The sequence below is a fragment of the Pituophis catenifer genome, unplaced genomic scaffold, assembly GCF_029215685.1.
Source record: "Pituophis catenifer annectens isolate HBS135680 unplaced genomic scaffold, rPitCat1.0.hap2 SCAF_3, whole genome shotgun sequence".
Lineage (NCBI taxonomy): Eukaryota > Metazoa > Chordata > Lepidosauria > Squamata > Colubridae > Pituophis > Pituophis catenifer.
In genome coordinates this window covers 664,253-940,629 of record NW_027256883.1, presented here as the reverse complement: position 1 = coordinate 940,629, position 276,377 = coordinate 664,253, and the positions used below count along the sequence as shown (strand labels likewise).

Sequence of the window (276,377 nt, the reverse complement as noted above, 5' to 3'; positions counted from 1 at the left end):
CCCTCGGCTCTTCCAGCAAACCTGACTTTGGTCTCCTATGGACCCTGGCATCCAGTTCTGGATTTTCCAAAGGAAAGACAGTTCGATTTCTTCAACAAATACCTGCAAATACATTGCACTATTCAGGTCAGATGATCTCAGTGACTCTCAGAGGGAGCACTAATGACCAGATGACTGCAAGGAATATAAGCCCTTCCATTCTCCACCATTCAGTCAGAGTTGAAAAAGCTTCTGGGATGAGAAGAAAAACATCTTCAAAAGAAAAAAAAAACAGAAAATCCAGTTGCCTCTTGAAAAAAAGCCCCTTTGGGGCAACCCTGACCCAAATGATGGAGTCTCCATGGACCGATACATGGAAGCTGCCTGGATTTGCCCCTCTCACTAGCCCCGGATACAATGGGATTGTTCAGTTGTGGACCTGCAGGTTAGAGTAGCCCAACCCTTATCTTGGTACTGGGTATTGTGTGAATTTTGTTTATCCCTCACATGTTGTATTAACTCGGCTATCATGTCTCCTTGAAGAAGGTTGGGATTGAGGCTCAAACTTCATGCTCAAAGCAGAGAAGAAGGTCCAGAGAGGCAGCCTTCCCCCCACACACACACACACACACTCCCCAACCCCAGACAAGGCCCACAGCCCGACCTAGACAGGCCCAACGGGGGACTTTACCATGCCAGGACAGCCACCTCTGCCCCACAACCTCCCTTTGCATGTGGGCGAGATGGTCAGCCTATGAATAAAATAATCACATGATGGATTGGGGCGATTCCTGCAGATACCATTAGTCCTTGACTTAAGACCACAATGGAGTCCAAAATTTCTGTTCCTAAGAGAAACAGTTAAGTGAATTTTGCCCCATTTTGCAACCTTTCTTGCACGGTTGCTAAGTGAATCAGTGCAGTTGTTAAGTTGGTTATTAAGTGAATCTGGCTTCTCCAACTGACTTGATTTGTCAAAAGGTTGCAAAAGGGGACTGTGTGACCCTGGGACTTTGCGACCGTCATAAATACGAGTCAGTGGCCAAGCATCTGAATTTTGATCACGTGACCATGGGGATGCTGCAACAGTCGTAAGTGTGAAAAATGGTCACTAAACAAACTGCTGTAAATCAAGGACTAGCACGTTCTGAGCTTCCACTGACCACACCCTGCCCTGGCTCAGTGGGGCCCCAATATCTACTGCAACACCCACTCCTTTCCCCCACCAAAGGTCACCATGAACTTGCCTGGTCAGCCTATACAGTTTGCCCCCCCAACACCCCCCCAGCCTCAATCAGAATAGAGCTGGAAGGGACCCTGGAGGTCTTCTAGTCCAACCCCTTGCTGAATCAGTAGACCCTATTGAGACAGGGGGTTGTCCAATCTTTTCTTAAGAGCCTACAGTGATGGAGCACCCACAATTTCTGGTGGCAAGCAGTTCCACTGGTTAATTGCCCTCAGTGTTAGGAAGTTTCTCCTTAATTCCAGGTTGCTTCTCTCCTTGATTAGTTTCCATCCGTTGCTTCTTGTCTTGCCTTCAGGTACTTTGGAAAATAGGTTGACCCCCTTTCCTTTGGGGCAGCCCCTCAAATACTGGAAGACCGCTGGGCTGCAGGGAGGGCCTCCCAGGGCCACACTCTCTGCGCCCTCTGCATGGCCAAGGCCAGGGATCCGGGCTATCCCACTCGCCTCCTCTGCCTCGGGACCCTTCCCCATTGCCGGCCGCAGAACTGGCAGTGGGCAGCCCTGAACGCCGCACTAATTGGAGGATAATCAACTGGAAGGCACATGTGGCAGCCTGGTTAATGCTCTCCCAGCCTGTTCCCCTGCCAATTCCCTCCCCCCAAAAGAGCGATGGATATCCAGCCACACAAAGTGCCCCTTTGGCAGCCAGGCTGGGCCGGATGGAGGCAGGGAGGAGGCAGCCCGGCCTGGCTGGGTGTGGGGTGGGGGGGAGGCCGGCCTTGCTGTGATTTATCGCCCTGCGCTGAGCTGGCGTGGAGCAGATGTGCAGGCCGATTCCCTATCAGGCCTCAGCGCCGGCCAGGTCTTTCCCCACATGCGGCTCCCAACCGTTAATTAGCCCAGAGCCCTGATGGACCCATCGCCCACATTTCCCCGGGGCGCCCTTGGCCACCGTCAGCTGGGTACCCAGACCTCCTCCTCCCCTCCTGTAATTGCCTGTGCAGCAGAGACAGGTGGAGCCCCCACCCTTCCCAACACCAGCCCCCCAACAAGGAGCCCCTCTGCCTGGCTGCAAACCCAAACAGTGAGGAAGGGTGCCCCAAGCGAGGGGCAGGAGAGAGTGAGGCCCCAAAAAGAGGGGGAATTCCTCTGGATTTCAGGGACTGGGGGGCTGGGGGTTGTGGTCTTTGGCAGCACAACCTACAGGCTTTGGATGGGGGGGGGAGATGTGACCGTGGAGAAGATGTTCTCATTCTGAGAGCCCAAGGAGCCCCTCCTGGTGTCCCGGTTAGAAATGCAAGCTTGCCAAATTCAGACTCTACTGCCTTCTCCAGCTGAGGAGGATGGAGACACCCATCGCCCTTGAACAAACCCTGGTGGCTGGGGATAATGGAATGGGAATCTCCTATTCAGAAGGACCACAGAAGAGCAACGAAGATGATCGGGAGACTAGAGGCTAAAGCGTTTAAAGAACGGTTGCAGGAATTGGGTTTGTCGAGTCTAGTGAAAAGAAGGACTGAAGTGACAGGAGGAAACACCAAGAGAAGAAGATGTCATTAAAAAATATTAGATTGTGCAGAAATGGACAGACTGACATTAAAGATAAAAGAAAAAGAAGATTCAGAGTACTTTCGGTCATGGGATTTGTTCTGTAAATGGTTGGATAATACAGCTAGAAATTAAGAGCTGGAAAAGTATGATTATGTAAGCAAATTGACTCAGACAATACACTGTACACAAAGCACTTATGTATGTTAAATAAAAATGTATAAATAGACAGTTTAAAAAAAAAGGACTGGGGTGATATGATACCATCTTCCAATATCTGAGGGGCTGCCCCAAAGAAGAGGGGGTCAAGCTATTCTCCAAAGCATCTCAAGGAAGGACAAGAAGCAACGGATGGAAACTCATCAAGGAGAGAAGCAACCTGGAATTAAGGAGAAATTTCCTGACAGTGAGGACAATTAACTAGTGGAAGGGCTTCCCTCCAGAAGTTGTGGGTGCTCCATTACTGGAGGATTTCAAGAAGAGACTGGACAGCCATTTGTCTGAAGTGGTAGAGGGTCTCCTGCCTTGGGCAGGGGGTTGAATCAGAAGACCTCCAGGGACTTGTTTATTTTGTTAGATTTGGGGGAGATGGAGCCTGAAGAGGTGAAATGAGAGAAGAAAGCAAGCAGGGATCTAGGGAGATTCCCTCTGATCCGATGGCAGTTTGGCAAAGGATGTGAAGGAGAGCAAAGGTGAGGGAAGGCTGCTTTAGGACATAGACCATAGAACATAGAACATCAGACTTGGAGGTCTTCTAATCCAACCCCCTGTTCAAGCAGAGGACCCTAGGTCTTTTCTTGACAAGCTGGAACCATGGGCAGAACCCAGCAGGATGAGTTTTAAAAGCAACGTCCTTTATTTGGGAAGGCAAACCCCATGGTCGAAATGCAGGAAACAGCAGCACATGTGAAATGGATCAGGGTTTATTGGTGGCTCACCGGCTAAGCACGAGCCAAGCGTGTGACACAGCTGCAAAATCTGCAAGGGCAATCCTGGGATGCCACAGCAGAAGTAGAGGCTCACAATCAAGAGAAGACTTTTTCCTCCTTAGACCCTCTTTGGCTAGAATATGGACTGGAACATCTCTGGGCACCACATCTTAGGAAAGACCTTGACCAACCGGAGGACCTCCTGAAGAGAACATTCAAGATGATCAGAGACTTGGGAAGAAAAATGAGGAAGAGTTGGAGGTGGGCAATATGACCTCTTTATGGCCTATGGACTGCTGGCTCAGGAATTCTGGGAACTGAAGTCCACAGGTCCATGTTGGCTCAGGAATTCTGGGAACTGAAGTCCACAGGTCATAAAGGGCCCATAGTTGTCCACCCCTGGTTGAGCCTAAGAAGAGAAAAGTGTAGGAAGATGTGAAGATTACCCATAATAATATCTGAAGAACTTTCACCTGGAAGGCAGGGCAGAGTGCTTTGAAATTGTTCCAGAGGACTGAAATAGAAGCTGCAGCTTTAAATGATGGAGGAATAGATTTCAGTTCAATAGAAAGGGCAGAAGGAACAGCTAAAAATGGAACAGCCTGCCAAGGAGCTGGGGGTCCATCCCCCTCCGGAGAAGGCTGAACCGAGGCTAGGTGGTTGCTTGCTGGGGATACTGGGGAAGGGAATTGGGGCACTGGCCGGGGTTGGGCCAGATGACCTCCGATATTCTTTTCAACCCTTACATTCTAGGATTCGAGCAAGATGCTTATTTATTGAACTGGTTATCCTGGATCTGTACACTATATTGAACTAGGAACCAAGGAAAAAGGGTGAGCTTGCGCATCAAATCAACCCCTCCCCCAAGCAAATCTTAAAATTTGCTGAGCTTCACCTGCTACGCACCTGCAGCAATGGAGGCTGAATACACTTGATGTGCTTTATGCAAATATGGCAAATATCGGACCAGGTGCTGTAATCCTGCACTCTACATCACTGTGGGCCCCCCAAGCCCCACTCAAAGGGCTCAGAGGCATTACTGGGGGTGTGGGCCTCTGGACCACCCAAGTCACATCCAAGGAAGCCTCGGAAGCCAGCAGTGCCAGGCTCTCTGAGCTTCTCCGGTGTATAACAATAGTATCCTGTACTGCTCATATGGTTCATGACTAGCACTCATGTTGTTGAAATAACATTAAACACTTGTAGCCCCGGTTTTAGATTTTGGCAGGGGCTTTGCTCTCCAAGCTTCTCTCAGTTTAGTTTCTGAACGTTTCACTACCAGACTAGGCAACATTATCAGCAGAAGTGTCTTCTCCTATTCTCCTTGGCTTATAAATGACGTATCACACAGGACATTTATAAGCTAAGAAGAATAGGACAAGACACTCCAACTGATAACGTTACCTAGTCTGGTAATAAAACGTTCAGAAACTAAATCGAAACAACTTTGGAGAGCAAACCACTGCCAAAAAACTGTCTGCAAATAAACCACCAAGCTCAGAGAGCACAAAGCCTCCCCTTTATTGGACCTGTTCATAGCATCCTAGAGAGCCCAAGGGTCAGGGGTCGCCCTGGCAGTGGGTGGGGTGCCCCCGCCGCCTCCCAGTCCGGCCAGTGTGGGGAGCGGCGCGCCATCTCCAGTCGGGCCCCGAGCTGCCTCCCCGGGCTGGAGCTGGGAACGACTAGAAGGCTGGGGGAGGGGGGGACACGCGCCCCAGCGACTTCAGGCGGGCTGCTCTGCGGCCGGAGGCTCGGTCAAGTCGCTCCTTCGCCGCGGAGTTGTGCGACTCGGATTGCGGGCTGCAGCTTCTGTGCCTGCCCGGCCGAGGAGTTCCGGTGCGCTTGAGTCGCCCCGCGCAAGCGCTCTCCCCCAGCTCCCCCATCCTGGGCCCTTGCAGGGGGTGCAGTTGCAGCCCCCTTCTTTCGTCCCCCGCGCTGCGCCGCCCTTGGCAAGCTTCCCCTAAAGCGCCCGGTCCTCTCCAGGCAGGGTAGTAGCTGGCCGTCTCGCCTCCTCCCTTGAAGGAAGATGCGCAACGGACTCGGTGCGGATTTGCGCAAGACCCGGAACTACCAAGAACCCAACAGAAAGGAAACGTTCCCACGAGACCCTCAGTCCTCGCAAGAAAACAAGTTCAAAGCGGTTGCGCAAATTACAAGAATAGAATAGAATAGAATAGAATAGAATAGAATAGAATAGAATAGAATAGAATAGAATAGAATAGAATAGAACAGGAGACCGTGTAGGTCATCTAGTCCAACCCCCCCCCAAGCAGGAGACCCTACACCATTTCTGACAGAGGGCAGTCCAATCTCTTCTTGAAAGCCTCCAGGGATGAAGCTCCCACAACTTCCGAAGGCAACTTCTGTTCCATCGGTTGATTATTCTCACTGTCAGAAAATTCCTCCTTATTTCCAGGTTGAATCTCTCCTTGATCAGTTTCCATCCATGATTCCTTGTCTGGTCTTCGGGTGCTTTGGAGAATAGCTTGACCCCCTTCCTCCTCCCTGGGGCAGCCCCTCAAATATTGGAAGATGCTATCCTGGTCCTTCTTTTCATTAAGACCAGCCATGCCCACTTCCTGCAACTGTTCATTGTATGTTTTGGCCTCCAGTCCCCTAATCCCCTTGGTTGCTCTCCTCTGCACTCTTTCCAGAGTCTCCACATCTTTTTATAGTATTTATTTACAAGTTTCTTGACTCCATGGATCAGTGGCTTCGGTCTCCTGGGCAGCGACTCCACCTGGGCTTTCCCAAGGATGAGAAACATATAAAGCAGCATAAAAGCAGCTGCTTGAGGGGTCCCAGCCTTGCCTGGAGCTGCCAGGGAAGGTGGTAGGAAAGAGGGGGCGGGGGGGCACAAGACGCCTTAGCTGAGGGGCTCTCCCAAATGGTGAGAGAAATACAGGGAGTCCTCGACTTACAACCACAATTGAGCTCAAACTTTATGTTGCTAAGTGAGAAATGTGTTGAGTGAGTTTTGCCCCATTTTATGACATTTCTCGCCACAGCTGTTAAGTGAATCACTGCAGTCGCTAAGTTAGTCAAATGGTTGTTAAGTGAATCTGGCTTCTCCAGGTTGTCAGAAGGTCACAAAATGGGATCACGTGACCCCGGAACATGGCAACCATCAAAACTATGAGCCAGTTGCCAAGCGTCCAAATGTAACTCTCAGAACCCTGGGGATGCTGCAGCGGTCATAAGTGTGAAAAATGGCATTAAGCTGGTTTTTTTTAGTGCGGTTGTAACTTTCAGCACAGTCTAAGGAAACTGTTGTAAGTCGAGGACTAACTGTAAAACAAAACAGCCAAAATGAGGAGGGGAAAAATTGTGCAACCCTGAGAAAGAGCTGCACAGAGGCCTCTGTGAGTCGGTGCCTTATCCGGAACTGTGACCGGAGGAGGGAGGGGGGGGGCACAAGATGGCTTGGCTTCGTTGAGGGGCCCAGACATGCCTCCCCCACGGGCTGCTTGGGGGCGATCACCTGTAGTGGAGCTAACCTTTGCCCACCAGAATGGCGCTGAAAAAATTGATTTCGTTTTTCATCCTGACTCCCCTTGCAGCACCCCCACCTTGCGGGCTGGCGGGAGAAGTGGGGGGCAGGATGAGGTGGACCTTCGAGCGGGTCCCACGGAGGGGCTGCTTCGCCCCGTTTTGGGCTTGTAGGGCCTCCTAGCCAAGCTAAGCCGGGCCCAACCAGAGCCAGGTGAGAAGAGGGAGCCGCGCCAAGAGCGCGCCCTCCATCAACGGGGAGGGGTGGCAGGAGCGAGCCCTCCGCCTGGATGCTTCCCGCACTTGGGGGCCCAGCCTCGGTTCCCCCTCCCCCGCAGTCCCCAGCAAGTGGTCCGGTGGTCGGGACCGCTCGGGGCCCCGGCTACAGTGGGTCCGCGACCCCGCACCCCAAAGTCTCCTCCCGCCCAGGGGGAGAGCAGTGGCGAGTCCCAGCCGCCGCAGCGCTCCTGGCTGCAGGACACGCGCGACCGGCGGCCCCGGAGCATCCGGGCAGAAACGGCGAAGGGGCTGCTGCCCCGTGGAGCCCCCGCGCCCCTCCTGCCCCCTCTGCGCCCACCTGTCCCGGGCTCCGCTCCGCTGCCCCCCCGGTTTGCCGCCAGTCCCAGAGGAAGCGGCGCAAAGGCCGCCGGCCCCGCTCGGCGGCTTCCTAGGGAAAGGGAGCCCCGGGGGCTCAGCCCGGAATGTCCCCGCTCCGCCTGCAGGGTTCGGGAGACTTCCCAGGGAAAGAGGCTCATCCTGGCATCAGCTGCCTCTGGGATTGGCCAGGCTGGTTGCAGGCCGGTCCAACCGCCCCCTGCGAGGCAGGAGGAGGGGGTGGAGGAGAGGCTCAGTGCCTCTGACCATGTGCCAACTTCCCTTTGCCACAGAGCCCAAGCTTTCCCCCTGATGGTGCAACCTGTGGGAGGCCATTGGGCAGTCAGAGCTGGTCTCTGACAGGAGGCTTAAATGTCTGTTCAATCCTGCATTGCCATTAGGTGAAGGTGCTGGCTAGGATTGAAGAGACAAGCTTCTAGTCCCTGTTCAGGCACGGAAGAGGGCCAGTCACCCATTTTGAGGCCAGGCTGGGAGGTGGAAAAGCAATCCTGCAATAGAAATAATATAATATTGCATTGCACTTACAGCTGAATTCTGTAAAATAATTCTATTCAGATAATTACATTATTCAAAGTGGCAGCCAGCTTGGTGTAGAGTTTAAGAAGACGGTGAGTTGTTTTTTTTTTAAATTTGATTTATATGCTGCCCTTCTCCGGAGACTCAGGGCGGCTTACAATGCATTAAGCAATAGTTCTACTCCAGCCTTTGGCATGAAAGCTGACAAGGTGACTTTGGGCCACTGGGCGAGACCATCTCGCTCAGCCAAAGCCCAGCCACCTCACAGTGGTGTTGTTGTGGGAAAAATAGGAGGAGGAAGGAAGGATTATTGTGTATGTTTACCACCTTAAGTTACCTAAAGTAATAAAGGCAGGATAATAAATCTAAATAAATAGCTACTATTTTAATTACTAATATATAGTGCTTTCCACAGATGCTAATGAAATACTTCCTTTGCTTTGGCACTGATTTGTAGCAAAAGTCACAATTCCTCGGTAGTCTGAAACGCTGGTGAAACCAGGGATCAGCACAGGAAGGGCTGCCCTGCCTCTCCTTTGCCCCATCCAAAAGCCCACCTACCTGCCCCCCAAGGCCCCTTCCGAAGGAGGAGACACACTCGCTCCATCCGAGAAGCTCATCCCTGCTCACATCTGTCCGAAGGGGAGCAAAGCACCTGGAGCAGGCTTTGGGGGGGAGCCTCCCCCACTGCAGCTGCTTCTGTGCTAATGAGGGTTGCCTGGCTCTGAGTGGTTCATCTGGGCCGGAGGGGCTTGGGGAGGCCTTCAGCTCAGCTCCTACGAGTCCAGTTGCTCACAGAGAAGGTGTGGGAAGCAGCAGCCTCTGCGGAGCATTCAGAGGGAGCCCACCCAGCTCGGTGTGTTGGTAAACAGAATGGGACACCTCAGCATGGCCAACTCACTGCTGGACAATTTCACAATTCAATGTAGTTATTTAAAATACTTAAAAATTATTTATCTATGGAGCTTCTCAGTCCTCCAGGTCTTGGTTGTCCCAAAGTTTTGTTGTTTCTTCAAGAGGCAACTGGACTTTCTGGTTTTTCTTTGAAGACATTTTGCTTCTCATCCAAGAAGCTTCTTCAGCTCCATTCCCCACCATCCAGTCAGAGCTGAAGAATTTTCTTGGATGAGAAGCGAAACGTCTTCAAAAGAAAAACCAGAAAGCCTGGTTGAAAAAGCACCTTTGGCACTGCTTAAAATTATTTTAATTTTTGTCATTCACATTTCATTTTGTCCCTTCTCGTCATCCTTACTTTAATGATTCTATTCCACTATTTCTTTGATATTAATGGAACTCTTGTCCCATGGCAAGTGGTCCTAGACAGGGCCTGGTCAAAGATGGCAGCCCCATCACAGAGGCTAAACCTTTGACCACTCCTTCGCTGCAACCTCATGACTAAACTTCAGGAAGTCTTTGACTTATAAGCATATTTGTTTTGTGACCGCTTCAAATTAAAACAGCATTGAAAAAAGTGAGTTATGGCTTCAAAATCCAAGGGACCTGTTTGGACAAAAGTCTACAGCTGTTGATAAAAATAGGATCGACAACATGATCGACAACGTCCGATGACGGATATGGCACAAGAAGTAGAAGAAGACCGTTTTTCACACTTTGCCGCATCCCTGTGGCCATGTGACCAAAATTCAGACATGACTCGTATTTATGACGGTCGCAACGTTCCTGGGTCACGTGATCCCCTTTTATGACCTCCTGGCCAGCAAAGTCAAGGGGGAAGCTGGATTCACTTAGCAACCATGTGGCTAAGTTAACAATTGCAAGGCTTCACTTAACAGCTGTGGCAAGAAATGGAGCAAAGCCCACTTAACAAATGTCTCAGTGACCTCAGACGTTTGAGGCTCCATTGTAGTCGTAAGTCGAGGAATCCTGTAACAGGCTGTCTGATCATGGGGACAGTTAAGCTGTCCTGAGTTGAGCAGACTCCAGGATGCTTCTTCTACCTGGTCCTCCTTAAAGAGTGTGCGACCCATTCAGGATGGCCCACCCACCCTCACCGCACACACACATACACACACACACACACACACCACCATCAACAACCACCAACCTGAGATATTTTCAGTGAAGCTTACAATTATTCAGCCTGTATCGTGGGAGAAGAGCCTTACTAATATCAAAGAAATATTCAAGTAGAATCATTAAAGAAAGGATGCCAAAGGAGGGACAGAATGAAATGGGAATGACAAAAATTAAAAATATTTTTTAATGATTTGAAATCATTAAATCAAATTATTGAATTGTCCCGTGGCAAGTTGGCTGTAGCGAGTTGTCTCGTTCCCCTGCAGCTTTGCCTATCGAGCGAAGGGGGAGGACAAGGGAGCCCCTGCCTGGCTAGACCCCCCCTCCAAAAAGCACCACAGGCTCCTTTCTTTGAGGGATTCCATCCCTCCCCCCGAGAAAGCAGGCCACTGTAGTGAAAGAATGGCTGTGTTTTTAGCTGGTGGCTGAGCCACATAATTGGGGGCTCAGGTGAGGCTCTTGTCCATCAGCTGACCACACAGGTTGGGTTTGCAATGCATCAACAGGGTTCCCTTGGCGGTGATGGAGAGAGCTGTGCCAAGCGCACCATCTCTTTGCCAACTCCTTGTGGGCTCTGTTAGGTGTGCATTGTGGAGGGGAAGGGCAGCCTGCAGCCAAAAACGGGGCACCTTCATAAGCTGGCCATTGGGAGGGACAAAGATGGACTGCTTTGGTCTCCAGGCAAAGTCCCAAGAGGGGCACTGCTTTCCTTCAGGCCTCAAGCATCAATCTGAACACAGAGGCTCCTGCCTGGAAAGCCAGCCCCCTTGGCCGGCTTTCTTTGCCCCCTCTTGGCCCCGTGATGACATTTGAGGTCCTCTGTGCCCATCTGGGAAGAGGTGTCGGACGGGCAGGAGCGGGCAGGCAGCCGTGGCAGGGGAGCAGGTGATGGCAGGCGGGTGTGCGGTGCAGGAATCTCCGGCAGGGCCAGCAGATGTTCAGCTGTTCATTAGTTCCCTCCTTGAGTGCAAGTGCCAGCTCCCATCTCCATCACCTGCCAGCCCTGGGCACTCCTGCCTCCACCTGCCTCTGCAGGACTCTGCAGGAGCCCTCAGGCCATCCTGGGCTGGGCACCTTCTTCCTCTTACTCAACAGCACCTCCGAAGAGGCAAAGACAGGCAGGGAAGGGGGTGGGGAAGGGACCACCATGCTCTTTAATGAGGCTGGTATCCTATCACCTCATCATCATCATCATCATCATCATCATCATCATCATCATCATTCTAGCCATTGTCCACCCATGCAGGATGAAGGCCTCTTCCGCAGGTTTCCAACCAATACAGACCTGAGCTTTCTTTTTCCAATTGGGCCCGCAATACTTGATGATGTCATCTCTCCCTCTAGTTTTAGGTCTCTTTCCTGGACGCTTTTGATCAAGTGGGATCCATTCTACGACTGCCTTGGTCCACCTGAGACGTTTCGCTTCTCATCCAAGAAGCTTCTTCAGCAAGAATTTGGGATGAACACCCTTCGAATGGTGTGGGAGTAGGAACGGATTTCTAGAAGGGAAAAAAGAAATAATTGCAGACTACAGGAACCATTTGCCCCACTCAGGTGACCCTGAGGACACAGAGAAACCTCCAAGTGGCCTCAAGGACCCTCTAAAAGGATGCAAAGGACCATCTGCCTGCAAGGAGTATCAATCCTTCCATTCCCCACCATCCAGTCAGAGCTGAAGAAGCTTCTTGGAGGAGAAGCAAAACATCTTCAAAAGAAAAAACAAGTCCAGTTGCCTCTTGAAAAAAAAGGCCCTTTGGGACAACCATGACCTGGAGGACTGAGAAGCTCCATAGACAAAGCAGGGGCTGCAGTAACCGGACACCACAGCCCGGTGCAGCCTCTGCTTTTCTGAAACACCGCAGATCAATGGGGCCTCTTTTAATCCAAGTGCTGGAAGGAAATCAATTCTTCCAATGCACGAAAAGGTTCTTGGTCTTCCTAAGGTCAGATCAGGCTCCAGAAGAAGTTTATGTCTGCAGCTCACATTTCCTGAGAGGTTGAGGTCCCTCCTTCCTAAGAGTGCTCCATCAGTTGCAACAATATGCCCCAAAATGCACAGCCATCGCTCAGAACCAGGGAGAGCCAGTGGTTTTCCTAGGCAGCTCCGGTCCTCTTACCTGGCCTGCAGGACCGCACCGGAACCACACCAGGCAGCTGGAGTGGAAAAGAGGACTTCTGTTTGCAAATTTCCAAAACTGGGTGCACCCTACTCTTTGGAGGGGATCCCTTTGATACAATTTTGAAAAGCACCCCTCGCCACAAGCAAAGCATGGAAGGACACATCGTCATAAACGTGGCTCTGCCAGCGGTTCTGCCTGGGGAACCCAGAGCGGGATGGAGCCCATTAAATGGGTTGTATGAATGTGTGTTGTCACCAGGGTGGGGGGATTATTAATTTATTATTTTATTCTTTTTATTTCTTTTATATGTTATTTTTATATTCATGTAAGCCACCTTGGGTCGCCATGTGAGAGTAGGCGGCAATATAAATTTCCTAAAATAAATAAATCAAATAAATAAACCAATTTTAAGAGCAACGTGCCCTGCCTACATTGTCAGGGCTCATAGTAACATGGTTCAGCTAAAGGTTATAAGGTTATGTAGGAAGCCCCGCCCCCAGAGAAAGAAATATTTTGGGGAATATTAAAAGGGGCAGAATATCATATTTCCCCAAAGGAGAATGGGAGAAACGTGTTCTTAAAGGCAGAAAGTAGCTCCAGTCTTCCTGCATAGCAAAACAGCCTCCAGCAGATGCCTGAAATCTTTAGAGATGGATATTTTGTGTCCTTTAAGAAATCCAAGCCAGCCTATTCACAAACAATATTCCTTTGTCTCCAGTTGATAGGATTAAGAATTTACATCCCCCCCACTCAAATTCTAAGAACAGGACATAACCTCTAGGACATAATACGATTAACCCATCACCATTCGAATAGCAAAAGGTACAAGGCTCACTACATTGCACAATCCCCTGGAGCATCTCAGAACCCTATAAAAATCCATCCATTCCTAAACCAAGGGGTCAGCTGCCCCAGAACTGCATGCTTCTGTCAATGAAGTTTCTGGGATCCAAATAAACCTTCTTTCCTTGTAGTCAGTCAGCCTCCATTTTATTTCTAATGCCTTTCTCCCGGCTTGAAACCGGACCGGATTTTTCTTCCAACTGTTACAAAGTAGGCTAAGATCTTTGTCTTATCAATCATCTTCCTCCTTTCTAAGCAACTTGATGCCAGGAACTTGCCCTCAATCTTCCTGGTCAGGCATTCCTGAGGAGGAGGAGGAGGCGGAGGAGGAGGCAGATGATCTGTGCAAATTCTGTCATTTCTGCTTAATAAGCAGTTCAACCTATGGCTAACTAACCACACCAGCAGATGAAAAAGAATCACCCCCAAAAGCTCGTGATATGCCAAAAAATAATGTGCTAAATAATAAGCAAAACCTTAGTTAAAAACAAAACTTCCCTTTTACCACCCTGTAGTTCCTATTCAGGTTATAGTTGGGGCAACTGGATGGAGCTGAGCATTTACTGGCTGGATGCCCTTCCAGCTGCCTATGCAGAGTTGGCAGCAGATGTTTTTTTTCTTTGTGCCCTAGAAGAGAGAAACATCTGCCGCTACCTAGGATCGAACTCTCAACCTTCCGAGTGAGAGGTGAGTGTCTTCACCACTAGGTTTCCACGCCGTCTTAAATACTTTAATACATGAATAATAGTTTATCAAGACATAAATACAATCAGATTAAGGCTAAAAGAAATGGACCATCTTATCACCAGTTTGGTCTAGTGGTGAAGGTGCCAAACTAGAAGCTAGGAAACAGTGAGTTCTAGTCCTCTCTTAGACATGAAAGCTGGCTGGGTGACTTTGGGCCAATCACCAGGAGACGGTGAGTTCTAGTCCCAGTTTAGGCCCGAAAGCTGGAGAGTGACTTTGGGCCAATCACTCTCTCTCAGTCCAGCCCACCTCACAGGGTTGTTGTTCTGGAGGGGAAATAGAAGGAAAGCGCATTCAGTGTGTCCACCGCCTTGAGTCATTCATAGAAACGATAAAGGCGTAACATCATAAATCAACCAACCAGCCTCTGAAGGGTTTATCAGAAATGCAGGCAAAGCATTTATTCCGCAGTGTTTGGGGCCCAATGTTACGCAACATTTTTAAGGAAATGAGGGGGGCCCCCCGGAGAGGCTTTCAGGGCCACAGTCGCCTCTTCTACACCCTGAGCCTTCGGCCCCACTGCCTGGGCACTTGTGGGGTGGAAAGGTGGCATCTCTGGGAGGGCAAAGTTGAAAAGCAACTGGCCCAAAGCCCCAGAACAGCTGGTCTGCAACTGGACCCAAATTCAGGTTTAGAAACCAGGAGAATCAAGGAGAGACTGCGGAGTACAGGCAAGTCCTCGACTTCCGACCACAACCAAGCCCAACGTTTCTGCTGCTAAGCGAGACAGTGGTTACGTGAATTTTGCCCCATTTTACAACCTTTCTTGCCACAGTTGTTCAGTGAATCAGTCGTTAAGTTAGTCTCATGGTTGTTAAGTGAATCTGGCTTCCCCACTGACTTGGCTCATCAGAAGGTCGCAAAAGGGGATCACGTGATCCCAGGACACTGCGACTGTCATAAGTATGAGTCAGTTGCCAAGCGTCTGAATTTTGATCCCGTGGCCCTGGGGAGGCTGCAACGGCTGTAAATGTAAAATACGGTCCTAAGCCCCTTTTTCCAGGGCCGTTGTAACTGTGGACAGTCACTAAATGAACCATTGCAAGCCAAGGACTACCTGTAGCCCACGTGTAACCTAATGGCCTGAGAGATCAAAAGGAGCAGAAGCTGCCTTCTTGCCCACCTGCCCTTTGAAGAGGAAGCGTGAAGACGGGGCCATCTTGGATTGGAGTTCCTGAAGTATATGAATATTTGAGGGACTGCCACAAAGAGGGGATCAACCTGTTTTCCAAGGCACCTGAAGGCCAGACAAGGAATAATGGATGGAATCCATTACCCCGTCTGAGGGTGTGTCCCACCCCCTCCCGCCTTGTTCGGGTGATCTGCATGGAATTTAGCTATAAGGCTGTCAGCACTGACCTTTGCCCCCCAAGCCCTCCCTTTCCGATCCCCAATTCTCTGCGTCTCATTGGCTATCTTTCAAGCCACTCTCCTCATCCCATCTCCATCAGATCACAGGAATGTCCCACCTCCTCCCACCTCCGAGGAAACAGAATCTTCAAAGGAATTAAGTAGGCAAAAGTTCAAGCTTCTCCTCTCTTCTCATATGTCAGCACTGGAACGCTGATAGATAGTGGTCTTCCAGTATTTGAGGAGCTGCCAGAAAGAAGAGGGGGTCAATCTCTACTCCAAAGCACCTGAAGGCAGGCTGGCTTCTTCTGCATAGGATTCAGCCTCCAAGCCCTCATCGTCTTCCGTCGCCTTCTCTGCCCCTCTTCCAGCTCCTCTGCCTCCTTCTAATATTGTGGCAGCCAGAACCGGATCCTTCTGCCAGACCCAGTCTGACCAGTTCAGCCCTTCCCATGACCTTGAGGAAGGAAGGCCGAGACTCCCTTGGTTTCTTTTGCTGGTCGATGCTTAACCTCCATCGACCAGGACACCCATATCTTCCCCCCCCCCACAAGTATAGGTAGTCCTCGACTTACGACCACAATTGATTCCAAAATTTCTGTACCTAAATGAGACATTTGTTAAGTGAATATTGTCCCCTTTTATGACCTTTCTTGTTAAGTGAATCCCTGCAGTTGTTCTGTTAGTCCAACGGTCGTTAAGTGAATCCGGCTTCCCCATTGCCTTTGCTTGTCAGAAGTTACCAAGAGGGGATCAGGTCACCCTGGGATGCTACAGCCGTCATAACTATGAGACCCTTGCCAAGCATCTGAATTTGGATCACGTGACCAGGCAATGCTCATAAGTATGAAAAACGGCCATAAGTCACCTTTTTTAGTGCTGTTGCAATTTTGAACAGTCACTAAATGAATGGCTGTAAGTCAGGAACTTCCTGTATTGTCTAGTTTGCACTTTACATTGGTTTTCCTGTCCAAGTGCAGATTCTTACGTTGCTGGACAGGCCCATCATTCACTGCCGTCAGAATCCATGCCCCCCACCCCCACCTCTCTGGTGATTCTGAGGGAAGCGCGCACACACACACACACACACACACACACACACACTCTCACAGGCTGGGGAATTCTGGGAGTTGAAGTCTGCCAGGCTTAAAGTTGCCACAGTTGGAGACCCCTGCTTTAAGATACCATTTTGTGGTTCTAGAAGTCCCTGGAAGGAAGCGTTGCTCAGAAGACCAAACGGGAGGGGAGGGGAAAGGCAGAAGACCAAAAGTGTGACCAAAGCCCAGTTGGGGAAGGGCCTGTGATGGGCCATCGGGGGGGGGGGAGGGCTTGCAGGACTTAGGATAAGCCAATTTCCCATCTTTGCTGGAAATCCTGCCTCCTTTTTCACTTATCACCAGCTTTAGCTCAAGGATGGTTTTGGAAACAGCAGGCCCAGCTGCTGGAGAATTAAACAAACGTCCGTATCTTTGGTAGCACAGAGAGAGAGGGGGAGAAAGAGAGAGAGAGAAAAGAGAGAGAGAGAAATGTTAGAAACTGGATCTAGCCCAATAACTCAAAGACATAGCCCAATTCTTTTCAGTAGTTTTATTGTTGGTCTGTTGGTACTGGAGGTCACTGACCTTGTACCTTTCTCTTTCAGGTATACATCTGGAATCAACTGTGGAACATGTGGTTGGCCCTTTTGTACCCAGGAGGAGGGGTCAAGAGGTAAGGAGTGGTTACAGGGATTATGGGATATGTGGTTAGTTAACCCTTGAAGGACCGGGTGGTCAGGGAGAAGTAATAGTTAGGCATTTATCATGACAAAACCCCCTCTAAATGCCTAACTGGATACCAGGGGTAATGTATGCGCACATACAGGAAATACACAAGTACAGACATGAATTACAAGCAAACACGCATTTTTGACATTAGGTAAGCATGTTGTTTATGTGGTAGGGGTTTAGTGAGAATATCTGCTGTTTGCTCCTCTGTGTCACAGTGTACTGCTCTAATGAATCCTATCTCTGAAAACTGCCTGACGTGTTTGTATTTAATGTCAATGTGTCTAGAACGCTGACCTATGGCATCGGCCCTAGAGATCTCTATTGCTGCTTTGTTGTCTTCGTGGATAACTATTGGATATGAGGGTTCAGCCCAGATGTCGCAGAGCAGGTCATCGAACCATACTAAATTGTTTGCGGCCTTTGATAGGCAAACAAATTCTGCTTCCGTGGTTGATGTGGCCACCAGTTTTTGCTTTCCAGTGTACCAATGGATGGGGCAATTGTTGAGTAGTAGCACGTAGCCAGAGGTGCTTTTTCTGCATCCTATGTCCCCAGCCCAGTCAGCGTCAGCATAGCAGGTTAGCTTTGGTTTCTCGGATGTTTCTGGTTCTAGGCAGAGTAGGGCATCCGCGCTGAATTTTAAGTATCTGAGTAGTCTTTTGATGGCGTTCCAGTGTATTAACGTGGGCTTGCTTACATGCCTGGACAGTAGATTGACGGCTAAGGCGATGTCGGGCCTGGTCCAGTTGGATATGTATAGCAGTGACCCTATCGTTGATCTATACAGTTTGTTGTCTGTGAAGGGTTCAGATTCCTCATACATGGTCTTCAGGAACTCAGGCTGCATGGGGGTCTCGCTGGGTTTTGCTTCGGACATGTTGCATTTGGACAGCAGCTCGATGATCTTTTCTCTCTGGGAGAGGCGGAAGCCCTTGTTGGTTTTTATCACTTGGACCCCTAGGTACCTGTCAATCTTCCCGAGTGACTTTAGGGAGAAGTGGCTACCCAGGTCGGTGGCGAACTTGTCACATCTGTCCTTGTGTTTGCTGATGTACAAGATGTCGTCCACGTAAACGAGCACACCCTCGAATGTGTTGTTTTCTCTCCTCGTAAAGAAACATTTGTCGGCTGAGGTGGCCTCGAAGCCCATGGATCTGAGGGCCTTGGCCAGGCAGTCATACCACCTTTTGCCTGACTGCTTGAGTCCGTACAGGCTTTTGTTCAGCAGCCAGGTTTGGTCCTCGCCTTTGTTGTATCCAGGCGGCGCCTTGACGTATATTTCTTTGTCCAACTCGGCGTGCAGGTACGCTGTTTGCACGTCGAACTGGAAGACCTCCAAGCCTAGGATGGTGGCTATCACCAGGGCGCTTTTGACGCTCTCCGCCCTGACGGTTGGCGAGTAGGTGTCTGTATAGTCTTCGGGGTATCTTTGGGCGAAACCCTGCGCGACTAATCTTGCCTTGTATAGGACCTTGTTGTCCTCTAATGTCTTGACCCTGAACACCCATTTGGTTCCTATTGGTTTTTTGTCCCCTGGAACTTGGGCAGGTGAGTATACCTGGAGGTTCCTTAGGCTTTCCATCTCCTTCTCCATGGCAGACATCCATTTTTCTTTTTCTTCCTGGGGGAGCCCGAGGATGTCCTCATATGAGCTGGGCGTGAAATGGGTGTTGTGGATGGTCATAACGTAGTCCTCTAACTTCTTTGGTAGCTTGTTTCTGGTTCCTCTGATTGGCCTGCTGGGGGTTGGTTCGGTTTCCTGCATGTTGTCTGCCTCATTATCCGTTAGGTCATCTATCTTCAGTGAGGGGTGCCCTTCTTTCCAACCTTTGACGCTTGCCTTGCGATGGTTGGCTTTGTGCCCTGTGACCTCTCTGACCTCCCTTTCCCCTTGGTCATGCTCGAACGTGACCCTATTGGTTGGGATGTCATTGGAGTGTACCCTCGACCAGTTTGCGTTTTCGTGGAAACTGGCTGATCTGGAAACCACAAAACGGTTATTGTTGTCGACAAATCTGTAGCCCTTTGTGCCCGGTTCGTAACCCACGAACCTTAACCTTTTTGATAATTTTTCCCCCTTTCTTCTTAGCTGCCTGGGAATGTGGACATCAGCTGGGGCGCCGAATATGTGTAAGTGAGCAATGTTGGGCTTTCTGTTGTATAGCATCTCGTATGGTGTCTTATTGATAGAGCTTGACCACAGTCTATTCAGGGTGTAATTGGCGTAGTGTAATGCCTCTGACCAGAAATGCTGCCCCATCTCAGCATCCTCCAGGGCGCATCTCATCATGGTTTGCAACACCCCGTTTTTTCTCTCTGAGACTCCATTTTGGAAGGGGGAGAAAGGTGAAGAGGTGTAATGCGCTATGCCCTGCTCCCTCAGCCACCTTGTGAACTCTTTGGCCATGAACTCTGAGCCCCTATCGGTCATTATCTGCCTTATTCTCATGTTGTGTTGCATGTCTACTCTCCTGTGGAATTCTTTAAACCTTTGGAACACTTCATTTTTGTGTCTCAGGGAGTAGACATACCCGTACCTGGTGAAGTCATCTACAATCGTGAGGAAGAACCGCTTCCTATGTCCTACAGAGGGTTTCATTGGCCCTACCAAGTCCATATGCACCAATTGGAAGGGGTATTCCGTGGTTCGTTTGGATCCCCTGGGGATGGCCTTAACCTTGATCTTAGAACGCTTACAAACTGAACACTCCAAGTAGTTTTCGCAGTTCTTTACTTTGAGACCCTCGGTACATTCCGTCATTTTCTTTACAATGGGGAAGCTTATGTGTCCCAGTCTCCTGTGGAGGAGATGGGCGCAGTTATCATGCAGTGGCTTGCCGATAGATACGGACTTGCTTGTCTTCTCATGGCTACTTCCTGCCTCCTGCTGCACCCCCTCTGTTTCTGGATACTTATCTATCCTGTGGTTTGTGCTGGTATCAATGCCTTCTTCCTCTCTTGCATTGGGTGTGAAGTAGGGGAGTCCCTCGTGTATGGTTACCTTTCCTATCTCTTTCCCCTGCTTGATCAAGTGTGCCTTTCCATCTTTAAACTTTATTTCTATATTTGTGTCTCGTGTTAGCCTCGTGATGGCCAGCACATTGTGGGGAATCTCTGGTATGTACAGTACCTCCTTTAAGTCCCCTAGCTGTGTGATGTGTACGTTTCCTTTCCCCACTACTCTGACCTTGCTTTGGTTTGCCACCTTTATCTCTGAGTCTATTTTTGTGAGTGAGTCTAGCAGCTCTGGGTTACAGGTAGTGTGACTTGTGGCCCCTGAATCTAGAAGCCATGAGTTTCTCTCTATCTTGTGTTTGTCATCTGGGTCATCGTGCCTGATCCCGTACATGGAGCCAGAGCTACTCTCCCTGGAGTGGTCTCTGCGCTCGTGGTGTTTCTTGGGGTTGGGTGACCATCCTCGCCCCCTTTCCTTTGGGTACCTGCGTTCAGGTGACCTTCCCCCTCTACTGTCGTGCTGCCCCCTATCCCTATGGTTCCTGGGGCAATCCTTTTTTAAGTGGTTCCTCGATCCACAAGCATAACATTCTGAGGTATCCCTGGCCCTATCCTGGAAATCCACCCTCTTTGTGGGTCTGGGGTCCCCTTTGGCTAGTTGGCGTTCCCTCCTCAGGGTGTCCTCTGCAACAAGCTGACTGGTCAGTGAGCCTAGTGTGAGGTATTGCATGTTGAGGCTATTTAGTTGGGTCATGAATATGTCCCAGCTGCTATCAAGAGAGTTTATGATTATGCTTATCATGCTCTCTTCAGTGATGATTTCCCCCCTCTGCATGAGTTCTGTCCTTGCAGCATTCATCTTTAAGATGTGCTCACTCATGGGGACCCCTGCCTTATGCTTGGTGGAGTGGAACTCCCTGGATAGTCTAGTGGTGGTGGCTCTGCTTTGGCTATAAAACAGGTTACATAATTTTTGCATAATATCATAAACAGTTAGATTGTCCTCAATAGATGGATACATAGCGGATGGAATGGAGGTTAACATGATGCAAAATGCCCTGTGATGAATGCAGTCAATTTCCAGTGACCAGGGCTTTTGGGGAGGTTTGTTAGCTAGGAACAGTGCATTCTCTCTCATGAGAGCAACTCTTAATTGTTGGCTCCACTCTATAATATTACCCCCATCTAACTGCAGTTTTGGCAAATTGGCATAATTTGCCCCAGAAATGTTAGTAAGGTTACTTACTGGGGGGAGCTGTCCATGGTCCAAGTTGTGATTAAATTCACAATAAGGCTTTGGGATGTCTGTGGCCATTCTGTACTTGCTTGGATCTATGTAACTTGCTTCTCTTATTACAGGCAGGTACTGGGCATGCGCGAAGCTCATTCCGCGCTGGAGTCCATCGGGTGAGGTTCCTGTTGCTGGAGCTCCCAGGCCTAGGCCTAGGCCCGTCGGTGGGAGGCTGGACCCGCCTCCGGTGGGTCCGAAGATCCCTCCCTGAGGTGGACACCACTGCTGGATGGCCGGATCCCCGGCGAAGAAGGGCAGAAGGTGAGGGGGCGACGCGGTCGTAAGTCGAGGACTTTCGCGGGTCGGCGGCGCGGCAGCAGCGGAGGTCGTAGGTTGAGGACTTCCTGCTCCCGGCGGCTCGGCGGCAATGGCGGCGGTGGCGGCTGATCCTCCCTCGTGGTCGCTGGTCCCTGGTCGCGTGGACTGGCCTGATGGGTGTCGTGGCGTTGGTGAGTAGCCGGTCCTTCTCTTCTGCCTCGGGCCTCGCATTGTCGGTGTAGCGGGTGGTGAGTTCGAGTCCTGCGGTTGACTTTTCCTGCAGGCGGGCGGTCTTTTGTGCCGGTTGCTGGTGCGCGCGGAGTTTTTTGTGGGCTGTGCCTCGGTTGCCTGGTCTCTGTTGGTTGTCCTGGCCTTCTTGTGCCCCCCGGGATTTTTCTTCGATTTATTGAGTGCCGCGGGAGGCTCGAAAGCAGAGCCTAGGGCAGCGGTGATGGTCTCGATTGCCTTTTGCAACTCGAGATCGGTGGGCGTTTTTCTTTTTGTTATTGCGATCTCTTCGTGGTCGCTTTCAGAGTTGGGCTCTTCGTAGTCACTTTCTGAGTCTCCCTCGTCTGTTTCGGGGTTCGGGCATTTTCGCGCCAAGGGATTCAAATCCTGGCTTCCCATTGGCTGGTGCTCGTCCCAAGATGGCCGCCGGGAAGGGGGCGCGGAGATGGATTCTGCCGGCTCAGGGTCATCGGGTTGGGGTGGCTTACCCTTTTTTGCTGGCTTTTCTTTCTCTGTGGTCTTTGGGGCCTCGATCGCTGCTTCTTGTTGCTCGAAGAGGCTTTGAAGGTCCGCGATGAGGTTTTCTTTGTTGCTGTTTCCCTCCATCAGTTTCAGGATGGAGAGTTTGAATTTATTCATTTTCTGTGCTGTTTCTTCTTCCGGGGCGATGATTTCCTTGGATGGCCCCTCTTCATCTGATTGTGAGTCCAGGCTGGAGTCCTGTTCGCTTCCAGCTTCTGTCTCCTCCATGGCTGTGGCTTCGGTTGCAAGCTTCTCAGCCATCTTCTTGGTAAGAGCTCTGGTCTGTGCTCTGTTTGCTTCTTCAGGATAGGTGTTGGGTTCAGTCATTGTCTGGAGTTATGGGCAACCGACCTCTGCTACCATTTTGTTAGAAACTGGATCTAGCCCAATAACTCAAAGACATAGCCCAATTCTTTTCAGTAGTTTTATTGTTGGTCTGTTGGTACTGGAGGTCACTGACCTTGTACCTTTCTCTTTCAGGTATACATCTGGAATCAACTGTGGAACATGTGGTTGGCCCTTTTGTACCCAGGAGGAGGGGTCAAGAGGTAAGGAGTGGTTACAGGGATTATGGGATATGTGGTTAGTTAACCCTTGAAGGACCGGGTGGTCAGGGAGAAGTAATAGTTAGGCATTTATCATGACAAGAAAAGAGAGAGAGAGAATGGGAGGGCTGCAGTTGCCAAGGTTAGCCTGACAAGTCAAATCCTACCCTACATTCTTCCCCAAATATTTTTTTCTAAACTCTTGCCAGCTTCGCCCTCTGGGTGGGAAGGGGGTTGGGGCAGAGGGGAGGGGAGGGGAGGGGGGCAGAGAAAGAAAGCCTCCCAACAGCCGGGCTCGCTGCATCCTGCACATGACACCCATCAGATGTTGCTGTTGTTAATCAGTTTAATTGCTTCCCTGCTGTGCCGGTCTCAACTGCCTGCCTGTTCACTTTTTCTCACACCTGCCCAGAGCGCCCCTGTGCCCGAAGGAGGAGCACGAGCGAGCGGCAGGCCTGCAGTTAGTGGGCTCCCTTCTCCGAGACGGGGCCTGCCTGGCAGAGACGGCGGCTGACGTCCACAGGTTTGTCTCTGCAACCTTCATGCAGCAGGAGTTGGGATCTGCCCCAGAATTATTCAGCATGCTGGCAATCTCAAATTTCCACTGCAAAGAGGAACAGCAAATCTACCACTGCAAAGACAAGAGAGTGGGACGCTCAGCCCAGCCCAGCCCCGGCCAGCCTCAGATCAAAGGGAAGGAGGGGTGGGCTGCAGGTGAAATCCAGACCTTCGGCTGCCCCTTCCTCTCCCTGTGATTTAATAAGAACCCGAGAACCCTTCCTTGGAAGGCCGTCTGACTGAGCCTCCTGGCCCAGGAGGGCTGGCTGGGAGTTTAGAGCAGGAATGGAGCTCCTCCCTTCTCAGGCCCCATAGCTCCCAGCCAGCATGGGCAAAGGAACCCTTTTAAGGAAGGAAGCCATTGGGCAGTGCCCAAATGGGACACAGCCCCATTCCCTGGCATCCAGTCAAGGAGAAGATTTGTAGCTCAGGGTTGAAATGAGGTGCTTTGATGCTTTCTGAGTTTGGCTGTTTTCTTGCAGACATTTCATTATCCAACTAGGTAACATTATCAGGGCTAGAGAGGGGGAGGAGGAGGAGGAGGAGGAGGAGGAGGAGGAGGAGGAGGAGGAGGAGGAGGAGGAGGAGAACTGTGGGATCCTTGGTGCTATCTGAGTTTGGTTGTTTTCTTGTAGACGTTTCATGACCCTGCTAGGTAACATCATCAGTGCTAGAAGGGAGTGGGATTCCATCTTCTAGCACTGATGATGTTGCCTAGTTTGTGCAGCGAAACATCTTCATGAAAACAACCAAACTCAGCACCAAAGACACACACACACACACACACACACACACACACACCTGACAGCGGGACCCCCAGAAAAAGGGATCTCCCATTAACCTCACTCCGGACAAGCCTGAAGGTCTCTGCAGGGGTGCAATCCCTCAGTCAGTGGGCCTGGAGGTGCCCTGCTTCTCCCACCACATCCAAATCTGGGCTGCATGAAGCCACCCTGGCCAGCTCCTCCCAGTGGCCTGGTGCCCCTCCCCCCTTTGCCCCTCCCCCCACTTGCAGTTTGCCAAAGACCAGCAAGAGCTTCCCACCCGAAGCCACAGACAAAGGGGCCCTGCCTTGCCTGTCCTTCTGGGGGGCTTTCTCCCTCCCCCCTCCCCAATTCTTGACTCAGCAATACTCTTCCACCCTGCAGGACGTCCTCCCTCCTGCCTCTCCTGCCGCTGGATTTTGCAGGTGCAGCCTGTGACCAGCAGAAAGGCAGGCTGAGTCTCCGGCCTGGCTGCCCTCCCTCTTCTGCGTCTCACCCACCGCCAGAAGGAACACCCACCAGCCCCGGGGCTGCCCCAGGGAGGAGGCTGGGCGGGCTGTCCCTCCCCTCTTTCAAGGCCCTGTTTCAGCAAGGAGGGGGCCCCCCACTGGAGGCAGCAGCCCAGGAAGGATGAGCCTGCTCCCCCAGCACCAAGTCAGGTCTGCTTCTCCTGGCCTCTGGAGAGACCTGGGCTGCTCTCTGGCTGTCCAATCTCCTCTTAAAAACTTCCAGTGATGGAGCTACCACAACTTCTGGTGGCAAGCTGTTCCACGGGTTAATTGTCCTCGCTATTAGGAAGTTTCTCCTTAATCCCAGGTTGCTTCTCTCTTTGATCAGTTTCCATCCATTGTTTCTTCTCCTGCCCTCTGCTGCTTTAGAAAATAGGTTGACCCCCCCCCTTCATTGTGGCAGCCCCTCAGATATTGGAAGACTGCTATCATGTCCCTCTTAGTCCCTCTGCTCTGCACTTTTTCCAAAGTCTCAACGTCTTTTTTGACTGCCTGGCACGTCATATAGGCCACCCTCCATATAGGGGCTGTTTGCTCCACTCACCTCTCCTGAGAGGCAAAGAAAGCCAGGCCAAGCCCTTCTCAGGCTTGGCCTGGATGCCAACTAGGATAACACCACTCAAATGGAAAGCAAAAGGGACCAAAGAAAGAGTGAGATTTATGCCAGGCTGGCTTGGTGCCAACTCTAGGAGGGGCAGAAGGCACTAGAATTATAACTGGGGCAAACCCCTTCCCTGGCCCTCTCTTCAACCCACCAAGTTGGTGGTCCGCTCTGCTTTATGATAATATATTTGTGTGTGGGGGTATGTGCGCACGAGTTGTGTTAACTTTTGACAGGTGCCTGGACAAGCCACTGCAGTTTTCTTGGCAAGATGTTCTGGGCGCGGTTTGCCCCAGCCTCCTCCTTGCAGGCTGAGCAAAGGTCACCCAGCTGGCATCGAGCCTGGCAGGACTAGAGCTCCTGGGTTCTAGCCTGATGCTCTACCTCCACACCAAACGGGCGGCATGAATGGCATCACTGAAGCCCACCCACCCAAGGGGAAGGGTCTTTCTCTCCCCTCTCCTGCAGTGCCTGGCTGCGGGGGCCTTTAACGTCCCTGGGGAGGAAGAAGGACGGAGGATTTGGGGCCAAAACTTTGCTACCAGAAGCTTTTAACTCTGGCTCTTCGGAGGGTGGATGGGTCGAAGTTTATGAGATCAGGGAGACTTTCACCCCCTGTGACTCTCAGCCCCCTGCAGTGGAGGAAGTGATCTGATATGAGGGAAGGTTAGGGGCCTGGAGGCTAAAACATACGAAAAACGGTTGCAGGAACTGGGCCTGGCTAGTCTAGTGAAGAGAAGGACTAGGGGAGACAGGATAGCATCTTCCAATATTTGAGGGGCTGCCACAGAGAGGAGGAAGGGGGTCAAGCTATTTTCCAAAGCAGCCAAAGGCCAGACAAGTAACAATGGATGGAAACTGATCAAGGAGAGATTCAATCTGGAAATAAGGAGAAACTTTCTGACAGGGAGAACCATCAACCCATAGAACAGAAGTCGCCTTCAGAAGTTGTGGGAGCTTCATCCCTGGAGGCTTTCAAGAAGAGATTGGACTGCCATCTGTCAGAAATGGTGTAGGGTCTCCTGCTTGGGCGGGTGGGTTGGACTAGGTGCCCTCCAAGGTCCCTTCCAACTCTGTTAATCTGTATCTATCTGCCTGGCTGGGTTGGCATCCCCTGGGATTCATTGTGCTTCCTCTTTTGGGACCCAGGAGGAGCCTTCTCTGTGGCGGTCTCTGTCTGAGACCTCAGGCTGAGATGGAGAGCAATCCTTGCTGGTTTTCAGTAGGTTTCAGGGTCAAGTGGCCAAGTGGCCAAATTTTGATCACATGACCACGGAGTGGCTGCAATGGTCATAAGTGTGAAAACTGGTGATAAGTCACTTTTTGAATTTTCAATGCTGTGGGAACTTTGAACTGTCACTTGGTGAAGGGTGGTCAGTCAAGGAAGGACCTCCTGTGCCAAATAGTGAATTCTCCCTCTGCCCCCACCACCTTCAGGAGGGCAGCATGAGGCTCTCTAAAGGATGCAGTGGTGGTGGTGGGTGAATGGGCAGGCAAGCCTCCACTCCACATTCAGCCACTCTGCCACCCTCTCCTGCCAGATGGCATGCTGCCCGCTCAGACTCTCCACACGCATCTCTGTTGCACGCAGGAGCCTGTGAGTTTGGGCATGAACTGCCCGAGGGGAGAGAAGTTGGTCGAGGCCTTTTAATCAAGCAGAAACAGCTGCATGTGGCTCTTCTCCATTGGCCTCAGGTTCAAAGGGGAATGGGCCAACCCACGGGGCATAGACGTGCCAAGGTCACCTGTCGAACCATGAGATGACTGGCATATAAATGTAATATAAATAAATATCACAAAGAGGAAAACGCTATCACTGTTTTTTTTTCTGTTTCCATCAGTTGGTACATAACGCCTTTGGCAATCGTTGTCTCCCTACCTACAGAATCTGTATTTGTGTGTTTTGTACAAATGGACACATCTTCACATCGGACTTAAATCGGCCTGTTCTAAAGTAGGAGAGAACCAATAATTCTCACCGATCTGAGTGAGCAATTCTCTCTTTTCCTGTGTCTTCCTTCGATTAACCTGCTGAGTTTTATTTCAATTGTGGTTCTAAGTCTGCACTGTTTTGTTTTGTTTATATTTTTAATTGTTTTAATTATTAATTTTAGTTGTAAACTGCCAGAGTTCCACTAGAGTCGGCAATTATATTAAATTTAATAAATAATAAGCTTACATCCTCCAACAATACCTCTGGCTATCTTTCGGAAAGAAGTGGATAATATTGCCAAATCCAGTCTGAACATCTGGCTGACTGTGTGACGAACCAAAATAACATAGCAATGATGAGCAGGTTAAAATATTGCAGGGTTTCTGAATACAAACTGGGGAGGCCTTGGCTCATAAGACTCCAGATTTAACAGTGGTTGAAAAGCAGAAAGTGTGGCTAATTGACGTGGCAATACCAGGGCATAGTAGAAGACAAAGAATGGGAGAAGATCACAAAGGATCAAGATCTAAAAACCACAGTTGAAAGGCATGAACCAGCTTTGGTGTTCCCAATGGTTATCGGCACCCTGGGGACCATATCTGGGCAGCACTTAGAAAATCTGGACATTTCCACCTGTCAGTTGCAAAAGGCCCACTGCCTGGATCTGCACATGGATTATGCCAATCCATGACACCATCCTTGGTTCTTGGGGGGACATTCAATGCAAATGTAAGCCAACACCGGCCAAAGAATTGGCAGCTCTGACTTAATGTTGTTGTATATTATTATTTATTATTAAAAATTATCGTGTGTAGAATAATACCTATCGGGCAGCACAGTGGCTCAGCAGTTAAGACACTGGATTTGTCAGCTGGAAAGCCGGCAGCCCAGGTTCGAGTGCCGAGCACCACGCAACAGGGTGAGCTCCCATCCTCACCCAGCTCCTGCTAACCTAGACGTTTGAAAGCATGCAAGTGCCAGTGGATAAGCTCCGTTTTCATTGGCAGAGGGTTGCAGGAGACCATTGCAACTGGAAACGGAGGTTGGGAGTGCATTTTTGCTGGCAGAGGCACCAGGGGCCGGTCCTTCGCTGTTTCCAGGGTGGCCCCGTGGGCCAGATCTAAGCACTCAGCGGGCTGTATCTGTCCTGCGGGCCTTGAGTTTGAGGGGTGAGGGGTTTTTTTTCCCAAAAAGAAAGTGCCTTAATTGTTTTGGGAGGAAAGGGGTCCGAAAGACAGGCCTCCTTGGGAATAGCCCTCCCCCACCGTGAACCCCCTCCCCCTCTTCGAGATCAGCTCTGTTCCAGGATCCTTCTTGAGTTCCAGATGTTTTATGTGGATTTGACTTTGCAATGAGGGCGCCCAGAAGCCTCAGCGCAGGATTCTTGATTCCATTATTCTATGAAGTTGTAACCTGATGGCTCCTATTTCTTTCTGCTTCCCTCAGTAATGCAGGGAAGGGTTCCCCGCCTTTTTTAATTGGGACGGTCTAGAAATATCATGCTAGATAAATATCGATATGATGCATAAATAAATCTAAATAGGCAAGAGAGGAAACTGCAGAGAGAGGAAACTGCAGTGCTTTCTTCCTGCATCTGATGAAGTCAGCAGTGTGCCACAATTAAGAAGCGAAGCACCGAGGCGCATTGGTGCATTTCAGCTCTTCTGTGCTCCAGATTCAGGAAAGGCAGCGGAGCCCCACAGAGTCTTTTGCAAGGAGGGGGGGCTGCTTTCACTCTGTCCCTGCAGCAGGAGCCACCCCTCCCCAAAGCCCCAGCCTCAAGGACAGGGGGCCTGCCCACAGGAGCTGAGGAAGCTGCCCCTGGCGCCCCTTGCAAGATCGGCCAGAGAGGAGCTCCCACTGCCAGCCGCTCCTCCCTGGGCAGCGCCTCCTCCCCGCCGCACCCCCCCCCCGGGAGAAAGGGGGCGGGAAAGGCCAGGTATTGGCAGCCCCTCTTCAGATTCTGCCGGCTGCATCTTCCGGCAAGAATGGGGAGGGGGCGCGTGTGTAAGGGGCGCTCTGACGTCCTTGAACGGCCAGTCATGGCCCCGCCTGAATGGGCCCCCGGGGGTGCCCAGTTCCAGTAGAACCAGCCTGCATGGGGGGGGCGTTGGGATTTGAATCTGAAATGCTGCTTGTGAGCCAAACCAACCCCCCCCCCCGCCACTTCCCTGCTACTGCTGGCATGGGCCATCCTGACCCGCTGCCCACCCCCAGGGCCCCGAGTCTTATGGGCTCCTGGGTCGCCTGGAGTTGACGAGGGGCCCCCGCCGAGAGGCTTCCGGGCTAGCAAACCGGGCTCTACCTCCCGCTCCTGGGCTCCTGACTACAATGCCCATTCTGCGCAAAAGCCTCGGTCAAGGCCACGCTGCTAGAGGTTGTCAGCCGGCGCTAGGACCCAGAGGGCTCCCTCAGCCCCGCGCCCCTCCCCAGCCGGCAACAAATGAAGCGGTGAAGAAAGAAAGAGCCCAGCGCCCCCAGGGAAGCCCCCCCCTCCCCCGGGAGAGCCGCTTTGGGGCTGCGGGGCTCCATTGTTCGCTCCAGAGCCCGTCGGGGAGGGCCGCCCTCAGCCCCGGAGGAAGCGCCGCGTTGGCTGGGGACTGACGGGGGGGGCTGGTCCGAAGGGGGAGGGAGGCCCCCCCCCAGCTCTTTCGCACGTGCTCCGCCGGTCGGGGGAATGCAACAGGCCGCCGCTCAGGCCGGGCTCTGCACGGCATCCTCCCCGAACTAAGAGGGCCTCGGGCCGGGAGAGCCAGTTTGGGTGCGATCCAAAGGGCCGCCTAGATCCGAGGAAAGTTTTGCCCGAAACTTGTTGTGCCGCCCCGCTGGGCTCCCTGCCGCTCAGCCTGGCCGCCATCGCCCCGTTCCTGGAAGCCCCAGTCGCCACGGGAGGAGGGGGCTGCCGGCCCCCCACACTTCTGGGAGGCGCCCGGGGAAGCCCAGGCTGGGGGAGCCACCCCGATGATCCCCTTCCGGACCATCATTCTCCCCTCGCTCCCCCAGCAGCTCCTTCGGTAGGGAAGGTGAACTTTCAGCAACAACCCTGCGAGGTAGGCTGGAGCAAAGAGTGACGGCCGGCGCTGCTTACGGGGGGAGGGAGAAGCCGCCCCCTGCTCGAAATGGGAAGGGGCGCCAGAAGCAGGAGGCCCCGAGCCCTCCCCGCCCCGTTTGGATGCTGCTTCCCTTGAGCCGGGAAGGACCCCCCCGCCAAATGGCCCGGCCCTCCGCCCCCGTCCCCGGGGCTCGCGGGGTCGAGATATGCCGGTTTCAGGAACAGCCCCACGAGCCACGCAAATCTCGCGGAGAAGCAGCCGAGCCGGCCCTGCGGTGGAAGCGAGGCGACGGCCAGCGGCCCAGAAAGCAGCGGCGGACGGGCTCGGGGCTTGCTGCGCTCCGCTCTCTGCGAGGAGGAAGGCCAAGCGCTGCGTGGAAACGCCGCTCCCCCCGCGGCCGCCCCGGGAGCTTCAGCTGCGTGGGCTGCGATGCCCAGCGGAGGCGAGCCAGCAGCGCCACCTATTGGCCGCGCGCGGAACCGGCTCCGGCGTTTGTGGGTGGGTGGCCGAGGGAGCCGGGACAAGAAGCAGCAGGAGGAATAGCGCCATGGGGTGCCGGAAGGTCCCGTCCTGCCCGGGATCCTGAGCTGGTTGTGCCACTTTCCAAGGACAGCTCCGTGGGCACAGCCGGGAACTTTTGCTGGCACTTCCCATCCCCCTGGCTTTTCTGTCCAGGATGGTCCCTGATGTAGAAATGGGTTGAGCAGCTCTTGCACTGTCCTCCCCTTTGGGCCGCCCCCCCCAGACACTGCAGAGAGCCCCCTCCCCACATGACTTTTCCTGCTCCCAGCCTCTTCCAGCAGAGGCCGTTGTCTGCAAGGACAACTTCAGGCTCAAGAGAGGCACCAGGTGCTGCTGAGGCCCCAGAGCCAGCCTGTAGGTGTCAGTCAGTCAGTCAGTCAATCAGAAGGGACCTTGGAGGTCTTCTAGACCAACCCTCTACTCAAGCAGGAGACCCCGTACCATTCCAGGCAGGTAGCTGTCAGTCTCTTCTTAAAAACCTCCAATGATGAGGCACCTCCAAGGCCAGCCTTCCACTACTTAATTGTCCTCACTGGTAGGAAATTCCTCTTTAATCCCAGGTTGCTTCTCTCCTTGATTAGTTTCCATCCGTTGCATCCTGTCCTGCCCTCAGGGGCTTTGGAGAATAAGTTGAGCCCTCCTCTTTGTGGCAGCCCCTCAAATACTGGGCTACTGCTATCATGTGCCCCTGGTCCAGTGATGGCTAACCTTTTTGCCATCGCATGCCAAAAGCGGGGGGAGCCCACACCCATAATTCAATGCCCCCCACCCCCCGCACATGTGCACGTGACAAACCCCCCCTCCCCGGATTCCACTCGCTTTTGGCACACACTGGCAAAAAGGTTACCGGTGGGCCCATTTTTTTGCCCTCCCCAGGCTCCAGAGGCTTTTTTGGAGCCTGGGGAGGGTGAAAACGGCCTCCCCCACCACCCCCCGGAGGCCCTCCAGAGGCCGGAAACGGCCTGTTTCCTGACTTCCGGAGGCCCTGGAGGCCCAAAAATCAGGTGCCTGGTGTGTGCATGCGTGCTGGAGCTGAGCTAGGGCAACGCTTTAGGAGCAGGAGCAGAAGCAGAAGTGAATGAACTTCCTGCCTTCCTTTATATGTCTGCTTAGCACAGCCAATTAGTCATCTTTGTAGCAGTTAAAGTTACAGAACATAGTTTTCTATCTATTATCTACCCAACCGTAGGATAAGCATCCAACAGCGTGCCCACAGATATGGCTCTGGATGCCACCTGTGGCTTATTTATTTATTTATTTATTTATTTATTTATTTATTATCAGATTTATATACCGCCTTTCTCCCGAAGGACTCAGGGCGGTGGACAGCCAAAGTAAAAACATAAATACAAACATTAAAATACAGTTAAAAAGATATATATGTGTTTGGCCCCATAGTTAAAAAACAATAACAAACCTATTAAAAACATTTTAAAAAGTGTTAAGCCAGCCCGGCTTGCTGAAAAAGAAAGGTTTTAAGGGCACGGCGGAAGGCACTGAGGTCTTGGATTCTCCGTATCTCTGGGGGCAGTTGATTCCAGAGGGCAGGTGCCCCCACAGAAAAGGCCCTCCCCTGGGGGTCACCAGCCTGCACTGTTTGGCTGATGGCACCCCGAGGAGGCCCTCTCTGTGGGAGCGCACGGGTCGATGGGAGATCGTCGGTGGCAGCAGGCGGTCTCAAAGATAGCTAGGCCCTATGCCATGGAGCGCTTTAAAGGTGATAACCAACACCTTGAAGCGCACCCAGAAGACCACTGGGAGCCAGTGCAGCTCGCACAGGAGCGGTGTTACATGGGAGCGCCAGGCTGCTCCCGTCACTACCCGCGCTGCTGCATTCTGGACCAGTTGGAGCCTCCGGGTGCTCCTCAAGGGGAGCCCCATGTAGAGAGCGTTGCAGTAGTCAAGGCGAGAGGTGACGAGGGCATGAGTGACTGTACACAGGGAATCCCGATCAAGAAAGGGCCGCAACTGGCGGATCAGGCGAACCTGACAAAAGGTCCCCCTGGTTACAGCCGTCAGATGTTCCTCCAAGGACAGCTGCCTATCCAGGAGGACTCCCAGATTGCGAGCCCTCTCTGTGGGGGCCAACAACTCGCCCCCAATAGTCAGTGATGGAGTCAACTGACTATATCGGGATGCCGGGAGCCACAGCCACTCAGTCTTGGAAGGGTTGAGCCTGAGCCTGTTCCTCCCCATCCAGATCCGCACAGCCTCCAGGCACTGGGACGTCACTTCAAGGGCATCGTTGGGGTGGCCCGGGGTGGAGATGTACAGCTGGGTGTCATCAGCGTACTGGTGGTACTTCACCCCGAAGCCACGGATGATCTCACCCAGCGGCTTCACATAGATGTTGAACAAAAGGGGCGAGAGGACCGACCCCTGAGGCACACCACATATGAGGTGTCTCGAGGTCGACCTCTGCCCCCCTGCCAACACAAACTGTGACCGGTTGGAGAGAAAGGAGGAGAACCACTGCAACACGGTGCCTCCCACCCCCAACTCTTCCAGCCGGTGCAGCATGATACCATGGTCGATGGTATCAAAAGCCGCTGAGAGGTCTAACAGGACCAGAACAGAGGAGCAACCCCTGTCCCGAGCCCTCCAGAGATCATCTACCAATGCGACCAATGTCATTTCCGTGTTGTACCCGGGCCTGAAACTCGACTGGAATGGATCTAGATAAGACGTTTCCTCCAGGTATTGTGGAAACTGTTGTGCGACCACAGTCTCAACAACCTTCGCCACAAAGCGAAGGTTGGAGACGGGACGGTAGTTGGCTAATACTGCCGGGTCCAGGGAAGGCTTCTTGAGGAGAGGCCTCACCACCACCTCTTTCAAGGCCGTGGGGAAGTAACCCTCACTCAACAAAGCTTTGATAATTCCCTGGAGCCAGCCTCGTGTAACCTCCCGGGAAGCCAGTACTAACCAGGAGGGACACAGGTCCAACAAACATGTGGCCGCACTAAGTCTCCCCAAAGTCCTGTCCACGTCATCAGGGGTCACAGAGTCAAACTCTTCCCAGTTAAATTCTCAAGACTATTCCTCGCCACCCTGCCCGAATCTACCCAGTCAGAGTCCAAATCCCCCCGAATCTGTGCGATTTTGTCATACAGATATTGTCCGAAATCCTCAGCCCTGCCTTCCAGGGGGTCCTTCTGCACTCCTGGATGTAGCAGGGAGCGGCTCACCCTGAACAGGGCGGCCGGACGATTATCTGATGACGCAATAAGAGCGGAAAAGTAATTAAACTTTGCCGCCTTTATCGCCACTGGGTAGGTCTTAATATGCGACAGTCAGATTCAGCGAGACTGGCCCTCCAACCACTCTCCAGGTGTCTTTTCCGGCGCTTCATCTCCCTCAGCTCCTCGGTAAACCATGGAGCCACATGGGATCGGCACCGGGTCAGAGGCCGCAAAGGCACGACTCGATCTAAAGCCCCACCAGCCACCCGATCCCAGGCAGCTACCAGGTCTTCGGCCGAGTCGTGTGCCAGATCCTCAGGAAATGGCCCAAGCTCCGTCTGGAACCTATCAGGATCCATCAGGCGCCTGGGGCGGACCCACCTTATTGGTTCCGCCTCCCTGCGGCAGGGTGTAGCGGTTCGAAGGTCCAGGCGAAGGAGCGAGTGATCTGTCCATGACAAGGGTTCCATCTCTATATCCCCTATAAGAAGACCACCCAACCACTGGCCAGAGACAAAAATCAGGTCCAGAGTGTGTCCCCCCCTGTGAGTGGGGCCATGAACTAACTGGCCCTCATGGAAGCCATGAACTCCCGGGCCATCTCAGACGTTTCACCAACGGATGGCAGGTTGAAATCACCCATGACCATAAGCCTGGGTGTATCAACTGCCACCGTGGCTATCACGTCGAGTAGCTCAGGTAGGGCCGTTGCCACGTGGCAGGGAGCCAGGTACGTTAGCAGCAAGCCCATCTGAACCCCCTGACCCCACCTCACAAAGAGGGATTCACACCCGGCAATCTGTGGCACAGTGGTCTCCCTCGGACCAAGACCTTCTTTAATAATAACCGCCACCCCCACCCCCCGCCCCTGCCCTGGGCCCTCGGCTGATGGAATGCTCTGAAGCCTGGTGGGCACATCTCAACCAGAGGGACCCCTCCCTCCGGGCCCAGCCAGGTCTCCGTAATACCCGCCAGGTCCGTTCCCCCCTCCTGTATAAGATCATAGATGAGGGGGGCCTTATTTACCACGGACCTGGTGTTGCGCAGCATCATCCGAAGGCCCCGGTCCTGAGCCATAGGTTCACCAACACAGCCCTAATCCTTCTTTTCTCTAGATCAGCCAAACCCAAATCCTGCAACCGTTCTTCATGTGTTTTTGTCTGCAGGCCCTTCATCATTCTATTTGCTATTCTTTGCACTCAACATCTTTTTTGTAGTGTAGTGACCAAAACTGAGTGGGTTTTACTAAGGTTTTATAAAGCGGTACTAATGATTTCGATTCTATGCCTCTGTTTATACAACTCAGGACTGCATGGCCTGTTCACAGCTGGCTCATGTTTAAAGGCTCGGCCACTGGGACTCCAAGCTCCATCTCGCACCTACTGTTTTTGAGCCAGGTGTTGCCTAATCTGCACTTGTACCTTTGGCTTTTCTTCTACCTTGCTTTTCTCCACATTAAATGCCGTTCTGTTGGAGAGGGCCCGTTGTCCCCATCTGCCAAGATCTGGGGCTGGACCCTTTGGGATGCAGGTGACCCGAGGGGCCCCGTCTCAACAGGGAGGCCGGGGCTCTTCTTGCCACTGTCAGCCCCGGTGCAGATGTCAGTCTGCACCGATAAAGAATCCTGTAACCATCCCCATCAAGGTTTGGAGCCTTTCATTTTGGAACCTTTTAATTGGCAGACGCTCTTACATGTGTTACACAACCAGTGAATCGTCTTCGTCTTCGTCTTCATCCAACTCGGGGGGGAAATGGCGGATGACGTGGAGCGTGGAGAGGTCCTCACTGTCAAAATAGTTGAGGTTCAGGTAACGGGCGATGCGGCGCCCAAGGCTGTCGACCAGCTGTTTGTGGGGGAGAGAAAGAAGTCGGAGCCGAGTGCAGCAATCGCCCTTAGACTTTATATACAGTCTGTCATGTAGTGCTTTTCCCGCCCTCCCTGAGCGGTTTACAGAGTCAGCCTCTTGCCCCCCAACAATCTGGGTCCCCGTTTTACCGACCTCGGAAGGGCGGAAGGCTGAGTCAAGCTTGAGCCGGTCAGGATCAAACTCCTGGCAGTGAGTAGAATTAGCCTGCAGTACTGCATTCTAACCACTGCGCTACCACGGCTCTCCAGCATAAGGCCAGACACGGGGAGGGGTCCTACTCCAGCCCCTCCTCTCTACATCCCCTTCCCTCTTTGGGCAGCTTCTTTTGGGTTCAGGGTCCTTGGCCCGTCCACAGGCAGCACCCTGATCCCTGCAGCAGGTGGGCCATACGAGTTGGGTTGCCCCTTCCCCTGTGCTTACTGGCATGCTTGGACTACAGTTTTCATGGGCCTCTTCCAGAAGGATGCGGTGCTGAGATTTCGGGTGTGCAGGGAGGGTGGCAGAATGGCAGATCCCCAGGCCAGCAAGACAGGCAGAGCCAGATGGAGGCTCATTTGTCCGTCTGCAGCCTGCTTCTGCCACCCTAAAGTCTCTTGGGAAAAGCGTGGCCAGGCAGGGGCAATGGGGTGGGGGCAAAGCTGAGGGGTAAGGGGCTGTTCTCCTCCCTCATGAGGCGCTCAGGGCCCCATGGAAGGGGGGGGGCTTCCTCAGCTGGGCAGGAAAGGATTCTCTCTCTCTGTGAGTGGATGCACAGACCAACCATAGAAAGCTGGATGCTCAATTAACGTCCCTCGTCTTCCCTTGGAATTGCCAGGGCCAGGCTGGCCCAAGGATGATAAGCCACCTCCTCCCAGGGGGCTGCAGGCTGGGGGGGGGGAAGGGTCTTTCCAACTGGAGCAAAAGACGGGGGGGGAGCAAATCTCAGGATGGAGGAGCAGCAGAATGTTGCAGAGGTGTGGGGGGGAAGCTTGGCAATCTGCTTGACCCCGTCCTAAACATAATCCCTATCACTCACATCCCACAAGGAACCTGCCCAAGCCCTGCTGGCTGGGGAGCATGGGAGTTGTGGTCCAACCAGCTAAGAACATCTATTAATATTTTTATCTGTTGTGTTTTATAATGGATGATTTTGATGTTTTCAGAGTTTTTATGTTACAAGCCCCCAAGGTCGTTGGATATGAGGTGGGAGGCAATAAATTTTATCAATAGACAGACAGACAGACAGACATGATAATAGAAAGAGAGAGAAATAGATAGATGATAGATAGATAGATAGATAGATAGATAGATAGATAGATAGATAGATAAGAGAAATAGGTGAGGGAAATGAGAGAGATGTATATAATATATAAATATAGATATAGAGAAAGATACAGAAATATAGATAATAGAAATAGATGATAGATAGATAGATAGATAGATAGATAGATAGATAGATAGATAGACAGACAGACAGATAGATGATAGACATAGACAGAGATAGGTGATAGATGATAGATGATAAAAAAATGGATGGATGGATGGATGGATGCCCAGATGGAGGAAGATTGTTTTGGCACATTTCCACAACCCAAAATGGGGCAGCCTTCAGGATGGGGTGAGGCCAGCTTGCCAGATGCTGGGAGGATCGGGGAGGAGATGGACTTCCAGCCATTTGCCTTCACCCTCTTGCTGCCCCATGGAACAGCCTCCTCCTTCTCCCCAGCTCTCACCTCATGGTTCTTGGTCAAGTGCACCAGGGTGAGGACTTCGAGGCGGTACCCGTTGATGATGAGGCTGTAGAAAAGCTGTCCATGGGCTGGAAGAGGACAACACCAGATGATGGCCCTGGACCTTCAACAGATGGTTTCATGCTTCCCGGCAAAGGTCTTCTCAGCCACCCCTTGGTTGAAGGCCTCAAATCTCCTTTCACTGACCGCAGATGTGGCAGCTTAATGATAGTTGGAATAACTTTCAGCCATGGTTGAAACCATGGAGAGACTAAAAGTAGACCTCCCCCCCATGATTTTACGGGTGCTTCTGGATTGGACTGATTCACACCACCCCAAAGCCACTGGTGGTTGGGATTTATGACTTAATGTAGCTTGTGAGTCCGGTTGCTATGCTTTGGTCAACGAACTGCTTCAGTTCATCCATGCTAGTGACTTAATCTGGTTTCTGAGTTCATTCGTTTTCCAGGTTTAGGCAATTACAGGCTAATCGGAAGTCCTGGGTTGCTGCAATGTGCTAAACTGGGGGTGTTAAACTTTAAGGCTTGTGGACTTCAAGTCCACAAGCCTCAAAGTTGCCAAACTTGAAGAGTCCTGGATTAAATCACCCATAAGTGAAGAAACCAACCAACAACTAACAAAGCTTAGAACGTTTACTTGGTCTCTCAGTGCCCAGTTGAGCCCGCCATAAACAAACTCATGTGTTGCTCCTCAGTATTGCAGGCCCACAACATCTCCTTAGTTGTGGTGCCTTAGATTCCCCCAAAACTTCCTCTCTTTCTAGTGTTGACCTTTGGGGGGGTTGGAGGCATCGGCCAGACCTTTGCTAAGCAACTTGGAGGCCGGTGGGCATTTCCTGCCAGGAGCCGCTCAACTCTTGACCCAGAAGGAAGCCAAGGGGGGGAAGGAACGTCTGGTTTGGGTGGGAAAGGGCGACGTCCCAGGGGAGTTTCAGAAAAGAGCCTCGCCCTAGGAGGGGGCCCGCAAAGGGGGCAGGGCAAGGAGCAGGGGGGGGGAATGGCCAGAGGAGGGGTCTTTGAGGAGGACAGAGGGGGGGCTTGGGGTCTCCTCTCTTGCCTGAGCCTGGTGGGGGCCCTGTCCATTCAGCTGAGGAGCCCAGGGTGGCCGTTCCGTCCTTCAGGGCTCGACCCACGGCAGGGATCGGGGCTCCGAAGGGGCTTGGATTGACTGGATCGGCTGCACAGCTGGCAAGCAAGCTACAGGCAGTCCTTCACTTACAACGGTTCATTTAGTGACAAGAGCACTGAAAAAAGTAACTCATGACCGTTTTTCACAGCTACGACCGTCCCAGCCTTCCCCACAGGCTCAAAATCCAGGCACTTGACAACCAACTCATATTTATGACGGTCGCATAGGCTGAGGACCTGCTTTGCAACCTTCGGACAAGTGAAATCAACGGGGGAGCCAGATTCGCTGAACCACCGCAGTACTAACTTAACGACCACAGTTGACTCATTTAACAAGTGTCTCGCTTAGCGGCAGAAATGTTGGGCTCAATTGTGGTTGTAAGTCGAGGACTACCTGTAGTTGATTTAGCGACCATTCAAAGTTACAAGGGCACTGAAAGAGAGACCTTTGACCCCTTTTCACACTTACGGCTGTTGCATGGTCACGTGATCAGAATTCAGACGCTTGGCAACTGACTCGTATTTATGACGGTCGCTGCGTCCCAGGATCACACGATCCCCATTTGTGACTTTCTGACCAGCAAAGTCAATGGGGAAGCCTGATTCACTTAATGACTGTGGCAGGAAATGTAAAATGGAGCAAAATTCGCTTAGCGACAGAAATGTTGGGCTCCATTGTGGTCGTAAGTCCAGGACTGACTGGGAGAGGGAGAGGGAGAGGAGGAGCAAGGGCCCCGGGGGGTACCGTCTCGCTGGCCGACCAGCCGGACGTAGATCTGGTGCAGGGGCCCCTCGTGCCAAAGGATGCCCCGGATGTAGAACTGGTAGTACTCCCGGATGTGGTTGATGATCAGCCGCCGCTTGCAGAGGTTGCTGACCAGGACCCAGAGGCTGGCCACCAGGCTGAAGATGAAGAAAGCGGAGAGGTCCTGGTAGGCCTGCAAGGGGGGAAGGGAGGGGCCGGGCTCAGGAGGAGAGGGGGCCCTGCTCGCTCCCTTGGAGGAGCTCGGGAAGAAACGGGGGGCACCCGGGGGGTTTCCCGGGAGTGTGGGGGGATTGCCTTGGTCCCCAGCAGGGTGGCAGGGAAAGCTGGGAAGCCATGGGACCCTGCAAATCCTCCTCCTCTTTCCCAACTCTGCAATCCCCACTACTACTGCTAGCACAGCTGATGTTCCCCAGTTGGGTCATGAAATGTCTGCAAGAAAACCATCCAGTTCAGAGAGCACCCAGGACCCCACAGTCCTTTTCTTCCTCCTCCCCCCCGTCCTCCTCCTCTCCACAAACCCCACTCTCTTCTAGCACTGATGTTGTTCCCTAGTTGGGTCATGAAAAGTCTGCAAGAAAACTACCCAGCTCAGAGAGCACCACAGTCCTTTTCCTCCTCCTCCTCCACCAGCCCACAAACCCCCACTCCCTTCCAGCACTGACCATGCTACCTAGGTTTGGGTCATGGAAGGTCTGGAAGAAAACCACCAAACTCCGGGAGCAGCAAGGAACCCAGTGGATAAATCTCTCCTTCTTTGTTTTAAGTTCCTCAGCTGGAAAATGGGCTGGGGACAGGGACTTGCCTGGGTTACTGCACTGTGTCCTGAGCATGATTCGCAAGTGGGGCACCCCGCACTCAGGGAGGGGGGGGCTGGGTTGGGGGGCGATGGCCGCAGAGCTGCAATCCAAGGCAGAGGCTGCCTGCCCCAACAGCTGGGTCCCTCCAGAGGTTTGGGCCAGCAACTCCCAGGCTCTCTAACTCTGGGCCCTCTTGCCTGGCCCCCAAACGGCCCCTAAGGCCAGGAGTGGCTGGGGAGCAACGCAGCCCCCAAAGGATCGGACTAGAGGTGAAGCGAGGGGAGTCCTGGGGGTCCCGAGTCAGAGCAACGAGAAGGACTCACCGCAGACATTTTGAAGTAGAAGATGCTGGCAACGACAGAGATGACAAAGCAGAGCAGGCCTTTCCAGACAGTGTCCTTGTAATACTCCATCACAAACACTGCGGGAAGGACGCACAGTCAGGGCGGCCCTCGGCTCCTGCCAGGAGGGGCCTGTGAGGGGTCTCGAGGGTCTTCGCCCCAGAGCCGCCCCCTCCCACCCTCAGGCCAGCCCTTCAAAACTCACAAAGTCTCCTGTGCAATTCAAAGTCTCTCTCCTGTCTGACCACAAGATTAAAAGGCCTCCCCATCTCTTCTGGGCAACGGATGGATCGCCTGATCTCGGATGCTGACCCACCCACGTGGCCAGCAGCTTCAAGAGCCACATAGAGCCAGAAAGGCCACGGAGTCCCACATTTGGACTTGCCAAGAAGCCGGGGCTGAAATCCGGCAGGTTCTAACAGGTTCTGGAGAACCGGTAGTGGAAATTTTGAGTAGTTCGGAGAATCAGCAAATACCACCTCTGGCTGGCCCCAGAGTGGGGTGGGAATGGAGATTTTGTAATATCCTTCCCCTGCCACGCCCACCAAGCCACGCCCACAGAAGCGGTAGTAAAAAAATTGGAATTTCACCACTGCAAGAAGCCCCTCTGTGGCTCTGGCATGCACATTCTGAGCCAGAGAGCTCTGCCACTTCCCGTGCTGGAGATCAGCGTCACATCCCTGCCACTGGCATAGCCTCCTTCCCTAAATGCCCATGGAGATTCTCCATCCTCCAGGACACGGTTGTCTTGTCCCAAAAGTGTTTCCAAACGGCAACGGGACTTTCTTGGTTTTTCTTTGAAGATGTTTCACTTCTTAGCCAAGAAGCTTCTTCAGTTCTGACTGAATGGTGGCTGCGTGTGTGAATGGAAGGAGGACTCTCAGAAAGTGTGCTAATGACCAGCTGTCTGCAAGGACTGTAAGTCCTCCCATTCCCCACCATTCAGGCAGAACTGAAGAAGCTTCTGGGATGAGAAGCGAAACGTCTTCAAGGAAAAACAAAGGAAGTCCAGTTTTGGACTCCTTCCCTAAAGGTCTCCTTGGACGGGCATTCTTCCACTGCCGTTTCTGGCTCTCCATCTGGAGGAGCTCACCTGTGCCAGCACCAAACGGTGGGATCTCCTGGCTGCTTTCTTTCTCCAAACCACAACCAGCTGCAGGAGCAGCTGCACTCGGTTACTAAATGAGCCCATTTTCTGGATTCGCCTGAGGCCCTGAGCTGTAAGCCAGAGGTGCTTTTCCCAAAGGCAGCTGGACTTTCTCGCTGGTCTCCTTGGAAACATTTCACTTCCCAGCCAAGCAGCTGAACTCAACTTTGAAAGCTGAACTTTGAGAATTGAAGAAGCTTCTTGGAGGAGAAGTGAAACGTTTTCAAAGAAACCCCCCCCCCCCAAGAAAGTCCAGTTGTCTTTTGGGGAAAGCACCTTTGGGGCAACCAGGACCTGGGTCAGTGGTCCCCAACCTCCCTGGCTCTGTGGAGGTGGGGGCAGCAGGGGGGAGGAGTGGGGATGGGTTTGCCACATGCGGTCACCCACCTGGGGGAAGCAGTTCTCAACCGGCCACAGCCAGTACGGGCACTGTGGACCGGGGATTGGAGACCCCTGACCTGCGTGACTGAGGGTCTCCATAGGCATCGAACTCCAGACTTACCCAATGGGTTGAAAACCATTTTACCGCCTTCTATATAAGGACTCCCATACCGGTTTTTCCAACCTTAGCCCAATAGATTTACTCTACAGGTAGTCCTCAACTTACAATGGCACTGGAAAAAGGGACTTATGACCATATTTTACACTTACAGCCGTTGCAGCCTCCCCAGGGCCACGGGATCAACATTCAGATGCTTGGCAACTGACTCATACTTATGACGGTTGCAGTGTCCCTGGGGTCACGTGATCCCCTTTTGCGACCTTCTGATGAGCCAAGTCAGTAGGGAAGCCAGATTCACTTAACAACCATGAGACTAACTTAACGACTGATTCACTGAACAACTGTGGCAAGAAAGGTCATAAAATGGGGCAAAATTCACTTAACCAGTGTCTTGCTTAGCAGCAGAAACATTGGGCTCGGTTGGGGTCATAAGTCGAGGACTTGCCTGTACTGCGCAGTCTCTCCTTGATTCTCCTCATTTCTAAACCTGAATTTGGGTCCAGTTGCAGACCAGCTGTTCTGGGGCTTTGGGCCAGTTGCTTTTCAACTTTGCCCTCCCAGAGATGCCACCTTTCCACCCCACAAGTGCCCAGGCAGTGGGGCCGAAGGCTCAGGGTGTAGAAGAGGTGACTGTGGCCCTGAAAGCCTCTCCGGGCCCCCCCCTCATTTCCTTAAAAGTGTTGCGTAACATTGGGCCCCAAACACTGCGGAATAAACGCTTTGCCTGCATTTCTGATAAACCCTTCAGAGGCTGGTTGGTTGATTTATGATGTTACGCCTTTATCGTTTCTATGAATGACTCAAGGCGGTGGACACACTGAATGCGCCTTCCTTCTGTGGCAAGAAGAACAACTATAGCAAGAAAGGTCGTAAAATGGAACAAAACTCGTTTAACAATTGTCTCGCTTAGCAACAGAAATGCTGGGCTCTATTGTGGTCGTAAGCCGAGGACTCCCTGTCGTTTGAGATTCCTTGACTGTCCTGTTTGGCACTGAAGGCCTGCGACCATCACATTCTAAGATTTGTTTCTGTGCGTTCTTCAGTGTAAAAACGAGCGGACACCTTGTTTCTCACAGTCCTCCTTACGGGCCAATTGCACCGGCCCCTGAGGCTCCATCCAGGTGTATCCATCAACCCCCCCCCTCCAAATCTGTGCCTGGTTGCCCAGCCGAGCCCTTCTTCACCACAGGCTGTATGCAGGACCTGGAGAGGCTCGGGGGCCCTTCCCCAACCCCCATTCTGCGCCCCCCCCGGAAAACTCCGTACCTTTGGGCTGCTGCACCTGGAAGGGGAAGTATTTGTTTTCCTGGAGTTGCTGGTGCAGGTATTCCTCCGAATTGACAAAGCCACAATACCAGAGGGCCAGGGGGCCCCTCAGAATGGACTTCAGAAGCATCCTCCCAGGGGTTCTGGGAAGGAAGGAAGGAAGAAAGGGAGGGAGGGAGGGAAGGGGAAGGAACAAAAGCAGGAAAAGAGAAAAGAGAAGGAAGGAGGGAGGGAAGGAGGGAACAGAAGGAAGGAAGGAAGAAAAGGGAAGGGAGGAAAGGAAAAGAGAAAAAAGGGAGAGAGGAAGGGAGGGAGGGAGGGAGGGAGGGAGGGAGGGAGGGAAGGGGAAGGAACAAAAGCAGGAAAAGAGAAAAGAGAAGGAAGGAGGGAGGGAGGAGAAGGAAGGAAGAAAGGGGAAGGGAGGAAAGAAGGAAAAGAAAAAAGGAAAGAAGGAAGGGAGGGAGGGAGGAGAAGGAAGGAAAAAAAGGAAAGGAAAGGGAGGAAAGAAGGAAAAGAGAAAAAGAAGGAAGGAAGGAAGGAAGACGTGAGCAGAGAGGGAGGGGCAACACCTGGCAAGGAAAGGACCCCCACTCCCTCAGATCAGCAGGATAAGGGGTAGCCCTTGGGGAGAAGGATGGGGGGACCCTGAGCCCCTTGTCACACCCCAGGAAAGCCCACCCAGCAGCTTGACACTGCCCTGAAGCTACCCTGGTAACCATCCCCCCCACCTCCCAAACAAAAGCAGGATAAAGTACTAGGCCTCCTTTTCCTCTGATCTGGAAGACCCAGCAGAGGCTCAGCGGCATGGGCAGGGGGTCTGCTCTGCCCCCTCTCTGGCAGCTGCGAATGGCCCCTGGGGGAGCTGCAGAGAGCACGAGGGCAGCCTTTGCGCCAACAGAGGCTCAGCAGTGTCTCTCGGGCACTTGGCTGGCACCAAAGGCCACCCACTGCCTGTCTCTCTTGGGTTCAGCTGGGCGCAGCAGCCGCCAGCCTGGCAACGGGGAGCAACAGAATGCCACCTTCATGGCAACCGGACCCTGCAGCCTCTGACCCTCAGGAACGGGGGCCACCATGGGACAAAAATACCCCCCCCCCGTGGGACCCTGACAGATCTATTGCCACAATAGCCTGGCCCTGGCAAGCAGGTCTGAAAGTTTGTACATCTTCAAGTAGTCCTTGACTTCTGATCCCAATTGAGCCCAAAACGTCTGTTGTTAAGCGAGACAGTTGTTAAGTGAGTTTTGCCCCATTTTACCACCATTCTTGCCACTGTTGTTCAGTGAATCGCTGGGGTTCTTAAATTAGTCAAACTGTTTCCCCGTTGAGTTTGTTTATCAGAAGGTCCCAAAAGGGGATCAGGTGGCAACCCCCAAGGACCCTGCAACTGGCATTGCCAAGGGTGTGAATTTTGATCACACGACCATGGGAAGGCTGCAACAGTCATTAAGTATGAAAACTGGTCATAAGTCCCTTTTTTCACTGGTGTAGTAACCTCAGTCACTAAATGAATGGTTGCAAGTTGAGAACTAAGGAACTAAGCTTGTCAATCGAAAGGTCGGCAGTTCAGCGGTTCGAATCCCTAGTGCCGCCTAATGGGGTGAGCTCCCGTGACTTGTCCCAGCTTCTGCCAACCTAGCAGTTCGAAAGTAGGTAAAAAATGCCAGTAGAAAAATAGGGACCACCTTTGGTGGGAAGGGAACAGTGTTCCGTGCGCCTCTGGCGTTGAGTCATGCCGGCCACATGACTATGGAGACATCTTCGGACAGCGCTGGCTCTTTGGCTTTGAAACGGAGATGAGCACCGCCCCCTAGAGTTGGGAACGACTAGCACACATGTGTTAGTGCGAGGGGAACCTTTACCTTTTACCTTTTTAGCTGAGAACTACCTGCATTTGACCCAATTGATATGAAAGAAAAAATAGTTAGCAGGTTAAAGAACAGCAAAGTTAAAGTTCAAAGTGTTCTTTTAACCGTCTGTTATCGTCGTTTCCTCGCAGAAAGTCTAAAGTATGTGGTTTCTTATTTACCACAAATCACCCCCGACCCTCCTCTCTGACTCCTGGGTCAAATACCCCCCTTTGGTTCTTCATCATGAAATGTTTCCTTAGCTTTTTCACTGGGAATTTTCCCAATAATCGCATCTTTCCATATTTTTAATTTTTGTTTTTAATTCACTTTTGAATGTTGCCTCTGTTTCAATGTTCTTTTGAATTTTGTATTTTAATCTTTGAATAAAATAAAACTGAACATAGAAAAAAAGGAACGGGGGCCACCAGGGGTCACACACGAGGAGACACCCCCACACACACACACCCGCCTGCTGCTCGCTGCCCTTCTTCCTTGGGGCAAATCAGGGTGTGGTTGTGGACACGGGGTCTGCCTGAAAGGGAGGGGGCATTGCTGAGAGGGCGGGGAAGGGCCCAGAGTGAGCTGGATGGGGCAGAGGAGGGGGAGGACGGAGGGGGCCACATGTGACTCTTGACGTCAAGAAAGCTCAACCGAGGCTCAGGGCAGCTTCGTATTTATAATCCTCTCCCTCGTTCTCCCACCCAGGAAAGCTCGGGGGGGGGAAGAGGAAGCGCTACCCCACACGGCCTCTCCTAGCGTCTTCATGGTTTAAATAGGGCTAATTGAATGTCGGCTGGCAGCCCCCAGGGGAGAGCCTTCTCTGTGGGGGCACCTACTATCTGGAATGAGCTCCCCCCGGAGATACGGAGGATCCCGGATCTACGCACCTTCCACCGTGCCCTCAAGACCTTTTTATTCCATCAGGCGGGCCTGGCCTAATTTTTTCCCTTTTTCAAATGCAAATTTTAATCTGTTTTAAATTAGTGGGGTGTTTTAAATCTGTCTTCGGCCAAATTGTTTAATTCAGTTTTATTTTGCTTTTAAATTTTGTATTTATGTGTTTTATCTTGTGGCTGTTCACCGCCCTGAGTCCTTCGGGAGTAGGGCGGTATATAAATCAAATAACAAAAATAAATAAATAAATGAACGTTAAGCATGTTTGGGTTTATTGTCTCAATTCCCCCCACCTTGGGGGGTCTCTGAGCTTGGTCACTTTCTTGCAGCTGGTTCATCACCCAACTAGATAACGTCATCAGTGAACCTGGTTACACACTCCCCCCCAACACTGATGATGTTCCCTAGTTAGGGTCATGAAACGTCTGCAAGAAAAAAGCCAAGCTGTAATGCTCTCTACATGGGGCTCCCCTTGAGGAGCACCCGGAGGCTCCAACTGGTCCAGAATGTGGCCGCGCGGGTGGTAATGGGAGCGACATGGCGCTCCCATGTGACCCCCCCCTCCTGCGCGAGCTGCACTGGCTCCCGGTGGTCTTCCGGGTGCGCTTCAAGGTGTTGGTTACCACCTTTAGAGCGCTCCATGGCTCAGGACCTGGGTAGTTACGAGACCGCCTTCTGCCACCGGTAGCCTCTCACCGGCCAGTACGCTCCCACAGAGAGGGGCTCCTTGGGGTGCCATCGGTCAAACAGTGTTGACCAGCGGCCCCCAGGGGGAGAGCCTTCTCTGTGGGGGCACCTGCCCTTTGGAACGAGTTCCCCCCGGAGATACGGAGGATCCCGGATTTACACACTTTCCACCGTGCCCTCAAGACTTTTTTATTCCAACAAGCTGGGCTGGCCTAAATCTTTTTAATTTAATTTTTTAATTTGCTTTTAAAAAAAGGGGTGTTTTAAATTAGTATGGGCCAAATTTGTTTAATATGTTTTAAATTGTTTTTAGATTTTGTATTGTATGTGTTTTATCTCTGGCTGTTCACCGCCCTGAGTCCTTCGGGGGAAGGGCGGTATATAAATCCAAATAAACCTAAAAAAGCTCAGAGAGCAACAAGGCCCCGAGCTACAAATCTTCTCCTTTATCAAGTTTCTTGGTCTGCCTGAAACAGGAGTCCAGCCACACTTAAAACCTACGCCTGGGTTCGCACAGGGGCTTGAACACCGATTGCCGGGGCTAACTGAGCTCACACATCACGGCAAGCCAAAGTCACCCCGCATTTTCTAAAGAGCCCTTGGAGCAGCACCCCAACAACCCCCACGGGTTCCTCTGGAGTTGGCCAGTCTTAAAATTGCCAAGCTTGGAGACCCCTGCCTTAAACCACGGTCTGCTCCGAGCTCTGCCATGGAATCTGCCAACAGGGAGGGCCATTTTCAAACTTGCTCAGAGTGGAGAAATGGGATGGGGGGGTGGTGGGGGCTTTTTTTGTTGAGTTTGTATATTGAGGTTTTAAATTTGTAAATCCCCCCCGAGTCATTGAAAGTGAGCGGGTGGCCATATAAATGTTCTTAAATGAATAAACAAAGTACAAACGGAAAGAACAGGAAGATGAGTTGAAATCAAGATAAAACCTATGAGATTCCCTCCCCCCCTTTTTAAATGTGAACAGCTTGAAGTGCCTTTGTGAGAAAACATTCACAGCCAGCTGAATTGGAGTTAAATCCAGTTTCTGTCCACTGGTTTATCTCAGAGATAAGAGAGTCCTGGTCAGTCCCTCTCTCTCTCTCTGGCCCCCAGTGAAGAAGTGGGGGAGGGGGGGCAAGAAGAGTGAACAAAACTCCAGGATTGGAATAAGGGGGGCAGGGAGAGGGTAGAATTTCGGCACCAGGCCCAGCCGAAGAAGAAATGCTGCACCAATTACAGAAAAATCCTTTTATCTACAAACTTGAATCTACAAACGTTAGAAAAGAGAAATACGTACAAAAGCAAGAGTCAACAGTAAAGGTGCTTCAGTATTTGTTTTCCTGATACTGTGGGGGGGCCCCACTTTGGACGGAGGACGGCACCTTCAAATTCGGGGTAGAGGATCAGCCATCCTGGAAAACGGGGTGTCTGTGTGTGGGGGTGCCCAACTTGGCAACTTTGGAAAGGAGGTTTGTGCTGCCCCAGAGTCCAGGAGGCGCAGCTCTTAAATTGGGCCCCCGGGGGTCTCTGGGTCCTCCGAGGTGGTTGAGAGCTGCTGCAAACACTGGCGGATTTCTCCATCTGGAGGAGCTCACCTGTGCCAGCACCAAACGGTGGGATCTCCTGGCTGCTTTCTTTCTCCAAACCACAACCAGCTGCAGGAGCAGCTGCACTCGGTTACTAAATGAGCCCATTTTCTGGATTCACCTGAGGCCCTGAGCTGTAAGCCAGAGGTGCTTTTCCCAAAGGCAGCTGGACTTTCTCGCTGGTCTCCTTGGAAACATTTCACTTCCCAGCCAAGCAGCTGAACTCAACTTTGAAAGCTGAACTTTGAGAATTGAAGAAGCTTCTTGGAGGAGAAGTGAAACGTTTTCAAAGAAACCCCCCCCCCCCCAAGAAAGTCCAGTTGTCTTTTGGGGAAAGCACCTTTGGGGCAACCAGGACCTGGGTCAGTGGTCCCCAACCTCCCTGGCTCTGTGGAGGTGGGGGCAGCAGGGGGGAGGAGTGGGGATGGGTTTGCCACATGCGGTCACCCACCTGGGGGAAGCAGTTCTCAACCGGCCACAGCCAGTACGGGCACTGTGGACCGGGGATTGGAGACCCCTGACCTGCGTGACTGAGGGTCTCCATAGGCATCGAACTCCAGACTTACCCAATGGGTTGAAAACCATTTTACCGCCTTCTATATAAGGACTCCCATACCGGTTTTTCCAACCTTAGCCCAATAGATTTACTCTACAGGTAGTCCTCAACTTACAATGGCACTGGAAAAAGGGACTTATGACCATATTTTACACTTACAGCCGTTGCAGCCTCCCCAGGGCCACGGGATCAACATTCAGATGCTTGGCAACTGACTCATACTTATGACGGTTGCAGTGTCCCTGGGGTCACGTGATCCCCTTTTGCGACCTTCTGATGAGCCAAGTCAGTGGGGAAGCCAGATTCACTTAACAACCATGAGACTAACTTAACGACTGATTCACTGAACAACTGTGGCAAGAAAGGTCATAAAATGGGGCAAAATTCACTTAACCAGTGTCTTGCTTAGCAGCAGAAACATTGGGCTCGGTTGGGGTCATAAGTCGAGGACTTGCCTGTACTGCGCAGTCTCTCCTTGATTCTCCTCATTTCTAAACCTGAATTTGGGTCCAGTTGCAGACCAGCTGTTCTGGGGCTTTGGGCCAGTTGCTTTTCAACTTTGCCCTCCCAGAGATGCCACCTTTCCACCCCACAAGTGCCCAGGCAGTGGGGCCGAAGGCTCAGGGTGTAGAAGAGGTGACTGTGGCCCTGAAAGCCTCTCCGGGCCCCCCCCTCATTTCCTTAAAAGTGTTGCGTAACATTGGGCCCCAAACACTGCGGAATAAACGCTTTGCCTGCATTTCTGATAAACCCTTCAGAGGCTGGTTGGTTGATTTATGATGTTACGCCTTTATCGTTTCTATGAATGACTCAAGGCGGTGGACACACTGAATGCGCCTTCCTTCTGTGGCAAGAAGAACAACTATAGCAAGAAAGGTCGTAAAATGGAACAAAACTCGTTTAACAATTGTCTCGCTTAGCAACAGAAATGCTGGGCTCTATTGTGGTCGTAAGCCGAGGACTCCCTGTCGTTTGAGATTCCTTGACTGTCCTGTTTGGCACTGAAGGCCTGCGACCATCACATTCTAAGATTTGTTTCTGTGCGTTCTTCAGTGTAAAAACGAGCGGACACCTTGTTTCTCACAGTCCTCCTTACGGGCCAATTGCACCGGCCCCTGAGGCTCCATCCAGGTGTATCCATCAACCCCCCCCCTCCAAATCTGTGCCTGGTTGCCCAGCCGAGCCCTTCTCCACCACAGGCTGTATGCAGGACCTGGAGAGGCTCGGGGGCCCTTCCCCAACCCCCATTCTGCCCCCCCCCCCGGAAAACTCCGTACCTTTGGGCTGCTGCACCTGGAAGGGGAAGTATTTGTTTTCCTGGAGTTGCTGGTGCAGGTATTCCTCCGAATTGACAAAGCCACAATACCAGAGGGCCAGGGGGCCCCTCAGAATGGACTTCAGAAGCATCCTCCCAGGGGTTCTGGGAAGGAAGGAAGGAAGAAAGGGAGGGAGGAAGGGAAGGGGAAGGAACAAAAGCAGGAAAAGAGAAAAGAGAAGGAAGGAGGGAGGGAGGAGAAGGAAGGAAGAAAGGGGAAGGGAGGAAAGAAGGAAAAGAAAAAAGGAAAGAAGGGAGGGAGGGAGGGAGGAGAAGGAAGGAAAAAAAGGAAAGGAAAGGGAGGAAAGAAGGAAAAGAGAAAAAGAAGGAAGGAAGGAAGACGTGAGCAGAGAGGGAGGGGCAACACCTGGCAAGGAAAGGACCCCCACTCCCTCAGATCAGCAGGATAAGGGGTAGCCCTTGGGGAGAAGGGTGGGGGGACCCTGAGCCCCTTGTCACACCCCAGGAAAGCCCACCCAGCAGCTTGACACTGCCCTGAAGCTACCCTGGTAACCATCCCCCCCACCTCCCAAACAAAAGCAGGATAAAGTACTAGGCCTCCTTTTCCTCTGATCTGGAAGACCCAGCAGAGGCTCAGCGGCATGGGCAGGGGGTCTGCTCTGCCCCCTCTCTGGCAGCTGCGAATGGCCCCTGGGGGAGCTGCAGAGAGCACGAGGGCAGCCTTTGCGCCAACAGAGGCTCAGCAGTGTCTCTCGGGCACTTGGCTGGCACCAAAGGCCACCCACTGCCTGTCTCTCTTGGGTTCAGCTGGGCGCAGCAGCCGCCAGCCTGGCAACGGGGAGCAACAGAATGCCACCTTCATGGCAACCGGACCCTGCAGCCTCTGACCCTCAGGAACGGGGGCCACCATGGGACAAAAATACCCCCCCCGTGGGACCCTGACAGATCTATTGCCACAATAGCCTGGCCCTGGCAAGCAGGTCTGAAAGTTTGTACATCTTCAAGTAGTCCTTGACTTCTGATCCCAATTGAGCCCAAAACGTCTGTTGTTAAGCGAGACAGTTGTTAAGTGAGTTTTGCCCCATTTTACCACCATTCTTGCCACTGTTGTTCAGTGAATCGCTGGGGTTCTTAAATTAGTCAAACTGTTTCCCCGTTGAGTTTGTTTATCAGAAGGTCCCAAAAGGGGATCAGGTGGCAACCCCCAAGGACCCTGCAACTGGCATTGCCAAGGGTGTGAATTTTGATCACACGACCATGGGAAGGCTGCAACAGTCATTAAGTACGAAAACTGGTCATAAGTCCCTTTTTTCACTGGTGTAGTAACCTCAGTCACTAAATGAATGGTTGCAAGTTGAGAACTAAGGAACTAAGCTTGTCAATCGAAAGGTCGGCAGTTCAGCGGTTCGAATCCCTAGTGCCGCCTAATGGGGTGAGCTCCCGTGACTTGTCCCAGCTTCTGCCAACCTAGCAGTTCGAAAGTAGGTAAAAAATGCCAGTAGAAAAATAGGGACCACCTTTGGTGGGAAGGGAACAGCGTTCCGTGCGCCTCTGGCGTTGAGTCATGCCGGCCACATGACCACGGAGACGTCTTCGGACAGCGCTGGCTCTTTGGCTTTGAAACGGAGATGAGCACCGCCCCCTAGAGTTGGGAACGACTAGCACACATGTGTTAGTGCAAGGGGAACCTTTACCTTTTACCTTTTTAGCTGAGAACTACCTGCATTTGACCCAATTGATATGAAAGAAAAAATAGTTAGCAGGTTAAAGAACAGCAAAGTTAAAGTTCAAAGTGTTCTTTTAACCGTCTGTTATCGTCGTTTCCTCGCAGAAAGTCTAAAGTATGTGGTTTCTTATTTACCACAAATCACCCCCGACCCTCCTCTCTGACTCCTGGGTCAAATACCCCCCTTTGGTTCTTCATCATGAAATGTTTCCTTAGCTTTTTCACTGGGAATTTTCCCAATAATCGCATCTTTCCATATTTTTAATTTTTGTTTTTAATTCACTTTTGAATGTTGCCTCTGTTTCAATGTTCTTTTGAATTTTGTATTTTAATCTTTGAATAAAATAAAACTGAACATAGAAAAAAAGGAACGGGGGCCACCAGGGGTCACACACGAGGAGACACCCCCACACACACACACCCGCCTGCTGCTCGCTGCCCTTCTTCCTTGGGGCAAATCAGGGTGTGGTTGTGGACACGGGGTCTGCCTGAAAGGGAGGGGGCATTGCTGAGAGGGCGGGGAAGGGCCCAGAGTGAGCTGGATGGGGCAGAGGAGGGGGAGGACGGAGGGGGCCACATGTGACTCTTGACGTCAAGAAAGCTCAACCGAGGCTCAGGGCAGCTTCGTATTTATAATCCTCTCCCTCGTTCTCCCACCCAGGAAAGCTCAGGGGGGGGAAGAGGAAGCGCTACCCCACACGGCCTCTCCTAGCGTCTTCATGGTTTAAATAGGGCTAATTGAATGTCGGCTGGCAGCCCCCAGGGGAGAGCCTTCTCTGTGGGGGCACCTACTATCTGGAATGAGCTCCCCCCGGAGATACGGAGGATCCCGGATCTACGCACCTTCCACCGTGCCCTCAAGACCTTTTTATTCCATCAGGCGGGCCTGGCCTAATTTTTTCCCTTTTTCAAATGCAAATTTTAATCTGTTTTAAATTAGTGGGGTGTTTTAAATCTGTCTTCGGCCAAATTGTTTAATTCAGTTTTATTTTGCTTTTAAATTTTGTATTTATGTGTTTTATCTTGTGGCTGTTCACCGCCCTGAGTCCTTCGGGAGTAGGGCGGTATATAAATCAAATAACAAAAATAAATAAATAAATGAACGTTAAGCATGTTTGGGTTTATTGTCTCAATTCCCCCCACCTTGGGGGGTCTCTGAGCTTGGTCACTTTCTTGCAGCTGGTTCATCACCCAACTAGATAACGTCATCAGTGAACCTGGTTACACACTCCCCCCCAACACTGATGATGTTCCCTAGTTAGGGTCATGAAACGTCTGCAAGAAAAAAGCCAAGCTGTAATGCTCTCTACATGGGGCTCCCCTTGAGGAGCACCCGGAGGCTCCAACTGGTCCAGAATGTGGCCGCGCGGGTGGTAATGGGAGCGACATGGCGCTCCCATGTGACCCCCCCCTCCTGCGCGAGCTGCACTGGCTCCCGGTGGTCTTCCGGGTGCGCTTCAAGGTGTTGGTTACCACCTTTAGAGCGCTCCATGGCTCAGGACCTGGGTAGTTACGAGACCGCCTTCTGCCACCGGTAGCCTCTCACCGGCCAGTACGCTCCCACAGAGAGGGGCTCCTTGGGGTGCCATCGGTCAAACAGTGTTGACCAGCGGCCCCCAGGGGGAGAGCCTTCTCTGTGGGGGCACCTGCCCTTTGGAACGAGTTCCCCCCGGAGATACGGAGGATCCCGGATTTACACACTTTCCACCGTGCCCTCAAGACTTTTTTATTCCAACAAGCTGGGCTGGCCTAAATCTTTTTAATTTAATTTTTTAATTTGCTTTTAAAAAAAGGGGTGTTTTAAATTAGTATGGGCCAAATTTGTTTAATATGTTTTAAATTGTTTTTAGATTTTGTATTGTATGTGTTTTATCTCTGGCTGTTCACCGCCCTGAGTCCTTCGGGGGAAGGGCGGTATATAAATCCAAATAAACCTAAAAAAGCTCAGAGAGCAACAAGGCCCCGAGCTACAAATCTTCTCCTTTATCAAGTTTCTTGGTCTGCCTGAAACAGGAGTCCAGCCACACTTAAAACCTACGCCTGGGTTCGCACAGGGGCTTGAACACCGATTGCCGGGGCTAACTGAGCTCACACATCACGGCAAGCCAAAGTCACCCCGCATTTTCTACAGAGCCCTTGGAGCAGCACCCCAACAACCCCCACGGGTTCCTCTGGAGTTGGCCAGTCTTAAAATTGCCAAGCTTGGAGACCCCTGCCTTAAACCACGGTCTGCTCCGAGCTCTGCCATGGAATCTGCCAACAGGGAGGGCCATTTTCAAACTTGCTCAGAGTGGAGAAATGGGATGGGGGGGTGGTGGGGGCTTTTTTTGTTGAGTTTGTATATTGAGGTTTTAAATTTGTAAATCCCCCCAGAGTCATTGAAAGTGAGCGGGTGGCCATATAAATGTTCTTAAATGAATAAACAAAGTACAAACGGAAAGAACAGGAAGATGAGTTGAAATCAAGATAAAACCTATGAGATTCCCTCCCCCCCTTTTTAAATGTGAACAGCTTGAAGTGCCTTTGTGAGAAAACATTCACAGCCAGCTGAATTGGAGTTAAATCCAGTTTCTGTCCACTGGTTTATCTCAGAGATAAGAGAGTCCTGGTCAGTCCCTCTCTCTCTCTCTGGCCCCCACTGAAGAAGTGGGGGAGGGGGGGCAAGAAGAGTGAACAAAACTCCAGGATTGGAATAAGGGGGGCAGGGAGAGGGTAGAATTTCGGCACCAGGCCCAGCCGAAGAAGAAATGCTGCACCAATTACAGAAAAATCCTTTTATCTACAAACTTGAATCTACAAACGTTAGAAAAGAGAAATACGTACAAAAGCAAGAGTCAACAGTAAAGGTGCTTCAGTATTTGTTTTCCTGATACTGTGGGGGGGCCCCACTTTGGACGGAGGACGGCACCTTCAAATTCGGGGTAGAGGATCAGCCATCCTGGAAAACGGGGTGTCTGTGTGTGGGGGTGCCCAACTTGGCAACTTTGGAAAGGAGGTTTGTGCTGCCCCAGAGTCCAGGAGGCGCAGCTCTTAAATTGGGCCCCCGGGGGTCTCTGGGTCCTCCGAGGTGGTTGAGAGCTGCTGCAAACACTGGCGGATTTCATCCGGACTCCGGTAGACCTTCTTGGTGCCCCGGGGCAACTGGCGGCAGGACGAGAGGTTGAGGTAGCTGAGGGCAGGGCAGCTGGCAATCAGGGCCCTTGTGTGAGGAGGAAGAGGAGGGGGAATTCCCGTTAGGGCCATTACAGGGTTACAGTCCTCGACTTACAACCACAAATTCTGTTGCTGAGACAGTTGTTAAGTGAGTTCTGCCCCATTTTTCAACCTTTCTTGCCAAAGTTCTTAATCAAATCACGGCAGTTATTAAGTTAGTAAGACGGTTGTTATGTCAATCTGGCTTCCCCAACTGGTTTTGCTTGTCAGAAGGTCACAAAAGGGGGGGACACTGCAACCGTCATAAATATGAGTCAGTTACTAAGCATCTGCATTTCGATCAGGGGACCACGAGGCAGCTACAATGGTTGTTAAGTGGGAAAAATGCTTTTTTTCAGTGCCGCTATAACTTCAAACGGTCACTAAACAAACCGTTGTAATTCAAGGGCTGCCCAAATTCTTTTCCACCTTGCAAAAGGCCTCTGTAGCCGGGGGGTGGGGTGGGGGGGACTCTGGCCAGGTTGCAGCAGAGCTGGCTCATGAATTGTGGGAGTCGAAGTTCACCGGTCGGAAGGTCGCCAGAGATGCCTGTCCTGGTCTCTAGGCATTGTAGAGCCCCCTCCTCCATCCAAACAGAGTAGACTAGAATGAGCCGGAAGGGACCTTCGAGGTCTTCTAGTCCAGCCCCCTTCTGAAGCAGGAGAACCTAGTTGTACCATGTCAGACAAGTGACTGTCTAGATCAGGGCTGTTAAACTTGATTTCATTGAGGGCCGCATCAGGGTGGTGTTTGACCCCAAGGGGGGGGGGCAGGGGGGCGTGGCCAGCTTGACACCACTCGTGTTGGGGGCTCCTGTGGTGGCCGGAGTGCTCTGCCAGCAAAAATGGGCTCCCAATCTCAGTTTTCGGCTGGGACAGCCTCCTGCAACCCTCTGCCGGAGAAAACAGAGCCTGGAAGGGCCGCTCCATTTCCCAGCTGAAACTGGAGATTGGGAGCCCATTTTTGCTGGCAGAGGCTCTGCAGGCTGGTCCTTCACTGTTTCCAGGGCGGCCCCTGGACCAGAATCAGCCTGCAGGCTTTGAGTTTGACACCCAGGTCTAGATTCCTCTTAAAAACGTCCAGTGATATCGGCCTCTCTAAGACGGCCAGGGCCTCCAAGCCTCAGATTAGCTTCCCCCAACCAGCCGGCCTCCCCATAGCCAAGCCCCTGAAGGCACAGGTCACCTGGGCTTCTTGCAAAGCTGGCTTCTTGGCCATGCTGATTTCTGGAGGGCACGACTGGCGTGATGCCCCCAATGCCCAGGCGGAAGGATCTCCAGATGCCCCCGTGGGTCTCTCTCTCCTCCCTTGTTTCTTGGCACTCCAGGTGGAAGCAGCAAGGAAAGAGGGAGGGTGGCCCCTCGGCGGGCACTGCCAGGCTCACCTGACGGTCCGAAGGGCAATCTTGGTCCCGGTGAGGCTGAGGGAGCGCAGCAGCGGTGCCCCTCCCTCACCCCCTCCCTGAGTGAAGGCGGCCATGGCCTGCTCCAGGTCTTCCTGGCTGAAGCTCTGGCTGGTCAGGTCCAGTTCCCGCAGGCTGTGCCGCCACTTCCAGGTGAGGAGGGGGCTGCCTTCCAGAGGCCGTGAGAGGTTGCTGTCGCTGTAGTGCAGGCCCAGGTAGAGCTGCTCCAGATCTGCAGAAAACGCTTCGGAGGTCAGTAGGGACAAGGACACCCAGAGCCCCTTCCCTCGGGAGGCAGAAGGGGTCCCTCGGGAGTGGGTCTTGAGCAGGCCTGCCCCACCCGGTCACCATCCTCCTGGGGGCACAAGGAGCCGATAACCGGGTGCTCCAGCCACTCCACACAAGAACCCAGGAATATCCAGCTGCTCCTGATGGGACCATTTGCTAAAGAGCCAGAAAGTGCCAGTCAGCCTCCGGCACGGAAGATGCACAGGCTGGAAGGGACCTTGGAGGTCTTCTAGTCCAACCCCTGCTCAAGCAGGAGACCCTATAGAATTTGGGAGAAATGGCTGTCCAGCCTCTTCTTAAAGAGCTCCAGTGATGGAGCACCCACAACTTCTGCTGGCAAGCAGTTCCACTGGTTAATTGTCCTCACTTAATTCGTGAACACTTAGGAAGTTTCTGCTTAATTCCAGGTTGCTTCTCTCAATTAATTTCCATCCATTGTTTCTTGTCCTGCCTGCAGGTGCTTTGCTAAATACGTTGACCCCCTTCTTCTTTGGGGGAGCCCCTCAAATACTGGAAAACTGCTATCATGCTCCCTCCCCTCCTTCTTTTCTCTAGACTGGCCATACCCAGTTCCTGCAACCCTTTTTTGTATGTTTTAGCCTCCAGGCCCCTAACCTTCCCTCGTATCAGATCAGTTCCTCCACTGCAGGGGGCTGAGAGTCACAGGGGGTGAAAGTCTCCCTGATCTCATAAACTTCGACCCATCCACCCTCCGAAGAGCCAGAGTTAAAAGCTTCTGGTAGCAAAGTTTTGGCCCCAAATCCTCCGTCCTTCTTCCTCCCCAGGGACGTTAAAGGCCCCTGCAGCCAGGCACTGAAGGAGAGGGGAGAGAAAGACCCTTCCCCTTGGGTGGGTGGGCTTCAGTGATGCCATTCATGCCGCCCGTTTGGTGCGGAGGTAGAGAATCAGGCTAGAACCCAGGAGCTCTAGTCCTGCCAGGCTCAATGCCAGCTGGGTGACCTTCGCTCAGCCCTGCAAGGAGGAGGCCGGGGCAAACCGCGCCCAGAACACTCCTGTAGTTTCCGTCCGTTGCTCCTTGTCTTTCCTCCTGGCGCTTCTGGAGAAATCTGCAGCCTACAGGGGCCAGATCCACCAAGGTGTGGGGCTGGAGGCTTGGGGAGGGGGCTAACTGGTTGGCTGGGAACAGGGCAGATCCCTCCTCTGCACCCACCTGGGCAGGTCAGCTGCTCCAGCCCTTTGGGCGTCACACGGACACAGCCACGCAGGTCGAGGACACGGAGCCGGCTGGAGGTGCTCAGAATCCGCCACAGCATGTGGTTGTCCACGTAGGAGAAGGCCGTGGTGGCCAGGCACAGCTCCTCCAGCTGCGGGAAGCCCGGGGACGGGGGGGCCGAGGCGGGGAGTTGCTTTGGGTAGTAGGTGATGTTGAGCAGTCGCAGCACCTGTGGGCGGCAGGAGTGGACAGACCAGCTACTGACCGGCCACGGGACACCGGCTCCTCTCCTTGAACAGCCCCCCTCCCCCCAGCAGCCAGGAAGTCACACTCTGACTTGGGGAGGGGGCAAGAGGGACCCCCACGCACCTGCAGCTGTGGGCAGGCAGCCTGGAGCTGTTCAATGGGCAGCTGGAAGTGCTGGGTGCTCTGCTTGATTTCGGCATTCACCTCCAGCAGCCGCAGGTCCGGGCAGCAGCCACCCTGGGGGATTTGGGGGGGGGGGGGGCAACCAGAGGCAGATGAACAGGTTGGGTCAGCTCCAGACGTCCCCGGCGCAGGAGGGGCTCCCCGGAGGGCTGTACCCAACACAAGCCAGCAACTGCCTGCTGCCCCCGGCCTGGCCTCTCTGTGCGTTGCTGGGCGCATGCAACTAGAACTCCCAAAGTTTCTCTCTTGATGAACAGTGCGGCGCAGGAGTCTCCCTTGGAATGAGTGAATTGCTGCAGTTGTTACGTTAGTAACATAGTCGTTAAGTGAATCTGGCTTCCCCATTGCCTTTGCACCTCAGAAGGTTGCAAAAAATGATCCCATGACACTGCAATGCTCATAAATATGAGTCAGCTGACAAGGGTTTTAATTTTGATCACAGGGATCATAAGGTCCCTTTTTCAGCGCTGTTCTAACTTTAAACAGCCACTAAACACATCATTGTAAGAAGAGGACTAGCTGCAAAACCCCCGACTGGAAGCTAAAACTGGCCAGGAGTCGATGCCGTCCACAGAGATGCCACCGACTGCAGCAGCTGCAGCTCCTTCCGGGACCCCCGGGGGGCTGGGCTGCCAAGGGGTCCCCTCGGTCACCCCCACCAATAGCCGGCAGCTGCGCTCTTGGCCAGCTGGCCGAGACCACCCATCGTCAGGCCGGGTCCCCCTGGAGGAAGGGGCTCCTCCGTCCGGGGAGTCAGGGCCGGCCTTCACGGGTCGCCTGGTCTGCTTACCACCAGAAGAGCAAAAATGGCACTCATGCGGCTGCTGTAGGTCAGGAAGAGCTGCTCCATCCGGGCGCCTGCCGTTTCCAGGAAGCTGGTGACCGTCCAAGGGTCCACCTGGAGATGCAGAAAACGGCCCAAGAGCTGCCAGTCATCCCCTCCGTCCTCCAGAAGAGCCCCCCCCCAAGCAGGCCAGGGCTGGCAGGGCCCGGGGACCCCCATCCTCGGCGAAGGCTCACCTGGGAACCCTGCAGGTTGAGGCTCACCAGTCGTGGGCAAGACTTGGCCAGCAGGCAAAGGGGCTCGGCGGTCACCCCACTGCAGTGGTTGAGGCGCAGGGTGGCCAGGTGTGGGCTGGAGGCGGCCAGAGCCTGCAAAGACAGGCAGGGAGGGAGGGGGGGGTCAGCTCCCTCGACCCCCTCCCAGGAGGACGGCAGGAACCCACCGGCCCAGAGGCTCACCTGCAGCATGGCCGGGACCAGGCTCTTCCAGTGGCCGAGCGCGAAGTGGCGCAGGAGGGAGAACCTGCGGGGCACAGAAGGTGGTGGGGAGGGGTCTGGGGAGGGGAGGTGGGGTGGGGGAGGGGCGTCCTGGTCCTCACCTGTGGGCCGCCAGCCACTGCAGGGTGCCCAGGGCCGCCTTCTGCTGCGCAGGGACCCACTTCTGCCCCGGGGCCGCCCAGCAGCGCCCCACCGCCACCCTCTGCCACAGCACCGGCGCCGCCGCCGCCCGGTACCACAGCCGGCACACGCAGGCCGCCCTGGGGGGAGGGAGGGGGGGTCAGGCGGGGGGGGTCCCGGGTGCCAGCCCCCCTCCCCCCACCCTCGCCCCCCCCGGGCGCTCACCGGCAGAGCAAGGGCACCGCGCCCCCCTCCGACGCCGCCGCCAGCCCCAGCACCCGCACCAGCAGCTCCGCCGGCAGCCGCGACCCCCACTCGCCCCCGCCCGCCCCGGGGCCCCCCGCCCGCCTCGGCCACGCGCCGCCTCTTGCGCGGCCCACGCGCGGCCCCGTCGCCCTCGGCGGGCACGAGCAGCAGCGCCGCCTCCTCCGTCTCGTGCACCACGAAGCGCGGGGGACGCCCCCGCCTCACCCCCGCGGCGCCCCCGCCCCCCTCGCCCCCTCCTCCTCTTGCCGGCGGCCGCCGGGCAGCCTCTGCGCCGCATGGCCCCGCCCCACCACGATGCCCGGCGCGGGGGGGGGGGGCGCGCGGGGGCCGCCGGGAGGGAGGGGGGAGGGAGGCGCGCGGGGGAGGCCGGGAAGGGCGGGGCCCCGAGCTCCAGCGGTAGACTGCGCCCAACGCTGCAGGCTCGGGGGGGGCGCAGGGGCGGGGCCCGCGGGGAGGAGGAGGCGGAGGCGGGGCGAGGGAGGAGCCGCATAAAGGGCGATGCTGAGCCCCGAGCCCGCTCTCCGGCCCCCCGTTGGCTCCCCGGCTGGGCAGGTAAGCGGGCAGGGGGACATTCCGGGGCCCCCGGAGAAAGGGGGAGGGCCGGAGGGGTCCGGGGCAGAGGAGGGGGCTTCCTCCCAAATGGCGGCGGTGGGCGGGGGTCTCTTCGGAGGAGGCTGGCCGGGGGGGGGCAGGGGGGGCAGGAAACGTAGCTGGAATAGCCGCCCCCTCCCCTCCCCTCCCCTCCCTCCCTTCCCCGGGCATCGCGGGAGAGCCGGGCGGGGCGATCCCTGTGGAATTTGGCCCGGGGCTCCGAGGCGAGAGAGCGGGAAGGGCGGGATGGACGGACGGGAGATCTGCAGGGAGGCTGGGCGGCCGGCGAAAGGAAGGGCAGCCCAGCACCGGCTCAGCCTCCAGATGCCTCCGCGCGGGGCGAGCCTGGGGCCGCGATCCCTGACTCCTCGGGGGGAAGATGGGGAGGGGGAGAAGGCGGCCCCTTCCGGAGCTCAGCTGGCGCCCGGGGCCGCCCAGCACTGCCGGGCTCCGCAGGCTGCGGGATGATCTTCGGGCTCGGGACGGGAGCTAAGCAGGGCCCGCCCTGGTTTGCCCTTGGAAGAGCAGCCGCCAGCCCCAAGGCTCGGTGGGCGTGGAAAGGGCTCCCGAACGGTTGCTGAGACAGTTTCCCCACCGATCAGCATTTTGTCAGACGCTGAGCGGACCCTCCCACCACCCAGAACGGGCAACGAGGAGGCCAGAGGGCCTGGGTTGGCTGCCCTGACCTCCGAAGGTCTTTCCAAACTCCCGAACGATAGGAGTCGCGTGGAAGGGATGCAGGCTGTGGGTTCAGCCTTTGGTGCCCAGGCGGCATGAGCCGTGGGAGGCATCGCTCTGATCTCCTTAGGAGACTAAGCAGAAGACCAGCCTGGCACGAGGCTTGGGGGGGGGGGGGGCAGGGGGCAGGCTGCAGGATGTCTTTGGCAGAAAATAACACCTGGCATTTTCCTTCTCCAAAGCTGCCTGGGCATGCCCATGCCCACTTCCTGCCCTGGAATTCCAACCGACTGACTGACTTCAGAAAGAGGATTGGCCTCCAGGCTGGGTAAGAGGGGTCCCTCCTCCCCTTTCCCCCCCCCCCTTATGTCTCTGCTCCTGCCTGGCCCCAGGGCTCCCAGAGCCTCTCTACCTCCGTGTCTCCCCTCCCCCATCAGAGGCCCCTCCTTGCCTCTCTCCCCACAGGCTGTCTGAGTCACGCCAGGCCTTCCTCCTCCTCCTCCTCCTCTGGAGCTCTTACTCAGAGCCAGGACAGCTGGAGGGCTGCTCACCCTCCTGCCCCAGTTCACCCACGAGGCCCCACTGCCTTCCGTGTCTGCCCCTTTAGAAAAGGGGGTGCAGGTTCAACAAACGGCGGACGTGGCCAAACTGCCCCTGATGAGAGGAAAGACAGCACTCTCTGTCAGCACCAGAGTAAATGCAAACTCTCAGAGTTTGGTGGTTTTCTGGCAGACATGCAGGTAACCTCATCCGTGCTGGAAGGTAGTTTGCACCTTCTAGCACTGATGATGCTACCTAGTTGGGTAATGAAACGTCTGCCAGAAAGCCACCAAACTCGGAGAGCACCGAGGACCCCTCATTTCCACCCTGTGTCAGACCTGGAAGCCAATTTCCCCCAGAAGGATTTGTGGCAGGCCTGAAGCCTGCAGGCACAAAGGTAGAAATACGACTTCACGTATTCTCCTTTATCTGCCCATTTGGGCATGGAGGAAAGAGCCGTTTTTTGTCCCTTAATATCTCCTGGTGCCACATGATAGAGTCCTAATTCCAGTCTCCAAACTGAGGCTTGTGGGGAGGGGCTTCAGCAGCGCCCTCCGCATCTCCCCCCACAACATGGGGCTGTTCTCTGAGGAGGACTTGCAGGGGCTTTCAGGAGGGGCTGCCTAACACCGCGCTCTCCAAACGTGGTAGCTGTAAGACTTGTGGACTTTAACTCCCAGAATTCCCTAGCCAGGCATGGCTGCCTGGGGAATTCTGGGAGCTGAAGTCCACAAATCTTTTAAGTCGCCACTGTTGGAGACCCCTGGCCTCAGGAAAGCAACTTCTGGTCCTGCCCCATAGACTTTGAGTTGAAGACAGTGGGGTCAATGGGCTTGGGGGGGTGGGCGTTCACTGGCCCTGCGTGCTCGGCAGCTGGAGATCAAGTGTGGTGTTTGGGGGCTTTCTCCCTCCGCAGGCCCTCAAGATGTCGTCGACCTCCCTGCGCAGCCCGGCCATCCTTCCCCACGTGCTGGTGGCCCTCTTTGGGATGGGCTCCTGGGTCTCCGTCAACTCCCTGTGGGTGGAGCTGCCGGTGGTGGTGAAGAGGCTGCCGGAAAGTGAGTGAGGGGCTCCCAGGGGGAAGAGCCTGTTTGCCTGGCAGGGGGCACTGGGGGGAGGGGGAAAGCTGCCTGGCTGCCATCCAGAGAAGCAGGGGGGGAGGGGTCTGCCAGGGAAGGGAGGTAGCTGGGGTGGGGGCAGGGGGGGAGGAGAGGCTTTGCTGGGGGGAACTGGGAGGCCTATTTAGGAGACGACAATGAAGAATGGAATGGAATGGAATGTAGACTATAGACAAATATAGAAAGAGTACAGAACAAACAGCTGGAAGGGATCTTGGAGGTCTTCTAGTCCAACCCAACTACTCAAGGAGTAGTCCCTATACAAGGAGTGTCCAACCTTGGCAATTTTTTTTTTTTAATTTGATTTATATGCCGCCCTTCTCCGGAGACTCAGGGCGGCTTACAATGCATTAAGCAATAGCCTTCATACTTTTGTATATTTTATACAAAGTCAGTTTATTGCCCCCACGATCTGGGTCTTTTAAGACTTACGCACTTCAACTCCCAGAATCCCCCAGCCAGCAGAACTGGGGCACCCGGCTTCCAGACAGGCAGAGCCACCCTTGGTGAGAAACGGCCGGGCACCTGGGTTGGCACCGTTGCCCCTTCTCTTTCTGCAGGCTGGAATCTGCCCGCCTACCTCTCCGTCCTCATCGCCCTGGGGAACATCGGCCCGGTGAGCGTGGCCCTGATCCACCGCTTCGCCCCCAAGAGACTGAAGGAGCAGTGGCTGATCCATGCCATCCAGGCCTTGGCCACGGCCACGGCGCTTCTCCTCGCCCTCTTGTGGGACCGCACCGCCGTGGTGGCCGGGGAGCTTTGCAGCGTGGCGTTCTTGGTCCTGGCCTTCCTGCTTGCCCTGGCCTGCTGCACCTCCAACGTCTCCTTCCTGCCCTTCATGTACCAGTTCCCCCCGCTCTTCATCCGGACCTTCTTCATCGGCCAGGGGCTGAGCGCCCTCCTGCCCTGCATGCTGGCTCTGGGGCAGGGCGTGGGGCAGCTGGAGTGCCTCAACGACACCCGGGGGAACGCCTCACAGCCACGCTACCTGCAGGAAAACTTCTCCGCCAGCACCTACTTCTGGCTGCTGGTGGCCCTGCTGGTGGTCTCTGCGCTGGCCTTCCTGGCCCTGGTCCTCTGGCACAGCCGCCGGGACACCCCGGAAGAGAGGGCCCCTCCCGAGGAGAGGACGGACACGGAGGAGGCCTTCCCATTGCGTGACGACAGCGACACGGCCTTGCATGGCGGCACCGCCGAGGGCCCCCCCAACAGGGACTCGGCCTCTCCGCTGACCTTCTGGACAGGCAGGAACATCTACCTGCTGGGCCTCCTGGGGGTCTCCAACGCCCTGACCAACGGGGTGCTGCCCTCGGTGCAGACCTACTCCTGCCTGCCCTACGGCAACACCGCCTACCATCTCTCGGTGGTCTTCGGCAATATCGCCAACCCCGTCGCCTGCTTCGTTGCCATGTTCCTCCTGTGTCGGTAAGTGCTTGAAGGGCCGCAGGGTTGGGGAGGGGGCTTCCTGGCTCAGCCCCTGTGAGGCATTGGTGGCGGGTACAGGTGGGTCCGGTGGGAACCTGAGAGCCGGGTGTGGTGGGGGATACAGGGAGTCCTTGACTTACGCCCACAGTTGAGTCCAGAATTTCTGTTGCTAAGTGAGACAGTTGTTAAGTGAATTTTGCCCCATTTTATGATCTCTCTCTGGCCAGAGTTGTTAAGCGAAGCTGGCTTCCTCACTGACTTGGTCAGAAGGCCACAGAAGGGGATGCTGCGTCCATCCTAGATGTTTGTCCATTGCCAGGCCTCCGAATTTTGATCCTGTGGAGATGCTGAAAGGGTCGTAAGGGTGGAAAGAGATCCTAAGTCCACTTTTTTCAGTGCCGTTGTAACTTCAAATGGCCACTAAACAAATGGTTGTAAGTCGAGGACTACCTGTAGCGATGTCCACCTACCTGCCCTGCCATCTCTGGGCTGACAGGAGGATCCCTCCCGGGTTTCTCAGCCCTGCCGAGTTTAAGATGCATGGACTTCAACTCCCAGAATCCTCTTCTTTCTCCGGCATTTCCACCTGAGTCTGGGGAAGCTCAGGTGTTCATGCCCACCTGGGAAACTTGACTGCGGTCAGTGAGTTTTCCTGGGTGCAGCTGCTTCTCCTTGAACCTTATGGAGCCATTTTAGGGAGTTCTCCACCCTGCCCTTGATCCAGAGGGCTTCTCGGGGGGCTTCTGCCCGGCCCTGGAGGGGGGGGGCTACCCCGTCCCGTTTGCCCCTCTCTTTCACGCAAAGGTCACTTCCTGGACCAGAATCTGATTCCTTTCTCATGACCGATGCTGTGGTTCCCTGGTCAGATGAGCCAAGCGCTGGCCTCTGAAGACCCGTCTTCTTAATACTCGTATTTTACCGTGTTTTTAATGTAGGTGAAAGGTTAGCATATATGTCGAGTCCGTGTATGATATTGCCACATGCTAAATAAGTGGATCAATTGCTTCCCTGGCCCTCAGGCCGGTTTTGGAGCCGCCTTGCACCTCTGGAGGATGTTGAGCCCAGAGGCAGTTCCCCCAACAGACACACAAAACAACACACACGGATTAGGATTTGGGGGGGGGGGGCTTGGACTCCCAGCAGACCCAAAGGGATGGGCTTCAGTTGTTGGGTGTTTTGTGCAAAGCTGTCTAGGATTGTGCTGGATGCAAGCAGGGACGGGGGTTGGGGGGGCTTCAGCCAAGGCCTCCAGCACTTGGGGGTCTCTTGGGGGAGGAAGCAGCAAGGGGAGGACAAGGCAGTGGGAGGGGGGGTTCCCTTGTCAAACCCCCTCGGCCATCGCCTCTTGGTCTCCCTGGGAGGGTCAGCCCACAGCTTATTTTGGTGGGGGGAGTGTGCCTGGGCAAGGTGCAGACCCCTCCCCGACCATCCTTCTCTCTCCCTCTTCCAGGTCATCCCTGGTGCTGAGCGCCATCTCGGCTGCCGGATGCGTCTTTGGGGGCTACCTGATGGTGCTGGCGGCCCTCAGCCCCTGCCCCCCACTGCAGGGCAGCCACGTGGGGGTCGCTCTTGTGGTGAGTGGGGTGCATGAAGGATGGGGGGGGAACAGCTATGTGGTCTTCCTCCTGGCACCCCCAGGCCTTTCCCCTCCGATTCCTCCTTTTCCAGCAAGGGGGGAGCCATTTGGGCAAAGTGGCATCCAAAGCAGGGCCCCTTCCCACCCCCAGCCCCCCCTTCGGCCCTGAAGCTGCCGCAGAACCAGCTGGCCTCCCTTGCAGAGACGTCGTGAAGATGAAGGCAGCCCTAAAGCTCCTGGGTTCCTGCCATTCCGGAGGATCCTCCTTCCTGTGTTATGCCAACAACAACCCTGTAAGGGAGGCTGGGCCATGCTCCCCAAGAGCCTCTGTTGCTGAAGGGAGACTCGTTCCTGGCTCTCCCCGGGAATCAAGAGACCCCCCCCTCTCCTCCAGAAATGACCCCCAACAGCCCCCCCCATCCCTTTACTGATGGCAGAAAAAGACCCACAAAATCTGCCCCAGTCTTTGTTTGTGTTTTCTTTTACATTTAACTTTTAGTTTTTAATTACTTTCTATTTCTTGTGGTGAGATGGGCAGCAAACAGATTTAATGGGTAAATAATTCATTCATTCCTGTTGAATGATAGTCGAGGGTTTATCTCACTGACTTGAGGACGGAGCCTCCGCTGGAGGTGGGCTCCAAGCTTCCGCCGCTCTCTCTGCCTGTGAACGTCTGTCTGTCAGATGAGGGACAGGTGCTTGTCTGGAGCGTGTTTAAAGTCGGCCCTCTCTTCTCTCCACCCAGGTGCTGGCCTGGACCTTCTTCTCCGGCCTCTTCGCCTACGTGAAAGTGGCCATCAGCAGCCTGCTGCACGAGGCCGGCCACGCAGCCCTGCTCTGGTGCGGGGCCGTCATCCAGGCGGGCTCCCTGCTGGGGGCTTTGGTCATGTTCCCCCCCACCAGCGTCTACCGGCTCTTCAAGAGTGGACAGGACTGCGTGGACAACTGCAGGGCGTGACTGGGGCCAGACGGAGACCCCAGCGGTGGCCTCTGCACCCCGCAGCTCTGCCTCCGAGGACGGTTGGCTCCGGCGCTGGGCGGAGGGGCCCCTCGGCATCCCTCTCGGGACGTGTGCCCCCTTTCTGGATGGAGCATCGCAGGTGATCCAGAGCTTCTCCGGGTTTCTGGGCCCTTCCGCGGCTCTTGCACTGAGCTACCTCATGCTAAGCTGGGCCCCTTCCTGGCTGCCCCAGGAGTTCCCAGCACCATCAGGATTGGTGCCTTCCAGGGGTCTGCTCCCTCTCCACCCCCTCCCCCCACCCCAAAGCTTGGCAGCAGCGAGGGAGGCCTTCCCAGGAAGGCAGATTTGCCCAGGGAGGGACCATCCGCTGCCCCGAACTCTTGGGGAGGCTGCCAGCCCCCCAAGGGAGAAGAGGAGCCTTGGGAGTCCTGCTCAGCACTTGGGTGACGTTTGCCTGTTGCCGATGCTGGGAAAGGCTGGTGCTTCTGGGTGGAGCGTAGGTGATCCTCGAGTTACGACCGTCATGGAGCCTCCCCACCATCTTGTAACACGTGACGGTTGGAAAGAGGGTCAGTCCCTGACCCACCCAGTCATCACTTGTTTTGTGGCCGTTGTTAAGCGAATCGTTGTAGGCATTAAGCCAGCCAATGGTTTTACTGGAAACCATCATAAATCTGAGTCAGTTACCAAGGGTCTAAATTTGGATCACGTGACCAAAGGGAGGCTGCAAGGGAAACGGCCCCTTGTAACTTCAGGTGGTCACTAAGTCCAGGACTCCCTGTAAAAGAGCCCCCTTGCCAGGCACCTAGGCTGCACTCACTGACCGCCAGGATCCTTGCCCTCGGACTTTCGAATCTGGGTTATAAGCCCCCCGCAAGTAGGTTTGTTGGAACTTCATTTAGTGACCGTTGGTGAATTGAGGACTAGGTAGTGCCTGTGAGCGAGAGAGTTTCACAGACTCCGCCTGCCCCCCCCCCGGGCACCCCATGTGTATCGCAAGGCCAGGTTGCTCTTTGCTTCCCCATCTCCCCCCCTCCCCCCCCAAAGAGCTCTGGATCCAGGGAGTGGTTGGGGCTGCCCCAGAGCTCCCTTTGGAGCCTTTGCCTTTTAAAAAATGATTTTCCTACGTATTTGTTTCCTCTACGTATATTTTTGTACCTTTTTAAATCTTGTTTGTATATATATTGGGACAGAATTAAACTTTATAATTAAAAGCAAAGATTGTTCTGGAGAGGGCAACTGTGCCCCCGTCCTTTGCCAGTGGGGGGAGGTGGGGAAACTGGCCCTCCTCGGCTACCTGAGTGGTCCTGTTTCTGGAAACCCCCCCAACACACACACACCCAGATCCCAGAAGCCCTGGAGGAGCTCAGCTGAGCCCAGAACCCGCAGTTTGCCTTCTCTCAGAGGCTGCCCCAAAGAAGAGGGGCTCCACCGATTCTCCAAAGCACCCGAGGGCAGGAGAAGAAGCAACGGATGGAAACTTCATCAAGGAGAGAAGCAACCTGGAACTAAGGAGAAACTTCCTAACAATGAGAATAATTAACCAGTGGAACAGCTTGCCACCAGAAGTTGTGGGTGCTCCATCACTGGAGGTTTTTAAGAAGAGACTGGGCAGCCATTTGCCTGAAATAATACAAGTTCTCCTGCTTGAGCAGGGGGCTGGACTAGAAGACCTCCAAGCTCCCTTCCAGATTTGATTTCTATTCTGTTCTGTTCCGTTCCTTTCCTTCTGCAGGATTCGGCCTCCCTTCTTGGCCTTTGGCACTGTCAACTGGCCTGTCCTCACTCCCACTGAGCTGGCCCTCCATGGCTTCGGCAGCAGCCTTTGGGTGGGGAGAAAACAGCTTCTTGCCCTTGACTTCATTATTGCCTAGAAATCTGTTGGCCCCTCCCTCCCTCCCTCCCTCGCTCCTCTCCTCTCCTTGCTTGGTTCTGCTCCAGTTGGTTGCTGCAAATCTGCTTCCCTTTTACAAGAGTTGAACACATTTCCTGAATACCATGATGGTGCAATTCCCTCGTTCTCTCCTTGGGCCCCCTTCTGCCAGAGACCCTCCGCTCGCAGCCACTTGGGTAGGGCCTGAGGGGGCTTTGCCAAAGTGCAGCCCCTTGTCTTCTACGGCTGCCTGCCTGCCTGCTGTGGGTTGTGGCATGAGGAGGGGGAGCTGCCCCCTCGCGTTGCAGGGCCCCTCAGCCTCCAACGGGCGGCCAAAGTCCTGGGCGGAGGATGCCAGCCCTGCCCCTTCCCTGGGTGATCTGGTCTCTGGACCCAGGGCTGTGCTGCCAGCCCAGCTGGACCCACAGCAGAGGGAGAAGGGGGGGGGCTCTTGCTGCCCTGCGAGGATGGATCAGGAAAAGGATCTAGTGTGATCTGCATTTTTTTTTCTTTTTTTGTGATGATTGGAATTGAAATTGAATACAGAAATTGAAATGAAACATGCCCAACTCCTTTGCTGTTCTTAGAGGGCCTGGTTGCAGATCTTCTCAGCAAAGTCCTCCTCTTGTCTGGGCCTGTTCCACTTTTTCTCCACTCCTTGGTCGTTTGTGCAGCAGAAGAAATAGATGCAGCACCCAAAATGTGGCCTCATTGGCATGTTCCCTCCAGTCAATCGGCCACAAGGCTTCCCTTTCTGCAGTTCACAATCGCTTTGGCCTTTTCAGCTGCTGCATCAGGCTGCCTGCTCAGGTTTTGCTGATCTCTGCTGGGTCTCTTGGGCTACCAACACTTGATCCTTCCGGTCCTGTGCTAAGGCCTGCAAACCCCCCCCGCCCCCCAAGATGTATGAAGGGAGCCTTATCACAGCCAAGCATCATCCTGTGGGATCTGACGGGATTGTAGGCCCATTTGGGCTTGTGGGTTTCTTTTCTTCTATCTACGGTACAATCCGATCCTCTCGGCGTGGCGTCCTCTTCAAATCTTGCCTGTGCAGCCATCCTTCAGTTGGTTGCTGAAGATGGTGAGCAGAACTGAACAGAGAACGGAGTCCTGGGGGACCCCCCTGGCTCTTCCCTTCACAATGAGGCAGAACCATTTCCAGGCAGACTTTTCAGGCGTTTGGCCAACCAATTGGGGACTGGAGGCTAAAAAATAAGAACAGTTGCTGGAACTGGGAATGTCTAGTCTGATGAAAGGAAGGACCGGGGTGACATGATAGCATCTTCCAATATCTGAGGGGCTTCCCCAAAGAAGAGGGGGGGTCAAACTATTCTCCAAAGCACCTGAGGGGGGCAGGACAAGAAGCAATGGATGGAAACTGAACAAGGAGAGAAGCAACTTAGAACTAAGGAGAAATTTCCTGACGGAGAGAACAATTAACCAGTGGAACAACTTGCCTCCAGAAGTTGTGAATGCTCCAACACTGGAAGTTTTTAAGAAGAGATTAGATAACCCTTTGTCTGAAGTGGTGCAGGGTTTCCTGCCTGGGCAGGGGGTTGGACTAGAAGACCTCTAAGGTCCCTTCCAACTCTGTTATTCTATTCTATTCTATTCTATTCTATTCTATTCTATTCTATTCTATTCTATTCTATTCTATTCTATTCTATTCTATTCTATTCTATTCTATTCTATTCTATTCTATTCCAAATCTCCCAGGCTGAAGTACCACCCAGTGCCCCTCCCCCGCCCACCTCATCCAGCAGGGCAGGGCAAGAGGTCTTGGCCAAGTGAGCTCAAGTCCAGCCCACCCCCTCAGGGGAGAGAAGTGCCCTTGATGGACCCAGGCCGGCTCCTCCGCTGCCGGATGCCCCCTCCTAGGGTGCCTTCCCAGGACACAGGGATTCCTGGACTGCCCCTTCCCCTTTTTGACCATTGAGGGATGTTTTTGTTTCCCTTAGAGGTTCTCCAGAAGGAGGTTTCAGAGACCCGGTTCAGCACCCCTGAGATCCCCTTGGCCGGCTCTGCACAGCTGGGACCGGGGCTTCATTGGGGGGGGCAAGGGGAGTCCCCAGCTGCACCCGCCTCCTGTCTCCTTGCAAGCAGCCTCTCCTGAGAGAACGCAGCTCCTCCCCCAAGAGAGCCAGGGAGTCCTCGACTTACGACAGTTCATTTAGTGACCGTTCACAGTTACAACGGATCCGAAAAAAGTGAGCTATGACCATATTTTCACAGTTACCTCTGTAGCATCTCCTGATCATGGGATCAAAATTCAGATGCTTGGCAACTGACTCGTACGGACGACCGTTGCTCTATCTCAAGGTCACATGATCCCCTTTTGACAAGCAATTGGGGAAGCCAGATTCACTTAGCGACCGGGTTACTCACTTATTAATTGCAGTGATTCACTTAACAATTGTGGCAAGAAAGGTTGTAAAATGGGGCAAAACTCAACAACTGTCTCACTTAACAACAGGAATTTTGGCCTCAATTGTGGTTGTAAGTTGAGGACTAGCTGCATGAAAAGGAAATAAGGTTGACTTCCTTGCTCATGACAGGAAACACAAAATAATATGGCTTTAAAACCGGAGACGGAAGTGGTGGCCGAGTGTTGGGGTCCAAGCAGAGCCCTCATCCGGGCCTTCCCAGCCTCCAGGACTGGCCCAAACTCTTCCTCAGCCTCCTCGCTGTCCAACTCCGCTGCCAACTCCGCTGCCAGCTCCGCAGGCTGCTGTTTGACTACAACCCTTTGGGGCTCAGCCTGCTGAGGTTCCACTGCCAAGCCTTGCCCAGAGGAAAAGGCCAGGGCTGTCCACGAGCACCACGCCTTCTGGGCAAGGCCTCGGTGGTGTCTGCGGAGCCAGGGAAGCAGATCTCCGGATAGGAAGAGAAGGCAGCCGGTTCCTCCTGCCCGGCCGCTGCTGAGGGCAGCCACTGAGGCGAGTCGGAGGCTCCCTCCGTCTGGTAAGAGGCAGCCTGGGGAGGGCTGGGGGCTGCTGAAGGTGCCGGTGCCCTTTCTCCCTGTTCCCCAGCGGGAGCAGCCCCTGTGGCAGCAGTGAGGGCGCCTGCCTGGCACGTGGCCATGTTTCATGCCCCAATGTCTCTGCCAAGCTTCTGGCCAGGCTGGTTTCCTTGCTGCCTTGGCCCTTCTGGGCAAGCGGCTCCTGCTGCTCCTTTGGGGGTTGAGGGGGAGTTTGAGGAAGGTGACCCTTTGCTTCCTCTGAGAAACAAGCAGGAGGGGTTTGCATCTCTCAGGATTTACATATGGGAGCCCATGTAGCCCACATAAAGGTTTCCCCTGCCCAGTCGTGTCCCACTCTGGGCGCGGTGCTCATCTCCATGTCTCGGTTGTCCAAAGACTCCTCCCTGGTCATGTGGTCGGCAGGACTATACACCGAGGCACATGGAACGCTGTCACTTTCCCACCAAAGTGGTACCTATTTATCTACTTGCTTTGGCATGCTTTCGAACTCTTAGATGGGCAGGAACTGTGGCAAGGATGGCGGCTCAGCCCTTTGCATGGTGCTCGGGTCTTGAACCCAGGCTGGCATTCCCCCCCTCCCCTGCCCATAGCACACATATAGCATCCCTTGTTTTGGGCTTTGGCCGGTGCTCCCCACCTGTCCGTCTTCCCGGGTAAAGCAGGCAGGAAACGCAAGCAGAGGAATTGATTCCACTTCACCCTAAGGCTCCATGGACAGAGTCCTGCAAGTCGGAAAGAACAAACTTCCTTGTCCCGTTAGGACGGGTCCTTCCCGAATTCCTTCCTCTGACCACGAAGCGACTGGGGGCTCCTGCCTCTCTTCTCTGGTGGCTCCCTGGGCAGCCTCCCTTCCCCTCCTCCAAGGCCATCCGCCCTTCCCAATGCACTGCCCCTCCCTGGCCCAGAAAGAAGTGCCTGGGGGGGGGCTGCAATGGCCCATCCAACCGGCTCCTCACCAGGGCAACGAACAAGGGCCTGGTGGGAGATCTCCAAGGGGAGCAGGGTAGATCTCTGGCCACCCCCAGCGCAACACAGCAAATGGGCTCCCTGCTGGCCTTGCTTTGCACAGGGAAGCTGCGTGGTGGGTGCCCCTCGTGCCCTGGCTGGCTATGCGGGGGGGAGGCAGACCAATGGCACAGCCACAAGGGATCAGGTTTTCAAAGGGTCAAGTTGGAGCCAGCCCTGGGCTCTGACAATATTTGGGTGGGTCCTCAAAGGGTGGCTCACTGGACCCTGGCCAAGAATTGGTGGCCTGGCCTGAAGGTGACAGGGAGAAGCTCTCTGGCCCAAACCTCCTCGCCCTGCTTGAGAGGAGGAGGAGGAGGAGGAGGAAAACTGGAACTGCCACTATTAACGTTGACAGAAGCCATGCTTTGAAAGCCAACCGACCATTCAAATCTGGTGAGAGGATGCAGACAACCTGCAAAGTTCCTGGGGCCGCTTGCAGTGGCTTGTGGCTTTCAGGAAAGCAGAGCAAGGCAATCCGAAGAATCCTTCTTGTGGGTTCTGTGAATGGGGACCCCTCCCCTTCCCCCTCCCCCTCCCCCCTCTGCCTTCATAAACCCTGGAAGGCTGGAAGGAAGCCATGGTTCTTGGCTGCTGCCTCCAGTGGTTTTCCCCTCCCTCCAGGATGAGAGACCTGGCACAGAGCAGGGGAAAAGATGGTGAGCTAAATACAAATTGATTTATTAAATATATATGATTGCTTCCTGTCTATTCGATGGATGGAATTTGCTCACAGGGCTGTGGAACTGGCCCTAAACTGTCCTAAAAACATGTAAAGGGGAACAGACAAATTTAAGAGGAGAAGAAGAGAAAGAAGAGGGACAACCTAGTACTAAGGAGGGATTTCCTGACAGTGAGAACAATTAATCAGTGGAACAGCTTGCCACCAGAAGTTCCGTGGTTGCTCCAACACTGGAAGCTTTTAAGAAGCGATTGGACAACCCTTTGTCTGAAATGGTATAGAGGGTCTCCCGCCATGGACAGAGGATTGGGCTAGAAGACCTCCAAGGTCCCTCCCAAGTCTGTTATTCTCTTATCTAACTTCCATGGCACAGAATCTCTCTGTCTGTCTGTCTCTCTCTGTCTCTCTGTCTCTCTGTCTCTCTGTCTCTCTGTCTCTCTCTCTCTCTCTCTCTCTCTCTCTCTCTCTTTCCTCTCTCTCTCTGTGCAATCTATTTTGGTCGGGCTGGGAAGGGGCCTCATGTGCAACACGGCCTCTCTTGATGCTTCAGGGCACAACTGCTTCCCTCGTGGCTGTTTGGAATGCCTTTTCATGCATCCTCCTCAGGCAGCTGACTAGCAGAGGGAGGAGGGGGGGGGCTCTTCTCCGTCAGCCTGCTCTTCAACAGGAGGGGCCACAAGGGCCAGCAGATGGAAGGTGGGCTTAGTGCTATTTCGGAAAAGAGAGAAACCGGTAGTCAGAGAGCTGCTGGTTGACCCAAGAAGAGCAGAGCAGAGCAGAGCTTTGCAAACAAAAGATGTGTGGACTTCAACTCCCAGAATTCCCCAGCCAGCATGACAAACATTGACTTAGACCAGGGGTGGCCAGCCTTGGCCCCTTCAAGACGGCCGCCTGGGGAATTCTGGAGTTGAAGTCGGTGCGTCTTGAAGAGCCCAAGGTTGGACACCTCCACCTCAGATGTATCACTCAGCTACCCCCCCTCCCTTGTCCACGCTGACTGGGGAAGCCTGCAGAGTGGCTAGCAGGGAAGGTGCCTTCGTACCCAGAGGAGAGATGGCGCAGGTGGAAAGCCCCGTGGACAGGAGGGGGCACGGCTGAGCTGGGCTGGCAGGGCCGGAGGTGGCTCTTCCCTCCTTCAGGACAAGCCATTCCTGTCTTTGATCAGCGCAGCTGCAGAGAGATGGAGCTACAACACAGGTAATCTTCCACTTACGTCCATTCGGCTAGTGACTATTCAAATTATGGTACTAAGTGGAGGATTGCCTGCGTTTTAACAGACGCAGCACAGTGATCTGTTTCCCTGATTTCCATGGGGCTGAACTGTGTTTTGTTTATTAAACGTCCCCCCGTTTCCTCCCTTCTACTCTTCCTTTATTTCCTGCAGTGAAATAAAATCCGGGAGCATCAGAGGCTCTGAAGGAGGAGGGAGGAGACACCCCTTGGCACCCCGCAGTCTTGGCACAACTGGATTCAGGCATCGCATATTAGGAGCTACATCAATCTGAGTACAGCCCGCTCAGGAGGATGGGCCTCTTAGTCCACCTGCTGGTCTGCCTGCTGGGCACCGGCTCCTGGGTGGCCATCAACGGCGTGTGGGTGGAGCTGCCGCTGCTTGTGCCCCGCGTGCCTGAGGGCTGGCTCCTGCCCACCTACCTGACCATCATCATCCAGCTGGCCAACCTGGGGCCCTTGGCCTTCACCCTGGCGCACCGCTTCCTCCGGGGCCGGGCAGACGAGGTGGGCGTCATCTACGGGCTGCTGGCCCTGGGCTGCCTGGCCTGCCTCCTGCTGGCCTTCTTCTGGCAGGAGACGCGGCCGCTGGGCGCCTCCCAGTACAGCCTGGCGCTGCTGGTGCTGCTCTTCTTCCTGGCCCTGGTGGACTGCACCTCCTCCGTCACCTTCCTGCCCTACATGCGCCGGCTGCCACCTCAGCACCTCACCAGCTACTTCGTGGGGGAGGGGCTGAGCGGGCTCTTCCCGGGGCTGGTGGCGCTGGGGCAGGGGGTCAGCATGGCTCGCTGCGTCAATGCCAGCCTGGCGGGCAATGGCACCATGGAGGTGCTGGCCGAGTACCAGGAGGCCCGTTTCTCCGTCCGGACCTTCTTCCTCTTGCTGAGTGCCATGATGGCCTTCAGCCTGGCAGCCTTCCTCGTCCTCAACCACCTGCCTGGACTGGCAAAGGGGTACCGTGTCCAGCAAGGGAGCCCGGATGGCGCAGCAGCCACCGTGACGGGACATCGCGCGCTCAGGGCCATCGACTCCCGCTGCGGCCCGGTCTCCTCCCGTGCTCAGAAGGCCTGCGTCTTTGGGCTGATGGCCTGGGCCAACGCACTGACCAACGGCCTCCTCCCTCCGCTGCAGTCCTACTCCTGCCTGCCCTACGGCCGCCTCGCCTACCACCTGTCAGCCACCTTGGGCAGCCTGGCCAACCCGTTGGCCTGTTTCCTCGGGATGTTCCTGGTCAGCAGGTGAGCGGAGCCATGCTAGGGAGGCCCCAGCCCCAGTCCCAGGGTGGGAACTGGCCACACAGGGGCAGCCCAGCAGGCCCCTGAGAACCAGTGGGGAGAGATTTCAATCGGGGGCTCTTTGGCGGATGATCTCTCGGCAACAGTGAAGACAGAGGGGAGCCCAAAAACTCCCATTTCATTGGCCGCCTACATAGCTGCGCTGGGCACCCCTTATCCAAAGCGCTTGTCTCCCAGCTGGAGGGCAGGAATGACGCCGGGGAGGGGGCTTAGAAGGACGTCCTCCCTTACCAAACCTGACCTGACTCTCAAGACCCTCCTTCAGGTAGACCCAGACCCTTGGTGCCCAGATGCCAACGCTGGACCTTCAAGGCAGCTGTGCAATTCCCCTGAGGTTGGGTGGGCAGCCCACCTTTGTGGCCAGAGAATCTGCCGGTGGGGGGTGGGATGTCCTGGTTTGAGGAAAGGAGCACCTAATAAAGCAGCTTCCCATTTTGAGTGGCGTCCTGCCCAGCCTCCTCCCAGACCCTGAAAAAGGAGACCCCATCCAGGCCCCCAGGTCAATGGGACCCTCCCCACGTGGGCTTGTTTTCTCCTGGAAGAGGAAGGTGGGTCTCAGCAGAGCAGGCTTCAGGTGGACAGCAATGCAGAGGGGAGGGTGAAGTTGATGGAAGACCCCCTCCTCCCAGGGAGTCTGGCTCATGGGAAATGTAGATCTGAATAATGATGCTCTCCTTTCATTTTGCACCGGTGGGAGGTGGCAGCACAGGAGGGGACACACACACACACACACATACAGAGGCTTTTCTGTCCTGAAGAGACAGGCCCCACATCCCAAGAGCCCTCCAAGCACAGGGGTTTCTGAACTGGGGGCAGGAGTTGGGTTTCCCAGGCTGCACCAGGCAGGCAGGTCGGTGTGGGAGTCACCCGCTGCCTCCTTTCCCACCTGTGCCCCCCCCTTTCAGGTCTCTGAGGCTGCTGGCTCTCCTCTCCTTGGCTGGATCCCTCCTGGCCTGTTACATCATCAGCACGGCATCTCTCAGCCCCTGCCCGCCCCTGCTCCATTCGCCCCTCGGCATTCTCCTCATCGTAAGTCCCCGCCCCGCCCCATTCCCCAAGGCTGCAGGGGGGTCGGCTGGGGAAGGGTCTGGGTGCCTGAGCCAAGCCTGCCCAGCTGGTCACTATCCCTGCCCTGGCCCACTTGACGGGGCCCCTTCAGCTGCAGTGGGGCCTCTTGGCTTTGGTGTGTTGTGTGAACGCAGCCTCCGTGGCTCGTGCGGGTGACGGGGTTGAGCTCAGCTAGTTGCGGCTTATTCAGAGAAGCTGTTTGGTTCAAGTCAGTGGTCTAGAATGGCAGAGCCTGCGGCTGGGCAGCTTCCACTTCGACACACAATGCCGCATCTCACAACGACAACAGAGGAGGACAGTGGCGCCTTCAACTGGGTTTAGTCTATTTTGGGACCAGCTGCCCAGGAGTGAGGAGTCCACCCACACAGAGCAATTAGAGGAACAGGAGGGGGAGCCTACAACTGAGGCGGGGAGGCTGTGCCTGAAGTGCTGGGGGGGGAATCAAGGTGGGGGCCCATCCCAGCCTTCAGAAGGCTGCCCAAAGGGGCAGGGAATGCCTACAGCTGTGCACGAGGCAGTCACGGTTGCCCAGAGTGGGGGACGCCTGAAGGGTCAAGCTGGCCGCGCACAGCCATCCTCCCTTGGGCAGCCCCAGCATCCCTCTGAGCATGGGAGGTGGGGAGTGAGGCCCCCTTGTGGCCCTCTGGGGTGGGGCAGGCTGTGGTACCAGGGAGACACCCAAGGCTTGACTGCTTCCCTCCCTTTTTGTTCAGGTCCTCTGTTGGGTCCTCTTCATTGGCCTCTTCTCTTACGTCAAGCTGATGATTGGCAAGATTCTACGCGACGAGGGACGCAGCTCCCTGGTCTGGTGTGGGGCTGTGGTCCAGCTGGGCTCCATGGTGGGGGCTCTCATTATATTCCCCCTGGTCAGCATCTACGGCTTCTTCCACTCGGGAGACCCCTGCAACTCCAGCTGCCCCAGCTAATGGCACCCTGGAGGGGCCCACCACCATTGGGATTGTTGGCACTGGCCCTGCCACAAAAGCTGCCAAGAGGCCCCTCCCCCCCAGTCCTAGTCAGAATAGAGCTGGAAGGGACCTTGGAGGTCTTCTAGTCCAACCCCTGCTCAAGCAGGAGACCCTGAACCATTTCAGACAAGTGGCTGTCCAGTCTCTTCTTGAAACCCCCCCGTGATGAAGTACCTACAACTTCTAGTGGCAAGCTGTTCCACTGGTTAATGGTCCTCACTGTTAGGAAGTTTCTCCTTAATTCCAGGTTGCTTCTCTCTTTTATTCGTTTCCACCCATTGCTTCTTGTCTGCCCTCAGGTGCTTTGGAGAATAACTTGCCTCCCTCTTCTTTGTGGCAGCCCCTGAGATATTGGAAGACTGTTATCATGTCACCTCTGGTCCTTCTTTTCTCTAGACTGGCCAGTGGCCGTACCCAAATCCTGCAACCGTTCTTCATAGGTTTGTCTTTAAACATCCTAGTTACTCTTCACTGCACTTTTTCCAAAGTCTCAACATTTCTTTTTTTTGTAACGTGACCAAAACTGGACTCAGGATTCCAGGTGGAGCCTTATTAAGGCTTTATAAAGCGGTACTAAGACTTCATGTGATTTTGATTCAATTCTGTCCCCCCCACCCACCCCAGGAGATTGTGCTTCAGGTCAGCCTCGGTGGGAGGTGGTCTGGCAACAGCAGGGTCTCCTCTTTATTGCTGTCCCTTTTCTATATCCAGCTGATCCCCTCTGTGGCATTTAAGCTCCATTTTCTTTTGCCACAAGTTATATAAGGTTGGCAGGTCTTTTTTAAGGTGTCCAGCTGTTCTCTGCTTTCTTTCACAAGAGCAAAGTGGGGGGTGTTCCTTTTCCAGAGCAGCAGAATTGCATCAATTTTACAATTCCATCTTTGCGGGTGGGGGCAGAGTCAGCAGTCAGAATGAGCAGAATCTTCATTGATGAGTCTGGGGGCTACAAGCCAGGCTGGGAAAGTCAAACACACACACACACACACACACACACACACACACACTCTGCTTCTCTGCTGTTGCTACCAAGGATTCCCCCCCCCTCCGTCAAAGGTCATCTGTTCGCTGTCCAACACTCAGTATCCAGGGCAAATTTCACCCTGATTCAGTTCAGGCAGACTTCCAAATTTGCAGAGCAGACTTGGGGTTCCAAGTCCCACCCAGAAGAAAACTCCCCAATCCCCTCCCACCCAGGGAGTGCTACTGCCAGCCCAGCCCCATTTGCTTTCCAAAGGGGGTCAGGCAAGCTTTTTTTTTTTTTTTTATTTTATTTTTAAACAAACAAAACATAAAAAATCCATCTTCCATAACAATTGCAAACAGTGTGTCGGATGGTTACAAATCCCTTGTGCTTCGTCCCCATATTCATATTTTACTAATTATCTAATTTCTCATATCATCAACCTAATATATATCTTTGTATCATTATCCTCATTTATCATTTATCAACAATGGCATCATTCCAGAAAAAATTATCTTCACATATTATATTATAACATTAATTTTAGATTTCATATTTCATTTCCATGTTTTAGTATCTAGCCATTGATAAAATAAGTCCCATATCTTGTAATATTGTTTATCTTCTTGTTCTCTAATTTCAAATGTCAATTTATTCATTTCAGCACATTCCATAATTTTCTTAATAATATTATCTTGTATTGGTATTTTCTAATTTTTCCAGTTTTTAGCAAACACAATTCTAACCGCTGTCAATACATTCACAATCAAATATCTCAATTCTCTATTGTATGTTTCTGGCACAATTCCTCATAAAAAAAATCTCTGGTTTAAAATCTATGTGTTTTTTTGTCATTTTTTCCAACCATGTGTGGATTTTAGTCCAGTATCTTTTAGCTTCTACACATGTCCACCACATATGGTAATATGAGCCCGATATCTGATGACATTTCCAACACTTTTCTTATTTGTTGTTGAACATTCTGGCTACTCTTGTCGGGGGTAGATGCCACCTGTAAAACATCTTATACAAATTCTCCTTTTTTTTTTTTATTGTAAAAGTTTTACCATTACATTTTCACCCCATTTTCACCCCCCTAACCCACCCCAACCTCCCCAAACCCCCCCTCCCTAACCCCCCCCTAACCCTCCCCTCCCCCCCGGACTTCCATAGAATGTTATAAAAAAAACCTTGAACTCTAAACCCCCCCAACCCCCATATCATTTTTCATCTTCACATAGTTCAAATATTTCTATCTTAATATAATATAATATAATACTATCTTAATATAATACTACTTTCAGTGAAAAGCTATTTGATACTTCCTAGTTTGATATTTGTTCTGCACATAATCTATCCACTTTTTCCATTCACATTCATAAGTCTCTTGCGAGCGGTCTTTTAAATATGCTGAAATCTTCGCCATCTCAGCGAAACTGGCCATCTTCAAAGTCCATTCTTGAACAGTAGGCAAAGCTTCATTTTTCCAATATTTACCTATCAACAATCTCGCTGCTGTAATCATATACAAAATCAATTTTGTTTCATCCACTGTAAAACCCTTAACTATACCCAAAAGAAACAATTGTGGAGAAAATTGAATTTTTTTCTTCAAAACATTCTGCATGACCCACCAAATTTTTATCCAAAAAGCCTTAACTTTCTTACAGGTCCACCAAATATGATAATATGTAGCATCTGTGCAATCACACCTCCAACATTTTGGCTGAACATTAGGGTACATACACGACAATTTCTTAGGATCTAAATGCCATCTATAAAACATTTTGTAAAAATTTTCCCTCAAATTCTGCGACTGTGTAAATTTAACATTCTGAACCCAAATTTTTTCCCATGTTTCCAACATCACTGGTTCTTCAAAATTTTGTGCCCACTTAATCATACAGTCTTTAACTAGTTCAGTTTCTGAGTCCCTTTCTAACAAAACATTATAAAGTCTTTTAATATGCATTGGACCTTTCTCTTTTATATGTCTAACCAGCTCTTCCTCATGCAACATAATACCAATTTTTTGGTCCTCTTTCCATCTCAATTGTAGTTGATTATATTGAAACCAAGTTAAATTAATCCCTTCGTCCAACAGTGTCTGTAAAGTCTTCAACTGCCATCTGCCCGCATCTGTAAAAAGAACCTCTTTGTATAAAACCCCCCCGAGTGACATTATATTTATATTCCACATAATATGACCAAGATCCAGCCATAGCGGTATTTTATAATCCCATTTGAATCGGTGCTTCTTCCAAACTCTCATCAAAGAATCTCTAAGTATATGGCTTTTGAATACTTTGAATTCTCCTTGAGCAAGTCCTTGGAGGTAGACCCAAGGACCTCGTGCTGCAGTGCTGCCCAGGGCCACCAGAGGGCAGTAGGGCCCGTCAAAGAACCAAGAGCCGGTTCAGCCTTGTGGGGGGGGGCGGCAGTGGGCCCATCTTCAGCAAAAGTGGGTCATCAGCCCAGGCTGCCCAAAGCCTCGGAAGGGAAAAGGAAGCGGGGAGCCCCCTCCCCTCCAGCTGAGCCTTCGCCGGCCGGGCATCACTACAGGGTCCATTGGCCATCTGGCTGCCCCGGGACCCCAGCAGGCCGCTTGGAGGGAAGGTCCAAGCAAGGCAGCTGTGCGGCCCGGTGCCCTCCAAGGACGCTCCGCTCCCGCTTGGGCGAGGGGGCGTCGGGCGAAGAGAGCAGAGCCGGAAGGGAAGCCGCCCCGCCCGCCTGGGCCAGGACCGGGACCCCCGCCCTCGCAGCCAGAGCGGCCGGCAGTTCCCAGCCTCGGGGAGACGGGCAGGTGCCTACCTGGCCCCTCATTACGGGGGCGGACACGGGCAGGTGAGTCCCGCTCCGCCCCAGGGCCCCTTTCAAGGCAGACAAAGGCGCATTGAGCTTGGCAAAGGCCGCCTTGTTCTGCAGGGCCAGCGGGGGGCGGAGGGGAGGGGGTCCCACCTCGGCCCCGCTGACCCCCGGCCCGCCCGCAGCGCCGCCTCCTGCCGCACACGGGGGCCGCCTCAGCCGCCGGCTGCCGCAGCGGTGCTGCTGGGGCAGAGTTGGCACGAAGTGGGCCCCGCTGGACGCCCCAGGGAGAGCACCCCGTGCCCGGCCTGCTCGCCGCCCAGCGCCCCTCGGCCTGGCCAGAGCGCCTTCGCCCTCCCTCAAAGGGCCCTGGGGAGACCCGGCTCCCTTCCGGCGCCAACTGATGGCGGGCAGATGCCAAGGGGGGCACCGATCGCCCTCCTCGCGGGCCTCCTCGAGGTGTCCCCGCCCGGCCTTCCGTCGGGGAAGTGAGGCCGAGTTACCCGGCTGAGACCGGCCTGCCTGCCCCGGCCCAGAGCAGGAGTCAAGCCGGGGCTGTGCGGGCTAAGGCGAAAAACGGGCCAGGGTGGTGGCGGTTGCCTGGGCTGATGAGCAAGAGCGGCCCGAAGGGAGTCCTGGGCACGGGAGAGGCGGAGGCGCCCCTTCCGTCCACCGGGCCAGAGCTGCCGGCCGCGTCTAGCGCCAGAAAGGACGCCCAGAGACCCCCACCCGCCCCCGCTCCCTTCCCTCCATCCCTGCGCGGACCCGAGTCTGACCTGAGACCCGCCCGCAGGTGGGCCGGCGGGATAGAAGAGGCCGCCTCTCGAGCTCCCCCCCCCCCCCGCCCGGGCAGAAGTCGCTTGAGAGCCGGACCGACACAAAGGGCGCTTTGTTCTCCCGGTTGCTCCTCCCGGCCGACCATCCCCCGATTTCCTAACTCTGGGTTGGGGAGGGGCCGAGGCGGAAACCCCGGGGGGCTGCAGAGGACGTGGGGGGAGGGGCGCCAGCTCAGCCCCAGAGACCCGGCCTTAGGCAGGCAACCTGAGCGCCCCCGCCGACCCTTCCATGGGCCCGGTTGCTCCGAAGGAGGCGGAGGACGGTCGGCGCATCAGCCGGGGCCCCACTCTTGGGGCGGCCCACCGCTCGCCTCGCCCGGGCTGGCTGGGCAATAGGCGGCCTCCCCGGCTACCTGGGGCGACGCTTCCTTTCTGCCGTCCTCGGCCGGCTCGGCGGCCCCTGCCCCGTGCTTGGGGGAGGTCACGGCGGGCTTGCCGGCTCCCCCCTTCCTGCCCGCCGGGGATTGGCTGCCCCCACCCGGCCTGGCTCCTCCCTGGCCCCCGAGGCCCATATAAGGCTCTCCGCGCGCCCTTCTGCCCAGCGGCGTCATGCGGGCGCAGCACAGGTGGGCGCTCTGGGGCGGGAGGCGGGCGAGGGCTGCGGGGCTCCCCGTCATCCCGCGGGGCCCTCAGGAGCTGCCCGAGCCGCTGGGCTCGCTCCTGCGGCCGCTAGGAAGGGCGGAGGCTGGGCCCGACGGCTCCATGCGCCCCGCTCGCCCGCCCGCCCGCCTTGACTCGCGGCCCTTCTGCCCTCCGCTGCAGGTTCCTGGCCCTCGCGGCAGCCGCGCTCCTGCTCCTGGCCCTGGTGGCCGCCGACGGTGAGATGCGGCCGCTCCGGCGGCCACCCCGAGACCTCGCCCCGACCCTCCCTCTCCCGCGGGAGCACCGCGTTGGAAAGGCCGCCATCGGCTGGGAGGGCGCTCCGTCTCCAGGGGCCTCTGCGCGCCCCTCGGGACAGCTGCTTCGAGGGGCTCGAGCCTAGCTGTGCAGCCCCCCCCCCGCACCTGGGACTGCAAAGCCCCCCCTCTGCCCCCCCCCGTTCCAGGCCTTTGTTCCACCTGCCTCCCTCTTTTCGCAGAGCCGCTGAGCTCGCCAGAGCCCCCTTCCCCAGCCGCCAGCCAGACCCCAGGTATGATGTGGGGACCCCCCCCCAGGCCTGGCAGCTGATCGGTTCCGGGGCTGCCTCCACTTTTTCAGAATCCCTGAGACCCACCAGAAGCTGTGGGGAGGGGGGGAGGCAAGAAGCAGAAAGCAGCTTCTGACCCCTTGCAAGAGTTATGGGGGAAATGTCCAGTGGGGGAGCCCAGCCTCTTCCTCTCCCCTTTTTCAGAGCCCCTGGCAAATTCTGAGCCCCTCATCGCTGGCAAATCGGAGGCCTCTGGAGAAAGTAAGAGACCCCCCAGAAAGCAGGGCTCACTTAGGGCCAAAGCGGTCAAGGGGGGGAGGGGAAGGAAGCTGTCCAGGGTGAATTCCAGTTGACCTCAGTCCCCAGCAGCCCCCCAGCAGCCAGCTTTCCCTCATCTGTCTGCCAGGCGTCCTTTGATGCCTCTGCCTCTCTCTCTGCAGGTGAGATCGCCAGTCCTGTGGAGCAAGCAACGACAGGTAGGCCACGGGGCAGTCTGGGCACTCTCTGCCCCCATTCCGGCTCTTTGCAGGGCAGCTTGCTTTGGCTGGCGCCTGCCCTGGAGATTGCCCCCAGCCCAGCCTTCCTCCCCCCTCTTTCTTGGGCAGGTGGGGCCCCCGTGAGCTTTGAGCAGGCCGATCGATCTCACACTGAGGAGATGAACGGGGACCTGCTGCACAGTGATGCCTCCAACCTCGGCTCCTTCAGCCTGGACCTCCTCCCTGGAGACGCACAGAGCGGTGGGTGGGCTGCTGCAGGGCAGGGGGACTTGGCCCTGTGTCCCACAGCTGGGAGGGAAGCCCCAAAGGCTGGCGGGCTCCGGTTGGCCAGACCAGGCTGCCCAGGGTGTCCTGTGGGAGTCCGGCCAGAGGGAGCTTCTCTGGGCATCTCCTCTCAAGCAGTTGCTTCCCAGAAAAAAACAGCCGCTCATCCTGGCTGGCAAAGCTACAAGCTGGGTGCCATCCTCTCCTGCCAGCCGCCTTCGCCACGCTTTGGTGCTTGGGCAGGGAAGAGACGGGGGTTTTTGTTTCCACAGGCCCAGCCATGGAGGAGCCGTCCCACTCCCACGAGTCCCAGGAAAGTAAGTCCTCCCTGGGTTGGGAATCCCAGGGAGCGCTTGGAGAGGAAGGGGCAGCTCTGGCACCATTCCTCCTCCACCCAGCCTCTGAAGGGGAGGGGCCCACACCTGGCTATGGGCTAGGACTGGCCAGGGAGGGGGGAGTTAGAGCCAGGGATGCTGTGCTTGCATCGGGGTCTCTCTCCCTTCTAGGCTTGGACCATGAAGTCGATTCGGAAGAGTCCCTGACATCCCCAGATAAGTGTCCCTGGCAGTGCTCTGCCTCCTTCACTCCCTTGGAAGAGCAGGTTGCAAATCGGGGGGGTTTGCAAATGGCAAATCCTGCTGGGGGGGGTCTTCTTCCCACCAGGTGGGGGAGAGGCCCCAAGTTTGCGAGGTGTGTGTGTGCCCTCAGTTGTCTTCCTGGTTGCCTCTCTGGCTGCTGGGGGGCTTTCAGCAAGGTGCCCGACACCCAGGGATGCCCAAGTCGGTGGCCCAGCATGACTTACTTTGCTTTGGGGGTAGAGCACGGGGTCCCCGCTTGGACGGCCAGGAAAGCTCTCTGGGAGTTGGGCGGGAGGTCAGCCAAGCAGAGCTCCGGTTGGGGGGCTCCTGGAGGCGAAACCCAGCTCTGTCCTGCTGAGCCCTCCAGGAGGGGGAATCCCAAGGGCCACCCCGGCTTCTTCCAGGGCAAGGTAACGAGGGTCTCTTCTCCTCCACAGGCATGTGAGGAGGGCTGCTGCCACCTCTTCCCACCCTTCTGGAAGATCCTGAGATGCCCCGGTCGACCGCAAAGATCTGCCTGCTCTTGTGCTATCTAACCCGGATCCATTGTCTCAGCCATTCCCTGCTTCCTGCCACAGCTAGGCCCAGAATAGGCACGTGTGTGTGTGTGTAATTTGGGAAAGATGCCAATGGCACCAGCATGTTCCTCTGAGGTTGTGGCATCCTCGTGTCTTCTGGCCAGAGGAGCGAGGCTGCAGCTGCTCTTCCAGGGAAGGCCTTGGAGGCCATTTGGCCGGCCCTCCCTCTCAAGCAGTGGCCCTTTTAGGACCTATGGACCAACTCCCAGAATTCCTCAGCCAGCCGTGCTGGGATTCTGGGAGTTGAAGTCCACAAGTCAAAAGGGCGATTTCCCCCCCCCACCCCGTTCTCTAAAGCATAGATATCTATGTGCCCCCAAGCCCTTACCCATCAGCGCTTGGCGGCAGCAGCAGCAACACAGTGGCCCTTTGGGTGACCCCCCAGCACCAAGCGGGGCCCACCCCCAACCTGTCGGTCTCGGCCTAAACACCTCCAGGGCCCCCCGCAGCTGCCCTGGCCTCTGCTTGGGGAATCTCCCCATGAGCTGGCGTCTCCTTGAAGGAGAGGGGCTGGGGGGTGGGCAGTTCATCCATTGTGCTCTCTTCTCTGCTGCCCACTCGTGGCCCTGGCTAGATCACCTAGGGGTGGGACGGAAGATCACGACTTCCCTGTCGGGGGAGGGGGGAGGGGGGGCACGCCTGCAGAGGGAAGGGATTATGGGCCCAATCTGCAGAGCCTCAACGGAGGCTCCCTGAGATGGAGACGAGACCCCCAGAGGGGCCTTCCTGGATTGACAGGTGGGCCCAAAGACTTTTATGGAGTGGATGCCAAAACAGGCCTGGCTTTATTTGGTCCACCGTGTCTGTCTAGAGCCCCACAGGCTGGGAAACCTGCCGTCCAGTGGTCATCTTTTAAGATTTGGGGGGTGGGCCTTGTGGAGGAGGGGGGGGGAGGTTTCTTGAGGATGGATGGTGACCTGGTCGGGTGTGTGTGTGTGTGTGTGTGCGCTCCAGGCTTCCCCTTGACCCCGTAGAGGTGGTGGTGGTGGGCTCTGCCTTTGCTCTGCCTGGCTGCTCCTTCAGCACCTCCCCTTCTGTAGAGACGGGCAGCCTCTGTAATCAATAAAGATGTACAAACCGCTCTGGGTCTCCGTGTTGCTGACCCCCCCCCCCCGGCCAGGAAGCTGCTTCCTTGTGTGCCCCACAACCATGGGGCACCCGCCTCGCAGCTTGGCCAGGCCCACCCAACAGCCCTCGGGCGGGAGGATCCCAGAATTTGCCCTCAGATCCTGTGGAACTCAAATGGGGACCTTTCAGCTCTGCCGTCCTCCGGCATCACTTCAGGTTCGCTCATTGTGGTTGTGGCCACAGATCCTGCCCCAGAAGTGGGAAAAGAGTCACGAAGCCACGCAGGGCCTGCAACACCTGGGGCATGACAGGTGGGGGGGGGGGAAACGCCCCTCTACAATCGAGGGGTGGGGAGTGGTTGAGTGGGTGTGGGGGGCGTTAAGGAACTGGGACCAGTAGAAACGGCCACAAGCAGCTGCTCATCCCAAGAGGCTCATCCTTCACCAACATCCCCTCCTTGGGCAGCCCGGACCCTCCTGCTTCCCCCTTCAGGTCGGCTGCCCCCACAAGCCCCACCTGCTCATGGGGCCTGGTGGACGAAGGCTTGAGGAGACGGAAGCCACGGACCCACCGGCCTTCCTCTTTTGCCTTCTGCGGGAGGACTGAAAGCAGGCTGGCCGCCTTTGCTGGAGGGGCCACCGGGGGTGGGGGATCTCAAGGTTGGCTGCGCTGTCTCGGACCACTGGCCCACCGTTCCTTGACAGCCTGCAGTGGCTCGAGGGCAGATGCCAGCCACACAAGGCCAGGCCCCTCCAGAGCAACAGCTCGCTGGCTGACCTCTGGGATAGGGTTGGGCAGGCCCAATGAGGGCAAAGGCAGCTGGGAAGCTGGAACTGGCTGAGGCTGAGCCCAAACAGCCACCCAACGGCTGCCCTCTCTGGGTGCTGGTCATCCGCCGGCCTGGGAAAGAGGGGACGAATGGCCAGCCCTGCAGCAGGCTGGCATTCAGTTTGGGAAAGCGGGGGTGGGGTGGGGTGAGAGGGAAGAAGACATGACCTCAAGTGCGGGGGGGGGGGCCGCGCCTTGTCAGATGCATTGAAGGAGGGGGCTGGGCATGGGGGCCCCAGGGCCTCCTTCCCAAGGGGATTCTGCAAGACCTTTTCGGAGCTGCAGGTGCAGTGGGAGTGAGTCAAGAGGGAGCGGGGGGGAGGGGGGGCTCAGGGTGCAGGCACAAAATGTAAGCCAAGCTCAAGGGGAGCGGGTACTTTTCCCAAGGCGCCTGTCGGACTGGGACCAGGCCGGCCACTGCCTGACCCCCCTCCTAGGCTGGCCGGCCAGTCTTCTCCCAAGTTCCCCTCCAGAAGGAGCCGCTTCAGAGGCATCCAAGGCAATAAAAGTTGATATCGGGATGGGCTGTTCCGTAGAGATATAGATATATTTGAGCATGTATATATAGATATTTATATTGTGAGAGAAGAGAGAGGAAGGGGCGGCTAGCGTCTTCTCTTATGTAAAAATTCAAAATACAATTTTTCTAGTAACAATCAAAATGTAAATGTACAAACCCTTCACTGCTAAGCCAAGGGAAATAAAATAAACCCCACTGGGGAAAGGTGGGGGCTGGGGAACCTTCTCTCGGGGGTCCCCAAGACGCAGGGCTGCACCCGTCCTCCGGAGACCCCTCCATCCTTCGGCCGGCTGCTTGGAGGAGCCACCGAGTCTCGGACAGGCGGCTTCGCCTTCAAGACACGGAGAGTGACTGTCACGCAGGCGAGACAAACATCCTCTGGCCGCCATGGCCACGTCCCTCCGCGCCCCGTGCCTGCCCTGGGCCGCTCTCTCGGAAACAGGGCCCACCACACCGCCGTGGGAAGCACACACGCAGCGGCCCCCTTGTCCCGAAGGAGCTCAGCCCCGCGGCAGGGCAGGCGGCAGCAGGCCTTCCCGGCTGAGCTGGGCCTTAGGAGACCGCGGGGTCCTTGGGCTTGGGGTGCTCCGTCCCAGAGAGCAGGGAGAGGCTGGGGTCCTCCAAGCAGTCCTCCCCCTCTGGGAAGCCCGGTCCTTCGCCCAGCTCGAAGAAAATGGGCACATCCGCGCTGCCCACATCCACCGTGTTGGAGTCCACCAGGAACAAGGGCTGGGCCGTGTAATGTACCAACTGTTTGCCTGGCAAGGCAGAGAAAAGGGGCAGGGGACACAGATCAGAGGGGAGGGAAAGGCAGGAAGGCCACAGCCAAAAGCCCCAGAAGCCCTTGGATCGGGGGCGGGGGCAGCTCTGGCAACTATGCCAACTTTACTGTGGACCCCCAGAATTCCTGAGCCAGCCACGGCCTGCCTGCCCTCGGGCCTCTTGGGGTCTCCCCAGACAGCACCCCCCCTGCTCCAGCTGGCCCCTCTGGGCTGGCCCAGCATGCAGAGCCCAGTGCCCACCTGCGTCTGTCATGGCGTCTTCTCCCTCGGCTGGCTTCTGCTGCTCTTGGGAGGAGAGGAGCTCCTGGATCTGCAAAAGAGCCCCTCAGGGGTGAGATGCCGGGGGAGCCCCTCCCTCACAGATGCACCCAAGCAAGAGACCATGTGACCGACCGATCCAGGGGAAGCACAGTCCCCACCGCACGCTCCTTCCTTCCACCATTCCTTGTTCTCAGTGCTCAGAGGAGGGGCCCCTTTGGCTCTGCTCCGCTTCCTGGCAATGAGCATGCCCCCGGGTGCTCCCACCGAGAGGGAAGCCTCTGCCGACAGGCCTATGAGCCAAAAGCGGTCACATCTACGGCCAGAGGCCGGCCCCTCTGAAGGGAAAGAAGCCCCCGGGTGAGGGAGGGAGGACTGAGGGGGCAGCTCAGCCTCGTCTGATCAGGGCCTGCTGGAGAGGGGGTGGGGGTGGTCTCTGCCAACGCAGACTCACGCTGGCCAGGCTGCTGTCCAGATCCGGCAGGTTCATGTCCGTCACCCCCATGGAAGGGCTGAAGAGCTGTTGGGAGAGGAGGGGAAGGGGAGCTGGGGTTAGGGGGGAAGGTCCACTCGCCCTGAAGCCCCCCCACTGCCCGAGGCTCCAGGAGGAGGGCTTACGTCCAGCAAGGCGCTCGTGTCCACGCTGAAGCTGTGGGTGGTCAGCATGTTCTGCAGGTGGTCCAGGCTGGAGTCGATGGTCTCCAAGTGCTCGTTCAGCTCGTTCCTGGGGAGGCAAAAGGGCACCTCGTGGGGCGGGGGAGGGGGAGGGCAGAGCACGCCACGGACTCTATGGGCACTGCCTGCCAACACCACCAGCCTCTTGTTCCTGCTCCGGGATCTTTTGGGGGTGGGAGGAAAGCACCGAGAAAGCCAGTGCCCGGGCTCCCCCTCAGAAGCTGCCCCTCCAGCTCCTCCTGCCATCAGCTGCCCCTGCGTTGGTTGCACACGTGCAACCCACACGCACGTTTCACGAGTGCTGCCTCGGGGTCTCTGAATCCACGTGCAAGAGGGCCCTCAGCACAGCCGCTCTGCAGTGGCAGCCCCTCCCAAGAACCAGCAGACGGTGGGGAGGGAAGGCTGGGAGGACCACCGCCTGGCCAGGGAGGACGCCACCTTGACTCCTCTCCTGGGTGGATGTCTCAGCCCCTCTGGAGCCAAGGGGCTTTTGACACTCGACAGTATGTCTGTGTGTGAACAGACGATGCCTGGGGCGAAGAAGAGCCTGGGGCCAGCGCCCCCCCTCCCCCAAGTATATGGACAGGCCAGCTGGACCCCTAACAGCTGAGTAATCCACCCAGGGCCCTCTTCTCAGCAAGTCAGCTTCAGCGGGACCACCAACCAGGATGGGCCTGGACACTCCCTCCTCTCTCCATCTCCTTGGATCTACTGCCAGTGGGGAACCCCCCTCCCCAATCTGGAGAGCCTTCAAGAGAGCCCCAGGCTTGGAAGATGTAAGACCCCCTTCCTTGGGCTCAAGGGTGCCAACGCCAGCCAGCTGGCAATTCCTCAAACTCCAGGAATGGCTGCCCTCTGGGTCAGCCCAACTCTGCTCTGGCCCCCTTGGCCCTCCACATGGAGGTCAAAGGCGGGATGCCCTTGCCGCAAATTCAGGGTCTGTCCTCAGTGGGGTGAGCAAGGCTGCGTCTCTGGCGCTGGAGGAGCCCCATAAAGCTCTGCCAGCTCCGAGGGCAAAGCAGCCGCCCCCTTCGGCCCACTTCCCTGGGCTTCTCCCTCTCAGCTCCCTGCCCCATCTCCCCACACAGCTCCTGAGGGGGCAGCCACGGCTGAGGAAATGCTAACCCTTGCTGTGGTCTGCAGTGCAGAGAGGAAGAAGAGGAGGAAGGGCTGGGGAAAAGGCAGGTGACCTCAGACATCTGCGGAGCACGACCCACACTGAAAGATACAAGAAGAAGAATCGATGGAGACCCACAGAGTCTCACCTGGAGCGAGGAAAGCGCGGAGGGCTTGACCAGCCAGAGAGCTGCTGAGGCCCAGCCCCCTCATGCCACGGGGCTCTTCCTGGCAGAGAGGAAAGGAGGCTTCCTCCAAAGGATGCCACCCCAGACTGAGTGGGCTCTCTCTGTGTGGGTGAGTGTCCTGGGGGGCATCCCTCTACTTCTTGGGCCTTAGCCTTTTGGGGGCTTTGAACCTCACAGCCCGGAGAGGGCTCAGAAGCGACACCCTTTACGCCACAGACGCCCCTCGCCCAAGGGACCCCCGTCCATCTTGTCCAGGCCACCTCCTACAACCCGAGACTGGAAGTCAGTTCTATCTGGCTCTGGAGCTGTTCCAGCTCAGAAGACAAACCCCCCCCCGCATTCAGGTTCTGGTGTGCCCACTCCCCCAAGTGCAGAAGGGCCTTTGGGGCAGAGAGGAGAATCCCGGTCCTTCCTGGCCTGCTTGTGTCAGCCCCATGAGGCCCCCATGAGGCCAGGGGCCTCCAACCTTGCAAGTTTAAGACTTGTGGACTTCAACTCCCGGAATTCCGGGAGTTAGTCTTACAGTTGCCAAGGCTGGACATCCCTGGACTACAGCAAACCTACAGGTGGAGCTCGGGAGGCAGGCTGGTGGGCAAGAAGGGGTGGGACCCCCTGCCCTGGGCTTGATGCTACACACTTACTTGTCAAGGCAGGCCACGCTGAGGCACTTTTCGTGGGGCTGCGCTTGGGTGCCGTGGGTGGGAGGGGCTGTGGAAGAAGTGCTGCCGGCCTGCTCCTCTTGGAAGATGGAGTCAATGAAGGCGGAGGGCGAGAGGGGGGTGCCTAGGGGGCTGACATCTTCTGCAGAAGGGCTGCACGAGGGGCTCGGGGGCTCTTCTTTGATACGGACCACGGGGCTGCTCCTAAGACAGTCCGGGAGACAAGGGGAAGGGGGAGAAGCAATGAAGGCAGGCAAACTGGCCAGGAAAAATACCAGGGGCTTTAAGGACGAGGCTTGTGGCTGCAGGCAAGAATGGGGAGGGTCTCGCCACCACCACAGAGCTGCCCTCCCCAGCTGATTTCTCCTCTTCTTAACCGCAAAGGTGTCAGAGCAAACCCTGGGGACAGATAATGTAATAACAGAATTGGAAGGAGCCTTGGAGGTCTTCAACCCCCTTCTCAAGAGGGGACCCTGCACCGTTTCAGACAACTTTCCAGTCTCTTCTTAAAAACTTCAGTGATGGAGCACCACAACTCCTGGAGAAAAGCCATTGCACCAGTTACTTGTTCTCCCAGTCAGGAAATTCCTCCTTAGTTCCGGGCTGGCTCTCTCCTTGCTTCTTCTCTTGCTTTCCTTCAGGTGCTTTGGAGAGCAGCCCCTGACCTTCCCTCGTCTTTGTGGCAGCCCATCAAATATTGGAAGATGCTTTCATGTCACCCCTGACCCTCCTTCTTTTCATTAGACCGGACCTACCCAATTCCTGCAATTGTTCTTCATATATTTTAGCCTTTGGTCTCCTAATTATCTTGGTTGCTCTTCTCTGCACTCTTTCTAGAGTCTCCACGTCTTTTTTACATCGTGGCAACCATGGAGGTGGAGGGGACGTCCAGTTTCACACTCCAGCAGCTCCAGAGACGGAAAAACGGAGCAGAACTGACCCATTTTGGAAAGCAACTGGGCCCCCTTGAGAAGCAGAAGCTCCTGTCTGGCCATAAATGACATAAGTGCCATGGCCGCATCCCTTGGCAGGGTGAGGGGTGGGGGAGAGGAAGCAATAGGTGGCGGGGGTCTTCACGGCCCTGAATCCAGGGAACGCTGGGCAGGGGACCAAGCAGGCCACCGCCCTGTCAAGGGGTCGTTCTCCTCTAGGCGGGACTCCTGGCCCCAGAGTCCCCCTGAGGCTCAGCAGCATGGGGGAAGTGGCTTCTGGGCAGATGAGGCAAAGCAGCCTCAGAGCCTGCGGTGAGTGACAGGAGCAGAGCTCACCCATCAAGCCAAGATCCTGGGGTTGCGCTACTCGGCGTGGCAGGAAACAGAGACCTCGCCACAAATGACAAAGACCCCAGACAGACTCGGGAGGTCCCAAAGCCACCTTCAACCGGCAATCAAGCGGTTCCTAACTTTTGTACCATTTTTCCTTTTCTCACTGGAAAATGGAGGAGGATAAATACCCAGCTCTCCCCTTTGGGTGCAGATGCAAACTTGATCAGAGGCAGGCCAAGACTCCGAGACAGCCTCCCGCCCAGGAGAGACAGCCCACCTTCTGAGTAAAGCCACCCCCCCCTTGCCCAGAGAAGCCCCCTACCTCTCCTCCTCAAAGCTGCTGCTGCTGGGGCAGGGAGACGGGCTGGACTGGGCCAGTTCAGTCACATCGGAGATGATCGGGCCGGAGTCCGGAGAGTAAAGTTTGGGGCCGCCATATGCTGGGGAGGATGCCTGTAATGAGAAGGAAGGGGGACGGGACAAGATGAGTCTTTCCCCTGCTAGCCATGGGCCAAGAGGCAGCCCCCGCCCCCCAGAGGCAAGTGAAGCACAGGGCCCCACTCACATGGGAGAAGGGGTCTTTCCAGGAGGGGCTTCTTCCTTACCCCCCCTCCTCCCTCCTGCAGAAACTGCCTCCCTCCCTGTCCCTCCCCCCAAATCCCTTGGTAATTAAGCTTGAGAAGAGGGCCAAGAAAGCCAAGAAGAAGAGAAGGCGGAAGAGAGAAGGGGGGGGGGGGTGTCGGGAGGCAGAAAAGGGGCTCAGACAGCAGCCTCAACCGCCAGGCCTGCCTTAAGGGAGCCCAACTCCTGGGTTCGCACCATGTGGGACGAGGGCTGCACCTACCGTGGGAAAAAACAGCAGGATCCAGGCACCCCTTTTCCAAGGCACAAATGTTAATGAAAGGCAGAAGCGCCTGTGAGCTGCAGCTCAGGAAAGCCCAGATCCTTTTAATAACATTCGTTTGCTGGAAAAGGAGTTTTATTTCTGACCCGAGTGCTTGACGGGCCACCTGCCTGAGGATTCACCCCAAGGGCTGCTTCACACGGGTCCAAGGGCTGGCCGGAGTCTGAGGGGCTGCAGCAGTCCATCAATCAGAATAGAGCTGGAAGGGACCTTGGGGGTCTTCTATTCCAACCCCCTGCTCAGCCAGGAACCCCTGTACCGTTTTGGACAAATGGCTGTCCGATCTTTTCTTGAAAACCTCCAGAGATGAAGCACCCACAGCTTCTGGTGGCAAGCTGTTCCACTGATTACCTGTCCTCACTGTTAGGAAGTTTCTCCTTAATTCCAGGCTGCTTCTCTCCTTGATCCGTTTCCATCCATTATTTCTTCTCCTGCCCTCTGCTGCTTTGGAGAATAATTTGACTCCCACTTCTTTTTGGCAGCCCCCTCAAATACCGGAACACTGCTATCCTGTCCCCCTTAATTCCTTCTTTTCTCTAGACTAGACATGCAACTGTTCTTCCTAGGTTTTAGTCTCCAGGCAACACCTTTTTTGTAGTGTGGGGATCAAAACTGGATGCTGTATTCCAGGTGGGGCCTTACGAAGGCTTTATAAAGCCGGTGCTAATCCTTCACGTGATTCTGAGTCTAGGCCTCCGTTTATGCAACCCAGGATTGCAATAGCTTTTTGGGCTGCTGCCACACACAGCTGGCTCCTGTTTAAGGGATCGTCCAGACGAGAGATGCCAGTCCTCCTGTCCTCTTGGAGGCTGTCCCTGCAGGGAATGCAGCCGGCTCTGCCCAGGGACACCCACAGGAGGAGGTGGGGTGGGGTGGGGTCCAAGAGACAGCCTGAAAACAGTGGAAGCCAACCGCCCGTCCCTCTGTACTTACCGAGTAGTGGGATGGGCTGTGGAGGTGCTCCAAGGAGTACTGCCGGCCGTATTTGGGCATGCTGTGGGGGGAACTGCCGTCGTTCAACATCAGGGGGCTGGAAGGGAGAGAGAGCGAGAGGGCAGTGAGGCCACCCTCTGGCCAGAGTCCTCAGGCCACCCTGCCAGACCCAGAGCTTCCCCGCTGCTGCCATTCAACGGTGCCCCTGGGGGCTCACTTACATCTTCCTCTTCACCCCAAGGATACGATTGGACTGCACCAAGGAAATCAAGAACTGGATGAGCTGCAAGAAGAGGAAGAGAAGGCCCTGAGGGTGCTGCACCCGAGGCAGCCCCGGAAGAGAAGGCAGGTACGAATGGGGGCGCCTGCTGGGGGTGGCCAATTGCTTCCCTAGGCAGCGGGGCTGCTGAGGCCTTCGCCCCTGGATCTCACGGCTCAGGGCCTGAGACCGAGGATCTGGCCCCCATCGCTCTGGGCTGCTTCCATGTCCTCCCAATGGTAGGTGGGTGCCCTCCGGTCTTGGGGCAGGCTGAGGATTCACAGCAGGGCCCTCTGCAGGGGGAACTCTTGAGCCGGACAGGACGGGGGGGGGGGGAAAGGGGGTCAACCTCACCTTATTGACGACCTTCTGTTGCTGTGTGTGCTTCTGACGCAAAGTGGCCACCTCCCGCCACAGAGCCTCGTTCTCGCTGCAAGGAGAGGGGCAAGCAGGCCATTAAGAGAGCCAGCCTTGTCAGCTGCCCTTATCCACAGACCTTTGAAAGGGCCTCCGGCAGACGGGCGCTGGCTCCAAGCAGCTGGCAGCCCAGGGGATGCCATGACCGGGAGTGTTGGCGGGTGCCCAATTGGAGGGAGCCAGCCAAGCTTTAGCCTTGGATGTGTGTGTGGGGGGGAGGACGGATGAACGGACGGATGGAAACAGCAAAGGCCCCCCCATCTGAAAGGAGCCTCCTTGAGTGGGGCAAAAATGCGCTCTGGAGGAGGACAGAAATGCGGCTCTGAGCTTCCCGTCCCTGAAGGTGTTGCCGGCAAGAAGAATGGCCTTGGGAGCTACATGCCTCCCCCCAGGGCCTCTGCAGGGCTCTCTGGGCAGCTCACAATGTAAGCATGATTTGCATGGGGCTCCCAACAATTGGGGTCCTCATTCCCACGACTATCCAGAGAGGCCTCTGGGGCATTCAGTGCATCTGGACCTGGGGCTGTCCTAGAAAAACCCCACCCCCAAGGGAGACTACAGGCAGTCCTTGTTTAGTGACCACAACTGGGACCCGCAACTCAGCCATTAAGCAAAGCAGTCCCTAAATGAAACCATGGCTGTTTATGACCCTACTTCAGCTTTCCTTCGCTTTACAGACTGCACAGGTTGTAACTATGAGGACTGGTTGCAAAATTACTTTTCTCCACACTCAGCAGTGCCTTTTCAGTATCTACCAACATCACCTATTATTTTTTATTATTTTATTACCAAATAATTAAGCATACAATAGCCAAAGCGCTCTGGGTGGTTTACAATAAAATGTTCTTGTGCTCGGCACTCGGAACATGTTAAGTTCCTCGGCTTTACTACTGATTAATCATCACGGTTGCTATTGTTTTGATGTTTTTAAATTGTCTTATAATTTTAGAATTGTAAGATGAGCCACTTGGTTGAGTTGGGCATCTGTAGGAACGGAATGAATAAATAAAATATTCTGAATGCTTGCCACACAGAAGGAATGAAATGCTCTAATCTTTGTTTAAATAGAAATGGCAGATTCAACTTTTGTCAAGAACCAAAGCGTAACAGAAACCTTCACTACTCTTCCTGAATTATGCTCGCACAACCCCTCCGTTCCCAAACGCAGGCAGCTTGGTGTTGACTTGCAAGCAGGCTCCGGATCAGAGATCTCTGTGTGAGAAGCCTTGAGGTAAGGCTGGACTTTTTTTTTTTTTTTTTTTTAATTTGATTTATATGCCGCCCTTCTCCGGAGACTCAGGGCGGCTTACAATGCGCTAAGCAATAGCCTTCATACTTTTGTATATTTATACAAAGTCAGCTTATTGCCCCCACAATCTGGGTCCTCATTTTACCTACCTTAGAAAGGATGGAAGGCTGAGTCAACCTAGAGCCTGGTGAGATTTGAACTTGCAGTAATTGCAGGCAGCTGATGTTAATAACAGTGCTTTAGTCTGCTGCGCTACCAGGGCTCTTAATACCAGGGCTCTGGCATCCTGCCCAACAGGCAGCAAAACTGATACCAAAAAAAAAATCTCAGCTCAAACAATATGAATAGAGAGAGAAAAAAAACTATTTTTTGCAACTATTAAGATGAATATTTTACCTAGAATCTTGTATCTTTTTCAGACAATTCCTGTAAAGCTGGGTAAGGAATTTTTTGCAGATTTAAATAAAATGGTTTTGAAATATGTTTGGCAGGGAAAGAAGGCAAGGATAAAACTCAAACTGTTACAAGATGCTAAGATGAGGGGTGGTTTTGGATTACCGGATTTTGAATTATACTATCAAGCGGTTTGCTTAATGTGGATTAAAGAATGGGTGACATTGAAAAATACTAGATTATTAAATTTGGAGGGACATGATTTGCTGATGGGATGGCATGCTTTCTTATGGTATAAAGGAACTAAAATTCAGGGGTATTTTAAAAGGCACCAGAAACGTGAAGCTTTGTTTTTGACATGGGAGAAGATCAAAAAATACCATTATCTGAAGATTCCAGTCTGGGTATCTACAATTGAAGCTTTTTCTTATACAGTGGTATTTGAAGGGGAACAAATTGTTAGATATAATGAATTATTGGATGAAAAGGGTGAACTTAAATTGAAACAAAACTTAGAAGATCAGGGAATTAAGATAGATTGGTTTTCATACATGCAAATACTTTCCAGGTATCGAGAAGACTTTAAACAAGAAGGTATTTATAGTGTTTCGACTGGTTTAGACAAGATATTAATGGGTTCAGATGACCATATAATTAAAAAGCTATATAGATATTTACTTGAAGCAAAACTGGAAGAAGAACAAGATAAAGAATCAATGATAGCATGGGGAAAAATTTTGGGCTATAGTATTGATTTAGAGAAATGGCAAAAATTGTGGTTATATAATTATAAAATGACAATGTCAACAGCTTATAAAGAGAATTTGTATAAGATGTTTTACAGCTGGCATCTACCCCCAACGAGAATAGCCAGGATGTTTAAGAATAAATCGGAGAAATGTTGGAAGTGTCATCAAGCTCCAGGATCGTATTACCATATGTGGTGGACATGCATGGAAGCAAGGAGATTTTGGACTAAAATACATACGTGGTTAGAAAAAATGACAAAGAGACATATTGACTTTAAACCAGAAATATTTTTATTAGGAATCTTACCAGAGACGTTTAATAAAGAATTACAATACTTAATTGTGAATATTTTAACAGCAGCCAGAATTGTATTTGCCAAAAACTGGAAAGGAGAGAAGATAATTACCAATGAAGAAATTATTATGAAAATGTTGGACTGTGCTGAAATGAGTAGATTGACATTTGAAATAATAGAACAGGAAGATAAACAATACTATTTGATATGGGAGATATTTTATCAATGGTTTGATAAAAAAGTATGGAGATGAGATAGCATATATGAAATGTTTAAATATTTATCTTTAGTTTAAGTAAAAAATAATTGCTATATGAGGAGATTTGGAGAATTGTAAGCACGAAATGATTTTAACCGATTGAGATGCTGTCTATAATTGTTTGTAAGGATGTTATTTTTATGTTATTGTTGTTGTGGGTTTTTTGCTTTTTTTATTTTTAATCTAAAATAAAACTTTTTCAAAAAAAAAATAGAGAGAGAAAAAAAAAGGAAAAATAGAACATAAAGAAGAATGAAAAGTGAATAGGAAAGCAGCAGAGAAAATGTAGAATGGTTTTAAAGAAAACTGTACTCTGGAAAGGTGAAGAAGGCAAAACAAAACTGAATAAAATTCAAAGTAAGTGATGAAATGACCTGGAATGGAACTGAAGTGAGAGAAAGGGGGAAGGAGGACCGCATGCGGAAGAGAGGAAATCAAAGTTGCAAATGTATGAATTCTGATTGAAAGGGTAGAAGACACAATAAATGAATTTATGCTGGCCAATGGCCTGGCCAGATTGACTCTTTAGCAAGTCATATTCACTGAATACACCGATATGATCAAGTTTAACTTATGTTAATTGTGTTCTTGGCTGGCTTTTGTTGATCCTGGCAGCTGACTAAGCACACACCTTGGAGTCCTAGTGGACAATCATTTAAATATGAACCAGAAGTGTGCAGCAGCTGGCAAAAAAGCCAACACAGTTCTGGGCTGTATCAACAGAAGGATAGGATCAAGATCACATGAAGTGTTAATACCACTTTATAAGGCCTTGGTAAGGCCACACTTGGAATATTGCAACCAGTTTTGGTCGCCACAATGTGAAAAAGATGTGGAGACTCTGGAAAGAGTGCAGAGAAGAGCAACGAAGATGATTTGGGGACTGGAGGCTAAAACATATGAAGAAAGGTTGCAGGAATTGGGTAGTTTAATGAAAAGAAGGACTAGGGGAGATATGATAGCAGTCTTCCAATATCTGAGGGACTGCCACAAAGAAGAGGGAGTCAAGCTATTTTCCAAAGCACCCGAAGGCAGGGCAAGAAGCAATAGGTGGAAACTCATCAAGGAGAGAAGCAACTTAGAACTAAGGAGAAATTTCCTGACAGTGAGAACAATTAATCAGTGGAACAACTTGCCTCCAGAGGTTGTGAATGCTCCAACTCTGGAAGTTTTGAAGATGATGTTGGATAACCGTTTGTCTGAAGTGGTGTAGGGTTTCCTGCCTAAGCAGGGGTTGGACTAGAAGACCTCCAAGGTCCCTTCCAACTCTGTTATTCTATTCTATTCTACTCAAAAATATGGTTTTAAATTGTTGCTAGCCATCCGAACTAGTCCCCTCAGGGAATGCTTGAGACAAGCTACACGCCTCGCATTTGGACCCTCTGACCCTCAAACCGAAACTTAAGAGGCCTCCGGGGACCGTCTTCAAAGTCTTCCAGGGGAAGACAAGTCATTCTGGCTCAACTCAGTAAGTTCATTTTTGCATTTAATTCTAAAGAAATGGCCCCCTCTGCGTTCTGTCCAAGGTACTCGAGGTCCCGCAGTGGCTCAAACAGGAAGCTCCTGCATGGTGAAATGAAGGCTTTCTTTGATCCCCTGAATTCTCGGGAGAACCGCTGGGCTCTTTTCTGACAAGAGAACCTAAGAAGGAGCCTTCTCCAATTTGGCCATTAGCGAAGCTCCCTGGAAAGGCTCCGGTGGAAAGTCATGCAGGGAAACATCCACCCTGGGAGGCCCCTCCCTCCCTCCCAAATGAAAAGATCAAACAGCACTGAAAGACCGGGGGGGGGCACCGCTTCAAGGCACCTGCAGGTGGGTGGGCGGCTGATCAAAAGGCGCAGAGGGAGCCAGCAAGCAGCTTAATCAGGAGGTTGCTGGCAGATTGGCAGGGGAGGGGAGGGGAGGGGAGGGGAAGTGAGGGGCTGTGCTGAGAGAGGCCAGGCGGAGTGACACCTGACTGCAGTGGCCCAGCCAGGTGGATGCACCTGTGCGCTTGTCCCTCCGACTGCTTTGCCTGTGCTGGCCCTCTGTCTCAGAAGGCCAGGCATCTCCCCCTGACTTGGGACGGCTCTCGCAGCCGGCTCCCATCCTAAATCCGAACCAGTATCTGCTTGGCTGGCTGAGAAGGAAATGAGATGATGGGATTCGGGATTCGATCTGGCAGATGGGAAAGAGCCACCACCTTCTCCCTGATCGCATCTTCCTCAAGAAGGCAGGGCTCTGAGGGAGACGGAAACAGATTACAGCTATTCTTTAAAGGTTTCCTTTTTATTTAAAAAGCATACAGAGTGCTCTTTAGCAGAACTTTTACAATAGTTTCCCAAAGCCTACTAAAGATACTGTAAACACAACTGTGTTCCTTATGCCTATTAAAAAGGGGAAAAAACCCCTGGAGAAATGGAAGCCCCTTTGCCCAGGTCCAAGAAAGTGGCAAAGTGGTGGGAAGGGGCAGATGTGCCCCTTCAAGTAGAGCATCTACAAGAGCTTTCTTCCCCAGTGAAGCCACCCTGACCTTCGATGACCCCAGGAAAATGGCCAGACTGCCCCATGAGGCAGGGAGGGGAGCAGGTCTGCCTTATGGGGAAGTGGGCACCAAAAGGCGAGGCTGCGCGTGGAGGAGGCGGGCACCAGTGCCCAGCCCTGGCCATGCCTGTCCTCGGAATCGCTCCTAAATGTTCTCGGCCTCTGGCTCTTCTCTGTTCTGGGGATTTCAGGCACTTTTCAGATTCAGAATTCCGAGCCTGCTTTCAACCATCCCCAGCCTTAAACAAGCACATCCATATTCAAGCAAAGCACTTTGCAACTGAAGCCCGTTCGCTTTCCCCTAAACCCACAACATACGACACGGCCTCTTCCTCACATGCTGACCTTCTCCAGGAGCTGACCGAGGGCAAATTCCAGCCTGCCAGGTAGGTCAGTGCCCAAATAACGCCCCTCCCGTGCTTCCTGAAGTTTATGATGATCCTTTGCACCCTTTTGATCAGAATTCTGTCAAACTGCAGCCCAGGCGGGCTGCACTCACTTCCTTTGCCTCTTGGTTCTTTCTTCCCATGTCCAATATTTCTCCCCAAGGTTCATTTTAGACACTGCCAAAAACAATATTTCACACACTCAGAATCTCTTATCATCCTTGCATACTTCACTAATTCTTTCATAATAGAAGATTCGCCAGGCTTTCTTATTTTCTTCCTTTTCCATGTGTACGCACAAACGGGAGCCAGACTGACAACTGAACTGAGATGATGCCCAACTTCCAGTAGGATGGAAGCCGCCCTCCAAAACCAGCTCAGGGGACGGTAGCCACAGAGAGCAAAACAACAAGAGGAGGAAGAGATGGATGAACGCTGAGCCCAATAGGCAAGAACAGGAACACCCACCCCAGAAACAGCCATGGGGCTGCAGAAGATGGCCTCTCTCTGCAGTTTTGCAGGTGTTTCGTCAACTTTTTTCTGCTCGAGAGGAACAGAAGAGGGATGCAGCACACCTGAGTGTCGCAATGGCATGCCAATGGCTAAGCAGGGCTGCCCTATGGAGGGATGGGGGTGTGTGTTTCTTTTATCTGCTGCTCTCTGGGAAAGGACAGAAAGGCATCAGGAGCTCTGGCCAGCGGGGCTTTAGCATCCCACCAAGCCCAGGCACACGCACACACACACACAAAGGTTGCTACATGTCTGGTGGTGTTTCTCTGCTCTAAAAACAAGACGAAGACTTCCAGGTGACCCTCAGATGGGCAGAACTAGACCTGGATGCCACCTCAGGGAAGATGGTGTAATGGTACGTGGGGGTCACCTTGGGAGACAGCGGGAAGAGCTGCAGCCAGGCCGGTGGCCGGAGAAGAGGCAGCTGAGCCCAGAGAAAGAACCTGGGCATGGCAAAAGTTTCAGAAAGGACCCCGCCTACCTTCTTAGGCTGCAAACATGATGAATTGGGAGAGTCCAGACTTGAGAGATTCCGTTAATACAACTGGACACTAAAGCAGAACAAATTCATCTTGCCTGGGCTTCTTCCAGGCAGCTCCCTCCTCCTTTCCCAGGGCAGCACCCAGGAGAAGGGAGGCTTCCTTGCAAGAGGACAGCCTCACCGAAGGCCTCCTCCTCCTCCTCCTCCTCCTCGTGTGGGCTCTCAGCACAGAGAACAGAGATTGGGCTGGATCCAGCCAGGATCCTCTCTTCTGTTCTCTGCATGCAAGATTAAAAACAAGAAAAAAGTCAAGGAAACAATTGGCCCATTGCTGGGAGAAAGTGGCAAGAAGGTGACAAGCAACAGGGAAAAAGCAGAACTACTTTACTCGTTTTTTGCATCTGTCTTTACACAAAGGGAAAAAACAGTCCAACCTATCAAAAAGAGCACCACAAAAAACAGATTAGGAACACAAGTTAAAATAGGGAAGAAAATGGTAAGTGAACACCTGTCTACCCTAGACGAGTTCAAATCACCAGGATCGGATGGATTACACCCCAAAGTTCTGAAGGTACTGGCACACTGAACTATATCTTTCCAAGATCCTGGAGCACAGGGGAACTGCCAGAGGATTGGAAAGTAGCTGATGTAGTTCCCAGATTCAAAAAAGGGAAAAAAATAGATCCAGGAAACTACAGACCCATCAGCCTGATCTCAATGCCAGGGAAGATTCTGGAAAAGATAATCAAACAACGAATCACCGAACACCTAGAAGCAAACAAAGTAATAGCCAAAAGCCAACATGGGTTTGGCTAATCTAGATCATGCCAGACTAATCTTATTGCATTCTTTGGCAAAGTGACAAAATTAGTGGAGAAATGCTATTGATATAATTTACTTGGACTTCAGTAAGGCATTTGACAAAGTAGACTTGATAAATTACTACTTGATAAAATAGAAAAATGTGGATTAGACAGCATCACCACCTGATGGATTCGTAACTGGCTAACCAACCGCACTCAACGTATAGTCCTCAATGGAACTGCATCTACATGGAGGGAAGTATGCAGTGGAGTACCCCAGGGCTCTGTTTTAGGCCCAGTACTCTTCAACATCTTCATCAATGATTTGGACGAGGGGATAGATGGGGAACTCATCAAATCTGCAGATGACAACAAGCTGGCAGGAATAGCCAACACTCCAGAAGATAGGCTCAAGATACAGAAGGATCTTGACAGACTTGAACATTGGGCGCTATCTAACAAAATGAAATTCAAGGGTGAAAAAAGTAAGGTTCTACATTTAGGAAAGAAAAACTAAATGCACAGGTACAGTATATGTGGTACCTTGCTCAATAGTAGTAACTGTGAGAGGGATCTTGGAGTCCTAGTGGACAACCATTTAGATATGAGCCAGAAGTGTGCAGCAGCTGCCAAAAAAGCCAACACAGTTCTAGGCTGCATAAACAGAGGGATAAAAGCAAGATCACGTGAAGTGTTAATACCTCTTGGTAAGGCCACACGTGGAATACTGCATCCAGTTTTGGTCGCCACAATGTAAAAAAGATTTGGAGACTCTAGAAAGAGCACAGAGAAGAGCAACAAAGAGGATTAGGAGAGTGGAGGCTAAAACATATGAAGAACGGTTGCGGGAACTGGGAATGTCTAGAACTGGGAATGTCTAGACTGAAAAGGACGACCAGGGGTGACATGATAGCAGTGTTCTGATATCTCAGGGGCTGCCACAAAGAAGAGGGAGTCAAACTATTCTCCAAAGCACCTGAGGGCAGGACAAGAAGCAATAGGTGGAAACTCATCAAGGAGAGAAGCAACTTAGAACTAAGGAGAAATTTCCTGACAGTGAGAACAATTAATCAGTGGAACAACTTGCCTCCAGAGGTTGTGAATGCTCCAACTCTGGAGGTTTTTAAGATGATGTTGGATAACCATTTGTCTGAAGTGCTATAGAGTTTCCTGCCTAAGCAGGGGGTTGGACTAGAAGACCTCCAAGGTCCCTTCCAACTCTTCTATTCTATTCTATTCTATTCTATTCTATTCTATTCTATTCTATTCTATTCTATTCTATTCTATTCTATTCTATTCTATTCTATTCATTCCATTCCATTCCATTCCATTCCATTCCATATTTTCTCTATTCCATTCTATTCTATTCTATTCGATTGCAGGTGGTTAAGAGGACCTAGTAGTCACAACTACGCTTCACTGGATCTCTCACGCACAAAGCACTTTCTACTTCAGCTTCTCAAGAAGTACAAGCAGGATGGGCACATTGGATGCCAAAGGGATTTGCACTAGTGCTCTCTATTTGGCATCAGAAAACGGCAACCCCAGCGTCCCCCCCACCCCCCATTAACAAGCAAGACTACTGTGGCATTTCCAGGTATCCCCCCCGCCCTCCAATCTCTCACCAAAGCATAATAACTCCTCCTTTGCCTCTGGAGGCTCCTCACGCTTCTCCATTGCACAAAGCTCCCTTTGAACTAAAACTCCACCTGGAGGTAGACAACCTGTAGTAACACACACACACACACACACACACACACACCAGCTAGACTGCTCAGAGCACTGGACAGGCAGCAGCTGACTCCAACAGGCCACTGCTGGGTACAAGCTGGGTGCGGTTCTATCGGTTTGTTTTCACAGCTCCGTATCAGCAGAACTGCTCACAGTCGTTGGATACAAGATGGACAGCAAATAACTTTAAATAAATAAATGAACAAATAAACGAACAAACACATTCATACGACAGACAGACAACCCAAAAACCCAATTCTTAGCTCATAAGCATCAATCAAGACAGATAAAACAACCCTGTTAACGTCAGACAACCTCTCCTTTCAACCTCTCCTTTAGGAACCACTCTGCCTTGACCCTTTCTGGCATGGTCTCCGAGCTGACCCGAGGGCGGCTGTTCCTCGGGGGGGGGGGGCCACCACCCAAACCCCCAGCTACACTCACAGGAGGTGGAGACCCTGGATGAAGGTACCAAAAAGCCAGTCCTGCTCTACCCAGGAGTCAAGATATTTCAGGCTTTAGCTGTGAGTCACACCCCGAACTTATTGGCAACTGAGGCCACCCCTGCAACCTCGACTCAGCCGTGACAGCTTTTCAACCTGTGAACCCAATTTGAAGACTGTCCAATGCGGAGGATTCTGCTCATTCTCTGCTGGGCAGGATGCCATTCCTGGCCCAGGTGGCCGCAGTGAGGTGAAGGGAGAGGCCTTATGCGGCAAGAGACCTCCTATTTCTGGCTTGGGCACCTGGGTGCACCCAGATTTATCGCAAGTCCCATTCATTTGGGAATGCATAAAGGTGGGACATGCATTTCTGCAAGGTAGCAACCCCCCCACCCCACCCCAAACACACAAATGGGAATCCTCTTGTGGCAGTACAAGGCCGGAAAGCCAGTCTCCTTTCCAGAGCCCAGGAGCCCTTCAGCTGAGAAAGAGCAGGGAGGCCCACTGACCTCAGTCCAGAGCGGAGGCAAAGTACTTGGGCTCACAAAAAGGCCTCAGGGGATCCTCTGCAGAGCAGGTCCCCTTCTTCTAAGCAAGGTTGCTTCAGAGGGGAGGGGAAAGGGGGCCCTCTACTTCGGCTTCCTTCTGGGCTGTTCCTGACCGAGGCCATCTTTTCAGCAAAGGTTCCAGAAACAGAATATCCCTCTGCTGAGTGTCAGAGGGATCATCCATCGTGTTTCTTTTGGAACAGCACAAAAGAGCCCCGTGGGCCAAGGCTACAAATTGGCAGGCCTTTTGTGGGGGAGGGAGGCCCTCACAGCCAGGGAAGGAGGCCAGAGCAGGGGGTCTGCTTGCGTTTGTTTTGACCATGGAAAAGCGAGACCTCTGCTTCGGGGAAACGAAGGGGGCACCTGGCAGGGAGGAAGTGCCCGGCGTCCTGGTGGGTCAAGCTGCTTGGCTTCCCTGCCTGGAGCGAGCAGCTTTCTAAGCACCATGGAGGTTGGCTTCCCAGCACCCTTCTCTTCCCTTCGCCCCCCAGGACACTTCTAGGACAGACAGCCCTGCCCCTCCTCCGTTCAGGGGCCCAGCAGCATCTCCTGATCGAGTCCAGCTGTGGGAGCAAATGGCGCTGTGGGGCACTGTGATGGGCCTGGAAAGAGAGACCCCCCTGGGCCTCATCCTGAGTAATCACCCCTTTCCGCCAGATTGGATCCACTGAGTGAAACCTTTCATTGCGTCCAGACCCCAGGAAGGACAAGGATGCAACATGCACTCTCTTCAAGGGGTGAGTCTTCCACGCTGCACTCTGCTGAACAACACCCCCCTACCCCCACCCCGTGGGGAATATCGGCTGGTCCAGATTCCCACGCAGGCGAAAGCCACAACGTGGCTTCTTCCTAACAGGAACCCAGGCCTTCCCAAAGGACTCCCAAGCGGAAGATGCTGCACTTTCCACTCAGTTCCCGGAGACGGATTGACGGGCTGCTGCCCAGCCTTCCCCATGGCTGCTCACAGGGGGGCCTGGTGCCCACCTCAGTCTCCTCACCCACAGCCCAGAGCAGGGGGAACCGGGGGATCCAGGCCCATCTCCGGCAAGCCATTCCTGCTGCAGCCCAGAAGGCCCCGTTCTATGACTGAGGAGCCAACAGAAGCCTTTAAAGGAAGTGATCAGATTTAAAACCACAGCAGGAAATATCCTTCTGGCTCACGGATCCCGTTTTAAGGAGGCTGTCGGGGATCCAAGACAAACGAAAGGCAGGAAGGGGAAAGAGAGGCCCGAGAAAACGGGAGCAGCTCTTTTGAGACCAAGAGGGAGATGTTTCCAAGCGGAGAGCGCCAACTTTCCCCACACTCCCGACAGGCACAGGCAGCCCTTCTCCGGGCAGCACAAAAAGGGACCTGTGGAAGGAAGACTTGGGCCCATCAGCTATTCTACAGAGCACTGAGCAGCCCATGAGGCACCACCGCCTGCTTCCTTGGTAGACTTTCTTTTATGGGAAGAAAGCGTCAATCACCATCAAGACAGCTTAGGATCAAGGGTGATCGTGCTGAAGGTTGCGGTCTGTGCTCCCTCAGCTTCAGCTGAAATCTCCCTTCCTCCAGCCAGGCTTCCTACCCTGAAGCTTGGGTTGAATAACTTTGTCCACAAGAATGACTGACAAGCCTGCAGAACTCAGCTTCTCATCCCTTTCCCACGTCCACTTGGCTGCTCCTTTCGCTGTCCCAGAAGGACCAGGAGCCTCTGCAGGAAGGGGGGAAGGAAATCGCCCGCAAAGCCACCCAATTCTGCAGGGATCCCCAAACTTGGCCACTTTAAGACTCGAAGTCTTCAGCAAGGCTGGCTGGGGAATTCTGGGAGTTGAAGCCCACAAGTCTTAAAGTGGCCGAGTATGGAGACTTCTGGAAAACTGCAATGGCGCTCCTTGCCTTTGCGCTGGAACAACAAGGCACAAGCATGAATGAGTGCGCCCGACCAGGTGGGTGAGCAGATCCCCAACCCTGGTGGCTGGAGACGGGAGGAGCAGCCTGCCAGACCCGATTTACTAGAGCAGAGAAAGGCAACCTGGCACAGTTTGGGCTTCCGTTCCCATCAGCACAGAGCGAACGGAAAGGCATGACAGGAGCTCCAGTCCCAGCGATCCCGAGTTCTTTATCTCGGAGGTAGAGAAACCCAGGCTGAGCAATGCTGGGTGTGCTTGTGCACGTGGCATTTGCTCAGCTGTCCTGCAGCTAATAAGATCCACCCGGTCTGATCTCTGGGAGGCCAGCGGCTGGCACAGGCCTCTTTACAAAGAGCCAATCCGATGACCCTCTTTGGTTTGCTAGTTGAGGAACTGAAGATCAGAGCGCAGCTCAAAAGGGAACACCAAGCAAACCAAAATGGCCCAAAGCCCCTGCTGACAAACCAGGGGCAAAGAGTACGTCGGCATCTCCCGAGTGTGAGGAAGAGGCTTCGGAGGGGAGGGGGTGTTATGGCCTGCTGGCAGCCAGTGGAGCTGGCAGCAGAGTCGGACAGTGAGGAGGTTGGGGAGGACCTTGGGCCAGTCCTGGGGGCTGGGGAAAGCTCAAACGAGGGCTCTGCGTCGGAGGCAGAGAGGGAGCTAGACAGCAGTGAGGCAGAGGAACAGCTGGAGCCCCTTCCCAGTGTGCGCATGCGCAGAGCTGCCAGAAGACAAGAACAACTCAGAGAGCAGGATCGACTTGGGAATAAAGCCACACCTTGGAGGTGATTGGCCCCTCCCATAGGAAACAAAAGAGGAGCGAACAGGGAGGGGGCTTTTGCAGGAAACAATTCATTTGTTCCGTGACTCTGAGAGACTCTGTGCCAAGTTTTGCCTTGTACTGCGGTTGGAAACAAGTTACGTGGCAGCTGGCCAAGCGAGATAAGGTCTGTGTTGATAAATATTCCTCTGAAAGTATGTTTGGACAGGCCTTGCTGACTGTGAATGAAAGTAATTCACAGTCATGTAAATAAAAGAGGTTTTGCCAGCACCAAGACTTCCTGCTTTTTAAGGGAGCCTAGGTCAGAACAGGGAGCAGAGGAGGAAGGAAAGGGCCTCAAAGTCTCCAAGGAACTCTGAGCAAGCAGGGAATGCAAAAGCTCCTGTCCGCTCTGCAGGGAGCTGGACGGAAGGGAGGCAGTGCCTGCCGCCAAACCTACTTTGTCTCTCTAGCTTCTCCTTCTGCGGCCGCCTTGTATCAGATGCTGGCCTGGAAGCCCAGCTCTACCTCCCATGCAGGCACTCGACATAGGAAAGCAAGGGAGCCTGCCATGTGTCATGTCGGTCATAAAACGCATTCGTCTTGTGACTGACCCAATTTTATGATGCTTTTACAAGCAAATCACTGCAGTTGTTCAGCGAATCCATGGTTCTTAAGCTAACACCACAATCATTAAGCAAACCAATCACTTGCTGGGATTTTTTTGCCAAAACCCAGAAGTGCTTGAGGGTCACATGACGTGGAACAATGCAAGCTGGTTCAAATGCAGTTGTGTTGCTGAGAGCCCAAAATTTGATCACATGACTGAGGAGGCAGCTCAACTGTCAGCTCTTCGAATCCAAGTCCCCTTTTTTGGGTCAGTTGTAAGTGACCAGTCATAAGTCTAGGACTATCTGTACTCAAAAAGAAAAAAAGAAGAAGACGACGACTGCCTCACTTAGCAACATAAATGTTGGGCTCAATTGTGGTCATAAGTCAAGGACTACCTGCACCTCATTTGATCTGGTCCTCTACTCTCTCTTTTTTTATAGAATAGCTTCTGATAGGCTCTTTAGATGCTGCTGTAGTTTTGGACCCCTGAAAACTGCCCTTTTGTCCTCCACCATTACCCACTTTGGTAGGCAACCCGTGGCAGGCCGGGTCCTCCTTTCAGAGAGGTTTTCCTGACCAGATTCCTCAACGCCTTCCCCCAGGACAGAGCTCCTCATGCCCTGCACTCAAGGAAAACGCTGGGAGGCATTCAGAGGGGCCTTTGCTTCTCTTGGAACTACATAGCGCAGTCAAACATCAGCACAGGAAATGTTACATTACGCCATAAATTTTTGTGTTTTACAAACTTTGCCAAATTTCAATCCCACAGGAGTCCTGGGTCCCAAATTTTGGACATATTCTGCAAGTTAGCCCATTAGAGGTACCTTGCTTCAAAAATTGTTGGCCCAGTTCAAAGTTACAAGACTGGAAGTTTTAGGAATATACAGATCCCTGCCCCTGATTTCTCCTCAAATGTCATTTTGTGTCATGGAAATAAAGATGGGAAGAAGACCGACAAGGCTTGGTCAGAGGGGAAAAAAAGAAAACAAAAAAGAAAACAAGGAGACCAGTATGGCGAGAGTTTTCATGGGTATTTCCACTCTTTGGCTGCTGATGGCTCTGCTGGCACTTGCCAGCAGAGGGCGCTACAACACAGAGGAAGGGAGAGCACCACCCACCCACCCTCCCCTCCCCAGGCATGTACTTACTGCTTCATGGCGATCAGCTTGGAGTCCATGCTCTCTTGTTTGCCCTTCATCAGTTGGACATCGGTCAGCAATTTGGTCATGCTGTCCTGGCGAACCTTAATATCTTCGTTCTTTATGCTGGATATCTGAAAGCAGGGAGGGAGGGAGGGAGGGAGGGAGGGGGGGGAAGGCATCACTCAACTTGGAAACGAGAAAAGAGCTGGCTAATGGTCAGATGCAAGAAGTCAGGAACCAGGACTGAGTTCAAACGTACTACAGGGAGTCCTCGACCACAATTGAGCCCCGGATTTCTGCTGCTAAGTGAGACAGTTGTTAAGTGAGTTTTGCCAAATGTTATGACCTCTCTTGCCTCATTTGTTAAGTGAATCACTGCAGTCGTTCAGTTAGTGACACGGTTGCTAAGTGAATCGGGCTTCCCTGTTGACTTTGCTTGTCAGGTCGTCGCAAAAGGGGAATCACGTGACCCCGGGACACTGCAACCGTCATAAAAGTGAGTTATTTGTCAAGCATCCAAATGTAAATCACATGACCATGGAGATGGTCATAAGTGTGAAAAATGGTCATAACTCACTTATTTTTAGTGACATAACTTTGAATGGTCACTAAGTGAACTGTTGTAAGTCGAGGACTACCTATATTAATGGCCAAGGTGAATTGGAGTCAACAGATTCCAAGGGGGCTGAACGAAGCCCTCCGGCTCAGCCTGGTCATCTCCTGGAGGGCAGAGCGGGTGCTGTGTGCGCACAGGGAGAGTCAGAGCCAAGTGGAACACAAATATGACACAGAGGTTAGCCTGACCCTTAAGGAAGCGACACTTCAGAAGGAGACCCACCTTAAACCCCCAGCCCCAGCCCTGCCCAGCATGCAGGGCCTTTCCTGCTGCACCTCAAATGCAGGTTGCTCTTCTGTTCGGCACAGATGCATGAGAGTTACAGCAGTATTGAAAAAAAACCCTATGATATTGTACAGCTGTACAATATCCATAAACCGTAGAAAAATTAAAAGCATTTTGTATCTGGTTCCGATTTCTAGACGCTCGCTTTTGGGGATCAAAGTTTCAAAGAATGCATGTAAGGCTAGAAAAAGATTTGAATTCTCTGAATGTGTCTGTGGAGACTGTTGTCCAGGTGAGGGGTCTCCAAACTTGGCAATGTTAAGACCTGTCGATTTCAACTCCCAGAATTCCCCAATCAGTCAGGTTGCCGACTTGTTTAGTCGTCCCTTGTTTAGACTTGTCAGCTTGTTTAGTCGAGTTCAGAGGTCCCTGATGCAGGTCACGGTTCTCCCAAAGGTGTTTTTTTTTTTTTCCCAAATGGCACCTGGACTTTCTTGGTAAAGATGGTTGAGTTGCTTTTAAGACCATAAGACACCTTTGCTCTCAAGCTTATGCATAACAGAGCCAAAACTCTGAAAGGCCAGGGTCTTTGTGGCGGAGGGAGGGGTAAGAGGGTCTTCTAAATTAAGAGAAAAAGCAGTCCAGTTCTTTGCACCCGCCTCTTCTTCCTATGAATACCACTGAGAAACCGTCCTGAGAAGAGCGATTCTATACTCAAAAGAGTAATTGGGGGCACACGATGAAAAGAGTCCCTTCCCCAAAAGATCTTTAGCTGCCCCAGAGATTAGCTTCATTCAACCCACTGCCAACCTCGGTGTCAGCTCAGCTCTCTGCCAGCAGAAGAACCAGGAATTGGGGGTGGGTGAGATGGGGGTGGGGGTGGAGATGCTTAAGGCCTCAGCATCTTTCTCCGGCCATCTGCCTCCTCAGCCTCAAAGAAGCAGGTCATGGAACGAGCCCCCTTGCCACTGACACCCCAGGAAAAAAGACCCTTCCAAGGGCCCAGGCAAGAGGGAAGGAAGGCTCCTCTGAACCTCAGCCAGTGGCTGGTCAGGGCAGACTCACGTTGGTGACTTTCCTCTTGATGTTCTCCAGGAGGTGCTCCTGGCCTCGCAGGAAGTGGGGGTGCTGGAATTCAGTGTCATCCTTCTCGGGCTTGACCAGCCCCCCCTGCTCGATGTGAACCACCTTTCGGAAACCGTCTGAAACACAAGAGGCAAAGCTTGATGGCAGCCAGAGCGGAGGAGATTGGAGAAGCTGACCCAATGGTCATGTACAGCAGGGCTCTCCAACCTTCACAACTTTTAAGGCTTGTGGACTTCAACTCCCAGAACTCCATGCTGGCTGAGGAATTCTGGGAGTTGATGTCCTCAAGTCGTACAGCTGCCAAGGCTTGAGTCTCCTGATGTACAGCATCAATTGCCCCTCCAAGGAGTGGGATGCTTCTGCTTTCAAAGACATGCACAGATAACTAACTCTAACTTTGAACTGCTTTCAAAGACATGCACGGATAAATAACTCCGTCATTTTCATGAGCCAACTTTCCGAAATGCCAAGAAACTAAAAGGAAACACTCTCCGTCTGCAGATAGCCAGGGGGTCTTTTGGAGAAGCAAGAAAAGGGTTCCAGATCAGAGCAGAACTGAACCAGAATAGCCTCCCGGAAGCATCAGGTGGGCCCAATTTGAAGCAGGACCTACGGGTGACCCATTTCCATTTGCTGTTTGGTGGCGCTCTTGGCCTGTGGAGATGCTCCATCATCCTGGTCAGGGTTGTCCCAAAGGAAGCTGGACTTTCTTGGGTTTTTCCTTGAAAACGTTTCGCTTCCCATCCAAGAACTGAAGAAGCTTCTTGCATGAGTAGAAAACGTTTTCAAAGAAAAAAAAACACAAGGAAGTCCAGTTGCACCTTTTGGAAAAAGCTCTTTTGGAGTGTGCTCTGAGCTGTAGCCTTCATCTTTGGTAACAGTTCAGAGGTCTATCCTCCAGAAAGCCCCTCCTCCTTCTAAAAGCTGGGATGAAGAGCCCACCCCCTGCCCTTGAGGGGGGTCTGCGGGGCCACCAGCACAGGCTCCGAGCCCTTTCTTCTGCCAAACCGCCCAGCAAAAGACAAGGTTCAAGGTCTCCTGGCCAATGATGTCCCTGTTTATTAACACCAACAGCAGCAGAGACGCTAGTCATCAAGGCTCCGGTGCCAAGCCTCGTCTGCCTGGGGCGGCTATTTCTCTGCCGTCGCTCTCCTCAGAGGCCCCGAGGCACCTGCTGTCACAAAAGCTGCATGCCAGCCAAGCAGCAAATTCAGGGAGGTTGTAAAAACAGGCAGGATCTCTGCTCTCATCAGGAACACTATAGAACGGGATAGCGGTTAGAGAGCGGCAATTGTTACAGGTCACCTGATTATTATTTCTTCTGGGCTACAGACAATGTCTGGCAGTGAGGCCTATGGATGGATATCCCAAATTCTCAGTATTTTTAATCTAAATAGGGCTATTTTAGGAACATTTGGGGTCCATTGCCACATGATGATGCTCGGTCTTGTTATGGAGAAACTGAGGTTAGGAATTTTAGAAAGCGTACCCCCAAACGGAGGACAGCTAAATGATAGCAATAGCACTTATATACCGCTTCATAATGCTTTGCAGCCCTCTCTAAGCAGTTTACAAATATCAGCCTGCTGCCCCCAACTATCTGGGTCCTCATTTTACCAACCTCAGAGGGATGGAAGGCTGAGTCAACCTTGAGCCAGTAAGAATCAAACTGCTGGCTGTCGGCAGAGTTTTGTCTGCAATATTGCCTTCTAACCAGCGTGCCACCACGGCTCTTTAACCCCTTAAAGGTTTATTTCACATTTCATGCTTCAAGGGCATTCTGTGAAGAGCAAAAAGACCAACTTTCTCTTGCCTGATGCACCCCACATCAGAAGATGCCACTGCTGTGCACCATGGACCTTGCCTTAACTAAACTCAAAGGGAAGTCCAAGAAGCCTCCCCCCACCAGGGCAGCGCATGCAACCGGAGCAGAGCGCCGTCTCCTCTGGGCACGACCAGAACCGCCGCTTGGCCCTCCCGCCTCCTGCAAGCACACAAGGACCATCTCGGGGGGGTCCTTGGCAGAGCTTTCCCAGGCGCTGAGCATACTCACACATGTTCAGCTGCCGCACAAAGCTGGCCATGTTGTTGTGTTTGAAATACTTGGGAAGGACCTCCTTGGCAAACTGGCCTTGGTCGAAAACATGGAAGCTGTTTCCAGTCTGCAACGACAGAGAAAAGACGAGTCCGTCAGCCGGCCGGCCGGCCAGAGCACAGCTGGATGAGCCATAAAACAGAAAAGCTTAGGTGCGTACCGGAAGTCCTTGACCACAATTGAGCCCAACATTTCCATTGCTAAATGAGACAGTCGAATTTTGCCCCATATTACAACTTGCCTTGCCACAGTTGTTAAGTGAATCACTGCAGTTGTTAACCTGGTTGTGAAGTGAATTTGGCTTCCCCATCGACTTTGCTTGTCAGGAGGTGGCAAAAGGGGATCACGTGACCCTGGGACAGGGCAACGGTCGTAAGTATGAATCGGTTGCCAAGGGTCTGAATTTGGATCATGTGACTAGGGGAATGCTGCGATGGTCATAAAGAGTGCAAAATGATCGTAAGCCCCTTTTCAAAGGACCGTCACTAAATGAATGCTCATAAGTTGAGGACTGCTTATACTGCAGCCCTTTCAGCTCAGAAGGTTGCAGCCACGGGCAGGAGGCAGGTCCAGGCAACCAGGAGCCAAGTGGGAAATATTTAAAAACATGTCTTTAATCAGGGAAAAGTCTCACATTAGGCAGAGGTGAGGTCCCACAGGGTGCCCATGCAGACACATATCTGACTTTTTAAATTGTTTCAAGAAAAATTAAGAGGGACAATCAATGACAGAAGCTGGCATGCTGCAGTGTTAAATGACAGCATCGTTGTCCTTTCAAGAATGCCGTACGTCTCCTTCCCACGGCGGCATTCCTGGGAAGTGAAAATGGCGGCTGCAGCAGCCCACTGGCTGAGGGTTAACCAGGGACCCACCAGGAGATCCACATCCTTCCCTCCCCCCACCCCTCCCCCCGGGTGTTGCCTGTTTCGCGCCTTGCATTCCGTTCTCCTAGCTAAGCTCAGAGGCTTCTCTTGCCTTGCCTTTGAACAAGCATGCTGTGGACCACGGCTGTGGGGGGCTATGGGGGGCTCTGCCTTTTACAGAGCTGAAGACCCTGGTGGGAAGAGGAGCCGGTGAATGGATTGGCTCCTCAGAATCCCTCTCTGGATTAAGGAGGGGACAAGGATGTCCCCACAAGTTTGCTCCACCCTGCAGAGATGGCAAAACAGCCCTAGCCCTAACCCTGCAGACAGAAACCCGTTGGAGAGATGGCTCAACCATTGGGTAGCAAGACTACTCATGCCACGTGGCTCTGCTTTTATCAGCAGGGAATCCGTGATCAATATTATCAAATGCTTTACTGAAGTCGAAGTACGCTACATCCGTGACGTTCCCCAGGTCTACTAATCTAATAAATTAGTTTGAAATAACAGGAAGATTTGTCTGGCAAACCCATGCTGGCTTCTAGTAACTATCCTGATCCTTTCCTAAGGGCTTGCAAACCAAGTGCTTGATGATCTCTCCTGGGATTTTCACAAGTACTAAGACAAATTCTTCATTCTGCAGTTTCCGGGGTATACTTCCCCCCCCCCCTTTTAAAACTAGTGGCTATTTACCCATTTTTGGCACTTCCCTTATACTGTGAATTCTGTAAGAGACAATCTGTGGCACTGAGATCTCTACCCACTTCAAGAAGTTCCATGAGACGGACCAACACCTTTCAGCCTTCACTGACTTTGGAGCCAATTCTGGTCCAGGGACAAAGCTTTAGTTGCAAAGTGGAGTCCAGGGACTTCTCCTCATAGCGCTGAGGCCTTGCGACACACAGACACATTTTCTTCTCTTTGGCCCATCTCCATGAGAGAGAAAGGCAAGCAAGAAGACGGGAATCAGAGTTCAGATGCCAATCACAGGTGGCAGAGTGAGTAAAGGAGATGGCCTTGAAGTACAGAAGGAAGATCCAATATCAAGGCAACCGTCAAGATCACTAGAAGTTTTCAAGAAGAGAGCAGACTGCCATCTGTCAGAAATGGTGTAGGGTCTCCTATTTGGGCAGGGGGGGGTGGTTGTTGGACTAGATGACCTACAAGCAGGGTGGATAAAAATCAATGATTTTTTTAAAAAAATAAAAAAAATCAGTTTTTTTTTAATTTAAATCGGATTTTTTTTATTTAAATCGGATTTTTTTAAATAAAATGCTTTTTAGGAAAACATATTACCATCCAAAGGTTATTCCATCATGAAATAAAGATTAGTTTTTTAATTATGTAGAATAAGGCTGTATATGTTTAAATTTTTTGGTAAATAAATTCCATTAATCCATTCACAATGTCATGCTCTTCCAGAGGTTTTTGTAAGATTATTGGGCAGTTTCTCTGCCTACAAGGTATTATCACAGATGCTTGGTTTATTTTTGCAGTTCTCAAAACTGAATTTGACTCAGCAGAGATCACATGCTTCTTCACAGCAAAAATGTTATAACATGAACAGAGTTGAGAAAAAGACCTTAATCCTATTGTTCTACAAACCTATGAATACAGAATCAACCCCTTCAGTGCTCAGTTTCAAGAAGTTCAGTGAATAGAATAGAAACAATATTTTTCTGATTGTTTGGAGTGGAATAGATCTGCACAAGAAGAAAGTGAAACTAAGTGTGAGGAGGAAGGGGCAAGCAGACAAGCAGTACAAAATGAAAGTGAAACTTTCTGAGCACAATACTGCACAGCCACAGACAGACAAGTCTTTGGATCTTTTTGTGTGTATGACCTGAGGTTTATCACATTCTTTCCTTGGAGGAAAAAACCTATAATGGCAGCAGGCCGTAAAAGAGACCCAGTTTGGCAATATTTTAGTGAAGTTCCTTTACCTATCGGTAAGGCAGGCATGCGTGCAAACTGCAAACACTGCAACAAAGAAATGCAAGGCCTGGTGGCCCGAATGAGGCAACATCATGAGAAGTGCTGTGATGAAGATGACCAAAGAAACACATTTGAACAGGCAGGATCTTCAGGTTGGTAAACATTTTTATTGAATCATATTTCTAAAGACTGCCTTGAACTGTCATGTTTGAGCAAAACTATATTTCTTATTATTACTGTATGTTACTATCATTTGGTACAGTTATGAAGAAAAACAAATATTCCTTTTGGGGCAGTGCTGTGTACAATAAGCAGAAATTGTATAAACAATGAAATAACAGCATTGACTTGTTTAGGGGAATTCATGGATTCTGGAAACTATCCACCTTCAAGATCACCATCCTCCTGTTCTACAGTTTCAGAGTTATCCATCCAGGATAGTGCTTCATTAGCATCATCATCATCAGACACCCACAGCCACATATCACTATCACCTAAAAGAAAGAAAAAACCCTTCCCTCCTGGAACCACCATAGATAAAGTTTGTGATAAAAACTAGCAGATTAGAAAAAGAGTTAATTGATGAAAAAATTGCCGTTTGTTTATGCAACGAACTCTTCTTTTCGTCTGACTGAGAACCCACATTTCAATAATATGGTTCAGTCACTGAGACCAGGATACAGTCCACCCAGCAGAGCAGATGTTGCAGGGAAACTGCTGGATAAAGTGTATGACAGAGAAATGGAGCAATGTGCAACAGCTCTGGAGGGTAGAATTGTTAACCTAAGTATTGATGGGTGGAGTAATGTCCACAATGATCCTATTGTATGTGCTTGTATAACAACAGAAGAAGGGAAAGTCTTCCTTGCACAAACAATTGATACGTCAGGAAATGCACACACAGCAGAATACTTACAAGAAGTGGCAGTAAAAGCTATAATAACATGTGAACAAAAATTCAAATGTCTAGTACGCAGTTTGGTCACAGACAATGCTGCAAATGTATCCAAGATGAGAAGAAATTTAGAAGAGCAGGAAGGGAATACAAAGCTAATAACATATGGTTGCAGTGTTCATTTGCTGCACCTCTTAGCCAAAGACTTAAGTGTTCCAGAAATAAAGACTAATGTTGTTGAAATTGCTAAATACTTCCGTAACAATCATTTTGCTGCAGCAGCTCTGAAAAGGATGGGTGAAACCAAGCTAACGCTCCCACAAGATGTTAGATGGAACTCTGTGGTGGACTGTTTTGAGCAGTATATCAAGAACTGGCCTATTCTGATGACATTTTATGAAGAAAATCGAGATAAAATAGATGGCACTGTCATGGCCAAAATCCTCAACATTGGGCTTAAGAGAAATGTTGAACATATGATGAGCATCCTGAAACCCATCTCTGAAGCTCTAAACAAAATACAGAAAAATAGCTGTTTTATTGCTGATGCTGTTGAAATTTGGAAGGAACTGAGTGAACACTTAAAAACAGAACTACACATGGACAGAATTAAATTACAAGCATTAAAAAAACAAATGGGACAAGTACTGTCTCCAGCTCATTTTTTGGCAAATATTGTCAATATCCAGTATCGGGGTCAAAACTTAAGTGCTGAGGAAGAGGAGTTAGCTATGACATGGGTATCCAGCAATCATCCATCTGTAATGCCAACTATAATAAACTTCAAAGCTAAGGGGGAACCTTTCAAGAAATATATGTTTGCTGAAGATATTTTAAAGAAAGTCACACCAGTGAACTGGTGGAAGTCACTTAAGCACTTGGATTTAGAGACTGTTCAAGTAATGATTTCACTTTTAACAGCAGTAGCTTCTTCTGCAGGCGTTGAAAGAATATTCTCTTCCTTTGGACTCATTCATTCTAAATTGAGAAATCGTTTGGGACCCGATAAAGCAGGAAAGCTTGTTTTTCTTTTCCAGATTATGAACAAAGAAGAAGATGAAGATGATGATGAGTGAGCTACAGAGGACAGTATTTAAGTTTTTAATGTGTAGGCTGGGCTGACAGTCTAAGTTTCTTAATATATATATATTTTGTTAGCCAAATTAGTTAACAAACATGGATGTTTGTTTAAGCAAATAACATATGCTGTAATGTTATTGTTTCAGTTGAATAAATCTATTTAAATTGTTATTATTAAGGTAATGATTATTTTTCTCCTTCCTAAGTACAACAGAAAAGTTGTTCAAATATGAATGATTAACCTATTAAACTGGGGATAAAAAAACTAATATGAAAAGTTGTTATTCTAAAAATGTTCATCTACTTGCATATTAAAGTTACACCAGCAAGAATTAGTCTTCATGTAGAAAACTATGATTTAAATCAAGCCTTACTGACTAGTGATTTAAATCAGTTTGATTTAAATCAAATCCACCCTGCCTACAAGGTCCCTTCCAACTCTGTTATTCTGTTAAGATAAACAAAACCTGAACCCAGGCCAGGAAAGAAATTGGCAAAAACATCTCAGACAGAGCCCTCGTGAGGAAGCAATTCAGAGAAGCAGGATTCTGTTACCGCAGCTATTGTGCTAAAAGTAGCCATAGTGGTGTCCGTTTCTTCTTCTTCTTCTGACATCCCTGATAGGACAGACAGGTGACCAGGGAACGGCTGCAGCTTTCTTTATTCAGCTGGTTCTACATGACAGACAAACCACTTTTGTTTTAATCTTGGTTTGTTGAACTAGCCATAAATTATTGGATTGACTAAGGAAACATTTGCAGGCCACAATGAATTAGTTATTCAACCCTCTACAAATATGATGAAATAAATATCAAAATAATTTAAGCTAAAAGAACTCATATACAGGTAGTCCTCAACTTACACCAGTTCATTTAATGACCGTTCAAAGTTACAATGGCACTGATAAGAGTGACTTGATAGTTTTTCACACTTACGACCATTGTAGCATCCCCATGGTCATGTGATTTACATTCAGATAGTTGGCAACTGACTCATACTTACGACGGTTGCAGAATCCCGGGGTCATATGATTCCCTTTTGCAACCATCTGACCAGCAGAGTCAATGGGGAAGCCAGGTTCACTTAACAACTGCAGTGACTCATTTAACAAATGTGGCAAGAAAGGTTGAAAAATGGGGCATAACTCACTTAACAAATGTTTCACTTAGCAACAGAAGTGTTGGGCTCAATTGTGATCCGAAATTGTGGGCTGTAATGGGAAAGCCCAGCCTGTGTCTTGTCTGTGGTTCAAGGGGCTCTTTTGATTCAGGACTGGCAATCGGACAAAATCAGGACCCCCTGGGTTGCTTCCAGAAAGGATGGGGCCCTTCAGCCACTCCAGACAGTCCCGGGCAGCGTGTGGAGCAACAGCCTTGTGGCCACCCACCCACCCACCTCAGCCCAGCTTCCAGCAAGTAGCTGCTGGTAGGAGCAATCGCTGAATGGTTTGCTCTGGTTTATTTTTTTATAGGCGTATGTTTTTTTAAGCAAAATGTCATTATTTCTATGGCTCACAGAGCAGGAATTTTATTGCCAAAATATAATGGTGTCTACAGAAGAAAAAGAAATATTTTCCAATCTGGCAGAAGAACATAAGAGACCATTGTACAACTGGATTTTCTCTCATGGCAGGAAGAAGATCTGCCGTTGAGTCATCTTCCCATTGAGACAATTCCATACGGCTGCAAAACAAACACAACTGGGAAGACGACCTGGGTTGTGCCACCCTTGGCACAAACTTCAGTATGTCAGTTCAGAGAAAAGGAGGCACATCTTGGACTCCCCAAAGTACTCACTGATCCCGGAATCCTGCCACCCTCAGACTTGCCTGGATCAGGCAGGCTGCCTTCAAGTGATACTGCTGGGAAAGCAACTGTTGACAGCTTGTAGGTAATCTCACAATCCCAACCCCATTCCCTGGCCTTTTCCCACTGACTGCAAAGCCAGAGCTCTAACTCACAGGTGGATAAGGAAGGCTATTCTTATGCAAGGCTACCACAGGCCCAATCACCACCGTGTCACACACATCTTTATTTGTGTATGCAGGGTAAAAATAGGCCCATTATATCATTCCACGTGTTTCAGGCTTCCCAGGTGCCAAGCTCTCTGCTCTGCTGGATCTCTTTCTGAAGTCAGAAAGGTCTCCTCCGCTCAACAGGCACTTCCTTAATTGTCTGGGTTATCTCAAAGACAACACACAAGGCTTCAACCAATCATCACCTAAGAATGCTAGGATGCAATTCACCAGGTTTTGGGGGGGGGGGTTTAAATTCATTTAAAGTGGCATTTCCTAACCATGCTTCAAATTTACTCCTTCATACTGCAATTAAGACACAGAAATGGAAAATATAAAGAGGACCTCTGCTTTTGGGTATCTGTTAGTATTTTGCCTCCTTCAGGGAGCAGCTGGCATACTGATTTGATTCCTTTTATTTTTTTAACTTATCTAAAGAAAAGTGCCCTTTTGTTAGCATGCTTTGCTGGGCTCAGTCCATTCTGAGTTTTAGCTCCTTGACAACCGGTTTCCGTCCTCTACAACCCAACCTTGCTCACTGTCAAACCCAATGAAGTTCAGATGAGTCAGAAGTCAGCTGCCCGTATTTAGAATACATCTGTTGCTGAGTTACAGGACTGAGTCAGGACAGGCCACTACAGCCCTTGGCAGGCCAGGAGTCCACAGAGACACGTTTTCAGCAGTCTCTATCAGGAAGCCCTGAAGAATATCGGGGAAGGGTTTGCCTTTGGAAGTTGTGGGTGCTCCATTGATGGAGTTTTTTAAGTTGGGACACAGCCACTCTTCCAGGGGCCCACTTGTCTGATATACAGATAACCGGAAGGGCATCTTTCCTGGAAAGGCTGCTTGCTATCACCTCTTCAGTGGACCTTTTAGAGAACTTGGCTCAGGCATATTTTTTTTCACAAAACTTTGAAAGTATTTCTCCTCTTCAGCAACTGAAAGAAAAATTTACACGATGCTCCATAATATAAACATTTTGGTCTTCCAAGAGCCAAAACACTACACAATTACCCAGTATGGAACTTCAAAAAACATGGAGAGGGCACACAAGTAAATTCAGTTGTTAAGTGAATCATGCAGTTGTTAAGCAAATCTGGCTTCCTCCACCCCCCATTGACTTTGCTTGTCAGAAACCAGCTGGGAAGGATATAAATGAGTATCACCTGACTCTGGGACAGTGCAAGTGTCATAAACCAAATTTTGATCATGGGAATGCTGCAACAGTTGTGAAAACTGGTCGCAAGTCACTTTTTTCAGAGTCAATGTAATTTCAAATGGTCGCTAAACAAATGGTTGTAAGTCGAGGACCACATAAATGAACACTGGTCATTAGGAAAAGCACAGCATTGCTGTTACCTAACTATGATGTTTTATTAGGACTGATTGTATTTACAACTCTACCATTGTCTCTCATGAGATGCAATATAACCACAATCTTTGAATTACAATCTGGAACATACTTTCCTGATAATAAATTCTCTTATACTCAAGACGCTTATTCCCAAACTGACTGAATTCATCTTCAGTCCTATCTCTCCCCAGGAGCTATGAATCCATCCCATCGATCCTGGGCAGTTGTTATTCTTCAAAGTTGGATTTTTCTCAAATGTTGATTTAGCGGCACTGACTGCATTTCAAAGTGATAACTTCCCATTGAGACATTTTGGCAGAAGCTAAACAACCATCTGTTTAGAGATACTGTACACTTGCAACAATAAAACTCCTCTCAACATGTGGAGCTTACTTAGAGAGCAATTACTGTACAAGCAACTCAGCTTAAGACACTATTTTTTAGACACATTATATTCTGTTAGTTTGAGGATTGTTACAGATTTTTTTTTACTTGTTGACTGAAACATAGATCTGAGAGGAAGTCTCATTCTAGGCTTCTGCCACTAAACAACCTGAACAGTCTTTTCCCTTTTCTCAACCTAGAATAGAATAGAATAGAATAGAATAGAATAGAATAGAATAGGAGGACCTTGGAGGTCTTCTAGTCCAACCCCCTGCTCGAGCAGGAGACCCTATACCCGTGATGGTGAACCTATGGCATGCGTGCCACAAGTGGCACGTGGAGCCATACCTGTGGGCACGCAAGTATTGCCCTAGCTCAGCTCCAGCGTGCATGCGTATGCCAGTCAGCTGATTTTTGGGTCTTTCGGACCCACCAGAAATCGGGAAACGGTCCATTTCTGGCCTCCGGGGGGGAGGCCATTTTTGTCTTCCCCAGGTTCCTAGAAAGCCTCTGGAGCCTGGGGAGGGCAAAAAACAGGCCTCCCGGGCCCACCGGGCCATCACGTGCCAAAAGTGAGGGGAGCGCGGGTGTGTGTGTCATGTGTGCATGCATGGTGGGTGGGGCACAGTGAATTATGGGTATGGGTGTGGGCACGTGCGTGCTCGACCCCCCGCGCTCCCCTCCCCGCTTTTGGCACGCAATGGCAAAAAGGTTATTGCCCCCACAAACTGGGTCCTCAATTTACCTACCTTAGAAAGGATGGAAGGCTGAGTCAATCTAGAGCCTGGGGAGATTCGAATTAGCAGTAATTGCAGGCAGCTGAATGATAATAACAGGCTATTAGTCTGCTGCGCCACCAGGCTCTTTCCTTGATTAGTTTCCATCCATTGCTTCTTATCCTGCCTTTTGGTTCTTTGGAAATTAGGTCAACCATCTCATCTTTGTAGGAGCCCCTCAAATATTGGAATATTGGTCCTTTCCCTGTGCTTGAACACTTACCTAATTGCTAAGGACAAATCTAGTTAAGCTAAACCTCAAGAGTTCTCCCTGACTAAAAACTTGCTCTTTAAGATAAATGGCAGTTCCATTCATCTCAGTTTCTTATTATCCAATAGCATTTCCATATGGCTTTAATTTCAAATTGTCTTCTCTTGCCCATTCACCCAAAGATTGTCACAGTTCGGTAATCTTCCAGAAGTACAGATTGCTTGAGCTCCTGTTGAGCTATACTGATAACAGATATTCCGGTGGTCCCTACTCACACCTTCTTGTAGATGCTGAATGATGGAATTCCCTAGGACACTATAGCTCAGTGACCAAAATGCTCAACAATAGTCCTATAACACCTGCACCAGGTGCAACAGGAAGGACCAGAACCTAAACCGCAATCTCTAACGATACAGGAGGGCTGAATGGTAAAGTAACTTTTCAAACGACGCCAGGCATCAGCAGCAGATACCATTTTGAGAATAAAAACTTCAAAAAGCCCCTACAAGGTCAATATATCAATACAAGGTCAGAAATGCCCTCCTATAAAACCTATAGAGGAGAAAATAAAAAGAGGCAGGTTGCAAATAATGGAGTCTCCTTAGGATAAAAAGTATAAAGGAAAAAAAATACCAATTGGCCCATTTCCTATGCTTGGAAACAGTCTAAAAACTCTCTTTGGTAGGAACCGGAGTAAAGAAAGATACACAAACACATATTAGCAGAACTCCAGAGAGGGCGAATTAGGCAAAGGAGGGCCAATAACACACCAGGAGAAATAGAGAAGCCCTCTCCGCTTTCGCTACCTTCTTCATCCTCTAAACTAAAGTAAGAGCCTCCAAACTCGGCAACGTTAAGACGTGGGGACTACAACTCCCAGAATCCCGCAAGCCAACTGTGGGAGTTGTAGTCCGCCCAACCTGAAAGGCCCCGAAGTTGAGATGCGTTGTCCCAGAGCAGCTCCGGGGCTTCACCACCTGAGGAAACCTCCCTCTCCCCCCACCACCACCGAGCATCCCCTCCTGAGGGACCGCAAGGCAATTTTTGCTCCGTCCCACTTGCCGGCTGCGGAACCCGGCCGCTCCCCCACCGCTCCTTCCCACCGGGAAGCCTCAGAGCCGCCGCCTCCTCCTCCTCCTCCTCCCCGAACCCGAAAGCCTCGAGCGGGCCGGAGGGGCCCCGGGCTGAGACCCCGGCGCGGCCTGCTTCCCGCGGGGCCCGAGGCCTTCCTCACCGGGCTCCAGCAGATGAGCGCGTCCGTGTCCGGGTCCTCCACCAGCGTCCACAGCTTGGTGAGGAAGGCCGGCACGTTGCTGCCTCCTCCGGCCACGGCGCCGGGGGGCTCCATGCTAGCGGTGGCGGCCCAGGCCCGGCCCGCTTTCCTGGGCCGGGCAGGCCCTGCGACGGGCTCCGCTGCTGCCGCCGGAGCGGGCGGCGCGGAAACGACTAGCGGCCGCGGCTGATCCGGCCTCGCCAAAGCCCGACGCCGCGCTGCGCACTCGCTCCCTCAGAAGGAACGGGCATGGCCGCCGCCATCTTGCGACGCGCAGGCGCAACGCCGCACGCACGCACGCGCCGTCTGGACACACTGTTGTGCCTCGCGCCACGGGGGCTGCCTGTCGTAACGCGCATGCGCCCCACCTGTTGTCGTGCGCAGATGCGCGCATGCGCGGCCCTTCCACCTGTTCGAACTGTCCACGGAGCTCGCTGCAGGGAGGTCTCCGGGCGCCTTCCGAGTCTCAGGGAGGGTGGGGGGGTCCTTCCCGGGATGCCGGCAGGGTGGCTGCAACTGGCCCGATGGACCCGCTTTGCAGGCGCTCCTTTTGCTTCCGTCTGTGCCAAGAGACAAGGAGGCAGCGGCAGCGTCCTCGGTGGGGGCGTTCGCGCTGCAAGGGGCAGGAAAACTGGGCTGGATGTCAGCATTTGGGGGAACCGGATCCGATTTGCGTGGACTATCCTCGCTCCAAGCTTCCTTCCCCCGTTGCTCGTGCAAGCCGGTAATAGATCCTTGCGGTCGTTGTTAAGTCGTGTCCAACTCTTTGTGACCCCCATGGACCATAGCATGTGAGCCCCCCCCTCCATCCTCCACTGTTTCCCAGAGTTTGCCCAAATTCATGTTCATCGATGGCACTATCTGCCGTTCCCGTCTCCTTTGGCCTTCCCTCTTTCCCAACATCAGGCTCTTCTCATTTGGTGGCCGAAGTGTATTTGAGCTTCAGCTTCAGGATCTGCCCTTCCAAAGGACACGCAGGGTTGGTTTCCTTTAGGCTTGACTGATGGGATCTTGCAGTCCAGGGGGCTCTCCGGAGTCTTCTCCAGCACCACGATTCAAAAGGCTCAGTTCTTCAGCACTCAGCAGTCCTTGCGCTACTCCCTTCCAAAGTTTCACGAGCTTTAGCAATAATTTCCGAAGTAATTACTATCCCATATTGCACCAATGACTTTATCATTTAGACAGCGAGGACTTCAACTCCCAGAATTCCCCAGCCAGCCAGTCCAAATCAAGCCGCCGCCGCCGCCGCCGCTGCAGAAGTGGGGAGTCTTTCTTGGCGCCTCCTGTTTAAAGTTGTCTGTCTCAACCCGAGATAAAGGCAGCCTTCCCTATACCACCACCACCACCACCCGGACAATCTGGGGATCGCCCCGAAACGAAGCGCGGCTCTTCCCGGCTTTAACGAGGGACTCGCCGGTCGCTTTGACTTGGACCAGCGGCCAAGGGGCGGGGCTCGGGCGAGAGAGGGGCTTCCCGGGTCCAAGGCGCATGCGCGGCGGCCAACGAGAAGCGGCTAGGGCGGAGCGAAGGCCTCTGCGGACGTAGCGCGCAGGCGCCACTCGGCGGGGGCGGGGCAGGGGGCTTCCGGCGCATGCGTAGTGGCTGGTGTCGGCTGAGGCGAGCGCACGCGGAGCCTTCGGAGCAGGGCTGAGGGACCGGCGGAGGCGGCTTTGGCCGGGTGAGCGCGGGGAGCCGAGTCTAGCCGGGCCGCGGGGCGTCGGCCAGGTGGGGAGGGCAAAGGCTCCGCCGCGGAGGGGCGCCGGGACGGGCGCGGCCTTGTCCGGCCCGGTTGGCGGGTCTTGAGGGTCTCCGGGCGGCCTCCCACAAAGGCGGGCTGGGGGTCTGGCTGAAGCGCGGGGCCGTTTCTCCCTCACGATATTGGCGCGGTCACAAGCAAGCGGGAGTTCTGAGGTGCCAAAACCTGGCTTTGCTCCCGAGGGACGGAGGAGGATTCGGGCAGCGTGTGGCTGGAGGGCAAAGGAGGAGTTCGTGGCCCGCCCGCGCTCCGAAGTAAGGAGCCGGTCGCAGCGGGAGCTGTGGCGGGAGGTTGTTTTGCCGAAGAGGCACGGGCTCTCAAGGCCAGAGAGAAGGCGGCTGAGCCCGCTTATAACAGAGGCGGAAGGGGACCCCCAGAGGTCTTCTAGTCCAACCCCCTCCTCAGGCAGGAGGCCCTATAACAGATGGCTGTCCAGGCTCTTCTCCACAACCTCCAGGGATGGAGCACCCACAACTTCCTTCCACTGGTTCATAAGGTCAGGAAATTCCTCCCTAATTAGTTCCAGGTTGCTTCTCTCCTTGATTCTTCCTAGCCCTGGCCTTAGGAGCTCTCAGGAATTGCATATAGAACATTGCAACACTGATTTAGATTTTATACATTGAAAAATACAAATTTGGGGTATTTGGGTTGAAAGGAGAAATTAATCACGGGAATGGGTTGCCTCCAGATGTTTGGGGTGTCCCCTCACTGAAGGTTTTCAAAAATAGACTGGACAACCATTTGTTATATGGCATAGGGAAGGAGTGTCCAACATTGGGAAGTTTAAGACTTATGGACTTCAATTCCCAGAATTTCCCAACCAGCAGAGCTCCATCCTAATTCTAAGAATTAAAAGTCCACAAGTCATAACATTCCCAAGGTTGGACACCCCTGGTATAGGGTCTCCTGCCTGAACAGGAGGTTGGAGTAGAACACCTCCAAGGTGCCTTCCAACTCTGGTAACTGGCAAATGCTGATAGGATGACAATCCCAACCGGTCCTTTGGGGAGATAAATTCTGCACGAGTCAAGTGTGGGAGAGAGGTTATGCAGGCTTTATTAGCATTATAGTGCTTTGAATCGTATGCTTTCCCTTCTACAGCCCATTCTCAGCACCAGGATGTTTGAAGAGCAAGAAGAGGCAGGCGATCTTCTGACAGACAGTGACGAAAGTGTCTATTCTGGACTGGAAGATTCTGGAAGTGACAGCCTTACAGAAGAGGAGGAAGACCAGGATCATGGAGCTGAGGAGAAGTCAAAAGGGAAGTTGCGCTCCAGAAATAGTCAAGTAAGTTGATCATTTCAGAGGCTGGTAATGCTGTGTTTCTGAAGAACAGCCAGTAAATTGGCTGGCACAGCCATGAAGAATTGGGGGTGGGGGAGGATACCAGCTTTGCCTGCTTGCCCCTCAGGATCACTCTGGAATCTGTCTGGTTTTTGTTTCCACTGTAGCCTAGAACCCACAAAACATGTGTTTTGTTATTGTCAGACCACAGTTGATCCAAAGTATTTGGACAGAATTTCAAGAATGCAATGGTTTGTTTAGGGTTTGGGAAAAAATATTTTTCATTTCATGTTCATTTGTAAGAGAAACCAAAATAGCTTTGTCCAATGTGTTCCTTCTGTGTTGGACAGTCTGTAACCCTTAAAGTGAAACTTACCTGCAAGGGGGAGGTAGAAAATGGCTATTTTAGTGAAAGACATAATCATGCTTTAGTCTCTTCTCATAGGTCATATCCTAAAGTTCCTGTATCATTTTTGTACCTTTCTCTGTACCTATTTTAACTAGTCAAGTTTTGTTCTTCAGTGGGCTGCTTAGAATAATGCACCATAATCAAGGTGGGGTCTCAGTAGTGCTGAGCAAAGGAGTATAAGGACTTCATGCATCTTTAATGCCAAAGGTGGGGAACAACGGCCTTTTTATGAGGACTTCAACTCCCATGCTGGCTCAAGTCATAAAGGGGGCATTGTTCCCCACCTCTGTTTAGTGCTGCTTCTAATCTGGCCCAGAATTATGTTACTCCTTTTAGCAGCTATTTCATACTACTGGCTTATGTTTAGCTTGTTAATGTTGACAAATATCTGTTGCAAGGTATTTGTAGGTGCGGGTTTTTATATGTATGTGGATTTCTTGGGATATTTTTTTGTCTCAATTATTAGCAGCCTGGGGTGTCCAGAAATAGGCAGCACATAAGAATGTATATGCATACAAAAATACTTGCCATATTAGAGTGCAATCATGTTCCATCTTCCTGGGTTTTGGCCAGATCTCCCTGTTCTGTATTATCAACAAGTTTAATAAGCAACCCAATCCTTTTATCCAGTTCCTGAATAGAAGTATTGAATAATACTGGTCCCAAGACAGATCCTTGTGGGATCCCATTGGTTGTTATCTATATGTAGCAATGAATTATTTCAGAGTTCTTTGCCAGCCAGTTGTGGGCCTCTGCTACTGTCGTACCATCCAAGCCACATTTTAGTCTGTCAATGAGAATGTCATCTGTAACCTTGTCAGAAGCTTTCTTGAAATCAGTATAGATTATATCCACACAACTCCTTTCATAATAGTTATCCTGTTAAAGCCTCTATTTTTTTTATTGCTTTTGGCAATCATGTTTGGGTTCAAAATGCTTGCAAATGGCCTCCTTTATTATCTGCTCTAAAATGTTCTCATGTTTTTGAGTCACTGCTCCATAATTAGAGGATCCTCTTTCCTGTTAAAAGAGTGGAGTCCCACTTGCTGATCTTCAGCCTTCTGGCATCTTCCTGGTTCTGCAGGATTCTCTAAAGACACCTGACATAGGCCCAAAGAGCTCTTTGCCCTTCCGCCTGCTAAGGCATATTTCATCAGGGACGGACAACATCTGGCTTAGCCAGAAGGTACTTTCCGCATCCTTACTGGCCTGCACCCTCCCCTGTTGAGTTCCTTCCTAGCCTGTGCAACACAAATCATCTTCCTCTGGATGTGTGGCGGGCGGAAAGAGAGCTGAGTTGCTTTGCTTTCCCTTGATTAAGATCACTCATCTGGAGTGCTCCTCAATACTCTCAGAATCAGTTGGATGAACCTCAGACAGGTGAATTCATTCTATATAATCAGCTGTTCCTTCCTTCTTCCTCTCTGGTCTTGTGTTGTTCCTCTAAAACTGTGGCATATGGATTTAGTTCCCTGGCTTGACTGTCGTGCTGGCGGCATAAATCATCAGGAGAGAGAAACATGGAGAAGGAGCTGAGATAGAATAATCTGAGATAGAATAGAATAGAATAGAATTTTTTATTGGCCAAGTGTGATTGGACACACAAGGAATTTGTCTTGGTGCATATGGCTTGGGTGTGCAGTTGTGCTGTTTGAGGGCTGATGAGCTAAACTGGCTTGTTGGGAGGCAGATAGAGGCAGCGTTCCAATTGGTCAAGACTATTATGTAAGTGTTGAGGACTAAAGCAGGGAGCCTGTTACCTTAGTAGCTGGTCTGACTTGTGAAGAAAATGAGAGAGAAACAGAGATACTTTGCTACATTTCAGCAAGTCTTTCAGAACGTATTGATGGAGAGAAACATTCTAGTAAGTGTTCGAGAGAGTTAATTTGTGCAGTCACAATTTCCTGGCCCAAAGGTGGAGAAGAGAGTAAAGACATTAATGTGAGACTTCCTAGCAGAAGAGAAGCAAAACTTCCGCTAGAAGGACAAACTATACCCAAGACCCAAGGAAGATGGGGAAGGAGGGAGATGGCTGGCTGCCTACGGACAGTTTTCTAGACCCAGAGGGAGGTGCCTTACGAAGTCTGTGTGAATTTTGCTCAGAAAGTGGAGAAATGAGATCACACGGAGAAGAGGCAGTTTTCTTTCTCAGCATGGAGGAGACAGAACTTTTATTGGAAAGCAAAAATAGAAAAGGAAGGAAAAGCATCGAGGAGTGTTTTTCTGCTTGCCCTCTGATTTTTTTCAGCTTCCCTTTGCCAGTTTTCCCCCCAGCCAGTAAAAATGTGAAGAGCTTCTGATCATAGAGTTGAAATCTTGTTCAACCGCCTGTCCAGGACAGAAAACCTCAAATCATTTCAGACATAACTACCATTATGAAAACTTAATGCTTTTTCTCTTCTTTTGGGCAAAAAATAAGAATGTTTGCTGTAAAGAAATGCCACTGGTTACAAGGAGAAAGCCTTGGAAATGAAAGTAGTTTAAATTTTACCAGAATTGGGTCACTAATAAAGGAAAATTAAGTCCTGGGTATTAATTGGCTCCAGTTTCCAAGATACAGCTTCAGGTCAAAATTGCATCAAAATAATTCAAAATTATGAGGGAGATTATGCTCGATAGCTTTTCTGCAAAATGTGATACAGCAGTGAGAATGGTGCCACACCAATCATTATAAATGTATCTTTTTATTAATACCAACAACATAACTTTTCATTCATTTATTGGTTTTTCATGTAACATTTTTCATGAAAAACTGACAAGCTCTAACATCAGATTAAACGACAAGGTTCCATCTTTATTTGGTTTCTAAACTGCGCTTTTTGGCTTTTCTCTTGTGAACTGCAGTAGGATCATCCCTGGGGAGATTCCAGCAGTAATCGTCAAGGATGGACGGACTCCGTTTCCCTTGGTATCTTTTCTCCATGCCTGCGATATCCTGATGGAATCTCTCCCCATGCTCATCACTCACTGTCCCCTAGTTCAAAGGGAAATATTGTCTAAATGCAAGTGTAAGAAGTGAATTTTTAGTGACATGTTTGCACCAAGTGCTTTATAGGACTTAAGCAAATTTTCCACGTATTTTTGAGTCATCTGCCTTGCTGTTCTCAAAGTGAAGATGTGGTACCATTTTTATTGTTCTACTGTACTCTGTCAAGAAGTTACAAGGCATCATGCTCATTAGACACCTCCCTCCCTTGTAGCGAAATATACCTGCGTATAAATCTTTATTGTGAAATATCTTGAAAATTTTAGCCAACCAACATCTTTATCACCTGTTTTCTAATTCATCTAATCAAAATAGATAAAATTATCACATTTTATCTCGGAGGTTGATAGTTTCCCAAAATTTGTAGACCAGTGTGGATTGTAGATAAGGTCTCCAGAATGGCCTTCTCTTGGGGCTTTTCTTTGTTTAATCTGAGGCTTGAAGTAATAGGGCTTGCTTGAGGGCTGCTTCTCTCCATATGCGATTCTGAGAGGCCTCAATGTTGGCACTTAACGTAAGGGACTTGATGGGACAGTTCCTGAGCCAAATGGGAGAGCAGAAAGGCCCACCTGTTCTCTTGAGTTGAACCATTCTACACCCACGCAGTGTTGTGGCCTGTCAGCGGCCTGTGCAGTTAGCTGATTCCGACAGCGAGGAGGCTGGTGTGGTGCTTCGCCAGCAGCCTGTGTAGCTGGCGCTCGAGTCAGACAATGAGGAGGCTGGAGAAGTTTCAAGTTTATTAGATTTCTATATCGCCCTTCTCCCGAAGGACTCAGGACGTTGTACAGCCAGATTAAAACACATAGATTTATAAAATTTAAAACCAATTAAAATCAAATATAAAATTTGGCCAGCGAATTAAAACACACATACACCCATTTTAAAATTCGTACTAGGCCAGTCCGGCTTGCTGGAACAGAAAGGTCTTAAGGGCGCGGCGAAAAGTACGCAGGTCAGGGCTAAGATGAAGCTTTAGGGGCAGATCATTCCAGAGGGTTGGTGCCCCACAGAGAAGGCTGTCCCCCTGGGTGTCGCCAGTCGGCATTGTTTGGCCAACGGCACCCTGAGGAGCCCCTCTGTGGGAGCGTATTGGCTGGTGGGAGTTGTTGATGGCAGAAGGCAGTCTCGTATATACCCCGGTCCTAAGCCATGCAGCGCTTTAAAGGTGGTGACCAACACCTTGAATCGCACCTGGAAGACCACCGGGAGCCAGTGCAGCTCGCGCAGGAGGGGTGTTACGTGGGTGCGCCGAGTCGCACCCATAACCACCCGTGCAGCTGCATTCTGGACCAGTTGGAGCCTCCGAGTGCTCTTCAAGGGGAGCCCCACGTAGAGAGTGTTGCAGTAGTCCAGCCAGGACGTGACGAGGGCATGAGTGACCGTGCGCAGGGCATCCCGGTCCTGAAAGGGACACAACTGGTGCCAGAGGCGGGGATTCCGCCAGGGCCTTCAGAACCTCCAGAAGCTCCCATAAGTGAAGAGGAAGAGGAAGAGGAGCCTCTTCTCGATGCATGGGCGTGCAGAGCTGCCAAAAGGCAGGAGTGGCTCCTCAGGAGGAGGTCTCCTCGAGAGTAAGTCTTGGGGCTAATTGGCCACTCCCTTAGCCTATTTAAGGAGGAATGCCGACGGAAGCAATCTGCAGGAAACAACTTCGTTCATATTCCTTCGTGTCTTGATTCCAGAAACGTTTGATTCGGCTTTTGTTTCTCTCTTGTCAGTGTTCCTGCAAATTGCTTCTGGGCATTCTGCCAACCACAGTAAGATATTACGGTTATCTGAAATACTGTGCCTCAAAATTGAGTTATTATTCTTTGGATTCTTGTCGGCTGTTAATGAAGTTAAATTAACAGCTCTTGTTCAGAAAAGACGGATTTAAACTGTACTTGTATTCGAACAACTACTAAGAAAGCTCATTAGTAGTCCTTAATTAATAAACTAAAGTTTGTACAGACTTTGTGTGTGCTGCGTTCTTTGGGGTCCGTAGCTGGGGCAGAACACGCAGGCACCTGACAGCAGCTTGTTGCTCCTGTATGAGTGGCAGGTGGAGGACCACCAGCACACACCACCTGTGGATACTCAAACAATGCTTTCTGGCTGATCTACCCAAGCGCAGCTACTAGAAGATGGGTTTCCCTCACTTCATGCAGATTCATTCTTGTGCGATACGTCATTTTCATCCAGGAATTTGCTCTCTCTATAAAAGAGGTACTTTGCAATTTGTACCAGCAGAATCAGTTTGTGCCAAGACCTCTTCCTGCACTTACCATTATGTTGTATAGTTGTCCTATTGTGCATCCTGCCTCTTGCAATAGCTGCTCCTGTTGACTCTGAGTTCAAATGGCCATCAGTCTCTTGTTCCAAAAGGGAAAGGAAAATAAACCTCCAGTATTAGAAACAACCTTTTACCTTGGTGCACCAAAGCTAGTGAAAGATCCAGGCTTAAGATGAACTTTAACCAGGGCAATAGCACTAGCACTTAGACTTCTGTACCGCTTCATAGTGCTTTACAGCCCTCTCTAAGCAGTTTACAGAATCAGCATATGCCCCCCCCCCAACAATCTGGGTCCTCATTTTATTGACCTCGGAAGGATGGAAAGCTGAATCAACCTTTAGTCTCATCAGGATCGAACTCCTGGCAGTGGGCAGAGCTAGCCTGCAATGCTGCATTCTGACCACTGTGCCACCAGGGCTCCAACCCCCTGTGTGCAACATAGCGAAGAAGGCTAATGGAGCTCTCACTCTGCCCTGGCACGCTCTGTCTTTTTTCTTTGCCTTGAGAGCCACGTAATTGGAAACCCAACCAGAGAAAAGTTGGAACAAATGTTTTCTCCGTACATGGAATGATGAGAAGAAAGCGTGATTGAGGAAAATGGTGCTTTTGAAAGGAGGCTCTAAAAATATATGAGAACATTTATCAGTGTAAACCGATTGCCAAATTTGATACCATTATTTTTATTATTTTTTAAATTTATTTTTATTAAACTTGTTTGCCGGCCATCTCGCTGTGAGGCGACTTATACCACTGGCAACCCTGACTTGTCCTTCAGGCATGTCTCATTTTATAAAAGTAGTTTTGTGCCAGGCTTTGGGGGCAACGTAGCCCTCCAGTAAAACCAGGGAAGCCTGGATCAGGCTGTTGTAGACCTCCTTTGTCCCTTTCGCTGATCTTTCTTTAAGTTTCTGAGGCTTTTGCCTCCTGAGGTTAGCATGATGTGAAATGACAGCAGGGTTGGGGGGGGGATCAGAAATAGCAGCCGGATTGTGTGCCTCCACCTCATATAAATGCTAAACGCATTTTTCTTATGGTCTGTGCTGGTAACCTTTGGCTTTGTTCGCTTTAAACTAGAGGCAAATCTTTGGAGAAGCCTATCAAAGGTGATGGGGGAGAATTTTTTGTACTTGAAAAATATTTCTGAAAATGGCTGCCCTGGTTGTAGGATTGAAGGCATTGCAGAGCTTCAGCCGGCCCTAAAGTTTGCTTCAGACCAGTCTGATTTCCTCCTTTCTCAGCATCGGGATGCGCCCCAGTGAACATCAGTGCTGGGGGAGCTTTCAAGGGCAACCCCCCCCCCCATTCTCAAGACTGGTGTTATGATGAAAGAGAGGTCCTTGTTTTGAGAGGGATCTGGTGGACTTCGTAAACCTCCCCCAGGCCAAGTTGAACAGTCAGGCTTCCATCCATTCAGCAGCTGAGCTGCCATGCGGCTGCTCGCTCCCTGCAGCCATTTGCGGTGTCGAAGGCAGTTTTCAGCACCAGCCATTGTTCTGCTCTTTCCTCCCATCGCCTGCAGCTCTGCTGAATCAGCAGTGCTGCTGCGCAGTGACCTGACCTCCTCACCTGCTCGCCCCCCCCCCCCCCGCCACTGCCATGGCTTCTTCCGATTGCTTTCCTGGCGAGGGATTGCATGCTGCTGCCCTCTGGTGGTTTCCGTGCCCACCTTCCTGCCTGAATTTCTTAAGTGGTTGCTTGGTTGAAGCGATGATCCTGCCTGGGGACTAGGAAGCAGCTGTTAAGCAGAAAATCAACACAGAATGAAATTCAGGAGTCCAAAGAATGCCTGATGTTTCAATGGCATCCAAAACATCTCCGAGAAAAATAGTATGTGATTCTTGACAAAAACTGCAAAAAAAAAGCTTATTTTTTCTTCACCAAGGCGAATCACGCGCCCTGGTATGTGAAGGCAGCCTTCTAGACCAGAAGACTAACACCAACAAGTATGGAGAGATAATTGGCCAAGCCTGGAAGGACACTTTGGGGAGACATTAGCAGAGAGACGGTTGTTGATCTGTGGAGCAGAGAAGAGCCTGGCACCGTGCGTCCTGGTTCTCTTCCAAATAACTTAGGCCAAACATCAAGGAAGCTTTTGGCTTCAAGCGTAGGGCTGGCTGGCACATGCCTGTCTTCAGAGCACTGTGTCCTCCGATGTACTGAGAAAGCAGCTCAAGTCCTGGAAGAGCCAGAAAGACCTAGAGTGGCCCGAGAAGAGGAGGAGACCGTAGGCCTCTGTTGCAAAGGCTTTGCTGGCTAAAGGGCTTGCTGCGCAGAGACCCCTTTTTGCCTCCTGCTCCAAGCCCACGGATGGGCTTGGAAAGGAGGAAGAGAAACGGAGACAGACAAAACCTCTTTGATGCCAAAAGCCTGGGAAAAAAATTACCTCTGATCCGCTTTTTTCAAAGTCTTTCCTAAAGCCTTTGTTTTTGCTGTAATCCCATCTTCTGGTTGGCCCTGTACTTTCTAGGCCCCCTGCCCCACTTTCTCTCCTCGGCCAGGAGGGTGGAAGTCGGAGGGGGCACATGGGACCGTATTATAGGCTGCTTCTAGCAGAAGGTGATCACACACTGTACAGATTTTACTACTCCCAGGAGGAGCATTTTGTATGGCTGCCTTCCTGATTGTTCCACCAAATCCTCTGGCAAAGCCCTCTCCAGGCTGGGTCCCCTCGGAGCGGGGGAGGAGGAGGGCAAATCTCTTTTCCAGCAAAGGATGTGCAGTTTTTCCTGCACCCGCACGCTAGGCCAGAGTGTGGGTGCAGTTTGGGCTGCCAGGCCGTGGGCTGGAGTTTGGCAGATTGGCCACGGCTGAATCCCGTCCTGTCCCATCATCTCAGTGTGGAGTATTTCACACGCTAAGCCCTGGGTGATTCTGGAGGAGGCTTTTCTTGCGTCTGGGGGGCTGCCTAGAGGGCAGGACTCATCGGTAGGCACTGGCCAGAAGGTCCCCACGGAGGGCACCAAGGCAGCAGCTTTCCTGTTTTTCTTGTATGCAGCAGAGCAAGACGAGGGTTCTTTGTAAAGTCATAACAAATGGCTGTGGATGGACCAGGCGACCTCCAATGAAAGCATCTGCAGCCGCTCAGCGCGCTCTGCCATTTGATCTCCCGTTTCATGTGTTTTGGCTTCGTACGGCGGCGGTATTTAACCCCCACTCCCAAATAATCAAGTGTCCATCATCTGATCTTATAGACGTGAATTGCAGAATAAAGCATTGTTGTCAGTGCCTCCTGTCAGTCTGTTTCCTTGCAAAACATGAGAAGGAACTTGGTAGCCCTTTTTCAGGCCAACAAATTTTAGTGCAAGGCCAAACTTTTGAAAATTTGTAGCTCACTTACACAGGCTGTGGCTAGACGGATGGAGGATTTAAATTTGGATTGCAGGGAGGAGAAATCGGGGTGATTTTGCAGTTGGCATGGGAGACAGTTTACCAGTACATGATTGATTAGCCATTGTGATGTGCAAAAAACCGTTTGTGTTTGTTGAAGTCCTGCAAGTTCAGCATTCCCTCCCTCAGTTGTGGGGCCTTTCCAGTCATGGAAACTTGTGGGAGGCTGAAATGTTCTGATATTAATTTGCCTTTGTTTAGGGCAAAGTGTCCAACATTAAGACCTGTGGAATTCCCCAGCCAGCCTTGGGAGTTGAAGCCCACAGGCCTTAAAGTTGCCACAGTTGGACGCTCCTGGTTTAGAGTCTTGATATCAAATGCGCATCCATCCATTCTTGCCTTTCCTTCTGATTTCTCTCACCCACCCCCACCCCCAATAGACTAGCATTGACTCCCCTTTTGCATTGTCTACAGTGAGAAACATTTATGTCTTTGGGTGGCCCAGGTTCAACTATTGTGGGGAAAGATAATGGTCTGGGGGAAAGACCTTGAGGGAGGAGGGAAGAGACGCTGCCTGGGGGAAGATCAGATAAAAGGCAGAGGAGTCCACAGCTGCTTAAGAGACCAAGGAAGGAACTTAAAAAGGATCCCCTCTAATGTATCAGACTCCAACAGCGGGAGATCCGCATTTTCAGACTTGCACGATGCTGTTAATGTAGCCTCAGAGTCAAGTAGAATTAGCTCATCTGGTCCTGTTTCCTGTCTGGCTTACCTGGGAGGGCTGACGGGAAGAGAGGAGCTCGCTTGCTCTTTCTTTCTTTCTTTCTCCCCCGTCTTTCGCGATGATGGATTCTTCCAGCAGAGAGAACCCCTGGGCTGCCTTGGCCAGCAGCTGGAAAGGGCTCGGCTGCAGCAGGGAGAGCACACGCGGCAGGCTTGTCTGGCTTCATAGGTTCGCCCGAGACAAGTGTGTGGCAGCTGCTCCTTGGTGCTAAAGGGACCCCTCCTCAGTTTTTTCTGATTACAGGTAGTCCTCAACTTACAACAGTTCATTTAGTGACTGTTCAAAGTTACAACAGCATTGAAAAAAAGTGACTGTTGCAGCATTCCCCATGGTCATGTGATCAAAAATCAGATGCTTGTCAACTGCCATCATATTCATGATGGTTGCAGTGTCCCAGGATCATGCTTGTTCAGGGGGTTGGACTAGAAGACCTCCAAGGTCCCTTCCTTGTTATGTGATCACCTTTTGAGATCTTTTGACAAGCAAAGTCACTATGGAAGTCAGATTCACTTAACAATTGCAGTGATTCACTTAACAAATGTGGCAAGAAAGATTGTAAAATGGAGCAGAATTCACTTGCTTAGCAACATAAATGTTGGGCTCAATTGTGGTCGTAAGTCAAGGACTACCTGTACTTGTCTCTGGAGAGAAAAGTAGCAATGAATTGTGGCTAAAATTTTCTGGACAAAAAGGGAGAACCCCCTTTTTTTAAAGTACTGTTCCATAATATCATAGATGTCAGATAGTTTGGCTACTGCTTTTACTCAGCCTTCTGAGCTTTCGACTCATGCTGGAGCCCATCCTCAGGGAACATCTCTCTACCGGAATGTATTGGTGGCATTGCCTTCAAAGAACAGTTATATGTTTTTGTTCATCTGTATGTCAACCTTTAGTTTTGAGTTTTCAGAGTTTTAGTTTTGAGTTTAAGGGAGATTCCAGAATAAACTCTTGGGAAAAGGTTTTTATTAAATCACCCCTGAATACTTTCAGCATCAGAAGGATACAACCCCAAAAAGCTGGCTGAACCCAAGCAGTGGGGAGCTTGATTCACAAAAAAGCTGGCCTATAGCCCTTTTTCCTTACTCCTTGCTCTTTGGAATCCTCACCTCTGTTCTGGGATAGTCATGTTTATATTTATGGCGTTGGAGTGAAAGAGATTTCAAGAGAGTAAGCAGACAGACAGTGTGGCGTATGCATTGAAAGGAACGCCTCAGTGCCAGCTATTTGCTTTTGCCTTAAGTGCTCAGGCTTCTTAGGAGCCAAAAAAAAAAAGTCTTTAGGGTGAAATTGATTAGGGATTTGCCAATGTCAGGGTCTTAATTAACTTCTTTGGGGAGGAGAGCACTTAGGGAAACCCCAGCTGGTTTAAGCAATAGCTCCACTCTGTGAGGGAGAAGGAAAATGGGTCAGGGTGGGACACAGGCCATTATGCACTTGCAACTGTGTGGATCTGAGGGAATCCCCCGAAACCCCCTTAAAATCTTAGCAAAAGTGAAGAATGTGTTCACTTATGTATGTCTATTGGTGGATCCCTGTCACCAGGAAACAAATTAGATGGAAAAAAATGAGTAGTTTTTCGACTCCCTCCAGCAAAGTTTATATAACTTCTTAGTTTTTGCTTCACGGAGTGTGGCTGTCATGACACTAACGCAGACAACGGTGTAATTTCTCTGCCTCCCCAAATTCTGCCTTGCTGCTTCTTTCACTTGCTTTGGTGGCTGATGGCAGAGGGAACCCTGCAAGCTGACTTTCTCTGTTACGGCACTTGTCTAAGGGATTAGGGCAGAGGTTTGGCACTATGTGCTTTTCCACTGTCTGGCCTTCCACTGACTGTGGGCGGTTGTAGTTGGAGCAGGCACCAGGGCCTGGTGGAAGGTGTGCCGTGACGGGTGCTGAAGCGGCGTTTGAGGCGTATCATCGTCCCTGAGGGATTCCTCCCTTGCGTTGCTTCTGGCTCTTCCCCAGAGTCTGCCATGGTCTCCACGCATGTCTGCTGCAGCCCTCGCTGCCTTTGCATAACTGTTCCTGTCGTCCTGTTTTGCAGGCTGGAGAAGCAACAGAATCGTGTCCTAAAATCAGGAGTACAGCAACAGATCAACAAGAACCTCCCTTGCAGAATGAGTACGAGGAAGACAGCTCCGATGAGGAGGTAAGATTGTCTCAGCTCCTTGTTGTGGTCAAGCAGCGATGGCTTCTCTGGCTGCGTGGTCCGAAGTGAGTCCAGGCCACTCTGTCAACAGTCTGCTGCAGGGTGAGAATAAGGGCTGATAGCATTGCCCTTCATTGGATCCAGTGATGCCGGGCAGCGAGCCTTTGCTTTCCAGGGATGGTTGGGGGAAATGGATTCCCTGGAGCCATTTCAGGCTGTGATCCAGCAGAGAGGCAGTCAGAATGGGAGTCTCTCCTTGTTGCCTCTGAGCTCCCAGTGGCTTTCAACCTGTCCATTATGGTGTCCTGGATGAGTTGTGGGGATTGGGAGTGAAGGGTGCCATGGTTACAGTGACAAGAGTGAGACCTCTACAGTAGTCCTTGACTTAGAACAGTTCGTTTAGCGATCGTTCAAAGTTACAACAGCACTGGAAAAAGTGACTTATGACTGTTTTTAATACTAAGGATCATTGCAGCAATCCCCGTGGTCACATGATCAAAATTCAGACCCTTGGCAACTGACTCATTTTTATGACGGTGGCAGTGCCCTGGGGTCACGTCATCCCCTTTTGTGACCTTCTAACAAGCAAAGTCAGTGGGGAAGCTGGATTCACTTAGCAACCAGGTTTCTAACTTAACTGCAGTGATTCACTTAATGACTGAGGCAGGGACTCACTTAGATTGGCCATGGGATCATCATTGGAAGGCCTGAAGGACCAAGGAGAAAAATCTATGTCTATGGTTGCTGAGAGTTAACACTGCCTTGATGGCACAAATCTCGCCCTTTTGACCCAGCAGAAACCAAGATGTGGAAGCGATTAGTCTGGAATAGAGGTTGAGAGCGTCATGAAATATATGGGCCTACCAAATGTGTGCGCGCATAAATGTCTTGAGCATAACCCAAGTTTACAGCGCTTTCATGTTGGAATCCAAGGTCTCTCCTTCGCAGTCGGTCCTCTTTCAGGGCCCCAACGGTGGGGAGGAGGAAGGAGACGGTTCAAAACTGGTTGACATCCGAGCGGCTTCCGGTGGGTTTGTTCCTGCTCGCCGGCCTGCCCACTTTTCTGGAATTGCATTTATCGGTCTCCCAGCAGAGCCTGACGCTGCTTCTGCTCCCTGTGTCCAGGATGTATTCTTAGCACTCTGTGCTTCTGGCTGCATTGTGTCCCTGGTGTCCGAGGTCACCACTAGGCTTACCTATAAAATTGCTTGTAAAGCTGCAGCCCTGGCAGTGCCTGCGTCCCAAGGGAATAAACAGCAGTCTTGGAGGGGCTGCCAGCCGCATTCCTCATTGGCTCTCAAGTTGCAAGAGACCCTCCAGGGATGTGGTGTCATCGCCGGAAGGGGCAGGACAGAGCCCTTTAATTGATTGAGGGGGTGATTAGAAATGGGGCAGGAAGAAAAGAGGAGGGGCCTAGTGGAGAAGCGCAGAGCACTTTGCAATTTGGTGAGAAATGGTTCTGTGAAGCAAAGAGAAAGAGAAGTCGCCACCCTTGCCCTCTCTCTCCGTCTCTTCTGCTTTGCCCCCTCTGGCCCCTGGGGGATTCTGCTCCACCCACTCACCCCCATCACCAGTGCCTGTACTTGCTGTGCCCATGCAGCTGCCTGGACCAGTTTCCAGATGCAGTCGCAGACAGCAGTGCTTTGCAATGAAGTCATGGGTTTAGAAAACGAAGCCCTTCCAGCTTTGCAGCTTGGTCTCTCTCTCTCCCTCCCTCCCTCCCTCCCAAGGCGAGCCTGTCCAGCTGGATGATGGTTTGCCCAGCTGGGCTGACAAGCGTTATCAGCCCAGGGAGCAGCAAGGGGGCCTGGCAAGGGTCCCTGTGGCTGGATACTGCTCTGGGAATTGGAGGGGAGGGGTAGCGGCTCCTTCCCCTGCTGTCTGTGAGACAGGGCAGGTCCCCTAGTGCTGGGCAGCTGCCCCCTATGGGCTTTCAGGCTGTATTCACCTAGGTATGAGATGAGACATAATGCAAAAGCATGCTTAGGCCTCAGGGTTCGAAAAGACAGAGTTCTGTGGACACCCCAGTGTGGAGAGGAGGGGGCTCCAGTGTGGTTACAAGGTCTTCCTGTCCTCCAAGAAGCCAACTGTATTGCTGTTCGATGTACGAGGGATCTCCCAGATCCTTTGCTCACCTGGCCTCTCTGGCCACACCTTAAAAATGGGAGGCAAGTAGAGAGAGGTGAAGGGGTCTGCGTTGTGTCACACGGGACTTTCTGAGCCTGACTCTGGTGTGAGGCAGCCCCACTTCCTGGGGCCCTTGCTCAGTTCCTGCCACTTCCACCCGCCTCCCTCCCCTCCTCTCCCCTCCCACCTGGGGGGCTTTGGAAGCACTTGACAACACTCAGCAGTGCAGACTAAACTTCCTGCCCCTGAGCTCTGCTCTGTTGGCAGCCCTGGCGCTCTGCCTGGCACCTGCCCAAGTCGGCTCCCGTTGCATGTTCTGGGAAGAGACCCAGCAAGACGAATGGGCTTCCTGTACAGCCTCTTGGCCCTTCTCCTTGTGCCCCTGTCCCGGCTGGGGAAAGCTGGGCAGGTACGTCAGGTGGAGCATGGGCGGAGGGGCTGCGGCCTTTTCTTCCCCTGCCCCAAATGGGCTGAGCAAGCCCCCCCCCTTCAGTCGCTGGAGATGAATGGCCAGGAGCTGGAGAGGCTGTCAAGGCCACGTGGGGAGGAAGCAGTTTGGGGCGCTTGTTTGCTTCCTCCCACAATGACTATTCCATATGTCAGCGGATAAGAAAACCCCCGCCCCCTCCCATTGAGGGCTCCTTTGTGAGCCACCGGCGGCTGTTCCAAGCCCCCTCCCTGCCCTTGCCTGGGATGCAGCTGGGAGGGAGGGGGGAGCTCTCCTTCCAGTAGCAGGGGCTGGGGGGGTTGCCTGGCCAGGGTCCCTGAATGCATCACCCAGCCTGTGGGGCTCCAGCGCTCTGCTCTGCCAGATCTTTTCAGCTTCATTGTTTTTTTCCTAAGGATTCTAGTGTGGTGTGCAGAATTGTTGTCATTGAAAAATAAACTACAACTAAAACATTTAGAAGTGTTTTAACTAGCCAACTGAACAAATAACCTAGAGTCCAATAGGTGCTCTGCAGGTCCCCTCTCCTTTTTTCTGTGCACCCGCATGCCAGCAAACCTTGTGGTTTTTATTGGTCTCGAGCTTGTAGAGTTTTAGGAGTTAAACTGGTGGTGTGGTGCCTCCTACAGGTCAGTAGTTAATACAACGCCTGGAATCCTTTTGGATTGTACCTAAAAACACCTGGGTCAGTTTTGTTTTGGATTTCAGAAAAAGTGCACCCCTGGGAGCCTGCCCTTCTCCCATCGGGATTTTGGCAAAGGGCCTGCCTGGAAGGTCTTTGGGCAGAGGAGCTGCCCATGCTTCCTTGGACTCTGCCCAGCAGGGAGTGGATGAGCCCCATTGAGGGAGGAGGGGACCAGGAAGGTCTGGCTAAAAGCAGAGGAAAGGAGCCAGCTTCCCAATCAGGGAAACAGCCACCCCTCCCTCCCTCCCTCCCTCCCTCCCTCCCTCCCTACGCTCGAGGCCGCAAATCACTGGAGGAAAGAGGCGGCACCTCAGGAATAGTGTTGGCAGGGAGCTCCAGGCTGCACTGAGCTGGTTCCCCATTCTTTGGTCCAAGGTGCGAGAGCAGGCTTGGGCTGGAGCAGATGGGCAGGGGTGGTGGAGCTGCCTTTTTAAAATTTATTTTGTTTTTGTTCTTCCTCCTGCCTCAATTTTTCTGAACATCAGTAGGAAAGCGCTCCTTTCTCTATCGCTGGCTGCTGAGTTCCAGAGGGATGGGGAGGGGTTGAAGATTGCAGGTCACCCTGTCGGCTGTAGGCTTCCCTAGTCTTGTGAATGGGAAACCCAGCAGGGCCGAACGGGAGGGGCCAAACAGCCACATCACCATTTTTAAAAAGGGACCCCAAAAAGCCAGTCAGCTCAATCCCTGTTTTAGGCCAAGGAAAAACACAATCAGTCCACCTGAGGAACAGCAGCAGGAGTTTCACAAAGGTGAATCCTGCCTTACCTGCTGGCCAGAGTATTTTGGGAAGGTCAGCAGGTACCGCTCAGGATTTCCCAGTTCCTTACCAGGGGTTGTCCTTCCTTGGATTTTTCCCTGTTAAAAACCAGGGTAGTATTTTTGCCTAATAAAGCACATCTCCAGAAGCCCCTCTTTTGCTCTCCAGCTGTCAGAACCGCTGCAGTTAAGATTTCGAGCTGCTCTTCTGGCGAATAGCAAAGAAATGAGTCTGAAACATTTGATATCTTCTTTGTTAGATTCGTATGCCGCCTTCCTTCCAGGAGCTCAAGGCAGTGGTTCCCTTCACCCATCTTTCCCAACAGCAACCCTTGGGGTTAGGGTTGGGGTCGAGAACTGAAGGGCAACAGGAAACTTTTGCACAGAATCTCCAGTCCTGGCAGTTCAGTTGAACAGAGCTGGGAATAATTCAACCTTGTGTGTGTCAGAGCAGGATTTATAGGCTCTCCCAAAGAGTAAAGCCTTTCAGTATCTCACTGGTTGCTGAGGGGAGACGCTCGCATGCTGACATTTAAGGTTTGGGCTGTATTCTGCAGGCTATCCTCCCCCCCAACTCCCCACCCCCACCCCCGGTTCAGGAGCACTTGCAGCATCCAAGCTGCATCAGAACATTAAAATCCTAGACTGGAAGGAACCTCGGAGGTCTTCTAGTCCAACCCCCTGCCTCTAAGGCAGGAGACCTTATCCCATCCTGGACAAATGGTTGTCCAGTCTCCTCTGGAGCCAGCCATTCCACTGCCTGTTTTCACTGTCACTGTCAGGAAATTTGTCCTTAGTTCTTGGCTGGATCTTTGATCATCTTCTGCCCATTACTTCTTGTCCTATTCCCGGGAGCCTTGGAGAATCAGTCAAGCCCCTCTTCTCTGGGACAGCTCCACAAGCTCTGGAAGACAGCTGTCATGTCGCCCATAACCCTTCTTTTCAGTAGGCCAGGCATACCTGGTTCATCGTAGAGCTTAGCCTCCAGGCCCCTGATTACCTTGTTGCCAGCCTTTGTCTTGTTCTGTGTATTGGACCGGGCCTGGACGGGGGACATTGAGTGAGAGGATGGGGCATGTGGACATTCAGGGTGCTCTGGCTGAGCCAGATGGCAGCACTTTTTACTGGGGAAACTTAGCTTGTGGCTCCTGCTGGAAGAGGGAGAGCCTGCTGGTAGGTAGGTATGGTACCCACCACAGCCAGGTAGTCCAGGCTGAGAAGTGTTTGGGGCTCTCCTGGCAGACAGATGCCCTTTCCATTTGAAACGGGTGTAGTGGGGGCCCTGGGCAGTATGAGAGATGCCCTCAAGAAAGAGGGAAGGGATCACTTGGCCTGCTCCCCCTCTCCCCCCCTCCCCAAAAAAAATCCCAAGACGGAATCTTGAAATCCTCTCATAGAAGCATATTGATGTGGAAGGAAAAGGAGGGGGCTGGCAGGAAGAATTTCTTTATCCTGGAAAAAATGACATCAGTGAATAGCTCAAAACGATCATCTTTCTCTGACCCAGAAAGGGAAAGAAACCCACAGCAGCTTTGAGGTGAAGAGTGGAAAATTTTTTCCCATTTATTTTCCCCCTCTGTGTGTTGGATCTGTCTCAGTTTACAGGCTGCCCTTTTGGAAAGACCGGCTGCCTCTGTTTCAGAGGGGTCTGCAGGGACCCTGGCCTTGCTGCTGCCGGAACCGGAGGGGAGGGGAGGGGAGGGGAGGGGAAGGAAGGAAGGAAGGAAGGAAGGAAGGAAGGAAGGAAGGAAGGAAGGAAATGTAATCTAGCCAGCTGCGTCTGGCATGCTCGGCATTCTCTATCTGGCGATGGTGTCCAGCCTTTACCTACCATTTTGGGCTTCCCCCATTTGAACTCCATGACCCAGTGTCCCGGGTCTGTGTGGCATAAGTCTCAATGCCAAGATTTCTTTTAACTCTGCAACCGCTGAGTAAGCCCTGGCAGCACGTGGCAACTAACCTGGACACATGGCATGTTAAGGACAGAAGTGAGGTCATCGTCTGGCTCACAGCAGAAACATTTTTCTTCCTGGTGTCCCCAGTAGCTTAGCATAAATTGACAGGGCCTCTCCCCAATATCTCTGTTTCACTGAAGTCAGTGGGGAGGTTTTCCTTTCTCAGCTAGCCAGACACCCAAGGGACAGTTTGGGCCAAGCTGCTCTTGAATGGAAAATAGTTGTGAGTGTTTGTGGTTCTAAAACCCCTTCTGGGGAGATGGTTAAACTGTCCAGATAAAGGCCGTGGATGTAGCTGCTGTTCAAGTCATGTCAGTAGCTAGTTTTTCTGCTGTTTTTCTTCAATTCTGGCGTTTTAAGTCTCTTGCAAATTGGTGAATGGTTTCGATTTAACAGTGGGAAATTATTTTTCCAAAATAAGCCAGAAGATCAAGCTATATGTGCTTATTTGCTCTTTTGAAGAAAGGTGCCATTTCTGTACCTGATAAGGCCCAGTTGGTTCACTAAAAATTGGATTAGGTCTGGCTCAAATATCAGGCCAACTTCTCCCTTCTTGCTTGGCAAAATATCAAAACCCTGCAAGCATTTTGTAGACTTCGTGGGAGTTAATAAAGATGTTGCCTCAATAGAGATTGTAGACTTCTTTTCATGAACAATACGGTGCATTTAGCCTGTTATGTGACTTGGGAGCACTTTTATGAAATGAAGCTCTCTCCTCTCTCTCACCAATTCCTTTGTACCTGGTGGAATTAAAGAGGGTTGGTGAAACCCCAAAGAATTTTACCCTGAAAATCCAGAAACATCCTGGTTTTTTTTACCCTGTTATTTTTTTTATAAATAACTCTGTGGACCCAGTGGAAAAGAATGTATAAAACAGGGATTTCCAACCTTGGCAACTTTTAAGACTTGTGACTTCAACTGCCAGAGTCCCACAGACATTCTGTTCTTTATTGATCTTTTATGGGGGTTTTCTTTATGCTTTTACGCTTTGAGTTGTATACTGCCCACTCTGAGAGTGAGATGGGCAGTTCCTAAATAAGATAGACAGACGGATGGGTCAGATTTTGCTTCTTTATTTGCCGCTTGGTCTAGGGCAGGGGTCCCCAACCCTTGGGCTGCAGCCCATGACTGGGCGGTGAGCCGTTCAGAACCAGGCCACGGAAGTGGCAGGCCAGCGCACGCAAATGCACACACATCCCCACTTGCATGAGCAGCGACTAAACCATCCTCTTCTCCCCCCCCTCCCCCCATCCCCCGTTTGCAAAGCTGGAAAGGTTGGGAAATCTGGTCTAGGGCACTAGTCCTCAGGACAGGCTCACTTGGGGGCAGAGATTAGGTAACCAGCATGTGTTGATGAAGTGAATGGGGCCCTCTCTGGGGGTGAGACTGCAAAGAGACCATCAACTTGGTCTGTGGCCTGAACATTCTGGGCAACGTTTGTCCATTAGAAAAGGAGAAATCTTTAAAAAATGATACTTTATGGAAGAAAGAAAAGGCTGAGTGGAAGAGAGTTTTTCTAAGACAATCTAAGACTCGGTCGTGGTCTCTGCAGAGCCTGCGGAGGAAGGGGAACCTGTGGCTGGGGGAGAATTGTTTTCATGGCAATTGAAATGTCTGGGAGGAGCTTTGCTGGAAATCCTCAAGTTTTATGACAACATTACAGGGAGAGGAAAATGCAGGTGGTGTAGCTATCAGAACCGAGGGCAAAAAGATGCCTGTTCCCTTTCTGCATTGGTAGGAGAGCAGCTCTCCCGCAAGGTCAATGGTTGACAGTTGGGAACGTCAACCTTCAGCTCCACCATTCTTGATTAAGGGTTCCTTGCCGTATGCATCACTGAGTAGCCTTTTTTGGTTGAGGGAGCGCCACAAAAGTGGCCCGGAGCCCTTCCTCTGCCAGCCAGTGAGGCACCGTGATGCTTCCAAGCATCGCTCCCTTTGGTCATTTGCTGTGGTAGATGGTGATTTGATCCCTTCAGTCGAGCCCGACTCTTGGCAATTCTCTGGGTCAGGTGGTCTTCTGATCTTGCACTGCTTCTTGGAGTTGTTGCATGTTCTGGCTGGTGTCAGCTTTGATGGTGTCCAGCCAGCATCGTCTTTGGCGGTCTGGTTCCCTTTTACCCCAAACTCTTCCCAACACAATCACTTTCTCCCATGAATTCCTCCATAGGACATGGCCAAAATAAGTAAGACCCAGTTTCAGGGTTTTGCTTTCCCATGACATGTCTGATGTGTTATGTACTCTATTTAGCACTTGCTTTGCCCTCCAAGGAATATGCAGGAACCCTCTCTAGTGGCTTTGGTAGAGCCAGTCGCCAACCTGATGAATGCTGAAGGTCTACCATAACCCTCCCCCCAGCCCCCGTGTGACTCTGCTTCTGAGCAATCTTTCTGGCAAGGGGGCTTCTGGCCATGTTCCTTGTTTTGAGGAAAGAGGCAGCCAAAAGAGACCTCATTCAAGGTTCACCCCACCGTAAGCACCCCTGCCGTGCCAGGGAGACACCTGCACTTTCCCTTCCCTTTTTACTCTCCGGAGGGTCCTGACCACCTGCCTCTCAAGCTTCCTGAAGCAAGGAAATTCTTTCATCATGATGACAATCAGCTGTCCTAATTTGCAGACAATTGAAAATTGGGTCAGTTTTGCAGCTGAAACCATCCTCTCTTCTATAGTTATTTGGTTTTATATTTATAATTTGTAAGTGTATTTTTGAGTCGGCATTAGGGACTTCCTGTTACTTCTTAACATCCAGAGAGAGCAAGCAGAACGGGGCAGTCCATTACAGGGACTATAGACACCGCTCTGTGGGAGATCCCTTGCAATGTGCATTCCCAGGAAGAGGCACTTCCAGTTCTGAAAGCTACTGGAAGAGAGCACTGTCCGCGTGTTACCAGGAGAGAGAGAGGATCTAAGAGACAAAAAATCCGGCTTCAGCATGAATCTCATTGTGTGTGTTTGTATGAAAAAAATTGGAGAATTGATTTGAAAAGAAGGAAAAACGTGGCCAACTTGTTAAATGCTCTGTGTCTAAAGAAGGAGAAATCAGATCATAGACTTGGAAGGGGCAACCGTTGTCTGGTCAACTTCCACCCACCCACCCCCTTGGAAGGCAGGTTTCTTCCCATCAGCGTCTGGTCAAGGACTCCATGTGGAAAGCAGGTGTGCTCAGCTTGTGCTTCACTGCTCTGTGTTGCTCGAGCAAACAAGCCAAGCAACTTGCAGCGGTCGATCCTGCTAGCCCGCGAAGAGTAGCGAAAAGTGCCCTTCTTAAATTCAACCTTCCCGAAATGTTTCCTTTGAGGCCGTTGTCCAGTTGGGGTGTCCAGAGCTTCTGAGAGGGTCTCCTGCATTTGGAGTGCAGTTTGCAAAGTGCACTGCTGTCCCTCTGCTATGAATCTGTCCGTCTCCGGTGCTCTAACAAGAGGCAGGGGATAGTAGAAATTCTGGAAAACGGAAATTATCTGATACTTGAAGGAGTTTCTTTCTGACAGTAATCGCTAATTTGGGAATCTCTTGATGTAGAGGCATGGTACTCGGCTATTAAAATAAGACACATTAAAACCCCCAATTTTTGTAAATCTAGGGATTAAAAAATATTTATGGGAATGTCTCTAAAGAGAATGAGTTCCTGTTACCTGTTTAAAACCACAGAGACTTCTTCCAAAATGAACAAGTGGGGTTTTTTGCTGCCTCTGCACATCTGCGTCCTCTGTGTTTTTGGGCTGCGTGCCTCTTTTCCAATCTCCTCCGGCTGCAAAGCCGATGTAGCTTGTTAGGCAGAAGGTAAGGAAATCTCTCCTGGTTGCACCGGTGCCTTTCCTTAGAGTATAAGGAACATCTGGCAGCAGCAGGTGGGGTCTTCCGCCCTAGGAAGGGTTGGAATTGGTTCCCCAAAGCGACGCCGGCAGGACAGTGACGCTGTGCAAACGCCTTTTCCTCTGCCTGCCCTTCTGCTTTGATGGGGATTTCCATGATGGCTGAAGTTCTGCAGTTCAATCTTGGCAAGAGCACCATGTCTCTCTCTCTCTCTCTCTCTCTCTCTCTCACACACACACACACACACACACACACACACACCTCCTCTCCCCCCCCCCCCGCCCGTTTCCTCAGCCTCCTGCAGGAAATCTGTCTTTAATGGTCTTTATGAGGAGGAGGAGGAGGAGAGGCAGTATTTGCCTAAGCAAGAGGAATTTTGACAGGGCAGGCTTGGCAGCTCCCTGGCTTCCTTTGCTGCGCTTCTGGAGAGGGTTGGAGTGGTGAGCCATGGAGCAAATCACCTTTTGTTCTTTGGCAATCCATTATCCCTCTGCCTGTTCAGAAGCAGCAGAACATACAGAAAAAGGAGACTGCTGGCAGGGAGACCGTGAAGGAAAATCGGCCTCCTGCACAAACAGACCTAATTACTCAAGAATAGCCCAAGGAGCCATTGAGCACAGGAGCCAGAAGAGAAGGAAGGGGAAACGCTGGCAGTGAGGCAGAACCCGGAATGGGGAGAGCTTAATTCAACTCTGCTTAGCCGTGGTGGGTTCATGGGCAGTCATGAATAATTAGGAAATTATTATTTGCTAATAATTATCCCTTGACCTTGTCACGATTCTTGAGGCCCCAAAAGTCCTCCTCAAACTGAATGGACTGTAAAGCAACACAGTGAAATTGTACTCCTGCTTGAGAGAAGTTGCGAGGTGTAAATCTCTGACCTCCTTGGTTGATCTACAGCTGCCTGATTTCCATTGGCATAACGCCCCCAACCACGATGGTGGTTGCTCCTTACCCCATTCCTACTCAGACCCGGCTCTTTGCATTCTGGGAAGGTGATGGGGATTGATGGGGAAGCCCACCTGCCAGCTGCCCTTGAGGCAGGAGTGCTGGGCTCCCTCACGTCTCTTGAGTGGCCCGTAACTGAGTAGAATCTGGTAAGTCTGAGGCAGAATTGAATTCAACTTGGAAACCATTTTTGGATTATTGTTATGAGCTTGTTCCACTCCGAAATGTGGGTTTCTCTTAACTTAACCTAAAGCCTCTAAGTATCCAGATAGAAATGACCATAATTCTATTTATACTGTGCTGACTTTGCCTATTGATATTCACATTACTTGGATTTTAACAATGACTTGTAATTTTTAAAAAGATGTCGTGGGATGCTTGTAAACTCCCTGCTTATCTACATAGCGCTTTATTTTTCCCCTTTCTTAGCTTAATAACACGTCAAGTCTGGCTCCCATAGCAAGAAAGGTAAGGTGGCTCCTTTATAGGGAGGGTAAAAGAGGGGGTCGGAGCTGTTCCTGCCACCCCTCCAGGCTGCCCTGGGGTATCTCTAGAAGGAACAGTCGGTCCAGCCAGAGCTCAAGAGTGGGCAGTGGAGGGTCTTCTCTGCTTCCAAAAACTGCCCCTCTGTTGGAGCTCTCTCCAGTCCTCAGCAAGGCAGCAGCCAGTCAAAGTGCTACCATCCCTGCAGCCCAGTAATTAAACGGCTGAGCCGGGCCGGGCTGGAGGATGCAGCCCCCGCCCCCAGCAGAGTGTCCCATCTGTCCAGTGCCATGCAAAGGGCAGCCCATTAGCTGTGGGCCCAGAGTGGAGGGCTTCCATCTTCTACTGGAGAACGCTGGCAAGTCTCAGAACGGGAGAAAACGACCAAATCTGTGCCCCAGCTCCAGTGGGAGCGGCCGTTGGGAGGCTCAGAATGGAAAAGTCCAGCTGTCGTCAAAGCTTGGAGCCGGCTATGCCAACATTGGCCGTAAATTGCGACAGGGACAGCCGAAGCCAGGAGGCCTGGAATTTTGGAGGCAGAAAGGGGAAGAACTTAAGTCAGTCTGGAGAGAAAGGGAATGTGCAAGGCTTGGCATGAAGAGCTCTGGCAGAAGGGAGGCTGGGTGCTCAGGCCGGGCAAGGAGGGATTACCCCGATGCAAAGCGGGGTCTGGGTGAGGCTGAAGACATCCAGAGAGAGACTGCCTCTTCCTGGCGGCCTGGGTGCTCTAGGGCGCATCTCTTTCTCTGCCAGATGACTTCACAGAGCTACCAAATCCCCTTTCCCCAGCTGACCACCTGCATGTCATTCCTTTCTGTTCATTTTCCTATGAAAATGGCCCCCTCCCCCTGCCCCAAATTCTGCCTTAACTATCAATTAAAAAAAAGAAGAAGACAGGTTTTAAATTTGCCTGCCTGATTTGCCCGTGAATGCGGCCGGGTGCAACAGGAGCCACCCGTGCAGCATCTGCAGTGATCACCTTAGCTTGATGTGTTGGTTTTTTACACAGCATGAATGAGATGTGTTTATTGTTCTATTTTCCTTAATTAAATACATCGGTGCTCTTTAAAAGGAAAAGAATCCAGGGGTCCTGTAAAAATGAATACTTTTGTATGGTATAAACTTCCATGGTCTGCAGCCCCTTCTTCTGAGGCATAGAATTTTATCCCGAAAGAAGAGTAGAAACTCCACAACTGGGGTGTGCGTGTGTGCGTGTGCGTGTGTGCATGCTGTTGAGGGGAGATTATCACCGTCTGCACCTCCTCACTGCATTTCCTTCTGGCCTCTCTGCTTTCTGTGGCCCCCTTGGAAGACTTTGGATGTGTGTGATGTACACGTGTGTCCCGTGCTCTGGGCAACACACCCTGCCTCAAAGTTAAGTTCTCCGCAGACTTTTGTGTACCGAATGTGCTTACAACACTCCTTGCTGAACTCGCTGCTTTGATTTGCATTGTTGGGAATGTTCCCGCCTGGTTTTCTTCTGGGCCTGCTAAACTCTTTTGGATTTGGAAGAAAGGGCACAGCCAGTCAGGGAATACCTGCATGAGTAGAAAACAGGGGTCAGCAGTGTTCTCGGATTCCAGGCTCCCCAAATGCCTTAGACTCACACTCCCATCATCCCCAGCCACTAAGGACGGTTGTTTGCCAACATCAGGAATCCTGATGGAGTCGTGGCTGGTGTGACTTACCTGCTGTCTCCTGGCTGGAGAAGGGCTTGAAGCTGCTGCTGCCCCTGCTCTTTTTCAGGTGTGGGGGGGGGAGGGGCTCCGGGGCTCCCAGTGCCAGGAGGCCTCTGTGTCTGCAAAGGGGGGGGCATCTTTCTGCACCCTCTTCTGCAGGCTCCCCTTTCCTGCCCCGCTCCCTGTGACTGGAGCTGACGGGCGCTTTTGCTGGAGATAAAAAATAGCGGAGGAGTAACGGAGAGGCAGAAGGCACAGGAAGGCGGTTGGGTCGTTAGAGACAGAAGAGCAGAATTAACGTGCGGAGGGGGATTTGGAGGGAACACTGCCTGCATTGTAATCGGAGAGGGGCGAGGGGAAAAGAGAGAGACCGAGCGAGCGAGACTGACCCCCAATCCCCGGAGGGACCCCGAGAGTAGCAATGAGGAGAGAGTGAAGGATTCCAGAGGTGGAATGGCTTCCTCTTTCACCAGACAGACGCAAGGGAGGCGGGCAGCGCGCCAGCCCCGGTACCTGCACTTCCAATCTGGGCCATTGACAGCTGGAGCTACTTTGTTGGGGTGGGGGAGCAGGAAGGGGGGGGGCAGGCGGCTATGCAGCAACATACAACGTAAGGCAGCCATTCTTGCCGCTGCCACAGACAAATGTTCCAGCGTCAGTCCTGGAAGGCTTCGGGGCTCCCGTCTTCCTCTGGCCTCTCCCAGCCAGAGATCATTGTTCAGGCAGCTGCAGACGTTATATGGGCAGCCAGTCTCCCTGGGGAAGGAGCACCCCCCACCCCCACCCAGCAATTCAGTTGAGGAAGGAAAGGCTGCCAAGGCTGGTCTGACAGCAGGGCCACACGTGTTCCTTAGCAGCCTCCCAGGTGCAAAATGGGGGTGCCAGCAGCTCATTCGCTCCCTTCCCCTTGCTTTGGGGTCAGCTGGCTGGGTGAGAATGGGTGGCTCAGGTCCTTTGTCCCATTTAGCTGCTCTTTCCCCAGCCATCAAGTCGTATTGGCCTCCCAGGGAATGGGGTCTCTAAGCACTTCTGTGTTCCTGTAACATCAAGGTATCAATTAAGGATTCCATGGGCAGGGGGTTGGACTAGAAGACCTCCAAGGTCCCTTCCAACTCTATTAATAGTCTGTTATTCCTCTCTGGCTAGTTGAATCCTTGAGTTGAAAGGTCCGTTTTCATCAGTGAATTCAACTACCTGCACCATGCAGAAATCCAAACTAAAATATCCCTAGCCTTTCTTGCCCCCATTTGTACAAATCTAATGAAGGGGAACTCTCTCTCTCCCCCCCCCCCCCAACCTCCCTGGATCTTCAGTTCACTTCTCTCACCGTTATACCTTTTTTCCTAGCATTGGATCGGAACCTCCTCTTCTGGACTCTGCAACTATAGAGTAGGACCTGGCCTTTCCATGCAACATCCTTTCAGGTGTTGGAGGAACGCTATCGTGTCGCTCTTATTCTCTCTTATTCTCTCCGGGACTTCCAGCCCCACTCGTGCAGGGTTTGTCAGTCCCTCTTTAATCAAGCAGTATATCTGAGGAAGGAAGCATTTCAACAGTTCCTCTGATTTAAAGGTGCATCTCTGCCAGGTGCGGCCTGGATCTTGCCTTGGCACCAAGGGCCTGGCATGAAGAAGAGGCACTTAAAACACGAGGAAGGAAGTTCTGTGTCGGACTGAGGAATACATTGACTCTGCTGCCTCTCCCACCACTATTCATGAGGTGGTGCTGTGTTGTGACTTTGTGGGTTCTAGTGCCCTTCCTGCTTTCCCTTGTTTGGCCCTGGAAGTGGATAGGGACTGAAGGTTTTTCCAAATAGGCCGTTGATCCCCAACATCTCCCAGCCCACACACCTGTGGTCCCTGGAAGATGGAGCAATGCAGGATTGAACTGCTATTAGGAGAAGTGTGTTATCCCTGATCAACTCAGAGCTCTTTTCCTTCCTGTATTTCCAACTGTTTCCCAATATTGCCCTAAAGCGACCCAATAGTTTAAAAGATGAAAAAAAGACTCACCTTAGCCATCCTTCCCTATTGCTTGAATGAATTTACAAAAACAGACTGCTGTGAAGTGTGTAAATATAGTTCTCGCCAAAGGAATTTGTGTCGCTCTGACCTGAGCCCCGGATTCAAGAGGGAGGGGCAGCAGGGACGATGGCTAAGGGTTCCCCCTTCTCCCATTTGTGCCCCCTGAGCATGCTCTGGGCCGGGGTCTGTTCCTCCAATAAAGGGGCTTGGCCAACGGTCTGCAGGAAGTGAGCTAGGAAGGACAGCCAGTAGGAGCCAGACAGAGTCTGCCCAGCTCCCTGGTCTGAGTCAAAGCTGGACTTTTGTGCTGCTGGAAACCTCAAGCTCCTGAGCTGGTCCTGCCAGGTTTTCCTTTCTGGGGAGTGGAGAGTCCTTCTTAGCAATTGCTGGGTAACTCCCAGGAAAGCTGAAATTATGTTTGATTTGAGGAAGAAATATTGTGTCATAATTCTGAACCTGCCATTCCCAGAAAAATTGAATGGGAGATTTTCTTGAAACTATACAGTGAGAGATGATCTGTTTCTAGGGAAAAGCGAGATCCTGATCTCCAGGAATGAGTGTCTCCCAGTTGCCGGTCAGGATTGTGTAAGATTGAGAGTGTGTCCCCTACACACACACACACACACACCAATTCCACATACTTTAGAGACAGTCTTCCCTTCACTCTTTATACCTGCCACTAGACTGATCTGTGTCAGCTCACAACTTAAGCCTCGCTCAGCCCTCACTCGGGTTCAGAAATTACTCTTAATTTTGCTCTTAATTCAATTCTTAATGTTCCCAATTTATATTGATATAGAATTGTAGCTTACTGTGCCTTTGAAAGGGGTAGGAGGATTGCCTTGCAGAGCAGGGTCCTGTATATAGGTACATCCCTATGCTCATTCATTATTTTTGTTTTTGTTTTCACTGGGCTTTTATGCTGCTCCAGGCTCAAAGCTGGCATAGGTTCCACAAAGCGGTTTAAAGATGAAAATCCACCCTATTCTCTCTTATCCTGTTGTATGCATACTGATTATTAAGTCATTGTGCAGTAATTATGGGCTTTTATGTCTCTTGCAAAGAAAAACCAGAGATATTTATTTTTCTAGTCATAAGGAAGCTGTGTTTTATCCAGCAGTCCTCAGCAAGGTCAGCAAGCGGCCTCCCTTAAGGTCAGGCTAAGAGGATGCCTTTGGCAAAAGGCTGTCCGGGTTGCTGACCAGCAGCCATGATTAGAAGAAGCTTCGAGCACCCCAAATCTCTCAGCCCTCCCCAGCTGATTTCAGAATTAAAGTTTGCCCAGCAATTTATGTGGAACGCTGCATTCTCAGAGGAAATGTCGAATTCCTTTCTTGTAGCCACAGCGAGCTCATTTAGCGTCCCCCAGGCTAGAGAGTTTGGTCATATTTCGGCAGGGTTCAGTCCCAGGTTTCTTTCTTGGGCCCTTGCACTGCAGAGGAGCAAAGCTCCCCTTTTCTGGGGCTTCTCTCATCTGCCCCCCTGCATTCTGCCAGACGTGGTGCTTGGTTTTGCAACATGCCAGCAGCTCCCCCTGTATTTATATATCTGTTTTGACGAACAAAGTCTACCAAAAGAATGAAGGCCCCAGAGGGGGAAAGAGCTCATCTTTGGGTTGCCCCAAAGGTGCTTTTTCCAAAAGGCAACTGACTCTCTTGATTTCTTTTCCTTGAAGACATTTCGCTTCTCGTCCCAGAAGCTTCTTCAGTTCTTGGATGAGAAGCGAAACATCACAAAACAAAACAAAACAAGGAAGCCCAGTTGCCTTTTGGAAAAGCACCTTTGGGACAGCCGTGACCTGGATGGTGGAGGACCTCCAGTGTCGTCTTTGGGTTGTTTCCCTCTCAGTTTGGGCCCAGGATGGTCGTCTCACCCGGTACTCCCTGCCCTCCTCCCCTCTCTGACCTTCCCCAAACCTCTTGCCAGAGAGGGGAGGGAAGACTCCATGCCTTAAGGACCTTTGGCCTCAGCCCTGCAAAGGCCACAACTCCCCCCACCCTTCCCCCAACCTTATCCGGAGGATGCCGAGACGGGGAAGGCTGTGGTATTTAATAGTGATCTGGTGGGATGCATTGTTCCAGCTACTAGCAAGGAAGCACATTTCATCCAGAAACCGTATGAATTACAAAATGGGAAAGTTGATCTCACTCCAGGCTTTATTCTTGCTGTTTTCAGTTACAGACTTTAGTAGTCCTGTCTTCAATTAGCCTGTCTGAAGAAAAAAGCCTTCGGATCTGCCTCCTTGGTCCATACTTGGTCTTAGCATCCGGCATTACCCATGGCTTATGTGGTGCTCGTAATACCCGGCAGCCCTCCAGCGCTTTTCACGGCCAGAAAGTGCTTTTATTGGGTGGCTCAGAACGGACCCCCCCCCCTTACCCAGAAGACTGAATAGGGTCTCCCCCTCTCCTGGTCTTCCCCGCATACTGTGTTCCCCCAGAGGAGGATCTTTCCTCCCTTTGCCTTCTGGGAAGAGGGGGGGGGTGTTGATTTAAGAAAGCAGCAGTTGAGGTGGGGGGGAATGTCCTGGGAGGTCTGCTGCTGGATTTCCTGGAGCTGAGTGGGGAAAGTGAGCTAGCCTCATAGCCACTGCCTGGAGGTGGGCGGCAGGGAGCATCTAGCTCTGAAAAGGTGTGCAGAAAGCGGCTGGATCCAAGACCTTGGCAACTTGAAGAGCTGCTCTGCAACTTCCACTTTTCTTCTTCCTTTGGTCATTGGCCAGAAGGGCCTGGTGCACGAGGCCAGAGACTGGCGGCGGGGAAGGAGCTGGGAGGGAAGGCCACCCTCACTAGCAGACCCTGTGAAGGTCACCTGTTCTGAGCTGGGCCTGAGTTTTCCCCAGAGTGCCCCCCCCCCCCAGCTGAGCCATATTGTTTCTGGGAGGAGGGGGGGGCTGTCCAAATTGCATTCCAGGCGCAGATGTGTGAAACGTAGGCAATAGCAATCATATTTTTTTTTCAAAAAAAAATCAATAACATACATGACTTAGAGTTTATATCGCTATGTATGTAGTTATATGTAAAGCCTTCTGCTCCACTCCCGCGATTTTGTTTTTCCCGTTGCTTTTTTACTTAATTAGTAAAAATGAAAATTATTGAAAGCCTTCCGACATTGGCAGGCAGTTGTATTTTTCTTGGAGGTCCTGAGCCATTTTTAAGGGAGCAAGGGAGGAGGATCCCTCCATTAACAGCTTCGGCTACTCCCACTCAGCCTCCATCGGCCTGGGGGGGGGGGAGTTAATGGCTTTGCATCCTCTTTCTTGCTGAAGGACGTTTGAGGGTCTGTTTCCTGAAGTTCTCCGAGTAGCAGAGCTCCTTTGGGCCTCTGATAGCCCGTGTTCCTTTCTCCTGCTTGAATAATCTGTGTCCCCTCCCGGCTCTTCCCTTCTCTCCGTTTGCTTGTGATCCAGCAAACAAACTTGGTCAGCGCTGCCAGCTAATGGTGGTTGCCCTTCCCAACGCCTGTCTTGTGTCCATTCTTCCTGAATAGAGCTGCAGGAGGTCCGCAGACTGCAGAGTGCTCCGACTGCAACCTGCGATGTGGAGGGAACTTTCTGCTCACCTGTTTTATTCCTCCGCGTTCACTTTTTGGCATCTCACTTTCCCTTCCCAGATCTCTCACCTTTCTTTTCTGCTTAGGAAATACTCAGAAATACTTTGCTTATGGTGGCATGCATCGTTTAGGCCTTCCACCGTATCCTCCCCCGTGCACCACATGTAAATGCTAGCCATTTGGCCCGACTGTGATGTAGAGACGGGGTTTTCAACCTGATTATAGGAAAGGTTTTGCAGAGTGGCAAACTGTGGCAAAGAATCTAAAATCAGAAATGGGTTGCTAAAGTTGACATTAGTTGTTAACTGAACAAGGTTTTCAGACACTGCTGTATATGTGGGCCTGACTGCTGTCATTTTCTAAAGTGATCTTCATCCATGTGTCACCCTCCAGATAAAGGTGGGACTGCCATGGAATAAGCCTTGCTACAAAGCTCAAAGTCTACCGAGCAGTAGTGCCAACTACCCTGACATATGCCAGTGAGACTTGGACTGTATACAGGAGCCACTCTTGGCAATTGAACCACTTTCACACAATCTGCCTCTGTAGAATTCTGAGGATCCGGTGGCAGGACAAGGTGCCAGACATAGAAGTCTTCTCCAGAGCAGGCTGCCATCACTTGACACCCTGCTGATGAAAGCCCAGACACGCTGGGCAGGCCAGGATGCCAGAGCATCGCATCCCTAAACAGCTCCTCTATGGTGAGCTGCCTCAAGGAAAGTGATCGCAAGGGGGACAAAGGAAACGATACAAAGACACGTGGAAAGCCTCCTTCAAGTCCCTGGTTATCAACACCACCTCCTGGGAAACCCTGGCACAAGATTGATTGACATGGCAAACGCTGATCCACCAAGGCTGCCAGGCATCTGAGGACAGAAGAACAACCATAGCACAAGAGAAGCGAGCACTCCGCAAAGCCAGAGCTGCAAAGGCTGCAACAATGGTATTGGCATGAACATTTCGTGCCCATATAGGCCTCACCAGCCACCTGCAGCCCACAACCTGTTAGATGTCAAGGTCCTCTTCGAACACAATGGACTAACATCATCACCCTCCAGATGTGCTGGATACACAACTTCTGGAGTTGTGACCTAGAACCCAAATTTCCAACCAGCATGGTCCTTGGGGAAAACTGCTCTGAAAGAGAGTGGAGGACATCCAGTGAAATACCTGTTCTGCTGTTTTTCTTCTTATATAATGTGGATTATTGCTTCCAGACTCTTCCCCAGTTCGCTCATGATAAGAGTTTCTGTCTCCAGAGTTTAAAAGAACAACAGAGTTGGAAGGGACGTTGGAGATCTTCTAGTCCAACCGCCTGCCCCAGGCAGGAGACCCTATGCCATTGTAGAAAAACAGTTGTCCAATCTCTTCCTAAAAACCTCCAGTGATGGAGCACCCACAGCCTCTGGAGGCAACTTCCATTCCACTGGTTAACTGTTCCCACTGTCAGGAAATTTCCCCTTAAGTCCAGACTGCTTCCCTCCTTGATCAGTCTCCATCCATTGCTTCTTGTCCTGCCTTCAGGTGCTTTGGGGAATAGGTTGACCCCCTTTTCTTTGTGGCAGCCCCTCAACTATTGGAACGCTGCTATCAACCTGTGCTGGCCACAGGGATAGAAGGCCACTGACCATGGACAGATAGAAAGTGCTTCTGAGGAAATTAGGCTTATATTTCTGTATAGCCAAAGTTTGTTATTTGTGCCAGATTTGGCCATTCTGGTTAATTTGATTTATATGCCGCCCTTCTCCGGAGACTCAGGGCAGCTTACAATGCGTTAAGCAATAGCCTTCATCCTTTTGTATATTTATACAAAGTCAGCTTATTGCCCCCACAATCCGGGTCCTCATTTCACCTACCTTAGAAAGGATGGAAGGCTGAGTCAACCTTGAGCCTGGTGAGATTCGAACTTACAGTAATTGCAGACAGCTGGTGTTAATCACAATGCTATCAGTCTGCTGAGCCACCAGGCCCTGTCTTAAGAAACAGGTGCAGTTTTGTTGGGTGCCACAACTCTCTTAGTGAGCACATAGGTGGATGTAATTGAATCCTCCCACCTTGCTGCTGGATGAACCATGGTTTTTCCCCCTTTGATGCAGCATATGGTGCCTCCAAAATGACAAATGTTGCTGAAAAGTTGCTGGGTTTTGGGGAGGGGACGGTTAGCCCTAAAAACAAATGCTCACTTTTTCTCAGAATAAACCCTCTTTACTTAAGATGTCTCTGAGAGCCACTTTGGGGTTGTTTCATGGCACCAGGCTAGAAACCCCAAGTTCTAACCCCACCTTTGGCTCAGGCATGGAGCCTGGGAAATTGCATGGCTTGTAGACACCCTGTGCCACCTGAAGCTAAAGCTCGAGGTGGGGGGAGGACAAAAGCAACTGAGTATTTAAACCAGGGGTGGGCCCCTTTACGACCCCCCATGGCCGGCTCGGGAATTCTGGAAAGCCACCGGTCGCAAAGGGTCCATGTTTACCCACCCCTGGTTTAGATGATGCTGAAGTTGTGGCAGGTTAAATTGGTTAAGCCCTTAGATATGGTGTCTGCTGCTCTGAATGTTTTTTTTTTTTTTTTAATTAGGATATTTTTTTCCCTCAAGAAGCTGACATTTCTGTGGTCTCAGAGCAAGAAGTAGGCAGGCTGGACTTGACCAGTCGAGCCCTCCCCTCGGCCTGGCAGAGGAAGACCAAAACCCTCTTTGCTCCAGGGCCAACCCTGGTGCAGGCTTGGGAGCTGTTGGTGCATTATTCCGGTTCTGCCCTAGGAGCCTGAATCCGGCCTCCATCCTTCTCCGCCATTCACGTCTGCAGAGCTTTTGGCATTCAGATTTTCTTTGGACAAGTGGGCAGAACCTTTGCGGGTTCACTTTTAGAAGTGAACACGTAAGCAAATGTTTTTCTCTAGTCTACCCAGAGAAGGCATCCTGATGGGCCACCAATGTTTACACCTTATGCTTTTTGAGAAATCTTCAGGTCTTCATCTAAATTTAAGTCTTACTTGGCTGCTGGGTTTGCCTTAATGTTTGAGGGAAGTGTTGCTCTTGGGCAGGAGCGTCAACTGTTTGAAGCCCTTCTGAGCTCAATATTATTATTAATAACAACAACAACAACAACAACAACAACAACAACAATACTGTGTTTGTGGGAAATCTTCCTCTCAATGAAAAGTGATGCTGCTTTTTAAAACAGGGTACACAGAAGCAGCTGGATGCTTTTCCCCTGCCCCAACCCCCCCCCCCCCTTTTCTTGGCACCCTTCCTGGAGTGCGTTGGCCTCCTGCCACCCGAGGCAGCTCCTGACCGCCTTTCCCTTTTGCACAAGGTTGCTTGGGCTGCATCCTGCTGCCAGGGAGCATGCTCACATGGTTTGGCTAAAGTCCAAGAAAATGCTGTTATAGGTAGTCCCCGACTTACAACAGTTCATTTAGTGACCGTTTGAGGTTAACAATGGCATTGAAAAAAGTGACTTATGACTGTTTTTCACACTTATGACCATTGCAGCATCCCCATAGTCATGTGATCAATATTCAGACCCTTGGCAACTGACTCGTATTTATGACGGTCGCAGTGTCCCAGGGTCACGTGATTCCCTTTTGTAGCCTTTGACAAGCAAAGGCAAGGGGAAGCAAATTCATTCAACAGGTGTTACTAACTTCACAACTGCAGTGATTCAGTTAACAGCTGTGGCAAGAAAGGTCGTAAAATGGGGCAAAACTCACTTAGTCCTCTCACTTAGCAACATTGTGGTTCTAAGCCGAGGACTACCTGTCATTGGCTCTGGGCTTCCTGTACTAAGAAGCGTTAATTCCTTCTGACCTCTAACCCCATACTGACAGAAACACACACATGCCTTGTGTAAATTAACACAAACTACAGAGAGAGAGAAGGCATAGGACCCTGGGCATTTTAAGTTCAACAGGAAGTAGCAGGACCAAAATCAGAATGTCTGAAAGGACGTTTATGTTGCCTATTTACAAAAATATCATTATATAAACAACTTGGATTTTATATTATTATCAAGGCAGGAAAGTCCAGCCAGTCCTCATGACAGCGCCATCCAGAGTTCCGACAACAGGGCGGCCCATAACTACCGGAGGAGCGCCCTCCCTTTTTCTTCTGGCCCCCGAGGATGTGGGTCAGTTAGGATGCTTCCGCCAGACGCCAGTCCCTGGTGAGCAGGAGAAACCTTTTGTCCTAGGAGCTGTGCCTCCAGCACCCGGCACGGCCCTGCCGTATTTGCTTGGCTTGCCTGCAGATCCAGCCTTCGGGCTTTCCGTCTCCCCCGGTTGCCCTTGTGTTTGTCCCGGGCACAAGCGCACAGCTCCAGGGGGCAGCCCAGGGTGGGCCAGGGGAGGCCGTCTCTTTATTTCGCCCTCATAGTTCCTGCCGCCAGCCTCACCACCACCATCCTGCTTCCACGAGGGGCTAACTGCGAATCGCTGTCTTTCTTTCTCGGTCTTTGCTCTGCAAAGGGACAGAGGGAAGTTATGCAAAGCCACCCAGAACCGGCTGCAGGTCTTCACCTAGCAGCTGAGAGCCACCTGGCAGCCAGATGGGCAGCAAACACCATGATGAGCAAACAAACAAGCAAACGGGCTGTTGGCCCTCCACAGTGCTGCCCCTTCCCTCCTTTATTAGGACCCCTCCCCTCCTTGAAAGAAAGTGGCTCTCTGTCCTTTGCTTTCCTGCAGTTAGGAAGCAACTTGGTGGGGGGGGGGGAGTAGTGTTTAGCTGGAAGTCTTTGGGCTGGGCAACGGTCAGAGTCTCCCTGGCTGCTCATCATTTGGGGGCCTTCAGAGGCAGGTCAGGGTTGCTTTACGGGAAATACAAACATCCTGAGGCAGCTTCTTAAGGGGGGGGGGCTTGGGGTCAGGAGGCCCCACGGGTGGGATAAACGGCCAGTGGATGGTTGTTAATGGGCAACCCCGTCCTTCGTTAAAGAGGAGGGGCGAGCCCAGGAACAGCCGCATTGAATTTCCCAGATGTTCAGGCCCCAAGAGCCCTCTTGCTGTCTGGAGAGGAAATGGGGATCCGGAAAATGCCGCCCCATATTTTTCCCCTGATCCTATTGCTTTTCCGTTTCCCCTAAAAGCAGGAACAGTAAATTAAGGGGGCTACACAGCTGGCTTCCAGGTGCCTCTCCCTGCTTGCTGAAGTGCCTGCGGGGATCCCCGGGACCTCTCGGTTCAGCCTGCCCCTTCTGCTGGTTGTTGCCTGAGAGGGAGGGGAAAGCTGGGGAGCTTTGCCCAAGAAAAGGGTCCCTGGGACAAGGGTGCTCTTCTCAGGAGATTCGGGGCTCCTTCTGGCCCTGAACCAGAGGGAGGCTCTCCACTTGAGCCACTGCATGCCAGCCCCTCGCCCTCTCTGGAAGAGGGACACGGCCCCTTTGACACTCCAAAACACTGCAGTGGAAGAGGTGGTGGTGGGAGAAGCCTTGAGGGGCTCCTGATGCTCTTTGGAGCACGGCCATCCAGTGACTACCAGCTGGCCTTTGCAGGAGCCCTCGAACTGGAAGGATCCAGAAATCCCATCTGGTCTTGCTATGTGTAGAGGTCTCTTCCTCCACACACACACACACACACACACACACACACACACACACACACACAGCGCTGTGAATGCCTGACCCCTCTAGACCTCTGGAGGTGCAGCTGCCTTGGTGGAGATTAAGCCCACTTGGCTTCAAAGTGGGAGCAGATTCCTGCTGTTAAAAGAAACGACTAATTCACCAGAGGTGTTAAAAAAAGCAGAAAAAAACTCTGGGCTTCCGACCCCTCCCTTCTTTTTATTTGTAATTCTGTTTGGGTTGTGAAAGTGAAGGGCCAGACTTGGGAGACGGTCCGGCCTCTTGGAGCTAAACCCAGCTATGCTCCCTATTTCCAGTCAACCACATGGACGATTCCCTCACCTCCGGGGACATCTTGACCTTCCATCAGGAGAGCAAAAGGCGAGAATCCGTTCAGGGCACCCAGAGTCCTTTCGCATTCCCTGGGAGTCCTGGTCCCCACTTCTGATTTTTCCCCACCCCAGCAGGCTGCGGAGAAGCAAAGTCGCAAAGGGGCCCGGGGTCTCTCTGTCAGTGGGTGGGCAGAAGAGGGCCCCGTTTGGCAGAAGTCTGAGAGAGAAAGGCTGAGTTTAGGAATGAGCCGGGGGGGGGGGGGAAGAGAAGGATCCTTCTTTCCTGCTTCCAATCCTGTGATCGAGAGTGGAATTATTTTTAAGGGGTGGGATAGTATTGTATTATCTAGGCTTTTTCTGGCTTGCTGTAAATATGGATTTATACTCCTTGTAGGGAGCATTGTACATGAAATAGTTAAAGGGCAGATAACACAGCCAATGGGAGAAAAGCTGGTCTGCTTATTCTCAGTGTAGTTTGCATCCAAAATGTAGCATTGCAACCTTGACTTGGCGCCTCTGTCGCAGTAGCTGGTCATCATTTGAACATGGGAGGCCCAGCAGCTGCAACCGCCCTTATGGCGTGTTGGTGAGAGAAAGCGTGACTGCCTTTGCCAAAAAGAGAAAGGAAAGGAAAGGAAAATGCCACCACTAAAATACCAAAAGTAGCGTATGGCGGTTAAAAAAGCATTCTGTGCTTTTGAGCAAGTTTCAGGCATGGAAAAAAAACTACTACCAGGAGGCTTTCCGGAATGCTCCTTTGTTGAGGTAGTCTTCGCATCTGAGAACAATACTATGCGAACGCAACTAAAGGAACACTTGAAATAGTCCATTGCGCTCTCTTGCAAACATCTGAATCCATTCAGTGGTTGTCTACAAGTCCTTTCGGGACGGCTGCACTTAAAACTCTCAGCCGTCTCTGAAGTCGCCCAAGGGGACATCTTCCACCCAGTCCTGGAGACCCTGGCACCAAAGGCCTCCTGAGGAGCTTCTTGGAATAGGCTTGGCATTGATGGGCTAGACTGCTTAGCATTTGTTTTAAAAAAAATGATCAATAAATGGCTAGTTAATTTGGCTAACTGTTGGATTAAAAGTATAATCCACGTATTCTTAAAATGCTGTAGGGACAAGAAGTAAGGTGGGAAATGGTGTAACATCAAAACAAAAATTAACAAAATCACTTGCCTTTCATTTTTGGCCAGTGCTATAAGCCACATAACGCAGCAACCGTTGGGGGCTCTCTCTCTCCTTTCGTGCAATTAATCTCCATCTGGAGATTGGGGGGGGGGCCTGCCAGCAGGGGGTCCCCACCCATCGTTCCACCTCTGTCCTCCATCGGCATCAAGGTGAGAGCAGCCAGAAGTGTGGCGAAAGGCATGCAAGGGAAGGAGGACACTCCCCAAGACCTTTGGGAGGCAGCCAGTCCCAGGAAGATACTGACATGGGTGGGATACGGGACCTTCTGAAGAAAAGCGGCTTCTCCAGTGTCAGAGCGCCCCTTCTGTGGGGAGAGTGACCCAGGTCCAAGCCCTGGCACCTCTCCTGGAGTGTCCTGGAAAGGCCCGTGGTTGTCAGTGAGGGGATAAGGTGGGCCTGGAGGAATCGTTGACCCGACCTGCTGTAGGGCGGCTTCCTCGGTTTGTGTTTTCTGCAGCTGTGGCCCCCATGCTGTTTCCAGCAGCAGAGGAATTCTGGACTCACTTCTCTTCTTTGCCTGCCTGCCTGCCCTGTTTTTCATGAAACGCCACGGCTGCTCTTTGACTTTTCTTTCCTGTTAAAAAATGTTTTGGGTCGGGGTGCTATTTCGGTGGGGTGGGTGGCTGTATACATCTGATAAATAAATTCTGCCAGAATTTGCTGTCCTTGGTCCCTTCCAGTCCAAAAATGCCCCAGCTTTGAAGTCACTCAACTAACTCCAGCTGGGTTTTCGGGACTAAATAGGGCTCCCCCACATCCCCCCATTTGGGACCATTTTAGCAAAGAGCCAGGCTGCCCAGAGGTGTATTGTTTGAGGGCCAATTCTCCGCTTCTGTCTGTGTCACTTTGATTGTGAACAGGGAGAAATCTGAGGTCTGCAGATGGTCTTTCTTTTCCCAGCCTTCCTTATCCCTTAATCTGGATCAGAAAGAAATCCCACTTTCTCCTTCCTTCTTCCAACTCTTCTGGAAGTTTCATATGAGATCATTTCAAAATCCTTGTTTGCGTCCTCTGGGCAAAGTAAGTGGGAGGGGATTGACACTGGCAAAGTTAAGGAATGCTGTTGCAGAAGAGCAGAGAGAGGTGCACTTCACGCTCAGCTGCCTAGCGTTGTAGTTAAGTTTTCCATTTGCAGTCCTAATGGTCAGTTATGAAGACCAAGCTAATCTACTTTCAACTGGGTCAGATGGTTGCAAAAGCAGGCTCGCTTTCCAGATAAAAATGTTCCATAAAATAGCATTGGGTTCCTGGGGGGCGGGGGGGGGGGCAGTTATGTCTCCCTAGTACATACTTTCTCCTTCTGGGTGATGGATGTTGCCTTCTGTGCCATGACCTTTGGAAGGTCCTCTGCTCCACAGATAGGTTTACAGAAGTGCCTGCCCAGGAGCAAAATAGGTTTGTGTTGCAAATCTCCCTTTTCACGCTGAAACTCAAGAAGGTGCGTTTTCCGTGGCTTTGTCTCTACAGCAGCCTCTGTTCCTGGATGCCACAGAGCAATGCGTGCGCACGTGGGCGCTTCTCCCTGCCCACACACCCTTTTGAAGGGCAGAGTGCAATTTTCCTTTCGCAACCAGACTGGAAGTGGCCGAGTGTTTTTCTGTCTTCTGGGGCTTTAGGAATTGGGCTGCTGCAGAGCTCTGCTTTTGCCTGAATTGTTGCTCAAATTCCTCAGGAGAGTAGCTTGCGGAGAAAAATGCACACACACTCAGACGCAAGATCCCAACGCTCGCTTGCCATCATGTAGAGGAATAGAATAAACGTGCGAGAAATGAGCCCTGAAACCACAGCCTCCTCTAAACAATTACAGTAGCTGTGAGAATCACAAGCCTTTGGAATTTGCATTGCAAATTTACACCTATGCCATGTTTAAGAGGTAGCTTACTTTCTCTCCTAGTGCAAGGAGAGACTTATGTTGCACAGGGGCCCTCCTGCTTTAGGGAAGATTGGAGGCATTTGTGTGCCGTTTGTGTCATGTACTCTTGAGGGCTGCAGGTGCCGGAGTTAAGGAGAGGGAGTGTTTTTTAAGAGGTCCTTTCCACTGAGACACACTTCCTCTCTCTGCTCTGCGTGCTCTGGCCTGCAGGCTGTGCTTCTCTCTTGCTCTTTGCAGCTTTCGGAGGCTGAGTGTGGAAGGAAAGGCCGCCTGCTTTGGCTCCCCGCGCTGCTCTGATGTTCAGGTAAAGGTGGTGGGGATCCACCTGTGTTGCGGCATTTGAGAGAGAGAGAGAGAGAGAGAAGAGGAGGTCAAGGGAGCCCCATCGGACGAGGCCCCCTGCTTTCCTTTCCAGAAGAAGCTTGCTTGTTTTGTTCATGTGAAGCATCTCATGGAGAATTGAGTCACCTACCGAGGACTGGGCAAGATTGAATTCCGATTGTTTTAGTATTTTTCCTCGGATGCCTCTCTAGGTCCTTTTTATCTTGTCTGGTTCCATAGACTCTTCCTTTCTTTGAACGTTAACCCAAATGTGCCCTTCATTAAGATTGATTTGAGGAAATGTTTTGGTTGCCCTGTATACACAATTACATCCACAGGTCTTAATCTGGGTACCTCTGGGAGTCGTGGTCCAAGAAATCTGGAGGCGCCCCCATTTCTTGCTCCTGGAGCACCTCCACTCCTCCTCACGCGAAGAGTGGCTTTTCATGAGATCACCGGTCGGCCTTTGGGTGGCCAGAGGTTCCCCATCTGCCTTCCGCCACGGAAGCCAGGTCTTCTCCTGCTCTCGGAGGCTTTGACCTCAGTGGTGCTGGCTTCTCCCAGCTGTTGCCACCCTGCTTTCTGCCTTTGGGCACTCTGGCCCCGGACCTGCTGAGGGCCAGCTGCTTTAGAGGTTGTCCTGAGCCCCCTGAACCCCCGACTGAAATGCAGCCCTTCCTTAAGCCCTTCCACGCGGGAGCAGAAACGTGGAGATTGTACTGCGTGGAACTTTCCATTAGGCTAGAACTGCTTGCGACACATGAACTTAAAAGAGTTTCCTCCTCAGCATTGCAGGCTGTTGTGGAACTAGCACATCCAAAACGGTCAACGGGAAAATGCATTTGTTTCACTTTAAACATTTTTAAATAGGTTTTTTTAAAAAAATCACACCTAAAATCTTCAAGGATAGTTACAACCGAAAGTGTGCCAGGTGCGGCTGTTGCCTCTCCATGTTTTTTTCTTTAACAATAATTAACATTCCTTGCTAAAGTCTCTGGGTGGAGGGCCTTGCAGTCAAACACTTTCAGCCGTATTGGGGGTGGGCTTTAGCCTCTTCCCATGCCAGCCAGCCCAAATATCGGGAGCCGATGGACAGCTGTCTTAAGTACGGAGGGTCCTTGTGCTTGGCAGTCCCCGTGTTCTCAGTACCGTAATGGATACTTGGCTTGTTGTGTGTCTGTGAAGTGAGGGGTCCCCAGGCCTAAAATGTGCTTAAAGACCAGGTGAGATAAGAAGCCCCTTATCCCGACAAGCAGCAGCAAGGGATACGGCAGGCAGGTGTGGGAAGATCCAAGGCTGGCATTCACCAGGCCATGGACTACTGGGCTGCAGTGTTGGTCTTTATCAGAGAGAGGGTCTTTGCCAGCAGGAAGCATCCTTGGGCGGGCAGGATCCTTCCCCTTCCCCAAAACCCCCAGTGGATTCTGGAGCAGGCAGGATTGAAAGTCTGGGCTTTGCATGGGGTCCCCCAATGATGCTCCTCTAACCTCTCTCCTTCCCTCTCTCTCTCTCTCTCTCTCTCTCTCTCTCTCTCCCCGTTCCCTTCCTCTGTCAAAGGTTCCTTCCAATTGTACACATGTGCAGATATTGGGGGGGGGGTGCTTGTTGTGTGCAGGCAGTTTCTTTGCTTCCCGCTGAAGAGCTCAGTGGGCCTGGAAGGGCTTCCTCCCTTACGGTAACAGTTGTGTTTGGAACCGAGTTCAGCCTCCCAGTGGGAGCCTTCTGCTCCCTGGAATTGTTGGGGCCCTTCGGGGAATAAAGCACCCGGAGGGGCCCCCTTTTCTCCCTGGAGCAGCCCAGGTGGGTGCTCTGATTCTGAGGAGGATCCGGGTCCAAGGGAGCTTCGGGAAAGCCTCAGACTGCCCTTCAAAATATTTGGGAACAGCCCTTAGCTAATAAGAGGTTGTCAAGATGGCACAATCCTGGCTTGCCAAAAGCCAAAGACTGCTCACCTCTCCCGCTTTGCCCCCTTGGCTTTTCTCTGTAACCCACAGACAAAATTCGATTCTTCCATTTGGGGAGGGGGGAGCCCTGGGGGGAGCCAGCCCTGCCTTCTGCCGGCCAGGCGCCGGATCCTCGGAGGGGGGTGCCCCGCTCCCCCCCCCCCCCGCAGCCACTCACCAGCTTCCTCTGGTTGCTGAGGCAGAAAGTGCAGATCTGCTTGGGCTGGGAGCCGTCGCTCTCCGGGACGGCCGGACTGCCGCCTTTGCCGGCGCCGGGGTGGAAGAAGGCCGGGCCGGCGTGGCAGGGCTGCCCGTCCCCGCAGGCCTCCCCGGCCAGGAGCACGTTGCCCAGGTGCGCGATGTAGCTGGAGGCCAGGCGCAGCGTCTCGATCTTGGAGAGCTTGCGGTCGGCCGGCTCGGTGGGGATGAGCGTCCGCAGGGCGCTGAAGGCGGTGTTGACGCTGTTGGTGCGGTCGCGCTCCCGCGCGTTGGCCGTGTGGCGCTGGCGGGGCTCGCGGGCCACGCCGCGGCTGCCCTTCTTGCCCGGCCCGCGCTTGCCGCCCCGGAGCCCGTAGGCGCCCGCCTCCAGCGCGTAGGGCTTCTCGTCCGAGCCCGAGCTCTCGCCGCTGCCGTTCTCCTCGTCCTCCTCCGACAGCATGCTGATCTCGGGGTACAGGAAGCGGCTGGGCGCCGAGCGCAGCAGGGCGAAGGACATGGCTGGGCGGACACGGGCCGGCTCAGCTCCGACCTCGCATCTTGCGGCGGCTGGTCCGCCTCCTCTCCCTCCGCGCTCCCCGCTCACGGACGGCCGCAGACGGCTCCTGGGCGACGGCAGCGGCTGGACAGGCGCGCGCGAGTTTTATATTGTCCGTGATGGTCGGCCCGACAGGCCCCTCCCTCCCCGCCTCGCTTCACGCCTACCTGAGCGTTGCTCCGGAGGGGGGAGCGCCTCCCCACCCACCCCCGCCTGGGGGCTGCAAGCTGGAGGGTTGGGAGGGGGAGGCCATGCGCTGACTTCACCTGTTGGATGCAGAGCTGGGGCTGGCTGGGGCTTCCTCCGGGACTTGGGGGGGGGGGGAGAACCAGTCGACTGGCTTGCCCGCAGCAGTTAGGAGCCTCCTGCCGAGGTCAGCCCAGTCCAGGCAGGAGGTGTCTGGGGAAGGACAGAGGAGGGTCTGCTCTTGGCCAGGGGGGGGAGGATTAACCCTTGCTGGGCTGCTGCTCTCCTGAAGGCCTCAGCAGCTCCAGGCCCTGCTGGGCCCCACCTGCACCCCATTGGATTTGTTGTGGAACAGAAAACCTCCCCCGTCCTTCAGGTGCCCCACGCGTGTATTGGTTCCTTCCTCTGCCCCTGAAACATGCCCTGTGGATTACCCGGAGGACTTGTCCCCAGGGAAAGGGTGAGGGAAGGAGAATCCTCTTGTCCTTCGGGGGGGGGGGGGGCGATTGGGGAAGGGGCTCTGGTGCACAGAGACACCCTCCTGGGTTAAGGCGCAGCTGCTTCCCAGGGTCTTCAGCTGTGGCTAAGCCAGGGCACGCAGCAGTGTCCTTCAGCACGTGGAGACGTTGATCTTGAGTCCTCTCTTGATGCAGCAGGCAGGTAGGCTGCGCTTGGCACTGCAGGCTTCACCAGGTTGCTGATTTAAACTCATTCCTGGTTTCAAAACAAAACCCAGCGAAGCATCAGCAGCAGGACTTGGACCGCTTGCTGGGCTGTGAAGTAGCAACCAGTCTGGCTCACTTGGCTGGGCTTTTATCTCAGCCCCCCCAGAATCACTGGGCGTCAGGCAGTGGGATTGATGGATAAATAAATAAATAAATAAATCTCTGTCTGACCTGGTCCCACATCTTGCTTTAAAGCATACAAATGTTTAAATAACTAAACAGAACCTTGTGGGAGCCCAAGCTTTACTTCTGACCCATTGCGTGCTGGGAAGCTGGCTTGCAATTGCAGGGCCTCCTAAGCAGCCTCTTTTTAGGGTGGCCAGTCAGGCCTACGATGAGGCTGAGCCATTTCAGAGGCCTTTGGGCTCGGGTGAGCACCCTGGGCAGACCCAGCTCTGCTCCTGGAGTTTTCCTTCTCTTGGCCAGGACAGCAGCGGCTCCTCTCTGGGGAACAGGTGCGTTGAGGTCCGTCCCTCACCCTCCCCCCCCCCCGACTGTTGAGGAGCCCTGGCTGGGGGCTGCCAGCCTCCACTCTACAAGGGAAGACCTTCCTGTCTGCACCCAAACAAGGAATCTCCTGGGCCAAGCGGGCTGAGCTGCCTTGGTGGGCCCAGGGGTCTGCTTGCTTTCCCCCCTCTGTGCGGGGGAGTGAGAGCCAGCCAGGAAAGGGAAGGGGGCAGGGCAGAGACACCTGTGCTTTCCAGCCTCACCTGGTCAGCACGGGGCAGAAGGAGAGGCCAGGAGAGTCTGGCACGGTCTCCCTTTTGGCCCTTTGCAGAAAGGCTCTGGCCTGTGCGGAAGGCGCTCCTTGATTCCGGGCTCTGGGCAGGGGAAGAGAACGAGGAGGAGGGAAGCCGGTGAAAAAAATGTGCCTAGCCTTGCAGGACTCCTGCCCACATGGAGACCTTCCTCAGCCATGGGACGTCCCCATTGACTTTGTTCCGTTTCCCGGATAAGAGAAGTCAGAAAGAGCTCTCTCTCCCTCCTTCCCTCCCTCCTCAGTGGGCCCTTTGCGTTGGCGGTCAGTCCTTCTAAGGGCATCCGACCCTTTTGGGGGGAAGTCCTGGGGCTGCCCCCCCCCGAACCTGCACAGGGCCCCTCCCAGTTCAGGCCTTGCCAAGCTCTGGAGCAGGGCCAGCAGAGTCTGTCCAGGGGGGGGATTTCTCTTCCCTCCCCCCATCCCAAAGTCCGCCTGCCCCCCTTTCCCTCCGGCTGCTCCCCCTTCTCTTCTTTCTCCACGTGGACCAGCACTTTTCAAGGCAGAGCTGTGCCAGGAATGCACACCCAGGAATGCCTCTGCTCTTCCAAGAGCAACTTCCAGACGTGTGGCTGAGTGACGGCAGTGCCTTGGGGTGGGGGGGGGGGTGATGTGTTAATTGTGGGAGGCAGCTGGAGGGGCGGGAAAGCTGCTACTGGCATCAGCCCCACACAGGAAAGGCCCTTGGCTGCTCTGCTGTGCTCTTGGGTGTCTACTCCACCTCCTCCTCCTTCACAGCAGCCTCTCATTCAGAGCGTCCGTGGGGATGGACAGACGGACAATGCTAGGTGGATGTCCCACCCCGGTTCTGGAAGCAGATTGAGGACTCCCTCTTTGTGAAATGCCTTTCCACCCACACCAGGGAAGGGGGGGGGCTAGAAGATCCCTCCCAGCAGTTCCCCTTTACCCTCTGCTGGTGCTGCTGGCTTGTCAAGCTCCTCTGGGATGGGGGGGGAGGGCAGCTGTGAGGACAATGCATTGGCCCTTGTCTGTTCTGTCCCCACGTCTCGCAGCTCTGCAGGAGGCGTGTGTGTGTGTGTGTGTGTGTGTGTGTGTGTGTGTGTGTGTGTGTTGCGGCCTTGGAGGGACAATCGGTCCAACTCTTCATGCCAGGCCCAGTAAATGGGCCTAAAGTAAGAGGAGGCCAAGCATGGCCATCTGCCAGCCCTGGGATCCCCTGAGTGGCTCCAGGGACCCCCTTTTCCTTCTGCAGCTTCCCTTGCCGGGGGAGGAGAGAAGCTTTGGTGATGAGTCACCTGGATATGGTCAACCTCCTTGGTTAGGAGATGGATTCCTGGCCCTGGGAGCGGGCAGGAGGCTCTCCTCCTGCCTCAGGGCCTCCCTTCTTGCTGCCATGCGCTCATTGGGACCCGGATGGTGACCCAGGTGGGAAAGGGAGGGCTCCCGGAGATGCCTCCAAGACAGGGGAGCAGCTTTGCCCTGAGTCAGCTGGCAGGGAAGGAGGTGGAGGGGGCCAACCGAGGAGCCCCCTTCCTTTGCTCCAAAGGGGCCAGAAGTGGGATTTCCAGCAGAGAGTCAGCCTTCCAGTTGGCGGGATAGGCCGCAAAGCCCCCAGAGGCGGCTGGGGGATGATTGAGCTGATCCATAACACTGAGCACCTCTCGCCGCTTGGAGGAAAAGGGATTTTGTATTCCCGCCTTCCCTGCGCCTGCAACTCAGCCCCTCCTGCGTTGCTCTCTGGGGGCAGCTCCGTCCTGTGCCAGGTCCTCCTGCAAGCAAATGAAGAGGCAGGTGGAGGGGGGGGAATCAGGATGAAGTAACGCCTCCCCTTAGGAGAGTCTCTTCCAAGCTTCTCCCCCCTCCACTGAAGTCCCTGACTGCCCTCTGAGCCCCGCCTGCCCTTCTTTTTCCAGGACATCCGCAACACGGTGGGCAACATCCCCATGGAGTGGTACCAGGACTTCCCGCACATCGGCTACAACCTGGAGGGCAAGCAGATTTACAAGCCCATCCGCTCCAAGGACGAGCTGGATAGGTTCCTGGAGAAGATGGAGAACCCCGACTACTGGTAAGGCTGCCCGCCCCGCCCCCCCGGAGGGCCTGGCTTCTGGGCCGAGGCTGGGTGGGGCCTGTTGCAGGGAGAGACAGGTAAGCTGGGAAGCACAGTTGCTCATGACTCACTCTGCACCCCCCCCCTTGTGCTCTCTGTCTTCCCTCTTCCCCACCCCCGTAGGCGAACGGTCCAGGACAAGATGACTGGGGCGGATGTGAAGCTGACGGACGAGCAAGTGGAGCTGGTGAACCGTCTCCAGCGCGGCCAGTTTGGGGATGTGAATTTCAATCCGTACGAGGTAAGCAAATGGCTATTGCGCCCTCCTTTCTCCCGGGGAGCCACAATTGAGGGGGGCAGCAGTGCTTTCCTGCTGCTGCAGCCCCCCCTAAACCTCTGACTCCTTTACAGCCGGCAGTGGACTTCTTTAGCAGCCAGGTGAGGATCCACCCGGTGACCAACCGGCCTGCGGACAAGCGGAGCTTCATCCCTTCCTTGGTAGAGAAGGAGAAGGTGAGCTGCTGAAAAAATAAAGGGCTCCCCTGGGGAGGGGGGTCTGGGCCCACCCTGACGTTGGCCTTGCCCCGAATGCGCCCCACGTCCCAGGAGTTGCTGTCCCCACACAGAAACCGGCAGTCCGTCCTGTTAGATCCAGAGGGTTTGGCGGGGCTGTGTGTGACTTGCTCAGGTGTCAGGGTGATGGCGCTGAGAGGTCGCTGCCTTGTGCCAAAGCGGCCCCCAGAAGAAGCAGCCTGGGCATGTAGACGCTGGAGTGATTGGAGCCCAGACCGGGTCCTGGCCAGATCCCTTCTGGTTTACTGCCTGGGTGGGCACATCACAGCTGCCAACTTTTTTCTGAACCCCAACAGAACTGCTCAGGTGCCCTGGCTGTTCCCCTAGCAAGGCTGTCCAGTTAATGGCCCTCTTTCTCCAAAGAAGGGAAGGCGGGGAAATGCTGAACGCGGGAGAAGGCCTGGCCCGGGGCACCTGTGGCTCCCGGAGGATCACGGGGTGGGTTCACGGCGGCTCTTCTGCCCTTGCAGGTCTCCAGGCTGGTGCACGCCATCAAGATGGGCTGGATCAAGCCCAGGAGGCCCCGGGAGGACACGGGGGTCTTCTACGACCTTTGGGCCCAGGAGGACCACAACTCCATCCTGGGGCGACACAAGATGCACGTGCCTGCCCCCAAACTTCCCCTACCTGGGCACGAGGAGTCCTACAACCCCCCTCCGGAGTATCTCCCGACCGAGGAAGAGGTGAGCAGAGTTGGGCCTGGCTTCCCTGGTCCCAAGGGGGAGGAAGTCCCAGCCGGTGCCACGGGAGACCCCCTGGGATGAGGTCTTGCCCCCTCCTCATCTCTTCCCCGCAACCCCCTGCAGAAACTCGCCTGGGAACAGCAGGAGCCTTCGGAGCGCAAGCTGAACTTCGTGCCCCAGCGCCACGACTGCCTGCGCCGTGTGCCCGCCTTCCCCCGCTTCATCCACGAGCGCTTCGAGCGCTGCCTCGACCTCTACCTGTGCCCGCGCCAGAGGAAGATGCGGGTGGGCTTTGCTGCTTTGCCCCTGCCAGGGTATTTGGGGGAGGGGGGCATGTGCATTGCCATCGGCTGATCCCGATGGAGGGCACGCCGTGGGTTCCTCCCTGAGCCAGCCTGGGCAGCTGCTCCAGCTGGAACTGAGGGTGGACGGCTTCCCTCCTAGGTCAGCGTGGACCCTGAGGACCTCATCCCCAAGCTGCCCAAGCCCCAGGATCTGAAGCCCTTCCCAACCGTGCAGGCCTTGGTGAGGTTTTGGAGGGGGCGGTGGGAGGCCCAGGGCTTCTGGCTCTGGGTTTTTGCTGGGCCACTTTTCTGCCTGGGCTGAAAACTTTGGGCGGCTGGAACAGATGTTGGAAACGGGCAACTCTTGTGGCAGGGCTGTTTTGGGGAGGTGGGCTGCTCCAGGATGCCCTTTTTGCTCTTCCTGTGGTTGCTTCACTCGCCTGCCTGTCCCTCTCTCTAGGTGTATCGTGGGCACACCAGCCTCGTGCGCTGCATCAGCCTCTCTCCTACTGGGCAGTGGCTGGCATCAGGTGAGTGGCCCTGGGCAGCCCTGCTTCTCCTGCCCTGAGCACCTGCGGTGGGTTTGTTCCTGGCCACGAGGGACGCTCCAAGGCAGGGAGAGGGCAGCTGAGGGGAGGCAGCTGGACTCCAGGGCAAGATGGCCCTGGATATGGAAGGGCAGGGGAGGGGGAGGGGTGGCAGCTATGGAATGACCCCACTGCCTGGCCCCCTTGCCCTGGTGAAAGGAGCTGCCCTTTCCAGTCTGAGATGCAGCTCGAAGCCCCCCAGCCATCCACCTTGCTGCAGGCATGGTCTTTGGAGTTCCTCCTCAGGCAGATGGAGAAATCAGGACCCTTGCCGGGGCTGAAGGGTGCAAGGCCATTCAGGACCCCCCCGTGGCTCAGGTGGGGAGGATGCCGTCCTTCCAGAGGGCCACATCTCCCGTGTCTCCTGCCCAGGTTCAGACGACGGCACAGTGAGGTTCTGGGAGGTCTGCACGGCCAGGTGTGTGAAAACCCTCCCGGTGCAAGCGGCAGTGAAGAACATTGCGTGGAACCCCAACCCCACCATCTGCCTGGTGGCTGTGGCTGTGTGAGTACGGCTTCCAGCTGCCACAGGAGGGGCCCGGCTTCTGGGCCAGCAGCCGTGGGGCAGGTTGAAGGGGGCACCCGGGTGGGCAAGCACGAAGTGGGGGAGGGGCCTGGATGGCTGGGACTGGTGAGAAAGGCAACAGCGGTGGTGTAAAAGCATTGCGAAAGGAGGGGGGGAAATACTGCCCCTCCCCCCACAAGTGGGAGAGCGTCTCCTGCCACCCAGGAAGGGCTTGGCCCTGTTTGCCATTCAGGTCCAGCAGAGGAGAATCTCTGGGTGCCCCACTGGGCACAGAGGAATGGCCTCGTTTGGGGGGCTTCTTTCCCCCCAAGGTGGAGAAAGGTGGCTGTGTCCCAGGTGCTGCTCTGGGGCAAAAGCTTTTGTGCCTGGGAGGAGGGTGAACCTTGGTCCGATTGGGTTGTCCTCTGGCCCTGACGCCCTCTCTGGGCCCCCCGTCCCTTCCAGGGAGCAGGCGGTGCTGCTGGTGAACCCCGGCCTCGGGGACAAGCTGCTCTGTGGGGCCACCGACCAACTTCTGGAAGGCTACGTGGCCCCCGAGGAGGGCCGTCTGCAGCCCGTCACGTGGGAGGAAGCCACGGAGGAGGAGCACCGCCTGGGGGGGCGGCTCAGGCTGAGGTTCGGGAAGGTATGGCCTGGGCACGGGCAGGGGGAGGGCGGGGAGGCCCCTTGACTGTGCCCTTCCCCAACCCCCTCTCCTCCCTCAGCCCTTGAAGCAGGTCACCTGGCACGGGAAGGGCGACTACTTTGCCACAGTGGTGTCGGACAACAGCCACCTGCAGGTGCTGATCCACCAGGCCAGCAAGCGCTGGAGCCAGGCGCCCTTCCGCCGGAGCAAGGGCCAGGTGCAGCGCGTCCTCTTCCACCCGCTGCGGCCTTTCTTCTTCGTGGCCACCCAGCGCTTCGTTCGTGTCTATCACCTGCTCAAGCAGGAGCTGACCAAGAAGCTGCTGACCAACTGCAAGTGGGTCTCCAGCATGGCTGTCCACCCCGGAGGTGAGCGGGGGTCCCTGGGGCCACAGTGGGGGGCGCTCGGGCCTCCCCCCCTCCTGGGCACGAGCAGAGAGGCCCCCTCAGCCCTGCCTGCGAGAGGGGCAGCTCTCCCGTCCCTGCCTTGGCACAGCGCGTGGCAGCCTTTCAGCATGTGCCCCAACGGCCCTCCTCTCCTCAGGCGACAACTTGATCTGTGGCAGCTACGACAGCAGACTGGCCTGGTTTGACCTGGACCTCTCCACCAAGCCTTACCGGGTGCTCAGGTAGGGAGCAGCCCTTCCCCACTCCCATCTACTGGAATGGCTGGCCAAACTCCACCTGCTCCAGCCCCTGAGTGCCATGCGGGTGGGCTTCTTCCCCTGGGACGCAGGGCATGCTGCTAACTCATCGCTGAGCCTGGGCAGCTGGCATCCCGAGGGCAGACCGGTTCCTCCGGCATTGTCCCTTCAGCAGCCCCCTCCCAGGCCAGCCCCTCCCTTTTGGAGCAGACCCAGCCGCCTTCTTGTAGGGGAGGGTCAGCCTTTCCCTTCTCTGGCAGGCACCACAAGGCAGCCCTGAGGTCAGTGGCTTTCCACCCTTCCTACCCGCTTTTTGCCTCCGGCTCGGATGACGGCAGTGTCATTGTCTGCCATGGCATGGTCTACAAGTAAGTGTCTGCCGCGGGGAGGTGGGGCACATGGCATCAGGGGGCAGAACTGGCACCGCTGACCCTTTTCCTCCTCTCCTTCCAGCGACCTGCTTCAGAACCCGCTGCTCGTGCCGGTGAAGGTGCTGAGGGGCCACGCGCCGGCCCACGACCTGGGCGTCCTGGACGTCCTCTTCCACCCCACACAACCTTGGCTTTTCTCTGCGGGCGCAGATGCCACCGTCCGGCTCTTCACGTAGCCCTGCGCCCAGCTCCCAACAGACTTGGCAGGAGAGGGGAAGCCGGGGCCCCTCCGTGGGCTCCTTTCCCTGGGAGGCCGGAGCTTTTGATCCAGGCGAGGAGGAGGAACCTCAGACCTTGCAGGCCACTGACTGGAGGGGGGGTGGAGGGGGGGGCTCCTACAGGACTGAATACTCAGAGCACCAGGCACTCTTCTGCGTTGTCCTGCTCGCTCGCTTGGAAAATAATAAAAGTGCCTGATTTGCAAGGAAGCCCCCTTGACCAGAACCAGAACCAGAACCAGGGGGTAGGCTGGATAAAGGGGGTGGGTGGGTGGGTGGATGAGGGAGGGAGGGAGGGGAGCTGCCTCTGATCCTGACCCTTCCCAAAACGTCTTGGGGCTCAGCTGTTGTCTGGGTACACGTAGAAAAGTCCCTTCTGCATCCTCTTCCTGTTCTAAATGTGCCCACCAGCCCAGCAAGTCGTGGCCCCCTGGCATATGGCTTCATGCTCAAGACAGCACCATGCACATCCCCCCCACCCCCAAAAGCCCCGGCAGGGGAGAAGGGGTGCTGCAAATGCAAGAGGGGGTGCTCTGCAGAAAAGCACCCCGAGATCTGGCCCACCTGAGCAAGGAGAGCGAGCTCCACGGCCAGAGGGAATCGGGCCCTGAGGGCGGCTCCTGCAGGGGTTCCCCACCTGTCCTGCTTGAAGGAGCCCCCTCCTCCTGGCCGCTTCCCTTTGAAGCTGTTGGGGGCTCCGTCTGTGGCTCCCCTCCTGCTCAGGGCCAGAAGGGGAGGGGTGCATTTCCTGCACTTTTGGCCAAGGGGGAGGGGGGGCTCCTACGCCTGTTCTGGGGGGCAGGAACTGCAGACTGCTGAGCTGCTCATTGCGCCGAACCCCTGGGGTGGGGGAGCCAACACTTAAGAGTGCGCCCACCCCCAAATAGGACCAACGGGCAAGGGCATCCTAAGAACACGGCTCTCTCTCGTGGTCCTCGGTGGGTGAGCAGGGATCGTGGACACAGCTGGCCAAGGAGGGCAGGAAGCCTGAATGCAAAACTGGGCAAAGGTCACCTGAGGCAACTACCAGAATCTGTTAGGTCATCTGGTTGAGTCCTCTGTGGCCCAACAGAAGCAGTGACCCCTGCATTTGTGGAACTGCGGGGGGGGGATGAGGAGCAGGTGGCCAGAGGGTCCCTGCGTGAGCCCAGTTTCCCAACGGGGGCAGCTGCTTTGTATGTTTAGAGAGCGCCAGAAACAATGCTGCTCCTTCCTCTGAAGAGGAGGAATTGGGCGAAAAGAGGCCAGGTGGAGCTGTCCAACTTCCAGAGAGGGAAGGGGGGGGCTTTGCGAGCATATCGGTTGCTGCTCTTTCTCCTCCACAGAAGGCAGCAAGACCTTGGGGGGGGGGGGGGCGGAGGGGCTGGCTGGGCCTGGCCATGTGGAAGGAGGACTTCAGAGGCTCCCTGCAAGCGCTCCACTGACCGGGTGGTTGGGGGCCGCTTTGGGTCAGGCCAGAAGCCGAGGGGAGGATCGGGGCTCCTTCCTGCTGCCTCCCAAGGCAATTGGCCCAACCACAGGAGGAGGAGGAGGAGCTGGGCGGTGGGGGGTCAAGGGGGTTTCCCAGAAGCAGCAGGCTGGCCAGTCCACAAGGGGGCTTGGCAGACCCATCCCCCAAGGCCGGCCACCAGAAGCCGCGGGGGATTGAGCGGCCCTCTCCTCTCCTGGCCAAGGAGCCAAGAAAGAGCCCTCGAGGTTCTGAGAAGCAAATTGTTTATTAAAAATAAGTCCTCTGAGTCTATATACAAACTCCGGCTGAGAGGAAGGTGCATAAACTTTGGAAGGCGCAGCGGGACGCTCCCCTCCCCCTTGCTGGGGATGGTGGAGGGACGGGTGCAGGCGTGCCGGAGTCAGGAGGCACCTGCTCCTGTGTGGGGCAGGGGGGGGAGGGTTGGTGGGCAGAGGGGGGCCACGCTGCCCCTGTGCAACACCCCTGAGTCCACTCTGCCCAGTGTTTGGTCCAGCCTACCCAAGGTGGGGGGAGGGGGTGCGGGGGGTCCCCTGCAGAAATTCAAAAAAAACCATGGAAACACAAAAAGGTGCACAGACTTCAGGTCTTCTCTTTAAGGTGTTGGGGGCAGGGAAGGCTCCAGGATGTGGAGGTGGTGTTGCTCTGGAAGACTTGTGACTCGTCCCTCGGGAGGTGTGAGGGCAACGTGGAGCTGGGGGGGGGAATCCCGTTTCCTCTGGAGGGGGCGTCCATGGCCGGCAGTCCTTAAATGGCCCTGCCCAGCCGGCCCAGCGTCTCCACCGCCTTCGCCCGCACTGTTGTCACGGGGTCCTTCAGCAGCACAGTCAGAGCTGGATGAGAGAAATGGCCGTCAATCAAGCGGGAGCCCAGGCCCTGCGCATCCCTCTGCAGCCCTCCCTTAACCCCCGCCCCATCCGAGCAGCCGTGGCTGAAAGCCAACCACCGACGGAAGCCCGGCTCTCGGGGCCACGGAGAGTCTCGGCCCACGCGGCAGGAGCCGGGGAGGGCTCCGCCGGCTGTCCTGGGCTGCTGCTCTGCCTGCGCCTGGCCCGGGCCCAGCTGCAGAGCCGGCGAGGGGCCAGGAGTCCCTCCCAAGCAGCAGAGATACAATAATGTTTTTCCAGTAGCATGTTTACACTGCAAATCCGAGACTCTCCTGTCCCGCCAGAGCAGCGAGCGAGTGAGACCGCCTGATTTATGCACAGAGCTGCTTCCCGTCCATCAGCCCCAGCCAGCTGCAGGAGCTGGGGGGAGAGGGGGGGCTGGCAGGCTGAGTGCTCACACTCAAGACGGGAAGCTGTGGCGACCCCATCCGGAGTCCTTGCCGCTCCCCCTCCCGGCATTCCCCCCCACCCCTGCACACAGACGGGCCTCTCTTCGGGACGGCTCCATCAGCCAACGGAAAGATACTTTTCCCTTTTTTAGTGGTTTTTAAGCTCCGTTGGAAAGCTCAGAGATTTTCCAAGCCTTCCTCTGAGCGATGAGGTCACTGCTGACAAGGAAAAACAGCAGCAAAGCCCAGGAAAGTTTATTACCTAACTGGATTTTCTGGCTGGTCTCGGAGGGGCAACCCTGAGGGGAGGAGGAAGCCGGGCTGCACGCAGGAACGCGGCCCTGACCCTCTCCGTCCCACAGTCCAGGGCTGGGGCTAGCCAAGGACAAGGGGGCTGCCCCCCCAGCAGGCAAGTCTCCGCCCCACCACTTCACCCAGGATGGCGCCCCTTGCGGGGTGTTGCTAGGCTGGCACGAAGACCGTTTCCCCTTCGTGCTCCGCAGCCGCACTCTGCATGGAAGCGACCGGCCCTCTGGGGATGCAGCCCAGAGGGAGGTTGGAAGCCCAGGAAAACTTCCCTATTTGGAGAGGGGCCTTTCCCGGGACCACCAGCTGGATCCCTCAACGGTTCCTACACGGCATCAAAGGCCGCAGCAGCAGAGTCACATCTGGAGTCCAGCAGCCCCCCCCCCCTCCGGGGAAGGCCTCCCTCGGTCACTCACCAGCAATCAGTTCGTCCAGATCCAGCTGCTGGCTCTGCTCTCGGTCCACGTGCAGGATCAGGAAGCCTTGGGGGGAAGGGAGAGAAGGCCCTCTCAGTCCCAGGGGGCCCCATCCAAGAAAGCCCAGAAGGGAGCTCCACTCTGGCCGCCTCACCTACAAACATGGGGGCAGCAGCTCGGACGTCAGCCCAGCTGCTCTTGAAGTAGAAGAGGTTGATGTTGACCAAACGACTCAGCATTTCTGGGAAGCTCTGCACCTGGACCAAGAGGGAAACCTCAGGCCATGGCAACCAATCAAGGGGTCGCCTTCATCGCTCTGGTCATGGGCCACACAGCGCTGGAGCCTCCGAAACTTACTACCGTGTAGCGCTGGGTGGCCCTTGACCAGAGCAATGGAGCCAGTAAGACTAAGGCTCTGTTAGATGTTAGGTCAACACACCCAGGCCGGCATCCAAATGTTGACCCTGGAAACTGCAGATGGGCCGGAAAGCCGAAGGGCCACTTCAACCCAGTAGCTCAGCCACAAAGCAGGACACCTCCACTTGGGAAAGTTCCAGCCAAGCAGCAGGGGAAGCCTGGGGTGCTTCTGGACCTTCTCCTGATCCCCGAGAAAGGTCGGCATGGGCTCCTTTGGAACTAATCTGGAATTGGAACTCATCGGACTGTGCTTTGACCTGCTTCTTTTGAAACTGGTTGTGTAGTAGCTGCTCCGGCACCTTCCCTGGCGCAGAGACTGGGAGCCGGAATGCTTTGCATGGCCGTCGCCTGCGGGAAGGACGGGGCAGCCAAAGGCCAGGCGCTCACCAGGTGTTTGCAGACGTCATTCATGAACTCGCCGTAGTGGAGGCTCCACTCCTCATGCAGGTGCTTCTGAAACATCTCGCAGAGCCCAGGGCAGCCCATGATGGGGCCACACAAGCGCAAGGCAAACTTGCAGGCCTGCGAGGAAGGAGAGGGGAGGAGTGGTGGGACCTTCCCCACAGAGGGGAAGGGAGCGGAGTCCCTCCCAGCTGGGGCACCCACCTTGACGACCTCTGGCTTCGGGTCCTGGAGATGTAGCAGCAAGGTCACCAGGCCGTAGAGGATCTGCTCAAAGAAGGCGTCTTCGCCACTCCCGGAGCTGAACTTGGCCAGGTTCCCAAAGAGGCAGATGGAGGCCTTGCGGAGGTTGGGCTCCTCCTGCAAGGAAAGCAAGTCCTGTGGGGGCGGCTAGAGACCCGGGGGGGAGGGGGCGTTCCTCCCCTTTCCCCACCACGACCCTCTTCTCCTTCCCAAACTTCACCCCCCTCTCTAAAACAATATCCGTCCACTGTAGTCTGGAGACTAAAACATACGAAGAGTGGTTGCAGGATTTGGGTTTGGCCAGGCTAGAGAAGACTGGGGGACACGAAGGCAGTCTCCTAGTATTTGAGAGGCTGCCATAAAGAAGGGGCTTCACCCTGTTCTCCAAAGCACCAGAAGGCAGGAGAAGAAACAACGGATGGAAACTATTCAAGGACAGAAGCAACCTGGAATTAAGGAGAAACCTCCTAGCAGTGAGGACAATTAACCAGTGGACCAGCTTGCAACCAGAAGTTGTGGATGCTCCATCACTGGAGGTTTTTAAGAAAAGACTGGACAACCATTTGTCTGAAGCGGTTATAGGGTCTCCTGCTTTGCCACCAGCCATGCTAGACCAGGGATCTCCAAACGTGGCCACTTAAGACTTGTGGACTTCAACTCCCAGAATTCCCTAGCCAGCACATCCCCAATTCTGGGAGTTGTCCACAAGCCTTAAAGTGGCCACGTTTGGAGATCCCTGTGCTAAACAAACCAACTTGAACGCATCAGGGCTACCTAACAGATTTCCCCAAAGGGTTCCCCGCTCCCCTGCCGGCTTGCACTCCTTACGCTGTCAAAGAAGGGCCGTATTCGGATGGTGACATGGAGTAGCACGGAGTGGATGTCACTCTCTTCAGTGAAAGCCAGGATCTTGGAGAGGCTAGACATGGCTTCCAAGGCCACCAGGTTATGGGGATCATCCTTGTCATCCAAGCTGTTGATCATGGAAGCCAACAGCTGGGGCCCGTTCTTCCTCGCCTGCAAGAGGAGGGAAAACAGGTCAGCAGCCGAAAGTCAACCACAGCTTCAGAGCATGTGCTCTGGAGGGGGGAGACGGTCTCTCCAGGAACTGGGGCGCTCTGCCTGTCCTGATCATGAGGAGACCGCAGGGGACCTCATCAGGTGATGGACAACTAGATTCTTGGAGGATCAGAGACAAAGCTGGCACAGACGGCAGATTGGTCCACTGGCAGAGAGGCTGCTGCCGCCGCCATTTTTCTGCCCGGGCTGGTGAGCTTCCACCAGGGATCCCATCTCAGATGAGCAAAGATGGAGACCAGCTCAGGAGCCTGGCAGAAGGCGGCAGAGCTCAACTGACCCCACGTGGCCACCCAAACCCAGGAGGCCTCACCTTCTCCGGGGAGCCCGAAGCAACATTGCCCAGTCCACGAAGGGCCAGCATTCGCACCACCGTCGAGGAGTCTCTTAGCCGGGCGGTCATGCTGTCCATCAGAGTCTCCAGAAGAACCAGATCGTTCACCACGTTGCTGTTGAGGAGCTGAAAGACACCCAGCCTGTCTTTTGTGGCAGGGGAGCTTCCACCCCAAGAGGGCTGCCCACCAGAATGGTTGCAACCTTCTTCCATGCTATCGGCCCACCGAACGGCAGGACTCCTGCGTGGTTAGCTGGGCCCAACACTTGGTTCAGTTTGCCAGCCCCCAGGCGGAGCCGGAGAACTCTTCGTCTACCCAACGGCCAACACCTCCCAGGGGAAGGAAGTCTGGACCTGGATGAGGTTTGTGGGCTCTTCTCAATTTGCAATGGAAATTCCTCCTCCACAAGGAAGTCCTCCCCGTTGGCCCCAATCCCTCACCCCCAGCAACTGGGATTGGGGAGGTGAGGGCTCTGTGCAATGTGCAGCTTCTCACTACTCTGTGTACCCATGCACACACGTGTGCAGGCACTCGCTCCTCAGAGCATGATTCAAATGCTCTGCATGCCTCTTGGCCAAGTGTCCCCCTCCTTCCCTCCCATCTGGCTGTGGGCTTCCCCGCCGAGCCTCTTAATCCCCGGCTGCTTCATCAGCTGAGATGTTAAGAGGCAGCTTCCTGGCGCAGCAGCCGCCAGTGCCAGCCCCAGCAGGAGCAGCTGCCTTGTAACGAAGACCATTTGGGCGCCCCCAGCCAGGGCCGGCAAGTCGGCCGAGGGCGGTACGTAAGGGGCGAGGTGAGGGGTGGTGGCCTCATCCGCTGATTGCCCAGGCAAGAGCCGGATCCCCAGGAAAAACAAAGGGGGGGGGCGGCTGTATCCCCATGATGGGATAGGCAGCAAATGAATTTAGCAAATACACAACAAATTTAATACATGGTGACGGGGAAGGTTCACACCGGCAGGCTCAGAGCTATCAGACAGGCTGAAGGAAACCAGAGGCCAGGTGGGCCCCTCGCCTGCTCACCCCACGTGCGTCTGGACCGTAGGCTGCCCAGGGCTGGAGGCTGTGAGGCAGCCGGATCCTGCTAGAGGAATCGAGCGATCCCCAGCCGCTGCACGAGCCACGTGGTGAAGGGAGACATTCGTTCCCCTTTCGCTCCGTCCTTTGGGTCTGCGGTTATGAGCCTCCAAGAGGGGGAGGGGGCCCTGCCCGAGAGGGGGCTCAAAGCGCGGCACTCACCTCTGCAAAGAAGGCGGTGGTGGTCAGCCGTTGGCTGTCGTAGATGCTGTTCAGCATCGGAGAGAGCAGTTTCACGATCAGAGGGAGTTTGGGCCCCACGTGCTTCGCCATGGCCCTGGAAACGGCCCCAGAACAGCTCCAGAACAGCTCCAGGAGAGCCGGCCCAGAAAATACCCACCTGGCACCCTCCCTGCAGGCTCCTTCTCCCTCGGCCTCACATCCGCCTGGCCTCTCCGAGACCCTCCCTGCCCATACTGGGTCTGCAAGGAGCCCCCTCCTCTCCCCTCCCCCCCCGGGCAAAAGAGCAAGCAAGCGGGCATCTGCTCCCCTCCCTGGGCTTCCATAACCCCTTGGCTTCCAAACTCTTGGCACTGTCAGGCCCTTGGTGCTCTCCGAGGTTGGTTCTTTGCTTGCAGACGTTTCATTACCCAAATAGGTAGCATCATCAGTGTGAGAAGGGGGTGAGGTTTCCAGAGGGGAGGGAGGAGGAGGAGGAGGAGGAGGAGGAGGAGGAGGAGGGACCTTTGCTGCTCTCTGGGCTGTTTTTTTGCAGACTTCTCATTACCCAACTAGGTAATATCATCAATGCACTGATCAAGTTACCTATTGGGGGATGAAATGAGAGCACCGATCCAGAGCAACCTTATCCTCCCCTATTGACATTCTTGGAAGTGTGAACATCCCTCCCGGTGGCTGTGACAGCAGCAGCAAAGGCTGGTGCCAGGACCCATCAGCAGAGGGGGCCACCCGGAGCAATCCAGGACAATCCCAGGCCAGCAAAGGGCCCGATCCAGAGTGTCACCCGCTCACCTCGCCAGGAAAGCCACTCCGTCATAGTGCTTGTCTGGATTTCGCAGCAGTTCCCAGCCTCCGTCCTCCGTCACAGCATTGCTCACTGACTCACTGCCCCCCTGGTTCAGCATGGCCTTGAGGGTCTCGATCGCAGAGCTGGGGAGCAGGAGGAGAGGGGTGCTGAAGCCCACCATTCAGGAGCTCAGATGCTGGAGGATGGCCAGAGCTTAGCCCGGTGCGGATGACGCTGCCCACCTGCTCCCAAGAGCCCCTCAGGATCTCCACCTGAACACCAAGAGGTGGTCCACTCATATTTACTGGGGGGGGAGGGGGGTGCATGATGATTCCCTGGCAAAGTGAGTAACGGTCCATCTGGGAAACTCTCCTGGCCTTCTCACACTAGAGCCACAGCAGGAAATCCCATTCCTCAGCCAGGGCTTGGGCATCCTGCTGGGGGAGGGAGCTCCAGGGTCCTCTGGCCTGAGCAACCCCTCAGAAGCCCCCCACCCCCCAACTCTGGACTGGATGATCATCCTGCAAATGCCAGCCTTCCAGGGCAGGAGGTGGAGCCCCCTCACGACTGAGAGACAAGCAGCCGCTGGCCACCAGTGACCCCAGGAGGGCTGTCCAGGCATCTGGAGAGGGTCAGAACTTGGGCATCCTGTCCTCCCAGCTCCTGCCCCTCACCTCCAGGCCTCCCCACCCCCACCCCAGCTGCAAACCCAGGTTTTGTCCATGAAGGTCCCCATCCATCCAGGTGATGGTTATTAACCCAAAGGTGGTTTTCCTTTAAAGGCAAATTGGACTGTCCTGTTTTTCTTTAAGATGTTTCGCTTCCCCTCCCCAAAGCTTCTTCAGTTCAGAGAAGGCAAAGGCTTACAGAAAAATCAGAAAGTCCAATTTGCCTTTAAAGCAAAACCACCTTTGGGAGACCGGAGGCAGGATCTGTGCCACACTCCAACCAGCCGTTTTCCTCAAGGAAACAGGTTCAAGGCTCGGGGGAGCCTCCCCACTGCTCTCCTAAGCAATCCCAGCACAGCACCAGCAGCACAGCCCATCGGAGCACGGCTCTCCAGCACAATCCCCCCCCCGCTCGCCCCCCGGGTTGAACTACCAAGACTTTGGGTCCCCCATCACGCGGGGCGGGTGGCTGGACATACAGGTGCCTCAGAAGACATCCTTGCATGTCTTCTGAGGCACCTGTATGTCCAGCCACCCGCCTCGCGTGATGGGACGCAGGTCCCCAGGTGCCCCCCCCCCCACATACGTTGATCCCAGCTGGGGGACCTCTCCACCCCCAGGCCCCTCTGCTCTGCAGCCAAGACACCCAGGGAAGCCCCTGCAGCCCAGCCCAGCGGCTGGAAGGGCAGCCCTAGTCCAGTCCAGCCTTGGGGAGGGTGGGCTGCCAGCCCCGTCGGAGGAACGCAGATGCAAACCACAAGGCTGCCTGCAACAGGAAGCCCAATTTAATATTTCCTGATTTCGGAGAGAGGAGCTAATCCCCCGGCGGAGGTCAGGCCTGGCTTCATTCCTCCGACACGATGGGCCGTGGCGCGTTAGCCAGCCTTACTGCTCAGGAGCCAAATCAGTTCCACCTGGTGGGAAGGAGGGGGGGCAGCAGGGGGAGGCGCCGAGGCCCCCAAGCCCCGTCCATTACCTGCAAGGGTCGAGTGCGCGCAGGCTCTGCCCCCGGCTGATGCTCTTCCGCTCCTTGGACTGCAGGTGCTTCGGCAGCTGCACCCCCACCGTGCAGCTGACCCGGAGCAGGAGGGAGACGAAGAGCTCTGCGTACAGCCCCCCCACGGCTGGTCCAGACTCCCGGACAGACATGATCTCATGCAGTGCACACGTGGCCTGGCGGGGGAGGGGGAGTCGCATCCATTTCTGTCCCCCAGCAGGAGGCACCGGCCTCCCTCCCTCCCTCCCTCCTCACACACGTCCTCAGGGCTCCAGGTCAGCAGATCCCCCCCAGGCCCCTCCACCGACACATGGACTCTCCCCCCCTCCCCCCAGCATGGCAAGTGAAGTGCAGGCAGCCCTGGGTCCAAAGGGGGTCTTCAGCCCTCAGCCAGGGCTCTTGAGCAGACTCCCCCCAAGACGTCCCGAGACTCCCCTGCCCACCCAGTGCAGGGCAGAGGGCAGCAGGAGGAGGGCATGAGTCTGGTGCAGGGAACCAGCGGCCCCGAGCGTGCCCCAGAGGGCAGGCTGAGAGAGACGCTGCATCTGGATGGAGGGGCCTCCCGGGGCAGGTGAGGGTGCCAGGCTCCCAGCAGGGAGGTGAACCCCACCTCTCCTCTTCGCCAGATACAGCCCCAGCAGCCCTCCTCCAAGGCAGGTCAGCGCCACAGAGGCCCTCTGGCTTCAGAAGCCCTGATTGGGGCCAAGGCAGCCACCTGCCTCACCACAGGCTCAGCTGAAGACGGGTGCAGGGGTGACAGCAGTGCCCCCCCCACCCCCGTGCAACTGGGAGGGGAAAGGGACCGGAGAGGCTTCTGGCCGAAGGCGGCTGCCCAGACACTCACCGAGAGGGGATAGAACGTAGCCACTCGCTCCGAGCGGCTTCCTCGCAGGAAGGACTTGTTCTCTTTGTATGGGACGTCCCGGTTCACTTTGTCCAGCAGCAGCTCCAGGACCTGAGTGGTCAGGGTGGGCTCCGAGGCCAGCGCCCTCCACATGGTGCAGCTGCAGCTGCAGGGAGGCAGAGAAGCCCCTTCACCCCCTGCCTGGACCCCCGTCTGCCTCTCTCCTTCTTTGCAAATAAAATCCAAGGAGGGCAGCTGCTTTGGGGCAGACCCCACAGGAGGCCACTCGCCACCCTAACAGCCCCCCAAGGAGGGGGGAGGGGGAAGCCCCAAACGGATTTTCAAGCTCCGACCCACAAGCCCCTCGTGGCCCTCTGCCACAGCCGAGCCAGGGGAACCCAGAGTGCCTTTCCAGGGTGGGGGCGGAGGGGCTTCCTTGAGAGGGGAAGTGACCACCGCCTGTACAAGCAGCCAAAGACCCTTCCCAGGAGGGCCTCAGGGTGTGTGGGGGGGTGTAAAGGGCCCCTCCCTGCCCTCCTCTCCCACCTGCACCCTGAGCGCTTCCGCCTTGGGGCAGAAAAGGCTCCGGCAGCCCCCAGGAGCTCCGAGCAGCAGGGGCTGCCAGCCCCCTTACCTGTCCAGGGGGAGGGTGTGACCGAGGAGGCTGGACACCACCGCAGCCTTGTGTTGGCTGGCCAGGATGCAGACCGTCTGCTGGGTGGCCTTCCGGACCGTCTCCTCCGGCACCTCCTGCAACTTGAGGTGGATCGTCTCCAGGAGCTTCGGCACCTGCAAGGGAAGGGAAGGGAAGGGCCGGGCTAAGAGAAGCCCCTCCCAGGAGCCCCCTCCCACCTCTGCCAAGAGGGAGAAAAGGACTTCATCCCTTCCTGCAACCCAGAGCCACCCTGAGCCTCTTCGGCTGAAATGAAAAGAGGAAGGGCTGTGCAGGGACCCCCCCTCCCCTGACCACCCCGAAAGGAAGCCCCGGCCTGCTTCCCCATAGCCTTCCAGGGCCTGCCCTGAGCAGAAACAAAGGGCCCAAAAGGACCCCAGGAGCGTGGCCCCTCCAGCGGGTCCTTTCCAAGGCTGCCACGGGGCCTTTTTCCTTCCCTGGGGCTTCCAGGCCTTGAGAGGGGAGGGACGGGGGGGGCTGAACCGCCCAGAGTGAGACGTCCCCCTGGGGCCCCCCCACCTTCTCCAGCAGGACCACCCCTCGCTCCTTCAGGATGGAGTTGATCATGACCGCAGCGGCTCGGGAGCAGTTCCGGTCAGGGTCTGCCAAGCCCTCCAGCATGGAGAGCAGCAGGCTCAGCAGCTGGTCTGGGGGCAAGTGCTTGGCCATGACCTGCAGGGGGCAGCAGAGAGAAAGGAGGCTGTTAAGAGGTTTTCCTCGCCAGCAGGGGGAAAAAACCTCAAACATCCAGCTGCCTCTTGGAAAGCCCCATCTCACTGCCCCATCAGCCTCCGCCTCTGCCTCCCTCGAGGGCCGGGAGCCGCTGGGGCAGCCCAGAGGCAGTCCAGAGGCTGACCCTCCAGGAAGGCCGCCCCCTACCCTGGCAATGTTGCAGCACGTCTGGAAGAGGACGGTCACATCTGGATCCTTCAGGCCGGGCTTCAGGGCTTTCAGCTGCTCCACAGATTCATCCTTGTGATCCTGGGAAAAGCCTGGAAAGAGATCCACTGGGTCACACAGCCACCTTGCCACGCCGGCCTGGGCAGCTTCCCTGGAGCAGACACTACAAATGGCCCTCCCCCCTCCCCTTGCAGCTGCTGACCCCTGGAATGCAGCAAAGGAAACACTGCCCTCTGCTGTCCGCAGAGGGGCACTGCCCGGAACGAAAGGGGTCCTGAGCCCCTCTGGAAAAGGCAGCTTCTTAGCCCTACTGGAGGAAGGGACAAGGGTGGGGGAGCCCGTGGAGCAGCCCCCCCAGCCCCCCAAGGGTTACCTTCATAGCACAGCTGCACGTAGAGCAGAGAATGGACGCAGTCCACCGCGTGCTGGCGGACGCTGGGCAAGGAGTCCGTGCAGCGGGGGGAGAAGAGAGCCATCAGCACCCCCAGGTTGTAGAAGGGGACCACCTTCTGAGCAAGGAAAGGGGCACTTGAGCGGTCACAAGGGAGGGGCACAGCCAGGCCGGCCAGGGCCAATCCCAGGCAGCCAAGAGGGACTCACGCTGACATTCAGCTTCTCCCGGTAGAAGAGCAGGAGGGCGGCGCTCACTTCCACGGCTCGCTCCCGCTCGTGCTCCTTCGTGGACCTGATCCAGGGGCCCAGGTGCTGCGGACAGAGCAGGCGGATGCAGTCCCCACTGGCTGGAGCCCCCTCCCCAGAAGAAAGGTTGCCACCCCCGGGGTCTCTACCTCGAACATGGTCTGGAGGCCGTGCGGAGTCATGTGCCGGTGCAGGAGGCTCTTCAGCAGGTCCTTGAGGGCGGCCAGGGTGGCACACCAGAGAGGCTGGCAGGGGGGAAGCAGAGCCCTTCAGTCTCTCAGCACTGGGGGAGCAAAGCGGGGACAGGCCCTGGGGCAGTGGGCAGAGCGGGCAGAATGGGCACCAGAGGGGAGGGTGGGGGTCAGGGGGCACAGACAATTCCCTGCCCGCCTGCCAGATGCCCCAGCCAGGCTCTGGGCTGGTACCTCTCTCGGCCCGGCCTCCCCCTCGGCCCGGTCTCCTTCCTTGGGCACGTCCAGTGGCGGAAGAGGGAAGACGCTGTGAAGGCAGCCGTCCACCAGCTCCACCTTCTCGGCCTCGCTCAGGGGGGGCTCCAGAATGCTGCCCGGCAAGTTAAGGCTGGAGTAGGAGACGCTGGGGGCGGGGGAAGTGAAGCTCATTCAGAGAAGCCCCCTCCCCAAGCACAGCCTCAGTCAGGGCTGCAGGCAGTTTGGCCGTGAGGGAGCCCTAGAGCAGGGCAGCCATTCGAGGGCCCCCCGGTGTAGACTGAGTGGGGAAAGCCATTCGTGGGGGGGGGGGTCCCTCCCTCCCCCACCTTCCTCCACCTTCCCCCCTTGGGCTTCCCCAGGAGCAGCTCTGGGGAGGAGCCGCGAAAGGATACACCAGATACATGCAGGCTGTCATGGCTCTCTGGCGGATGGCCGTCCGCAGTGCATCGGGGGGCTCGGCTTTGATGAAGTCCTGCAGAGGAGGAGGAGTGAGGACCCCCCCAGCAGCCCCCCCCCATCCCAAAGGAAGACTCTCCTCCATCCTGGCTGGAAAGGGCAGGGTGGGGCTGTCCTGAGCAGGTAGGGGGCATCAAAGCATCTCTTGGCCCTCCGTCTGTGGGCGGAATGAGACTGCGAGGAGCATTTGGGGGCATCCCTGCCCTGGGCCCAGAGCTTGGCATCCTGGAATGGGAGTGGACCTGAAACGCTTCCAGCTGTTCCTCACCAGCATCTGGGCGACCACCTCGGCCTTGCGGGAGAAGCTGAAGTCCCCCGGCTGGGCACTGTTGCAGATGGCCTGGCTGATGAGGCAGATGCTGCGGATGAGGCAGAGCTTCAGGGTGGCATCCTGGGGACGGAGGAGGCGGCCTTGAGGGGCTGGAAAAAGCACCAAGCAGGGAACTCCCCGCCCCCCATGCGCCAGTCAGCCAAAGTCCTTGCTGGCCCTTCACCTGTGCTGGGACTCGAACCCACTTCCGTCACTAAAGCATCACAGGAAGTTGGCCCCCGAGAGGGCCCTAAAAGGGGGTGAACCCCAAGAACGGCTCTTCTAGAAGGCAGCCCACCGCTTGGCGTTCCATCCATCCAGGTGGGACTGTCAAAGGCCAGAAGAAGCCCCCTCCCCAGCTTTCCCTGACTGTGATACGGACTCGGTTCCGCCAGTCCACACAGTTCCCTGGGGCCCTGAGCCCCTCCCCACAGGGTTAGTGCAGACACTGGGAGGAAGGCGTTAGTAAGAGCAGAGCCCCCCCCCAAGAAACTCTCCTGCGGGCCAGCCCTGCCCCTGCCCTTCAGCTCTTCCTGCAGGGGCGGGGGTGGGGGAGGAGGGGGGGGCTCAGGTAGGGCAATCCCAGCTCAACAGCCAAGAGCCCACGCGGACCTCCCCCTGGGGGGGAGGGGGCCATTTGCTTGGAGCACCATGGGTTCCCCCTCTTCCTTGAACTTATGTTGGCAAGCACCTTGCAAGAAGGGACAGGCACGGCCCCCACTCCCCTCCCCTCCCCTCCCCCCTCTCTCCCCCCTGCAGGGTCAGGGCAGGGAAGCTGCCTGAGCCCCCGAGAAGCCCTTGTGCCAAGCGCATCAGGGAAAGGGCCAGGGCACCCAAGCTGTGGGTCAAGCAGGGGGGGCCTCTCCCAGCCAGCCCCTCAGTCCTTTTCTGAAATGGTATAGGAGCTCCTTTTTGAGTGGGGGGTTGGACTAGAAGACCTCCAAGGTCCCTTCCACCTCTGTTATTCTGTCCTGCTCAAGCCTTCTGTCAGCAAAAGAGCTCCTGCCAAGCTCAGAGACCCCCCCCCTTTTCCTTCTCACACAGAGCAGAGCTCTTGAGGTATTCGTTCAGGTTTCAAGTGCAGCCCCCGCCTGGCGAAGGGTGCCCCCTTGCGGTCTGAAGCCCCCCACCCTCTCTGCTTCCCCTGGTGCCGCCTGACCCCACCTGGCTCAGAGGGCTCTGCTGGCAGAGGGGCCACAGGGAGCCAGGGGGCGTCAGGGTAACCCCCACCAGCCCCACGGCGTTTCTGCCCCTTCTCCCCACAGCTCTCAGAGAAGCAGAAGTGGCAGAGGGCCAGAGAGAGAGACGGGAGAGCGGTACCTTGGTCTCTACCTTTATCCCCAGAACCTGACAAAATAAAGGAGACGGGCATTAACGATCCTGGGTGCCAAAGCAGGGCCCAGCTGCTGCCAGCCGCCCCTCCTGGCAGGACGCGGCGGCCTCACCTTGGTGTTGAAGTAGAAGAAGACGTTGCGGAGAATGTCGGCATCCAGGCGGGCCAGGACCAGCTCCCTGGGCGCCTGCTTGGCCACGTAGCCGTAGCACAGGATGAGGCTGCTCTTCACCTTCTCTACCTCGTGGTCGCTGCGGTCCTGGGGGGGAGGGCAGGAAAGGTCAGAGGCAAAGAAACCCCCCCCCAATGGACGTCCCAACGGCAGGAGAGCCCCCACCTTGAAGATGCTGAAGAGGCCCGCAGACTTCTTGAAGACATCTGACTTGACAAAGTCCTCCAGCTTGGCCAGAACCTCGTCCAGGTGAGTGACGGCACAAAAGCCCAAGCAGGCTGCCAGGCCCTGAGCGGCAGGAAGGAAAGCCAGGTAGGTCAATGCAGGAACCTGGGGGGCCAGCAGGGCCGGCCTTCTCCAGCGGAGTCCTCGCTTGGCCAAAGGCTGACCTTCTCCAGGCCTCTGGAACTTTGAAGGCTTGTGGACTTCCACAACCAGAATCCCTCACCTCCTCGTGGTTGGCTGAGGAATTCTGGGTCCACAAATCCTGAATTGGCCAAGGTTGGAGCCCCCTTCAAGATGCAGCCCCTTCCAGACCGCCCACCCGTTGCTCCTTCAACGCAGATGGGGCTCTGGCTCCTGGGCTGCCCCTCTCTCTGCCCCCTCTGGGTGTCGATGAGCAGGCAGTTGGCCAGGAAGCCAGGTGAGATGCAGCAGCCCCCCTTCTCCCCACCAGCTCTGGGCCCACCTCTCGCTCCGCCTCCTCTTGGTATCGCGCCGTCTCCAGCAGCTCCTGAAGCTGTTTCTGCACCAGGTCCTTGTTGGCACAGGCAGCCAGGCTCACCCCGATGGCCTTGTAGAGGAAGTTCTGCAGGAAGGGGGGGGGAGGAGGAGGAGGAGGAGGAAGGCATCTCAGGAGGGACCCCGACACACTCCAGAATTCAGGCTGCAAGAGGCTCCTTCGACTTGCCCTGGCGGGAGCTGCTGCTTCCCTAACCTCGAGGGAAAGCCCAGTCAAGACCCCACCATTCCTGCCCATCCCAGCCTGCCCAGTCAGGAGTCTGCAAGAGATCGCCAGCTGGCAGGAGGGGCCACCCCCACCTCCCCAGAGAACCCCACAGCTGACCTTCTCCGGAGACAGGCCGTTGTAGCCACTCAGCTGCCTGCACATTTCCAAGACCAGCTGGGCAGTCCAGGGCACGTCCGAAATGGCATCCAGGGTCTCCTGGAGGAACTGCGGGAGGGGCGGGCATTTCAGGGTGGCATCCCCCCGAGGTGCCTGGCATCCTGGCCCTGCTTGACTAGGGAGGGAGGCAGGGCAGCCGGACTGGTCCGCCAGAGGCATCAGCCCCCAAGGCTCTCAGGGACCCCAATGGCTCTTTCTGGGCTTTTATATCCTTGATGTTTAGTGTTGTATGGAAGTCGCCACCTCTGAGCTGGACGGCCATATAAATCTGTTCGATGAATGATTATTACAGCAGAGCCGGGGGGGGGGGGAGCGCTTGGAGAAGATGCCCAGTCAGAGGAGGGGCTGGAGGGGGGATAATGTCGTGTCCACCCCCCTTTGGCTCCATGGGCCAGGTCTGCCCCCCCACCGGCACTTCCCTGGTGGGGATTGGGGGAGGCTCACCTCGAGCAGCTGATCCTGCCAGTCCTTCAGAGACAGGGAAGCCCCCGTGTTGCCTGGAAAAGCAAAGGGGTGGTGGGAGATGAGGGGAGGGGCCCCCAGCCCCGCCCCCCCCACATCCATCCATTGACCCGAGCCCAGTGCACCCCCACCCCCAAAGGAAGGAGGCCCACCCTTGTCAGGAGAGGAGGAGATACCCGGAGGGGCCTTAATCAGCATTTGGCCCACCCAGCAGCCCAACCGTCAATGGAGGCCATTTCGGTCCACCCTGTCTACAGAGGGGTCCCAAAAGTGGGGAGGGGGTGGCATCTTCCGGTTGCAGGGAGGAAACTGGGGTGGGGGGACCCCGGCAAGGCACTCGGGGGGCATGTGGGGTCTCCTCCCGCCTTACCTTCCAGGTGCTGCAGCAGAGCAGGGACCCTGGTGCTCCAGAGGGGCTCGGCTGCTGGGTGGACGCTCAGGCGCAGGACCAGCAGCAGGCGCAGGGCCCCCGCCCCATGGCCCTCCCCCTGGTACGGCTGGGAAGCCACAATCTGTGGGGAGGGGGAGCAGAGGACAGGGAGAGGAGAGTCTGGCCCAGAGCAAGATGGAGAGGAGGTCCCAAAGCCCCTTGGCTGGGGGGAATCCAGAGGGAGGGAGGGAGGGAGGGAAGGCCCAGCCCATCCTAAATCCCCCCCCCCCAGGACGAGGGCAGAGAACAGCCCAAGATCAGCCGTGAAAGCATGAAGTAGAGTTTCTTGCAACCCCCCCCCCCAGTGGAAGGCAAAGGGAGCCCTTCCAGAATCAGAAGCCCCTCATATCCCACCACCCTCTTGGCCCCCCCCAAGCGGAGGGCTGCTCCCCACCTCCACCAACTCCCTTCCGCTCACCAGCAGCCGGGACATCAAAGCATGAGGGGATGGGAGGTTTCCTGCAAGCAAAGCACAATTCTTCAGAATCAGTTTTGGGGGGCTCTCTCCTCTGCCCCCAGGGTTGCCCCTAGGAAAAGATGCAGTGAATTGTATCGAGGACCCCCCCCCCCGGGAAACACAGGAACCCTCCCTTGACCATGCCTGGCTGGGCAAGCGACTTTGGGCTGCCCCAGCCAATGTGGGGATGGCCAGGAGCGATGGGAAGCCCCACACCAGGGGTGAAATGCTCCCGGTTCGGACTGGATCACCCGATCCGGCAGCGATGGCAGTGGGTGGTTCGGAGAACCGGTAGCAAAAATCCCTGCGCCACCCCCCACCCCCCATGCCCAGCTGAGTTGTGTGATCATCAGAGGCTTTTTTTTTTACTTTTAAAAGCATTTTTTCTACAATTTCTTTGGCCGAAAAAATGCTTTTAAAAGAAAAAAAAAGCCTCTGATGATCATGCGGCTCAGCTGGGATCGTCAGAGGCTTTTAAAAGCATTTTTTCTACCGAAGAGGTTGTAGAAAAAATGCTTTTAAAAGTAAAAAAAAAAAAAAAAGTTGGCCGCGGCCACCCAGTCATATTACACCCCCCCCACCAAGCCACGCCCACAGAACCGGTAGTAACAAATTTTACATTTCACCCCTGCGCCCCCCCCCCCCAGGATCTGCATCTCAGAAGGGGAAGAGAGCTGGAAAGGCATGGGGAGGGGGGGGAAATGACAGCCCCGTGTCCCCAGGAAGGGCCGGCCAGCTCCAGCTGAGGCCAGAGAGCCACTGAAGGCAGGCCTCCCCCCCCAGCAGAGCTGATCTTGCTGCTCCCCCTCCCCCCATGAGCTCTCCCCAGAGAGGCCAATACGAACCCCCCGGGTCGTAGAGGAGCTGCTGCTCCGAGTCTCCCTGCTCCTGCTTCTGGGCGGCCAGGGCCAGCAGGCTCTTGCAGAGGGGGCCCAAGGCGTTGGTCAAGGCCACGGGGGTCACAAAGCCCAGAAGGGACGGCCAGAGCACCTGCGGGGGGGGGGAGGACGGACAGTAAAGACCTGCCAAAGCAGCAGGGGGGGCCTCCTCGGGAGGAACCTGCCCCCCCCCGGAAGCCCCCCTCCGCTCCCATGAGCTGCCACCTCCAGTCAGAGGAGCCTGGCAAGACCAGGAAGCGGCAGCCCCCACAAGAAGACTTTGCTCAGGAGGCTCCACTACAAGTCCCAGCATCCCCAGCAGCCTCGCCACCCGCCCTCCCTTGGGGGACTCACGTCGACCATCCTGTCCACGGTGCTGCTGAGGAGGAAGAGGGTGCTGGCGCTGATGCTCCTGACCTGGCTGTCAGTCACCTCCTCTGGCTCCAGGGGGGGTTGCGGGGAGACCTGGGGGGGGGAGAGATAGTGGGGGGAGGGGGGGCAACTCCTAAAAGCCCCCTGCAAGCTTTCCCTAAAAGCCCCAACCCAGCCTGGCTTCTCCTGCATCCTCGTCTCCTGGGGGGAGGGGGGGCTCCCCCTTCCGTTCACCCCCAGGGCACAGGAATTCTTGGGGGGTGGGGATGCCAGGCCCGGGGGGGGGGAGACGGGGGACTTCCTGCTCTGCCCAATCCCGGCCCACACAGGAGGGAGTGGGGCCGGCCCCAGGCTCAGCAAAGGCGGCAGAACCAGCGGGTGGCAGGTGAGCAGCCAGGCAGGACGGCTCAGCCTCAGGGCCATCATCCCCCAAGGCAGCTCGGAAGCTCTCCTGGGACAGGCTGGAGTGGGCAGGTGCAGCCACTTCAAGGTGCCAGTCGGTTGCGGAGAAAGCTGTCTGGAACCCAGCCTCCCTTTCAGAGCATTCAACTTCTGGCCAAGCGGTCACTCCGGCCATTCCAGGCCCTCACCTGCTCGGCAGGAAGGGCGCACTGGCGGACCAGGAACTCAATCAGGGCTTCTCCGCCCGGCTGCTCCAGGTAGCCGTGGTGTGCCATGGCACTGACCATCTGCACCATGGCCCGTTTCACCTGCAGGGAAGCAAGGAGGGAGGGAGGCTGCCGTCACCCAGGCCCCCCTTGCCACGTGCTGCGCTGCTTTGGGCACCTGAGAGGGGCTCAAGGCCCACCGGGCAGCTGCCAGGAGGAGGGGGCCCTTGGCTAAGCACAGGCAAGCGTGGAGCAGAATGTGGCCCCCCCGCTGGGCTTCACCACCCTTCGGCTAACATCAAGAGGGCCTTCCAGAGAGGCACAACTCCTGCACCAGGTGAGGCGGTCAGCAATCCTTCACAGAGGCTGGGCAGGCAGCAGTCCAAGCGGGAGGGGGCAGGGAAGCAATCAGACTGCAAGGCCTGGCAAGGAAGCCAGGTGAGGAGAGGACAGAGCCAGCCAGGTGTTCTCAAACTTCCCTGTACCTCTCTCCCGTAGCAAAGCCCCCCCCCAAATAACTGGCACATTGAACCCCTCGTCCTCCCTTCGCCTGCAAGAGAACATTGGCCACCTGGAGAGGCGCAAATGCCCCTGGGAAGGGCCAGGTGGCCTTCAGGGGCAGGGACGCATCCAGCCAAGGGAAGGAAGCGGGGCTGCTTGGGGGGGGCAGAGGGGGGCTTAGCCCCTCTTGCCTTCGACTCACTTTATTGCTGTGGTCCTGCAGGGGGAGCCTCATGGAGGACAGGAGAAAGGGCTTCTTGATCTCCATCTGAGCGGCTGGGCAGAAGCAGAGCAGAGGCTCAAGGTGGAGCCACCTCCTGCCACCCATCTGGACACCCACTTTGCCTTCCCATCCCCACCAAGGGCCCATCAGGGGTCCCACGAGGCCACACAAGATCAGAGGCCCCTTCGTGCCTCCCCTCCCCTCCTCCTCCAATGCCCCAGGTGCCCTCCTCCGTCAGCAAAGCCCCTCTGGTGCCAGCGGAAGCCGGATCCTCTTGGCCAGGCTGCTCCTAAGGAGGGCAGGAGGCCTGTCACCCCATTGGCAACCAAGGGCCGGAGGGAGACGGGGCCACTTTTGGGGCAGGCGGGGGCTGGGCTTGCAGGCTTGACACCCCCAGAAGCAGCACCTCCCTTGTCCAGCCTTTCCTTTCCCCCCCCACACCCTCGAAGGCAGAGATGCCCCTCGCCCTCTGCAGTGCCCCTCCCCTCCCCCCACTTACGGACGCTGTTGATGATCTGTCGCAGGACGGTCAGCGTCCCCACCCGCGTCTTCTCGTTGCTGGACTCCAGCTTTGGAAGCAGAAACCCGAGTAAGCGGTCAGGGAATGAAGTGGCTGCAAGAGACAGAAGGCCCCCTCCCCAAGGTCAACTGGGCGACCAGGCTGAGGACCTCTCCCTGCCCCGGGAGGCTCTACTCACCTAAGACAGTGAAGCAGCGAAGAACCTCGTTGTGGTTCTTCAGGGAGGTGGGCTGGGACGAATCCAGGGGGGCACAGAGCTGCTCGGGGGGGGGGGGGGTTGGAGGGGGAGAGAGGGGGGAGGGGGAGAAAAGCACTGGCTTCACCTGGTGAAGGACAGCCCAGCCAGGCGGCTCCCAATGAAAAGCTCCCAGCCGTATGGAGCAACCTGCTGGCACCCCTACAAGACGATGCCCATTGCCACAGGAAGTCGGGGGTGGGGAAGGATCTTATACCCACGCTAGGTGCCATTTCAGCCACGTAGCTAGGAAGGCACAAGCAGAGCCGGCTCCTCTGGCCAACCGCCCCCCTTACCTGGAGGTGGAGGGTCCCAAGGAGGACGTCCAGCTGCGTGTCCAGAGTCCGGCTACCAATATTGATGGAGGCTTCCAGGATTTGGCACAGGCTCTGTTCAAGGGGCCACATGAGGACAGTTACCCCCACCCCCCTCTTGAAAGAGCAGCTCACATGCTCATTCCATGCCCACCTGAGGCCACCCACACCTGCAGCACAACCTCATCAGCTGCCTTGGGGAAGTGGGGGAGGGCCCATCGCCCCCCCCCCCCCCAAGCTCAAGTCAGTCACTCCTCAAATGTTTCCTCTTCCTGGATTGCTTACCTTGGAGATGTAGTAGGCCTCCGCCGGCTTCCGGTACAAGGCCAGAATGCCAGGGATCAGGCGGGGGAGCTGCTCCTCCAGCTTCTCGCTGGGCATCAGGTGGCTCATGGGCCCCAGGGCCTCCACGACGGCCAGCCTCACCTGCAGGGGCAGGTGGAAAGGTCATACCCAGGGGGTCCTCTCTGGGGTTCGCCCCTCTTGTGTCCTGGCCAGGATCCTGGGAAATCTGTAGTCCTCTCCCCAGTGGCACTGAACTTCAGCCCAAGCCCACCTCCTCCTCCTCCTCCTCCTCCTCCCCGCTTCGCACCTTGGTCTCCCGGCTTGGCAGCCAGCAGTTGAAGAGGACTTCGTAGGCGCTGAAGATTTCGCTGGAGAAGGTGTCTCGCCTCACCGTTGGGTCCGGCGCCTTGTCTAAGTTGGCCAGGTACTCCAGGATGCTCTCGCTGAAGTACTGCAAAGCTGTGCAAGGGATGATATGCCAGGATCCTGGGGCTGGAAGGGACCCTGGAGGTCTTCTAGGCCATCCCCCTTGCTCAAGCAGGAGACCCTCGACCATTTCAGTCATTCTTAAAAACCTCCACCCACATCTGCGGGAGGCAAGGTGTCCCACTGATTAATTGTTCCCACTGTCAGGAAATTCCTCCTTAGTTCCAGGTAGGATCTCCCTCTGAGGAGCTCCCAGCTGTTGCTTCTTGCCCTCCCCCCCCCACCCAGGTGCTTGGAAGAAGAGGTCAAGCCCCTCTTCTCTGTGGCCGCCCTTCAAGAAGGCTCTCCTGGTACCCCTAAGCTTCCCTTTGTGAGGCTCCCCAGGCCTCCTTCCTTTAACCATCATTCATGAGATTTGTTGCTCTTTCCTGCCCTCTTTCTAGGGTCTCAGCATCTTCTCCTCCCAGAATCCGGAATGGAGGTGAGGTGAGGAGGGGGATGGAAGGATGCCCACCGCCTTGGTGAAGCGTACACTGAGATTCTACTTCCTGCTCCTCAGAGGCTCAGATGGATGGATGTTCATGTATGTTATGTATATTAATTTCTTTTTTTTTATATGTTAATAATAAAAAAAATATTTAAAAAAAAAAGGCTGGGATGGAACGCTCATCCTGACAACCCAACCTGGGAAAGTCTCCAAGCCCTGCAAGTGTCCCAGAAAAGCTCAGCAGACCACCCCAAAGAGCCCAAAGGGCAGCGGCCAGAATCACCCCCCCACCCCTCTCCACCCCAGAAGCCTTGGGATGTCCTGACCTCCCACCAACAGGGACCTCGGCAGATGATTTGGGGTTTAGCTGTTGGGCTAAAAGTCTCTCCCACCCCAATCCCGGAGCCCAGGAAGGCCAAAATGGGAGTTCTCACCCCCAAAAGAGTTCTGTCTGATTGGCAGCCATTTTTACAAGTTTGGGACAAAGCAAAAGACACAGAAAAAAGGGAGATCAGTAAAAATCAAACCCGTAAAATGGGCTTTCTCGGTTATTTGACAAATAAGCACAAAGGAAAGCAAGATCCAAATGCTGACCCATGGCAGGTGACACCTGCACAGGTGTAGCAGTGTGCAGGCAGCAGTCCCCTGCTCTGCGCCAGAGCTGGGCCCGGGAAGCCCCGCAAACTGGACTGAACCCCCAAGTCCAGCAAGGAGACCCCGCTGTCTTACCGTAGCAGAAGACGAACTTCATGTTGTCCTGCTTGGCCATGGGCAGCATAGGCAGCATTGTCCCCAGGATGGAGTTGAGGAAGGGGACCATCCCAAACACTTTGAGGGAGAGGAAGATGGAGAGGGTTGAAACCGAAGCCCCCTCTGAGCAGGGGCTGCCCCGAGGAGCTGGCCCTCTCCTGACCAGAAGGATGACCGCCAACACATCACCAACACCATCGCTTCATATGTGACATGTTAATTATATACTGCTAGTCCACGTATATGATGCACCATACGCTAAATAAATAAGTAAACCCCCCCTCTCCGAGCTTCTTCTCTGCCCCACCTGTGGCCTTCAGGTGTTTTACAGACGGAGCATCATTTGAATTGACAAGACAGCTTGAAGGAATACAAAGAATTGCAACTACGGCTCGCTACTTCATGGATTTTTATGGAGCCTGAAGCTCTACGGGGATTTTCCATTGTGTGAGTCTTCTCCAAAATGCATTTTTTGTTTATTTCCAACATTTCTACATTACTCCCTCCTCAAAACTCTAGGGAGCTCCCTCACTGTTGGGGGCAAGAGGCTGACTCTGCAAACCGCTTAGAGAGGACTGTAAAAACACTGTGAAGCGGTTTATAAGTCTAAGTACTAGTGCTATTGCTAATGGGCAAGAGCCTGGAGGAACTGCGCCACGATGCCCAGGGTGCTTTGAACCCTCCGCCAAAGGACACCAGGCTGAATTTACCAGGCTGACTCTCCGCTTGCCTTCTTTAGCACTGATCCCACCATTCACCCAAAGCTCCCCCTGCCCCCCCCCCCACCCATCAGGCTGCAGGTCCTCCCCCTGAGCAAAGAGTACAAGAGGGCAGAACCTACCATTGGCCACCGAGAGGTTGGCAAAGGTCAGCACAACGAAGCAGTGAGGCAAGACCCCCGGCTGGAACTTGGTCAGCACCTCCTCCATCACCTGGTTGATGAAACGCCTCCCCACCGCGACCAGGACAGTGCTGGCAGCCTGCTGCCACTCCAGAAGAACCTCCTAGGGCGAGCCCAAGACCGGCAGCTCAGCCAATGCTCCAGCCCCACATCCCCTCTCCTCCCCTGGGGAAGCGGGCACGGTGACTCAACGGAGCAGCCACACGGGCAAGGCCAACGGGAGCAGCAACCCAGGCCAGGATGCCCGAAAGCGGCCCAAGGCCTCTTGACACGGCCCCCAGGCGGCAGAAGTGGCTTCCTCCTCAGGGCCTCCAGGTGGGAAGGCCAAAGGGGCAAGCAGCCCTTCAGCTACCTGCCCCCCCCTGGTGGCCCCCAGGCTTACTTTAGACTTGGTCATCTCGTTGGATGCCAAGAAGATGACGATCTTGGCCGTGCTTTTGTCAAGCTGAGCCAGGCTGCTCTTCACCACGGCTTCCATGGCCCTCAGGAGGATGACCCGGTGTGGGTGGGCCAGCTGGGAAGAAGGCAAGGGGACAGGGATGAGGGGCAGTGTCTGAGGCGGCCTCAACCTGCACCTGCCACCACCTCTCTGGAGCCACAAGAGCATCGCCCGCCCGCCAGAAGGACAACAGCCCTTCCCAGAACAGCCTTCCAGGCAGAAATACGCTGTCCCAGCAGCACCAGCATTTGGACTGAAACCCCCACGCTGGGGTGCCCCACCTTCTCGTGCTGCCGCAGGTACTCCTCACAGGCATTCAAGACCTCCTCGGGCTCAGCCCGGCCCAAAGAGCAGAGGGCGCTGGAGATCTGCTCCTGGACGAGGGGGGTCCTTGTCGGCCGTGGCGTCCATCAGAGTCATGGCCAGCCCTGAAAGAGAGGCAGAGGGGCTTCACCCTCCTCCCAAGAGCCCCCGATGTCTCTTGTCCAGCTGGCACCAACTGCCCAGCTTGAGCCCTCCTGGACCAAACATCACAAGGAAGTCCAGAGGTCAATCTGGCCATCCGTAGATCTGGACCAATATGGAATGGCATCAGATCAGCTTTTATGCCATCAACAGCAGCCTCTGGGCCCCTCCAGAGGCGCTTCCCAAGGAAAAGACTCCAAGGGTTACTAAGAGAGCCATCATATCAAAAAGATGTTGAGACTCAGGGGAGACAGGATAGCAGTCTTCCAATATTTGAGGGGCTGCCACAGAGAGGAGGGAGTCAAGCTATTCTCCAAAGCCCCTGAAGGCAGGACAAGAAGCAATGGAGGGAAACTAATCAAGGGGAGAAGCAACCTGGAACTATGGAGAAACTTCCTGACAGAACAATTAACCAGTGGAACATTTTGCCTTCAGAAGTTGTGGGTGCCAAATACCTTTGGAAGAAGAAGTAATAAAAAAAATTTTAGACTGTGCAGAAATGAATAAACTTTGAAGATTAAAGATAAGGAGGAATCAGAATATTTTAAAACATGGAACTATTTTTATAGTTGGTTGGAAAAGAGATACAAATGATTGATATTATAATTATGTATAAATGATGATTATAATATTGAATTTAGAAATGAACTGTTAGAACGGTTTGGATGAATATGAAGATAGAAGAAACTTATGGAAGATGGAAAAGAAGCCTAGAAGATAATACCGAGACGTCACAGGGAAGGGAGAATTGATGTATTAAATGTTTGTCTTAAAAAATAAAAAAAAATATTAAAAAAAAAAGTTGTGGGTGCTCCATCACTGGAGGTTTTTTAAGAAGAGACTGGACAGTCACCTGCCTGAAATAGTATAGGGTCTCCTCGAGCAGAGGGCTGGACTAGAAGACCTCCAAGGTCCCTTCTACCTCTGTTATTCTATGTTCTATGATGCAGGAAGTCAGTTTAAGCTGTTCACTGAAAAAGGGGGTCCTGACAGACCCATTCAAATCAAAATGCTGAGGAGGAGGAGGAGGAGGAGGAGGAGGAGGAGGAGGAGGAGGAGGAGGAGGAGGAGGAGGAGGAGCTGGGAAGAGTGGCCGTATCCTGAGCCCATAATACTCCACCTCTGTGCTTCAGAGGAGGAGGAGGAGGCGGCGGTGGCTGTGGCACTCCGCAGATCAAGGGCCCTCAGAGCGGCCAAGGACGTCCAGCGGGGGCCTTTCACCAGCCCCTCCGGCCTCAGGAGGAGGAGCACACTGGCTGCTCTGCCTTTGGAGGAGAGGCAGCAGGAGAAGCAGCCAAAACCAACAGTGAGAATGATGAAGCAACGGGCAGCTTCCCTCACTGGAGGTTTTCACCGGAGATTGAACCGCCATTTGCCTGGGATGGTCTGAGGACTCCTGCCTTGGGAAAACCTCCAAAATCCCTTCCAACCAAATGACTCTAAAGTGTGGGATTTGCTACCCCCGAAACATCTCAGGCAACGCAAAACACCCAGCAGCCCAAGAAGTATAAAACGGGAGTTCTCTACAACCTACAGTGGAAGGACTGCTAAAGCCATTATGTAGGACAGACAGGCAGAAGACTAGCAGATGATCATGAACACTGACTTGCTGTCAAAAGACACAATGAAAAATGATTTCACAAAACGCGAACAGACTCAACTGTAGTTTAAACTGAGCAATTGAAAAATACTAGGGAATTTCTGGACGCTTCACCCTCAGTCACCAACAGACACATAGAGATAAATCACATTTACACACCATTCAAACGAGGAAGTAAAAAGAAGAGTTAAGAAGGAAATATAAAGACCAGGATACATCTTCTCCCAAAGCTGCCTATGGAGATTCTCAGACATTCAAGCCATGATTGTCCCAGTTCTGAAGCTTCTTGGATGAGAAGCAAAACATTTTCAAAGGAAAAAAACCAAGACAGTCCAGTTGCCTTCTGGAAAAAGCACTTCTGGTACTTCCCCAACAGCCAACGCTCAGATAAGCACCACACAAACAGAAAATAATACCCTAAACCAGGAACTACCAAGGAGAAAACCACAACTCTACCAAGACTATATAAACAGGGAGCAAATTCCACTTCTAGCACTGATTACTTGCACAATACTCTCAAAATCAAGATAAGCCATTCTCCTTTGTTTGGATTTGGTCACACTCAGAATACTACATCCAGTTCTAGACACATCTTGGGAAAGATGCTGATAATCTAGAGTGAAGAAAAACAAACAAGGAGCAATTGGAGGTCTGGGTGGAGGATGTGTTTATCCTGGAGACGAAGAGATTGCTAGGAGACAGCTGTGTTTAACCATCCAAAGTGCTATCACTGCAGAAAAGGTGGGAGAGTTGCCCATCCAAGAGTCCAGGGAGGAAGCAAAGGTTTAGATTTCAACTGGACATCAGCTGTGGAAGCTGGACAGGCAACTGAACCAGATGTTTTCCAAGGTGCTTTGATGACCTTCTATAGCAGGAGTCTCCCACCTTGGCAACTTTAGCGCTCGTGGACTTGAACTCGCAAAATGCCATGCTGCCTGAGGAATTCTGGGAGTTGAAGTCCACAAGTCTTAAGGTGGAGAGCCCGACACCCTTTTAAGTTGCACAAAGGCCGTTTCCCTCTCTGTCCCTTCTCAAGACTAAACCTTCCTGGTTCCTTTCATGGGCTTCGTCTCTAGTTCCTGATCAACCTGGTTGCCTTTGTCCGACTTCTTTCGCCTTCTCTGAATCCTTCTTAGATAGCGGAGCCCATAATTCTCGAAGAGGGGATCTGAGCGATGCAGAATACAATGGGGAGGCAGAGGGGCAGGAGGAGGCAGGGCATTTCAAGAGGCTTCCAAGTTCTAAGAGCAGGAAAAGAGCTGAAAAAGTTCTTTGAAAGCTGGCCTGAAGGCAATATTCAAGAAATGTGAGATAAAAAGGAGCCCACTGCTCCAAGACACATTCTCCGGGGCCCCTGGACACCACCCTCAGACTCAGTCCTGGGTCAGTCTGGAAAAGGCTGACCGCAGCACAATGAGAACAGCGACATTTGTGCGCTGTTAAAGAGTATTTGTGGCAAGAAGGAATCCAGCCAGCAGCAAAAAGCTGTCAACAGCCTCTGCGTGGAGTTCAAAGCTCAAAGCAAAAGGGCAACCCTGAATCGTCACCCTTCACAACCCCAGTACAATCTGCAACTGCCCAGACAGAGGAAGGGGCGTTCTGCGACCTCGACAGCATCCGAGGCAAGATGGGCCTGTAACAAGCAAGACTCCAAAGGGTCCCCTCCTCATGTTATAGGAACCACAATGGGCAGGGTGCAGCAAAGCCATCCTAACGACACCCCAAATATGCTCTCTGCATCCAGGGTGATGGGGGTGGAAGGCCTGAGGCCTTCTGGGTCATATCAAAGAGGCATCCATGTAAATCCCAGGTCCATCAAGGGGATCAGGCCCAAGGAGGAGGCCTTGCAAGGACTGAGACACGCAACCCACAGTCCTCGGGGCACCTTCTAAGAGGTCACCAAGACTGGATCCCTTGAGAGATACCAGCTTTGCCGGGGTGGGGGCTACTCAGCGGTGGAGGGGGTCCAGGATGCACCTGGCAGATTTCCTGTTCCTACATTGAAAAAATGCAAAGCCAAACAAGTTTTCTAACCCCAAATATAACCCTTCCCGCTCAGCACTGGCTGCAAAAGAGCATCTGCAATTAATCCCTCCAGGCTTTTCTAGTCTGCAGCTACTGAGGATTTTGGGAAAGAATAGAAAAACCAAGCGGGGTTATTTGAGGGACCCCCATCTCCGGTGGTTTCCGCTTGACTGCCTGGCAGAGTGGCACCCTCCACATAGCTCCCATCTACCAAGGGCAGAAGGCGCCTTCTCCGCCTGGCACCTGGAGTGAGCCTCCGAGATCCGGATGGTGCTCTCGGAGGTCCCCAGGCCCTACTCCCAGGCCTTGCAGCTGCGCCAAACACTTGAGAGAGATTGGAGCTGCTCGTTTTTGAAACTGAGTCTTGCAAATCAAACTGTGCTTCTCTCTTTACCTCTGATCTGTTTAAATTCATTATAGCCACCCAATTCCTCCAGTGCCAATGAGCCTCCGCCTCTTTCCCTGTGAGTCAGGGAGGAACCACTCCATTTAGATGGTTGCTCCATGAACTATTTTACAAGAAAAAACAGTCCAGTTGCCTGAAAAAAGCACCGTTGAGACAACTTTGGCCTGGATGACTTAGAAAGCCTTAGCTAAATGCTTCATGCAGGGAGCTGGTTTTTGCCGAAACCTGGTTGTGTGCAATTTCGTAGCAAACCTGATTTATTTTCACATCAATTGCATACAATATGGAAAGACCCGGCTGAATGTTTTTAGAAGAGACGAGAATTTCCTGTAACGGCAAAAGGAGGAGGAGGAGGAGAACAGGAACCTGGTGTGAAATTCGCACAGGAAGATGCTTAGCCTGGCTTTTCAGTCAGAGCTAGGAAATACTGCAGCCCCTTCAGCGAAGGCTTCATTGGGTCCCTTAATTTGCTAAAATACAAATGATTTGGTCAGGCTGAGCTTCACATCTTAGTTTACACTCCAGTTTTAGAGAAATCTGCCAGGGAACCAAACCTTCCTTTGGCTTATCTGCTTATCGCTGTAAGCAAAGGCAGCATCTCTTTTACTTGTTATTTATTAAATCCCTCTGCCAACTTTCCCGACCAGGTGACTCTGGGTGGCTTTTCCCAGCCTCTGTTCAGGTTGGAAACGCTCCTCTGCTCTGCTGGAGGCACTGAGTTTGCCGTCCACTTGGCAGCAGTTCGGTGGAGCCCAGAAAGGAAGGTGGGCTCCAGAGGCCTTTTTCACGACCCCCAATGCCCCACGGCCAAAGCCCCAGGGGAAGCTGTGGGCCCCACTCGACTCCCAAGGAAATGGAGCCACGGAGGCTTTGCAGCTGCTCACCCTGTGCGATAGTTAAGCACACCGGAAGGGGAGCGACACCACGGCTGAAGGAAATAGGAGGCAATTCCCCTTTCTCTGCACAACCGATGGGAGTTACAAGCTGTGGAGCTCTCTTCAGCGGCTACTCCAGGCAAGCGTGAATTAACCTCCCCCTCCTGCTCTCCTAGGCGGCCAGGGTGTGAAGTGCGGCAGCCCAGCTGTGGCGCCACGTTTTCTGTGAAGGTAGCAAGTTGGCAGAGAGGCCCCTTTCTGCACACAGGAGCCCCTTCCCAGATCCCGCTGGGCACTGCCATCCTCCAGGGGAAGCAACGGGGTCTTTACCATTCATGCCAGCGATACTTGCATAAAAGACCGGAAACCCTTGGGAGTTGGGTGGCATAGAAATGCGAAAAATAAATAAATAAACAAACAAACAAACCTCATTTACAGAAAGAGGTGAAAAGGCAATTTCTGGAATCGCCAATTTAAAAAAAGGCTGAACAGGAGACAGAAGGAATCCCTGCGAGGTAACCTTAAGCAGGGAAGTCCCGGCCCTGCCTTTTCCTTTTAGGGTATTTCTTTAATTGCTCTCTGCATTTTTCCTATCTAAGTTCCCTTTACACACTTTTATGTTTATCTTTTGTTTATATCAGGGGTTTCCAAACTTGGCAACTTTAAGACTTGCAGACTTCAACTCCCAGAATTCCCCAGCTCCCCAAGTCTTACAGTTGGGCCCCCAGGGTCTCTATAAAAGCCCCCAGTAAAAGAGGGGGGGCCAAGGCTGCCCCGGGCATTTCCAGGCAGGAGAGCAAAGCCCTTTGGGGGAGGGGGAGGGGCGCAGGAAAGCAGCCCAGAGGAAGGAAGGCGGGGCCAGCAGGCGGGGGGGGGAATTCTGGGACCCCCAAGTCCATCCGTGGCCTAGAGACCCCCCACCCCCACTTACTCTTGACGCGGGACTCGGCCATGGTCCGGGCTCCGGCTGGGCAGCTGCCGCTCCGAGTGTGGCCGGGCAAAGCGGCGGAGCCAGGCGGGTCCCGCTAGAGGCCTCAAGGGCGCCCTGCGACGCCTTCCGAGCGCCCGGGGAGTGTGGCGGGGCCGCCCGGCGCCAGGGGCATCCTCCGACCGCCGCAGCTTCTGGGAGGGAGGGAGGGAAGGCTCGGGGCTGGCGCGGCTTCTCTCCTGCGGACCCCCCGGTCCTGCCCAGCCCAGCGCAGCGCTCGCCTCCTGCGGGACAGAAGAGAGAGAGAAGCGCCGCTCAGCCGCCAGGAGGACACCGCCGGCAGCCCCTCCCCGCTCAGGGCAGCCCCTCCCTCTCCCCCTCCCTCCCCCCCTGCCTTGCCTGCCTGCGTTGCCTCCGCTGCTGCTGCTGCTGCTGCTGCTGGCGGGACCGGGACGGCCGCTCACTCACCTGGGCGGGAGCAGCGCTTCCGGGTCTTTAAGGCCACGCCCTCACCTGGGGAGCCCCGCCCACGCCCCGCCCGCCCCGCCCCCCGGACTCCTCGACCTACCAGCGCAAGAGCAGCTCCGCCGCGGGCGCCGCCGGGGAGGGAGACGGGCGTCCGAAGGGCCGAGGGGCGCCCAGTTGGAGAAGCGGCGGCTTCGGGGCGCCACCCCCGTTGACTTGCAGCGGCAGTCCGTCGCTACCGCGCCTGCGCCAACCCGCCCCCGCCCCTCGGAGATCCACTAGTGTCTCGTGACGAGCCCGCCCCTGGAGGCCGCCAAGCCCCGCCCCCGCCCCGCCCCGCCCCGCCGCGGTCTTGGGCGGGGCGGGCGCTGCAGGCTCTGCCCGGGATCCCCTGGTGGCCTCCCGTCCCTGCGCCGGTCAGGCGCGCCCTTCGCCCGGCGGGGGCCCCGTCTCGCCTCGGCTCTGCGGGGCTTATGTCGGCCGCGGAGGAGGAGAAGCGCCCCCCCTCCCCGGCCGAGCCTCCGTCGGCGTCGGTTGCGCCCCCCCTCTCCGGACGGCCGGCTGCTCCTTCGGCCCCAGGAGGACGGCGGCCCCTCCTGCCCGCCGGGACCCGACGGGGCGGCGGGGCTGCGCTGCTCCACTGAAGGCTGGCGGGGTCCGACCGCCTCTTCTCCCGCCGCTTCCAGCCCGAAGGCAGCGGCGCCCTTCCCGCAGGAGCCCCGGCTTCGGCAGCAACGCGAGCGCTCCGCCCGGCGGGAATGAAACGGGGCCCGGGACCGGCGTTGCGGAGCTGCTGGGGGGGGGGGGATGCCGAGCGGCCTCTGCGGGAAAGCGCCGGGTCTGGCCGCGTTTCCCGGGGCTGCCCGCGAGCGCCGCTGGGGCTTGTCTCGCCCCCCGCAACGGCCCCGCCGCCCTGCCTGCTTCGGTCCCTGCCGGGGCTTCCCGGTCCCGCTTCTCGGCCCGAGGACCGGGGCGGCTGCTCCGGAGCCTCGGATGAGGAGGCGCCCCCGATGTGGCTCGGACCTGCCCCCCCCCCGCCTTTGCCTTGTGTCCCCGGGCCCTTGGGGGGCCCCTGGCGCTCTGCAAGCGCTGCCTCGCGTCTCTGCTTCGGCTCCTGGGCGCTGGGAGGGGGGTCCGACTGGGGCCAGCAAAGCTAGACGGAGCGTGATCGGAGGGCGGTGGGTTGCCTTGAACCAGCCCAGAATAGCGGCGCCCGTTTGTTGGCCCTTTGGTGTGGCGTCTCTGGACGGCCTGGTTTCCCGAGCGGGACTTCCGGCGGTGCCTCCCCCTCCCCACAAGATCCATCCCGTGCCGATATGGCCTGAGCCGGTTCTTCCTCCCGAAGCCTCCAACCTTCCTTACTGGGTTCCGTAGAAGACGATTAGCGTGACTTAAGCTCAGCCCTTTGACTTCAGATCTGCAGTCTTCTATCAGGGGCGCTTTTTTGGCATGAGCTCTTGGCCGTTGGCCTGTTTCAGAAGCGCTGTATGTTTCCCCCAGACGAGGCATGCAGAGTCATCTGGCCCAGCCTCTTGCTAAAACACCTTCCAACTGCCACTGAGGTTTGGAGGTGGGTGGGGTTGCAAGGGAGCAGGTGTCTCCCTCTCTTTTGCTCTCTGGCATTCGAGGACCGCAGCCTGCAGCCTTATGGCCAGGTGACCACTGCCCGCCTTAAGCCTCTGCTTGATGTCCATGCTCTGTCTCTCTAGCTCCCAGCCAGCCTCTAGGTTAGTGATGGCTAACCTTTTTGCCGTCGTGTGCCAAAAACAGGGGGAATGGGGGGTGTCGCGGGTGCATGTGCCCACATCCATAATTCAATGCACCCCACCCTCCCGCGCATGCACATGTGATCCCCCCATTTCCCCCTGCTTTTGTCACACGATGGCACGGTGGGCCCAGTAGGCCTGTTTTTTTTCCCCCTCCCCAGGCTCCAGAGGCTTTCTAGAAGCCTGGGGAGGGCAAAATCAACCTTCCCCATCCCCCCAGAGGCCTTCCAGAGGCCATAAACAGCCAGTTTCCCAACCTCCGGTGGGACTGGAAAGCCTGAAAATCAGTTGGCCGGTGCGTGCATGCGCGCTGGTGCTGAGCTAGGGCAACACTTGCGTGCCCAGCAAAATGACTCCACGTGCCACCTGTGGCACCCGTGCCATAGGTTCGCCATCATGGCTCTAGGTAATGAATGATATAACAAGAGTTGGAAGGGACCTTGGAGGTCTTCTAGTTCAACCCTCTCCTTAAGCAGGAGACCCTCTACCATTAGGGACTATCTTACCTGAACTGCTCTGTACCCTCAGATCCCCCCCCCCCACACACACCCCAGTCCCCCAGGGCTGCTCTCTCCTCTCTGTCCCCTGCCAGGCCTTCCCTTCTGAGGTCACCCAAAGACCACCTCCTCTCAATGTCCCTGCAGCAAGGACCCACTTTCCAGCTCCCTCACCACCCCAAGTTGCCATCCTCTGCCGGGGGGGGGGGGGGCTGGACAGAGAGGAGTGGGACGATCATTTCTCATCATCCGGACTCCACACGAGCAGCATTGCCTTTTGACCGATGCATCGTGCTGGGGGTTTGTGTTGAGCTTGTGATTTCTTTCACGTGTGCCCAGCCAGCCGGGTTGCACGATTCTAAATTCATATTTTCTCCCCAGGTGCAGAACTTGACACTTGTCCCCGTTAACTCACATCCTGCTTGTCTCACCCACTTTTCAAGGCTGTCTTTCTAAACCGCCTTCTCCTCTTCTCAAGTGCCAGATCCCTTCCCATCTTCCCATGGGACTCCTGACAGATTTCCCTGCCTTTGCAAAGCTTCCGGAGAGGTTCATAAAAGGCAGTACTCACAGATTAGCTCATCCCCTGAGGTGTGTCCAGATTAAAGATTTGGGTGCGCAGAGCCCCGGTGCAACTCTGCAGCTGCCCATGCCAACCTTTGGCCTCAGCCAAGCCAGCCACGGGAGCAGGTTGGTATAATGTTGAAGGCATTGGGCTAGGAACCGGCAGATGGTGAGTTCTAGTCCTGTCTTTTGTACAAAGCCCAGTGAGTGACTTTGGGCCAGTCATTCTCTCTGAGCCCTAGGAAGGAGGCAATGGCAAACCCCTTCTGAAAAACTGTGCCCAGCGGTCTCTGAGAATCAGACACAACTGGATGGAAGGGGGGAATAGCCAGGCAGAGGGTGGGCGACTTTCTCCATCCAGATTTCTTGAACAGCTCATCTTGGGCTGGGATTGCAGAAAGCACAGAATCCTGGTGTTCAAGCCAACCGCGGGGGCTGAATTTGAACACCAGGACCAGAGAGGACCCATCCCAGCTTAGCAAGATGTATAAATCCAATCTGTGACTCACCCGGCCTCTGTGAAGCTCTGCCCAAGAGGTGCTCCCAAGGCCTCTGTGCCAAGGGCCCTTCGGCCAGCAGGGGTGGGGGTGGAGACCCAGTGCAGCGATGGGCCCCCCACCCGAGATCCGAAGTTCTACAACTGCTTGTTGTGCCTCGGTTCTAGAAGGCTGCCTCTGGAATGCCTGGGCCAGCCGGTCACTGTGGAAACTCCTCTGTCCAGAGCAACAAGGAACCCCTTGGACTGCCACTCCTTGTGCTTGGCCAGTGGCAGCACCCACCCACCCAGAAGATGAGAAAGGCACCGTGCTAAGAAGGACCCACACGCTGTGCTTGTCCCCCTTGCAGAGCTGATGTGTTTGTCTGAACTGTGCTTCTGCCGGCCTCTCCCCCAGCCCTGCGGCAGCCCCTCCTCCAGCAGCCCCCTCAGCCCGGCCGCCGGGCCATCCCCTCCTGGGCCAGTTCGGGGCCATGAAGAGCTTCTCGAAGCGCGAGGCCGACAGGAGGACGTTCTTGGAGCAGGTCCGGGAAAGCAAGGAGAATGGCTACCTCCTCTCTTCCAAAAAAATCGGGTCGGGGGCTTTCTCCAAAGTCTATCTGGGTTACGCCACCCAGGAGAAAATGATGCAGAACTACAAGCTGGCTTCAGACCTCAGGAATAAGCGGCACTCTATGGTGAGCCCCGGGAGGGGGAGGAGGAGGAGGCTCAAGGGAGTGGGAGGGGCTGGCCCAGATGAGGCTGCCCTCCTGCTTATGCCCCACTGCCATCTCTCCTGCCATTACCCGCTTTCTCTCAATAGTTGATGAAGGCAGATTTGATCTGGAGCTAGTTATGTAATATTTTAACATATAATGGAAAGAGAAGAGTAGGACAACGGGGAAGAAGGGGGGTGGACTCAGAAGTGGGGCGGGGGCACTGTTGGACCTCCCAAAGAACTCGGTTGGGACCGATCCTCCCGGAGGTCTCTCTGTGAGCCACTGACAGTCAACACAACTCAATGGCACCTGTTCAGTCTGATGGAAGTGTTTCCGGCCATTCAGTAAACGAAGGTGGTGCTGCTGCCCATCATTCTTGGTTAAAGCTCTCACTTCCTGCCCCTGCGGACTGGCTCTCCCTTCCCCTTCAAGATCCTCCTTCCAAAAGGCCTCCTTGAACCAAGTGCTTTCAGGACTAAGATCCTTGATCTCCAGATCCTTCTCCCAGCCCTTTGGCCAAGGTGGGCAATTAAGGTGGAATGGAAGGCCTCTTGAAGGGGGTGCGTGTCCACCACAGAAGAATTCTCACGTAAAGGATTCTAACGGGGTCCCCCAATTCTGTGGTGCTGGGAACTACCATTTCAAATTGAATTTCAGGTAGTCCTACGACTTCAGGAACCTGGCCAGAATACAATTTCATTTGGGTTACAGGTAACCCCTGCCTTATAACCATTCATTTAGTGACTGTCCAAAGTTACAACAGCATTGAGAAAGTGACTTATCTTTTTCACACTTACAACCATTGCCACATCCCCATGATTAAAATTCGGACACTTGGCAACTGACTCGTATTTATGACGGCTACAGTGTCCGGGGACACGTGATCCCTTTTTGTGATCTTGTGACAAGCAAAGTCAATAATGGGGAAGCCAGATTCACTTAACAATTACAATGATTCACTTAACAGCTGTGGCAAGAGAGGTTCTGAAGTGGGGTAAAATTCACATAACTGTCTCACTTAGCAAAGGAAATGTTGGGGTCAGTTGCAGTTGTGGGTTGAGGGCTGCCTGTACTCTTTCGCACAAGGGTAACTCACGGACCATAATTCTGCTTGGGGGGGCGGTTGGGGGGGCTGACATCATGCAGTTTGATCCCCAGAATTTTACTGAACTCTTGGGCAACTTTATAAAAAGGCAGGAGAAAGATTATCAATAACTGTTATGCACATCAGGTCTTGTTAAAAAAGGAAGCAATAGAAGTTACGAATTTTCATCTGCAGCTATTTTAGCCCTGGTGGACTTGATGCCCAGAATGGGAGGGGGGCTGCTTCTCGGCATGCAAAGCCCCCTCAGAGGCTGTGTTGGGCTTTCCCACCTGTCCTGCTGGGTCAAGAAGGAATCATTTTAGGCTTTGGCTGTAGTGAGGGCAGCAGAGGGAAAAATGCCCCAGAATGAACCGTCTGCTACTTGGAATTATTTTCTGTCATTGGCATGTGATGAGATGCTTTTCTGTAGATCTTTTCATCCAAATTGTTCTGCAGGGGGCATCAAAGAGTTTCAGTGGCCATTTCTGTTGCTTCTCTGAGCTCCCATCCCAGATTCTTTGAATAGAATAGAATTCTTTATTGGCCAAGTGTGATTGGACAGACAAGGAATTTGTCTTGGTGCATACGCTCTCGGTGTACACAAAAAGAAAAGATACATTGTCCCGTCCCTCTGGCCCTGACCTGACCTCAGCCTGCCTTCTCCCCGGGTTCATCATAATTTTATCTGTCCCGCTGATCGATGGTCCAGAGATTGATGGGTTGCCAGTTTATTTCCAGGTGCAATTCGAAGCACTGAGGTGGACATAGCACAAAGCCAGCGTGGATCGAATTTGGACCCCCAGAGAGTGCCTGCAGGGCAATGAGGGGCTTGGACACCATGAATGTCCCCTGCATGAATCCTGCCCAGGGAGCTTTTACCCAAGTTTAGGATGACCTGCTGCCCCACACACTGGTCACTGCAATAAGGTCGTGGTCATTTTTCATATAAGGATTATTGCTTCATATTTTTTGCTACTCGTAAGCTGCTTAGAATCAGATGACTGAAGTGGCATAAAAGCATTTAAAGTAAACGAATCTGTTACATCGCGTGGTGTTAGAAGTGGCTGATGATGTGATCACACAAGTCCACAATGGCTGGCGATGATCTGACTGGAACAGGAATGTCCCAGGTGGTTATGGATCAGGGGAGAGAGGCAGATTGGGGATCCTGCCCACCTGTGTCAATGGTGGTTCTTTCCAGATCCCCAGAGGCTGGAGTAGATCCATCCTGATCCCAGTGCACACAAAGGGAAGGAAAGGGTCAGTCAACTTCTGCCCTGGCATTTTGCAGGGAGTGAGAAGCAGGCGGGGAGCAGCTGCTCCAGGGAGATGGACGGACTGGCCCCACAGGGGAAAATCCTAGCAGAACCAGAGGGGAGCTGGCCTTGACTGCTCCGCTGATTCTTCATAATTTAAAACAGGGGTCTCCAAACTTGGCAACTTTAAGACCTGTGGACTTCAACTCCCAGGTCTTAAAATAGTCCAGCTGCCTTTTACACGCACATGTATGCTTCTTGTATGCAGCAGGGGAGATCGCTCTCTTACACCGGCCCCTTTGTGAATATCCTTTGGTTCAATCAGGGATGGCTTTTCCACCTTCTGTGCCAGAACGACTGTGCAAAAGCTGGAGGCCCATTGGAAGAGAGAGGCAGCCAGCAGCCTGCTCTGCTGGAGACCCTCCCACTACCTGGTGCGGCCACCTGAACTGCTGATGCTTATTAGCATAAGGGGTGTGTTTGTGTGTTCAACTGACAGATCAGGAACCTCTCCAGAAGGTGGTTAAATGGGCTGCTAGTGCCACAGCGGCTAAGCTTTTAAACTGCCTAAATATTTTGGTAATTCGTTTTACTGTTGAAACTGATCGCATTCCATGCTGATTATTTTAATTTGATCTCTTGTTTCTTCTCTTTTTCTGTTGCTCCAAATGCTTTGTTCTGGGGCCGCCGAAGCCAATGCGATGCTTCCACACCCTGGTTAGGAAGGTCCCGCAGGGTCGGTGGCGCAACGTTCCTCAGCCCTGAAGCTCCATGGCCAAGGACTCTTCCCAGCGCCCGCTTCACGCTCTGCTTCCTCTTCCCGCAGGTTGCTATAAAGATAATTTCAACAGCAGAGGCACCTGTGGAATACACCAAAAAGTTCCTTCCAAGAGAAATCTACTCCCTGAATGTTACTTACAAGCACCTAAATGTGGTGAGTCTCTGCAGGGGAACCCCCTACCCTGATGGGCCTCCTCTGAGTAAAGCACCCCAACACCACAAGTGCTCAAAAGTGTGTCTGAGAGCCCCCAACGGCAAAAGGGGGCAGCGTGTGCAACACAAGATGGGATCCAATTCGCAGCATTGTATGCGTATTTTCTGAAAAAGCCAGAAGGGAGCCTGGGTGTGTCAATACAGCCACCAAAGGCCTACAATAGTAGCTGGCTTTGATGGATCCCATAATGAGGCATCCCGAGCACCAACAGGCCTGTTGTCTGCTTGCTCGTGACAATCCTTCTTCACCCATTAACTGCAGAACAGGGACCAGAATGGCTGAGTGGCTCCCATAAACTGGAAGCCCAGGATCAGAGGCAAAATGCTCCCAGTTGCCCTCTGGGCCGCTTTACACTGCTCATTTGCCTCCAGGCAATATCCGGTTATACCAGACCTGGGCGTTTCACTGGCCCTGGGCCACATCCGGCCCCTTGGCTGTCCCCTTGGGATCCCTTTTATTTTGAAGGCAACAGCGATTTTTTTGCAATGTACCCATGTGAAGAGGCAGAGGCGTGCAGGCTATGCCTCTTCACAGCCCTCTTCCTTCAACCCGCCAACAGCAATCCACGTTTCTCATGTGGGAAAACTAATTGCCCGTCCAAGTTATGCCCACTGCACACGCGTGTCACATGATCTTTCAGCAATGTTCTCCCCCCAGCCCCTCCCACCACAGCTTCCCCTGAGATAGCCCTACATGGCATGGGCCCGGGGTACTTGCAGGACCACCTCCTACCAGCCTCCCACCGCCCAGCGCGGTCACATAGGACTGCCCTCCTCCGGGTGCCATCGGCCAGACAATGTCGGCTGGTGGCCCCCGGGATGAGGGCGTTCTCGGTGGCCGCACCGACCCTCTGGAATGAATTACCCACCGGGCTTTGGACGGCCCCCGACCTCCGCGCTTTCCGCACTGAACTGAAGACATGGCTTCTTCAGCAAATTCCCTGATCTGTTATGAGATTTTAGTTGCTGGGGTTTTTACATTTGGATGTTTTTAGTTTTATTTATTGTTATATGTCTTTTATTCTGTGAGCCACCCCGAGTCCTACGGGAGAAGGGCGGCATAGAAATCTAAGAAATAAATAAATAGTCCTGGTGCTGCTGGTCACCTAATCAGCAACGTTTTGCCAGGGAAAGTTGCTGTTCTGTCTTGGGCTCCAGCAGGCCATGAAATCCAGTAGGGGAAAAGGTTCCTCCAAGGCCAGAAGAACATCTTGTGCAGAAGCTGGAGAAGAGACGGATTCTCTTCCGTGATGGCTTCCTGGGTGCTCTGCCAGCAAGCAGTCACTGAAGAGAACACAACTCCTCTGTCCTTGTGTGAAGAAGTAACCTCCTCATTGGACTAGAAGCCCTCCAAGCTCCCTTTCCACCCTGTTACATTCTGCTGCTGCTGCCTGAACCGTGAACCCCCAAAGCAACAGGGATTCTGGTGAATCGGAGCATCAGGGCCACATCACTATGCCCCAGGAGGCCAGTGTGTGGAATGAGGGGAAGGCGGGGGCTCCCTGACTCCATGCTCAGTGAAAGCTCGGCTGTCTTGTAGATCCAGCTCTACGAGATGTATCGGAACAGCAAGCGCACCTACCTGGTGCTGGAGTTGGCCTCCCGGGGGGACCTCCTGGAGCACATCAACGCCACATCTGACCGGAGGGAGTACCCTGGCCTGGAGGAGGAGGAGGCACGCAGGCTTTTCCGACAGATTGTCAGTGCTGTTGCCCATTGTCACAATGTTGGCATTGTCCACAGGTGAGACGAGTAGGCGGGCAGAAGGAAGAGATGCATGGCAGAGTGAGGGAGACGCTGGTATGTGCCAGATGTTCTCTGGGCCCAGGAACCTCTCCAGATCAGCAGCAGGCGGTGGTCCGGACTGGTTGGCATCCTCTTGGGAACCATAGCTATGGGGGGAGGGGGGGCAGGCAGTGAACACAGTGAAAGAAGCAACCACAGGCAGCACAATTCTTGTTGCTCAGGGCTAAAATCTCGAGGACTCTTGAGAAGCCACAGAGGGGCAAGATCATTCTCTCCCTCTAATGAGGGAGCAGCAATCTGGTCCCAGCATATCAGCCCATGGCCTGGAAATCTCTATGCAAAAAACAAATCCCACATAAGGAGGAAGAGCATTGCGGAGCACAGCAATTCTCCAAATTGTTTCATGTAATGCCAGATATAGACAAATTTACAGATAAACGGGAACTTTATCAACTCTGACTGAGAGACAAACTCTGCATTAGTGGAAGATTCTAGTCTAGTATTTGTTGAATTATTTCTTGGAACCCACTATCAGAAATGTTTTAAAAAGCTCAGAAATTCAGGGCAGCTAGAAGGATCTCTTTATGCCAGAGAGGAGTTAAGTAGTCAAATTTGAATTGTTTTAAAAAGAATTCTGTGGTGAATCTGACTTCACAAAAGTAGAGTCAAGGGTTATGGATAAGTCTACAGGTAGCTCTCCTTTGCAACCACAGCTGAGCCCAAAATTTTGGTCGCAAGCCATTATGGTCATAAGCCAAGTCAACACGTAACCACTGGATTATATGATTATTTTTGCAATGGTCATGATGCAAGATTATTCAGTGGGCAGCATCCCATGGATTCCAGCACCTGAGAAGTTGCAGTGGGAAAGAAACCCCTTGGCCATATTTGAAGATGCCCGCTAGGCAGGGGTGACCCAAATCCTGGGCCAGACTGTCCCTTGTCCTGGCTGGAATAAGCAAGGGAAGAAGCATCCATGCTGGTCAACAAATGGGACTCTTCGTCTTCCCCCACAGAGATTTGAAGTGTGAGAACATTTTATTGGATGAACGTGGCTTCATTAAACTGACAGGTGAGTTTTCTTCCTGGGAGGGAGGAGAATGGGATGGCCTCATTCTGCCACCTGCAGAATAAGGGAGCAGGGTTACAGAACCGCACAGAGCAGCCCCAGGGGTCAACGTGGCACCCTCCCCAGGTGAGCCCAGAGGATCTGGGCTTCCTACATCAAGCTGTCTTTAAACGCAAGAGCGGCTCTTTCAGGCAAAGAGATCAGAGCCTGCAGCTTCTCCTTTCAGCAGGCTCTGATCTCCCACCTGGCCGTTTGCAAGGCAAGATCCAGGCCCAGAGGAAGTTAATTAGGCCATGAAGTGTTGTAGACTTGGGGAACGTAGAGGCACCCTAATCCTCCTCACCAGCCTAGCTTAACATCTCAAGACATCTCAGGACAGGACAGCAGCCTCCCAGTATCTGAGGGGTTGCCCCAAAGAGGAGGGGGGTCAGTCTATTCCCTAAAGCATCTGAAGGCAGAAGAAGCAGCAACAGAAGGAACTAATCAAGGAGAGAAGCAACCCAGAATTAAGGAGAAATTCCCTGACAGGAGAATTCCACCTCTGGTGGAACGCTTGCCACCAGAGGTTGTGGGGGATCCATCAACGGCTGTCCAATCTCTTCTTGAAAGCCTCCATCAAACCTCTCTCTCAAGAAGAGATTAGACAGCCATTTCTCCGGAAGTGGTCTAGGGTCTCCTGCTTGAGTAAGGGGTTGGACTAGAAGACCTCTAAGGTCCTTTCCAACTCTTGTTATTCTGTAATGCTGTTATTCTGAGTTTCGCCTAGGCCTCTCTTCCACTATTGTTTTATTGGTCTGCATCCTGCCAAGCACCATTGTTTCTCCTAGTCTGCTCCTCTTATACCGGGGAGGTGGGGGGTAGGGTGGGGGTGGGGTGGCTGGGCTCAGGGCCCAGTGGAGAAGCTGACGGCTCCCCCTCCTTGCAGATTTTGGCTTTGCCAACCGCTACTCCTTGAAGAATTCACTGATGAGCACCTTCTGTGGCTCTGTGGCCTACACCGCCCCCGAGATCCTCATGAGCAAGAAATACAATGGGGAGCTGGCTGACCTATGGAGCCTGTAAGCACAGCGGGGGTGGGGCCAAATGTGACTAGGGCCCAGGCTGACCCAGAGGCCCCTCCTGACCCTCTCCTCTCGCGCAGTGGGGTCATCCTCTACGCCATGGTGACAGGGAAGCTCCCCTTCAAGGAGCGCCAGCCACACAAGATGATCCACGTCATCAAGCAAGGCCTCGCCTTCCGGCAGCCGATCTCGCCAGGTACGAGGGGACGTCTCAGCCTCCCCGCCCCCAGGTGCTCAGCCGGAGGCAGGAGGGCTCTTCATCCCCATCTGCCCCGCTCACCCGAACGGGGAATGACACCATCTGGGCCCTCAACTTGTGCCTGCACACAACAGCGTTGGTAGAGGACAGTGTGCCTCCTGCTGGCTCTTCCCTCTGCTGCCAGAGGGTGGGCTTGGCTCAGACCCACAAATGTCCCCGGTCCTTGACAACCCCCATAAAACCAGGAGGAAGTGAACCCCAGGGACAGCAGCAGGGGAGAGGGGGAAGCTGGCCCTGAGACAGTGGGACAGGGCTCTGGTCTGCTGGGATCCTCTATAGCCCCAGAATTCAGTTCTGAGGAGGGGGCTGCAGGGCCAGAGGATCAGAGAGGCTGCCTGGCTCTGGCTGGTCCTGCCATGACTCCTGGTGGTCATTACATTTGGTGGGAGCAGGAAGATCCTACAGCAAGTGCTCTTCCCCAGCCCCCCCCCCCAGTCCCTCTCTCCCCCTCAGCCAGCTATCATTTAGCAACAGCTTCCTGGGGGGGACACACAGTGCAGGGCCCCACAGCAGAGAACCCCAGAGACATCTGACCACCTGGGGCTGGGGGTGGAGGGGGCTTGGCTTGGTCTGTGCTTTGGAGCAGGTTCTGCCTGTGGGGCGTCACAGCCGAGAGGCAAAAGGAACTGCAAGCAGCTGTGCTGGGGAGGCCCTGAATTCCAGTCCCCAAAGTGCCTGCCCAAAAGGCAGCTGGGCTTCCTTGGCTTTTCCTTTGAAAATGTTTTGCTTCTAAGGAAGGAAACCTTTTGGAAGGGAAAAAACCCAGAGAAAGTCCACTTGCCTTTTGGAAAACTGGGACCTGCATGGGGGAGAATCTCCATGCTCATCTAGCCCTGAATTCCAGGATTGGCAGGTGGGAAGGGGTGGCCAAGCTTGTCTTCTCCCTCCCTCTCTCCAGAATGCCAGAATCTCATCGAGGGCCTGTTGCAGCTGAAGCCAGCGGCCCGCCTGGGGTTGCAGCAGGTGGCCACGCACCGCTGGATGCTCCCGGCTACCTCGGCCATCTTCCACCGGGTGATGAGCTCCATGGGAGTCCATCCGGAGTGCTCCCTGGGCCAAGAAAAGCCGCAGACGGCACCAGGTACCGGAGAGGCGTCCGGAGGGTCTCGCGTCCCCTGGCCGGAGAGGCCTCCGTCGAGTGCCAGCCGGTGGCGGGGAAGGCCGGGCTCGGCAGCGGCCCCACCCCGTGACCGGGCGCCCCCTGCCCTCCGCCCCGTCTCGTTGCAGGCGAGGTCGGCGGCCCCTCGGCCCAGCTGCCGGACCTCGAGAGCCCCGCCAAGAGCCCGGCCGAGGGCCCGGCCAAGGAGAGCAAGGTCCTGCCGCCCGCGCGCGCCTCCTCGGCCGCGGGGGCCTTCCCGCCCCGGGCCAAGGCCGAGAAGAAGAGCCCGCCGGTCACGCCGGCCAACTGCGTGCTGCAGCTGCCCTCGCCGCGCAAGACGGAGCGCCCGCCGCGCCTCTCGCTCTACCGGCCCAGCCTGCTGACCAGCCTGCAGCCCTTCCACCACCTGCCCAACTTCCGCAAGCCCGGCTCGGGCTTCTCGGCCAGCGCCTACGTGACCAGCAAGCGGCTCGGGGAGAAGGCGCCCGCCCGCGCCGCCGGCCTGGGCAGCGCCTCGGCCAGCCTCTCCAAGCAAGTGCACTCCCTCTACAGCATGACGCCCTGCCCGTGAGGCGCCCCCGACGCCCGGCCCGCTCGCCGCGGCAGCCTCGCCCGCCCGGCCCGGGGCAGCGCTCGGCCCGACGCCGCCGGACCAGCCCATTAAAGCTTATTCAGAGTCGCCCCGGGCTGCTGCCTGCTGCGATGCGTGCGCCCTGCGGCGGCCCCGGACCTCAGAGGCGGCCGGCCAGGCCCCGGCGCCGCTCTCCGCCCGTCGGCACGCGCGCTTGTCCGCTCTTTCTGCATATACATCAGTGTACCGTTGCTTTGTGTGCGGCTGCTGCTGTCTGACGCCCGTTCTTCCTCCGCGGCCCCGACCACCCTGCGCTTGTCCACAGCGGCTGCTCCAGGCCCAGCCCCCCCCTCCGCCCCCCTAAAGCCGGCTTTGTCCAGTCCCTCAGCTGCTGCCCCCTCCCTGCTTTCTCAGAAGGGGCTTTCCCTCACTCCCCCCCCCACGGTTTGGGGGTCCCATCTAAGCTAGCCTGCCCCAAGCATGCACCCCCCCTTTAATTCAGGGCTTGTGAAACATAAGCATCCCTTCATGTGACCAAACCGACCCCATTCCCAACTATCCCTCCACAACCGCTTACGGAAGTTGTGCCTGGCCTTCTGTCTCCCCAGCTGCCACATACCCGTCCCTTGCCAGCCCACAGTACCCACCCAGGCCCTCTGGGATGGGGAAGGCAAGTCTCCAGCAGGAGGCCAATAGCAGAGGGGGGTCTTGGCTGGCTGGATTCCTGCCCTGAAAGCAGTTGGGACCTCTGCTCCCTGTCCCTTTTTGCCCTGTACCGTTTCAATGGGAATCAGCAGTACTGCCCCTTCAGAGTAGCAGAGGGGCTGCCTCCTCCCCCACAAGTAGAGCTGGCAGCCAGGAGACCCCCTTTCCCCTGCAGATGAGAGAAAGTGCCCACCTGTGTGCCTACAACATGGCACCAGGGACAAGGAGCACTTGTCAGCCAGTCAGAGGCACCTGGGGCAGCTTCCCACTTCCCTGAGCGAGGCAGGAGGGCAGGGCCAGGAAGAGAAGTGCACCACAGCCTTTATTGAGAGGAGCTCCAGCCCCCCTTCATTCCCTTCTTCCTGGGGCTGGAGGGATGCCAGTTCTCTCGCTTTCCCAGACTGCAGAGAAACGGCCTTCAGTCAGTAGGCAGTGCCAAGGGGCGCCTTTGGCAACAAAGGAGGTGCCAGGATTTTGGTGCCCAAATGCCAGGACCAGCGACAAAGTTCTTTCTCCACCAGTGGAGAGGGGGGGCTCCTTCCACTTTCATGCAATTCTTTCCAGCAAGACCTCCTCCTCCTCCTCCTGGTCCAGGTGCTGCAGCTGCTGCTCCACCTCTGTGGGGATCTTCACCTCCAGCAGGTTTTCCATCCCAGCCTCCGGCTCATCGCCAATCAGGACCTGCTCAGGACAAACCGGCCAAGGCCTCAAACTCCCCGCCCCCTCTTCATAAGGGGAGGGTCCAGAGGCCCACTTGACTCCCCACTCACCTGGATTATCTTTTCGCAGGCAGCGCGGACCCCATGGTCCCCTTCCCACTTATGCAACTCTCGCAGGACAAAGTAGGTGCCTTTCTCTCGCACCAGGAGCCGCCCCGGTTTGGTGGCTGTGAGCTGTCAAAGAGAGGGGGGGTGGGGGTGACTGGCTGCGGGGCCTCTAACAGGGAAGCCGCCATTGGACTGGGGTGTTGCATTTGTGGGAGGGTCAAAAGAGGACTTTCTTGGGGGCAGAAAACCTCTGGCTCTCTTGCCCAAAGCCAGAAAGGGAATACAGCAGCCTGGCTCCATGGAGCAGGCTCTTGGGGGTGGGGGTAGAGACCCAGCCTGGGTCTTCCAAGCCTCCCCTTCAAACCCCACAGCACAGCTGATGCAAGGAAGCCAGCCAGGAGGCCAAGGATGCCTCTTTTCCTGCAGAGGGACACACTGGGGGGAGACTTGATTCATAGAGATTTGTGGGGAAGGGATGGGAAGACCCTTGAGATCTTGGGAATCTGAGTGAGCCCCATGGCCCAGAGGAAGCTGCTTCCAGGGCACACTTGGCAGTTTCCTGGGCACAGAGCAGCAGCCCCCAAGTACCCTCCCCGCACCTGACCAGCCCACCTACCAGCAGGAGGGTCTCCAGGAGCATCTTGCGAATGTCAGCTTCCGGCTCTCGCTGCTTCTCGGCTGGCAAGTACTGCAGATCCAGGGGTAGCTCTGGGTGGTTCAGGAGGGGAAGGGTCAACGAAGGGGGCGGGGCAGGGCAGCCCCCAAGTGTCTCTATCCCCCCCCCCGCCCGGAAAAGGCACCCACTTTCCATCTCGTCCTCCGGGAACTCCTCGGGGCCGGCCAAGGGGAGGAGAAGGAAGGGCAGGACGTCCACTTGCTCGCTCAGCAGCCACTCGTGGTGCCCTGAAAAGCAGACAGCCGTGACGAGGCGGCGCCGGCGCTCCCCGCCCAGAGCCCGAGCGAGGCCGGCGGCACTCACGGTGGTCGAAGCAGCAGTTCCGCAGCGTCCCGGCCACGCCGCGCCGCCGAAGCGCCGAGCCCGCGTCGTGCAGGAAGGGCAGCAGCCTCTGCAACGCGCCCCTGCGGGAAGAGCCGCTCAGCCGCCGCGCCTCGCCTCTGCGGAGCCCCCCCCCCGGCCCGGCCCGGCGCGGCGCTTACCCGGAGCGGCGGAGCAGGGCGTCCCGGGCCTCCGGGAGCCGGCTGAGGTTGGCCAGCAGCGAGCCCAGGTGGTGCCAGGGGGCGCCGGGCCGGGGGTCGTGGGCGCAGAAGGCCTCCAGCAGCGGCGCCAGCCCCCCCTCGCCCCGCCGCAGCTCCGCCAGCAGCTCCCGGCACGGGGCCTCCTCCCGCGACCAGTTGGCCAGGAGCGCGCAGGCCGGCGCGGCCAGGGGGAAGGCGGGCTGGAGCAGGCGGCGCAGCAGGCCCGGCAGCCCCGCCCGCAGCGCCCCGGCCGCCCCCGGCTCCGCCGCCAGGTTGAGCAGCGCGTGGAAGGCGGCCTCGGCCAGCGCCGCGCTCGGGTCGCCGCTCAGCGCCAGCAGCGCCTCCACGAAGGCCGGGCGGGCGAGGAGGAGGCGGCGGCCCTCGGCGGACCCCGTCAGCCCCAGCACCAGCTCCACGGCGCCGCCCCTCACGTCCCCGCGGGCCTCCGGGCGCAGGAAGGCCAGCAGCTCCCGCGCCTCCCGCTCCTCCATGCTGGGCCGCCGCTTCCGCGATCCGCCCGCCCGCCCATCCGCGCCCGGGCCCGGAGGCCTCCTCAGCCAATCGGAAGCGGCCTCCTGGAGCATCGCCTCCCGGGAGTTGAAGTCCGGCTGCCTCCCCGGCGGGAGTCCCGCGGAGCCTCGTCCCGGCCGCTTTCCCGGGCGGGCCCCCGATGGGGCTCTTCGACCGATGCCCAGAGAGGAGTCCGGGGAAAGGGCGAGGCTCCCCAGGAATCGGAGGGGAGGGGGCGGGACCGACCCTCAAGGGGACCCCCCCCCGTTTGGAGTCACAAGGTCGGGATTAACGGCCCTTTTTTCTCTCCGCCTCAGTTGGGCCATTGGCCGTAGAACCCTCCCCCCCTCTCCCATCTCCCCCTCAGGCCAAGGCAGGGGGTTGGCTTTATCCATCGTCCTCCTGCATCGCCCACCTCACCAGGAGAGAAGGTGGTTGAAGAAGAACCACCACCACCTTTCCTGTCACTGCACAATGAGACTCACCCCCTCAACACAACACAACTCAGTGAAGACAGAAAACCCCTAACTCAATACATCGTATTAACAAACACCCAGGCCTATTGCACCAGTGTGAACATGTTACACGCTGTGCCGGCCCTGCGAGTCCATCATACTATGTAGAAGTCTGACAGCCGACGGATAAAAACTCTTTTTCAGCCTGTTTGCGTGGCTGGCTATGCTTCTAGGTCTCCTTCCCGATGGTGGTAGCAGTTTGAGCGCGTCTGCCTGGCACCTCCTCCCCCAACCTCCCTGCCTGCCCAGCCAACACTTCATTGGCCATTGGTTCAAGTCAAGGCCTGGCCTTATTCTGGAAACTCATGAAGTTTTGGCTTCCGTTCATTCATTCCATTCACATTATCAAATGTGATATACGTCCATTATATGAAAACTGAATAAAATGCCCTTTGAGAAAACTTCCATGGGAAGCATAACTGGTCCCAAGTGGCACCAGGAGGGAGAATCAGGCGGGAACTGATGACCCAGCAAACCACCCTGGCCTGGGGGGGGGGGTTGAAGATCACCAGGTGGGCTATCACCTTTCCAACTGTCCTCTTGTTATTTCCAGGGTCTGCCTCTGTACCCTCTGGTTCTGCTTTTGCTCAGGATTGCCCACCCCAGCCGCCACTGTTGTTGTTTGCATGCTTTTATGCAAATTAATTAACATAAACATAGCTAGGGCGCATCTTCACAGCTATTTGTCTGCTGCAGGCGAATCAGGATTTGCCCAAACAGAATCCAGGACTGAGTATCATTCCCTGAAACCTTAGTTGGCATCACTCCCGAACCACTGATTCAGTTCACAACGCACCAATTACTGATCCCAATATGTTATGCGAATCCATTAGGGGTGAAATTCACTTACCTTCCCAACTGCTTTGCAAATGTGCACATGCGCAGCTGAAAATCATCGCAAAAAAGGGACTTCATGACGTCCACGGAGGTGACCGTATTGCGCGATCCGGATAGAACCGGCTAAATTTCACCCCTGGTATCTATTCAGTACAGTACCTTGTTCATAAAGTAGTCTTATAATCCAGGGAGTTGTTTTATTATTCTATTATTTATACCATTTATAGGTTTACAGTCCTTCTCTTTACTATTATTTTTAGAAACAACGTTGTAGTTTTTTTTTAATAGAATTGTACCCTAATAAAGATGAATACTGAAACAACTACCACAGCTATCAGAACAAAATAGCAAGAGCTACTGAAGAAATCCACTGTAGGCCAATGAATACTGGAAGCCCACCAGCAGAGGAAAAACCTTCCCCAATTGCTTACAGGGAAAAAATGATTTCTACTTGTCTTGTCTTGTCTTGCGCAGAAGAACTTTCCCCTCCTTTCAACTGTAAATACCATCACCATAATCTGGATTAGTGTTTCTCAACCACGGCAGTTTAAGATACGTGGTCAACTTGAAGGTGGGGACTTCAATGCATGCTGGCTGGGGAATTCTGGGAATTGGAAGCTCACTTATATTTAACTTATCTTCAAAATACACAGAACTGTAGAGAATCCAATGGAATGGACAATTCGCAGAACGTTGCCCAGCAGTGTTAAGCGTTTCCTCTCCTCCTTCAGCAGCTGTGGACAGGAGACAGGGCTGTGGCTTCAAAGCCCACTTCCCTTGCTTGTAACCATTGGCAGGTGACCCCCCCAATGCCATCCGTCTCTAGCTCTCCCCAGTTAAGCTCCCAGTGATGGGGATCGTCCCCCTACTTTTGCCCAGGAGAAGCACTGGATGCTCCTAGGAAGTCAGGGAGCCCTTGAAGAGCTGCATTTCAAGGCCAAAGCTCCAAAGAGAAAGGAGGAGGAGAGGAAGGAAGGCCGTTCTGCACAGAAATAGGTTTTTGGCAGCCAGAACACCACATGAGGGGAGGGGGCTCCGACCCTTCCCCTGGCTTGAGCGGTGCCTGTCTGTGTGCAGAGGTGGAAGAGCTACATCTCAAAGCAAACGGGAGAGCCGGGTCTTCTGGGGTGGGAGATTCGCCTCTTCTTCCTTCACGGTGACGCTTGGAGGCTTCCTGCATCCTCCCTGGCTGGCTCCGACCCAGAGACCTGCTGTGGTTAGGAAAAGGGATTAGGCCTCCTGCCTGCCAAAAGCTGAAGACTTGCAGGTTGCCTGTTCCAGAACAAAGAGCTTCTCTGTCCTGCCTCCCTCTCTCCTCCATAAACAGAACGGGATGGACCTGGAACGCAGAGCTGGCCCTGGTGAAACCCCAAATGCCAGAGGAGCCTTTCCTGCCCAGCCTCCTTGTCCACAGCCAGGGAGGCCAAGCCTGCGGTCACCCACATCTCTGCACTCTGGAGAACACCAGATGGGTCCTTCTCTTGTGGCGAGGAAGAAGAGTGGCTGATTCCCCAAAGGCAGCTGCTCGGCGCGGGATTCAGGGCTAGGAAGAGCTAATAGCTGCTCAAAAGCTATTGTACCTGCAGAACAGGGCACTGCCAGTGGCTCACCGTCAGGGTTCTCAGCCATCTGAAAACGAAAGTTCAGCAGCTGAGTTTGAAGAACCAAGAGGGCACCCAACCCTACCCTTCCAGTCAGAGTTCCTCTGCTGCGCCTGGCTGCTTCCTGCCGTTGGGCCTCTCCACCCTCACCCTGCTGGCTGGACTCTCCCAACAGCTGCTGCCCTGATACCAGGGGTGAAATGCTCCCAGTTTGGACCGGATTGCCTGATCCGGTAGCAATGGCGGCGGGTGGTTCGGAGAACCGTTAGCAAAAATCCCTGCGCCCCCCTCCCACCATGCCCAGCTGAGCCACACGATCACCAGAGGCTTTTTTTTTACTTTTTAAAAGCATTTTTTCTACAACTTCTTCTGCCGAAAAAAATGCTTTTAAAAGTAAAAAAAAAAGCCTCTGATGATCACGCGGCTCAGCTGGGATGTCAAGACTTTTCAAAGCATTTTTTAACCGCCTCTTCCGCTGAAGAAGTTGCAGAAAAAAATGCTTTAAAAGCCTCTCTGACGATCCCAGCTGTGTTGCCTGATCGGCAGAGGCTTTTCAAAGCATTTTTTTGCATTTGCAGAAAAAATGCTTTGAAAAGTTAAAAAAAAAAAAGTTGGCCACGCCCACCGTCACATTACCCCCCCACACGAAGCCACGCCCACAAAACCGGTAGTAACAAATTTTACATTTCACCCCTGCCTGATATCCACCCCATCTCGGCCACCCATCACTCCCAAAGGCAGACTCTGATGGCCGAACTGGCTCTTTGAATTGGTGTCAGCCTTTGGCCATCCTGGCTGGCTGGCTTGCCAGGCAAATGCCACCTGGTGCTAGCTGGCCCCAGCAACCAGAGGCATTTTCCTTGGGGGTTTCAGCAGTCTTCCCCCAGTGCACCCCCCGCTCCCCCAGCCAGCCAGCCAGCCAGCCAGCCAGCCAGCCTCCTGTTGAAGGCCAGTCTCACAATCTAGGAAGAAGGGAGCGGAGGAGATCTAGATGGGTGGGAGACCAGCGAAAGGGATGCCAAACTCTAGCTGTCCCCCCTCCCCCCCATTTATCTGCTGTGCTTTTACAGAAGTGAATCATCAAACTGAAGAGTTTCTCCCAACTACAGCTGAGACCATTCTCCAACACTCCCTGCACATCATTTTCTACTAGTCTTCCCACCTGTTTTACTCTCGAAGGAGAGATCGGTGTGGCCTTCGTTATTCCTCAGCTCATGTTCATCTTAGCCACAAGTGTGTTCTTGGTGCCTCATCTCCTCACCGCTATGAACAGCATCAAGATGGATGCTAGCAGGAGGGACATGAAGCAACCAAGGAGAGGGTCCCTTTCCTTCAAGGGGATGCAGAAAGGAAAGCCAAGCAGCCCCTTTTTTCTGAAGTGGACTCCCCCCACACCGGGCTGACCCAGGGCTCGGGGAGCCTGCATCTTTTCCAGTGTGGCTTTTGGGGCTACCATGAATACTTACCGGGCACGGAGGGCTGTCTGGACGGAAGGCTCCTTCTGGGCTGCAGCTCCCCAGGAGGGCTGCGGAAGAGGTCGTGGGCTTCATTTCTGCACTCTGGCTGCACCTGGAGAAGGGCAGAAGGGAGCAGGGGTAGCCAGGCCAGGCCCTGCCAACTCTGCCCAGCTCCCACTGATACTTGAACCTGTTTCGCCCCTAGGATAACCTAATCCCGACTCCCTCCTTTGCCATCTTGTGTTCATGCTTTTATCTGCTCTGTTGTTTTATAATTGATCATTTTAATGTCTTTTAATGTTTTTATGTTGTAAGCTGCTCTTGAATACAAGATGGGCAGCAAATAAATTTTCTAATAAATAACTAATAAATACTCCTGCCTTCTGTTCTCTGTGGCTAATTTTGGCTAAAAAAACCAGCTTGGGGTCTCTGATCAAAGGCAGAGCAGGCGGGGGCCAAGACCTGCTTTGGAGAATAGGTTGAGCCCCTCTTCTTTGGGACAGCCCCTCAAATACTGGAAGACTGCTATCATGTCACCCCTAGTCCTTCTTTTCACTCAATTAGCCAAACCCAAATTGTGCAACTGTTCCTTCACATGTTTTAGTCTCCAGGCCTTCAATCATCTTAGTTGCTCTTCTCCACACTTTTTCCAAAGTTTTAACGTATTTTTTGAAATATGGTGACCAAATCTGGATGCAGTATTTCAAGTGTGGCCTTACTAAGGATTTATAAAAGTGGTAGTTTTATACAGTTTGAAGGAGTCTGGAAAGCTGCTGCCGCTGAGAGAGGCAAACAAGGGGGGAACCTTTGGCCACAGGTGTTGCCCCCCCTCCCCCGCCACATACCCCAGCTGAACATGGATGTTAACCCACCCATGAGCCTCCTCCATGGTCGGGGAGCATCTTCTCACTGAAACTGTCCTAGAATCGGGGCCTGGCCTGTGGGCTCCAGCCTTTAGGGGAAGACCAAACCTATTCCAAATTCAGCCCAAAATACAAAAACTTACGGCAGCCAAGGGTAGCTGGCAGGCCCCAGGGGCTGAAGCTTGGCCTTCTTCTCCAACTGTGGCAGGACCGCTTCCCCTGCTCTCTTTTTGCCATAGGGGCGCCAGGGAAGAAGAGAGGGGTGCGGCTGCTGTCCAGCACCAATGGCTATGATGGGCTCAGGAGCAGAAGGCACTTGGGATTCAGGTGGCTCAGCACTTTCCGGGCTCTGCTGGGAGGGAAAATGGAGACCAAACCATGAATTGTTAGCAGGTGCTGGCCTAAAAATCAGGAGATGAGAGTTCTAGTCCTGCCCTAGGCGTGAAACCGTGTGAAATCAACTCACAGGGTTGTTGTTCTAGGGAAAATAGGAGGAGGAAGGTGTGTTAGATAGGGTTGCTGTCCTAAATTATCTGAAAAAAATAATAAAGGCGGGATAAAATCTAATAAAAATAATCCAGCAATAACAAAGGCTGCAAGATGGAGAAGCATTTGAATTGTGAAATACGGATGGTGTCTGCCTTCCTGCACACAGCGTGCCGGGGCACAGCTAGAGCTGGGGGGGGGCGCGGGTTCACCCAATGTATGATGCAGAGACTGCCACCCCCCCAGCAGTTTTTCTCCCTAATTTCCACAGCAACTGATAGCAAAACCTGAGCCAAATTTAATTTAATTTAATTTAATTAATTCAATTTATATGCCGCCCCTCTCCGAAGACTCAGGGCGGCTCACAATACATTTTAAAAAATCATTATAAAAAAACATTTAAAAATTAAAAACATTAAAAACATTAAAAACTCATTCACTATTTAATCTATTTTAAATTTCTGTATTTATGTGTTTTATCTTGTGGCTGTTCACCGCCCTGAGTCCTTCGGGAGAAGGGCGGTATAGAAATTTAATAAAATAAAATAAATAAATAAATTCACGCCATTCATGGCCGGATCTTGCCGGATCGCAAGAGCGAGATCAACGGCCCCAGGCCTGCCAGAAAAGCCAGGTCTTCACCGCTTTTCGGAAGGCCAAAGGGTGGGGATGGTCCGGACCTCAGGAGGTAACTGGTTCCAGAGAGCTGGGGCTGCCACAGAGAAGGCCCTCCCCTGCGGGCCCGCCAGCCGGCATTGTTTAGCTGACGGGACCCGGAGGAGACCAACTCTGTGGGATCTTACCGGTCACTGGGAGCTATGCGGCAGAAGGCGGTCTCGAAGATAGCCTGGCCCTGAGCCATGTAGGGCTTTAAAGGTAATAACCAACACCTTGAATTGTGACCGGAGACCAATAGGGAGCCAGTGCAGCTTGTGGAGAATTGGTGTAATGTGGGAGTACCTAGGTGCAGTAGCCCAGTGCAGTTTGGAAGGAGATTCTGCCAGTCCCGGGACTGATTTCGTTGTCACGGCTGCTGAAAACTCCGATGGCCCCTGCTGGCGTCTTCCCAAAACTTCCTGCTCCTCCCCTCGAATCCCAATGCAAGGCCTGACTTACCTCAATGGCCGTGAGGCGGGGAAGAGAGAGTGCTCCGACTCGGACATCCATGGATGTGGCCGGAAAGCTGATGCAATCCCCACTTCCCGGCGGTTTGGCCTCTGTTCCAGGAGGCTGCTCCTCTGGCTGCGGGGCCGTGGGAAGCACGTAATCCACGCCCGAGCGCTGGCAAATCTTGTCCACTTTAGCACAGAGATGCTGAAGTTCTGGAAAAGGGCAGCATAAAAACCAGTAATTACCTCTCCGGGCTGCAACGTCCCAGGATGAGAATCAAGAATTGGTACTAGGTGCATGATGGCATTTGGCAATTTTCCCTTAAGAGAACTGGCAAAGGGTGGTCACACCAAATATTGATTTGGATTTCTTTTTTTTTTTTTTATTTGATTTATATGCCGCCCTTCTCCGAAGACTCAGGGCAGCTTACAATGTGCTCAGCAATAGCCTTCATCCTTTTGTATATTTATACAAAGTCAGCTTATTGCCCCCACAATCTGGGTCCTCAATTTACCTACCTTAGAAAGGATGGAAGGCTGAGTCAACCTTGAGCCTTGGCGAGATTCGAACCCTGCAGTAATTGCAGGCAGCTGGTCTTAATAACCAGCTTAATAACAGGGTGCCTTAAACTCCTGTACTACCAAGGCTCTTCTGTTCGTTTGCTTTCCATTTTATTAATTGATAAAAATAAACTATTAACGCTTCTATTTCTGACGGCATTCTTAATTTACAGCATTTCTGTACAACTGCCTAACAGTACTTTTGCATAGTACTGTGTCCTGTAGGCACAAGATAGCTTCAGGAAAGCCTCCAAGGAAGAGCCCCCGTGGCCTTAGGCTACTTAAGTTTAGTGGGCTGGGTGGCAGGACAATTAAGAGGTAAGTGGCTGCTGCAGAATTGTATTCACAAGGTGCATTATTGGATGCCACAAGATTCAGACACGGCTGTTTAATTTCATTTATTCCATTTACTGGTGGTCCTTGAGTTACAAACATTCTTTGAGTGAACGTTTGAAAAAAAGCCACTGATGACCGTGTTTCAGACTTACGACTGAAGCAGCCGCCCCCATGGTCATGTGATCAAAATTCAGCCGCTTGGCAACTGACTCATATTTATGACGGTCGCAGTGTCCTGGGTTGAGACCTTTTGACAAGCGAAGTCAATGGGAAAGCCAGATTCACTTAACAACCGTGCTGCTTATTTAACAACTGCAGTGATTCACTTAACAACTGTGGCAAGAAAGGTCATAAAATGGAGCAAAACACATCTTGCTTAGTAAGATTTGGCCTCTATTGTAGTTGTAAGTCGACGACTCCCTGCATATTCACTGTAATCAGTAGGGCTTTCAATCATTTACAAGAATATCCTGAAGAATCATATAAAACCCACAGTAAAATAGGTCACATTCCTACATCCCCCCACCCCCCAATATAAAATACAGACTCACTCCTCATCTATCAGGGCTGCTTTGGTTACTGTGTGGTCTCCAAACCACTGGAGCCTTTAATGGCTCCTGAAGGGCCCCCTGGGACCACAGCTGGGTGAGAGCCCCATCCCATGGAGTAAAGGGGGACACTCTTCTCACCTGGGCTGTCCAAATCAGGGGGGCTGATTAAGGCAGGAGAGTCATTTTCACGAATGGCTTGGAGAAAGAGCTGGAGGGAAACCTGATTAAATGCACACAGACAGACTAAAACTGTCACCGCCCTGAGTCCTTTTTGGAGAAGGGCGGTATAGAAATTTAATTAATAATAATAATTAATAATAATAATAATAACTGGTCGGGACAGCTAATGAAAGAAATGAAATTCAAAATGATCAGGACAGGCAAACGGCCGATCAGAATAAATCAATGGCCATCGTCCATATCCTGAGAGGTTAAAAACATGGGCTGAAAGTAACCAGATGAGGGAAACAGAGACACGTGCAGAGTTTTTCCCTTGGAAATCAACTGACTGCCCAGCTGTATTTATGGGTATGACAGATCTGCCATCTTTGGCTGGTGCTTTGCCAGTATCCTGCCATCCAAGGCCAGGGGACAAACGGGGAATAAACATGTATGGGGCAGAGATGGGAAATAAGGAGGGAGACTGACATCTTGACGGAGATCAGAGATGCACAGACTTCAAGGCCACGAAGCCTGGGAGTGGAATGGGGATTGCCCCAAACATCCCAGCAGTTCTCAAAACACCTGTGCGGCTAGCCATCGGCCGAAGACAAACTGGTCAAGGGGGGAGGGACAAAGGGGAAAATCTGTAACCTTTTATGTGGGAACTTTAGTTCTAGCCTCCTTCTATTGCAACCAACAATCCTTAATTTAAAAAAAAAAAAAACTATCACTTCAACCATAAGGAGTCGAGGGACTTTCTTTCCTAGGGAGCCGAGTGGGGCAGGTCTGACAGCGTATAGGAGAGTGATGGCTAAGCTTTTTGCCATCGCATGCCAAAAGTGGGGGGAGTGCAGGGGGGGGGTGTCGCTCGCACACGTGCCCACACCCACAATTCTATGCGCCCCACCTCCCCGTGCATGTGCATGTGACCCCCCCCTGCTCCCCCCACTTTTGGCATGCATGGCAACGTAGGCCTGTTTTTCGCTCTCCCCAGGCTCCAGAGCCTTTCTAGGAGGCTGGGGAGGGCGAAAACAGCCTTCCCTCCCCCCAGAGGCCGGAAAGGGCCTGTTTGCCGACTTCTGGTCCCACCGGAAGGCCGTTTTTCACTCTCCCCAGGCTCCAGGGGAGGCCTTCCAGAGGCCAGAAACAGCCTTTTTTCTGACTTCCAGTGGGCCCAAAAGGCCCAAAAATCAGCTGGCTGGTGCCTGCATGCATGTTGGAGCTGGGCTTGCGTGCCCACCGATATGGCTCCGCGTGCCACCAGTGGAACACGTGCCATAGGTTCGCCATCACGGGTATAGGACTTTGGTCCTTGGCTTAGAAAGGGCACTTGTGGGAGTTGGCAATGTGATGTGGCTGCAAGAAACAAATACAGTTGGATCTTGAGCAGGGGCTGGACCCCATGGCCCTTCCGTCCTGGCCCCTTTGATTGCAACCGGGGTCCTGGTGCTTTTTGTAAATCATGCTGTTTGTTGAATCAGACAGTTTTTATTTATTTAATTTGTTTACATTTAGAAACCAACCTTCTCTCTCAGAAGACTCTGGGTGGTACACAAGCCACACCTTGAATTGGGCCCAGAAGCAAACTGGCACCCTAGCAGTTCATGCAGCAAAGGTGCTACCAGTGCCATTTTGGGGGCACCAAAGGTTGCTCATGCGGGCACATTCTGTACCAGCTGAAGCTTCCGGATAGTCTTCAAGGGTTGCCCCTCTAGCCTAGCCTCCACTGCGATGGGATCAGATGCGCCCCAGATTTCAGGGGAGAATTCCCTCCGCCACCAGGCCTGGACTCCAGCTGCTTTGCAAGGCAGGACACGTGCTCAGCTGCAGCCTCCCCCTCTTCCCCCTTGCTGTGGGGCAGATCCCCCTTCGGGGCAGCAGCAGCAACAGAACAGGTGACCGAGGCCTGCCTTACCTGGAAGGAGCTCCTTGTTCTTCTGGACCGGCTTCAGCAGTGGCTCAAATTGCATCCCGATGGACGTGGTCAGCTCCTGGGCCACAGTCTGTAAACTGCAGCAGATGGACAGCTGGAAGGGAAAGCGGGAGTGAAGCCCCCTGACCAGCGTAGCCTCTGCAGCCCGGGAAGGGGCTCGTGCCCAGAGGGGAGGGTTGCGGTCTTCACTAGGCCGGGAGGGGCCAGGATGGGGTGCAGCCGATCGACACTCAGCCTGGGAAAGGCTACAGGCACTCCTCGACTTACAACCACAACTGAGCCCAACATTTCTGTTGCTAAGTGAGACATTTATTGTGAGCTTTGCCCCATTTTATGACGTCTCTTGACACAGTTGTTAAGCGGATTACTTGTTAAGTTGTTAAATTTTAGTAACATGACTCTGGCTTCCCCATTGAGTTTGTTTGTCAGGAGGTCGCAAAAGGGGATCACGTGTCCCTGAGACACTGCAACCGTCATAAATATGACTCAGTTGCCAAGTGTCTGCATTTTGATCACATGACCATGGGGATGATGCAATGGTCGTAAGTGTGAAAAATGGTCATAAGGCACTTTTACCAGTGCTGTTGTAACTTCGAACAGGCACTAAACGAACGGTTGTAAGTCGAGGACTGCCTGTCCCTCTCAGCCAGCTGGCCAGGGGGATGCTGGGTGCCTCCTCTCCCAGGAAGGTGTGACCCCCGGAGGCAGCCAGGTGAAACGAGGGAGCACTCTGGGGCCCACGAACCCTCGAGTGCAGAAATCAGTGTATAGAATGACCCAATTTCTCTTGAGGCAGCCTGGGAGACCGTGAAGAGGACGTGAGAAGATCCTGTGGATGCCGGAAGGGGGGGATCGAGTCCTCCGAGGGGCTAGGAAGCTGGAGAGCCAGAAGACACACATACACACACACACCAAGCTCGGAGGCCAAATACCAGGAGGAACAAAGAATAGAACCGAGACATTGAGTCCAAAGGAGGGAGGAGTCATGACAGCCATTCTCCAGTCCTGGAAGGCTGACGGAGGGAAGATGGTGGGCACAAGAGCCAACAGGCGGAAGCTTCGAAAAGATCCAGGAAAGGAGGATTTTCCTGACCACTGGAGCTCCCAAAGCAACGGCACACCTGCCTGCATCACTGGCAAAGGTTGGCAGCCATTGGGTCTGGAACCGTCTGAAGACTCCTGCCTGAGGGGGTCAGACTAGATTACCAAGGTCTCTTCCAAGCCCATGTGAGGTGGTGGAGAAATAGGTCCAGCATGTTTCTTCTAGGGAATAAAATGGGTTCAACTAGGGGACAGTGAGTTCTGGTCCTGCCTTAGACATGAAAGTCATCTGGGCCAAACACCAGGAGACGGTGAGTTCTAGTTCTTAGGCACGAAAGCAGCCAGATGACTTTGGGCCAATCACCAGGAGATGGTGAGTTCCAGTCTCGCCTTAGGCATGAAAGCCAACTGGGTGACTTTGGGCCTCTCACCAGGAGATGATGAATTCTAGTTCCACCTTAGATACAGGGGTGAAATGCTCCCAGTTCAGACTGGATTGCCCGATCCGGTAGCGATGAAGGCGGGTGGTTCGGAGAACCAGTAGCAAAAATCCCTCCCCCCCCCCCCGAATGCCCAGCTGAGCCACACAGTCATCAGAGGCTTTTTTTTATTTTTAAAAGCATTTTTCCTACAACCTCTTTGGACGAAAAAATGCTTTTAAAAGTAAAAAAAAAAGCCTCTGATAATTGTGTGGCTCAGCTGGGATTATCAAAGGCTTTTAAAATAAAAAAATCCCTTTTTTTCTTTTAAATGCCTCTGATGATCCCAGCTGAGTTGCCTGATCAGCAGAGACTTTTTTTCTTTTAAATGCCTCTGACGATCAGGCAACTCAGCTTGGATCGTCAGAGACTTTTGAAAGCATTTTTTAACAACCTCTTCACAGAAGAGGTTGTAGAAAAAATGGCTTTAAAAGTTAAAAAAAAATGGGCACGCCCACCCAGTCACATTACCCCCCCACACCAAGCCACGCCCACAGAACCGGTAGTAACACATTTTAGATTTCACCACTGCTTAGTTAGATACCAAAGCCGTCTGGGCGACTTTGGGCTACTCTCTCTCTCTCTCTCAACTGAACCCACCTCACAGGGTTGTTGTTGTGAGGTAAGCTATACTCTACCCTGGGATGGTTGATGGAAGAAAAGGGCTCTCCTTGGGGCCCAAGGAAATGGTTAATCTGAAGACAACAAACCTCATTCTCTCTCTTCCTGACTGGTTCTCGGATAACTGGGCAGGGACTCCGGACGGGCTGATGCCACACACTTCTTCCCCGCTGAGAACGGAGGGGGGCCCAGGGATCACCCCATCGGTGCAGCTGGGGCCCCACCCTCTCTGCCTCAAGACATTTGCCGGCAGTAGCCCAGGTGCCTGGAAATGGGCCCAGAAAGACCCTGACAAACGTTTGGCCATTTTGGGGTAACTTTACCTGGACGAGGTCCAGTTGCTGCCTCATCTTCTCCACAGCCGAATCGAAGATGGCATCCTTCTGCTGGTGGATGAACTGCTCCATCTCCTCTTTCATTCTTCGGAAATACCCCGGGCCAGAGAGTTGGGAGCAGGCTGCAAAGCGATTTCAAAAGTCAGTCCTGCCCTGTCGTCCATCTGGCATCCTTGAACCTGCCCCGGGGGGGATCAGCTAACGCCAGGTAGTCCTCAACTTACAACAGTTCACTTAGTGACCGTTTGGAGTTACGACGGCACTGAAAAAAGTGACTTATGACCGTGTTTCCCACTCATGACCGTTGCAGCATCTCCATGGCCACGTGGTTTGCATTTGAATGCTGGACAACCGACTCGTATTTATGACGGTCGCAGTGTCCCAGGAGCACATGATCCCCTTTTGCGACCTTCTGACAAGCAAAGTCCATGTGGAAACTAGATTCATTTAACAACCGTGTGACTAATTTAACCACTGCAGTGATTCACTCAACGAATGTGGAAAGAAAAGTTCTAAAGCAGGGCAAAACTCACTTAACAAATTGCACTTAGCAACATAAATGTTGGTCGTAAGTTGAGGACTACCTGCAGAAACCTTCCTGTGTGGAGAATTCTGGGAGTTGAAGTCCACACATCTTAAAATGGGCAAGCTTGAGAAACACTGAGCTACCCTTGCCATGTTATTCTGTGCCTCAGAGGAGCAACCAGATTACTTTGAGCGAATGGATCCCCTCATAGTGCCAACTGTTTGCCCTTCGTTCTTCCTCCTCAGGTCCCCCAACACTGGATTCCTGGAGGAGGGAAGCCAGACCTACAACACAGATGGTGCGCCCGGTGATACAAATTGAGCCTCTTCTATCCTATTGGGGTGTGTGTGTGTGTGTGTGTGTGTGTGTGTGTGTGTGTGTATGTATGTGTTATAGCTAGATTTATGCATTAGGTTAAGCCAGAGGTGGGGAAAGAGGACCCCTTTGTGACTTGTGGACTTCAACTCCCAGAATTCCTGAGACAGCATGGCTGGCCACCCACCATAGCCAGCATGGCTGGCTCAGGAATTCTGGGAGTTGAAGTCCACCAGTCATAAAGGGATCATCGTTCCCCACCTCTGAACTAAGCCATAAATGAGTATTTTCTTAGGGCTGCTTCTAGCTTTTGTCCAGGCAAGGGAATGGTCTCCTCTGCCCTCCCACCCAACGGAGCTCCAGAAGGGAGACTTCTCCAGGCCAACCGTCAGGTTTCACTGCAGCCACTGAGTGGGAACCCACAGATGATGGGAGCCCCCATGCGATAGGTCACCTGCATAGGCTGGTTCCATGCTGGCCTGAATCGTTGGTATCAAGAGCCGGGAGACGGTCCGTTGCTTTCTCGTAATGGAACTCATCTGATCCAGGGTAAAATTGAGCAACTGGAAGGAAGGAAGGAAGGAAAGGAAGGGGAAAATCCCGTCAGTCCCCCGTCTCATAATGGGACCCTCTTTCCAGCGACCCCATCCTTACAAAGCGCCAGCTGTTGCCTTCTGGGGACCCATGGGTGGGTCACGGGTGTCGTAAAATGCAAGCATTACCCGTGCTCGAGCCGCTTCCATCTGCTGAGTGTAAATCGCACGCAGGGCTTTGGCGACTGGACCATGTGGGTGCAGTTTCTTCTTGAGGCCTCTGAAGAAGGAACTCAGCTGGTCCAGGAGGGCAGCTATGAAGGCCTCGATGGAGCTGACCAGCTTGGAGCTGCGGAAGGGGGAAAGGGTGGCCAAGGGCCCCAGCAGCCCATCAGGGAACCCTTCTTGGGTGCTGCAGAAGCAGCCTCCAGGCTCCGAGAGTCCAGCCAGGGCCCCCGCTGGCTGCCTGGACCCTCCCTTTCCCACAGGCCAGCCCACCTGCCCAAAGAGCAGCCCTCTGGTGGAACCTCTCAGCGGGAGGGGGCTGGGATCCCTTTGCATCCGTACAGGTAGTCCTCGACTTACGACCACAACTGAGCCCAAGATTTTCATTGCTAAGCGAGACAGTTAAGTGAATTTTGCAACATTTCTTGCCATGGTGGTTAATACAATCACTGCGGTTGTTAAGTGAGTAACCTGGTTGCTAAGTGAATCTGGCTTCCCCCTTGATTTTGCCAGTCAGAAGGTCGCAGGAGGGGAATCACGTGACCCTGGGACACTGCGACCGTTCTAAATATGAACCCGTTGTCCAGCGGCTGGATTTTGATCACGTGACCCTGGGGATATGCTGCAACGGTCGTAACTGTGAGAAACAGTCCTAGGTCACTTTCTTCAGTGCCGTTGTAACTTTGAACCGTCATTAAATGGATGGTTGTAAGTCGAGGACTACCTGTCCTACTTCCTCCGCTGATGGGAGAAAACCCTGTCAGTTGGCCGAACTGTGGCCATTTTCTTTTGGTAGTTTTCTCTTTTCACGGCTTGAGGGCTGACACAGCCTGGAGCGAAGGGGCCGAGGGAGGGAGGGAGGGGGGCGTAGAGATAGATGGGGTGTTGCAGCCTAAATAAAATTCTTTCTCCTGGGAATCAAGGACGTTGGTGCAGGTGTTCGAAAGGTGGAGACCGAGGTCACCTAGCAACAGGGCTGTATGCTGATTGGACCATGTGACTAGAGACTCGGGGGGGGAGGAGTGATAAAGTTTAACTTTTAATTGGGTGAAAAACGGGCGGCAACTTAGAGCCGGTTTTCCACCAGGAATATGCCTCGGAGTTCTTATTGAATGGGATGTATTACTTGGAACCCTGACATTCCCCGTGTCGGCGTTCCAGAAAACCCCCCAACTCCAAGTAAAGACTCTGAAGGAAGCATTTCCCAAAGTTCTATTTACTAGAAGAGGTAAACTGGCACACCTGGGAAAACCTGAATCTGAGAGGTCCGGGTTTTCCCCTCAGTAAATCAAAACCCCCCAAACCATCCCCTCACTCCTCAGACGATCACATGCTCCAATCAACCGCCATCCGTCCCATCTCGAGACATCATCACTCCGACCACTCCTTCCCCAGATGCAGGATCGCCCTGACCTTGACCGACAGGAAGAATGCTATTCTGTCTACTAAATCCCCCCTCCTACTTTCCCACACAGATGGCAGCATGGAAGCTTCCGGCCTAATATGGCTTCCAAAGCTGACACCCCGGACTTGGAGCTCCCCAGGCAGAGAGGAGGAAAGGCTTCAGCCAAGAACCCCGATTCTCAGGGATCCGGAGTGCACACCCCATCGGCGCACATGACCCACACAGGCACATCAGGTGTGCAGCTGCACATCTGCTCAACCTCCACATCCTTCCACTGTCCTGTGGCGGCCTGGGATGCGGCTCACAACTTCCGTCTCCTTACAGGTGGTCCTTGACTTACGACTGGATGCTTAGTGACAGCCTGAAGTTACGTCAGACCCCTCAAAAGGTACAAACAACTTAGATATGAAGTTCCAACAGCCACCCTCCCATCCTGCACTCACTGGATTGCAATTTGGGTGCCCAGCAACCGGCTGGCATTCGTGGTTGTGTATCCTGGGATTACGTAACCGTGATTTACAACATTCTTTGCTGGCAACTGGCATTTACTTCTGGATTCCAGCAAACAAAACCATTACAATGGGTTGACAGTAACAAAGTTGGAAGGGACCTTGGAGGTCATCTAGTCCAACCCCTTGTTCATGCAGGAGACCTATACAAGGGATTTGAACCACGGAACTGCCGATCTTTCTGATTGACAAGCTCAGTGTCTTAGCCAGAGCCACCTAGTTAGGGTTTGCTGAATGACCGCTGCAATAAATGTCGTAAAATTGGTTTGGTCATGTCTGCTTAATAACCAGCATGACTTAGGACTTAATTCAGGGCTCAGTTATGGTCATAATTCAAGGACTACCTGTCTTACAGGACCTCCCACCTTGCCTATGTGTTTAATCACCCTCCCGCCTGGGATGGGGGTATTGGGAGCACCCAGCCCACAATCCCTCACCGCAGCCCCCCTGTGCCAGAGCGTGCCAGCCAATGAATCCCCTCTCCTAGGCATGGGCCTATCATGCGGGCGCAGGAGGTTCCCTCAACCCAGCCCTTCCTGGGCAGAAATTAGGTTTTGCTTTTGAGGGAAGGAGCTGGAAGTGCTGGGTCGACAAGGAAGCCACACCGTCCTTCCAAAGCTCCAAAAAGCAGCTGGAAGCACCTCAGGGATTTAGGGAATATCCAGAGACAGAGAAGCAGAGATTGGGAACTCAGGTTATTCCTATGAAATAGACATCTATTCTAGATTTAATTTAAGATTTAATTTAGTTTGCCTGTGAGAGTTACAAATGTGCTTTTCTCTTATTTCTCTACATAGGCACCTTATTTGATACAAGACTTAATTTTTTGGGGGAGCAGTGATATAACTTGAAAAAAATTTCTCTCTCTCTCTCAAGATTACAATGGACCAACATTATCCATTATGTGGGGCAGGGGTGAAATGCTCCTGGTTCGGATTGGATCACCTGATCCGGCAGTGATGGAGGTGGGTGGTTCGGGGAACTGGTAGCAAAAAATCCCTGCCCCCACCCCCCATACCCAGCTGTGCTGCACGATCATCAGAGGCTTTTTTTTTTTTTACTTTTAAAAGCATTTTTTCTACAACCTCTTTGGCCGAAAAAATGCTTTTAAAAGTAAAAAAAAAAGTTTCTGATGATCGCGCGGCTCAGAGGTTGTAGAAAAAATGCTTTTAAAAGCCTCTGACGATCCAAGCTGAGTTGCCTGCTCGTCAGAGGTATTTAAAAGAAAAAAAGCCTCTGCCAATCAGGCAACTCAGCTGGGATTGTCAGAGCCTTTTGAAAGCATTTTTTACAACCTCTTCACCGAAGTAGTAGTAACAAATTTTAGTTTTCACCACTGATGTGGGGGCTCCAACACTGGAAGCATGTTTATTTTAAAAAATAAACTTTATATATAATATTTGGAGTTATTTAATAACTCTTTTGATTTCACTTATCTCTTTTGTGATTGATTGGTCATAAAAGGAAGAGGAAGGCATTATCAAAATTATTTTGGCACCAGATTGTTGGGGCCCTCCTTAACCTCCTTCCAGGATTGGGCTTGGAGAGAGGGGGAACAACAGACGAGGCACTGCCTGGAAGCAGTGATTTTGTGTGTGTGTGTGTGTGTGTGTGTGTGTGTGTGTGTGTGAGAGAGAGAGAGAGAGAGAGAGAGAGAGAGACCAAGCTGGTACTCCAGGATGGCTGGAGAGTGGCAACCTCTGGCCTCCTGTCCAGTTTCTCCACTCTGACTTGGCCAAAGGGTCCATTTGGTTCAGAGGAGGAATGGCTGCTGCTGGGGGCAGAACCTACCTAAAGACCTCGTTCCAGGCCACAGAGATGACCTTGAGGATGGGCTCAGCCAGTTCTTTGTTGAAATCCACAGACTGGTACCTGGGAGAGGTGTAAACGCCACGGTGGTTGCAGATCGCTCGATAGGTCACGTGGGGGTAGCCAAACATCTGCAGGGGGGGGGCAGAAGAGGCCTCGGTCAGAGACGCCAACTCCATTCCACCCTCCCACATTCAGAATCAGGTCCTGAGGGGAGCCCACAGTTGGTGGGGTGGAGTCCTGATACAGATGCGTATCCAGGGCTTAGGGCTGAAGCAGGAAGTCCGTAAGCAACTGACACTCGTCAATGATAACAAATGTGGACCTTGATTTCCCTCAATGGCCTGAGAAGCCCCAAGTGATGGTAAATGGCTGCAAAAAGGACTTTGGGACAGACTGAAGCCCCTCCTGTGAAAAAGCCACATCCCAGATTCCAGCAAAATCTGAAAAATAGTCACTGGACTTTTCTACCAAACTAGAAAAGAATGTTGCAGAACAGGAAACGTGCAGGAAGGAAGAATACACGCAGGCTTTCCTGCCGTGCCTCCCCCCTTTGGAATATTAGACCCTCCCCCGCCTTGAGGTGAGTCTGACCCAGTTGCCCTTCTGAATGGTCTCAAAACATGGCTGGAGCCCCTTGGCTGGGGATGGCCTGGAGGGGTGCAGCCTGCTGGAGGCTTAACGATGGTCGATTGGAAGACGCCCTTGGTACATTTTACTATGCAGACCACACCTGGAATACTGCATCCACTTTTGGTCACCACACCAGAAAAAGACTTTGGAAAAAGTGCAGAGAAGAGCAATTAAGAAGATTAAAGGCCTGGAGACTGAAATACATGAAGAACGTTTGGCCAGTCTAGAGAAAAGAAGGACTAGGGGGTGACATGATAGCAGCATTCCAGTATTCCAGGGGCTGCCACAAGCTATTCTCCAAAGCACCTGAAGGCCAGACGAGGAACAATGGATGGAAACTGACCAAGGAGAGAAATAAGGAAGAATTTCCTGACAGTGAGAGCAATCAACCCATGGAACAGAAGTTGCCTTCAGAAGTTGTGGGAGCTTCATCACTGGAGGCTTTCAAGAAGACACTGGACAGTCACCTGTCTGAAACGGTATAGGGTCTCCCACTTGAGCAGGGGGCTGGACTGGAAGACCTTCAAAGACCCTTCCAGCTCTATTCTATTCTACAGATTAAAAACCATCCCAGATTCCTAAGATGAATCACGTCCTCCCAATTCTATGCAGGGTCCTCTATGGACCATCCCGGAAGGCTTCTAACCGGGGCCTGCTCCAGGATCATTTCTTGGGAAGCAGCAGCCCTTTCATTCATGTTTGGAAAGGGTCCCCCTGCCGGCTGCTCCGGGGTTGTTTTCTGGGAGGGGGCTGCATCCCTGAAGAAAGGGGGGCTCTGACCAGACGGCCTTTGAGGGCGAAGAAGCACTTACCGGTGAGCCCCAGCCTTTGGCAATGACCTCGGAGAGTTGCTTGGCCTTCTCAGCGCCATTCTGCAGGCTGCCCAGGAGGAGGGCCTCAAAGGCATGCCGGAGGTCCTGAGAGCTGGCAGTGAGGACCCCCTGGAGGAGGGCAGGGAGGCCCTGCAAGGCCTGCTGCAGCATCTCCTGCACCTGGGCCTGGTGGGCAGCAGCCTGCGAGGGAGGGAAGGAAGGGAGGAAGGAAGAAGGAGGAGAGGGAATTAAGAATAGACTGGACAGCCACTTGTCCAGAATGGTATAGGCCAATGATGGCTAACCTTTTTGCCGTCGCGTACCAAAAGCGGGGGGGAGTGCAGTGGGGGGTCGCACACGTGCATGCCCACATCCATAATTTAATGCGCCCTGTCTCCGTGCATGGATGCGCACTCCCCCGCTTTTGGCATGTGATGGCCCAGTGGGTCCGGAAGGCCTGTTTTTTGCCTCTAGAAAGCCTCTGGAGCCTGGGGAGGGCGAAAATGGCCTCCCCTCCCAAGGCCCTCCGGAGGCCGGAAATGGCCCGTTTCCCGACTTCCGGTGGGAACGGAAGGCCCGTTTTTTCCCTCCCCAGGCTCCAGAGATTTTCTAGGAGCCTGGGGAGGGCGAAAACGGCCTTCCGCTCCCCCTAGAGGCCATCCAGAGGCCAGAAGCGCCCTGTTTCTGGTGGGCCCGAAAGGCCCGAAAATCAGCTGGCTGGTGCACACATGTGCGCTGGAACTGAGCTAGGGCAACGCTCGCGTGCCCACAGATATGGCTCCACGTGCCACTTGTGGCACGCGTGCCATAAGTTCGCCATCACGAGTATAGGCTTTCCTGCTTGTGCAGGAGGTTAGACTAGAAGATCTCCAAAGTCCCTTCCAGCTCTGTTATTCTGTTATCTTCCAGTCAAGATTTGGACTGCTGAATTTCTCCTGGAAGGGAGCGTGTTCAGTGCTGCTCCTACCTCTGTTCTCTGGCTGTTGAGATAATTCACCATTTGGCTTAGGACACGAGCCACGTCCCGGATGACCTTCTCTGTTGCCACCATGCTGTGCTTCAGCGCTGTGTCCATCGCAAATTTCTTCAACGCAGGAATCTCTGGAGGGAGGGAGGGAGGGGGAATTCGTTCTAGCCCAGCTCTTCTGCCAACCTTCCTGGCAGCCCCAGCAAAAAGATCAAGTGGTGAGATGGTCCAAAGGCTGCAAGAGCCTCTAGGAAAGAGGCTGCGTTGAACCATTGAAGGTTTTATTTGGAAGATCACAAGAAACCTGCTGATGCATCCCATTTGCCATGGAAACATCTCATCCCCAACAAATTATATTTTCTGGTTCCTAATATTGTGTAAGGTTATGTGCAGAAACTTCTAGAAATTTAATCTTCTCATCGTTCCTTTCACCCATCTCCTCCCACTTATGACTGTAACCTTATTGCTGGTATTCTTAAGATTTATATTGACTATTTCCCTAGGACTATCATTAAGTGTTGTACCTTATGATTCTTGATGAACATATCTTCTCTTTTATGTACTCCGAGAGCATACGCACCAAGACAAATTCCTTGTGTGTCCAATCACCCTTGGCCAATAAAAAAATCTATTCTATTCCATTCCATATTTTCTATTCAATTCTATTACAGACTTTCTCAACCTTGGCAAGTTTAAGACATGTGGACTTCAGCTCCCAGAATCCGCAACCACCCGTGACTTTGGGACTCTGCGAGTTGAAGTCCACTTACCTTAAACCTGCCAAGGTTGAGAATGCCTGTTCTAGAGGTTCTCTGAAGTTCAGGGTTGAACCCTGGAGTCCTTGGTGCTCTCTGATTTTGGTTGTTTGCTTTCAGATGTTTCATTTTTTTAAAATAATTTTTTTTAAATTTTATTTTAATACAAATAATCCATTCTCCATTAAACAGTGTGTCATCTGGATACCAATGTTTGTGCAATAACAGTTAAAATTTAGAATCATATTCATTATTTAACCTATTCTTCTTAATTTAATACCAATACATTTCCAACATTTAGCTGATTTATCTTTAAACATCTTCGTTTGTAATTTCTATCCCATAATTGTTGCCATTTTGCTAGTTCTATCCTATAACCAAATTTTTTTGCCCAGGCTATCATTATTTCCTTCACCTTTTCTTCTTCTAATTTAATACTCAGTAAATAGCTTTTTTTATCATCCTCCCTTCTGTTCCTGTTAGTATCTTATTTAATTCTGTCAACTCCATATAAAAGCCATATAAACTGGCATCTTTTTCATACCAAGATTGTATTTGCAGTCGTATATACCAAGCCATGTCGATCCCCTGTTTTTCTAATTCTTGCTTGTTTTTGAGCTCCCCCATTTCAGTCAAAATATTTTTATGTCTAACAATCAGGGGTGAAATGCTCCCGGTTCGGACTGGCTCGGGCGAGTAGGTAGCGATGGTGGCGGGCAGTTCGGAGAACCGGTAGCAAAAATCCCTCCCCTTTCCCCCCTCAGCTTGCTTACTTTAGCTGCTGATCACAACGCCTTGCTGTAATCCCTGCAATCGATTGCATCAGCAAGCAACTGAATCTCCCTGCCTGCAATCAAGCAGGCAGGGAGTTGTGGACTTCAACTCCCAAAATTCCTCAGCCAGCAAAGCAAAGCTGGCTGAGGAATTCTGGGAGTTGAAGTCTACAAGTCTTAAAGTTGCCAAGGTTGGAGACCCCTGTTCAATTGGGTAAGTTTTTTTCCCCTTTGGGAGCTTCAAAAAAATAGTTAATTGGTTTTTTTTTTAGTTGTTCTTTTTTTTAGACCTAGCCATTTAAAGTTTAGGAAGTTTTAAATTTAGCTGCTTTTATATAAAAATAAAAATAAATTAAAATAAAATATTTGTGCAGCTTTCTGAGATTCAGTGTGTTTCTATAGTGTTTCACTCTAACTACACAATCACATAAAATTTCACAAAGCTGTATGTGGAATTTTGTGTGTGTAAAGTGTGAAAGTTGTTTTTTTGGGCTTTTTGTGGCTGTGTGAGGTTCCTGCTTGTTGCAGGGGCCATTTTGGGTCTAGCACAGCTTTTACATTGTGGGTGAGCCAGTTGTGTTGTGTTGCGTTTTGTAGGTTAAAAAAGGGCAAAGAAGTGACATTGACTTGGCCACGCCCACCTTACCACCAAGCCACGCCCTCCCACTCACCTTACCATCAAGCCACCCCCACTAATTGAGCCACACTCACAGAACCGGTAGCAAAAAATTTTTAGATTTCACCCCTGCTAACAATAATTCCTGTATTAAAATTTTTTGGGTGTATTAGTGCTTCCATCGTTGAAAGCCAGACTGGTATGCTATAGTAGATAGTAAAAAAGACTATAATAGTAATAGGAAAAAAAAGAAGATCTTACCCAAATAATTTTTTTATATGGCAACAGAATTAAACCCGTGGGATGCGTGGAGAGAAACACACAATGAAGAAAAACAATATACATTTTACTCCCACCCGCACCAATCGTGGTCCAGGATTGATTTGGCCTGGATGACAGCAGAGATACAAATAGGATTGGGAAAAATAGGGATAGGAACTAATGAATGGACAGATCATAATCCGATAAATATAGAATGGAATGGACAAAAAAAAAATATAAAAGTTGGACAGTCAATCAAAATATATGTAAAGATAAAGAGTATATTCAGAATATATGCTGGAAAAGGAGTTGAAAATATTTCTCAGGATAAACAAAAAGGAAAATACGTCAATTCAAAATCTTTGGGATATGTTAAAAGCATATATCAGAGGATTAAAATTAGCCTATAATGCAAGAAAAAAGAAAGAAAGAAAACACAAACAGGACGAACTTCAGAAAGAGCTTAAAAAACTAGAAGGAAATTTGCAGGAAGATCCTCAAAATAAAAAAATAAAAGAGGAATGGAGGATAGTTAAACATAAAATAAATTTAATAACTCAAAAAGAAATGGCATAGAAAATAAAGATGGCAAAACAAAATTATTTCGAACACGCAAATAAAGTAAGTAGATGGTTAGCCTATAAACTAAAAAAGGGGAAAGATAAATGAACGATTTACCAGTTGAAAGATGACAAAGAAATAACCCAATACAACAGAGAAGAAAAAAAGCAAACTATACATACATTCTTTTCAAAACTATATACACTGGAAGAGATAACAGAAGTAAGGATTGAGGAATATCTGGAGGGAACACATATAGGTAAAATAACAGAAAAAGAACAAGAAATGTTAAACCGACCAATAACAGAGTTTGGAATTGCAATGAAAAAACAAAAGAATAGCAAAACACCGGGCCCAGATGGACTACCAGTGAAGTTAAATAGAAATATCCAAGGATTGATAGGAGGGTTAATGCTAGAAATATTTAACGAGGCGGTAGAACAAGCAAATATAGCAAATACTTGGACAGAAGCATTAATTACTCTGATACATAAAGAAGATTCAGATCATCAATTAATACAAAACTATAGACCCATTTCTTTGTTAAATACAGACTACAAAATATTTATGTCAATTATAGCCAAAAGAATAAAAACAATTCTAAATAAACATATACATTCTGACCAAAATGGTTTCCTACCAAGCCGACAAATTAAAAATAATACCAGAATAATAATGAATACCCTAGAGTTTTACGAAGTACACCCGGAAAAGCGAGCTCCACTGGTTTTCCTTGATGCCCAAAAAGCATTCAACAACTTGAATTGGAAGTTTATGACCAAACAACTAAATCTTATGGAATTTGGGACCAAATTTGAAAATATGATTGGGAAAATATATACAAAACGAACGGCAAAGGTGATTATTAATGAAGATATGACTTACATTTTCGATATAACAAAAGGGGTGAGACAAGGATGGCCACTTTCCCCACTTCTCTTTATACTATCATTAGAATCGCTTTTTTTTTTAAATTTTTTTTTTATTATTAAATTTGTATACCGCCCTACTCCCGAAGGACTCAGGGCGGTGAACAGCCATAAAATAAAACATACAGATACAAAATTTAAAATAGAGATAAAACTAATTAAATAAATTTGGCTGAACCAATTTTAAAACCCCAATAAGTTAAAACCAAATTTAAAATTTCCATTTAAAAAGAGGAAAAATTTAGGTCAGGCCAGCTTGATGGAATAAAAACGTCTTAAGCACAGAATCTTCCGTATCTCCGGGGGGAGCTCGTTCCAGATCGTAGGTGCCCCCACAGAGAAGGCTCTCCCCCTGGGGGCCGCCAGTCGACATTGTTTGGGAGCTTTTAAAAAGGATTAGAGAGGACCATGAGATAAAAGGACTAAAGATAAAAAACGAAGAATACAAACTATAGGCCTTTGTCAACGATCTGGTTTCTATTGTGGAAGAACCCTTAGAATCAGGCCCAAACTTGATAAAAAGAATAGAAGAATTTGGTGAAGTGGCTGGACTAAAAATAAATAAAAATAAATCTAAATTATTAAAACTAAAAATCTTACAAAAAAACAAGAGGAAGAATTGGAATGTATAACAAAGATTCAAACAACTAAAAGAATAAAATATTTAGGCATCAGGCTCACCGCAAGAGGTTCTTCAATTAAACACGACAATTATGATAAATTATTACTGCAAATTAAAAAAGATTTAGATAACTGAAAAAAATTACAAATTTCACTCATGCGAAGAATTGCCACGATTAAAATGAATATCCTGCCCAGTCTTATTCCTCTTCCAGGTTATACCGGTGACATTAGATACTTTTTCAATACATTAAACAAAGCAATTACAAAATTTAAACGGCAGGGAAAAAGACCTAAAATCAGATTAAAAACTTTGCAAGATTTTGAAGATAGAGGAGGACTAGCACTGCCTGAGTGGGAGATATACTACCAAGCGGCAAGTCTAGTATGGTTGAAAGAATGGGTCGAATTGAAAAATCAAAGAATATTAGTAATTGAAGGGCATGACTTGCAAGTGGGATGGCATGCATTCCTGTGGGATGATCAATACAAAATACATGGGTATTTTAAAAGATATATATTAAGGAATCCATTGCTACTGATTTGGACTAAAATTAAAAAACACCGTTATACAAAATTACCAATTTGGATTTCCCCTACAGAAATATTAACACACCCAAATTCAATAGAATGGGACAAGATAATTAGGTACAGGAAACAATGCTCTAATCCAGGAACCATCAAGGAGAAAACCACAACTCTACAACTCTACCAACACTGGCAGGGCAAGCTGAGGTACATAAAGAGGAGCAAACCCCACACCCCCTCACACCGACAATGTTATCTAGTTGGGTAATGAAATGTCTGTGAGCAAACAATCATGCTGAGAGAGGACAAAGGATTCCACATTTAATCCAGTAGATATTTGGTGCTTTATTAGTGTCCCAATGAGAGCACACTTTCCTTTTGTCTGAACCGAAGACTGTTCTTAATTGTTGACTAATATCTGACTCCTTCGTATGCAGTACAGGTGATTTATTATTTGAATTTCTCTGGCTGCCAACTTGCAGATGATTCTGGGCATTTGCCAAATAAAACCAAAAGCAATTTAAAGATGTGACCTCAATGCTAATTCACACCTAAAGCACCAGAAGGCAGGACAAGAAGCAACGGATGGAAACTAATCAAGGAGAAGCAAACCTGGAATTAAGGAGAAATTTCCTGACAACAATTAGGAAGAACAATTAACCAGTGGGACATTTTGCCTTCAGAAGTTGTGGGTGCTTCATCACTGAAGAGACTGGGAAGCCACTTGTCTGAAAGGGTATAAGATCTCCTGCTTGGGCAGGGGGTTGGACTAGATGACCTCCAAGGTCTCTTCTAGCTCTATTCTGATTGATCAGTTGAGAATGAGATGGTAGCAAAACAGGCAGATCCAGAGGATTCTGCTGTTACAATCCCTAAGTACTAAATCCTTCTGCAAACCATGTACAGAGCGCTGCACAACCCCGCCCCCCCCCCCCCCGGGGAATACCTGTGTCTTTCACATCATGGAAAACTTGAGGTTGACCATTGCAGAGCAGCTTCCCACCAAGTTTGAGATACTCCGTAGAGCTGACCGTGAAAACCTCCAGACTGACAGGCTGCTCTCCAGCCGAGTCCCCCTCTTCCATCTCTTCTTCACCATCTTCTTCGCCCTCGGCTCTCCTGGACACTTCCTGCACAAGACCACACGTGGCCCGCTCTTACCCGCCGATCGAGACAAGGTGCCTCCCTCCACAAGGCTGCTGAGAGTGGCAAGGGGCACCGCCACAGCTTTGGTGACCGTGCCAGGCGGCAGATCCTCCTGACCTCCAGCACGGAGCCTTCTTACCTGCAGACCAGCGCTGAAATCCATCAAAATCCGCTGCTTGGAAAATTCATTCCGGGCCTGAACGCAGATCAGGCTGATGGCACGGAGCCTGGCGTCCTTCTCCCTCTGCAAGGCACAGATCTAGAGGAGGGAGGGCAGAGGGAGAAATTGAGCACTCCCATCCTGTGGGAGGAAAACCACCCGGCTTTTAATTTTTATCTCCTGGAGCTGGGAGGGGAGGGGGGGGGGGGAGACTTACTTTGAACTCCTTCTCCAGGATGTCATGTCTTTGAAGCCAGACGGAATCTCCGGCCACACTTCCCCTTCTCAAAGGCTGCACAGAAAGAGGGTCATTTGCAGCTGGGCCCAGAATTCTTGAGCGGGGCTCAAAAAGTGCATTTCTTTTGGGGATGGTAAAAGGCACCCTGTGAGATCCCCCCCTCCCACCTTTAAATGCGAACGGCTTGAAGCGCCCTAGTGAGGAAACGTCCACAGGCAGCTGAATTGGCCCTGAGGGGCGACAGGAGGAAGAGCCAGCCGGGAACTGATGGCCGAGCAAACCACCGTTTCTATCCACTGGCCGTATCTCAGAGACTGTCCGGCTGCATGCTGACCACGGAGGAGGGGACAGATAGCAAATACCTGTTGCTGCTGCAGCTGTGCGTAAAGGTGCTTCTTCTCTATTTCCGCTTGAGTTCTCTGATGTTCCAGCTCTTGCAATTCCTCTTCTAGGGGACGAATCTTATCTTGTAAGTTGAGGTCCCTGCAACATTTGGGGGAAGGAATATTTCTGCTGAATTCTGCTTTAGGAGCTTCTCAGCCAAGCCCAGGGCCCCCCCAACCTCCCCCCCACCTCCTTTTAAGGCATCCTCTGCTCAGCCCACAATGGAGGCTCAGCTGCAGAACAGCCAGCCATCCCAGGGTCATTACAGGGTAAACCTGAAGTTTCTTAAGTTTTTTTCCCCCTTGAAAATGTTTCCTTTCTCATCCAAGAAGCTTCTTCAGTTCTCAAAAAGTTCAGATTTCAAAATTCAGTTTAGCTTCTTGAATGAGAAGCAAAACATTTTCAAGAAAAAGAACTAAGAAAGTCCAGTTGCCTTTTGGAAAAGCACCTTAACCCAAAAAAGCCTGAACTGGATGATGGGGAATCTCCATAGACAGGTAACCCTGTTTCCTGCTTTCACTCCAGAGGCAGCCTTTACACCCCAAGAGCATTATACGACATGAGGTATCCTGGGGGGCAGATGCTTCCCTCCCCCCTCCCCCCCAGGCAGAGAGAGAGAGGCGCCACCTGACAATGTCTGTGATGCTAAAACTGTCGGTCTTGGTGCAGACGAAGGCCAGGCTCCCGTAGAGGCCGTCCATAAACAGCTGCCGGCGGAAGTTGGCGCTCAGCAGCTCTTTGGCCGTCTTGTCGTCCACGGCTCGTGTGATGCTGGCGGTCACCCACACGGCATGGCAGTCCTTCAGGTACTGGACAAAAGAGAAGAAGCCATTTTTACAAGACGCCCAAAGTTCTGGCCTTGGCCACACCCAAATTAATCACAGGCACTCCTCAATTTACAGCAGATTGTTTAATGACCATTCAAAGCTACTGAAAAAAGTGACTTATGACCATTTTTTCCCACAACTGTTGCAGAATTCCACCTGGTCACATGATCAAAATTCAGATGATTGGCAACTGACTCGAATTTATGACGGTTTCAGTGTCCCAGTGTCCCAAAAGGGGATCACGTGATCCCCTTTTGCGACCTCCTGACAAGCAAAGTCAACGAGGAAGCCAGAGACACCTAATAACTGCGTTACTAAGTTAACAGTTGCACTGATTCACTTAACGACTATGGCAAGAAAGGTCATAAATGGGGTAAAACTCACTTAACAATCATCTTACTTAGCAACGGAAATTTTGGGCTCAATTGTGGTCGTAAACAAAAGGCCACACAGCCTCTTCTCAGAACTTAAACACTCATGGCGATGAAGCACCCCCGGCCCCAGAGCAGAGGGAAGAGGCAGGAGAAGTGCCTACCTCTCGGGCTGTCGTGTCCCGGGCCGCGTTGGAGTCTCGGGTCCCAGGCAGGTCCACCAGCACAGCTCCTGTCCTAAGAACCTCAGCCTTGGCCACACGGATCCTCACACACTTCACAATGGGCCAAAACTCCCCACCTTTCATCTCACGCAAATTGTCGGTACGAGAATCGATAAATTTCTCAATTTTCATACGGAAGTCTGCGGCCTAGAAAGCCAGCCAGTAAGCAGGAAGATTAGACGTTAGGTTTTAGATTTTTAAAAGACCTTTGGATTGCAAAGGTAGTTTAGCTTAAGAACTGTTTAAACACTTTTGTACAAAATCACCCTTTTTATTTGTGTTCCAGCCAGGACGTGGTTCAGGAACCACAATAGTGACTCTCGTGGATTGACTATGGCGGGACTTAGATGAAGGAAGCACCACGCTTCCCATCCAGTTTAGTCTCTCTGAGAAAGCCTGGAATCCTTCTGGGACCACCTCAGGGGGTCTGTTGCAGAGGCGAGACTCTTCCACGGAGGTCCCACGTCTTCCTGAATTGGCAAGTCCGGTCAACAGTGGTACAGAAGACGAGAGGAAGTCCGGAGCTGTTTCAGCACCTGGCGCTCCAAGGCTCAGCCCTCCCCCATCTCATTTTATTTATATATATATATATATTCCCAGGAGCATCTCTCCACCCCAGGCCACAAGGGAGATGTCGTAGAAGTGCCTGGGGGTTGTCAGGCCCAGGAAAAGGAAGAATCGTCTCGGGTCAAATGCGGGCAAGGCCAGGTAGAAACGGGGAGCTGCCAGGGTTGCAACCTGAGCTCTGGATGGGGTTGCATTGCACTGTTCTGGGCTTTTGTAGATCAGCAGGCACTGGTGATGAGTCACTTGCACCCCGTTGTTTCATGTCTGGGATTCCGTAATTCAGTCTAGCTGGGGCTGCCCTCAAAGACCTTCCAGTAGCTTCAACTGATATAGGCTGCAACTCCCTTTTGATACTAGGAAAAAACAACTTTCGTCACCATACATCTTTGCTGTGGAGCTGCACTGGCTGCCCGCTTGTTTCCAGGCACAATTTGGGGTGCTACTTTTTACCTACCAAGCTCTACGGGATGCCTGAACTAGCAGCTGTCCGTCCTGTGTGGGCAAAGAGAGGGCACAGGCCGAGAGGTCCTGTAAGGGGCATTTGTTTCTTGCAACGTTCAGGAGGCTGACTGGCATTTTTTTCATGGAGTGTTTTAAGGACTGAGGAGTGAGACGGCCCTGCAGATATTACTGGATTGAATTCCTGGAAGAATTTTTATCCTGATGCATTTTTCATGTAGCCTTTTCATGTTTTGGTTCTTTTTTCGAACTCTAAACCTCTTAGAATCGGTTGGATTGAAAGGGGCACTGAAGTCACAGAAACAAATGCGTAAGAAATGAAAGTCAAAAGTTCCACCCTTGCCTGCTCCCACAAAGCCCATCTCCTTCCTTGCCGGACAGGGGAGCCCCCAGCAGCAGCTTTGCTTACCGTCTCGGCACAAATGTGTTTGACCGTTCCGAGATGTTGGGTCACCCCCTCCTTGTCCTCCAGCTTCTCCAGCTCGTCCACTCTCCCGTAGACAGCCTTCACCCGGCTGTAGGCAGCCCCGGCTTCCGTCTTGCGGTCCGGGCAGCGTTTCTTCAGAATGCCGGCTTTGTCCTTCATGTCCTCCAGGAGGGCCTCCAGCTCCTTATTCCACTCCTGGGAGGGAAGGGGATCAAGATGCCCTCTCTGCAGCTGGAGCAGCTGTGGCCAAGCCCAAGCAAAGCCCAGAGGCTCCTCTAGGCCCTTCAGGCTCAGGGGCCACTGCCAAGCTGGGTCACCCCATGGCCTGGTCCTGGAGAGGCAGGCACTGCCCGAGACAGCCCGGCGGCACCTACCTCCCGGGAGAGGAACTCCACTTCGGCTTCATACGGGCTGCCCTCTGCAGCCCTGGAGATCTCCACAACCACCGCAGTGCAGGCTCTCATGGCCGAGGTGGGCAGCATGGCCTCCTCGTCCAGCAGGGCATTGAGCAAGCAGCTCTTGCCGGCCCCCGTATTCCCTACCACGGCTATGTGGGTCTGGGGCATCTTGGTTGCCTTCTGGAGGACGGCAATCTGGTCCCTTGAAGGAGGGGAGGAAAAGGGAGAATCAAGCGATGCACTGGCACCTAGCGCCACCCACCCAGCCAACCCTCCCACTCTCTCACCTATCTAGCTCAGTATTTCTCAACTGCAACTATCCTCGGACAGGTGCACTTCAACTCCCAGAATTGGCTGGCTGGGGAATTCTAGTGCAGGTTCAGAACCGGGCTGCACAAGTGGCAGGCACTTGCGCTCGCAGTTCCATTTGCGTGAGTGGCGTGTGCCACTCAAATTGTTCGTACTTGCACACCTGCCACTCCCACAAAACCATCCCCTCTCCCACTGGTCTGCCAAGCCGGAAGGTTTGGGGACTGCTAGTATAGAGTGAGTTGGGGGGGGGGGGTCTGTATAAATTACTTTAATAAACAATAAAATAAAATAGTGTACCTCCATTTCTCAACGTGGGCGTTGTCAACACCTTCTACTGAACTTAAGGCCTTGAGAATTTCTGCCAGCACCGACTGGCACTCCTGCAGCTGGAAGGCAACGTCTTGCTCGGAGGACGCCCACTCAGTCAGGCTGCGGCTCTCCGCTCTTTCACAGAGGCAGCTGCTGCTGTGGGACTCTGTCCGAGCAGGAGGGTCTCTGAAGAGGGAGACCCTTTCCTTGAACTCGGGTGGTGCAGGACTTGACACAGCGGCTTCCACGCGCAGGCACTCTGCATCCGAAGGCTCAGCCAGCCCTGCCTCCTCTGACTGACAGGGAATGGCAGGCTCTCTGCCTCCCAAGTCTGCCAGGTGCCAAGGTCCTTCGCGCTGCTCGTCTGCTGAGGTTTTGGGGACGTGCAAATGCCGGGAGACCAAGGGAGGTGGCGGAGAAGACATGGGATACGATAGGAGAGGCCAAAGCTGGTTATTTTCTTCCTGGAACGCCTGAGAGTGGAGCCTTCTATCTGCCAAGGGACTCCGTGCCAGGAGGGATCCATCACCCTGCAATGGCAAGGCACTGCGAGGTCCTCGATTACCGCAGGCGTCGGTGGCTGGGAAACAACCAGATGTGCCTGGGATCCACAGGGCTTCCTGGGAGGCAGCCTGTCCTGCCCCACGCTCAGACCTGCCAAAGTCCTTCCCAAGAGGAGAGCCCCTCTCGACAGCCTTGGAGGGGCAGAGAGCGGGCTCATCTTCCTGCACAGGTTCTTCCTTCACCAGGAGCAAAGTGGACCCCTCGGCAGGAGTCGTATTGTGGTGAGGGGTGGAAGGTCCCTCCTCAGGATTGTTACCCGCCTGTGCAGAGGCCACAGGGCTTCTTCCTGGCGGAGGAGAAGACGCGTTTCTCCTGCAATCTTGGTCATCAGATTCTTCATCAGTCAGCTCTGTTTTCAGTGGGGGATCACAACGACCCACACTTGACTGCAGAAATATTTGGCTGCTGGATTCCCACAGAGACTGGGGGAATGGCTCGCTCGGGGCACTTTTCATATTATCTGTGGGAATATTTTTTAAAATGGAGAAAAAGACCTGTTTGCCAGAGACAGTAATGCAAAGCATGTCCCTGCCCTTCCTCAACTTCCACTTGGCTGAAAAAGGAATAGCAATCAAATGCCAGGTTGTTCCTCAGTGGGAAATCAGCCCTCAGGACCCCTCCCTCAGGTCAGAGCTGGGCCCCCACCTCTAGGACTAGCTCTGAACAAACTAAGCAACCAGTCACTGGATCGAGGGTACAAACTCTCTTCCCCTGGGGGTTTAAAACACCATCTTGATGGAAAAAAGTTCTATTTTCTGGGGAAGATACAAAATTCTTTACTAAAGTTTCTCTCCTCCCCCGTTTTTCTGGCTTCAGAAATTCTGATTCTCCCATCTGTTTTTCAAACCCAACCCTTTAAAGCAGGGGTCTCCAAACATGGGCACTTTAAGACTTGCGGACTTCTAACTCCCAGCATTCAGGGGTGGCCAAGGCTGGACACCCCTGCTTTAAACTTGGAGGGGTTCAGGGCCTTCTCATCATGAACCCCGTATCCAACACGCAGCTGAGCAGGAACCGGCACTGGATGGGCAAGGAAGCTGCAATTGCCCCGTCAAGGCAGGGAGGAGACCCTGACAGAGAGCAGACAGCCCACTCTACCTCTTGCTGCACTGATGAAGTTGCTTAGCTTGGTAACGAGATGTCTGCAAGCAGGGAAACTAACTCAGAGAACTCCCACCCATCCCCAAAATCCAGCAGTTCAGCCCTGAGCTATGCATCCAATTGACACCAGGGCAACCATAGCAGTTTAAAAAGAACTCGGAGAAAAATATGTCAGATTTTGCTGGTTTATTCGGGGAGTCAAGTATTCCAATTTAGGGCAAGATGCCTCCATGTTAAATCCTTCCTTCAATAAAGCCAAGCAAGTCTTGACTGGGGGAAGCAATTATGGGCAGTCCTCGAGCTAGGACCATAGTGGAACCTGCTCATTATGGTCACAAGTGGTGACAGCCATTAAGCAAGACGTTTAACAAATGTGCAGGTTAAGCAGAGCACGGGCCTCCCACGTCCTCCTCCCACTGCCCCCAAAACACCCTGAGCTCCACTCCCCCACCGCTTCCGTTTCTGCAGACCTTGGGCTTAAATCTCCCCCCCCCTTCCAGGCCCCACATCCTCCTCCTCACTTGCCTGTTGAGGATCTCTGGACATCTCATGCTGGGGAAGGAGGGGAGGCCATGGGTCCCTGGGTGGTGGGGCTGCCTCCCGGAAGCGGCCATCCTTTTGTTTCCGTTCCTTAGCATGGCCTGCAGAATTCATACTGAAAATGACGGCTGCTTATGGGGGGCCCAGGGACCCACGGCCTCCCCTCCTTCCCCAGCATGAGGTCCAGAGAGCTTCAACAGGTAAGAAGACAGTGACAATTGGGGTGACAGTTGGGTGGGGAATTGGCCTGAGGGGTCCCTTAGGAGCAGGACGGGGGGGAGGGAGGCTCGGGGTGTGTGTGTGGTTGCTGCAGCATCCCTGCAGTGGGTCATAAGGGCAAATGGCCGCAGGGGCACTGCTGCCACTTCAAAACAGGGTTGTATGTAGCTTTTGGGGGGAGGACCTGTTGTAACTTTGACTGGCCGTTCAGTGACCGGTTGTATCTCGAGGACTACCTGTAAAGAAAGAACCGCTTCAAGGTCTGCTGGCCCAGGGTGGCAGCTAAAGGGTCTTTCCAATCACACCTGCTCCGCCGCCCCCACCCCCTCAGGGTCACCTGTGAGCACCACCTGAGGAAGGGGCTTCCGACTGCAGCGTCTCTCCCCCGCCCTGCCCGAGGGAAGCCTAGAAACGCCGTTTGGTGGCTCCCTTCTCGGCTCTGGTGCCCCCCTTGTGGAACCCCCCTCGCTCTCAGCCCCGTCCCTTTCGAGGTTTCGAAGCCCCTCGGGAGCCACTCCTGTGACCTGGTCTTGGACACATCCCCCCCCTCCGGGAACCAGAGAGACGCCTCCATTGCTGCCGAGTTGGCTATTTGTATTCCCTCCTTGCTCAAGGCTTGTGTTTATCGTGCAAGCAGTCCTTGACTTACAAGTTCATTTAGTGACCGTTTGAAGGTTCAATGGCACTGAAAAGTGACTTACGACCGTTTCCCACACTTACGACCATTGCAGCATCCCCATAGTCACACCATCAAAATTCAGAGGCATGGCAACTGATTCACATTTATGACGGTTGCAGCGTCCAGGGGTCACCCGATCACTTTTTGCGACATTGGACAAGCAAAGTCAACTGGGAAGCCAGATCCACTTAACGACTGTGGCAAGAAAGGTTGTCAAATGTGGCAAAGCTCACTTAAGAACTGTCTTACTTAACAACAGAAATGTTGTGCTCAGTTGTGGTTGTAAATCAAGGACTACCTGTATTAATCTGCTTTTAATTTGCTTTGTGTGTGTGCAGCAGCCAGAGTTGCCTTTGGCGAGATGGGCGGCTGTATAAATTTGATTAAGGAATAGATAAACCAGAGGCGGCGGGTGGAAGCGGCCTTCCCAGAACCCAAAGCGAAGGGAAGGAGGGCTGGACAGTGAAAACCGCCTCCTGCCGTTACCTTGGCCAGGGGGGCCTCCGAGGCCGCCTTGCGGGAAAATGCTTCCTTCGGCCGGGATCCCCCTCCGATCGCCCTCAGCTGCCTTCTCCTCCGTGGCCTTCCCAGAATCCTCTCGGCAGGCAAAGCCATCAGGTCCATCTCCTCCGCCCGGTTCTCCACGCTGCAGCCAACGGCCGGGAGCCTCCTGCTCAGAGGGACTGAGGGGACGGACAGACTCTGGCCGGCTGTCCCTTGGGGCAGCCTGGCTGTCTTCCTGCCACAGCCTGGCCGCGTCCGGAGGTGTCCCCGAGTCTTCATCGTAACAGTCTGCATCAGAGGGAGAATGCCACTCGGTTTCCGAGAGGGTGCCAGAGCCTTCAGAGGCACCATCCAGCACGTGGTCTGAATTGCTCCAGTGTGGACTGGGAGAAGGTTCGTAGCTTTGAGAACTAGCAGTGATGTCCAAAGGCGAAGAGGTGTCTGGGTCCCCTTCCAAAGGCCCCTCCGGGGGTTCCGCTTTTGGCGACTCAGCAGGAAAGCTGCTGCCCGAGTCCCCCAGCGCCGAGTCCACTTCCACGGGGAAGGGCTCCTCCTTAAAGTAGTAGACATCCTCCTGCCTGGGGTTCCCTAAGCCTTTGCCTTCTTTGACGGAAGAGCCGGACACGGCTGACTGGCCTCCAGGGGACACAGACGCATCTTCGGGGATTTGGGCACCCTCTTCTGCACCTTCAGGCGAGCCGGGCCCATCACAGCCAGGGATTTCCCCAGGGTCTTCTGCACCCCCTTCCAACTGGCAGCCGATGCCCTTCACAGCTGCAGTTTCTGAAGACAGAGCTTCAAGCTCTTCTGCTTCCCTGTTTTCAGTTGCCGGTTCATTGGAGTAAATGTTGCTTTTAAAGTAATTTCTCACCATCTGAGCAAGAACATCTCCATTTCTTTCCGTGGGGTCGGAGCACAGAGGGATTCGGTTTCTACACTGATGAAGGAACTTCTCTATCGCTTTGCCTAATTGCTCAATGCTCTCCTCCAGAGGAGGAGGAGGCGCCACAGGAGATGCCGCTGGATCACTCGCAGAGCCCCAAACTAAAGCAAAATTCTCCCTGCGGAGCTTCTTTGGATGACAGGCAGCGCCTTCCAAATCTAACTCCTCGTTTTGAAGTCTTTTTCTAGGAGAAGAGCTGTTCAGTTTCTCTTCTTCCTGCAAAAGGGCCTCGTAGGGCTCCGAGCACCCTAAGCCTCCCCTGTACCCTGCTGAGGCCTCTGGGCCGTTGCCCAGCTGGCACGCACTTTCTTGGCCCAGCAGTCTGTTGTCTTGATGCACCATCCTATCCTTCTGAGCATATTCCCCTTTTCCTGAACGGGGACTGCTGGACGTCTCACTTCCTGGAAGCTCTTTAACTGCTTCCCCAAGGGGTGAAGCCACAGTTGCCGTGTCTGGTTGCCCAGGCAGTCTGCCAGCCTTGGGCCAACTCTCTTGGACCAAGCCCTGACGGCTGTTTTCTATGAAGCCCTGATCCTTACAGGCAACCCTACCATCATCTGCTGATTCTGAAGCTGATTCCAAAGGGGACTTTTCAGGCTGACCGGCCAAGTTGACAGGATCAAGCTCCATTTCCTCCCCACCTGGTTCCTCCGGTGCTTCTGATGCTCTTTTCCGGCTCTTTGATGACAGGGAGGGCCCTGCAGCCTCTGTCCCTGCTGTGGAAAATGCAGCCCTTACACAACTGCCTTGGTCATGATGGGAGGAAATTTGTCCTTCCAGACTCATCTCCAGCATCTCCGTGCCCTTCAGTGGCCCAGCACTGACCTCTTGAATGGCCAGATCATGGGGTCTTTGGTTGGCTGATTCCTCAGTTGGTTCCCTAAATGCTTCCCTGCTCTCGGTCGCATTAGCTCTCTGTTCAGCTGGATCGAACCATGAGGTGCCCCTTCTTCTGTGAAGACCATCCGTCTTGGAAGGACAGGATTGGCCCATCTCTTCTTTTTCAGCTTCAGACGCAGGAATCTGCCAATGGAGCCCATCATCCCCAACAGGCAACTGCAGGGCCTCAGCAGAGTCGTCTGTTGGCTCCACTGGGAGGTTGACAGCAACGTCCCCAGGCTGTAGAAGGCCAACGCTTGGGAGGGGTAGCACAGTGCTGCCTCTTGCCTTCATGCAGAGGGGATTCTTAGCAATTTGATTAGGCCAGCTGCTCTCCTCAGGAACGAGGACATCTTGCCCAGGTTCTCCTGGACTAGGCAGGCTGATCTGTTCAAAAGGAGCTTCTGGTTCCTCAGAAGCTCTGTCTTGTATAAGAGGGTCTTCAAGATAAAGCAACTTTCCCCCAACATCAGCTCCTTGGGATTTCATTTCTAAACAATTTTCCAGATTCTCAGGCTCAACAAGATCAGATTTCAGTTCTTGGGGATCAACCTCTAAAGGACACTGTAGCTGGTTTATCGCATAGGAAGAACCGCTGGAGAATGCACTACAAGGCACATTCAACAACCCCACTTGCATAGGACTTGGATCAAAATCCCTCTTTGTGACAGCCAAAGGAATGTTTGGCACAGGACTCGCCCTTGACTCTTCCTCCTCCTCTTCTCCTATGGTGGCCTTCACTGGGCCTTCTTCATTCAGACTTGTAAACCGTTCATCCTCTGTGACATACTGACAACCCAAAAGGTGGTTACTATCAGACAGCGATCTCTCTCCTGCTTCACCTTGGCTTTTCGGAGAAGGTAGTTGTGTACCCACAAGTGAACAGTCACCTAAGTGGGGAACCCTCCCCTCTTCGAGGCCATCTCTAGAGGAATCACCTTTTCCACCTGCCGAGCCCAAAGCGGACCGCTCAGCAGGCTCAGGACTAGGGCTTCTCGTGAGGGAGGCATCTGCAACAGCAGCAGCACAGTCTGCTTCCTCCTGCTCTACAAGGCCTGTTGGTTCTTTCTGCAGGCCGCCTTCAGCCTCTCGGTGCTGGTTGGCTGCATCTTCGTTGGCTGCTGCTGCTGCTGAGGTGCCAATTTTGCTTCTCTTCACCTCCGATTCTTCCTCGCTTGGTGGATCCTTAGAATCATCCTGGTATGGTCTCTCACTTCCACTTCTGTAACTGGGCGGTTCTCCTCCTGACAACCCAACCACTGGAACCACTGGAACATCGACAATTCCCAGGAAAGAATCACCGCTTTTACTCATCTCGTCTGCATCCTGTAGCCTGGAATCAGCTGTCACCTCATTTGAGTTGTTGCTGGATCCAGCACTTCTGGGATCCTCACGTTCCAATTTTTCCTCCGTCTCAGACCCTTCCCCCACTTGATTTTCAAAGAGAATTTTGCTGCTTTGGAAGAGGCATTGCTCAGAAATCAGTTCACCCAAATTCTCGGGAGGTCCAGGAACTGAATTTTTTAAGGCCCCTGTGAGAACTATGTTTTCCCTCAAAAGAGGTCTTGCTTGCAGCCAGTCTGTTCCAAGAGCCCTTCCTCCTCCTTCACGCGTCTCTGGTAGGTCTTTGGAATGGAGGTTTTCGTCTGTTGTGTCAGAAACTTGACTCCAATCCTTCTTTTCTCCTTGGAAAAATGCGCCCTTGAATTGCTCGTCAAGGACCAGTGTCTGAGACAATTTCTGAAGAATCATCTCCTTGGCCGCACCTGCCTTTGAGTCAGCACCATCAGTGCCTGGCCTCTGGTTTGGGTCCACATCCTTGGAAGACTCTGTTGTGGCTACTTCCATCTCATAAGGCTTCACTTCATCAGTCCACATCCCCATTCCTGCACACATGTCTACCGTGCTGGCCTTATTGCAAACGCCTTCAGCGTCCACTGGAATTGCAGAACTCATCTCTGGCTCAAGGTGGCCATCTACGCCCTCTAAGCCAGCATCTGTTGGTGGTTCCATTTCCACATCTTCACTGGCTGCAACCTTTTCTGGAGAAGCTACTGTGTAGTCCACACCACCACTCTGGGTCCCACGCGATGAACTTCTTGAAGGTAAAAGTGCCTTTCTCCTCTCGGAGTCCAATTTCTCTTGACTCAAGGTTTTGGTGGAAGAATCATTCATTGGTTCTTCCCCAGAAGACAAGCAGATCTCAGCTGTTCTCTTGGCTGAGTCATGTTGCTGAAGGTGCCCCAATTCAGGCGGCTGAATTTCTGAAGAGAGAGCGACCGCTCTGCTTTCCACTCCTTCTGTTGAGGAGGAGGAGGTCTTTGGTGGGTGTTTCTCCATGAGGTGCTCTTTGCAGTCATCCACGGAGCCCCTCACTGCCTGAGCATGGCTCCCAGCCAATTCAACCCCTTCAATTTCTTCTGCTGGGCTGTCTGGCTCTGAAGCAAAAGATTCCCCCACACAAGTTTCTTCCATACTTGGGCACAGATTAATCTCGGCCTGTTCCTCATCTTGGTCAATTTCACTAAGAGCTGGAGACTCTGGGCCGAAAACAGACGGTGCACAACCAGAAGTGCCTCCCGCCTCCGTCGGAAAGTCAGGTGGGAGCTGGAGCGTTTCCTCCCAGGGTCCAGAGGCCCCAATTGCTTTTTGGGAGCCACTCTGATCAGCCGCTTCAGAAGCCTCTGGACAGGTGGAACCGGGAAGGAGAGGATGTTCGCAGCCTCTCTCAGGATCACTTCCGGCATCCTCATGTTGAGACAACCGCTGTGGATGAGGCCTGTCACACTGCATGGCACTCTCACTGCTGCTGCTGCTGTGAGAAACGGAATCGCTGGATTCTGAATTTTCCTGAAGAGGAGACTCGGGGGCCACAAAAGGGTTCTCTTCGGGAAGGATGTAATCGGGTGAAGCGGAACGGTGAACTCGGGAGGCCTGTCTCCATGGAGCACTTAGTGGAGGACCAGATGAGGAAGGAAACCTCCTTTGCTCCGAGGTCTTCTGAGAAGGGGTGGGGTGTGGAGAGGCAGAAAGTGCTGGGTTTGGTGATGGGGCCAAAGCAGCCTGGTGGGCACACTGGGTGACAGAGCTTGCCAGAGGAGCACGGCCTGGCAGGACCCCTGGTAGTCTCATCTGAGGACCAGAAATGTTGTGTGCAAATGCCAAGTTCGGGTTGCCCGGATGTGAAACTCCTGCAGAAACCAAGTCCGGACGCTGCAGGAAGAAAGAAAATCGAGAGGTCAGCAATTAACACACACTGCATCTTTCAGAGCTTCGTAAAGAGGCCTCAGAGTCTCCCATATACGAGTCCTCGAATTTGTCCTGGTCTCCTTTGCCCGCTGCCCCAAATTAGCCCCTTTTACACACGCTGCAACTGAAGCTCTCAGAACACAGAGCACTTCTGTAGACTCAGCCAGACCAGGTGGCTACTCCGGAAAGGATCCCACCCGCCCAGCTTCCTACATGGATGGGACTCCGTTTCCAACCATTCCCTATTCTGTTACCAGACAACATTAATGCCTATTAATCTTCAAGAAGCCTTGGGAGATGGAGGTCCACCTCTAGACTCGGAGCCTATCCACATCCTATTTTCAAGTGGGGAAGTAATCTGTAAAGAGTAGCAATAACAGAGTTCGGAGGGGCCTTGGGGGCCTGCTAGTCCAGGGGTCTCCAACCTTTCCGGCTTTGCAGACTGGTGGGGGAGGGGATGGTTCCGCACAAGCAGCGGGCGAGCGCATAGCTCCATTTGCACAAGCAGCAGGGCACCCACGGCTGCCACTCCCTCCCACAAATGGAGCTGCACACATCTTCGTCTGCTACTTCCGCAACCCAGTTCTGAACAGTAGTGGGCCACAGCCTGGGGGTTGGGGACCCCTGTTCTAGTCCAACCCCCTGCTCAAGCAGGAGACCCTATAGCATTTTGGACAAATATTGTCCAATCTCTTCTTAAAAACCTCCAGTGTTGGAGCACCCCCAACTTCTGGTGGCAAGCTGTTCCACTGATTAATTGTTCTGTCAGGATATTTCTCCTTAGTTCCAGGTTGCTTCTCTCCTTGGTTAATTTCCATCCATTGCTTCTTCTCCTGCCTTCAGGGGCTTTGGAGAACAGCTTGACTCCCCCTCTTCTTTGGGGCAGCCCCTGAGATATTAGAAGACTGCTTTCATGTCACCTTCTTTTCATTAAACCAGACATACCCAGTTCCTGCAACCGTTCTTCTTAGGTTTTAGCCTTCAGTTCCCTAATCATCTTTGTTGCAATTGCTGTAGACAATTTCTCCTGTGCCTGCCCATTTTTTTCTGCCCCTTGCCTTGCAGAGCAGAGAGATTGCAGAGGAAAGGATTACAAGAGAATAAGCAGGCACCCACATAATGGGGAATCCACCAGGCTTTGCATGCCCAGGGCTGCAGGTGCCATTGCATTCTTTTCTACATGTGTTCCCCATTGTATGCCTGCTTACTGTTTTATAATCCCTTCCTCTCCATTAATTGTAAATACAAACATTAATTCCCTTCTTGATAATTATCCCAGTTCCTGAATGAGCGTTCCAAAGGGCACCGGAGTAGGAAAAGGGGAAGCATGGCCACTGTCACACCATTTCCCATTTAGCGACTTCGTTGCTTAACAACAGAGCTGCTGGTCCCAATTGTGGTCACTAAATGAGGACTACCTGTATTATATTTACGACAACTGACTCCTGAAAATCTTAGGTAGGACTAGAACTCATTGTCTCCTATTTTCAAGTCTGGCATCTCAACTGCTAGACCAAACTAGCTCTCTCCTGTAAACACAACTTTATTTGCTGTGTTTACAGGAGATTGTTGTAGTTTATTCAACAAGTGTTAAAGGGAAAAAAGGGTTTCACATGATTCATGGATTCAGCTGTTAACTGAAAACACATGTTTGTCTTTCTCACTTTTAACAGTTGAGGGAAATTTCTTCTGTCTTCATAAACACTCTGCATCTGATCAGGACAGCAATCGCAATGCTCAAACTGAAAGAAAAAAGAAAAAGGGTTACTAATGTTTGTTTTTTTCCCCCTGAAGCGTTAAATGATACAAGTTTTAAAAAAGAAAAGAATGAAGTGGTGAATAAAGATGAAAAAGAAAAAAGTACAAGCAGCAGCTTCCAGTCTTCTTTACAGCAATTACCAACTAGCCAGTTTGGCTCATGAAACGTCCACAAGAAAGCCAGCAAGGTCAGAGACGCACCAGGAACTCCACAGTTCAACCCTGAAGTGCGGCAGAGGTTCTCTTCTGCGGCTACAAATAAACTTAATATCCTCTCTTTTTAAGGTGGTTTCCATGATTTCTTTCTTCCCAAATTTTACCCTTTCCAATGATCAATTCATTTTTTCCCATTTTCAGCAAAAGGTCCATAAAAGGTTTTCAGTCACTAATAAACATTCTTGCTGTCTTTTCCCTAATCAAACATGTCATAAAGATAAAAATCGGGAATGAAGGCTCGCTGTTTTTGTGCCCTGCTGTTCCAAAGGCTTCTTTTAGCTTTGAAATAATGATAATCTAGATGTGGTTTAAGAAAGTGCAGTTTTAAGCAAACTCAGTGTCCTTAAGTTGTCCCCTATGGCTGTGAGCTTGATGACTTTTCCATGGCTTCCAGTCACCCAAAGTCATGACTTGGCTGCAAATCCTGCGGTCTCCTCATGAGAAGCATCCTTCCAGAGCACAAGTGGCCAATCTCTTGGCCTTCCTTATCCAGGAGACTCAACTGGTCCAGGCTTCTTGCTCAGCAACTGGTACCCCCTGCAAAGTCATCCTCATTCTTTCAGACATATCTTAGTCCACTGTTGTCCTCAATCAGGAGACAAGAAATATACTTTTGATGAAGATTCATAGCCAACTAGATGTCTCTTTTTGAACAGGATGGCATCCACATGGAGAACACGGCTGGATGCAGAATCCAGACTGGCAAAAACTCTCTGGAGCAAGGAGACTGTGAGATAAACCACGTGTACTCCACACAGCAGCTCCTTGGGAGAGTTTCTTTCATCTTTGTGACAGATGTTTAACATGTGAGCGTAAAGATTTAGAGAAATAGTATTTATTCTTTTGGAATAAACAGGAAAAAGAGGTTCAAAGTGATGATCTTGGAAAGTTAAAAATAGGCTAAATGGGTTTTGAAATGAGAATTTTTTATTAAATATAATAATCCTTCCTGTGGGAAATGTTTGATTGTTTTGGTTTGCTGGAAAGAGAACACAATAAAAAGGGACTTTGATAGTTTGACACCCGAAGGAATCAAAAGGAAATAAAAATTACTTAAAGGAGAAGAACATTGATATGTCAATACAAAATGGAAAAAATATTTTAACAAGAGAGGCTTTGTCAGAGTTTAGGCAGCGTGACTAGTATTATGAGATAAACCCAGGAGCAAAAACACAGCACACAGCAGACAGAGCCTTTAGGCAATCGATAGTGGTTTATATACAGCTAAATACATACAGTCTTATACGTGGTAAATACCTTATCGTACAACTACTGATACAAGGATAGAAATGAGATACACGACTAGAGAGAGCATGAGGAGAAGGGACACACCCTCTAATGCAGTGTTTCTCAACCTTGGAAGTTTGAAGATGGGTGGACTTCAACTCCCAGAATTCCCCAGCCAGCAGTGCTGGCTGGGGGATTCTGGGAGTTGAAGTCCACCCATCTTCAAGCTACCAAGGTTGAGAAACACTGCTCTAATGGCTTCCCTTATATAGGCAGCTTCTTACCTGGCTTCTTAAGTGGCAGTAACCCTGCTGCCTCATTTCCATTGCATCAGCTTTCAGTTGCTTCCGCTTATAACCTTCCATCAGTTTACAGCTATTCAATCTACAAACCCTGACAGGCTTTTATGAAGATTTGGCACTTATGGACTGAGAAATTAATTTTAAGAATATTTAACAATATAGATAGACGGATGGTGGGGCAAACACTATTACAGAAGAAGAAAAAGCTATGCCAGACAAAATTGGAATTGATTTGAATGTGGATTCAGCTGAGGCCAGCGAAGGCCGGCTAAGACCACTGAAGACCCTGGGCCTCTAATTCAGCCCCAGCCTCAGTGCTACCACTGAGGGGTGCCACTGTGCTCAAAGGGCAGAGATGGCGGGAGGAAATAGGTGGGTGGGGAAAGAGTTCAAGAGGAGACAGAAGAGACAGTCCCTTACCTTACCAAGGCTCGGCCCTGGGAGAGACCAAGCGAGGAATAGCAGAATAAGAGAGTTGGAAGGGACCTTGGAGGTCTTCTAGTCCAACCCCCTGCTCAAGCAGGAGATCCTAGACCATTCCAGACAAATGGCTGTCCAGCCTCTTCTTAAAAGCCTCCAGTAATGAGTAACCACAACTTCTGAAGGCAACTTCTGTTCCACTGGTTAATTGACCTCACTGTTAGGAAGTTTCTCCTTAATTCTGGGTTGCTTCTCTCCTTGATTAGTTGCCACCCATTGCTTCTTCTCCTGCCCTCAGGTGCTTTGGAGAATAGCTTGACTCCCTCTTCTTTGTGGAAGCCCCTGAGATATTGGAAGACTGCTATCATGTCTCCCCTAGTCCTTCTTTTCTCTAAACCGGGGGTCAGCAATCTGCAGCTCTGGAGCCGCATGTGGCTCTTTCACCTCTCTGCTATGGCTGTCACTCAAAATATGGGTCACAACTGCCAATGTGTGACACCTGCCAGCACGCAATTTATTGAGCTTTTCAACCCCCAGTAGGCTAACTATGGATAAATCCAAGAAAAGTTTCAGAAGAAAACAGAACGTTTAATTCAACTACATATGCTAGTTTTGTGGCCGCTCAAGAAATAGTCAGGGACTCGGAAACAGAGTTAGTTAAGGACTGTATGATAAAATGGGTGCAGAATTTTGAACAGCCAATAATGATGGAAACGTGGGAGAAAATATGGGTGACAAATGTGAAATTTACCAAAGCGCAAAATTTAAGGGAGAACTTTTATAAAATGTTTTATAGATGGCATCTAGACCCAAAAAAGTTATCTCGTATGTATCCGAATGTACAACCAAAATGTTGGAGATGTAATTGTGAGGATGCCACTTATTTGGTGGACATGTAAAAAGGTTAAAGCGTTTTGGATTAAAATCTGGTGGATTTTACAAAATATTCTTAAAAAGAGGTTGAAATTTACACCACAGCTGTTTCTGCTGGGTATAGTTACGGATTGTACAGTTATAGAGACTAAATTGATTTTGAACTTAATAACTGCAGCAAGACTGTTGGTGGCACAATACTGGAAGAAGCAAGATTTACCTACAATCCAAGAGTGGACAATGAAAGTTACAAATCTAGCGGAAATGGCAAAAATCTCGGCGTACTTGAAGGATCATTCAAATGAAAGATATTTAAGAGACTGGAGAAGATGGATAGATTATATTCAAAATAAATACCGGAATAAGAAATTGCAGATAGGTTATGAATGATTATATAGATATTTGGTGTGTCTTTAAGTAATAAAGCTAGGTGGGTAATTAGGGAATTGAAGGAACAAGAGATGTGGAATGTCATAATTGTTTAGACTAGGATTGATTATGATTGTTGAAGTTTATACCCTGTAATTTGTTCTGGGAAGAGGAGGGGGGGAGGGGGGAGGTTGAGGTAGGGAAGCAGGGGGGAAATATGTAAACTTTTTGTAAAACTTTTCAATTAAAAAAAAAAAATAGTCAGGGAAAGGTTTTGTGGCTCCTGGTATTTTCTTTTCTGTGGGAAACAGGTCCAAATGGCCCTTTGAGTGTTTAAGGTTGCAGACCCCTGCTCTAAACTGTCCGAACCCAGTTCCTGCAACCGTTCTTCCTATGTTTTAGTTTCCAGGCCCTTAATCATCCTTGTGGCTCTTCTCTGCACTCACGTCTCAACATTTAGACTGACTTGATTGGCGTGGGGTCCTTGCCTAATGACCAGCGGGATTTTGTTGATGACAGCATGTAAGACAGCAATGCACTCATGTCATATTGTGCTTTACGTCTGCATTGCTTGGGGATGGAAATCCCAATTCCTGTCATAACTCAAGGACTGCCTATCCAGCTAGTGGCATCCTGACCTCGTAGGAAGGAACAAAAAGTCACCAAGATCAGTTCATCAAAAACATTGCAAGGTCAGGCTGTAATTTATGCTGGGCCTGCCTTTTTCTCTTGCCATTCCTCATTTAGCGTTAAGAGCCGTTTGCAAATAAGATGTTTAATCATCACAATAAATCATTTTCTGGCCAATTTGTGCACATTGTGCAGGGAAAAGAAAAGTCTTACCAGAAAATAAAAGGGAGAATTTGGCTGCCGTGTGTGGCTTCCCAGGAGCAGGTTCTTCCCAGCAGGATGGCCAAAAGTGACCGTATCTCCTTCTCGCAAATTTACTCTACCTGCACACAAAATGATCAATTAAAAGAGTTTTCAGAATATATTTAAAGTTCAGAGGTTTTGTCACAAAGCTCCTCTTGCAACACAGACTCACAATTTGGCACGACTGTGCTGGATTTGGGATCACAACCGCCATTGATAAAATAATTATTAGTCTCCGACAGTCAACCAGGGCAGTCCTCACAGCTGTAGTCTTGCACCTCTTTAAAGCTGCTTTAAAACACCTACCTTTAATGCGGATGTCGTTGACATACATGCCCGTCAGGCTGGAATCCACCAGGACATAGTCACCGCCCGTCCGGATTATCCGCGCGTGGATACGGGAGATGTAATTGAGGTCCGTGGTGGTGGCGGCAGCAGCAGGAGAGTTGAGACAGTAGTCCACTACCCGGATGTTTCGGCCGAAGAGGGTGACGGGCTTGGAAAAGCTTGGGAGAAATAAATAAGTGTTTGTAAGTTTCCTGCGTGGTTCAGTACTTGGCAACTTTAAGAAGTGTGTACTTCCCATCAGACCCCAGGGTCGTACTATCATATGTGGTGGAGATGTCCAGAAGTGAGAAATTATTGGATTGGAATTAAAACATGGTTGAAAGAAATGCTTGAATATTGATTTAAAATCTGAGCTGTTCCTTTTGGGTATCCTTCCAGAGAAAATTAGCAAAGAAAAGGTATATTTGATTATACATGTAATAACTGCAGCGAGGATAGTATTTGTGCAAAGATGGAAAGTACAGAAAATCCCTTCAGAAGACAAAGTAATTAAGAAAATATTAGATTGTGCAGAAATGAATAGACTGACTTTGATAATTAAAGAAAGAGAGGATTCGGAATATTACAAGGTATGGAGGCAATTTTACAATTGGTTAGAGAAAAGATAGATAAATGTATTAATACTAAACAAGAAAATGTTATAATAAATGACGTATGGGGAGAATGTTATAATAAAGAAATGGGAAAAACAAAGAAACGAAGATCGGAGGAGTAAGATGATGAAGACACATTAGAAACATCTAGATGATACACTGAATGATGATTATGTATTGTATGTTTGTTTGTTTATAATTTTTTTAAAAAAATATTAAAAAAAAGTGTGGACTTTAACTCCCCGAATTCCCCAGCCAGCTCATGCTAATTTAGTCATATTTTTAAAAATCCATTCAGGAGGAAATGGCTGAGAGAAAATAACGAGCTGGAACGAATTCCTATGGCCGGCCAGCAGATGAGAAGGCCCGGGCAAGGAGATCCTCCATCATTTTTCTCAAAAGCCTGGCAGAGCGTCCTTGCCCCAAAGCTCCTGAGCCAAGGCGGCTGCCACCGGGGCAAAAGGCTTGGCCAGGCAAAGGCAGGAGCAGCCAGGCACAGGGCCAGGGGAAGTGTGGACATCAGAAAGGGATGGAAAGAGAGAGCAGGGGATTGGGATAAACAAGATTTTCTTCGTTCTCTTCTCTTTGCCAACCTTTTTCTGAGAACTGAAGGAGGAAATAGCATGACAGATACATGTGGGTTCAATTGATAGGCAGGAATGCGAATTTAAGTAGGAGAGGAGGAGGAAGAACAGAATGCAAATCAAAGTCACTTTTTTCAGTGCCCCGTAACTTTGAAAGGTCACTAAATGAACTGTTGTAAGTGGAGGACTACTTGTATCCTAAACAGGGCTGTCGGCAGAGAGGGGGACAACCAAGTCCCTGGGTTGGCCATCATTATGTAACCAAAGCCCCACACGGCATGTCTAAGAGGGTCAGGGGGTCTTTGGTTAGGCAGTGGTGGCCACGCGGCAACATTGTTGCCCCCCCCACTTTGGAGGGACCCCTGACCACGAGATCTGTCCTCCATCAGGTGGGGATGTTACTTACTGGATAACCTGACTGACGCCAGGGACCGGAGCCCAGGAGCCTATGCTGCGCAGGTGACTCAGCCGCTGGCCCTCGCCACCTGGTGGACAGGAGAGCGCCATCTCAGGAGATTCCTCCTCCCTCCCACTCTGGCTACGGCCAGGCAGATTCATCCTGTCAACAAAAAGCAAAAAAGGATCTTTTTGGACACCTGGAGGACGGATTCCTGCCTGTGTTGCGGGACGAAGCTCTTCTCTCTTATGTGTGTGGAAGCTGCCCTGCAGTGGAAACCACCTAGCCCAGAGCCCCGTCCTGCCCACCACCTTGGGAGCCAGCTGGATTCTCGCAGGGATCATCTCCCCCCCCCTCCCGGCTTTCCTGGGGTAGCAGGGTCTGAGGGCAGGAGTTGGCGTGACTCCACAGAGGTCCCACTTTTAAAAAAATGGAGAGGGCCCCATCAGATCCGGGGACTCCCTGATTTTCCCAGGGAGGCTGTTCCATGCCATGGAAAAGCAGAGCCTCCCTGCCTGCCCCCACCCCCACCCCCAGACTCCCCAGACTGTGGGACCTGCATCAGTTTCTCCCTGGTAGAGCTAACTTATTGGGTGCCTACAGGAGGCAGCCTGCAGGTACACGCCAACCAGGTTTGGTCTATTCAGCAGCACGCAATGAAAGCTGTCATTTGATTCATCCACAAAGCCTGTTTGCTCTTCCAAGATCGAAACAATCGGATTCCTTAGCTGCTTATTTGCTCAGATCAACTTCGGATATTGTCCTTCAAATACTCAAACTCCCATTAACCGTTGCACCATTCCAAATTCCAGAGGACTATTTAAATCAGCCATCCCCAACCTTCCCGGCTCTGCGGACTGATAGTGGCAGTGGCAGGATGAGGGCGGATGGTTTTGCATGCTCGTCCACCACTTGCACGGTCCAGTTCCCAACAGGCCATGGCCTGGTACCCGGTCGTGGACTGGGGTTGGGGACCCCTGATTTAAAGGAATGAACAATAGCTCTTGGGTTCAATTCAGCCCATGGAAGGAGAAGCAAACCAAAAGAAGACAATCCATTCGATGGCTTACATGTCCCAGTGAGATTGCCTGTTATATTTTAACGACAGCAGCAGATGGACGAGAAGTAGGACAGTCACTCACTCTTCTAGCCTTGCAATTAGCAAAGGAATGACCGCACCAGTGGTCTCTTCATTGTGCTTCTGAACACATCCTTTACTAATGCCTTGTCTCCTCTTTCCTCCAACTAGCTATCT

At 53.0% G+C, this 276,377-nt stretch overlaps 11 protein-coding genes and 1 long non-coding RNA gene across 16 annotated transcripts; 5 read left to right on the top strand and 7 right to left on the bottom strand.

Annotated features, from left to right (window-relative positions):
* Positions 1 to 35,702: 35,702 nt before the first annotated feature.
* TMEM249 (transmembrane protein 249) lies at positions 35,703 to 43,722 on the bottom strand. The gene is made up of 5 exons (XM_070940221.1): positions 43,593 to 43,722; positions 40,660 to 40,757; positions 39,519 to 39,711; positions 37,629 to 37,714; positions 35,703 to 35,892 (listed from the first exon to the last, which is right to left on the bottom strand). Exons 1-5 carry the CDS (start codon positions 43,720 to 43,722, stop codon positions 35,746 to 35,748), a joined length of 654 nt encoding a protein of 217 aa, XP_070796322.1. The 3' UTR covers positions 35,703 to 35,745.
* Positions 43,723 to 54,912: 11,190 nt separating this feature from the next.
* On the bottom strand, positions 54,913 to 60,583 carry FBXL6 (F-box and leucine rich repeat protein 6). Its single transcript, XM_070940196.1, is given in 11 exon segments — positions 54,913 to 55,352; positions 56,730 to 56,979; positions 58,207 to 58,438; positions 58,579 to 58,692; positions 59,429 to 59,536; positions 59,659 to 59,790; positions 59,881 to 59,944; positions 60,021 to 60,179; positions 60,265 to 60,380; positions 60,382 to 60,492; positions 60,494 to 60,583. Coding segments are annotated over 11 exon segments (1,545 nt in total). The 3' UTR covers positions 54,913 to 55,183.
* Positions 60,584 to 61,853: 1,270 nt separating this feature from the next.
* Positions 61,854 to 68,379, top strand: LOC139314527 (solute carrier family 52, riboflavin transporter, member 2-like). Its single transcript, XM_070940200.1, has 5 exons — positions 61,854 to 61,903; positions 63,032 to 63,173; positions 63,794 to 64,658; positions 66,109 to 66,232; positions 66,980 to 68,379. Exons 2-5 carry the CDS (start codon positions 63,041 to 63,043, stop codon positions 67,190 to 67,192), a joined length of 1,335 nt encoding a protein of 444 aa, XP_070796301.1. The 5' UTR covers positions 61,854 to 61,903; positions 63,032 to 63,040; the 3' UTR covers positions 67,193 to 68,379.
* A 6,880-nt stretch (positions 68,380 to 75,259) lies between these two features.
* Positions 75,260 to 78,254, top strand: LOC139314531 (riboflavin transporter 2-like). Its single transcript, XM_070940203.1, has 3 exons — positions 75,260 to 76,203; positions 77,166 to 77,289; positions 78,042 to 78,254. Exons 1-3 carry the CDS (start codon positions 75,260 to 75,262, stop codon positions 78,252 to 78,254), a joined length of 1,281 nt encoding a protein of 426 aa, XP_070796304.1.
* A 6,210-nt stretch (positions 78,255 to 84,464) lies between these two features.
* On the top strand, positions 84,465 to 85,334 carry LOC139314546 (uncharacterized). The gene is made up of 4 exons (XR_011600191.1): positions 84,465 to 84,500; positions 84,630 to 84,761; positions 85,058 to 85,102; positions 85,292 to 85,334. It is a non-coding gene; the product is annotated as an uncharacterized lncRNA (long non-coding RNA).
* A 3,031-nt stretch (positions 85,335 to 88,365) lies between these two features.
* HSF1 (heat shock transcription factor 1) lies at positions 88,366 to 125,651 on the bottom strand. 2 transcript variants are annotated; one of them, XM_070940193.1, is made up of 14 exons: positions 125,360 to 125,651; positions 114,572 to 114,680; positions 112,498 to 112,634; positions 110,598 to 110,722; positions 95,751 to 95,826; positions 95,359 to 95,420; positions 95,138 to 95,234; positions 93,623 to 93,753; positions 92,018 to 92,239; positions 91,198 to 91,290; positions 90,016 to 90,121; positions 89,852 to 89,917; positions 89,380 to 89,449; positions 88,366 to 89,115 (listed from the first exon to the last, which is right to left on the bottom strand). In XM_070940193.1, the coding sequence occupies exons 1-14, from the start codon at positions 125,471 to 125,473 to the stop codon at positions 88,910 to 88,912; spliced, it is 1,614 nt and encodes a 537-aa protein (XP_070796294.1). In that variant the 5' UTR covers positions 125,474 to 125,651; the 3' UTR covers positions 88,366 to 88,909. The 2 variants fall into 2 exon arrangements, with proteins under 2 accessions (XP_070796294.1, XP_070796296.1); XM_070940195.1 differs by lacking the exon at positions 91,198 to 91,290.
* A 1,353-nt stretch (positions 125,652 to 127,004) lies between these two features.
* Positions 127,005 to 179,152, top strand: BOP1 (BOP1 ribosomal biogenesis factor). 2 transcript variants are annotated; one of them, XM_070940186.1, is made up of 16 exons: positions 127,005 to 127,076; positions 128,256 to 128,441; positions 140,261 to 140,365; positions 174,351 to 174,505; positions 174,671 to 174,788; positions 174,899 to 175,000; positions 175,531 to 175,743; positions 175,867 to 176,028; positions 176,188 to 176,268; positions 176,488 to 176,557; positions 176,987 to 177,119; positions 177,585 to 177,765; positions 177,845 to 178,133; positions 178,309 to 178,393; positions 178,669 to 178,776; positions 178,862 to 179,152. In XM_070940186.1, exons 2-16 carry the CDS (start codon positions 128,274 to 128,276, stop codon positions 179,013 to 179,015), a joined length of 2,124 nt encoding a protein of 707 aa, XP_070796287.1. In that variant the 5' UTR covers positions 127,005 to 127,076; positions 128,256 to 128,273; the 3' UTR covers positions 179,016 to 179,152. The 2 variants fall into 2 exon arrangements, with proteins under 2 accessions (XP_070796287.1, XP_070796288.1); XM_070940187.1 differs by lacking the exon at positions 127,005 to 127,076 and adding an exon at positions 127,233 to 127,408.
* SCX (scleraxis bHLH transcription factor) lies at positions 163,251 to 170,769 on the bottom strand. The gene is made up of 2 exons (XM_070940220.1): positions 170,233 to 170,769; positions 163,251 to 163,289 (listed from the first exon to the last, which is right to left on the bottom strand). The coding sequence occupies exons 1-2, from the start codon at positions 170,767 to 170,769 to the stop codon at positions 163,251 to 163,253; spliced, it is 576 nt and encodes a 191-aa protein (XP_070796321.1).
* Positions 179,153 to 180,769: 1,617 nt separating the features above from the next.
* MROH1 (maestro heat like repeat family member 1) lies at positions 180,770 to 210,219 on the bottom strand. Its single transcript, XM_070940171.1, is given in 43 exon segments — positions 180,770 to 181,358; positions 182,524 to 182,589; positions 182,678 to 182,780; positions 183,328 to 183,462; positions 183,547 to 183,702; positions 184,414 to 184,602; positions 184,976 to 185,122; positions 186,236 to 186,350; positions 187,046 to 187,183; positions 188,685 to 188,881; positions 189,550 to 189,715; positions 190,184 to 190,338; positions 190,742 to 190,894; positions 191,102 to 191,214; positions 191,496 to 191,631; positions 191,723 to 191,827; positions 191,911 to 192,006; positions 192,187 to 192,322; positions 192,603 to 192,682; positions 192,935 to 193,057; positions 194,297 to 194,323; positions 194,422 to 194,568; positions 194,647 to 194,769; positions 195,170 to 195,289; positions 195,548 to 195,655; positions 196,052 to 196,104; positions 196,440 to 196,581; positions 196,918 to 196,958; positions 197,802 to 197,946; positions 198,189 to 198,299; positions 198,797 to 198,916; positions 199,518 to 199,591; positions 200,038 to 200,151; positions 200,237 to 200,315; positions 200,590 to 200,682; positions 200,893 to 201,033; positions 201,200 to 201,351; positions 202,535 to 202,633; positions 203,397 to 203,559; positions 203,839 to 203,970; positions 204,177 to 204,281; positions 204,283 to 204,323; positions 210,198 to 210,219. Coding segments are annotated over 43 exon segments (4,947 nt in total). The 3' UTR covers positions 180,770 to 181,272.
* A 4,236-nt stretch (positions 210,220 to 214,455) lies between these two features.
* LOC139314528 (testis-specific serine/threonine-protein kinase 5-like) lies at positions 214,456 to 223,818 on the top strand. Its single transcript, XM_070940201.1, has 8 exons — positions 214,456 to 214,659; positions 217,847 to 217,954; positions 219,554 to 219,756; positions 220,776 to 220,831; positions 221,754 to 221,886; positions 221,970 to 222,085; positions 223,047 to 223,229; positions 223,376 to 223,818. The coding sequence occupies exons 1-8, from the start codon at positions 214,456 to 214,458 to the stop codon at positions 223,816 to 223,818; spliced, it is 1,446 nt and encodes a 481-aa protein (XP_070796302.1).
* A 1,009-nt stretch (positions 223,819 to 224,827) lies between these two features.
* HGH1 (HGH1 homolog) lies at positions 224,828 to 227,126 on the bottom strand. Its single transcript, XM_070940207.1, has 6 exons — positions 226,449 to 227,126; positions 226,270 to 226,370; positions 226,095 to 226,193; positions 225,907 to 225,998; positions 225,294 to 225,416; positions 224,828 to 225,204 (listed from the first exon to the last, which is right to left on the bottom strand). Exons 1-6 carry the CDS (start codon positions 227,069 to 227,071, stop codon positions 225,070 to 225,072), a joined length of 1,173 nt encoding a protein of 390 aa, XP_070796308.1. The 5' UTR covers positions 227,072 to 227,126; the 3' UTR covers positions 224,828 to 225,069.
* Positions 227,127 to 228,532: 1,406 nt separating this feature from the next.
* NUGGC (nuclear GTPase, germinal center associated) lies at positions 228,533 to 259,206 on the bottom strand. Of its 3 annotated transcripts, none has more exons than XM_070940177.1 (21): positions 258,473 to 259,206; positions 257,840 to 258,065; positions 257,448 to 257,660; positions 255,953 to 256,159; positions 255,218 to 255,399; positions 254,569 to 254,689; positions 254,186 to 254,260; positions 253,948 to 254,067; positions 253,609 to 253,792; positions 247,619 to 247,752; positions 246,652 to 246,852; positions 245,189 to 245,337; positions 241,448 to 241,607; positions 241,180 to 241,288; positions 239,873 to 240,006; positions 237,391 to 237,502; positions 233,873 to 234,078; positions 232,414 to 232,622; positions 231,417 to 231,519; positions 229,930 to 229,978; positions 228,533 to 229,560 (listed from the first exon to the last, which is right to left on the bottom strand). In XM_070940177.1, exons 1-21 carry the CDS (start codon positions 258,907 to 258,909, stop codon positions 229,445 to 229,447), a joined length of 3,447 nt encoding a protein of 1,148 aa, XP_070796278.1. In that variant the 5' UTR covers positions 258,910 to 259,206; the 3' UTR covers positions 228,533 to 229,444. The 3 variants fall into 3 exon arrangements, with proteins under 3 accessions (XP_070796278.1, XP_070796279.1, XP_070796280.1); XM_070940178.1 differs by having other exon boundaries at positions 232,414 to 232,619; XM_070940179.1 differs by lacking the exon at positions 229,930 to 229,978.
* Between the last annotated feature and the right edge of the window lie 17,171 nt (positions 259,207 to 276,377).

Excerpts from the sequence above, each read along its gene's own strand:
- TMEM249 (XM_070940221.1), bottom strand. The coding sequence starts at position 43,722 with ATGCTTCTGAAGTCCATTCTGAGGGGCCCCCTGGCCCTCTGGTATTGT. Across the intron at positions 40,758-43,592 it reads CCAGGTGCAGCAGCCCAAAG|TGTTTGTGATGGAGTATTAC; the intron begins GTACGGAGTTTT and ends TCCTTCCCGCAG. Across the intron at positions 39,712-40,659 it reads TCTACTTCAAAATGTCTGCG|GCCTACCAGGACCTCTCCGC; the intron begins GTGAGTCCTTCT and ends CCCCCCTTGCAG.
- LOC139314527 (XM_070940200.1), top strand. The coding sequence starts at position 63,041 with ATGTCGTCGACCTCCCTGCGCAGCCCGGCCATCCTTCCCCACGTGCTG. Across the intron at positions 64,659-66,108 it reads GCCATGTTCCTCCTGTGTCG|GTCATCCCTGGTGCTGAGCG; the intron begins GTAAGTGCTTGA and ends TCCCTCTTCCAG. Across the intron at positions 66,233-66,979 it reads ACGTGGGGGTCGCTCTTGTG|GTGCTGGCCTGGACCTTCTT; the intron begins GTGAGTGGGGTG and ends CTCTCCACCCAG.
- LOC139314531 (XM_070940203.1), top strand. The coding sequence starts at position 75,260 with ATGGGCCTCTTAGTCCACCTGCTGGTCTGCCTGCTGGGCACCGGCTCC. Across the intron at positions 76,204-77,165 it reads GGGATGTTCCTGGTCAGCAG|GTCTCTGAGGCTGCTGGCTC; the intron begins GTGAGCGGAGCC and ends CCCCCCTTTCAG. Across the intron at positions 77,290-78,041 it reads CCCTCGGCATTCTCCTCATC|GTCCTCTGTTGGGTCCTCTT; the intron begins GTAAGTCCCCGC and ends CTTTTTGTTCAG.
- HSF1 (XM_070940193.1), bottom strand. The coding sequence starts at position 125,473 with ATGGAGCCCCCCGGCGCCGTGGCCGGAGGAGGCAGCAACGTGCCGGCC. Across the intron at positions 110,723-112,497 it reads TCAAGAGGAAAGTCACCAAC|ATATCCAGCATAAAGAACGA; the intron begins GTGAGTCTGCCC and ends CCCTGCTTTCAG. Across the intron at positions 93,754-95,137 it reads ACAGCCCATCCCACTACTCG|GCATCCTCCCCAGCATATGG; the intron begins GTAAGTACAGAG and ends TTCTCATTACAG.
- BOP1 (XM_070940186.1), top strand. The coding sequence starts at position 128,274 with ATGTTTGAAGAGCAAGAAGAGGCAGGCGATCTTCTGACAGACAGTGAC. Across the intron at positions 176,558-176,986 it reads TGGGCAGTGGCTGGCATCAG|GTTCAGACGACGGCACAGTG; the intron begins GTGAGTGGCCCT and ends TCTCCTGCCCAG. Across the intron at positions 177,120-177,584 it reads TGCCTGGTGGCTGTGGCTGT|GGAGCAGGCGGTGCTGCTGG; the intron begins GTGAGTACGGCT and ends CGTCCCTTCCAG.
- SCX (XM_070940220.1), bottom strand. The coding sequence starts at position 170,769 with ATGTCCTTCGCCCTGCTGCGCTCGGCGCCCAGCCGCTTCCTGTACCCC. Across the intron at positions 163,290-170,232 it reads TCAGCAACCAGAGGAAGCTG|AGCAAAGACCGAGAAAGAAA; the intron begins GTGAGTGGCTGC and ends GTCCCTTTGCAG.
- LOC139314528 (XM_070940201.1), top strand. The coding sequence starts at position 214,456 with ATGAAGAGCTTCTCGAAGCGCGAGGCCGACAGGAGGACGTTCTTGGAG. Across the intron at positions 222,086-223,046 it reads CCGGCAGCCGATCTCGCCAG|AATGCCAGAATCTCATCGAG; the intron begins GTACGAGGGGAC and ends CCCTCTCTCCAG. Across the intron at positions 223,230-223,375 it reads AAAGCCGCAGACGGCACCAG|GCGAGGTCGGCGGCCCCTCG; the intron begins GTACCGGAGAGG and ends GTCTCGTTGCAG.
- HGH1 (XM_070940207.1), bottom strand. The coding sequence starts at position 227,071 with ATGCTCCAGGAGGCCGCTTCCGATTGGCTGAGGAGGCCTCCGGGCCCG. Across the intron at positions 226,194-226,269 it reads GAACTGCTGCTTCGACCACC|GGCACCACGAGTGGCTGCTG; the intron begins GTGAGTGCCGCC and ends TCTGCTTTTCAG. Across the intron at positions 225,205-225,293 it reads CCTGCGAAAAGATAATCCAG|GTCCTGATTGGCGATGAGCC; the intron begins GTGAGTGGGGAG and ends TGTCCTGAGCAG.
- NUGGC (XM_070940177.1), bottom strand. The coding sequence starts at position 258,909 with ATGTCTTCTCCGCCACCTCCCTTGGTCTCCCGGCATTTGCACGTCCCC. Across the intron at positions 255,400-255,952 it reads GGGACACGACAGCCCGAGAG|TACCTGAAGGACTGCCATGC; the intron begins GTAGGCACTTCT and ends TCTTTTGTCCAG. Across the intron at positions 240,007-241,179 it reads CATGGAACCAGCCTATGCAG|CCTGCTCCCAACTCTCTGGC; the intron begins GTGACCTATCGC and ends ATCGCTTTGCAG.